The sequence below is a fragment of the Aythya ferina genome, assembly GCF_964211825.1.
Source record: "Aythya ferina genome assembly, chromosome: 13".
Taxonomy (NCBI): Eukaryota; Metazoa; Chordata; class Aves; order Anseriformes; family Anatidae; genus Aythya; species Aythya ferina.
Window position 1 is genome coordinate 17,610,182 of NC_140311.1, and position 288,358 is coordinate 17,898,539.

General features: G+C 45.9%; 4 protein-coding genes across 15 annotated transcripts; 3 read left to right on the forward strand and 1 right to left on the reverse strand.

Moving 5' to 3' along the window:
- The first annotated feature begins 6,296 nt into the window (after positions 1-6,296).
- On the forward strand, positions 6,297-65,701 carry CAPN6 (calpain 6). The gene is made up of 14 exons (XM_084535064.1): positions 6,297-7,367; positions 12,722-12,776; positions 13,622-13,796; positions 41,255-41,386; positions 41,871-42,079; positions 42,453-42,645; positions 45,607-45,800; positions 47,560-47,637; positions 48,866-49,058; positions 51,603-51,725; positions 53,372-53,574; positions 54,225-54,346; positions 61,446-61,582; positions 62,218-65,701. The coding sequence occupies exons 3-14, from the start codon at positions 13,632-13,634 to the stop codon at positions 62,395-62,397; spliced, it is 1,929 nt and encodes a 642-aa protein (XP_084391190.1). The 5' UTR covers positions 6,297-7,367; positions 12,722-12,776; positions 13,622-13,631; the 3' UTR covers positions 62,398-65,701.
- A 77-nt stretch (positions 65,702-65,778) lies between these two features.
- LOC311444149 (uncharacterized protein) lies at positions 65,779-89,397 on the forward strand (the record flags this gene model as incomplete). Its single annotated transcript, XM_084535101.1, has 3 exons — positions 65,779-66,384; positions 69,789-69,954; positions 87,740-89,397. One exon carries the CDS (start codon positions 65,779-65,781, stop codon positions 66,235-66,237), a length of 459 nt encoding a protein of 152 aa, XP_084391227.1. The 3' UTR covers positions 66,238-66,384; positions 69,789-69,954; positions 87,740-89,397.
- Positions 70,730-190,610, reverse strand: PAK3 (p21 (RAC1) activated kinase 3). Of its 10 annotated transcripts, XM_084535068.1 has the most exons (18): positions 179,802-179,995; positions 176,709-176,844; positions 147,031-147,099; positions 142,921-146,063; positions 112,238-112,434; positions 106,609-106,709; positions 101,783-101,936; positions 100,129-100,166; positions 97,519-97,650; positions 96,530-96,692; positions 91,719-91,782; positions 88,254-88,302; positions 86,096-86,208; positions 84,906-85,023; positions 83,936-84,035; positions 83,339-83,535; positions 78,635-78,772; positions 70,730-77,486 (listed from the first exon to the last, which is right to left on the reverse strand). In XM_084535068.1, exons 5-18 carry the CDS (start codon positions 112,410-112,412, stop codon positions 77,397-77,399), a joined length of 1,632 nt encoding a protein of 543 aa, XP_084391194.1. In that variant the 5' UTR covers positions 112,413-112,434; positions 142,921-146,063; positions 147,031-147,099; positions 176,709-176,844; positions 179,802-179,995; the 3' UTR covers positions 70,730-77,396. The 10 variants fall into 10 exon arrangements, with proteins under 10 accessions (XP_084391194.1, XP_084391195.1, XP_084391196.1 ...); XM_084535069.1 differs by lacking the exon at positions 142,921-146,063 and having other exon boundaries at positions 179,802-179,993; XM_084535070.1 differs by lacking the exon at positions 147,031-147,099 and having other exon boundaries at positions 142,921-143,079; positions 179,802-179,991.
- Positions 190,611-208,567: 17,957 nt separating this feature from the next.
- On the forward strand, positions 208,568-253,772 carry CHRDL1 (chordin like 1). Of its 3 annotated transcripts, none has more exons than XM_084535076.1 (12): positions 208,568-208,903; positions 211,361-211,507; positions 213,009-213,121; positions 216,173-216,266; positions 235,145-235,290; positions 236,268-236,361; positions 241,285-241,352; positions 242,641-242,815; positions 246,090-246,284; positions 248,027-248,194; positions 249,337-249,426; positions 250,641-253,772. In XM_084535076.1, exons 2-12 carry the CDS (start codon positions 211,411-211,413, stop codon positions 250,769-250,771), a joined length of 1,371 nt encoding a protein of 456 aa, XP_084391202.1. In that variant the 5' UTR covers positions 208,568-208,903; positions 211,361-211,410; the 3' UTR covers positions 250,772-253,772. The 3 variants fall into 3 exon arrangements, with proteins under 3 accessions (XP_084391202.1, XP_084391203.1, XP_084391201.1); XM_084535077.1 differs by having other exon boundaries at positions 208,575-208,899; XM_084535075.1 differs by lacking the exon at positions 208,568-208,903 and adding an exon at positions 209,907-210,035.
- The last annotated feature ends 34,586 nt before the right edge of the window (positions 253,773-288,358 follow it).

Sequence of the window (288,358 nt, forward strand, 5' to 3'; positions counted from 1 at the left end):
AAGTCTTCAAGGTAAAACCCTCATGGGCTCCAAAGCAGATGTAAAATGCTATGAGCACTGCTAGCTCAAGTGTCCTAACTGGGCAAACTGCAGCGCACTGCCCTGGGCCTCTCTGATCCCTGCACACAACGTGTGGGAGCGCAGAGCTGCGCCATGTGCTCAGGGTGGCTCAGGGAATGTTTCTGCACCATCATCCTACAGTGAGCGGTGGAGGAAATGTGACAGCAGCCCCTTCCAGCTCCTCCTCATGTTAAATGAGTTTGTGATTTAAGCCCATTTTAGAAGGGCTTTGTTCCTAGAGGTCTCAGGTGCTCAGAGAAGGGAAAACAGCTCAGCCCGAGAGCTTTTCTCATGACCCTGAATCAGTAACGGCTTTATCCAAATCCCACTGAGAAACAAGAGTGCTACGGGCAATGTTTTAAATATTTAATGTTTACACAACACTCAGAATACAAATGGCAATTCAAAGAGAAGGAAACTCCCATCTTCTCCAAGCTCCTCAGGGACATTTTTCTCCATGTGTTTTTCAGCGTGACTGACACCTGCCTACCCAGCCCTCACCGGCTGTGTGTCGCGTTTCTCATGTTCCTGTGCTAACACCTGTCTCGCTGCCTTTCCTGCGAGCTGCAGGGCGGTCACTGCCGGCGTGCGAGCCCCACACGCACACAAACACCTTCCTCACCACCCAGGGGTAAAAAACCTGCCTGAGCAGCGGGGCCACAAGAAGGCAAAAAGGCTTCCCCGAAGCCGTGGCAGGAGTGCCAGCCTGAGGCTTCTTCGCCATTCCCCTGCCACCTTCCTCTCCCAGCACAGCTGCTGAGGGCCGACACCGGGTCCCAGCTCCCCTCAGCACCCCGGGCTCCCCTCAGCCACGAAGATGGCGGCGGGAAGCGCCGGAGGCGGGACGAAGCCGCCTCGCCCGCCGGGGAACCGCCGCGACCGCTGGGAGAGGCCGCCACCTAGCGGGCACAGGCGGCCCCGGCCCCGCTCTGCGCTTCGTGCCGAGCCCGGGAGGCTCCCTCCGGGCCGCGGAGCTCAGCCCGAGCCCCCGCTGTGGAGCCCCCCTCGGCGGAACAGCCGCCATGGCAGGGGCTGGGGTCGGGGCTGTGGGGGAGTTCCTCACGCGGCCCCTGTGCCGGGCACAGCCCGGGAGGGAGCAAGGTGGTGAAGCCGCAGCGGTGTGCCTGGCTGATTCACAGCTGCTCGGGGGTTCCAGATTTCCCCGTTTTCCTGGGAAGGTTTCCCCAGCCCCGAGCATGAGGGAGCTGAAGGGGAGCTCCCTCAGCTCCCCCTCCCCAGCCCCGTTTCCAGTCAGGGTGCTCCGCGTGTGCCCTCACGGCGCGGTGGCGGTGTCACAGAGATGGCTCCTGCACCACGTTTCTCACTCCATGAGGTGTGTGCCATGGGCTGTGGCTCTCTGCAGGGCCTCAACAAGGGCTGGGGATGTGGCTATGGCTGCAAAGTTGGTTTCCTCACAGTGCCCAGCAGCTATTTTTTTGTCTGGGCCTCTGACGGGCTCACAGGTAAATCAGAATCACAGAATCACAGAATTTCTAGGTTGGAAGAGACCTCAAGATCATCGAGTCCAACCTCTGACCTAACGCTAGCAGTCCCCACTAAACCATATCCCTAAGCTCTACATCTAAACGTCTTTTGAAGACTTCCAGGGATGGTGACTCCACCACTTCCCTGGGCAGCCTGTTCCAGTGCCTCACAACCCTTTCAGTAAAGAAGTTCTTCCTAACATCTAACCTAAAACTCCCCTGGCTATGGATTATGTCCATTCGGTGAAGCCCTTGCACCTTTCCCTCAGGCTCTGCCTACTCTGTAGCCATGTTCATCCACTCTTCTTCATGAACCTACCCCAAAAAATAGCTGCAAATGCCCACCTCAGATCTGGATCCCCCAGGGAATTTGGGGGATGACAATGTTGACTTGTTTTATCCCTACTTCTCTTAAAATCATCAGCGTTTCTGAATCAAGCCTTATGTTTCTAAAGGTTTAGAAATTATGTAGTTTATGCAGTTGGGGGATAAATCCTGCCCTATACACCTGCACTGCGGCCCCTCAGTGGGCAAAGGGCTTCTCTGAAAGGTGTACGGGGGGGAAGGCGCAGCCCCTTCTCTGCCCCCTTCACAGCGCCTGTGCTCCCTCTACCCAGCGCTGTGCAGTGAACCATCAGTGTGGGGCTGACCCCTTACCCTGCCGTCATTTATGCTGTGGAGGAAAGTGTGAAGGGACCTGTTATGAAAACCCCACGATGCAAGGGATGAGTGATGCAGATGCAAAGTGCTGGTGTTGAGCAGAATCAGCCCTCAGCTGGATATGCAACTTTGAGAGGTTTTTTTTGTGTGTATTGGTTAGTTTTCAAATTCTGCCTCTTGGGTTTCTCTCTGTACAAAACTGCCTAAATCAGAGAGAGTAGAATAAACATGTAGGATTTAAGTAGAATCTCTGCTAGAAACCACCTAATGTTTTATTAACAAATTGCCCCATGCAATTAAGTGAATAATAGATGAACATAGCTCTGGTGGGACAAGAGAACCTTGCAGTGGAGTGTCTGCAAGGTGACGGGCAGGCTGCAGGCATCTGTGATAAATGTTCATGAGTGGGGCAAAGCCACTTTGACACCTTGCAGCCGTAGTAGCCCTTCTGACAGGCATTAGGGCAGCTATTAGTGCACAGCAGTCTGGAACTGGAGTGAACTGTGAAGCCAAGAAGGCCTTTGGCATAAAAACAACCTTGCTATCACCTCCTTTGCGAAGAGAGTCCCCAGGAGTAACTACTTCTCCTGGATCAGGGCTGGGTGGGGAAGAGAGAATCGAGCTTGGTTCTCGGTAGCAGTCCCTTGTGGTTATCGGCAGGCATGTCACAGACTGCCCAGATGGAGCAGAGATCTCTGTCCTCCTGCAGCTGTGAGGGGCTCTGGGTCAGGCACAGTTGGCCAGCAAGGCACTGATCCAGCCAGGTGCTGCAGGGGGTGAGGGACAATCACTGCGGCTGGGCTGCAGGCCCGTGGGGTGCTGGAGTTGCTCGTGGGTGTGGGGTAATGCAGACAGCAAGGTGCGGTAGGGGAGGGCAGGCATTTATGGCAGCATGACTGGATGTTGAGCGTGTGCTGAATGTAGGAACATGTGAGAACCACTGCCTCGTGATGGAGCAAGTTCCCTTGCTTACTTGTGCTGTTCTGTGTCTTTACACAGCCCAGTTCTGCGCCTGCTGAGGGTGCAGGAGTGAGTCAGGTCTGGCAAGCAGCAAGTCTAGAGCAGGGAGAGTGCAGGCACTGCTCTGCAGGGTGGTAGCAGGCTGTGGCAAGCAAGAGACAAGGAATCTGGGGATGCCTAGAGATGCAGCACGGTTACTGATGTGAACCAGCCCAGAGGAGCGTGTGGTGATTGTGCTCAGCATACCTCTGACCAGGAGGCTAAAGACTGCCGGCAACAACAGCCAAGGATTCCAGGGACTGTGCTGAATGCCAGTTTGAGAGACCTCTTTCCAGACCGTGGCAGTGCCTCTGTGAGTGCTGTGCACAGCCCCACTGAATTACAAGCATTTTCTGCGTGGTTCTGCAGTGAGAGTAGAGCTGTCTGCTTGCCCTTGGTTGCCTGCCTGTGTGGCTCATCTTGCTTCCTTTCTAAAGCAATTTTTGTTTCTAATGAGACTTCCAGGAGAAGCTCCTCCTCAGCCCAGACAAATTACATATAATTCTTGGATTATGGCACCAGATTTAATACACAGAAAAGTTCTCATCATTTTGTTCCACAGTGGATCAAAGGCAGCTACTGTGAGAACACGTCTATATAAGCTGTGAAAATTATCAGCTCACAAAAAAGGAGAATTTCGTTGTACTCAAGTGTGATTTTTCATATTCTTCCCTCAACTGTGCAAATGAATCACAGCATGCGTGGTATATATAGGAGGACGTCAGTTTTTTATTATGATTTAGACTCTAGTCTGCTTGCTCAATCACAAATTGAAAACACATGGCTTTATTATGTAGAGCTTTTTTTTTGCACATTAAATGCTAGAACTGTAGTGGCAGCTTCCAGGGACTTTCTGTCCAAAATTGAGCATGCCTTCAAAAGGAAGTTGGGTAAGTGTTTTATAAGAAAGCAAACAGTCCTGCAGCGAACCTTACAGGACAGAGATTTATGGTACTACTTAACGCTTTGTCTTCAGAGTGTTTTCTGGATGTAACTCTTCCCCTGAGACCCAAACTCCTTTAGGCAAGTAGAAGATTTTTTTAATAGCAGGGATTGGGAGGAGTAGACCTATTCAAAAACTTAGATTGGCAATGCTAAAATGGGAAGGATTAAATGGAGGAAGCAAATTGGGGAGAATATTTACAACTGATATGAAATTTTGCAATGCATTTTTAAATGGCACTTGTTTAAAAATTGGCCTACATTTACAAAAATATAAATAAAAGCTCCATAAAGGTAAAAGTAAGGATTTTACAGTCATAAATGAGAAAACGTTGATGTCAAGTTAATCTAAATGAACCCAAAATTAAATTAGGGATAAGTGGATTATGCAGAGAAGTTTGTTTCACCAAAACTGCTTTTTAATGGGAATTTATTTTTGACCTTTCTTTTTCATTCTGCCTCAGCACAGGAAAATGTATTATTTTTCCCAAGTTCTAAACATGAACTGATGTATTTTCCTTTATTAGCAGGCTACAAGGAGCAAGACTGGACAAGTGCTTGAGTGATCATGGGCAGGTTTGTGATGTCTCAGACATCAGAGAGCACGGCCCAGGAGCAGCTCAGCCTCCCGGGTGGCTCAGGACCTCTGGAGTCCATTCTGTGGCTCTCTCAGACCAGACTTTTTCCGCATTCAGGTTGTTTTCTCCTCTGCAAGGGAAATGAGGATAGCAAAATCAGGTGCATTCTTGACTCTGAACAGTCAAGCTGGGAGGAAGTACTCGGCAGTGTGCAAGAGCCACTCCTGAAGCTGCTCCGGGCTTGCCACAGCGCTGAGTGGAGGGCACAGAGCCACCTGTTGGGTTTTGCTGCATCTCTTGATCTACAAACCCCCATCCAACTGCAAGTCCCTCAGAAGCCCTGTGAGATTCTTCCCCGTGGTCTGGACAGGCCGTTACCAGAAGGGATGCACTGAGGCAAAGGCATTGATGCTGGCTTTATGCAAGTGGAATACAGCGTGCAGCCTAATAAGGAATATCATGTTTTTCACAATACGCATTAATCTGCCCTGTTTTCCGTAGAAAAAATGCCTGCAACTCTTGCCAAGCGGCCTTGTCTCGTCTCCTCCTTTAAAAATTCATTCCCGGCTACAGCCACAACTGCAGCTAATAGTTTACTGGGAATAAACAAGGCTCTGCATTTTGGGTCAGCTCAGATGGTTTTCCGGTGTCCCTCGTGACTCATCTCTGGAAGGGTCATCCTGAAATACACCCCTCTACTGATGTGATCTTGGTACAGCCCAAGGAGTTTCAGGTTAAGAAGCTGAGGGGCTCTTTTTTTGCAGGAGTGATTCTGGAGTTTGGTGTGCCTCAGAGCAGGACCGACCTCAGCCAGGTAAGTGCCAGAGGTATCGTGTAAACTTGTAGCTACTTGATGTGCACCAGGATGAGCACTTTTGGACTAGTAATTAGCACAGTGAGAAAATGCTTTTGTCTCCTGCAGTAATGTATATTTCTTTCAGAACATGGCATCTTGATTGTGTGCTAACACCGAGCCAAGCACTCATTGTGATTTATTGCAAACCCGTGGTTGCTCTCATTTCTTCTGGGATAGCCAGTCTAATGCTAACACAAGTATTTTCTCTACAGGCATCATTAGCAGTTATACCAAATAAAGGGGCCAGACTGATAAAGCGTGCTTTAATTTCAGTGCTCATATAATTCCATTTTCCAGACTGTTTCTGATCTTCTGAAAAAAAGTCAGTGCTCACTGCAGACTCTTTCACTGTGAAATTCAAGTGGGTATTTTAGTCATTTGATTTTATTTTTGTGAAGGAGAGACTTTTATATCGTGTCTAAAATAGTAGATAAATGAGGACATAAAATAATGGAGGGGGCTGATAGGGAGTTACCCATTAATTTGCAATCCCAGACCTCTTCTGAACAACCAACTTCTATGACAAGGCAGAATGGAGAGAAATTGGAATGCTAAAGAAAGTTGTTTCCCATGGTTTCAGCACAAAGGCATGGCTGGAACAAATCAGCTGACAGTGTTGCGAGCATTTTCTTTACAGCTTGTTATAGATCTCTTGACTTGTATTAATGTAACAATCAGCACCTATCATATAATTTGGAATTCAGAACTGCAATTGTACCTCTCTGTAGTTAGCTGCAAAGCTGGCTGGTTTTAGGGCTACAGTGGATGCCACTGAAGGTTCTCTGTATTAAAAGTATGCAGGCACCTGTGCAGTTTGGAAAATCCTGTCTGCCTGCATATTCCTAAAAAATGAGGCCCATAGCCACTTTGCATTGTTGCTTGAAAATCAGTAAAAAGAGATGTGTTTTATTAGCCTAGCTGAAGAATCCAGGCAAAGGTCAGAGCCTGTGCAGTGTACGCAGGCCCAGCCAGGTCTCCTTTCAGGAGGGAAACAAAGTGGCACCAAGATTAAGCAGGTGGCAATTTCTGTCCTGAATCAGAAATGATCACCCTGAGCGTTTGCTTCAGAGTGCTGTTAAAAAGTAGCACGCACTGACAGCGGTAGCGCAGGGCTGTCCAGAAAAGCCTTTCTCCTTGTTATCTGCAAAGCTCTGCCTTCGTTCTCCTGCTGTCACCCCGGCTGCTCTGAGTCAGAGTCCCGTAGAGCCCAGATGTGTGGGGTGTTTTGAATGTCTGAATGCTGGCTGAGCTCTAACAAGGGGCTTGGACATCTGCATCGGGACGTAGGCAGAACGCCGGTGCCTCGAGGCTGAGATGTGGTCAAAAAACCTTAACTCATGCTGAGCAGGACAGAGCTGCTCGCTGCCTTGAGGATTTCTGGTTGTGGCTGCCAACCAAGGCCCCTTGAGTAGGGGCAAGTGTGCAAGAGACCTTCCAGGATTTTACTCGTTACTTGTGGGCAGGTCTGGGAGTCACACAAAACTCAGTGGCAGAAAACTCCTGTGTTTTTCTACTTTGGTTGGAGGCAGCGGGGCAGTTACACCCCTTCTGCTTGTGCCAGATGGACTCTTTCCCTCACGGGCACAGCCACCTGTAACGCAGCCTTCCTTAGCGGTTCTTTGCTCCACCTGTGCAGCCCCAGCACCTCCAGCTCACACCCTCAGCCCCCGTTGCAGCTGTGCTTCTCGCTGGGGGAGGAGTGACTGCAGCTTGCAATCAGCCCGCTCCAGAGGAGCACCGAGTGTTCGCGTTGCCTGAGCTGTGACTCCAGCGCTGCCTTCCTGAACGGTAAGAGCGGGGTTTGCCTTTGTCTGACCATGAGCTGACTATGAGAGAGGTAGGAGAGAGGGCAGGGTGATGTTTCAGGAGTGCATTTGTAATTCCTCATTTATTGCTCCTGCAGCTGAGCGATTACCACCGAGCTGTGGCTCAGCACCTCCCACGAGTCACTGCTGCCATGTGCCAGCACTCGGTGACTTGGAGCTGAGCTCTGTCCCCTCGCCACCACCACACAGGCATGCTAGCAGTTGGACAGGCTGCTCCATGCAGGGCTCATGTTTAAGAAGGACAGGGGGATCGGCGTGCGGATTGCAAACAGGGAAAATAAATGGCAGGACTCCTGGTGGAGCTCCTGTTCAGCTCCTGAGCCTGTTGGAAAGACAGGCTTGGTCTTGAACCTTCACTTACCCTCCTGAGCCGTCCTGCTGGGTGTAGGCTTTGCAGTACGAGCTGCCTCGTGGCTCCCAGCTGAAGTGCTGTCTGAGGTCTCCCTGTCCTGCTGAGTCCTGTAGAAAAGCCTAGCTGAGCACTATCGAGCTGCAGTAGAAGAGAAGGAACAAAGCTTTGGTTTGTAGCCAGGTGATTCTGGTGCTCCTTGATGCCATCTGTGAAAGCAAACAAGTTGTTGCCAGCCCTGTTCCTGATGCCTGGTTACTCTCCCCTGAATTTCTTCTTAGAAGTGATGGGGTGTGCACAGATGTTCTCAGCTGAAAACATGTGATGTTTTCTCTCAATTCTAATACTAAGTATGGCAAAACAGGGAGCAGAACAATGCTGGCACCTTTCTGTGTACATGAGAAGCAAAATGCTCGTGTCTCATTCCCGCAGTGAATTCCTGAGCTGAGCTGGACAGAGAGACTTTTATACATCTGTTAAAGTACTGAGTTACAGAGAACATAAAATAGTCAAATTAACCTTATTTTTCTTGAAAAATCCAAAAGCTGAATGAGAGAAGGGGGCAGATGTGACTCCATCCTGCTATTCCAAAGCACCCAAGAAAACTTGGTGCTTCATCCAAGCAGGCAGAGTGCTGCTGTGAAACAACTGAGCCCCTGCACCATGGTTGTTAATAGCAGACCTGGGAGCTGTTAAATGTCCTGTGCAGCAAATTTGATGTGAACTGGACGTGCTTTTACTTCTGCAGTTGCATATCAACCCAGTACTGCTTTAACATTGACGGTAAGCTTTTATATAGGCTTATGCAGAAGAACAGAGGATAGACACCCAATCTACAAGCCTAAAGCCTGCCAGTGCAGTGTGTGTGTTGGAGTGCTCAAGGAGCACGTTTCTCCAGTAGCTCTGTTTGAAGTTATGGGCAGTGATGCTTCTGATGCAGCAGTAGGAAAGCGATGGCCAAGATCACGAAACCGCAGTGTACACAAAGTGGAAGTTTTGCAACTGCTTTAAATTCCCCTGCACTCTTACTACAAATCTGCAAAGTCACTGCTTTGCGAAGTGACTGTTTTGTGCAGAAGGAGAAGGAAATAACCTTTTCCAGCTGGAGTCCTGGAAGCGCTTTCAGCTTTATAGAAAACCAGTTCAAAGTCATTTAAAACTTTTGGCTGCAGGGCTGCTTTTTTGGAGACAGTCCCTGATTTGATTGCTCTGAAGCAACCTAGGAGTTTGGAGGAGGAGATGTTTGCAGGAACGCTAAACAACTGTGTTTGCAAACAGTTAAGCCCTTGAGTGCCTGTGTTGCTCTCAGCCCAAACAGTGGCTCTGAGGCTGCATGACAAAGCGGGATGGAAAGAAGAGAGTTTGGAGCTGGGAGCTTTTGCACAGTGTCAGGGCAGGCTTACAACCCCAATCTCAAACGGGGAACCCACGAGCCAGCTGTCGGTTGGTACTGGTAATGGTAATACCGCTGTTGGCAGGAACCAAAAGCAAGCTCAGTACCTGCAAAGGAATAAAAATCCTAAAATTATGGCTGTACCCCAGTGTGGTACAGTGTGTGTATCCATGGGGACACCCCTTCGTGGCCACCCCCAGCTCCTGCAGCAGCAGGGATGTGACCCCAAGGCTGGGGCACTTCCATCTCAGGGGCTGCTTGCTGGAAGGAGCAGCATCTTGTGCTGCTGTGGAGTTAAATGGCAGTGAGAAACTTACTTTGCCCTTTTAGCCCTCACGCTGTGATTCTTTGAATCCTGCAGTCAGAGCAAACAAGCGGCTGCGTGGTGATGCGGAGAGCCGAGCCCCTTGCTAGACGAGGAGCTCCCTGTGGAGCAGAGGGCTCTCTGCAGCTGCTTGGCACCGCTCGCCCTTGGAACCGAAAGCTGAGCTTCTTGTGAAGGCGCAGCCAGCCCCGTGCAGCCCTGCGCCCCTCCTGCAGGGATGGCAGTAGGAGGGATGCTTTCTCCTGCCAGCGAGCCACTGAGGGGTGTGCTTGGCTTAACAGCTTCTCTGCCGCTTCGTACCCTGCTGGATTGTTGGTTACATGGGGTAGCAGAAGTGGAGGAGGTGACTTCTTCTGTTGGCTTTCGTGTGCTTGTTGCACGAACATGAGGGCAGCCAGGGTGTAATTTTTGCTCGCCTGCCCAGACAGTTAGCCAGCCTGGTTTGTTGTGGATCTCCTGCGTAGCAGCTGGGGAAGAGACCGCTCAGGACGGGAAAACGTGAGTGTAAAGAGCCCTGTTTGGTAGGGCTCTCCGGGCTGGGAGCAATGCTTGGAGCTCGTCCTCATACCTCGTGAAGAACTGCGTTTCAAGTGAGTGCCCCTTCCATTTAGGGCTGCTCAGACTGCCAGGAGCTGGTGCTTGCGACCATGTCACACGTAATTTAGCCACAGCTTGCTCGCTCCAACAGGGGAAGCATCTCTGAGTGTCAGCTGGGGGTGAAAAGGCAGTGTTGGGGTGAGGAGGGGAGGCAGGTGGAGCCTTTCTGAAATGGGGACCTGCAGGGACTTCACTTCGCTGTTGTGCTGAAGGCCTTTCTCTGAGTTGCACTGGAAAAGGGGAGTAGAGAAAGTCGTCAAAGCTCAGTGGTTGGAAGCCGAGAGATTGGGGACCTCCCGTACTGCTGCTGGGACTGAGGGGCTCCAGAGGGATTTTGGGATCAGCTGTGGGGGCTCAGCTCAGAGACTGAAAAGGATGAAAGAGCAAACCTGGTATTTGTGTGGTCAGGGAAAGAAACAAGCACCAAAAAAACTAAGAATGCCTGACCTGTAGAGCCGTTTCTTTTTTCTTTCTTCTTTGTCTCTTTCCCCTCCCCTCGAGCAGTCCCTTCCTCGTGACAGAGCTGCAGAGGGTCTTCAAGGCGTGGTGCAGTATTTTAGGACCACGCTTCTCAGCCCTCGTTACTGTGTGCACAGCTCCGTGTCACATGGCAGCGCAGGGAGCCCTGGAAAGAGCGGCTGCCAAGCCCTGCCTCATGTTTTCCTCAAGCACAGCTGCACATTGTGAACGTCAGCACAACTGAAGGTAAAACTTTGGAGGAGAAGGGCAGGGGGAGGCTTCTGCTGGGACCTTGAGACTGGAGGAGGGCGCGCTGCTGGGAGCTGTGATGGTAACCGAGGGGCAGCACCCGGGGCCGGCTTCAAAGCTGGGCCTTGCAGCAGGAGCCAGGTGCTTGCTGCTCGTCTCAGCGTGGCCGGGTCCTGCTGGGGGAAACCCCAAGGAGAGGAAGGGCTCGGCTTCGTCCTCAGCGCTCGGACCACCAGGCTGTTGTAGAAACTGCCTTCGTCTCCTGCACTGTGCACTTCCCAAGAAGAACAGGGGGAAAAAAAATAAAAAAGAGAGACTTCTATCATGTTTCGAAAGGTTATTTTGGGGTTCCTGCTGCACTGCAGTGGGTTTCTGCTAGCTCAGCAGATAGTGGTGGGATTTGTGTGCAGCTCCGGGTGTCGTGGGTGGGTGGAAAGCAGTTACGGGTCCAGCTGAGCCCCTTACGGCTCAGACATTTGCCCGGGATGGCCCAGGGAGCCCAGAGGCTCCCTTGGCAGCTTGGCAGCCTCCTCCTCCCATGTTAGCGTTCCCTTGCCAAGTGCTGCCTGGAGCCCAGGGTGAGCAGGCAGCAGCTTGATTTCGTGTGCTGAATTTGGGACCGCAATCAGTGCGCTGTTGCGGGACTGCGCGTGTGGGTGTGAATCCTGGAAGGATTGTGTTGCAGTCAGCAGATAGAGGGGAGACGGGGGGGTGAGCTCACTGACAGCACATCTCGCTGCGTTAGGCAAGGACAGCTGAGAGCCTTATCACCCCTGGGCCATTTTAAAAACAAGCGTATCTCGCAGATAGGCTGGGCTTAGAATCTTAGGTAGCTCCTGGGGGATTTTTAATAAGCAAGAATGCTGGTGATAGGAGATAGTCCAGCTAATTTGGGTAGGATACAGACTAATTTTTGCTTTTGTCCCTGAACAATCTGTGTATAATTGACAAGTTGACTTCGAAGAACTGGGTGGAGGTCTTTTTTGTGTCTTCTTGGGAGGCCGTCTGCTATGCAAGGTGCCTTGTGATGTTTTGGGGGGTTAAGTAACAAGAAAATCAACTTTAAGGAAATCATTACAAGTGGGATAGTGTCAGTGAGCTGTTTTGGTTTTGAGCAGTTCCTTTGCGTACAGTTTTATTTTACTGAAGCTGTGTAATGGTTTCTAAGGGACTCTGTGGCCCAGTTCCAAAAGGGGAAGCCCTGTCCAGGCTGAAGCTACAAGGAGTTGTTCTGTCCATTGCAGCAGTATTGGGATTTGACTCAAAGTCATCTCAGTCTTGACGTGTGCAAACTTTATTTCTGAAAGTCCTAATAGAGGACGGAGATTTTACCAGAATGGCATTTGAAGAATATCAGGCACAAGCTGGTTCTTTGTCCTGTCGCTTTGCTGTGTAAGTTCTGCTGGTAGGATTCAGGTGGTACTGACTGGCAGATTACTCTGTGTGTGGCTTGGAGGCTTTGGAATGGCTGCAAGAATGGCAGCAAGGTGGAAGAGCACTCCTGAATTCTCTCCTTTCTGTGAGTGAAGGCACTGGAGCAGCATTTCTCATCCTTGAAGGGCTAATTAATTCTGGGGCAGGGGAAGGAGTGAGTGGAGGCAGGGCAGGTTTTACAGCCGTCCCTACGTTATTTTGGTCACAGCAACTTTCAATCACGTTAAATTTGACATTTCCAAACATTTCTCAATCTCTGCATTTCCCCTGCTGTACTCACATGCCTGCTGGGAAAGGCTTGTGCCTAGCTTGGTTCAGTTTCCTGCAAACTTGTGGAATCTCATCCAATTTGGATTGCGAGTGGCTCGTGGAGCACGGGCTGGGATCCCTGCAGCAGGACACAGTGAGTAGGCTGCTAGGGCAATGTAATACCGTGCTCCACTGCTTGCATGTTGTTTAGTCCTTGTGATCTGCCAGGAGGATAACCTGCACTTGTCTTTATTGCTGTAGATACCTGAAGGAAGGGGAATACATCTCTAACCCGTAGCAGGAAGGGACTACAAAAGTAAGTTCAGATATTCTCTCTGCTCTCTTCAAATAGTACCTCAGAAAAACAGAAGCATCCCTCACATTCCCCAGACTTGACACCATTCAAAATGATTTCTGTAGTTGATTTTTGATTTGTAGAATGATCTTAAGCAACTTGTTTGAGCTCTGTGGCTGAGACTGTGAACTTACAGGACTAGATAGTTAGGATTCTTGGAAGCAAGGCTTGAAAGCAAATTGTTTTTTCTTTCTTTCCTTGTGGTTATTTTTTAAGATTATTATTGTTATGGACACTACTTGCAAATATTTGCAGCTTCTGGGAATTCGATTCCCTGAAATGTAACATAAAGATCCAAGACAATAATTCCAGGCAAAGTATTGCCACTTAAATTAAGATGGATAACTGCAGATATCTGTTTTCAGTTTTCTGTAGGCATAAGAGTTGGAGTAGATAATTAAAGCTTTAGAGGCTAGTAGGAGAATGTAGCAAGAAAGATGGTCCTGCTCTTCACACACAATATAAGTTGAGGGACAAGACCCACTCTTACCTTTACAATCCATTAGACAAAGCAAAATGCTCATTGTCCCTCATCTGGATTCTTCAATGCCTTTCCTGATGAGTTTTCTTTAGCCAGAAGTGTCATCCTTTTATTTATATGATATTTATTGTTTTGTTTGGTTTAGTCTGCTACTTAGCATAATCTAATTTATAATCTGTTTTAAAATCAGAAATCCAGAACTAATTTTGTTTAGAACAAGTTATGTGCTCTGTTGTCAAAGCCTGATGGGTGCATTGCTATGCGTTATGCTATGGACTTCAGAGAGACTCGGTGATTTACACAAGCCTATATTCATCTTACCTAGACAGAAAGAGATGTCTTCATCAGTTCAGCTCTTCAGAGATCAGAAGTACCACGAGCTGAAAGGGCAGTGTATCCAGCAGGGACGGCTCTTTGAAGACCCTGAGTTCCCAGCCTCAGATGAGTCCCTTTTCTACCAGAGAGCTCCGCCAAAGAAAGTTGAATGGAAGCGCCCAAAGGTAAAGGGCACCCCCCTTGTGATGGGATGCTGTTTGTGCTGTATCACTCCCACTGTCTTCTCTGTGCTAAACCAGTTATCTTAGTCTATTCTCCCTCTCTTTTTCCTTTCATTTCTTGTCAGTGTGTAGTTCAGACATCAACCTCTCTGTCCCATTGCTGTCCAAAACAGAAGTCGTGCCTTACTGTATAAGGTGAGAAGGAAGCATTCTGCACAGCCTAATTGTGTTTTTTACTGTTGATGGCTGTCTAATAACAAGCAACAATGGGTGGTGACTCCAGCTTCAGCAGCTTTTAATTCATCCCTCCGTTTAATTAAGAATATCTATCAGTAATAGATCAATAAATACAGAAATATATTCTTTCAGAATATTCTTCATTTTTGGGGTCAGTCTATTTACCACTGTAGTTTGATGTGTTGACAGAAGCATTTCAGAAATACATGCATCTCTTAATTGAAGTTTCTCTTTATTACCTGTCCCTCTGAGGGCCTGGTGTGCAGGCACAGTAATGGCAGTACAAAATCTGAGCTTTAGCTGCTAAACTTAGTGCTCCCACCATGTTGTCATTTTTTTTCTCCTTCTTAGGGAAGATATAACCCTTGCAAAAAACATTATAGAAAATGAGATGTTATGAACTGAATACATCCTTCTGCCTGGGATGCCGGAAGGAAATTAGTCATGCAACTCAATCATTTGTTCATCATAATAGCTTTCCACATGTTATCAGAGTAACTTGTATCTTATTAAAATGTATGGGGAAAGGAATCCTCACAGTAGCAAGGGGGAGTTGCTCCAATTCCAGGTAGCTGAATTATTGTTTAGATGTATGAATATATTATTTGTAATTTTTCTTGGAGGAGAGAGTAGGAAAAAGAAGATCTGCAGTCTGCCCAGCAAGGGAGGCTAGCTAATGCAACAAACAGCCAGGAGCAGTCAGTGGAGAGGTCTTCTTACACTAAAAGAAACTTGGGTATTTCCAACTGCCACTGACAGAATGAGTTGAGAGCCCATGTTATCAGCATATACCCACTTTCTGTTCAGAGCAAATGGCTTCATTTTTGTTCCATGGAGAATTAACTTGTGTTTCCAGAATCTGTTGTCTTGCTCTCTGTATAGTGCCAGAAATAAGAGGACACCATGTGTGTGTGGTTTGTTCCCAGGTTACCTTTGTATTAACTATACTGGAACCAAAAAGCTCAACTACGTACGGGTCTTGAGAGGTTTGGGTGAGTCTTGCAGTATGAGGCAGGACACTCCTGAGCTACTCCCAGGGGATACTCAACTACGCGGATGTGTAGCTGATGTAGAGAAGTGAAGACACGTTCCCAAGACGTGTACATAAACTTTCTGTACTGAACTCTACACCCTGTTCTTCTGCTGAGTTTCACAGAGGTTCTAGTGAAAACTCATCAGCCTGGAGTGAATGCAGAGTTTTCCTTTATTGATTGATAACATCTCTGATCTCTGCATGGCTGTGTTGAATTTACTGCAAATATTGCCCTTGACTTTTATAAAACCTGGATTACACCCCAGTGATTTCATACTCAGAATGAACAGCTCGTGTCTGCACACAGCCTGTAGTGCTGGTATCTGTTTGCCACTTCACCTAGCATCTTAACAGGAATCAAGTATCATGTCACTCTCTTCTGACTGTGGTTAATGTGCTGCACGTTTCAAGCTGTTAATATTACTTATGTTTGGGGGCTGGTAACTGGTTTGCTCTGAGGTTTCATGCTCCGCATAGCTTGTTTTTATAAAGCAGTTCAGAGCCATGAGCCACGTAAAATCATTCTCAACTTTGACCCTGTGGCTTTCCATCAGAGTGTGACCTGTTCTCGTATTCTGCCAACTGTAGTGAAGAGGACACTGGAAGCCTGTAGTGAGATGCACACAGTGTTTTTGCTCTGAAGTAGCACGTTTTTGTCCTTAATTTTACACGTCCACTGTTGGGATTAGGATTAATGTTCTGGAAGCACCAACTGGCTGGCTTTTCTAGAAGAGCTGATCTGACAACATGACCTACCCCATACACAGCTGGGTCTGTTCCTTGTCCTGTGTGATGGGGTGGCAGGGGAGGCTGACCAAGGCTGGGCTGTATTTGCTGGGATAGCATTAGGTTGTTTTTTCCTGCTGATGTTAATTTCTCACAGCAGCTTCAATAGTGAAATTTTAGTGAGCAGAACAAAAGTTTTCCTGCTAAGTGGCAAAACCCTGTTTCGTGTCCTCCCTCCATCTACAGAGGCAGTGGGTAGCCTGCCCAGGTGCTGGTACTCAGGTACCGACAGGAACAAGCACTCTCGTACTTCAGAAAACTTTCTGTGACACTGTCCGAGCAGCTGGGGAGTGCAGCTTTGTGTGCACAGAGCTGTGGGCTTCCTCTGCTTTTGCTTTCACTGATGCTGGTGTCCCAACAAGAACATTTGCGGTCTGGGAATCTGTGTCTTTCTGAGGTGAAAGCTGGTATTCTAGTTTCAGCTCAGAAATATGCTCACACTGTTCCGCCCCTGACTGGCTGGTGTTGGCCAGGCAGACCAAATGCACGGAAGGGCTGTCTGTACGCTCGGGTTTTATTCTGCCCGAGTGAAGAAAGGAGTATTAGAGGGCGAGAGAAAAGAGGAGGAAGGGCAAAGGATTTCTTCCCCTTTGTTTTTGTCTTTGGATTTGCACCTGCAACGTTACGTCTGTGCTGTTTGCTCATTCCAGTCACTCGCAGCAATAGGTCATTAACAGTCTGACATTAATTAGTTGTTTTGCACACGTCTCCTTGGGAAAGCGAACAAAGCCAGGGTAGCGTTACTTCTGTGGCACCCCTGGATTAAGAACCTGGTAACACAAAGGGCACCGTGTAATTACTGCGCGGCCTCCCTAGCGCGGGGAGACTTTCCAAGGAGAATTTCCATGCTGGAAAGCTCGTCCAAGAAACGGGAACGATGCGGGCTGCTCATGGGCACTGCTGGGGCTCAGGTTCCTGGCTGGGGGCGGCTGTCTTCTGCTAGGGGATAGGAGAAGCCTCCTGCCCCCTGCCATCTCTGCTGGCCCTGGGTCATCGGCAGCCACCTGTGCTGGTTCACCCCTCACTGAGGGCAAACAAGGCCTCTGCGTGGTGCTCCTGCTCAGCACCGGCGGTAGCAGCAAGCAGCTCTAGTGAAAATACTGGGGAATTGCAGTCTCTCTGCTTCATGTGTCTCGTCTGCCTGATTTTTAACGAGGGTTGTCTCAATTTTGTCACTGACACGATTGACTTTGCAATGGTATTAACTCCCACGGACATTTTGTGTTAAGCTAATAGTGGTGATCCTCCAGCCAGGGCTGAAAGAGCCGATAAGCTTGCTGCAGAGATAAGTGACGCGTTAGTTAGGCATTCAGAAGGCAACATAATAGTCTCATCTGACAGGATGAGAATATTAGTGTATGCTTTCCTGGATTCTCTGCCTGACCCTCTGGTTTATAAGCCCTGATTACGCTTTCCTTTGCATCTTTTCTTTATGAAAGAGCTACCCTCATGTCCTGGAAAGACAGAGCTAGTTCTCCTTCAGTAAGACAGCCCAGAAAGACACTAGCTGAGATGATGGCTGAGCTGCTTCCCGAGAAAACCCTCTCATGTCCCAGAGCACAGAAGAGGTTGCTGTTGTGTTTCATTAAACCCCAATAACCCACTGGTGCCGTATCTGACTGGAAGTGGGGAGCTGCGTGCTCATGGCCCACTGCCTGCCCCATGCTCCTAGAAAGACTGCATGGAGACTAACTGGTGGAAGATAACCAGTTGGCTACGGAGCTAAAACATCTTGTGCTTGCAGTGCTGGAAACCTCCCCCACCTCTGTATCTGCCTTAGAAGTCTTGGCCCAGCTTTGGAAGGGAGGGGAGGCTCAGGGCATGCCTGCCTGGGTGTTTTGGCTGGGTTAGCTTTATGTGTTCTGCACTAACTTTCCTTGTCCCACATATTTTCCCAGGACAGGATTTGGGGTCACAGTAAGCAGTCCTCCTGAAGGTTTATTAGCATCCCAGTCCTCACAAATTTTGCAGAATGAGTGTCACGAAGGGCTCAGGTGGTGGTGCTCAGCACTAGGCTGTCAGGTGTAAGCACAGCTGGGCTCGATGCCCCTCGGAGATAAGGCATGGCTTGCTCATTTGCTTCCTGTCTCCTCTGTAAGCTGCATTGCTTCAGTCTAAATCTGTTTTCCAGTTTGTCCACGAACAAGACCAGAGACATCTGCTTGTTTTTGGCACTGCCTGTCAGCCTTCAGTAATTTATGCAGGAGAGGCACTGGAAAGGGAAGGAGGGTGGCACGCTGTGTCTGCGTTCGGGTGGCTGTCCTGCAGTGCTCTGCGAGCACGGAGCAGAGCCACAGCTCCTCCGTGGTGCTTGGGGGATATCAGCCAGGATGGTGCCTGGGGTAGCCCAGAGCTGGAGGGAGAGCGGAGATTGAAGGGGGATGCCACGAACTGCCCTGACAGAGCGGCGTGAGCTCAGAGCAGCTCAGTGTGGCTACATTGCTGCCTTCTGTGTGACAACCAAATCAGCTTGTAACCCCTGCGAACAGTGATGCTTCATTGCTTTGTCAGATTTCCTCCCCACGCCCACAGCTCTCTTGATGTAATGATCACTTGTGGCTCTGCGTGCCTTTCCTTCTCCCTTCAGCCTCTTCTTTCTGGTTAAGAACATGGGGCAGGGCCAGCGCACTTGCTTGATGAGAGCAGAGGTTCCTCCCACTTCTCATCCTCCCCCTTTGTAGGGTCTGATGTCTGTTCTGTGAAAACAACTTGTCTGCAAAGCCTGCTGATACTCTGGAACCAGCAGAAGCCCTTTTGTTTTCTGTTTCCCTGCCTACACCCAGAGTTGTCCATGTTTCTGTACTGCTGGTGATTATCGACTCTCAAAGCACAGTCAAACACAAATTGTGAAGCCTTGTGTGCTGTGACATCTGCATTTACACCTGAAGCACACGCATGTATGGAACATGCCTGTATCTGGGAGGTGAGGCAAGGTCCTTCAAAATGTGGTTGTAAGCCTCTGCTGATGTTGAAGGGAGCTCAGGAATCCTTTGCTGTGCCTTGAACATATGAACGTTACTGGGAACACAAAGGTGGTTTCAGGTTGTAGGTCATTATGTGAGCCACGCACCAATGCCTTGCTGCTTGCTTGTTTGTACTTCTCTGGTACGTGTCTGTAGGAGAAAAGGACTGCGGAAGACTTGGCGTTGCATCAATGTGAAATAAAGCTGCTTTGTCCTTTTGCTTCTCTCGCATCCACAGGTCATAACACCGTGGCTGTTGTCCTTTGCAGACAAACCAAGCCTGGCGTAGCAGCTGTCACCTTCTGTGGGTGACTTTCAGACATGGCACTCTGCTGCTAGGGCTCCAGGAGGATTACAGGACTTGCTGGATGAGAGCATTTAGCATCCAAACAGGCATTTTTGTCTGCTGTAATTAGCTGTGATTACACATGCAATTGCATGCAATAACAAGGAGGCTATCTGCCATCATTACCACTAGTTTTATTTGCCATTAAAAGCAGATTTAGTTTGTAGTCTTGACCTCCAGATAGGAATTTCTTGTTCCTAGCTTTTCAAATGATTGGCAGATGTTTGTCTGGTAAGCATACTTGTGTGCCTATATAAAGGGAAGGGTTGGAGTGCATCTTAATTTTTCTAGCTGAGCATAAGCCTGTATGCTGAAGGATTTCCTAGAAGAGCTCTGTAAGGTCATAGGCAAAGTGGGCTCCAACTGAAGTGTAGGCCATTCATCTAAAAGAAATAGAAAAGAAACTGAGAGCTAAATTCTGGGAAGATGCCTGCCCTGGAAGGTACCTGGAGAGGCTGATGGGAAGTTGGTGTGCACACGAACTGTGCTTTTTGTTAAAATTGTGGAGACGGAGCGGACAGCATGGTCCTCTCAGAGTGATGCAACCTCCTGTTAGTATGAAGGATGTGGGCAGGGGGACAAGAGGTAACAGGAAATCATCGGAAGACAGTGACTTTTAGATGGTGCTAAATGCTTTTTTCCCTCGTCAGCTGTGCACACACCAAGGCACGTGCTCCGTATCCACCTGCGGATGACGCCTGGCGTTGCTGAGCACTCGGTTTGACAAGGTGCCACGGTGTCCCCGGCGCCTGGCCGTGTCCCTCTGTCCTTCCGTGCAGCTGCCAGCCTGCAGGGCAGTGGCTGCTGCTGGGGAGGAAGGCGTTAAATCTGCCCCAGCTGCAGGGGCTGGGGCATTGGCGCAGCTCCCGGAGATGTGGCAGCACACAACCACGCTCTGCTCACGCGTCGCCCAGGCAACTGCACAGTCAAGTGGCAGGGATTTAAATCCAATTGTCTTCAGGTTGTTGGGTTTCATTTGGAGCTGGGGGAAGGGGTGGTGTGTGGAGGAATGGTTAAGTGAAATAGGACACGTGGATGTTGGGCAGTTAGGAGGCAATGGGCTAGTAAAGTACCGTACTCAACTCACATGAGTCTGGCACGTACGCAGCTGGCTGAGAGCCAATCAGGCTCAAGGACACGATGCCCTTGAGCGATGGGGAAAGTCCCTAAGGCGGGATGGTGGCTAAAAGAAGGAGGAACTACCTGAAAAGAGCGGGAAATGTTAGCCAATCCTGAGCTTAGTTTTTGCAATATGTATGAGTTGATTATGTTCGAACTAGATAAAAGGCGACTGAGCTATCCATTAAAGTTGAAGTTCACTGTTCACTCATATTGAGCGTCTGTGTCTTCCTTCCGTCGACAACAGTGGTGTGACGGGTGGATGTTACTGATCTGACAATGAACTGCCACACGTCTGAGATCCTGGTGTAAGCAGGACTCCACCGTGCTGTGTATGTGATGCTGACATTGGTGCTGGCACTTGGCTTCCAAGCCTTGTTGGAGGAGAGACTAACAAATCTACCCCAAGAGCTCTAGGTGTTTAGTGAGGGGGGAAGTTTAGGGGAGTTAGCAGTCCTCCATACGCCTGAGCTGTCCTCGTCCTCACACCCCAGCAGCCTGCAGGCAGGAGCAGTAAGGTTTTTAAAGGCCCCGTGGAACTGGATTCCTAGGAGAGGGTGTCAAAAAGTTGAGGGCGAGATCTTTCAAATCCAGGTCAAACCAAGCTTCATCCGTACAGTACAGCTGCAATCCAGGATCAGTTGGATCCAGAACCTGCTGTTCTGGTGTCTGATCTGGTGAAATCAGCTGTGAGTTGTGGTCAGCAGTGATTTGTGTGTGAGAGAGGGCCACGTGAACCACCTGAGATTCAAGGCATTGTGAAGCACTTAGCAGCATCCTGGCATGGCTCCAGTATATTAGGAATGTTTCCATGCTTTAAAAGCCAAGCAACGTTTAATCAAGGGGAAGAACACTTAACCAGGCATCGCTTAAAGTGGCTCATGAAACTGCTTTTATTCACAGTGAGCAAGAAGGCCCTGGCCTTGACTCCAGCTGTACTTCCGAAATGTTTTTCAAGCCAACCGAATGTTCACAAGTCTGGGCAGGGAAGGCCTCTGTGAGGTAGTGAGGGTGATGACCTTGAAAAATAGGCTCTAGAAGTGATCAGACATCGGCAGCTTCAAGTTTACCGTTGTGGTTAGAGAGCATAGAGAAGAACAATGAAGAAATTGATCTCGATATAACTTTATGTTATTATTTTAATGTATTATTTGAAGAACTTATTTAGAAAAATTACCTCAAGGATTGTATAGCTCTAGGGCAACACAGACTGATTCAAGCATGTGAAGAAGAATCACAGAATCACAGAATTTTCCAGGTTGGAAGAGACCTCAAGGTCATCGAGTCCAACCTCCAACCTAACGCTAACAGCCCTCCACTAAACCATATCCCCAAGCTCCACATCTAAACGTCTTTTGAAGACTTCCAGGGATGGTGACTCCACCACTTCCCTGGGCAGCCTGTTCCAGTGCCTCACAACCCTTTCAGTGAAGAAGTTCTTCCTAACATCTAGCCTAAAACTCCCCTGGCTCAACTTAAGCCCATACTCCCTCATCCTGTCACCAGGCACGTGGGAGAACAGGCCAACCCCCACCTCGCTACAGCCTCCCTTGAGGTACCTAAAAAGAGCGATAAGGTCGCCCCTGAGCCTCCTCTTCTCCAGGCTGAACAAGCCCAGCTCCCTCAGCCGCTCCTCGTAGGACTTGTTCTCCAGAAGTGAGTTGTTACTTTATAATTTGCTTTCCTTTCCTGTTCCTATACTAACTCAACTATATGCGTTACATACTGGTGTACAGAGAGCAAAGAAGTAACTGGAATCCACTGAAACTGGAGTTCCTATTCTTGCAACCGGGGATGTAAGTTATGTAAGTTCTTATATAGAGCATTAGAACAGAAAAGCATTGTCGTTATTACTGCTACCATAAGATCATCCTGTAATCACTTAAAAATTAACAGTAGCCCTGGCTGCTTCAAATAATTGGTCATTTCAAGGAGCAAGCGCTTGTCAGAAAAAATGGTGGATTGGTGTGTTTTTGTTGGTGTGGGGAGGGTGGGGATATGTTCAGTGTTGCAACTTCCTCCCAGATACACTAAGTCAAATGAAACATTTCTTGAAATTTTCCTTGGAGGCAAGGAAACATTTTCCAGCTAGAACGGGACTTTCCCTGCTGGTCTCCTAAGGTACTTAGAACGGCATGTTCTGACAGCGGCTGGCCAAGTGATTCCTTGAGAACAGTGTGGACTTTGTTATGTTCATTTTCTCCCATTATTATTTTCTCCTAAAGTTTTGATTTTTTTTTTCACTGAACATGTTCTGAAAAGAAAATGACTACTTCCTTTTCAAGGGAGCATGCCTTCATGTGTTCCGGCCTTCCCTGTTTGCTCTGTCTTCTCTCTTCCTCCTCATATGAGACCTCTTTGCTCAAATTATTTGTAGCAATAAAAGAAGCAAGCTGTCCAGGTGAATTAACCATTAGCTGTTGTTTGCAGAGTCATGCTGATTAACTAGGCTTTCTGAGAAGAGTCATGCTGGGCTTTTTCAGCCTTTTTCTTCTAGACTCTGTGCTTTATCAGTGTAATGGCCTCGTGCAGATAACAGATCCAATGTGGTGAGGGTACCAAAGTGTGTGTGTGTGCATGTTTGTTTCTAGCTCTTCTGATGGTGATTTGCTTTGAATACAGGGGAAGGGGGTGTCTCTCTAAAGAGAACGGAAATAAAAGACCAAACGACTGTCTTTTTTTTGGACTGAAGAGTGCTCCGACTGGATGCCAATGCATCGTTTTGGTGGGTCGTGGAATATGCTGTTGCTTCTATATCTGGGATGTGCCTTGTCCTGTTGCCTCAGAAATCAGACAGATGACAGCCAAGGCGAGTTAAGAACAGAAAGAAGGACCAGAATTAGAGTGATGCCCTTCAGCACCCTGGCAGATGAAGGTGGTGAGCTACATGCAGCTGTTTTGTACCATTGGTTGTCCTTACCCTGCCTAGTAATGGCAAAGGTAGGGTTGTCTTGGGCATGTGCTTGTGTGTTTCCTATCTGGGAAGAAGGCTTCTGTGTGTTTGTTTTCCTTTTCTGGCTCGAAAAGGAACAAACAAAAAAGAGAGGCTTTGATTCCTTCTGGAGGCTGAGGAAGGAATCCGATAAGACTGAGATCAGTTTGGGGTGGAAATGTCTTCCCTAGATTTTCAGTGTTCTGTCTTCCAAATTGGATGACAGGTTCAGTCTTGTTTAGCTTGGATTTGACCAAGATGCCTTTCTTTGGGGCAGTTTAGATTTGTAATTTTTCATGTAAAGAACTATTTTACCGTTTGTATCTGTGAAGGATACTTGACAACAGGGGCTGGGCAGCCTGTATCAGAGCTCCTATGGGGAAGGGCTCCCTCAGCAACTTGAAAATTGTTTCAGGGATTAAGAATTGCTGAATAAACAACCCAACTGCATGGAGATCAAGGTTCAAATTCCAAAGCTCCTGCAGGTATTCATCAGTCTCTCACAACTCCTCATATGAAAGGTTTATAATCTGCCAGGCATCTGGTTTTGGATGCAGACGTTCTTGGTGCCCAGCTAGGTCTTCTCTGATGTCACTCAGAATTTATAAGGTGCAAAACTGTTGATACTCTGGCAGCTTGGGGAGGATGACAGCCAGGCTTAGAGCCACAAGAAGGTGTTTTTTTTTTTTTTTTTTTTTTTATATTTTGGAGACAGTGTTCCTCCTCTATCCTGTCTGAGTAGGTACAGCCAGGCTTGCTGAAAGAGTAACAACACTGACTTCTTACTTTCCTTCTTTGGTATTTCTAAAATGGGGTTGAGGATCTGGGCAAGTTCATGGTCATCCTGATTAGATAATTTGAAAAGCTTTTTCCTTCTTCTCTTTACTCTGTCACCCTTCATGGTTTTCATTTTTTTAATGTTTGGCTACAGAACAGTGCAAACAATGACAGAAAACAGGATTTCTGTTTACCAAGGCAGGTTCAGGCCTCTGTGAGTCTCTTCCCATCTCATTCTGCCAGTAGATTTATGAAGAATTCACACGTGGAGTTGTGACAAGATATTTACAAACCCAGCGGATAAACTTTCACTTTTAGGGGGCATATCACACATAAGCCATGTAAACCGTGGCTGACAGCCCACAGCATCTGAAAGCATCCTGGGGAAATGGGGACGCTCCAAAGGAACCACTGAAGAGCCTACAATTTAGGCTTGTAATAATGTTTAAAGTTAATATTATCAATAGTCTGTTCTTGTTAGTTAATCTCTCAGGGAGTCAACCATGCTAGAGACACCAGCCCAGTTCCTCATACAGATGTCAAGCATTTCATGGGTGCCAGAGTCACCAGGTTTTGTGTCTGGTCCAAATAACTTAACAACTGCTAGTGCTTTGTGCTCTGCGGTCCCCACTCCGAGCAGGCAGACGCGGGTGTACGAGGATGGATATTTGACAGGGACTTGGGAAGCCAAATGGTGCTACAGGAGGATGAGTTGCATTACCACACCATGGCAAAGCTGTGGCATTTCAAAGGCAGACAGAGACCCAGAATCTGTGCTGTAGATATTGACAGATGTTAGCTAGCTTTCTCAGGGGGATTTAAAAATAGATGCCTTGCTGAGGTGAGTCAGCATTCACATCTGCTAAGGATGGTGGGGAAAATAGTTGTATTCCTGATGGACGGTATAGCCATCTGCTTTTCTAGATGATGTGTCCAAAAAGCACAGAAAGCTATTGGACATAGCAGTGCTCAAATGCAAAGGGCTGCTGCAGATGTGTTGTTAAACGCTTTCTTTCACAACTGTTTTGTTCCTGTAGCAAGGAAGGGAGCAGAGCTGTGTGTGGTGCCCTGAGGACTCCTCTCACATAACCAAACAAACAAGTAGGGATCTCTTAACTCCCTTAATCCATTCCGGCAGTTATTGCTGGCAGTGGCCAGGGTTCAAGTCTTGGAGGGGCACGTATGGCTGTGTGACCCTTGTCTGAGTCCAGTTTTCCTAGAACAGGGTCTGCTGTTCAAGTCAAGGCTGAAATTCGTCCCGCAAGTTGCCACGAGGGGAGGTGAACTGGAAAGTTCAGTGCGTTGTGGCTCAGCCATGCTCTGAATAAGAAACCTTGAAAATTTCATGGTATTTCATCCAGCTGGGATCCATTTCTGTGTTTGAGAAAGTTCATCAGAAACAGGAACGGGAGCTCTGCTCCATCCTAGGCTCTCACGCTTCTCTTAGCCCTTCTGCACCGGAGTGGTGCTGCCTGACCCTGGCAGCATGCTGAGCCCTAAAGAGGCCTCGGTAGAGTTCCCGGGAACACTAACGTGAAAACTCTCTGTGTAGGAGAGCCTGGTTCTCCAGAGCTGGGGTGGGGGAGAGGAGCTCTCCCTTTTAATTTGAGAAGCACTATAGGAACGGAAGCAGATACAATTTTATTCTCCTGAAGATGCTATTTCAGAAAACATCCTTTTCCAAAGAACAGGAATTTAGGAACTTGGTTTGATTGACTGTCGTTCCCATCAGTGATACAAGGTGGTGCAGCAGAACAAGGTACAGCTTGCCAAGCGTGTTTCTGGGGGTGAAGCCGTGTCTCCCTTCAAAGCCTGTTTTTTTTTTTTGCTGTGGACCAGGCTGTCTTCCTGCCTGTCCCCCGGTGGGCTGAGTGTGAGAGGCATTGTGAAAACGTTGTCTGGCATGGTTCCATCTTGTTTTCTGACTGGATAAACCATTCCTCACATCATATTTTGTCCGTAATATTTTCATCTGGGGAAGTGGTGACATGTCTTTTTGGGAATTGCTGAAGTGTTCCCAGAATGGAGCTGTTGCTCAGCCTTATTTTATTATTTCTGTAATTTTATTTTTATTTTCCCTGGAACATCTTGTTAAGCCAGAGCTTACCCAGAAGAAGAGATGAACAAGGAATTATAAAGCCTTCAGCTGTTAGCAAATACCCCACATCTGACCTCTGATGACTGAGTGCACCCTGCGTGACGTGAACGTGGTGGCTCAATCCTGTGTCACTGCAGAAGATTGCGTGTTCCTCATTGTGCCCTTCTGTGCTGGTGATGTCTGACAAGAAGCACAAAACACGGTGGCACCTGGCCAGCATTCCTGCCCTTGCTGTGTAGCTCTGTGTTCAGTAGATGTCCTAATACACAGCTCCATCCTTCTTCCCTCTTGTCTTGCAGGTACTGGGCCAGTGTGAGGCACGAGTTTCCTTTTTTTTTGTGGCAGTATCTTTAGATATATTCACCCTTCAATGAGTGTTGCATTTATTTACATATGATGGAGAGGCACTGTTCTGGAAGTGGCATCTTTCTCAACAGTATTATTCACCCAAGTCTTCCAGGGATATAATTATGAGCAAACATTTGTAAATGACATGCATGCCTGCCAAGCAGACGGCTCTCCAGATGCCAGTGTTTTGTTATCTTCTCTCCCGGCAGTTTTTCCAGTTTATACTCCCCTCCTTCAGACTACATGGAGGCTTTCTTACGTTGTTGCTGTTTTTTCCTCTAAAGAAAAAATGCTGAATGACCTCAATGTCACCTCTACAACATAAACACTACGATTCTGAGGTTCAGAATGTTTCTTTAAAGTTTAAAGTGTCAAGTTTTGCTTAGTTGATTCAATTGTCATAAAATGAAAAGTGGCCTCTCAGAAAGCCAGCCTCTATTTGTCCTGAGGCAAAGTGATGACGGAAAGAATGACATGGTAAAATTTATTTTAAGCCTGTAAAACAAAAAGCCTGAGGGTCAAATCCTTGGATGGTGCAAGTCTTCTTACAGTAATTGTTAGTTCATTGATTTAGGCTTTCTAATGAATTAAATGTCTGGCTTCTCTGAAGGAAAAATTATAGCCCAACCATGCCAGTTGCAAAGGAAATGAAGGTACTGTTCTGTCAACACTTCTCTTCATGAGTGGAAAGTATTCACCTCTGAGGCAGAGCATCTTTAAGAATCAATTTGAAAGAATGCAGAATATCAGGAGTTTTATGCTTTTCTCATTTCATTTCCAAATATACCAGGGTTTTTGGATGAGTAAGGTCTTGGAATCTGAGGTTTTTTTTTAAGCTATTATATTTTAGATTTGCAAAATCAGTTCAAATTTTATGCTCTTACCCTGTGATTTAAATGTATGTTTCCTTCGGGATTAATTCTGTTTAAAAACTAAATAAAGCTATGTGGTTTTCTGTCTAAAAGGAAGCTTTGAAAAATCCTTCACAGCTGAAAGAACTGCCTATGTATACATAATGCATGTACATACATACATATATACATGTCCTTTGAGATGGGAAGGCAGACCCTACTGCTTATTTTCACTCCTCAAATGCAGAATACCTTCAGCCTCCTCAGAGGCTGACAAAATCCTCAAAGACTCACTCCCAAACTTCTGTGTCGATCTTTTCATCAAAGATAACGAAGCATACAGCCTTAAGCAGCTGCTTTTTTAGTTGGCTGCAATTTTTTGGGTGGAAAACTGGCCCTGGAAAAGAACAGAGCTGGCCTAAAGAACTGAACGACTGGGGATGTCTAATAGACTATCTAAAGCACACTAAGGTCTTCTCATTGCCTGGAGCCAGCATCTTCTAGCCTGATACAATGAGTAAATAATTAAGATTTTGTTTGCTTTTTATTTATTTTTTTCTCCCTTGTAACTGCCAAACCTTTAGTCTTGTGATGGTAAGCAAAAAATTTGATCTCATTTAGCAATGATCCGGCTGTGGGCTGACCTTTGGTCTTTCAGTTTAGACTTATTGTTGTTTCAGCTTTACTACAGGTACAAGCATTCGTGGGGCTGATGAAGAACCTGAATGCATGTTTGCTCTCCCTTTAGCTCTGTAGATAATTGAGTCTTCCACAGAGAGTTTGTGCAGAGCTGATCTTGATGTAGTTTTTTGCATGATCGCTGTTGTCACTTTTCTTCTTCCTTCAGATAAAGGTCATTTAAGACATGTAATTTTCCTCCCGAACTGGAGCTGTGAATCCAGTACCTCTTCCTCTGGCCTCTCCTTTCTCGTTCCCTGACTCTGCTCTCCCCAAAGGAAAGTTAGCAGAAGTGATAATTGAGTCACATTCAGACACATGATCTAACAAGTAAACCAACCAATATCTGAACTGTAAGAAGAATATTTCAAATTTAATCCAAACATATCAAATGTAATCCAGCCATGGCATTTCTCATACTTGTTTTTAAGGGTCTTTCTCTGTTCTTAGAGGCATTGTGAATCCCTCATGAACAAAAACGAAGCAGTGTATCCATTGATGGATAGAGGTGGATTGAGGGGACTTGTACCTCTGCTGGCATAAAGCAACATCTCTCCAATTGCTTAGCTAAAGTGAGGCTGATTTACAGCTGAGAATCTGGTCTGCTTCTCTGCATCTGAACAGGGTAAAAATTATGGACCCTAAGAGGGATGCTGTGCTTGGAAGAGATAGGTAGGGGCACCGTACTAAGTTACTTCTGCAGACATTCCAAAAACTGCAAAAATTTAAAAATAAGAATCCCTTCTAGTCAACCACAAGTACACAAATTGTAAGACAAGGAATGAAATAATATTGGCAAAATTCACCGTTATTAAAACCAGGCCTTTTTTCTTGCCTTGCCTTTTGAGAGCTGATATGTTTCTGTAGGTTTTCTACTTACGTTACTTTTACTTTTGGACCATGATTGAATAAAATAACTGATGTGATTGATAGTGTGAGGGTAGAGTTAAAAGGTGACTCATACTTTTCTCTTGAAAGTAGTCTATGTGCTGAACACCAGCAGAGAGATTACTGGGGACGCAAATGTGCCAGAATGACTTCAGTGTCCCTGATGGGGTTCAGAGTTTCAGCTGGCTGAGATGGTTTTCCTGGCACGTCATAAGGAAATTAAACCTGGCAAGAGAGGAGCAATGCTGGGATGTTCTCCAGCATTTAGAGGTGGAGCTCTGCAATCTGAAGTCTGGATGGGTTTGATGTCTAGTCTAGTTCATGTCTGAGTTATCACCACCTCTCAAACCTCTCTTCTTGGGTGACAAGCAGGCTGCTCTCACAGTGGAAGACCTGGAGAGGTTTCTGTCTTCTCAGATGACTAGAGAGGCTTGAAGTTCTAACACTTCCTAAACGTTCATGGAGAATCTCCTTTTTTAATGGAATTCTTATGGTGCCTTGAACACATTTTAATAGGAATTGGAAGTCTGGATCCCTTCTGGTTCACCCAGAATGTAACTTAAATCCATAACGAACAGCTTGTGCTGTCTGGAAAACCATTCCTGGGAGTAACCACTGTGAGTATTCCCAGGGCTAGCTGCAGTCAGCGCTTTAAGATAAGTGGGAGCTGACTTCATATTGGAATTGCCACCATTTCTCTTGTAGTGTTTTACCTAAACTGGTAAATCAGGGGGGTAATTTCTCAGTGATGGCAGACTGTCCCTGTTGGCCATCACTGTCGATTCCTGCTAACCTGCTCATTTACTAAATAGACAGTTCCACAGAGCCTGCTTTTTCTTTTCTTATTTATGTGTGTGATCCTCTCCTTGAAGATAGGAAATCCTATGCAGCCCTAAATGAACAACAATGGGTTGTGATATGCACCCTGATCTTTATACTGACTTTATTTAAACTGATGAAGATGCAGGTCTGTTAGCAGGCAATCTTGTGACTAAAAAAATTCCAGGTCTCCTGTTTGACATCCTGGCTTTCTCTGTTTTCTGACAGTTGAATAACGTTCTTTGTATTAGTTTGGCATTAAATAGATGTAATATTAGTGTTCAGAAAGGAATTTGTCTGAAAGTAGTAAATTCAAATCAGTGTATCACATTGGGAAAACAAAAGATAAGCATGATAAATGCCGTCAAAGTGCTACATGAAGAAACAGCATGATATAAATAAGAAAGAAAAAAAAAACAAAAACAAAACCACAACAAAACAGTTTCTTATTACATCTTTCCAAGCAAGAGGTCTCTGAAGCATCTAGACAATTTAAACAGAGATTAACCTGATTGCACTTCAAGCGGGATACAATCCCAACCAAGTAAGCATTCCAAAGACCCTGGCAGGCTGATTCCTCCCAGTGAGCCAGAGGCCTGCGGTGATATGTGTCAGACTGAAGCTGCTCTAGCCTTTGTTTTGTATTGAAACAGAAGGAAATCTTGGGCTGTGAAATACCTTGACAGTGATCGTGAGTTTGGAGTTGCTTGCATTTGACATCGAAGTAAGCAGAGCCCTCCCAGAGCGAATGAGGAAGGAAGAAGGTGCATCTCCACCTGTTACACTGAGCAGCCGAGTGGTTGTGGTCTTATTTAGGGGATGCTCTGCAACCTGCAAGACAGAAAAGTGTTGATGAACAGTGAGCAGTTAGCAATATTTGCCCTCAGGGTCTCTGTTCCTTTCATCTTTTTTTTTTTTTTTTTTTTTTTTTCCCCCACAGAGGAAGTACAATTAGAGTCTTCTTGTCGCCAAGGGGGTATCTGTTTCCCTCTGTCACTGGCAGTGCTTTGCTACTGACCAGTTGAAACTCAGTTTGGTAAATGGGGGTACATGTCCTGGTGAACCTAACCATGCCAAGGAGCGGAATGGGGGCAGGATACCCTGGGGAAAGTCTTATCCTTTATTAGCTGTCAGAGTGCCCACAAGAGAGGAAGATACCAGAAAGCAAGCTTTATAAACAGGTCTGTGAGATATGGAAGTGGTTTTCTTGTTGAGTCCTTCTGAAACACATTGAGTTGATAACAAAAGGTAGGGAGGAAAAAGGAAATGTGAGAACAGAATGAAGGAGGCTGAATGAGAAAGGAAGGTACCTGGCTAAAGAGTGACTTTGAGTGAATTCATGGACATAAGGGCAATACAAGCCAGCGTTTGGCAGCATCAGCTGCAGAAGTGGCAAATCAGTCTCACACTTACGCTGAAGAGGTTTACCCGTTAGCACTGAATATCATCCTTCAAATTTCCAAAACATTCTGAAGTTTTGACAGAATTAGAAAGAAAGGGACTTACCCAAAATTAATTAATTTCAGCCTTCTATCAGCAACCTATCTTAGGCAAAATAGGAGCTAACCTACAGAGAGGGAAAAGCATGTGCTCGATTGGCTGGTAGGAAACTCACCTCTGACTTTGCTTATGTGTTCTACTCTTTTTACTTTAGAAATCACTGTTAATATGAGTTTTTTCAGTTTCATCACTCAAGACTGAGAGACTTATTTGCTGCTGTTTATTTTCAAGATGCGTAAATAAAATCCTTTCTGGTAATTTCTGGAAACCAAGAGAGATAATACACATCATTCAGTTTGGCTGAGTCATACAAGTTGGTAGTATCCAGAAATAAAATGAATGCTGCTGTGTCATTTTTGATGCAGCATTTTTGTATCTCGGAATTTCCTCTTGCGGAAGGACTGAGACTCTTTACGATGTGAAGGTTGTACAGATTGTCAGACAAACAGGCATCATGCATCTGGGGTTCCCTCTCTCCACTGGCCTATTTGTTTTGTTCCTTAGCAACTTTTTCTGTGTTACTCCCCTTGGCTGCAAATCAGCAGCGCTGGTGACCTTTCTCACGCTGATGGGTGCTAACATTTATCCTTGCCTAGGAAAACTTTGCTGCTTTGGTATTTGCTTGCACCTGGACAGCACCAGATGCTGGTGTCACTCTCCTGGCTGCAGCTCACACCTGGTCTGGGCAATGGACGGAAGGAGCAAGCTCTACCAGAAGGGCCAAGCAATATCCTGGTGGGAAGGCTTTTTTTCTTGTAGATGAGTGATCTGATAAAGTTCTGGTGGCCTGGCAGCACTAACAGTGGCTCTCTGCAAGGAATCAGGCGTATCTCTGTATTACTAGAAGACAAATAGTCTGTTTCACGTGATCTTAGGCTGATCTTTGCCATAAAGGATGTCCAGGCTATAATTTAAGAGCCTGATCCATGTCCTGTTAGAACTGAGAGATGCCATTGGCTCTGACTTACATAGGCCCAGAAAGTAGAGTTTTGTTTACCAGTACAAAATTGCTATTTTTTTAAACATTAATTTCAAAATCTAACATTTAATATATTAAAAATAATCTTGTATTTTATGAGGCTTTTGTCTTCTGATCAGGATTTCATATATGCAAGTTGAAAGTTCCTCTTTTTATGTCACAAAGCAAGCATAGTCCAGAATGTGTATCTAGGAGGTTACAAGGGCTAATCCATATACTGTTATCCCAGACATTACAATTTTTTTCCTTAAAACAAAGCGTAGGAGAACACCTCAAGGTGTTGTCTGGAACAGATGAGGGGTTAGGAACATTGAGACTGGGAGAAAGGGATAAAAGATTTTTATCTTGAAGAAAGTGTCTGAGATAAATGTTGCAATTAGTAGATACTGGCATCTAGGCTGAAACCAAACCCTGCTGGAAAAAGGATGGCAAAGAAGAGGAGCTTGTTGCTAAAGAGATTTATGCTTTTTAATGTGGCTTAGGCTTAAGCTTTTTAGCCTTTAGGGCTTGTGTATTGCCATTGGATGAGGAAGAAATATCTGCCTTGAAGTAGAACAAACCACCTCCGTCTTCATCTGAATTTTCATTTCAGACAGTGTTTCTTAGAGGGTTTGACTTTGTTTTTGCTACATAATGCCTATTCACTGAATAATGACATAAAATGGGTGATTTTGCTGAACTCTACTCTTTTATCAACAGAATATTCCCTGCCTTATAAAAGGCAGTGATCAAGAGTTCAGCCTGCAGCTGTGACCAGCCCCCTGAGACACAGCGTGAGCTCAGGCCGGACAAACCCAGAGAGGTCCTGGCCACTGAGCCATAATGGTGCTTATTATCAGGCACAGAACAAAAATTGTGTACAAAATTTTCCAACCTCCTTTTCTCATTGTTTTCATTTCCCTCTTAGGAAATTAGTTCACGAACTTGATTGAAAAACATGTTTTGAGGAAGCACTAAAAACCCATAGCTAAACTGTGGGTGGCCTGTTAGTCTGCTGAACCAAGACTGAACTTATTGCCCAGGTCTGACCTCAGCCACGTTACTTTTGCCTGGAAGGGATGTCAGGCAGTTATTCTAAACTGACTGTCTCCAAACTTGCCCTTCCCTCTCTCACTTGCATTTAATGCAGAGGTATTCCCTGGCTTTGGTAGGTTGCCCTTTGCAGAAATCGAGTTAGGCTGGCTTATACCACCTGATTGTCAAAACTACTGTACGTTAAGTTTTTCTTGAAAATGGCCTCTTCTGCTTTCTATTTCAGTGGAAAAAAAGAAGGCAAATTGGTCTGAGATCCCTGGACTGCTGGCGGCCAATTTGGTAGCAGTTACAATGTGCTGAACAGCGCTCCCAAACAGACAGCTGACGGCACACAGGAGGCTGACTGCACGGCTAATGTGCACTGAGGCTGACCTGTCTGAGGCCCTTCCCATATGCTGCACATCCCCGTGCTGTCATACACAGTAATCGCTGATACTGATTTGAACTCAGTTATGATCGATCTTATTAAATACTAAGGAATAGACTTGTAATGTCCCTATTCATGCAGGTGGCCAACTCATCCTAGAAAGCTCCTTTGATGGCTGTGTTCATAATAGGAAGTGTTGAACATCCTCCAGCCTCGAGTAATATCTACTGCCCTAAGATAACACCTCTTTTTCGTGGAGCATCACTGTCTCAAATCACAGTAGAGAAAGCATTATACAAGAAAATGTTGGCTCAGTGCCCATAAAATGGTGTTGTTTCTGATGCAAAACAATGACATTTTCCAAGACATCAAAATATATGAAGTTTTAATCAATTAATGCGATGCTTTAATTATGTTATTTACCCCAAATTATGTCAAACTTATGTTAGCTTCAGGATGGCAGAGGCTAAAGCACCATAGAAAATGGAGCTGTGGATGAGTGAGACATGGATGAAACAAGGTATTGCAGAACAGACGGCAACATTAACCCACCAAAAATGGTCTCATACTGACGCCTGCTCAGTGTTGGATCTCCCTGCACCAACAATAACCTTTGGGAGATTTTATCTTAAGATCCACAGTTAATACTTTAAAAAATAGAAAATAAATTCAGAGAAAATAACCTATAAAATCACCATATTCTGGGTTGTGAGCTGTACTACCTGTGTTGCATTTCCTATAACCAGCTGGGCCTGCTTCTTGATGTGTATTAATTACTGTGGCTATTTGACGAGACCCTCATCAAAGACACTAAGGGCAATGTTTTCTGTAGCAAGTGTTTAAAAGGTATGGTCTGTTCTGAACTGTTTACCTTGTTTTATATGGTCAGCAGAGGGAGAAGTCTCTCTCTAGCCTTGTCACACTATGAGGGGTGGTAAGGTAAGGTCTGTAAGCTGTATTTGAAAGACCTTGTGTTTTGGTTAGAGCAGAACCTGGCCAAGAGGACGTGACTGTTTCCTGAAGTGAATCTGGTCCTAAGAATGGCAACTCTGCTGTTCGTGAGGAAAATACAGGTTGTATTGAATTTAGAGAAGGAAATAGGTTGGGAAAACAGCAAGGAAAAAGGCCATTGCCTTGTAAGTTCAGTGAGGAAAATGTGCTATCCTCAAGGCAGCCTTTCTCTAAGAGCAAAGCTTTGTGAATGCGCTGCAGCTCTGTAGCACGTTGACATCAAGCATCACAAGCGAAGGCAGAGCAGCAGGACAGACTTTAACATGCTTCCAGGAGGATGCTGGAAGACCAGACAGTCCTCAAGTTATTTCTGCAATGAGGAGCGCTCTCAGACCTTCGGTAAACACGTTGTTTGTTACTGAGGTTCAGGATAAGGTCAGCCCCACGGCAATCCGCTTGTACCCCTTCCAGCAACTGTCAGCATTCTGGATGAGAGCGGCTCCAGCGCTCCAAGGGTCAGGTGAAATCTAGTGGCAGCCAAAATACACACCGCGTTGCCCAACATTTGAGTTGTTTTTTCTTCACGAGGATTGATTCAGATCCTCCCCGAATACACATGTCCCGTAGACAGGGCAAGGCTGAAACCCATGGCCTTTACTGAGTATTAGTCAGAACTAGCCCCAGACTGAAAATGGAAAAAAAGAATGCTATAAAAATGTTTGTAATGCATTTGGTTTTGTAACAGGATTTATTGGAGAGGGACGATTGGGAAGAAGCATTTCCCAATCCCCAAATAACTGTGTTCTCTTTTACACAAGGCTGGAGCAAACTGGTGTACTCTTGCCCTTGCCTATGTATGGGAGGGTTTCTGTTTTAAGCAGTGCTTGGCATTATCCTGTTCTTAGGGACAGATGTTGCTGGAGAATGGTCACGAGGTTTACAGAGTAATTATGCAGCCTGGGGTCAGAGCGTACAGACAGAAACCTGAGGGCTAAATCTGCCTGTTGTAGATTGCCATGGGGTAACAGGACAGACGATACCGGCTGCCTCGTGATCTCGGTTAAGGGATGTTTCAGTCAGGGTCGTAGCTGACCCCAGTTCCCTTTTGATGGAAGTTTCTCTGAGAGCTGTCCTCTGCGAGGTTGGAGCTGTACCCCAGCTCGTGGCTGTGACTTAGGAGTTCTCCTTTTCCATTCCCAAGGCAGACTTTTCTCAGACATAATGAGGTTGCAAAAGGCTTTCTGCATACATTGAAGTATGTAGCACAGTTGGACTTGGTTATTTTTCTTTTTAGGGCTAGCTGCAATTGCCTTGGCAAGTAGCCTGATCTAGAGAGGGTTTCTATAAACATGCCAGCACAGCCGGGAGTTGTTATGGGGTAGACAATCTCTTCTACCCCTTAAGCTACACAACCTCAGAAAAAGTGAGGTCTTTGCTACCCCACTTTAGGTGGGGTTGGTTCATAGTTAGCTGTAGCCAGAGCTGAATGTTTTGCCTCCATATTCAGAAAGAATTACTGCTTGCACTGCTTTTCCCTTGCTTCCCTACACCGACTTCACTCTCTACAGGAATTGGCTCAGCATGATCCGAGGACAGGGGAAAAGAAGAAAATGGAAGGGATTCTCATCTCTGGCATAATTCAAACTGCTTTGAAAAAATGAAGGGAACGGTGTACCCAGCTCAAGTAGATCAGTCTGACAGAATCAAGGAAAGTTCCTGTCTCCATAGATCTTATGCTCTAGCAAAATTGGATTATTTTAATTTTTATTATTTTTATGATGTTAGGATTGATTTTTTTTAAAGGGCACTGAAGAAAGTAAGCTCTAAGTGCAACTGAATCCCTTGAAAATCTTAGCTGCAAACATTGCTATTACTTTCTTCTACTTTTCTTTCACCAAATGTCTGTTTTTCTATCTGAGCCAGCTGACAGACCTCAATCCACTAAAAATAATCTTTCCCTTTTCTCAGATATCAAAGATTTCTCATAATGTTTTACAGGGCAGGTTCAGTTAACATCTGTAAAAACATAGCAAATTAATTAACCCTTTGAATGTCCTTCTCCCTGTTTATAACCAATAAGGCATTTTTTTTAGCTCATGGACCTATGCTAAGGGTGACTTTTTCCTTTAGCTAAATTCCTCTAAGATTCAAAGTAGCCACAGCAAACTGAATTTAAAGCATGTAGTTAATCAGTTTTCTCCTGTACTTTCCTGCTGTGCTTCTGGTCTCTAATAAAATCCATCCCTTAATTATTATATATATATTTTTTTTCTTTTGAGGGAGTCACGACAGACAGCAACATAAGAAACATTTCCTGGCTCCAGTGAAATGATGTCTGTTGTCTCCCATGGTTGACATTGTTTTTTGAAATTTCCTAAGGAAAATCTATTGTAGGAAAAAAAAAAAAAAAAAAAAAAGAAACTTTTTCGTCTTTCATATACTACAGTCCAAACATTTTTATAGTTCATTAAAATTCCAGACCTCAATTTATCATTCCCAAGCTGATGACTAAGCCTATAAGTCTAATGGTATACATTGTATTATTAAAGGGTTTTGTGTGAGATACACTTAATATGTACCAGCTTGATTTCCTTGTAGTGTAGGGTGGGACAGATCTTGTGGCTAAGAAAGAAGGAGCAGATCTGATGTAGTTTAACTTTTGTAGGCCTTTGGCAATCTTTCTCCAAAGTATGAGAATTCAGAGTAATTCAAACTTCTGTAATGTGGTTGTACAGTTGATGAAATAAATCACATGGAGCACTCTCAAGCTGGCATTCCAGCAGTGGAGCCTGACACAGATTTCACTTAGGCTGGTACTACTCACTATTTTCATTACTGTTTGGATGAGGGAGGAGAAATCCAGGTACTGGGATGCTGTAGGACACAAGCTGGGATGGGATCACAAGTCTGTCAACGGGGCTTAGAGTTCAAACATACCTGGGTGTCTTGGTAAAGCAGTGTGGAAAAAATAGGATGGAATTTCTCATCCTTTCATGAACACAAGTATAGTGCTTTGGTGGTAAACAACTTCATGGCTAAGGTAGGGAGAAAGAATTACTGGGCAGCAATAGGATCCTAGAATAGGATCAGAGGATGGATCACAGTCTGAGTAACAGGTCGAATATGTGAAACTGTGGTGAAATCGACAGGAAAATGGCACCCCATCTTCAGTAAGCAAGAGTCTCGAGCTCTGCTCAGCTCTGTGAGGCCTTGTTTGGAGGATTATTTCTGGGCTTGGCTGCCACGTTTCACCAGTGGTGCAGGCTGTGTAATGCTAGATGTCAGATATTTTGAGCCCATATGGTGCAACAAGGATTGGAAATGACACGAGTGGACTTATGGTATGCAGGTGAAAGTCTGATGTGAAAATTAGAGCATCAGGGTTTTCAGCAGGACCTCAAGCCCCTGTGGCCTCTTACCTCCCTTTTTAGCCTCTGTACCTCCTACCTGTAGTTCTCCAGATGGTGTTTATTTCAGTATGCACATGCATAAGAGGAGAGCTGGGGAGAGCTCTGTGCCTTGGATGGTGGAATGCTCCCTGTGTGCGTAAATAATGCAGCAGCTGCATCTATTAGTGTGGTTGTGTCATAAATAGCGTGGCTATTAACTGTTAATAATGTACAGTAGGATCCAGTAAGCTCTTCTAAACCTCTCCTTGGAAGTGTGAAGATGTTTGTCTGTTTTACAGCACAGATAACGTGGCTGACCCTGAGTAAAGGGATTAGGGTGAAGCTGCCGTGTTTATAAGGAAAGTACTTCTGGTGCAACTCAGAACCCAAGTGCTTAGGTTGAGAGGTAGAGCAGGCAGCAGTCTCCTGAAAATGCTTGGGGCACATGGTCATCTCCTTTCTGTGTCTTTTTCTTATAACTCCTGTCCTGTAAGTTGGTTTGTTCCTCAACTATCCTAAGTTATCACCACTGGGACCATTACTGGAAAAGTGATATATTTTTTTTTTACACGCTTGGAATGAACAAAAGTGCTTAAAGATCCTCACAAGGACATCAGTATAATATATTAGCATATTTCCAACTGTGTTGGGGGAATTGTGGCTTAGATGGCTAATTACATCTCGAAAGTACTCCTCAGTGTGTGATGTTGCCTTGCTGTTGTCTAGGTGGTGCAAGCATAGTGCTGACAGTGGCTGTAACCTGCACCTGGGTATTCCTGGGCATATCACCTAGGCTGCACAGTGACATTGTCACAGAAGCTGTTCTAATGTCTGTAATTAATGCCAAGAGAAACAGAAGTAAATGTCATTTCTTTTGCTGTTCATCTCAGAAGTCAGAGTCTCCCCAGCAGTTTCATAACAGTGGATTTACCCAGCAGGATCCCGAAGCATGCAGGGGCCGCGGTGGAACTGGTGAGGTGCTGTCTCTGCACTCTGCTGCTCCGTGTTTACTCTGGACCCCAATGGTCAGCAAATGCTAATCTCATCCATATGTCTGGCATTCAGCAAATGCTGCTCTCTGTTTTTAATCTGAGGATTGTGTGAGATATGAGACACACTTCAATTAAAAAAAAAAAAAAAAAAAGGTTTAATGTGGTTGTTTTTGGCAAAGACAACCAAATAAGATAAGATATTTGTAATACATGGTAGGGCTTGCTTTCTTTCAAAGCCAATGAAAGTTTTGGCTTCCTATAGTGACAGAAAAGTTTGAACAATTTTAATCCTGGAGGATCAATTTATCTCTTGTTTATTATGCAAGTAAAATAACATTTTGAAAGGAAAAACAAACTAGAAATTATTACTACCAGACATACATGGAAATGGGGTATGAAACTTGAGTTTACCAAAGCTGGGTTTGGAATTTTTGCTCCCAAGTATCCAAAATGGGATCCAAGTACAGGCTGAGTGGTACTGATCTCAACTGATACCAACCTCTGCAACATGCAGCTGCATTGGTTTGTGTTAGCTGAAGTGCTGGTCTGAAGTTCCTGGTACTGTTCCGTGTCAGAGCACCCAGACAGGTGAATGAATCCATCTTTTCTGCAGAAGAATGTATTGTACATGGCCAGGTTTCCTCTTGCTGACCATTTTGTTACTCAAAATTTTTGTTAAGGTTAGTTAATAAGCTTTGAAATTTTCTCTAACTGAAGCCACATGTAAGAACTATGAACAGAACAATGTCATGTAATGATCAGTCATTTGTTGCCCAACAGGCATTTAAAATTCCTACCAGTTGTTATTTCATAAGAAAAGTCTCATGCCAAATGTTGTATTCTTAAAGAAAGCAGCAGCAAATCCTTGTGTTATATATGCAGACATGCATTATGTACTGACACACACTGAGCCACCCTAGGCTGCCATCTGCTAAACCAGCCCAGGAAAACAGGCTTTCAGCTCAGAACTGAGGTTCTTTTTTCCTCTGAAAATAAGTTCAGCTGGCACTGGTTTGTAACAGACCATCAAAGGGAAGACTGAGAGGTTTTGACATGCCTGTGGTGTTTAGCCAGGCTTGGGTTGTATTTGGGGATCGTCATCTAGAATTAGCAAAGGACTGTGAGAACCCACGAGGTGAGTAGCACAGCTCCTCATTCTGCTGCTAACGAACTGGAAAGTCTGTGGTAAATTTGGAGACTCCTGCCATGTTGACGTGAGGTGGAGCTGGTTATTCTGCATTTCCAATGCCTGGATATAAGGTCATTTCCTTCCAGCAGTGGTGAAATCTAGGGTTATTCTTATACTGTGAAACAGCAGAATTTCTTACCAATGTCTGCTCTCCCGTCCTCTTAACCAGTCAGCAAAGCAATGATTCAGATGAAGCATCATGAGCAATCCCAGTGTTGAAAGCAGTGAGCTGCACCTCAACGATGGGACTTCCAGATTGCCTCTTTCCCAAAGTATCGCTTGGCCCTCTCTGACACTGCGAGGCCACATACATAGCAGTTCAGAAAAACCTTTCTGCCAAGGGTAACAAACACACTATTGCTGTAAAATATATCCCTGTGTGCCATGATAGCTAGAGGTGCTCCTTTTAGTGCCTTGACCTGCAGCCTATCGTTGTACCCCTTGGGACAGACACAGCAAGGGGGCAAGCTGGGGAGGAGCAGGGAGATACCACAGCTATGCTGGGGTGAGAATCTGCCTGTACATAGGATGGAGACAGGAAAGCCATGGGAGAGGAGGAGCCAGATCAAAGAGAGGAATGAGCCCCGCAGACTGGGAGGCGTGTTTCAGACATGTGCATGTTTTCTGCCTTCTTCAGCGCTGAGTGGCAGTGGTCACTGCAGCAACTCACACTGCTTGTGGAGGAGGGTTTCCAGTCTGGCAGCCAAGGGAGTGGCAGTGACAGAAGAGCTTAGGGTTCTGGCCTCAGTAGCATCATTTCCTACTAATTTTCTACTTTTCTTGATATTTTTCCACCATCAAGGTCTTTCCCTGTAATGTTTCCTTCTTCTCCTTTTACTTACTTTCAGCTCCTCATCAGCTAATGTCAAATAAGTCTTCCAAATACTGAAGTCCTCAACGATCGCTTGCAGCTGAGAGCAGAACTAGGAACTCCAGCAAAAAATGGCTGAATTCTGATGATCAGAAAAGGCAACACAGTCTACATATAAGAATTTAAATACTTCTGTGTATTCTGACTTGTAATTATATTCAGTGCCAGAGCACTTTTGAATTTCCTGGTACAGAAACTCTGTGTTTTGACTGGGAGAACAGCAAATGTCAATATGATGTGGAACGCGTGAGGAGGGATAGCTGGCAGAAGCATGCTGTGATCTTTTGCAGTAACCTCTGATTTTCTTTGCTAGGATCTCTGCGAAGACCCCCACCTGTTTGTGAATGGAATCAGCTCCCATGACTTGCACCAAGGCAGCCTGGGGAACTGCTGGTTTGTGGCTGCATGCTCCTGCTTGGCTCTGAGGGAGTCCCTCTGGCAGCAGGTAGGTGATCAATGTGCTTGGTGCATGAAATAAGGCCAGTAAACCCTGGATGTTTCCCTCACTATCAGCCAGTAATTTTCCATCTAGGGATAATGCACCTCTGGCGACTGGTGAATTTTGGTGGATTCCAATTTTCCCTTTCTTTAGAAGTTCGTTTTCCCTGTTACAAGACCACAGTCACAGTTTCCCACAAGTCCCCACCACACAGTTTCATTGAGCACCAAGGAAGCGACACAGCAAAGCCAGAGGGTGCAATGGTCATTCTCTGCAGATCTATTCAACTACTACTTTCCTAGGTGTCTTTGAAATGGGGCTATATTGGACTTTGTACCAAATCCACCATTTTTTTCACCGCTTCATCTGTTTAAGGTCCACTGCTTTTGAAGCTGAATAGCACACAGTGCACACTCAAGGACACTCTGCCCTCTGAATGAAACTTAACATAGTGCATTTAATGACCTTTCCCTTTTGCATATTTTCTCAGGTGATTCCAGACTTTGAAGAACAAGAATGGGACTCTAAAAAGCCAGAGAAATACGCTGGGATTTTCCGTTTCCGTTTCTGGTGCTTTGGCAAATGGACAGAGGTGGTTGTTGATGATCTGCTGCCAACAATAGACGGGAAGTTGATCTACTGCCATTCCAATGTGAAAAATGAATTCTGGAGCGCATTATTGGAGAAAGCTTATGCAAAGTATGATTTAATTTATTGCCCTTTTAGACCTCAGTGCAGTCCCTTCTATCCATCTGCTTGTTTCATCTCTCAACCCAATCATACTTTCCAAGGGTTTTGGGTTTGCTTCTAGTAGAGAAATTTAAAAAATGAAAACTCTTTTTTTTTCTTTTTTTTTTTTTATCTGCATGGAGGAGTGCAACACACTGTACTTAGCAGCCCAAAGCCTTAAGGATCTTTCCACTCCTTTCCTAGCAAGTGTTTATCTGCAATCTGCAGTTTTGCTTTGTTTTGTTTTCCCTGGTGAGCCACAAATATATTACCTACATTCAAACCAAATTAGAGTACTTCTAACAGCCACTTGGTGAATAAGAATGTTCTGTGTTACCTCTAGGCTGGCTGGATCTTATGAAGCCCTGGATGGAGGCAGCGCTGCAGATGCAATTGTGGATTTCACTGGAGCAGTGGCAGAATCTATTGACTTGGTACAGGGCAAATACAGTGAGATTATTTCCGAGCAGATGAAACTGTTTGAAGACTTGCTGAAAGTGCATAAAAGAGGCGGGCTGATCAGCTGTTTCATCACGGTAAGTATGGAGAGCTGGGTATTACAAGTTTATTTCAATGAACTTTCTTATCTGGAAAAAACAGTAGCTTAAGTATATTGAGTGCACCCTTTATCTGTATGCTTTGGAAAAGCTTTGTATGGAGAAAGCTAGCAAGTTGACAGTGTTCTCAGCCAAGTGCAACTCCAGAGCCACCAAATACAATCATAAAACCACAAAGCCACTTGTGCTTTTGGCCACGCTACTGTGGATCTGGAATGCCGTTCTTTCTGAATGGTCACAGTTGTGTATTGACCCGAGGTTAATCCACCTAGAATGCCCTAATTTACAGGCCAGATGGCAGCATTCAGTTTCTTTATTTCCCAAGGAAATTCATTTACAGAAAACACTTCTCCTGGCACTAAGCTGCTGGGACTTGCTGACTCTGCTTGTGAGGATGCAGTCAGTGGAACACCAGAGCAGGGCTGAAAGGCTGAGCTAGCTTGGCCGCTTAAGCACTCTATATCACAGATGGGGAATTTAAAGCAAAGATCTTATTGCTGTCATGCTTAACTATTTCCTACCTTGCAATCTGTAGTGTTATTGCTAAATCCATACTAAATTGATGGACCCCTGGCATTGGTTCATTCAGAAAGTCTTGTGAGTATTACATTCATTGTGCAGTTACCTACAACAACAGGAAATCAGCCGAGTTTGGAGGTGCCTGAGAACATCATCTGTCTAGCTAGGCCTGGCCATGCACTGCCTTGTGCCTGTACCATGGTACCAAAGAGGAACACCTGGTACTTTGTGGGAGATCAACTTGAAACAGAGAACTCTGCTGGGATAGAAGAGGAGTCCTGAACTGTTCCTCCCAGCAGAACAGGCAACAGCTCAGAAACAAATTCTTCTAGGTCTTTGGTGTTTGTACCTTTGTCATGAGGTCTGAATTTGTATTTTAAAATAATTCGTTCCATCTGGTTTGTTTGGACCAGGCCATACTTACTGGTGTGATGGTTATTAACAGTGTTTATGGGATGATAGGTTGCTCCCAAATGCTGAGGCAGTTCAGTTTCCTAACACAGGTCTGGTGAGGGATAGACAAAATCTAGGGAGTTGTAATTTAAAAGGCAATTAATTAGGTAGTTGTAATGCCTTCACTTCTTCCTGGCATTATATTTCTGCCTGTCAAATTAAACATAGTTACTTCTAAGCTTGATTACACAAGGGCTGTTCATATTGGTTTGGCTTGACTCACCTGCATTTATCACTTTTTGATAGCAGCATTATACTTTCCATCTAGCAAGCTTCATTGTGTGTATTTAATACTCAAGTGGCTTCATTGCTGACTTACAAACATGTCATCATTTTCCTTGGATTGCAAAATAGCCCTGAGCTTCACCATTTGGAAATTTGAACAGACAGCGGATATTTAAATATCTCATTAAAATAAATATATAAATGGTTTCAGAATGAAGTGGGAAAGGCAACCCAGCAGTATAGGAAAAGCCTGGGGGATAATAAAGGCAGCAGGAGAGGTTACAGACTTTTGTGCTGTGAAGGACTCTTTTAGTTGTGAAAAATGTAAGCGAAAGTGTTACATTGGAGAAAGCCCAAACCCATTGGAAATGTCAGCCAGTCTTGATGTAACACATGAGCTGATTCTTTAGGAGCCGCTGTCAGTGAAAGGCAGAGAGGTCTGGGAGAGAGTCTCACACTTGCAAGGGCATGTCTTGTCTGATTTGATAGAAATTTCTCTTTTGACTTTTTTTTCTGATTTCTTATCTTTGTGGATGAAACAGTTTTGTATCAGCGCAATGCCTCCCTGAGGAGAAGGACCCTGTCTGTTTAGACCAGAGAAATTTTGAAATGGATAAAAATATTGGGGATAGTACTAGGTGCTGTTCATAATTCTAATAAGTCCTTCTCTCTGCACCAGAGCAAAGGCTTGCTTGGTCATTGGACTCTTAATTAGATTATTACAAGTTATACATGGGGATCTGCACTGAGTCGAATCTGCTGTTCTTGCTGTCCAAGAGTTCAGTGTCTTAAGGCATGCAGGTTATGGCCCCACACAGGCGAGAGAGATTCTGCAAAGCTGCCCATGCTGGCTTCAGATAGGATGTGATGAATCCAGAGACATGCCCATTGGGATTGTTTCTGCCTCGGAAGCAGCGTTATAGCACTGGCACAGCTTTAATTTTTCCACTGTCCTGCCTGGTATGTGTTGCTCAGAAACACTGCTGCACTAGCTTTGTAAAGGGCCCGTCATTCCGAGCAGCCCCAGCATCTGCGTCTGATACTGCTTTTCTGGTTTTAGAGGTACTTGGGAATTTTATTTAACACATCCAGATGAAAATCTTCCAGGAAAGCCTGCAGATCTGCCTGTTGCTGCATGAGAGGCCTGAAAGATCAGGAGTGATGTGAAGGACACGTCTGATAAATGGCTAGAAAGCTTTCTTGCTTGCGCCTCGTGTTTCTATCCTTGCAGATAGTGCAGTGACTTCCTGGGTATCAAATCCACCCCAACACAGAGATGGGCACTGGACTCACCGGTAAGTCCTTAGGCCCTACAAAGTGTCCAGCTGAGGGCACAAACAGGCAGTGCTACATCCGAGCATAGCCATCGGTATCCAGAGGGCCATTCTGTGAAGATGACAACACTTTAGAAGGGCTGACAAAGCCTGTCCACCAGCCAGTCTTTAGCTGTCTGAGGCCAGGAAGAGACGATGTCCATAGCAGGCAGCGTTCTAGGCTCTGGGCTTGTCTCCTGGGACTTGCCTGGCACTACCACAGCTAGGAGAAGCCTAGTGAGCTGCTAGTTTGAGCTGTTGGTTCCCTGCGTAATCAAAGCACTTGGCAAGAGAAAGCATAGTTGTGTGGAAAAAAAAAAAGAAATCTTCCCCATCCTACCACTTGAGTGTGTAGATGGCAGATGCCCTCAATGACCTGACTTCTCTCTCTTTTTTTTTTTTTTTTTGATTGTCATTTTTGGTGCCGCAGGATTCCTCTGGCAGTGCCAATGAGGTGGAGACAGCGATGGGTCTCATCATTGGTCATGCCTACTCAGTGACTGCAATTCGGAAGCTGCACCTTGGAGAAAGGCTCACATTCTCTTTTAAGGCAGAGAAGCTCTTCATGATCAGGCTGAGGAATCCCTGGGGCAAGAGAGAGTGGAATGGCGCCTGGAGTGACAAGTAAGTGCTGCAAATCCAGTGTCAATGGAACAAAATTGTGGTTAGGGCCACCAGAAGTTAAATGCATGATTAAATGCTGAGACACAATGTCAGCCTGCAGTACTCAGAGATGTCTGAAATGTTTTGCTGCCTCTTCCCAAGCATAGCATTCTGTGAGCAGATGAACGCATCTGGGAGCAGCCATAGAGATTATGACTTTCTGGACCTTGGTATACATCATTCTTCTGGCCCACTGTATGATGAGTAGAAAAATAGCCTACAATTAAGGTGATGAGTCAAGAATATGAGGTTTGTTCCCAGCTTCACCACTGGGTTTGTCTGTGACTCAGTTTCTCATCTGTTTTTGGTAGCTACTAGGGAGGGTATGAGTCTTTCATTCTTAGCTAATTGAACTGACTGGTGAAAAATGCTGTAAAATGTCATATGTAAAATGCCATAATGGCATATGGCATAATGTAAAATGCCATATTTGAAACTTCTTGAATTATCTTATGTTGAGTTTTAATGTGCGCCATGAGCTTAGCAGGCAGCCCTACAGAGTTGGAAATGATTGCTGAAGGGGTTGTATTCCATTGCTGACAATTAACTCACAAAAAACCATTTAATTAGGATGTTAGAGTTCAACAGTGTGCTTACCAGCCGCTTTTAGTATTTAATAATGCAATGCTCTTAACAGCATATTATGTTCCTATCTTCCATACTTCATCTAGCAAAAATCTATTACATTCAAAAAGGATTTTGATTCAGATGAAATACTGAGCTGACAAAATGCCAAGAAGAGTTGCTGTGTTTTGTTTAACTTAAGCTCTAGCTCTTGTCTTGCACAGCTGCCACTCATTCCAGTGGAAGCACTGAGGACTCTGATGCTGGACTATGATTTTTGGCCTAACAGAATAAAATTGAGAATTTCTAAATTGTTAAAGAAAATGTCTGTTATGGCAGGCAACCTCACTTGGCTCCTGCCAAACACCTTCACCTTTATCCTCCAAGTACTTAGAGAAAAGGAATGAGGACTTGTGGCTCCATTTTTCTTTCCTGTAACACATAAGACAAAAAGCTCATGTTGTATTCTATCACGTTGCCTGATCTAAGCGTCAGAACACCTACATTTAGGATCCTCTGCTCCCTGCAGTCTGGGGAGAGAGGCATGTCCCTTTGGGGAACAATGTAGAGCATGTGAATACATGCTAATACAGGCAACGAAGTGTCTGTGCACTGTACTGTTACTCTGGAAACTGGACACTAGGCATGTACTGCAACAATTTCTTCTCAAAGGCTCTCTGGGGAAATCTAGGAAGCCCTCATGCCTCTTTTTCTTGAAGAGATTGAAAGACAAAGATGATAATCTGGTTTAAGTGAAGCATTCAATAAGTTCCTGAGGAGGGAATCCAGGTTTCTTTTAAGGGCCTTTAGGAAATGGAGTCAATCTCATATACCTTCCAAACCTGTTGCTTAATGGTCCTAAAGGAGAGTGTGACAAAAGAAATCAATAAAGTTCTGCTCTAGTTGTGCCCATTGCCATTCACCTCCTTTTTTAAAGTAGCTTTCAAATCAATTAATGTTTTTAAACTCCTTCTGTAAGCCACACACCTTTTTTTTTTTTTTTCCCTGAATATCATCTATCCTTTTAATATTCCAACATTACCTTTATAAAAAAGAGGCCATGAGAGAATTTTACTTGAGATTATTCTTTCAGATGAGAGTATTTACTTTCATTCACTACATCTTTGTTGTTGTTTGTTTTGGTTTTGCCTTCTAGCTCTGAAGAGTGGAAGAAAGTCAGCAATGCAGAACGTAAGAGCTTGGGGCTCACTATTGAGAATGATGGGGAGTTCTGGTGAGTGGGAGTTATATGGAGAATTTGCAGATAATAGCTACAATGAGAAATTGTCATTACATCCATGATTTATCAGCTTCAAAAACAACTTTTCCAAATGGATAATGCATTATCCAGTCCCAGCACGAGGTCTGTTTCTTTTAAGCTCTCAAATGATGACAGAAGAACAGGAAAAAAATGGATTAAAAACCAGATGAATAAAATGAGTTGTTCTTAGTAAATGTGAGTTTCAAACACCTTCAAAATCTGTTATATATATTTATGACAGTCCCTCATAATCCAAAGCAACACGTGCTGATTTACAGACAGAACGCCAAATATTATCAATTCTGTTTACTGACTGCTGTGTAGGATTTCTAGGGCAACCATGACTGAGGTATCTGTGAATACAATTGCAGCAATTGGTGTTTGTCAGTGCTTTCCAGCATGTGGAAAAGGTGTGTTCATTTTTTACAGAAATTCTAGAACTCTGTTTCCACCCTGCTTGGATCCAACAAGGCATTCCATCAACGTCTTCAGCAGACCTGCTAGTCAGGCGCAGTGTGGAAAGTCTTTAGTTTCCTTGGCTTTGTCAGAACCAGCAACCAGAAGCCACCTGTAGGGTTTAGTCCTGGGCCATTAATAAACCAGGGAACTATAGGAGACCACAGATACCAAGCTGTTCTCTTTTACAAAGAGGGAGCAGTTTTTTTTTTACTTGTAGCCTGGTCTGTTACCATGGCAGGCACAGGTTTTAGCACTGAGATGGTGCTAAATAACAACTACATTCAGAGTACTCACATTTGAGTCATGTTCAGAGACAGGTGTAACAAGAAGGACCATAATAATGTTCTTGAGGAGTGGATAGTGCTTTGGTTGCAGATGATCTCTTCTGCCATTGCAAGTTGTAAGCTATCAAATCCGGACTGCTAGATACAACCTTTCCTTTAGGTTTAGGTCCTGCAGCTGAACAAATCCAGAGCTGACCAGACACCCTGAGGTGACAGTTTCGTTAATTCAGTTCTAAAGTAGTGTGATTGTGGCTTCACAAGTATTTCCACATGGAGAGGTCTCTAGTGAATCAGTTTGCCCACTGGAAAGCCGAGCAGTGCCTACTTTTAAATTACCATAGGATTTCATGTGTTATTTTTGCTCTTGGGGTGAATAGTGTTGATTATTTAAAAAACAAACAAACAAACAAAACCAAAACAAAAAAAAAACATGATTTTCTTGGTGTCCTGTGGAATAGGATGACGTTTGAGGACTGGTGTAAGAATTTCACTGATGTGGACATCTGCCGAATTGTGAACACTTCCTACTTCAGTATCCACAAGACCTGGGAGAAGAAAATGATGCACGGGGCTTGGGCAAAGAGCTCAGAGCCCCTGCTAAATCGCTGCGGTGGATGCTTTGATAACAAGACCTTCCTTCAGAATCCCCAGGTGGGAGTCTCTTCAATCTCATCCTAGCTCTAACTATTAAGCTATTCAGGTTTTCTCTTCACCCATTCTTATGTAATTTCTCACTTTCCTTCCCCTCTCAGTGGGGGTATATTTTCAACTCAGTGCATGAAAATTCAGACACAAAACCCTGGCTACTGCCAGAGAGATCTGGCACCTACTTTAGTTACTGTTTTAGTTACTGCTTTAGTTACTGTTTTGAAAACTGACCTTTCCATTCTCTCGTAACTCACTACATATCTTAGATTCATTAAAGATGTTCCTTTGTCTGCTTCTCTGCACTTATGGGAAGTTTCTGTCAGCACCCCTGAATTTTCATAGCAGGATATTGGAGAACTGCAGCCTTTGCTGTTTGGACTGGGAGCAATGTCAGACTCCAAACTCATCCTGTCATTTTTGCGTAGATGGAGAAGCAGTTATTTACTCCTCTGTCTTATGTCAGTGCCTCCTTTCCAGAAGGTGATTTTGTTCAGATATTCCCACGTATGATTCTGGACGTATTTCAAATGCTTGTCTGGGTCTCATTTGTAAGTGTTTAGCTGCCACAGAGAACAAAATATGCATGTTATGGCTGAGTACAGCACCTGATGCAATGGAAGCTTTTATTCCAGTTGTCTTCAGGATGGTTGATTAAAAGGCTCTTAATAGCAGTGCTGGAACACACTTGTGTTACCTTGGGGCCATTACAAGTAACTATGGCACGTGTAAGGCACCCTAAGGTTCAGCTTAGTGTTACAGTTAGGGTTATGCTTAGTGGTGTTTGGAGAGAAGGCGCAGAGTCCTGTTGTGTGTGGGGTTGCGTAAAGGCTCCCAGAGGGAGTTCAGGTGTACCCAAAGGCTTCCCTTGGGAGCATTTTTTGATGGTCTCACATCTATCTGCTCTACCTCTCCCTGACTGACATTGAAGCCTCCTTGAAGTTCATCTGTACCGAGAGGAACTGTGACACTTCAATTCCTATTAAAATAAGAGAATTTAAGCCAAGTATAAATGTATTCCTACAGCCACCTGTTGATTTTCAAGTTGCTACCCCTTAGGACAGCTGAAATGTCATCAGATGAAAGATAATCACAGTTGCACACTTCTCATCAGACCAAGAGAGCTCTCTTGCACTCTCACATTTCCATTTCCACACCTCCGTTTGCTCTGGGACATCCTGGGCTGTCTGACAAGGTAACACTGCATACAGTTCAACAAGGGACAAGAATAAAAATGTGCTGCATGTTTTTATCTGAATTTTTAGATTCCCACTGCAGAGTCTCTTTACAGCCCCTAGGACTCCCTCTTACAGGGTCCTGTGCTTTCTCTGCCTCAGTGTTAATACAGCACACAGAGAAGTGTACAGGCACTGAGTTTGCACCATGTAACAGCCAGCTCACAGTAGCAGGCAGTAGGTGCGTAAGAGGCTGATCTGTACTGTACATCCTAGGAACAATTAATGAAGTCCAGAGGCTCAGGAAGGTATTGATTTTCTTTCCAAAATGGCTGTGCTTCAGCCAGCGCTGGCAGAGGTCAGTGCCTCTGTGTGTGTGTGTGTGAAACTGCCTGAGATGGTGAGGGCTAGTGGTGAGAAATGGGAAGGATGGTGCCTTATTCTGCAGAGCTCTAACCACAGAGGGATGTGAAGTCATTACAGGGGATGATTCCACAACAGTAACCAAGGCAGTCTCAGTACCTGTCTCAGAGCAGAGCGGATTTCATCATCTCTTGGAGGAGCAGGGAGTTTAACCACTGCTGAGATTTCTCTCCATGCTAGTCAGAGAATTTCAGCTTAAATCAGGGTGTGTGGTGTACGTAGTACCCAGCTGTGCACCACTGCAGTTTTATGCTTTTACTTATTTGCTTCACATTCAAAAGTATTTGAGAATGGAAATTCAGTTAGATTGACCAGCATCTGCCTATACTTAGCATAAATACCACCCTCTTCCTTTCCACTGCTTCTAACAACTTTGATTTGCCCCCTGTATGCAAGAAAAAAGTAAAATCCAAATGAGTCTCTAAGAGTGAATGAATTTACATGTTTAATTCTTAGATAGAGTAGATTCAGTGAAAAAAAAACAACTAGTATTTGGAAGACTCCTTCGTTTGCAGGTCACTTATAAAGACGATATTTGAAAGTCACTGGCCCTGGTTAGATATTCAAGTTGAAAGAAGAATCCAGAATGATCAAAGACCCTATCCAGAGTCTGTTGGTTTATTTTTTTATCTTACTTCTGATTTATGTATATCTAAATAAAAGATAGTCTTTTGCTTTCACAGCAGTTGTTCTCTTCTACTGCCTCAACAGTTATTTTGTAATTTGTCTCATGTTGTTCTGTTAGGCGACTTACCTGTGTTTTTTTTTTTTTTCTTTTATTATTATTAATAATTTTCAGCTGTGAATTGCTGAAAATATCTGATATGCAGAACTTTCCTCCTACCCACAAATGCATTTTCAGTTTCTTCCTTTGTATGTATATATTTCCTTGGTGATGGTTTCATTTTCAGTCTCCTAAGGAATTAACAGCTTGCCTTCTCTCTGGTACTAGTACATCTTTGATGTTAAGAAGACGGAGGACAAAGTGTTGGTCTCATTGCAACAGGAGGATCGGCGCAGGTACAAGAAAGAAGGGAAAGGAGAAAACATCATAATTGGCTTTGAAATATTCAAGGTAGGCAGCCATCTGCAGTACTGGTTCAGAGTTTGCTCAGCAATCTGGCTTCATTCTGGCAAATGAGGTATTTGGCAGATAGAGGCATGGTTATCACGGAAGGGTCTGGCTCTCCTCTCCACATGGGTTTTGCATGTATACTGCGTTGTCACCAGAGCTGACAGTGGACAGACTATCTGAACGATATTAAATTTAGTTCAATTCAAACTGTATTTGAACTAAAGGAACATAAATCATTATTCCTTATTGCAAAAGAATTTTAAGTGCTTTTCCTTATTCCAAGCTTTGAGGAGACAGACTGTATTTTCATAAAAAAGAATATTAACTCTCGATACATGGGGATACATTCTCCTCTCGCTGGAGGCTCCTGCCTGAATTTCATCAGCAAATACAGCCAAGTGAATGAGTTTTAAAAGTCTGCAGTTTTTCTTTTCTGACCCAGAAAGGCCAAAAGAATCAAGAGTGATTTCAGAAGCTGGAGTGGTGAGTAGGAAATGAGCATATATGAAAGGGAGCCAAAGGGATCCCAAACAGTAATTTAATTGCACTCACAGGGCAAACTGTGTAAAATGAAAACACAAGAACCAAAAGAAGCAGGAAAGCAAGAGAAACTGCTATGTGTCTGCTTTTTCATTGTGGACTGGGATTATTTTGTAACCTCTTTAACTAGTGGGGTTGCACTGAGACTATGGCCCTACATCAGAAAACAGTCAATTTTTAAGTCAGTTGGAGCTGTTGACACTCATATGTTTGACAATCACCTGTTAAGCAAATAATATTGATAAGTGTTGATACAGAAAGTAGATTAATCTACCTGTGCCTTTGTCATGTCTATCCTTATATCTAATTACTAAGAAGGCTTGAAAAAGAAATTGCATCTTTGGAAAAGTGTCAGTACTCTATCTTTTATTTCTGTTCAATAATTTGCTATTTCAGAAAAGTTCTAAACCACCAGACTCATTAGCATGGCTGAGGGTCTTCGTGAGGCCATGGCCTAAATAATCAGAAGACAAAATACCGCAAAAGAACATAGAGTGGCCATTGCTTACAGGAGAATAGGTTAATGTTTTAACTGTGCTGTGGCAAACAGTAGTTGCCTGAAGAGCATGTTAATAGAGGGTGAAAATATGGCTGTGTGCATCAGTTCAAATGCCCTAGATTAAGAGCCTGCTATGTAGGGCTGGAATGCTCTGTCTCACATGTGGAGTACTACATGCTGGAGAAAGCAGGCGGATGAATCTCATCGTCCTCTAAGACGGCAGCGTAGCTTAGCAGATGGAGTCTGGAGTGTGTGTGCATCTCTGCAAATATTCAAAACTCTGCAGTAGCATTACGTCTCTGCTAGTGGGTGCGTGTCTTTGCCTGTCCCAGACTGTCACCTCCACTTAAGGATATACACGTATACACCAATACAGTGAAGTGCAGAAAAGCACTGCTTGGGAGCCTGTGTGGGCTAGCAGTTGGAGCACTCGGTTGTCCATCAGGACCATGTCCATGTCATAATTTCAGTGGTTAAATGATTTGCCTTTATGGTACGTTGTCTTTTCTACCCATAAAAGGCTGTGTGCTATGCAAGGAAAAGTCCTGCCTGCTGTCTCTTGATAATCCCTCCTTCAATCAATCCCTTTACTGCTCTGTGGCTGTAGGTAGAGGATAACAGAAGCTATCGACTACACAAGCTGACCGTGCAGGAGAGAGTGGCCACATCTCCATATATCAACACACGCACCGTGTTCTTGAAAAGGATCCTTAAGCAAGGCCGCTACGTCCTTATCCCAACTACATATCTTCCTGGCATCACCACCAAGTTTATCCTGAGACTCTTCACAGATGTGCCGTCAAAACTCAGGTACTTTGCGCTCACAGCTGTGTGAGATCTTCCTTTGCCTGTATTGGCTGCACCTCCTCAGAAATGGCTGCCTGGTTGCCCTCAAGTGTCCTTGACTCACTAGCAGGTATTGCTGCGCAACTCCAGAATTAGGCCTTTGAGATGGTCAGGGTCACCTCCAAGAATCTCCAGATGGCTCACTGGGATTTGTGTGTGCTCAGGACATTTTTGCTTAGAGACCCAAGGACAACTGAGTCTGGGACTTTTGACCTTTTAGTCGGGTTTCTGTAGTTGCCTCAAGTTCTAGATCAGAACCCTGAGCACTGGTTGTTGCTGTTACAGTTGATACAATTTGTCTTTACCCAATCTCATTTGAAACTAGGGGTTATTTGTGAAGGCAGAACTACTGCTTGCTGAAATCAGACCCACTGAATATCTGTCTTGCTTTGAAATTTTTTTCCATGTTTCAGATTTTTTTTTTCCGGCTACGTTTGTGTAACTGTTAAACAAGGGATGCTATACATTTGGTTTGCTTTGATTTTATTTTTGTAAGTGTTACTTCTGTATAACAAACTCGAACAAATCTCAAGTTCTGAAAAGGCCAAAATTATGCAACTATTGATAGTTTGCTTGACATTCATTGCTTCAATTGCTTTGCTTTGATTTTTCAGAGAGCTGACAGACGATAAACCTAAAATGACATGTTGGAGTCTTCTTTGTGGCTATCCACGGAGAATCACCCAAATCAAAATTCACTCTGCAGAAGGTTTACAGAAGCAAGATAGATCAGGTGGTAAGTGTAAAGCGAGTCTAGAAGAGTGGAAAGAGCTTCATCAGTCCTCCAAAGCTGACTTAAATAGGCATGGAAGCACTTAGAAGTTATCCAAACAAACTGAAGGTTTGTGGGAATTTTTTGCAACTCATTGTAAAATCTTCTCAAAAGGAGAGCTCGGATTAATAAGATGATGTAAAACAGCAAGAGTCATGTGTCATCTATGCTGGTCAAGAGCGATAATAGTAGCGAGACTCTTGTGAGAAGCTTTTTGTAGGGGTTGGTAAGAAATTGGCCTTTCAGGGACATCTGTTTTCTAAGTTTAAAACATGCAGGGAGACAGCTGAATAGCACAGACTCTTGTGGTGTATTTCAAGACCTTCAGAGCACTTTGCTCTTCATTACCATAGGCATAATAGCACTTCAGGGAGGAAATTATGGTATTCAAATAACCCTTTCCAGTTAGGTAAACTAAGAGAGGGAGAGGTTAAATGACAAGTGCTGGACTGTCTGTCTACATGTCAAAGGAAATGTCCTGAAATAGAAACGCTAAAATGTCTTTATGGCACTTGATGTTGACAGTTAATTTGGAAACTTGTCCAGTTGTTATTTGCTTCCTCATTTTCTACTCCCACTCTCCATATGTCAGCCTTCACTTTCCATGGCCGGCAGAATAGAAAAAGTCAGACACATCCAGCAGTAAGTGATTGATAGGAGGGAAAGCAAAGGGGCAGAGATACTACAGGAATCTTGGAAGAGGAAACTGAAGAGTCTGCTGAAACATTGGCTGTGTTTGCTCCAGATAACTATTCATCTCTCTTTACTTTAAGATGTGGAACTCAGTTTCGTTAACTCCTTGTGGTAGAGAAGTCATTAGACTTAGAGTTGTAGTACAGTTCGTCTTCAGCCTCGTGAAGCAGCTGTAAAATTTCTCCTACCAGATGGCTGCGATTTGGTTGCAGTTTCCTTTTCATAGTTGTTCTTGGCACCAACCAAACAGTGAGTGAATCCACTTTTCACCGTGCAAGACCCATTAACTCTGTTAAGAGTTAACATTCCTGTCCCTCTAAGGGGGACAAGAATGTTAGAGGGAAGAGACATAGAAATTGCTTTAGTTCATTTTTCTTGTTACTTCTCTTGAAAAACACGAGATACAAACACCTCAATTAAATAAGCACTGTAATTCCACAGTCTCAGAAAGGCAGGATGAGTGGACGAGACTGGAGGGGCTATCTGTGAAGGAAATAGCAGAGCAGTGCTTTGAAAAGAGGCAGTGTGTCCTTGTTCTTGCCCTAAGAAGGACATTTTCATTTTTAAGGATTTTTTTTTCTCTGTTTAAAATTCCTTGAAGATTTTTCTCTAACCTTCCCTGCAATCAAGCAATTAAAGCCAATTCTCCTCCCTTAGCATTTCACAATCCTTAGCACAATTACAATCTCGACAAGGTCATTAAAAACAATTGCCTACAGCTGCCAAAGAGCAAGCTTCATCCTGGAGAACATTGTTGGATTGAGTGCACTGTGACACAGAGCTCAGGAATATACAAATGAAACTTAAAAACAACATGTGAGAGATACTCTAAAGAACAGCACACCCCAAAATACCTTTAGGACTCAGTGCTACCACACATATTCAGGTTGAGCAGAAGCATCTTCAGCACCCAGTGCTGGACTTCCGATTACCCTGACAAAACTGAAGAGGTAACCTGTTGTGGGAAGAACTGTACATAGGAAATGGACTCATGGATTTTCTCTTTAAACATAAGCAAAATTTGAACACAAAACCTAAGTGTATCTTATTGTTTGTCTTTGAGTAAATCTTCACCAACAAAGTTAAAATATTTTCCTTTTGTGTCGAGGGAAAGCTTTTAGTAAAAGCTTTTGTTTTTATTTCTTTTCTTTCTGTGGTACCAAATCCCATCTCTTCATAGGGCACTGAAGATGCCCTAGGAAAGCTGAGATGCCATAGGAAAGCTGAGATGATTCACTCCAGCAGCTTCCCTATTGTCTTGAGTTCTTCTGAATGTTTCTTAAAAGCATTGTTTTTTCTATAAGTATCTCCATCTCACAGGGTACATTGATAGATTGTTTTACAGAATGGCACTTCTTATAGCAGCTTTAGACAAATGGAGTTGGTAGAGTGCATAAATAAGAAAATCATGAAGCCAAATGTGCACATTTGTGCTACACGATAAAAGCAAGCTGTGCAGTGACAAGGCTAACACCCATAACTGGCACTCTGCCTTCTAAGGGCGCCTTGCTGGGAAGCTTGGCAAAGTTCCTGATTGATACTAGTGCCCATTTTTGGTAATGTGAAAAGCTGGATATAGCACATATTTCTCTTCTTTGGTGTTTTCTGGTGTTGTTGTTTGTTTGTTTGTATTTTAGATTAAAAACATTGTATATAGAAATTCACCAGAGCACACTGTATGGCTGGGTTGTAAATACACAGTAGGAAGTGATGTGTCAATGTGTGACATTAAATATCCCATATTCTGCGATTGTGTCCTAACACTGCCACAAAATAATTCATTATCATCTCTCATCTCCTTGGCTTCTTTCTCTCTGAGCTTAGGGATATGGTTTAGTGGGGATTGTTAGCGTTAGGTAGAGGTTGGACTCAATGATCTTGAGGTCTCTTCCAACCTAGAAATTCTGTGATTCTGTGATTCTGTGACTTTTCCGAATCCACGTCTGGATGCTTTCCCATGCTTATCTCAAGGAGAAATAGCAGCCAGGTATTCAAAAAAGACTTATTTGCATTGGGATCCCAAATCAGCTATCTCACAAGTGAGTTTAGACCTCAGTCACGTGGATAGTTACCAAATTGCAGCTTTACCTGCCACCAGGACCATTTCCTGATGTGAACTAGACTTAAATCAGCAGCAGCCTCCCGTCTAGTAGGTACTGTGAGATGAGGGAAAAGGCCACATGGCAACTCCCATTGGGAGCGACAAGGAGAGGTTTCCCTTCAGGTTAGGCACAGTCAATGTTTATTCAAGTAGAAAATGGGGAGATTAAGTGGTAGTCTTTGCTGCTAAGAGGGCCTCACACACAGGTTTCTCATTTTCTGACTGCAAAGGTTGATAGCAACTTGTTTCCATGTGAGCTGCTGTGTCAGATTATCCCCACTGTGCTTTTCACAAGGGTTTCTTGATTTCTCGATCTACTGATCTGCAGCATCTCAGCTCTCAAGCTGCTGCTTTTCTTCTGCTCAATCTGTCATCAGTCAGCTGTATTCCCCCTTGTCCAGCTCCCTGCTTGATTTGTGTGAAGCATCGCTATCATCCCTCAGCACAACAAGAAGACAGAACTTGATGATAACGAAGGAAGGTGTATTTCTTTCTAGAGCCTGTGAGAATTCAGACATCTCATTACATTTCTGTTACAAACTGTCCTGAAAACACCAGAATATCTTTATACTCTGACACTGGTGTATGTGGCTGTGTAAAGTAAGAGGAACCCGAACACCTTTTGTTGATGTATCTTGGATAGAGGGAGCTTAGACTTAAATGAACTGTTCATCACATAAGCCCGTCGCTGTCATCTGAGAGTTGCACACAACTTTCTGAGCAACTCCTGGAGGAGAATGAAGATTGCACAGCAAGTACACACCCAGCCCGGCTCATAAACTGGTTGTCATCAGAACCCTGCTCCCTGACAGAGAAAGGTTGTTTAATCTCTACTTTAAATGTTTATTTGAAAGCTCTTCCTTGCTGCTGTCTGTGATCCATTGTCCCGTCTGGAAAAAGTAACGGATGGTTTGCTGTTGACAAGAGTAACAGATGACTCTAGCTGCCTAGAATCAGTGCATATGGGCTGCTTCTCTTAGAAGTACCTCTCTCTGAGTTAGCTTGTGCTGAAGTTGATCCAGCTATCTGCGAGCCAAGTACGGTGGCAGGTTTGCAAGAAGATGGGGAAGTGCTGTGCACTTCTTCTCTCTCACATTCCCAAGTCTGTTTTAAAAATTGCTCTTGCTACTGTCTGTCACACTCTATTCCTAACAGTTTATCTTCCGGAACAAATCGTCTTTTGCATTAAGTTTTTCCACTGGAATTCCAGGCTGAATTCACACGTTTAATTGCATTTCGCTATTTCTTTTCTAAGCTAGGTATTGTGATCCCTGGTACATGACATTCCTGGTAAGGGGAGTATCTGGTGCCTTTAATGGCGGTTGCCCTGGGAGCAGTCTGAGAAAATAGAAGGAAGGAGAGGGCAAAAAGCAGCTGGTAAATATTCAGCAAAAGCACAAGAAAGGAAAGGGAGAGAAAATGGAGGAGGCAGGGAGGGAGGAAATTTGCCGATACCGGAAGAAATATTCCCATTTATTATCAGTACTGCAGGAGAAGCTAAAAGGCATCACCTGAAAAAAGACTCAACTGCAGAAGGCAGAACAACTTGTAATTTTCAAGGCAGCCCTCATGTCTCAGCACTGTCTGCTGTGTTTGGCCCACGTCTTTTTCTAGTGACTGGGTTTGTCATCGTGCTTGGTATACCCGTAGGAGCAGTCTGTCTGGAGAAGAGCAGGAACGTCTATGAGAACTTTTTCTCCAGAAAGCCTTTTGTGTTATGTACAGTGCTGAATGATGTGGATGTTAGAGCTTTAGTCCAAATCTTCCCCTTCACTCCCTGCCAAAAAATATGTTAGCCTTAGATAACTGTGCATAGATTTCTTTAAGTCTTAGAAATGTTAGGACAACTGTCATTACTGCTCATGTGTTTCTGGTCTTCACAGATTGCAGCTTTTTCTTGTGCTATTCTTCCCTACAAATTCTCAATACAGCATCGTGGCCGTAGGAGCGAGATGGAACAGCTGCTTATGCAGGTGCTGTTCATGCACCTTGTGGTGCTCACGGCACAGCTTGAATCACGTGTAACTGAGAACTGAACCGAGTCCTCCTTTCTCTGCCAGAACAGTTGCCAGAGTAGCAGCTCCAGTTGTTTCACTGCTCAGCTTATGGTGAATGCTAGGATATTGCTTTTCCACATTAGTAGCCCTTTCTGCGCTGTCATCATCCTGTACATAAACCAGGCATGGAGCTGCAAAGAACTGGACCAACTGTGGCTGAGAACACCTCTTGTTCCATCCCACATGTGCAGCTCTCCCATTTCTGACTTCTTCTTCTGGGCTTGAAGCCAGCCCTCCTAATACAACTATACTCCTAATACAGCAATGTGATCGTGAGGGCGTGCTGTGCAGGTACCATTCGTGTCCCTCTTCTACCTCCCTCATTTTTTCCATCTCGTTCCTGAGAATGTAAATGTTTCTTTTAAACATCTTTCCTTTTCCTTTATAAGTCTTTTCATTAATAGTTTCTCAGTCCAGCAAATTTACCTGTTAACTCTTAAAGCCCAACAATTTCCCCACCACTTCTTATCCTCTGTGTCTCTTTATTACTGTTAATAACGAGATGTTGCTTTGCTCTTAGCCTGTGGCTGTCTCAGGCAAGACCCCTTTTTATTCAGATCTCTTTTCCAAATCTCTTTGCAGAGGGTGGAGCTCTTCCATCACTGATTACACAGCGTGGTGCTGCCTCGTGCCCCAGAGCTAAATCCACACGTTCAGTGACACAGAAAGTAATTGCCTACCAGAAAAGCCAAGGCATCGCTACCTGCTGTAGGAAGTGTGATATGTTGTCAGGGTAACAGGCCTGCCACGTGTCTGGCCAGGTGTAATCACAGCACAACATACGGAAAAATCTTTTTCCTTCTCATCAGTGGAAGGAGCTCCTTCTGTTTTGGATGTAGCTGTTATGTGGTTTCTTGTGTGAGTTGTTAGTATCTGTTCCTGTAAGCGAGTGATGTATTTGAGGAAAATCATATGGGGAATAAATTGTTTGAAAATGAAAGCTGCCTTAAAATCGTGCTGCCGTATGGCTGTCATTCCAGTGGTGGCATTTTCAAGTAGATGGGGGATAGAACGTGTGTAAGAAACGATCACGAGTCTGACTTGCACTTACGCACGCTCAGTTACTTTATTTAAAATCCGTATCACAAAAGTAGAAAGGGGTGGGAAAAATAGATATGCTGTTGTTAACACTAGGAATAGATAGAAATACAAAAAAAAAAAAAAAAAAAAAGTAGTGCCTGTGTTTAATTCGAGTTAATTATAAAGTGGAGTGGTCTGTTCCATTCCAGGGTATGGGCAAGTTTTTTTCCAGATCAGTTCTTGCTCCCCATTAGAATTGAAAGAAAACATCATTTATAACAAACTGGAAATGTTCAAGGTAAAAACAACAAAGCATTTCTAGAAAATGTTGACTTTTCTCAGTGGGTTACATATGATTAAAGTGTAATTTAAAATATTAACTGGGACCTATGATAGATACAAATATATTATAGTAATTTAAACTCTAAAATAACATAGACCCAAATGACAGAACCAAAGAAATTTTATCAGGTTCATGGGAATTAAATGAGAAACTGTGGAGGACTTGCTTTGACAGTTTCCTACAGAAAATGTTGTTGCAACCAGTGCACTCCTATGGGTTTTGACAATATTTTATTTTTTGGAAGAGCACCTGCTTCATGAAAATTACCTCCTAACATTAATGCTCATATCAGGATGCAGTAGACAGCATTTTCAAGCTAGGCACTCTAAAACTAGGCACTGAGATGTTCACTCAGTGATCTAAAAGCAGTTCTGTGCAGTTCCTGTCCTTGTCCTCCTTAGGAATTGTGGATGATGAAAAGTTTTGACCTTCTGTTTTGACCCAGGAGCCCGAACTACAAATCAGATTACATAGGTGCAGATGCATTTTGGCTCTTATGTCTTGAGCAGCATCAGGGAGTTCACTTGGAAGACTTTGTTAGATGAGCCAGGAGGATGGACAGCAAGCGGATATGGGAAGATTGCAATCCCAACCAAAGAGTGAGCTGGTTTCTTGGCAAATGGTGCTCAGTTTCCAGCTCCGAGCATCTAGTTGTTACTGACATAAATGAGGTATTTCACCTCAGCCAGTTAGGAAACCAGCCGTGTGGATGTGATGTGCTCTGCTGTCCTGTTCCCATGCTTATTAGCAGTGGTGATGCCAGGCCCAGGAGGACATTGCTCCTGCTGGGTTTCTGGGGAGGTCTCAGCTGCCATTCTGTGTCCTAATGGCCGTGCTGCTGTGTTCTAGGAGCAGACCCCTACGTGCTTGTCAAGTGTGAGAACCAGAAAGTGCGCTCCCCTGTACAGCACGATACTACCAGTGCCGTCTTCAACACACAAGTGATTTTCTACAGGAAGAACATCGACAGTCCCGTCATTGTCCAGGTGAGACAAACCACATGGGGCGGGCTGCCAGAGACAGGCAGGGGAGCACAACGCTGTCACTGGTCTGAATGGCGTGATGGGTGTGGATTCTTCCTTCACATGACTGATAACCAGGATAAAAGTGTGAGAACCGCTGCCCCCCTTACTGTCCTGATGCTGTTTAGCTGCTCAACTGATTCTCTAGCCCCGGTCTTTTCCATAGAACAGCGACTTAAGGAGCACTCTGGCAGAGTGAACCTAGCTCTAACACAGAGGAAAAGTGCTGTAGACACCACAGAGGTGAGCACAAGCAGGCAGAGTGGCACAGACAGGCAGACTGGGTAGATTTTTTACTGCTGATGAGTTCAAACCAGTAATTTTTACTCCTCTTCTAGGCACGCTGTGACCTAGAAAGCAATAAGCTGCAATAAGCTGCATTTAGCTCCTTATTTGCATAGCATATGTAAATGAGCATGCAAATCCAGAATTTCCCACATGCTCACTAGACAATTAGCTAAATTTAGATTTACGCCCCCTCCTCACTGCTCTTCCAAGGGGTTAATGAGAGTGACCTTCCTCCAGCACAGCCATTTTGAGTAAAGTGTGAAAGAGGAGCAGTGCTTCAGCTGGGGTTATTTCTGTCCCCTTGTCTCTAGGTCTGGAACAGCAACATCTTGTGTGACCAGTTCCTTGGACAGGCGCTGCTGGCAGCTTCACCCAGTGACCCCAAAGAGCAGACTCTGCAGCTCCAAGGGAGAGGCAGCCAAGAAGCCGACGAGGTGCCAGGTCACATCACCGTCAAGGTTTTTTCCAGCGATGACCTCGTAGAGCTATGAATACCAAAGCCCTGCAGAACCAGACAGAGCTGTCACCTCGAAGCAGGGGGGCTTGTCTGTGCTTTCTGTGTGAATGACTTGGAAGCAAAGGTTGCACATAATCACAGTCGCTTTAAAAAGAAATAGTCCTCTAAAACTCTCCATTATCACAGGTAATGGGGGGAGAGGCTTTTAAAGGGAGAAAAATATATTTATGCATATACATATATATGTTCATGGTACAGCAAGCACAATAAAAGAGGGGCCAAACTAACTGTCAGCAGATGAGCTCATTAAGACATGAGCTCACGACCATCTTCCCCAGCAGCATCCTTCAGGAGCTTGTGACACATAAGCTGGAAGCACACGTGACAGTCCCCACAGGTTCCCAGCACGTCACTATCTGCTCTCAGCAGTGGGACTGCAGGCAGGATGGCTGCATCTCCGGGGCCACGTGCCAGCAGGTTGGTGAGCTCTGAGCACAAGGTTGACTCGCATGGCGCAGTCCTTGTTCACTGCCAGACTTTTTTTTTTTTTTTTTTGAGCTTTGATTGGAAATTTTTCCCCTTTACAGAGATTTTTTTTTGATGAATTTCACTGTTATTGCTACAGATCAGATATTTCTGTTCCTTGGCTAAAATGTCGTTACTCAAGGAGTTCTGGCATTAGGTCTTAAGACCAGGCATGCCATGGCAACATTAAAATAGAGGGGCATGTCTTGCAGTGACATGTTTGCCTGTACAGAGGCTCTCTTAATATTCCTCTATTCTCTACCCCAAGCTGGTGACTCACAAATTGATATATTTAATCAAGGGAAGGACATTTCACAATTCAGCTGTGGCTTTGCCCAGAGGCCAAATTCAGTAATGGGAGCCCCCTTGCTAAGGAGACTGTGTTTAATCCACACAATGCTAAAATGGAATAACACTCCTTTTGCCTCATTAGATGTGATGAGTAGCACCAGATACAAAGAGGGCAAAATTAGCTCATGGCAAGGATGGGTGTGTCAAACAAAGATACCATGCTGTGGCAGGTATTAGTTTTTCTCTCTTAAAATTTTGCATAGGTTTATTCCTGATAGAGGTGGCATCTTTGATAAAACTTAACTTGCATATGGTGGAGGACAGGTATTGTTCAGATTTTCTTCAAAGCAGGGTTTGGGTACAAACTTCCTTTTAACTTTTGCACATAGCCTGGCAGTAGGGTTTCTTCAGGGCAGCCGCTTCTGTGCTGTCAGGCTGTGCAGTGATTGTGGCAGTATAAAGAGGCTCACTGTGTCAGACCTCTCAGAAATGGATTTTATATGGTTGCAAATTTTGGTCTTGAAAGTGAAGCTGACTATTCTGCCTTTTGTACAGCCAGGGAACTTGGATTTCTCTGTACCTCATAACCACTTCAGTCATTTTGTGCCATTTTTATAATTTATAAAATGCCACCCAGTAGAGTTAATGTTTTCACAAAAGGTTTTGAAGTCTCCTCAGGGCTCCAAAAGGATCATTGCTGTGGGAGGAAAATGATTTGTCTGACATGTTTGGGCTGGAATGTAAGGCTATGAATGATATAATACCACCATCAGCTTAGTTGCATGTACCAAGTACCTAATTCCAGCTCTCTTTTTAAATAGCTTGGGCTCAAGCCATTTTGCACTCAGAGCATTTGTCAGCTGGGAACTACACGTGGTTGGCAGCCCCACAGGCAAGTGTAATTCTCTGTAAACTCCTGGCTTTAGAGTTGCTTACTCTCAGATACCATTGTAAAGTGCATTTCTTTAAAAAAAAAAAAAAAAAAGCATGAAGTTTCTCACACAGACCAGGCCTCGAGCAAGACACACAGGGAGCTGCAACTCAGTCTGGGCTGTCCTACCACCGCATTACGACCTGTTTACCTCATGTTTCCTCACATGCTATTTTTTTCTGTGGTAACTCTGCCTCTGGATGGCATGGTGTGAGGGGTGACTGCAGCACATCAGGCACACCTTGCCCCAGGACAGCAGAGCTGTTGCAGGCCTCACCTTGCTGTGGCGTTCAGAAGGGTTCAAGCCCCATGCAGTGAATCACAGGGCAGCAGGGTGAGCAGGGGAGCACGCTAAGGCAAAGCAGAATCGGTCACGTTGTATAACCCCCTTTTCAGACAGACGTTTTTCCAGGGGCAGTTCCTTATGAGATGGGTGCAGTAAGGAGGGATTGGCTTGACAAGCTGATTGATTTGGGTCAGTGTTCAGCCTGAAGAAGGTTCCTGTCAGAGCCAGCACCCAGCATGGCCAGGCTGCTTACCCCTCTGTGAAACAACTCAGCCTGCACTCAGCCAGAGGCTTATGCCTCCCTGCTGCAGTACTTGTCTGAGAGAGACTGCTTGCCTGAGCTCATCGAGAGCACAAAGCCATCTCACCTCCTAGCTCGAGGGGCATCGCTTGGCTGTTTGCTGCAAGCCCCATAGCCCTGGTCTCCAGCTCCCAGCACCACCACCCTGTGCCAGCATCTGAGAGCTGTCCCCAGCATCAGTGAGACAGAGGGAGCCTGACCAGCAATTCTTTGTTGTATATGGCTGACTGACAAGGCAGGGAGTCAGGTGGAGTGAGTAGATGTGGACATTTTTAGACTTTGATAATTATGGCAGCTCAAGACACCCCTGTGTAGCACAGGGGCAGAGGACCTTACAACACCACTGCTGCTCAGGCTGGAAAAAGAGCTCTGTTAACTTGGCTTTGCCTGAAGGTAGCCCAGACCCAGACCTGTAGCTGTGAACCACCTGAGCAATGCTGATACCAAGGAGCTTTTCTGTACTTCTACAGTTATTGATGTTTGGAAGTAGTTGGAGCAGGCAGGATTTGCCCACCAGCAGGAGCTGATTCACCTCAGGCACTGGCATTGCTGATTTCCAGAGGCATCTACTGCTCCCTCTGCCCCAGCGTGTGGGAGATGGCAGCGATCCCAAGGGAGGCCAGGCCAGGAGCAGGTTGAAAGGGGACCCGCTGCTGGGCAAGGGCCAGCACCCACTGCTCAAGGGGCTCCTCCTGTTGTACATCTTGCCACACACTGTGTCTTACGTGGAGGGTAAGTGAGGTATGTGTGAGATAACAATTGCTTTTTCAGACAGATACAGGAATATAAGATCACACATTACTGGAGCTGGGCAGTATTTTTCAGTGGGAAAACGAAGGTGTTTGCTTTTGTGCTGGCTGCATTTTTATGCACTCAGGCCACCTTCAGCAGCGGGTTTTGCCTCCCCCTCAATTAAAAGAGAGGGAAGTAGTCTGAAAATGTTTCATTTCAACCTTTATTTTTCAATACGAAGAGATTTAAATAAAAGGTTAACAAAAGAAAAACGCGTCAATGTCTGAAACGAAACATTTGCTTTCAGAGAAAAAGACCTCCCCACACATACACACACGTCGTTTATGGCATGCCGGGGAAGAGAAATGCGCACACCTGTGGCCCCTCGGCCCGTTCCGCCGCGCCCTTCGCCTCACAGCCGGGCCCGGGAGGGGAGCGAGGTGACGGCCACGGGGCCCCGCGGCAGCCGTGCCGGGGCTGGACGAGGCGCCCCCCACACGGCCCCTCCCCTGGCTGCGGCATGGAGCGGGGAGCGCCACCTGCTCCCTGCGGCCGCCCCAGGTCGGTGCTGGAGCCTCGCCCGCTCCACGGCACCCGCGGGGCCCGGCGGGGCGAGGAGCCCCGGGCCCATCCCGGCAGCGGGGTCCGCGCTCGGCCTGGGGCTCGCGGCTGGAGCCCGCCCCGCCAGCGGCCGCAGGGGGGCGCCCGCGACTCGCGCCTGGGCCGCCGCCATTACGCGACGGCCCCGCAGGCGGCGCTGCGGCCGCCATCTTGCGGCCCCGGAGGCGCCGCGGGCGGCTCCCCGTGAGGCGGGGCGGGGGCGGCAGGGACGGGCGGGCCCCGCGGGGCTGCCGCTGTTGGGGCGCTGTGCGGGAACAGGGGGGTGACAACGAAACGTTCCCCGCACATCCACACAGTTCTTAAATGTCTGTTTCTACAGAGAAAGAACCCACAGGTACACACAGGTGGGGGAGGGAGGGAGAGGGAGAGAGACCCCCCTCCGGCTGCAGCTGTGCCACACTCTAGCCATTGACGGGCATAGTTTTTAGATACAATGCACAGGCCCTTATTTATATATCCGTCCCTATGCATATTACGCTTTGTGTTTGTATTGAGTATTATGCAATCAACATCTAGAGAGTTCTGTAAGGGTCACTCTGTGCATATGTGTGCATACATATATATATAATATGGCAATAGCAAGACTTACACAGCTATTTAAGGGTCTCTGTGTATGTGAATATGTGTGTGTGTACGTGTATATATACATGTATATATGTTTATATACACAGGTATACATACACACACCCTATACATACATACATAAATGGATGGAGATCCAGAGACCGTTCTGTAACTAGGTAGCATGTCCCCTTCTCTCCAGCTATTGTTACAAAATATACATTTGTATTTATGTGTATACACACACACACATGCATTACACTAAAGATGTAAAACATAAATGTATACTATATGGATAGAAAGTTACATCGTTAGTTAAGGCTCTGTGTATCTATTAAGGTAGATAGTGTTATGTGGTTATATATCTATATAAAAGTTTTTAAATACGTGTATACATGTATATATACACACCCGTATTTGAAAAAAATAGGATGGCTTGTGAGAGTATTAGTTATAGAACACTCTTGCTGTTTTTCTGCCCCCCCCCCCCCCAATATAAAATGCTCTGTATGTCTGTATACATAGACACATATACATAAAATATACATTAGCACTCCATATAGCTGACTAGAGAGAAACAGAGTCTATATGTGCGCATGTGTATATACATATGTATGCACCCATAGATACAAATATACATATTATATCCTATAGAATGCACATGGAGTGTGTTATATATTTATAGAAGTGTCTACATATGTATACATAAAATAAGTAGTATATGATATATAGATGGCTAGAGAAAGTGCATGTAAGTGCATACATAAGGTGCATATTTATATACTAAAATACTGTATAATCTGTTATATATGTAGATAGCATGTATGTTAGATACGTCTTTCTTACATATATAATACAGATGGAGAGTGAAATACAGTGTTGTCCAGTTACCTAAGGTAGGTGAGAGCGCTCTCATCCTACATATATATGTATGTCTTACATATATATAAAAAGAATACATGGATGAATTGAAAATATTATATATGTGTATATATAGATGTATGTATAGTTATGTGTATGTATATAGCTATACCCATACATATAATATGGTGTTATGTATTTAAGGGGCTCTATCTGTGTATATCTATATATATATATTAAATATACACATGCATATTTCAACAGATAAATATATATACATATATGTAGATGGCTCAAGAGAATTATAGAAGGGTGTCTCTCTCTCTCTGTCTCTCTCTTCCTCCCCCCCCCCCCGTGTAGGTGTAAGCAGAGAGGCACTCTTGTGTGTATACAGGTACACTCATATATAAATAAATATATGATATTTAGTTTATAGTATATGTTATATTCTTTAAATATGTATATATATAGACAGTGTGGTATAGGATGATAGGTACTATATTATATACAGATGGTTAGAGAGAGGGAACATTTTATGGGGTGTATGTGCATATACATGTACATACATATGGCTGGAGTCACATAAGAGTAGAAGTGTGTGCACATGTATAAAATATATAATCTATCTTCTACAAATATTGAGAGAGAGAGACAAAAAGCGCTAAACTTGTTATATAAAGGTCTAGGGTGTTTGTGTGTGTGTGTATGAACTATATATTATCTACCAGTCTAGTGAATGCTACAGTGTTACATGATTATAGAACGGTCTCTGTCTGTCTCATAACATTTATGTATATGACAATAAATGGTGTGTGTGTGTGGGGGGGGGGGATGACACGGATGGACACTGTGTCCCCACCCCCTTTTTTTTTGTGTCTGGCCATACACACACTGACCCCCCCCTTCTTAATCTGTCCTGACGTGTGTGTATATACATGAGATACTATATATGATACATGTACATATATAATTCTGTAACATATTCTAATTAGCTATAAATATTATATAGTATCTTGTGTACATATAGAGATGAACATTTTATAATTTGTGTATATATACATATGCACAAATGCTTTTTTTTTTTTAATTCCTTTTTAGCAAACTATATGCATGTTCTATCTATAATATATACAGTTATGTAGTTATATGTCAGTGTATATACAAAATATGTAATATATATCGATGGGGACAGTATAACATTTATATAATGGTTTCTGTATGTGTAAGTATTTTATATATAAAGTACACTGTATAATATATACACACAGCATTTATATAGCTCATGTATCGTATATTTTAGTATGTATGTAGGTACACATCGTAATATAGGTATATATAAGCCACCTAGAGAGACTCTTCTATTAAGGAAGAGTCTCTCCCTCTCTATATATATGTGTGTGTGTTTATTTTATGTATATGTAGATAGCTAAAGCACTCTATGATTCTATATAGATATGTGAAGAGCTAGAGAGCGTTATATAGTTACATAAGGTGTGCTTTGCCTTGGTGTAACTATAAGTGTATATATTTAATGTGTGTATATTGTCCATATGGGGCCAGAGAAAGAGTTACATATGAGTAGTGCTCTCATTCTGTGAGAGCCTCTTTTTAACTATATGCTACATAGTATGTATATTTATGTGTAGCGCTCTAAGTACATACAGTGTACCCTTCTGTGTTTCTATCAATCGCTCGCTAGCTACTTCTATTGTTTATACCCATACACACTATAGAGACCCTTATATAACAATCTAAAACACTCTTGCCATCTATAGGTGTATTACATAATATTAAATATGTATGTGTGCACATTTTTATATATATTTATAAAATACATGTATACTACATAGTATATGTAACTAACTGGAGAGACAACTGTTATTTGTCGTGCTGTCTATGCGTACATGTCTTACAGAGCGAGAGCTACTGAGTGATGTGTTCCATAGCTAGCTAAGGTGTTCCTTTTTATGTATATCTACAGCCTGCATGTGTACATATATGTAAAATACATGTAAATTGCTAGAGACTCCCCCCCATAAGGGTCTGTGGGAGAGGGCTACCTATTTTTTTTATGTACACACACACAAAATGCTAGCTCTGTTCGTGTTAGAAAGTTTTATAAGGGGCTCATGTCTGTGTGCACCCGTGCAGGCACTGGCATGCATGCTCACAGCCATGTGGTGTTACAAGACCAACGCGCAGCCCTTCGCTAGCCATGCTGCATGCACTGTTGGGAGGTTCCCCGTGTGCCTGGCTGGTGAGCCGCTGGCATTCAGTGGGTGCCGCCACTGCAGTGTTTGTCCCCTGTTTACCCAGGTGACCCACAGCAGCAGCAGTAGGGGAGCCGCTGGATGCACAGCATGGGAGCAGGAGGTGCTGGAGCTGCAGGACTGGGGCTGAGTGAGGCAGGCAGCCAGCACAATGCCCTGTGAGAGTGAGAGCCACAGCGGGGCTGGAGAAGGCCTTTGAGGTGGGCCTAGAGGTAGGTGCAGCCTTGGCGTCAACATCCAGGTGTGAGTTGAGCACGAAGTGGAGAGATGGGACTTAGCACAGAGGCCAGGCTGAGGTCTGACAGAGAGGGCCAGCTAACATGCCCCTACAGCGCACGGCTGGGGCCTCTGCTTCCCTCCCTTCCTCCACCATTAGCAAATACCAGGGAAGCCTTCTAAGACAGAGCAGTTACGGGATGCAGGGCAGCCATGCAGCAGTACAAGGGACTCCCAGTACACACAGGAGGGGAGCTGAGGTTGCTCATACACCTTTAAATCTGGCATTGCTTTAAATCTGGCCAGGTGAGTTTGTCACTGCTTTCTCTGAGCAGCCATACAAGAACTGAAGTGAATGGTGTTCAGTAAGCAGTTTTTAAGATTTATGAGATGCTGGTAGAGGCAGGTAAGGTGGCTAATGTGCAACTCTCCATATTCATGAGGAAGGGGTGTTATTTTTGTAAACATGGGGCAACAGAGACAGAGCACATTGAAAAGTCACAGCACTCAGTGACTTTTTGCAAATGAGAGCAGTAAAAAGACTGTCTGTCTGCTGTCATGGACAAAGGAAGCTCCAGCAGCAGAGGGTAAATACAGGCTTGTAGAAGGTAAGTCCTGTTCCATAACATCATACTCTGGTGGCACAGGTGAAAGCTAAAAGCACAAACAGCCAAACAGATGAAGTCTTTCTGACTGCAGATGATTGAGGCTGTTGTATCTTCAGCCAGCCCTGAGCCTGTTTCGTTAGGAAAAGCTGCAGTCACAGTCCACTGGTATTTATAACTTTTATTTGCAATACTTTAGGTCCAAGTTTCAAACTGCAATATTTTTACACTCAAGACACAGTCATGCACAATCCATATTTCAATTTTCTATTGCTTCAACCACAATTTAAAATAACTTAATATTGGAAACAAAACCCAAAATCTTTAAAAAAAAAAAAAGATGCTGAGGTCAGTAAGATGGATCCATGCCATCAGCACATTTACAAAGTAAATAACTTAGTTCTCTTTTTAAAAAGATCATAATTACCTCTTAATCCAAAGTTACAGAAGATTTTTCACTACACATTTGTTTTTTTTTTTATCTTTTATCTTTTTCTTTTTTTTCTGTTTTTTCTTTTCTTTCTTTTTTCTTTTTTTTTTTTTTTAAACAGATAACATGTCCTAAAAAAGGAATGTACAGCAAAATGAGATACATTTCTGTTAAACAATGAAAATGTAGGCTCCTTCCTCTGTTTACTTTTGTCTGGATACCCTGAAGAAAAAAAAAAATCTAGCAGACACCAGTGTAGATGTAAACTGGTTGCTTCAGACTAAACTGGAGTTTAGAGTAGGTTACATCCTGATCCAGTTAAGAGTTGCAGAATTCTTTTGCAGATCTTCCTAAAATGTACGTCTGTGTATGCACGGCATCTGCAGTGCAGATGCAGCACCAGTGCACCAGAGTAACTCCCAGAGTGAATTCGGGCTGTACCCAAGAAGGGGTTGTTCTCTTCACTGGAGGCTACACAGTGTTTGCTACTGGTTCCCACCTAGAGCAGCTCCCCTTCCACTTGTTCACCTGCTACAGCAGATAGCAGCAGCTTATGAGTGTTGCACCTGAAGAGCTGAGAGGCTTTTTTTTTTTTTTTTTCCTTGTTGCTGTTCTACAGACTGGTTTAGCAGCATTATTTAACACTAATATAAATAGTGTGACAAAAAGCAATTGCCTCTGTGCAGCTTCTCCTCAAAGGTCAAAAGTCGCAGCTGACATGGATGTAAGAGAATTGCATGCTTCAGATTTGCTACACTGACCCACTTCTGACATGAAAAGCTTTGCATGATGGAGAAAAAGAACGATGAGCAGCTCCCTTCTACCCACCTGCTCACTTGGCTGTGGGACACCACTGCCCCCCCGTACCGAGAGCTTTATCAGCACCTAGTTATTAAGCAACAGGTTCTGCTGTCGTGGAAGCCAACAACCAAATTGTCACCAACTTCAGTGGGAGTAGAAGCCGTGCCTGTACCTGATCTCTAAGTCTATGGCTGGGCTGGACAAATGAAATACAGAATGTTCAGCAGCAAAAGGACCTGGCTTTAAAAACAACCACTTGCTGCTATTTTTCTCATGTTTGCAATAGTGGTATGCCAGCCTGTGGCATCTGGGAGCCCTCAATGCAAGCATGTACTTGAGCTGGCTTGCCACATGCTCTTGGAGGTTATGCACAAGGTGTAGGGTAACACTGCATCCCTACCAGGCTTACAGAGTTAAAAATGCTGCTGTAAACAGGCAGCTCAAAGGGCAGAAAAATGAGGATTTCCAGCACTCTCTCTGAGCCAGTAACACAGTCGTGGTGAGCAGTCACTGAGCACAGGAAGAACAGAGGGCACAGAAAGAGGAACAACATACAGTCAAGCATAGAGACTAGGAAGAGCAAGACCTGTGAAAGACCTTTTCAGTTTCTCACCTTAGGAAAACTTAGCTGTTTCAAGCCCCTGAAAGGAGCCAAGGCCAAAGCAGCGGTGACACACAAATGCTCATGTTCTTAGGTCATATGCTACCTCCCTCAGAGCACTGTGGTTTGAATGCATGCGCACGTGGCTCTTCTGACCTGCATTCACAACAGCTCCCAGCTCAGACCACTGCATCCAGCTGTGGCCTTGGGGCTTTGAGTCCCTCTGGCACGTTAGCTGTGCGAGGCAAAGATTAGGGAGCCTCGCGGAAACCCAGGCAGCTGTGAATGCAGTGCCACTCAATGAGAGCACGAGACACCACGCACACTCATGCCGAAGCCTATGTGCAATCTGCTGGAAACTGTCCAATGTAATGCTATTGTACTCAGAGGTTATTAAAACAATGAGCACCTTTCCATATTATCAGCTCTAACAAGTTAGACTGCTCCCTAGTTTCCTCACTCAGTGTCAGATGCTAGCAGAACATGAATACTTGCTTGGAAGAATAGTTAAGCAGTGAGAACAAAGTTTGCAGGCTCCCGCCTTCATGGCAGACCAAAAGGAACCCACAAAGAGCACGTAAGCATCCCTCATTGTCTTTCCTGTATCATTTTTTTTCTTTTGAGATGACTTGTCACCAAAGATGCATGCGTCCATTTGTAGGCTCAGGAAAGTGAACGTTTATATACATGACACATACCCAGGATTATGGCAGTCAGCTCTAAATCACACGTATAAGCAAGATGCTGCAAGTTTCAGCCAGAAAAAGAAATCACTCTGTCAGCTCAAGGACAGACGCAAGCAAAGAAAAGTTTTAAAGACCCCTGAATTGCAGACTGCACCCGAGGAAACCTTGGATGGTAGTTTCCTGCCTGTTTCCTGAAAACTGGGGGCTAAAAGTAGAGTTATTTACCCACTCAGTTGAAAAACAAAAGCTGAACGTTTATATTTATGAACCTTCATCAGCTTACCCCATCTTTAAGTTCTGCACATATAGGAACAACAGTCCACCATGAAGGCCTGTGGACTGCAATCTTGATAATGCTTAGCAAGGCTAAGCTGGCGTCAGTGTGCGTGCCCTGGGTGTCAAGCAAGAACAACTGGCTCCTGTCTTTAACGGTAGGTGCTAGCAGAGCTCTCTCCATCTCTTAATCCAGTTAGAGCAGATCCATTAAGCGAAGAAATGCACACACGTACAGCTCAGCGTGAGGGATACTCTGTGGCCAAGCCACTGAGCATATACTGGAACCACAGATCATAGGGTACGGTGACATTTCCTACACTTAGAGGACAGAGTTAAGTACTTACTTTCCTTCTTGTGGTGACCGGAATGTGCTTCATTTTTGGTGGCAGGACACGGGGGGGAGGCTGACTGAAAGACCTGCTGAGGTACAGCCACTGGCCTCAAAGAAATCCAACATAAACAGCTAAAAAGAATACTTCATTTGTAAGTAGCGTGAGGTGGCCAAGCAGTATCCAAAGATGGCAAGGCGATGCGTACTTAGAGAAGTGCTGGACACAAGAAGTAGGAACACAACCCTGGCCTGAGTTTGTGAACAGACCCCGAGAGCACTGAGTTCCACCCCCCTGTGCAGGCTCCCAGGAGTGTGTGCAGGAGCTGTATGGAATTCTGTATGATTATTGGTTTTGGTTTTCTTTTTTTTTCCCTTTTTCTTTTTTTGTTAAATAAATAATCTTTTCTGTGCTTCTCAAGCTTCCCTGACTTTACTGCTGTCATGCTTCTGTCCCAGAACTCATTAAAACCACAGCAAGCTAACAGGTCATTTTCACACACTGCAGGGATGGGAATCATAGTCAAACTCTGGATTTTTTTTTGTTTTGTTTTCACTTTCTTTAACCATTTAATGAAGTTCAAAATAAACACAAATAACCAGTCTTTTAAAATCTTGGAATGAAAATGTTTGAAACGTATTTAACATTTACCTATGCATTTAAAAACAGAAACATCCTATTTCTAATACTTTCAAAAATATATGTAAACTAATTGCTTAATCTGAAGATAGCAGTCCAAAAAAAAACCGAGATAATTCCAGAGATTTTATAATATTAGCCTCTTCTTTCTGGAAGGTCAACACTATTGTCAATCCTAACTTACTACTTGCGCCTGTAAATAATGTACAAGACTTACGCATCTCAGGACAGATTTATTATTACTTTTTTTTTTTTTTTTTTTTTTTTTTTTTTACTATTAATATGCCACATTTCCTATCAGAGTTGGGAAAAGATAAAAACAGCTGCCACCCTTCAGTATCTAGTGACTCAGAATCTAGTGCCTGAGACTGTCTCAAGCACAAAGCCTGGTGCCTCCAGATGCTGGAGGTGAGCTTCCCTGTACGTAAAACATTCCCAGCTGGGCAATTACAGTTCATGTGGAAAAGAATCACTGGCAGAGATGATTTCAGTTGAATCCTTTCTGCCTCACAGAATTTTTTTAGCAGAAAAATCTCTGGATTTTCTGATGCAAAGAAAAATAAATATAGTATATAATAAAATAAAAACTAAGGCCTCTTATTAAAGCAGTTGTATTAAAAAGCCAGTGCCAACAATATTCTGTATTCTGGAGCATACAATGGCCAGAAAAATAATACTAATATCCAATTTCCTATTTTTATTTGTTATCCTTCTGAAGTTTTTTCTGGAAATTAGAGATGCCAAGAAACTTACTGTTAAAGAAAATAAATAGGAAAAAAAAAAAGCAATCACGTAGCGTAGTCTGTCAATGTAAGTATCTCGTATGTCCAGCAAACGTGTACCATAAAAAAGTGCTTTCCTTTCAAAGGACGGCTGTCTGTTCCTTTGTGGGTAGGATAAACTAAAAGCATTACTGGTAAGAAAAACTGTCACTTGTTTCTTCACTTCTGACATGGAATACAAACATGTTTCATTCAGATTAACGCTTTACAAATAGAGGGCAGCCCTTCACAAGTCCCAGTCGCTCTTTTTTTCTCAGGGAAGCTTATCTCCCAGGTAGATAGCTTGAGCTGACAGAAAAAAATGCGGCCTCACAAAAGCAGCAGCATCTTTTCGTATTTGTGTATCTGAAAATCAAACCTGTTGTACTCCCCAGGATGCCAGAAGCTAATTTGTACCTAGCTGTGGTAACCTAACGAGCATCGCCTCTCCCATCGCCTCAGCAAAGACACTGGGATGGACAGAGGAGTGAGGGTGGGTTAGGCGGCAGCATTAACGACATTTGCAACACAAAGACTGTGACTAAATAAGAAGCCAAAACCAAACAAGCTAATAGCCTAATTCAAGAGTAGCCCAAACATCCTTCATTCGTACCGGCAAAATGGGAAGGTTTTTAGTACCTTAAAGCCTGCTTAGCCCCTTGCAGGACCAGGCCTAAACATGACAGACTACAGCAGAAAGCTGTTTTACACATTTTTTTGCTCATTAGGTAAGTGTTGATTTAAATGCTGTTTTGGAGGTCTTTGATTAGTTGTACCAATAAAGTACAGCAACAAATAACCCATACAAAATGCTTTTTCTGAGTGAAGCCGCACTCCATCTTTCTTTCAGAAAAGAATAAATAAAACACAAACGGCATACTAGAACTACTCTGCTCCCTTACAGATCAGCTGACCAGGCGAGCGCAATCCTCAGTCACATCCAGGATTCGCTCTCCCTCAGCAACTCAGAACTGCATTCAGCAGCGCCTGCTGTATGCAGGAGACCAGAGAGCAGGCGGGTTTTATGGCTCGAAATGTTTCTGCAATCTACTCTGCATTTCGTACCTTTGCTCTTGCTCAGGGCAAGGCTTCAGGTTTAAATGCACTTTCGTCCCAAGTTGTCTGGGGCACTGGCTCAGGCAGAACCGAACCCTGGAAGCCGTCACTCCTTTGCACCAGCGTCGCAGTTCCCGTGACAGCACTCGTGCGCCCAAAGGACACTCACCTGCACGGAGCCCGCAGAGTGGTCTGGCTGCCTTCGCACAGGTGCTACCGACCTTTCCCAGGAGCTACGAGAAGACGGGAGCAGGCGTCCTCACAAGTGGCAGCACCGCCCAGCTTGGTTTTTCCCTCCTTTGCTCCCGCACAAACCCAAGAGGGCTAATCCCACCGGGGGCGATCAGTCCAGTCCCGGGAGAAGGGGGGCACCCAGCACCAGGCTGCTGCTGCTCGCGCCTCCTTCCAGCCCAGGGCTGCAGACGCTGCTCCGTGCTCTGCCAAGGGATCCGCTGGGGCTCGGCACTGAGCAAGGCTGGGCCTGCTCTCACGTCACATCTCTCTTACAGCTTTGCATCACACAAGCCCTTTCTGAGCACACCGATCTTTCTGCTTTCTCGTTTCAGTAAGACTCTCACCCATATTACAACTAGTTATACAAATCAAACTGCCAAGAACAGAAACACGATATATTCACAGTTGAAAGCCTGTATCTCAACAGGATATTTTGTCTGCTCCACTCCTGATTCATTTTTGGTTGGAAACGCAATTTCACTTTCTTCCTCATCTAGAAGTATAATGATTGGGCAAATACCAGCGAGTGGACTGTATTCAAAAGGCAGTGCAGTCTGGAGTTATGAATGAAGAAGACCCTTCTCCAATTCCAAACCATATAAAAAAAATAACATAAAAGGGACTTTGCATCTTTAAGAAACAATTGACAATTTAAAAGTGAATGTACAGCTTATTCACAGGGAGAGAAGGAAGGGAATCTTCCAACTGCATTTGCTTTACCTTAGAAATGGCTGAAGCAGCAAAGCATTTTCTGTCATTACCTCTCTGTCTTAAGCCCTGTTTCATTTAAAAAATAAATTAAGGAGCCAGAAAGCAGGAAGAAGACACGTGATAAGTTTTTACTCATTGAGGGACTGGAGAACAGTTGTTCTCCCCTCCTACCACCATGACTGCGACTGTTGGTCTGTCCATCCATCCATCCATCCTGCAGCAGAAGCGTTGAGGTTTTATAGAGTTTTTTTTTTTTTTCTCAGTCCTGCTCTGGAGGGAGCTGGCATGGGAGAAAGCCAGCCTGAAGCACTAGCGGCTGCTGTTCTTAATTGCTTCCTTTGCTGCAATGATCAGAGGAGTCAGGCTGGAAAGAGGCTTGGCTAATTTTAAAAATGGATGCTGCCCAAAGGAAAGAAAGAAACCAACCATTACTTTCCAAACTCAGTTACAGACTCAAACATTATTCCTCTGGTACCAGGAATACACAGAAATAGGACTGACGGTACCATCTGTGTCTTCATGTCCAGTACCCTTGCTATCATGGGCAAACACAGCACATCATCTTATTAATCCATTTATCGAAGTGTCTTCAGCTTGCTGGGATTTTTGCCCTGCTGGCCCTCTGGGAATGTTTCTTGCTGCTCCAGAGCCTTGATTCTTTTAGGAAACTTCAAATACTTACTTAGGTTCCTGTCTTCTAAAGACACAGGCTGTTTTAGTTGTCAAAAAAAAAAAGGACTAGAGGCTTGAGCTATTCCCAGGGGAACTCCAATACCTCTAGAAATGGTTATCCCAAATGGTATTTAGGCCTGTGTGGAGCTTTGAAGGCCACTGAGGTCCAGGCTTTTAGGCTTTATTTATTTATTTATTTATTTATTTATTTATTTTAAGGCTTTAGGACTGAAGAAGGGAGACAAGGGACAGAGCACTGATGGACCTGGCTTTGGGTTGCAGTGGGAGCTGTTTGCTCCATCCCCTACCCCTCCTTGTGCTGACTGGCACTTTCACAACAGGGACAGCCGAGGAGCACATGCTACAAAGCTCTGTATCTACCACAGTTTACACCCACCACGAAACCTGGCAGTAAACCAGTAGCAGCTCTCATTACTCAGCTATGCCAGGCAGCAAATGGTGCTGTGACAAGTCTCATTCAGCCGTCCCTACTTCAGTGGCAGAAACCTTCAATGGGGGCAGGACAGGTAAACTGGGGCAGTCCCTCTGATGACCCCTCTGATGCTCACAGGGAGCACCCCAAAGCCCTTCCCTTCCCACAGCCAAATCTCTGACCACTCGGCTGTGGCTGATTTCCTTGGGTTCCTGTGTGCACAAGTTAGCAACACCATTTCTGCCTCTGAAGCTGGGGCCACTCCAGTTCAGTCGTTTTGTTACTGCGCAGAACTGAATATAGATGAAAATACTACTTTTGTTTAAGAAGCATCAAGTCTGGAGACTAATATGGGGGGATTAGTCTGACGCCTTCACATTTAGCTGATGAGCACATCCTTATATATTGCAGCCATTTCACTTGCAGCCATTTCCCACCTTACCTGCAGAAGCTCCTTGGCAGACCCTCTCCTGTCCACATCCATCTCCAGGCAGCAGTTCAGAAAGTCACGAAACACGGCAGAGAGTCGCTCAGGGTTCTGCAGCTCCGGTGTCCCATTTGTAGCTATCAGATACAGCGCCTGGAAGAAAGGGAAACATGAGACTCCACCTGTTTCTTTCAGCTCCTTAGCTGCTCACACGAACCCGATTTTTAAGGTCCCGTCTCCACCAGCAGTTTCCTCCCTGGCAGAGGATTAGAGACAATTTTGCTATCCCAACAAAAACAGCAACCCTGATGCAGACACAGCTATTCCAACATCAGTATGATTTTGCCTTGACAGCTGATTTCATTGGCTGACCTAGTTAATATGAACTACACCAGCAGAAGCATATTTTGCTTCTGTAAGTATTGACACTAGCTGTACAAGCTATTTTAAGAGTGAACTGGGTCTAACTGTATTATTTCAAAGGATTATTACATAAAACATATTTCTGCTGTGCTCACTGGTCCCTAAAGCACAGCTTCCATAAAACCAAAGTAGCCAATTTTTTAGTTCTGTTCTTGATATATATGGTAACTGGATGAAAAAAGGAACAAAAATATTTGGAACATCATTTTCAACACAGTGTAAGTTGCATGAACAGTTATATTAAGAAGAAAATGCATAACTGGGCAGACAGGAGCCACCTGCAATTACATCTCAAAACACCCTCAATGCCATTGTATCGCCAGTGTAACAACGCCAAGAGCAATTCCAGCCCTATGGTAACCTTATGCAAATTGTGATACTCAAGTAAATGGACTAATGATGACCCATTCCAGAAATTGCCAGGGAAGAAATGGGAGGTTTTGGCAGATGGGTTATTGAAATCTCATGCTTGGTGACACAGAGAAATTGGCTTCAGTTAAGAAATAAGTATGTTCACCAAGCCCTTCAGCAAAAAAAAAAGACGAGAAGCAGAATAGGCTATATTCATTTAAACTATAATCTTCATGTTTCAGGCAAGCATCCCATTGAGAAGAATGGAGATGGGATTTTAGAAAAGCTTTTTTTTTTAGTAAAGAGAACATTAAATTTCTTACACTTGTTTCACGTTTCATCACCACACACAGAAGAGGTAGAAACAACTCAGAAAACAGTGTTTAACCTGAGAACTGTGAGTGTTTGTGTTAAGGTTTGAGTCCTCTGTGAGTTCTCTTCCATGTGTATAAACGCCCATCTGAATGCGCAGTCACTGCACTGGCCCCTCCAAACACTTGAAAATCCCAGGCCTTCTCCTCAGTAGCATCTAGCGTAAGCTAGGCTTAACTTTCTCAGGCAGATTAAAGGACACTTCACAGCTAACAGTATTCATGCAGCTCAGCAAGTCTTCCTGGTACTCCTTTTCCAATCTTCAGGCCAAGGAATTATAACTAATTTTGCAAAACATATGGTAAACATAGTGGAATGCAGTTCACTTTTAACATGCTCAGAAGATAAGAGTTGAGTTAATTCTGCTATTGGAAGATGTTACTTAGAAACATAAGATATTCTGAACTGCTCAGACTTGGACATGCAGAGTATGTCCAAAAATGTACAGCAATAATAAGAACAGGCCTAGGCCTCTCACGAACAGCTCTGCCATGCTAACAACAGCTCCACGCTGCTGGCATTCGAACAGACCGTGACCAAATTGACTTTGTTCTCCTCTTATGTACTGAGGAAAAAATTCCAGGCCTAGAAAGGCAAATGAACCATCCTAGAGTAAAAACAATATGTTTCTTTACTTTCCCCACAACAGAAGTATCACAAAATCAGTCCTATCCTGCTTGTCTGCAGCCGACCTCAGCCACATGGCACAGTGGGGAGCTGGAGTGCCTGTCCTCACTGCGTTTAGCTGTGCTACCCAAGGGATTTAATTCTCCAGCAGTGAAGGAATACAGCACTGACGTCAAACCTGAAATTTTTGTTCCAGCTACATTCAGCTGACTGTGAAACATGAGTGTCAGGATGAACGAAGCTCTTCTGTTTGCTCATTTCTTCACAATGTATGAGTCATGAGAAAGTCATCTTTAGCTATTATTTTACCTTTTAAATATTTCGAGTATTGCACATTTTAATTATTTCTACAAGAACAGAAAAGGTCTATGGGGATCTGCAGTACCTTCTAATTATGTACCTTTTGGTTTCCTGTGATGCAGCCAGTAAAGAAAAACAAGTACAGTCAAGGGAAATCAATGTTTGCAGTAGCTGCAAAGGAGCAGTAAGCTCATAAATTTGTTAGCTTACCAAAAAATAAGAGTCAGCATGCAATTTTAGCTGCAGTCTCTGAAAATAGTACCTCAGAGTTATCAGAAATACGCTGCAGGAACAATATACAGAGAACTTGGAAGCCTGAAACTAGAAGATCCACAGCATTTGGAACACACACTGTAGCTTTTAGGGAAAGTTAAATACTGCAGTTAATAAATGAGAAAGCAAACAGAAATGCCTTTTTTTTTTTTTTTTTCTTCCTTTTTTAATTAAAGCTGGGGAGGTCCAATGTGCATTTTGAAGGATATTTACTGCATTGTCCCTCAGGGCCTAGGAATACTCCTGATGGCAGGAAATCACAGTGAGAGAAAAGAAATACCATCACAGGAATATCCAGGACTGTCATGGCTGGAAAATGGTTCCTGCCTGTGAGTTCTGCAAAGGCTGGAAGGGACCCGAGCAATGTTTGCTCTATGTCTGGAAAACAACAAATGTGACTACACTAAAACTGCTATTAAATCCATGATTAATGATCCTTTAGTGCCCTTATAATTTATTGATGAATTTAAATTAGTGCCAGTATCTGAAGCACCTGCATGCCTTACGTTATTAAAACAATCATTCATAAAAATAAAAGAGCAGCCTTTTGCTTCCAGGCTTTTCAGAATTCCCTGAATGTGGTCACAGTGAGATTACTAACTGCAACAACTACTGTGTGTCATCCGCTAAAAACTTAGCTCTAAAAACAGGTCTTGCCTATAACCTTCCTGCTTGGATGCAACCTCTGGAGTCTTAGACTCCACGTACAACAGCAGGTCAGATCCTGTCCCGTTTGGGATAGATTTACCTTAACAGAACTAGCTGGTAACTGGGGAACTGCACTCACTCCATCAACAGTTGTTCACTGCTCCTTGCTCCGGGGCAACAACCTCTGCAAAGAAGCCAGGAAAGCTGATGCAGATGGTACCAACTTCAGGTGCCCGATTTTAATCTGCCAGTTTTACTCAGACACCTGAAGATACCTTGGACCTGTAAGCATCCACACTGATCTCAACTCCTGCAGGAGATGAGGTGCGTATGGAGAAGAACACCATCTCCAATTTAGTCTGGGCAATACCAAGAATAACTGAATGTGAATGTGGTGGGAAATCCAGTTACCTTTTTAACAGCTGACCTGACGTGTCCTGAGGAGCCCTAATTAACAGCTAAGTTTAAGGAAGCAAGGAGTTTTCAGCATCCAAACCAGTAACAACACTTGTTATCTTTATGTTTTTGCTGCCATATACAATGTATGTTGTTTTTTTTTTTTTGCAAGGGTTTCCCCTGGATGCACGTGGAATGTGGGGCCTTGTCTCTGCAGGAAACTGAAGAAGAACTGGTGATGTGCAAAAGCCTTTCTAGGTAAAACTGGTCTGCAGTGACAGGTCTGCTGCCTACCAGCTAAGGTGCACTCTGCTTGTTTGACATCAGTCTGAACCCAAACCCATTTCTTACACCCTTTCACATGGTGGCACAGCACATACACGAGTGCACTGGAGCCCAAAACCCCAGGGCACCTGCCAAACCAAAACAGGTCTTCTATAAAGATACAGAAAACTTTTTTTCATAAAAAGTAGAAGACAAAAGATTGTGTATTTGTCATGTTCCTTTCTTAAACAGCATGGCCCGGTTGTGCTGTTTGTTCAGTCTGCAGCACACAGCCTGGGCTGCCAGAGGAATTGCAGCCTCACCACTATGAGAAAAGCTAAAGGTCATGCTGTGTTTTAGTTCTAGCCTTACCAAAAATTACGTATGTATGTACACAGGTACAAAATTAAATTCCTCATAGATTCCTGCCTCCCACCAGGAATTAACTCTGTAGCATTTAACCGTTTCAGCTATCAGCCTTAAGTTTTTTCCTTGGTGTAACTTCCTCCTATATTGCACACTTGAATAAGAATTGGCTGTTTCATTTTAAGAGTTTGGATAAACGAAAACTTCAAAATAACAATGCATTAGTTTCTGTGCATTTTAGAAATTAACAATTTAGAAATCAATAATTACGGTATTACTCTGACCAATGACACCTCCTGAAAGGATCAGGTAACTGATCTACACTGATCTGAGTTTGAAAATACTTCTGCCTGCAGGTGCAGTTGAAGCTTGTTTCAGAAAAAATCAGCTGGAGAAACTTGCCACTGAAAAATCCCTGGCGTCAGAGGTACAGCTAAAACACATTTCAAACAACGCCTGAGAAATTTTAAGGATCACTGAAGACAAAAATGACAAACTTCTGAACTGGCTCCATCCTACTTGTCTTTTGAGGTTCTCCCATTTACGTCCCCAAAGCCAGAGTCTGTGCTGATACACTCCACTGACATTTTTAGAAGCAGCCTTTGCTGGAATTAGTCCAAGCTGACGTGACTGGGATTTTATGTCTAAACATAGGACAGCTTAAAAAGACAGTGGTGTCTGATTCTATTGGCATCTTACCCTGAGAGGATTTTCATTAAGGTAAGGCGGTTCTCCTTCCACCATTTCTATTGCCATGATCCCGAGTGACCAGATGTCCACTTTGGGACCGTATGCTTTTCGTGTCACCACTTCTGGTGCCATCCAGTAAGGAGTCCCGACCATTGTGCTCCTTTTACTCTGTTCAGGGGTGATCTGAGCACAGAAGCCAAAATCAGCTGAGGAGAAAAAAAAAAAAAAAAAAAAAGTATTGTTAAAGCCATTTAAAATTATGAAACCAAGTTAAAATCCCTGGTTTATAGCTAAGAACGTGATGTTGAATCTAGCTAGGAAAGCAGCAGTGTCTGTTTGCTCTGCAGTGACTATTGTGCACTTGGGGCTTTAGACCGTAACTCTGGTCTCTGGAAGGGGCATGCACAAATAACAGGCAGTGTTTTTTCTTGCATCTTTCTTCTTCCTGTACTTCTCTGTGTGTTGGAATAAGTAATGGAAAAGCCCTTAGCGTTAAGCAGCGGTCAGGACACCATCAGAGGCACCCCCTCTGGGTAACTGGCAGGCAGTCAGAAGCAGCCCCACACCCCAATCCTGGGAGAGCTGTGCCTGACGAAGAATACCTACTCAATTTGACAGATCCATCCATTCCGAGAAGAATATTGTCACTTTTGATGTCTCTGTGAATCACTTGGTTTGAATGAAGGAAATCCAGTGCTTGCAGGCACTGATAGATTAAAAAAAAAAAAAAAAAAAAAAAAAGAAAAGAAAAGAACATAAGGGTAAAAATTAATGACTCGATTTCATCACACAATAACAGAAATAGTTCTAAAAGATTTAATTTCTAGATGAGTTGAGAGTAATGGCAGAACACTCTGTTTTCAAGAGGTATAGCTTGCCGCTTCAACACTGCTAGAATAACTTTCTAAATGAAGGCACATGAGCTTTTGAAAAAGAAATGTCAATTATTGTTACAGACTATCCTCTGAAAGCACAGACTGAATGACTGCTGTTAAAATGAATGTGCCACGTCCATCCATATGACAAACTATTATTTGCCAAAAGAAAAGTCACTTTCTTCAGCATGAAGTGGATCCCTTTTAGGTGGAAGGTTGCATGACAAAGATTTTATTGTTAGGTTCTAAAGCAGATTTGGAAATAACATGCTAGTCATTTTTCAGAAGCAAACACCACTTTGGGTGGAATGCTAGCCTTTTAAGCTCAGGACCGTGATAAATGAGCCTCTATTTTTCTTTGCTATTATTTTAAAATTCTGCCACCAACATGTTTGCTTTTACAGGCAAGGAATGCAGTATGGACATGCTCCAGGCAAATGTTTAAAGAGGCAAAGTTGAGAACAGTAAAACACAAAACAAGAGAGAATACACTAACAGTGCAGTAACAGAGTCTACGTGCAGTAACAGAGTCTAAGTGTAGTGATTCTGGCAGGCAGTTCATTTAAGATGCTCTTTCTTCTCCCATATTAAAAAAGCAATACAGAAGCAAAGATCTGGACACGAAACCACTCATGTTCTTTGCACCTGCTTCAAAGTACCACTCTGTCCAAGTAATCAGAAGTGCAGACAGGATCCCTTACCTCCCTACACACAGCTGCTATCTGTCCTTCATCCATACACGTCTCTGTAACAACATCAGTTAAAGAGCCTCCAGCCAAGTATTCCATAACCACCCAGAGCTCATCACCTACTAGGTAGCTGAAACAAGAAAACAATGGCGTTGAGATAAATGTGCGTTGCTAAATTGTCTTATGAAAATTACAACAGTTGGCTTTGATTCCTGTTCATTTTTAAATGAAGACAGGATGAAATGAATGGACATTCCTTCTAGGCTATAGAGTATGTGGGAACTGTGCAGCCCGAATGAGAAATGCACCTAAGTGAAAAATCAGATGTCTTAGATGGCAAGCAAGTGAAAAATGTGATTCAGTAAAGGCAAAGATGAATGTTGAACCGGAATATATCAGATCATCTGGTTCATCATCTTAACGTATACATAAACACCTTGATTAACTCCAGGAACAAGATGACAACTTTCATAGTTGTCTGTGGCAGCGGGAGAGTGTGTGCCACAGACAGAAATTGGTCAACAGCTTAGAAAACCTTATACAAATACATTCAGAAACAGGGAAAACAGTTTAAAACCTGACAAATTATGTGTGTCTGGAAACAAGAACCTACTCTTCCTGGAATCCACAGCAATGGAAACTGGTTGGAACAGCCAAAGAGAAATAATTTATAGACTGGCATATCTGCATTTATGATAATATGCAGAAAACATGACCAACTTAAAAACAGGGTGGAGGTGGAGATACAGGCAGTTTTAGTAAGATGTGGTTGATCGAGGTCTTTGAAAAGATGCTCTGAACTCCATACTCTGTCTAAACATCAGGAAGCACCTCTTTACTCTATGGATGACTGGCAGAGGTTGCCCAGAGGGGCTGTGGAGTCTCCCCCTTGGAGAACTTCAAAAGCTTCTGAGCACCCTGCTCAGGATGGCCCTGCTGGAGCAGGGGGTGGACCAGATGGGCCCAGAGGTCCCTGCCTACTGCAACCGTTCTGTGATGCTCTGATACACCAGAAAAGATTAATGCACATAAAGACCAGTCTCCTCCCATATATTTTTATGCATATATACACATAAATATATAAATACACATAATTATACGTGGATAAAGAGTTGTTTTCTGTGAGTAACCAAAGGCTTTTCTTCATCTTTCAGTTTCAATATGGAAATGAACATTCACGTGACAACACCAGAAGTACTTACCTGTCTAAATAGTTAACAATATTGGGATTCTTATTTTCCCTCATGACCAGGATTTCATTAATAATTAGTTCCTTTTTGGGCTGCTGTTGGAGATTCATTTGCTTTATGGCCACCTAAAACGACAGTGAAAACAATGCATTAACGTGAATAGTCTGTTGCACAAGATCAGAGTGAACACAATGTGTTTTTGGAACGATCTATCAGAGTTGTGCCAAACTGTCTTGTTATTACACATTAGAGCTCGGTAACTTACATTACAACACCCTATTTCTTTACTTGCTTGCGTGCTAGTTACACGTGGTCATATATATCTTGCCTTATAAAATCTGTAAAAACAGTCTTTAAATGATCAATCAAAAATCTCTAATAGCACTCTCTGGACCTACATTCTTTTAAGATAGACTTATTTTATTACCACCATTATTATTTATGCATGTTTTGCAAGCAGCAAGTGATTCTGTTACTATGAAAATATATAAAAAACAGCTGGTAATTCTTATCTTTTAACAGAGTTTAGATTTGCAATAATCTGGCTTTAAAGAAAAGAATCCATTCTGTGGTATTTTATGGACACACTCAGGGTTATGAGCAGGGCTCAGGGCTTTTAGATTTTCAGTTATAAAGTGTCCTCCTGTACAGAGCATCACTGGAGGCGGGTGGAATCACTGGAATCTCACGCTTACAAGCGAAAATGATACATCAGAAATCTTAGACTGTACCCCTAAAGAGCAAAGGGCCTAAGACACCAAAATCTGCTCTAAACCATCGTACCTACCCTGCCTCTGCCTCAACCTGAAAAAGGAAACGATTGGTAAGATGCCACATAAATCAGCCCCTACTGGGACTGTGAGAATAAACAGTGCTTTTCTTCCAGATTTGTTTCTCAACCCCTTGGCTCCCACTTCCCTGCAACCAGTTCTTGCCAGGGTGAGCCTGACGTTGCCTTGTAGCATCGTGGGCTGTCACCAACACCAGCTAAACGTGAGCGTAGCTTTTAGGAAATCTTTGCCCTGGATACGAATCTTCCCATTTTAGTGAGTGCCAGCCAGCTTCAGAACAACTAAAACACCAAACTGCATCCTGAACACGATCTCTCCTTAATTAGTTCTTGTATTATCCTTTGAAGATGAGACACGTGATGGAAAAAATGCTAAACAGTATTGCTGTCTGAATTGGTGATTAAGATAAATTGGGACTGGGTGGTGGCAGTGACCGTCAGCTGCTTGCATTCATGTCTTTGGCAATTCAGACCGAGCGCGTCCTTCTTTGAAGGATGGCACTGCCCCTCCTTCCCTTGCTTCTGGTAGTTCTTAGTAAGGACGAGGGCTGTCCAAAAGCAAGCAGTGTAACAAAGCTATTTATTCCTCACAGCAATAGGGGAAGCTGTGAACACCCCGAGGGTTCCCCAAGGCCTGTGGTTACAGATCTTTAGGTTTTACAACTGGGGCCAGGCCCCCAGACAGCTTTTATGCTGGAAACACTTGGAGTTAAATTACACTCAGACCAATATTCTCTGTAGTAGCACAACTGCATCCACACTTGGGAGCAGGGATAAGATTTTCTAAAGCAATACATTTACACTAGCAATAAAAAACACTTTTTCTTTTTTTTTTTTAAATCAGTCTTGCTGGCATTTCTTTATAGATTTCTCTCCATTGAAATGCCCATTCAGGGATGACAGCCGTACCATGGTACCAGGATGGACCAACAGTACTGTGGAGAGCAAAGATGTGTTCAGAAGATGGAGTATAACAAAACACATCTCATACAACTGGCCCTAAAAGCTAAGGGTGCAGCATCAGTCCAAGCACAGAGAGCATCGAGGCTCTTACTGATTTCAGGGGGACCAGGACCCCCCTGCCCAGGAGTTCACGGGCACCTTTTCAGGCATTAATCACCACATCAGTGCAACAGCTGCTGGAAAGTGGATGGCCCAGGAAGTGTTTAGTTACGGAGGCACAGACCCACGGTGGCCTTAAAGAACCAAGGAGCTGAAGATGGCAGGCGATGCGTTTTGTAGGCTGACACCAGTCCATGCTCAGGAGGAACAGCCTCTGCACCACCCATCTGCTGGCAAGCTGAAAACCCCATCCACAATTCCTGCCGGAGGGGAAAGCACTGGATACCTGCAGAGTCAGCTGGGGCTGCCGGCACTTACCTCTTGTCCTGTGGCGATATCTATTGCTGTGTAAACAGTTCCTGATGCCCTAGAAACAAAACAGCGGCCAACAAATGAAAAGCGTTTTAGTGCCTTCGAGTGAAAACAAGCCCAGCTAGGCCATCTCTGCTGCCGGCAGTGTTTGCAAACCGCCCGCGCTCACTCCTGGCAGCACGGCACAGCCACCTGCCGGCCCTCTGGATCCAAGATAACCAGCTCATGGCCAACGTGAAGAGAAAGGGCTGGTGTGAATCCAAAATGTACGCCCTACATTATTTTAGTTCAAAACTTATGGACTGAGTTGTTTCTACATATTTCTCCCCCACCCCGAAAACTCTGGAAAATATTCTCCTGTTTGGCATTCTTGGTTTTGAGAATGACTCCGAACAGAAGAACCCAAAACAGCTTCTTTTTGTCAAGAGCCATTCAGCAGACACAGGTGCTAGTGTAGGGCTACCAAAACACGAGTGAGGGGTTTTGCCTGCCATCTGCCTCTCTTTAAAAGCCATTCTTCCCCTGCAAGGCTGTGAAGGGCCAAAAGGGCCATGAGCAGAGGAAATCCCTTTGGGTTTAAAAGCAACTGTGGGCTTATAAACCCTGCTGGGGTTTCCTTCTGTGCTAAGCCACAGGCTTACACTGCCATCGTTTATGAAGCCTGTGTGTGCATGGACAGTGAGCCACAGGAGAGCCAGGGTGGGGATTCTGAGATGTGGGAACGTGCATCTGGCAAACTCCCCATGGATTGAAAACACAAAATCCTTTTGCTCATTTTTGCATGATCACCCAGTTTGTTTCTGTTTACCTGCAGGCAGAAACATTTCTGAGAAATTTTATTTCAACAGGCATCAGAGATCACATACCAGTGTTGAGAACAATGTTATCATTGGGCATGCTATGTATTCTTTTAATATAAATGCAAATGTGTTTGCCTATGACTAATTGTTGAGATTAATCCAATTTGTTTTCATAAAAAGCCAACACCATTTATTCAGATTTGCTAACACTGTGCTACACCTCCTGAGTAAAGTCCTGTCAGGGTTTATTTTAAAACAGCCACTTAAATGAGGGCACATTTTGCTATGCCTCAGGCCATCTGTGAAGAGTTTAGATAAAGGTGAGTAATTTAAGTAAAGCTGTGAATTAATTGCAAGGGCTCTGTGATTCTGTATTAGGGACTTTTACTTCTAAGCAGCTATAATTTCTGATCTGTATCTAACTTTCAAACTCTTCTGTACCATCTCCGTTTTAATGCAGTTAGGCAAGTACCAGGACTAACAATTAGATCTGTGTCACTATGATGCAGTGCAACACAAGTTTAAAAAAAAAAACAAGAAAGAAAAAATAGAAGCCCTGAACCCATGCTGCTCATGGCTCCACACTGCTTTGTCTTTAGCAAGAGCTAAGCACAGCTTGAGCAAACGCAGCCTCTTTGCCAAGCCCTAGTTAACGAAGTTTCCTCCAATGTCAGCAACGTTTTCAGTCCTAAACCAGAGACAAATTACAAACCACAGACTCAGCTCTGAAGCTGGCCCATGCTTCAGCACAGGTCTGCTAATTACTGTTCACTGCAAAGTGGCTGTGAAAGCATCCCACTGTTTATTAACTTACCAACTGTATGGAGCCACGAGGTGCTACTGCCTGGTCGATTCACTCCTCCTTACGTAAAAAGTTGCTACCTGCATTTCGCTGAGCAGCCCCGGCTCCTGCCCTCCACTCATTAGCTGCACTGAAAATACTCCTCACGTCTCCCCAGTGTCATACTGAGACCCTAAGCACCTCCTTTACATACTGCAGGATGAAATAATCTGAAGTGCATTACTGAGCGCACTCACTGTTTTAGTATTTGAGAAGAATTACTCTAATTTACATGATAAAAGCTACAGCAAGTCTTCAACAAGTGGCTTTGCATGTAGTTGGAGTCCAAAAAAACAGGTGTCAAAACAGTCTCACGTTCAGCTGTTCACTGCAATAGCAATGCAGATCTGCAAGACATCCAATGCAGGGTTTAGCTATAACGACTTTTTTTCCTTAGGGTGTTTCCCCAGCTGTCTAAATCAAGCTGCAGCATTAAAGCCATGAGGTGGTTACAGCAACACACCCCTCTGTGAGAAGGGCATGCAACCTTCTGGCTGCAGGACATCTGCTTAGGTACCCTTTTAGGGCAGGTCTTAGCCACTTGTTTTCCACCAGTTGTTGCGGTACCTTTGTACAACCTCATTTCCAGCAGTGTCATAATAAAAGAGTGAGGATGACGGTCGTTTTCTGACAGTGACAGCAAGAATCTGTTCACACATGTTTAATCTGAATCTCACGCCTTCAGCTGACACTTATCTTTTGAGAGACTGGCACAGCTCTGAGTGCCCACTGACATACAGTGACAGTGAGAACCAAAGCTGCAGGAAGAAAGCAAGCTGGAATCTGAGAAAGGGTTGCCTACAACAAATGGAGAAGAAACCCCTCCCCACCAGCGTCTTATCAAGTAAGATATATCTACTATAAAGCCTGCCGGAGAAAGAGCATGAGAGCGTCTGGTTTTCTTCAGTATTTATCAGTTCTCGGTCAGCAATGTGCTACCCTGGGTTCAAACCTCACAGAGGGTTAGGGCAGAAAACCATCTCCTGATGTCAGTACACAGCTTTCTGCCGTACGCAAGCAGCAGCACGGCCCTGGTCTTACACACATGGCATTAGCCCTCCCGGAATTACAACATAGCAAACTTGGACTGAGCAGGCAGTCTGTCTATTTAAAATGCACATCCGATACCTCATTTTGGTGTAATTTCTCTTGTCCCTGTCTCCTCACATAGGAATTATTTCAGATCACTCCTATTTAGGATAAGTGAAGTAAGGGTTTCAAAAGGGAATAGCTTGGTAGATTATTTTCAGTAAATAAAACCTGCAGGATCCCAGAGTGGTCTGTCAGCAGGCAGGTGGTGCGTTTCCTCATTAAGTGTTTTGCACATCTGCACTGCCTTTATTACCGATTTATTCCTTTATTTTGTTTTGCATGGGTTTAAGTTTCTAAACTCTTTTTTTTATTCCTGATCACTGACATCTTTAGCAAAATGTTTGAAAGAAATGCTATTGAGAGCTTTTATTTATATGACAACTATCATTTGGCAAGTTGCTCTTTGAGACAGAATATTTTTTTCTTCTTTCTTTAGTGTGGCTACATTATTTTGAGACACATAAAAATGTTTTCTTCTAAGAAAATAAATGCTGCACACTGGAGGGACAGCAGATTGTCCAGGATCTGTTCCTTGCTGCAGATAAGACATTGCCAGCAGCAAGGTGTCTTTAATGATTCCCTCTGGCCACAGCTAAAATACTGATGAGAAGTGAGAGACGGGAGAATCTAAATGCAGCGTCTGAGTGTGTCTGGAGCTTGCCCAGACTCACACTTGATATTTTACCAGCAAAAACACCCAGCCTGTGTTTTTGTATAGATAACTATGATTGGACTTACCCTTGGCCAATTTTTTCAAATCGGGTGTATTTCTTCTTAGGGTCTCCCACACTCACTATGCTCCCTGAAAGAAACAGAATTAAAGATGCTCACTTCAAAATGGAGATACCACCATCTGAGAGGTCAGACATGCTGTATGGGGCTGTGAGTTGCACGCAGTCAGGTGGATAATAATAATCATCAACAACAATTCAGGCAGCTCTACAGCACAGCTGGACTCCATAAAAAACTGTTTGTTTTTTTTAAACAGTCCTTTGGAGATTGCCTGTGTCTCTGCACCTTGACAAGGAACTGGCAACATGTAAATATATTGATAGGACACGGATATCAGAAATAAACAAACATCCATGCAAGTGCTTGGCTGTTGTCTACAAACATTAATGAGAGCTGGAATAACAGAGCCTTTTTTTCCTTTATTCAGAATAAATACTCTGTATGATTCTACACAAGTTTTAATACTTTCAAAGATGAGATGCACCTTGGGTTCTCCAATCAATTTTAATGAACAGATGCCATTTCAGAACTGGAAGACCTTAGCAAAGTGTTTACAAGAAGGGATCTTCTCAATCTTCCAGTAGTTTGCCAAAGTAATGTTTTCATCCTTTTAAAGGAGAACATCTCATGTTACAATAAATAATTATGGTTGTTTAAAAACTATGACCTTCACAACTGATTACCTCACAATGATTTACAAAGGAGACGGTGCTTGTGCCATTTTAAGCACTGCCTTGCTGGCCTTCACCCTGACCTGGACCAGGAACAAGCATTTGACTCTCAGTAGGGAGATCCTCACAATTACCAACCTCATACAAAACAACAGCAGCAGCATTGCTCCAGAACCAGCACTGCTAGCAGCAAGGAGAGCTGCAGGAGGAGGTGCTGGTAGCTCCGTGATGCACGAAGCAGGCCAGACGGGCTGCTGCCACCTCCCGGCTGCTGCTGCCGGCAGCAGAGCAGGGCCAGCCCGTTTGGCCCAGGCATGGGACAGCCAGGTCCCAGGAAATTTTGGAGCATGGCCAGTGAAAGCTAGAATTAGAGCACGCACAGCTTGATGGTTTCTTGCCCACTCAGAGATGTAGGCAGTCTGAATGGGAAGGAAAGAAAGCAGCAATCAGTATACTAAGCTTATATCGAGTGAAAGAGCCAAAATCTGCTAATTAAAACAAATCCAAAGGAGTTACTCAAAAACAACATTTTTTTTTTCTGGTCCAGCAGTTGCCTACATAAAACACAAACAACAGTGTCTAAGTTGATGGTTAAATGGCAATCCAAATGACTTTGAAAAATTTAAGTGTGAATGTGCGTCACTGAAATGCTTGGAGGAGATTAGCTCAGGAGGAAAGATCGCCCATATTTTGCGGAATACTTTGACTGATCTGACAATATTCCTGCATCACCAGTACAAATACGTACTTATTCACCTCTGTGTCCAAAGCCAAACGAGGTGGCACGCCATTCACTGTAAGCAGTGAAGTAGCAAACACCTCTCCCCCGCCAGTTCTCCAGGGCAGAGGGCTTTAAAAGCTGGATGCCCAGCCAGGGATCCTGCCTGCCAGCACAGCAAGGAGACAGGGCATCGACACCATCTGCCACGCTCCTTGCTTAAACAATTTTCCTGGTCCTGGCAAGATCACTAACAGGAGCTGCAGGGGAAGGTTTCCTTTGTGCTGCAGCACTCGCTCCCCTCTCGCGGCACTCCAGGCGTGCCAGCCAGTGCCCGCTGCCGGTGGTACTGCGAGCACTCGCTGCCTGAGGATGCTGACATAGCCCCAGGTAGTCTGGAGTGATCCTGCCCTGCTGTCGCTGCTGAGACACAGTGCAATTGTCTTGCCTGGAGTCAAAGCCAAGGACATGGCACTTAAGTGACCCCTGTTAACTTTTGTATTTTCCTCTGGTCGGAATGCCAAACGCTGCCCAGCTCCACGCAAAGCAGAGGACACACACACACACCGTTTTCAGCTACACTTCAAAATCCATAGCTAAAATTGGACGCCCTGAGGACGGCTGTTGCTGAACTCCTGCAGTGGGATCCTGGAGCAGAACAAGGACAAGCTTCCCAGCCAAAGTGGGAACTCGCTGAAAAATGAACCTGAGATGAAGCTTATATTCTGCTTCACTAGAATGGGTCTTTGCTGTAAAACAACTCTTCAGCCAAGGGGATTATGACCACAGGACTCCAGAACTCCCTTTTTAATGGGCTGAAAGAAGGGACCCAACCAAAAGAACACGCTCCCTCCTGCTTGTCCAGGAAGAAGCTTGCACTGCTGACCTTGACCACCCCCAGACCAGGATCCCCGTGAATCTCTGCAGTACCAAACCAAGCACTGCTGTAACCTTGTGCTGGGCTGGGTAACAGGAAAAATACTGTGTTGGTGGCGTCCAGCTTGGTGCTGTTGTCAGCTAGTAAATGGAAATGCGTATCTACCGGGACAGACACCAGAAGTTCACAAACGTTCATGTTAGAAAGGAGCACAGAAAAAGAGAGACTGGAGAACAAATACTTTGAATAACATTTTCCCAATTTGCTACTGACTCAGATTTCATAGCCCCTCCTAATATCTTGAGGAGGTGCTTTTGCAAGTTACTTGTTTATGTCTGGTATCCTGTAATTAAGCCACTGCTTTTCAAATATGATAGCACTGAAATCAACAAAGGGGCTGGTGTGCAGCTCCAGCTCAGAGGAGCACTCCCTATTCTGGACCAGAGATAAACACACCGGCTATTTTGGTGTTTTTAAGCACTTTCCTTTATCAAGTCCTAAATTAAGTGGATAAGAAAGCAGAATTGGGCCACTTCTGTTTCATAATTACAGTGGAACATATTCATGATTTCATTACAGACAGAGTTTTGTTTGATCTTATCTCAGTATTACAGGCTTTACTCCCTAGTAAAACGTGTAATGAATGTGTCTCTAAAAAAACCCAAGTTATTTCAAGCAGAGAAGAGATATGAAAGCAATTTAAGATAAAAGAGGGCAAGGGACATCTTTGTAAGAGTAGAATAAAACCAACTGCAGAGAGAGTAGGCAAGGTGAAGAAGTCATATGAGTTTGAAAACAAACAAACAAACAAAAAGCACCCAAACCCACATGCTTAAATCTAATTAGACCATGACTACAACAGAAGAGCATCACCCCCATTTTCAGATGGCTTCACGAAAGTACAGAAAGATTTTCATTGTTCACATCCCAATTTCCCAAGGCAGATCTTCAGACCTTGCACTGGATATCAAATTCTTAAGAAAGTAAATACATGAAAGCATGAAACATTTCAGAGGTATAACCCTCAATAACTCATGGGCTCAGTCCTAATCTAGGTTACACGAGCTTCAATAAATGATACACATACTTAATGTTCAAGTATGCAGGGTACCTGCAGATCTCATGGCAGATGCCTGCCCCAAACATGTAGCCTCAGATGACGGAGTTATAATTTCTCCCTTTATAACCTGACCTTCCTGCAGACAAACTTCCTGGAATAAACACATTATTTCATTATCTCCTCAGCTAAAGCCAGGGAATTTATCCCTTCAGTACCCCCTAACGGCACTGAGATGCAGTTCTGTATGGTCCTGTCAACCTGCCAAGGGTGCAGAAAATGATACAAACAGCAAAGAAATGCTTCAGCTTCTGCAGTCACAGCCACCATCGGTGGCAGGGACGTAATGACAAAGGTTGGTTCAGCACAAGAACGAGCCACTGACAAACCACCGTGAAGAAGCCACATACGGACTGTGCTCTTTCCAAGTGGTTACCTCCATTAAAGGCACGGTATTATTGGCTTTGAGATCAAACAATGAGGCGTAGATCAATTCACTTATTGTCCTAACAGTTAACAGGAGACAGAGTGAACTGGGGTACCTTATCAACTCAAGGGTTTGTTATCTGATAACACAGCACTGAAAGCTAGAACATGCAAGAAGCTGATTATTGTGTTGTAAAACCACAAAGGGCTTAATGTGCTTGCCTAGTGTATGATCCATGCAGGGCTTTGGGGCCAACAGTCAGGATTCTGATGGCATTAACTGGTTGGGAATCAGCTATGTCAAGGTGTCATTTATCTGAGGAGCGTGCAGTGAATGTGCTGGAGGCTAGCTCCTGAGAAACGCTTGCAGTGCAGTTTTATCTGATCAGGTCACATAGCTGTGTCTCACTGATGCCTCTTTATAAGTATAAAGCTAAGAAATAAAATAAGGATTGCTATAAAAGTATTTTTTAATTTATTTTGAGGCACACTGAAAACCTGTTCTCTATCCATGGTCTCAACTCATGTCCTTTCAAAGGAGTCCTTTGTCAAAATGGAAAATTCTTATTAAAACAAGCTCTGATATACTAGTGGTAGCGGTAAGAACACTAGAAAATCCTGTTGGAGGAGACCCCCTTCGTGCTGAAGGAATAGGCTTAGTTCTGTAGCTGTCTACAGGTTCAAAGAGAGAGATTTCTGTATTTGGCCTCCGATGACTGGTGAGAAGTCAGAAATCTAAAGAGAATTTAGGAAGCCAAACATTCAGCTAAATCCGGGCATCAGCACACTGGAGTTCACGAGGTCATTCACTAGGCCACAGACTTCTGCTCAAGCAGAAATAATCTCTTTTTTTTTGCTTTTAGCACATGCAGAAACTCAGGCAAATCCTGAGCTGCCCTCAGAGGCAGAAGGAATATCCAGAGTGTTCCTTCACTCCCTCTAAGCACAGTTTGTGTGAGGAGTAACTGACCCTTTGTCACTAAACTAAGGTTGATCGTTTGGTACATAAAATCTTGAGACACGCATACAAGACACTGCTTTATCAGACACGAAATACAGAATACGTACTCAGTTTCTCTAGGATCTCCTCGTCTGTCATCTTGGACTTTTTTCGCTGCCGGTCTGTGTTTCTGTACAAAGTATTTGTGTTCGAGTTTTCAGGCTGGGGAGTTGTGGCTTCTTTAGCCGGTGCTGGTGCAGCGACGGGTTCAATTACAGAGCGAGTGTAGATCTGTGACAGTAAATTAGTGTGTCAAAAAGGTGGATCGCAGAGGTGCCCCGAGACTGTGACACAAACACTTAGGAAGATGCTGTCTGCCACAGACAGGACTCTTAAAACGTTTTTTCACTTTCCACTTCTCAAATAAAGATAAATGAAGGCTACTTTTACACAAGTTCACGGCCAGTTTCATTTTCTATTTTATTTTCTGAAAGATGACTGAAACAATGAATTTACTGTGCTGCCAGAATAGAGAAATAGCTGTGTCCAGGGCCTTGTTCCTTGTTGCTCATCTGTTTATATGGGTAACAAAATGACTCGCAGTTGGAAATTTGCTAACAGTTCCAAAGATGGCACCAATAAAGTGCTGAAGGCAACAGTTTTGCAACAAAAATAATGAGTATTAGGACACTAGTTTTATCAGTTAAGATAGGTATCTGAATAGAAGCAGCGAGCATTTCCCTTTTCTGGTCATAACTGCTGAACTGCCTTCTCGACAGCGTTTCAAGCGTTAAGGATCGGCCATTAGGACTTGCATCACAATCTTTCAGACTCTGGACAAAGTTGTTCACTTTTGTACCAGCAGCATTAAAAGAAACAATGCTACCTCTTAGCTGATACTAAAATAAAATTAATTGTTCCAATCAGCATTGCAGGAAACTCTTAACTTAATAAATAATTAAGTTCCATCAGATTTTCCTGGTGTCAGTAGCTTGGGTGAAGCAATACCCCGTGACAGGGCTCCAGCCCTCAGACCCTTCGCCAACATGCCCCAAGTGCTGTCTGATCAGAAACATTCATTACATCACGAGCAGTGCTGACTGAAGCTGGGACCTACTGATTTTGTATGTTCAGGCCGTGGTGCAATAACAGGCGGAGGTTCATTGTCATCTTCCTCTTCCTCATCTTCTTCATCCTCTTCTTCAGAAACAGAAGGCGCTAACGGGGGTTCTGATGCTGTTTTTGTGCTCTGTGGACAGACAGTAGCATGACTGACAGTCACCATGTTGGCACTTAAGAGGTTTGATAATTACATACAACTCCGCTTAGCCATCAGAAACCCATCTATACATGCCTACAGTGAGTCCTAGACACCTCACTTACACACCCTACAATTTAAAGGTTACAAATTACAATGTTTTGTTAATTCATCTCGGTGTTTTTCATTTTTGCTTTTTAGTTTTTACAATGAACTATTACATATGCTATTGAACTGTCTCACGTGTACATTACTGGAGTAATAAATTAAACAAAAACAATGGGATAATTCCCATGTTTTGTCGAAGTCTGATTTCACGTAAGTAATGCTTGAATCTATCACTAGAAATTACATCTAGTTGCTAGTTCATTGCTTTGGCATTGCGTTTGCAGAAATGGTACCAGTTAATTAAGTTAACAGGTGTCTGCTGGCTAGGTTAATTAGCACACTTCAAAGTGCAAAGTCTCCTGCATTGTCTTGCAGGGAATTTTGCTTTGTAGAGAAAGGCTGTTTGTTTCTTTATTATTTTACCCCTGGGGTAGTCACATTACATGTTTCCACAGTGCTGAATTTCCCTGTTCAGCTCCTTTTTCACTACCATCTTCCTCTTTATCTAATCATAAAGCGACACATTGATCTCTCCACTATTTCTCTCTTATTGCGACAGTGACCCAGCGTGAATGCAGCCTCTCAGCGGCACGGTGCATCCTGCTGACCTCGTGGTGGCTGCCAGGCAGACGTCCCAACTGCTTACCCAGGCTCCCATTACAGCAGCGGAGAAAAAAGCTACTGCCAGGGTGCAGTCGACCTTCAGGCAGAAGTACAAACACAGGGCAGGCGAGGGAAGTCTGGCTGATCAGTTTAGACACAGATAAATGTCTACATGTAAACAGAAGCTTAGAGTGCAGATATTTAAAGTTAAGTGAGTTGAAACCCACTTATCTTTAAAACGGTATCAATTTAATACAGTGCAAATAGCAGTAACGGAAAGCCCAGAGGAAATGGGGGGAACTAATTCATCTCCACACCAGTGCTGTTCTGCATAGCTGCACGGCTGCATTCAGTCACCTGCATGTGCACACTGGCATACATGCCAGGAACACACACACGAGAATCCTATTTTCTGTGAGAGGCAGCCCCATCACCCAGCTTCCTAAGGTAAATGACTATTAATAGGCTATTAACATAGCCAAAAGTAGGGGGAATGACACAGGAGATATCCTCAACGCTAGTTTAAGGGGCAATGCTATCAAGGGTGACCTAATGGGAAGGTGTAGGTTACTCTGTCGTGTATTAAATCAGTGTATAGCATTCTAGATACATCACTAGCATTTTGCTTACATGCGGAGAGAAGATATTAAGGCAAAAATAATGAAGGGAATAATCACATTTCTGTTCTATTAATTTCTTATAACTTTTTTTTTTTTTCCCCACTGGGCTCCATGCTTGGTCTGACAGCACTAAATTGTGTAGCTAGAACATAAAGTCATATTATTTAATGCTAGACTCCCATTAAGGAGTGAAACGAAATTTGAAAGAACTCCAATGGCTCCAACTTCAATGTTTTCTCTATAACATTCAACCAGCGTCCTATGAGCAAGTAACTTTCAAAAGCTGACATCTTGATGTCTCACTGCTGGCTGTTTACTAGAACAAAATAGCACAACATCTGCCAGTGTGTCCATACCCACCGGAAAAGCTGTCTGGAAGGCTTTACTATGCTCCCATGAAACCCGAACTTCCTTTTAAAAGTTTCATGTTTTATCAAAGATAATGAAAGTGGTATCAAATGAAAATTTATTGAAAAAGAAGTGTGAATATTTGAAGATGACTTTCATTTCATTATACACAGTCTCTGCTGTGTAATCACAAACCGAAAACGATGTTGCTTAACGCTTGAAAATAAAGGCCAAATCCCCACTCAATCATTTGCTATTTAATGCACTAACATTAACACTAATAAATCTGGTCAATATTAATGTGAATGTCACGAGAACATCTTTGGGATTGCTACAGCAATTCAGTATTAATTAGAGTGAATCATTACTTAAAACTTTCTTTCTACGGTTCCAGTGAGTTACATATCAATTATAGCCTTATTTATATTCAGCTACATATCCAGCTGTACTAAGGATAAATCATAAAATTTAATAGAAATGGTTTCCAAGTTGTTAAAACTATATGAAAATGGGCTAATTAGACAGTACTGCATATTGTTGTGAATTATATATTCCACCATGGCTAACAACAGTACGCAATCTTCTGTCTGCAAAGCCAGACTATAAAATCTGTAGAGAAGTTCTTAAAGGGAATTAGAAAATAGCCAGTAATCCTTGTGGTGCTGCTGCAAAGACACTACCATGTACTTCCTTCCAGCCTATAAGGCTGGCACTCTATCACGGAAGTCAAAGCTCACAGTTTGCTGTGCAATCACATGCTTTGAAACCAAAAGGTTACTCTCACACTCACCGAAGGATGGGCTTCTATGTATCCATGGGCGCTTTTATCTGCAATGTGCAAGGGAAAATTAACACCGTTATAAAACAGCATCCGTTGTAGGGAATCCCACAGAACGAGTAAATCCAAATTGAAATCATTTTTCTTTCACAACGTCCCTCCAGTAACGGGAGTTATTTTACACAGAAAGCGAGAAGCAGGACAATATACCAGGGTATTGTTTTTCTACAAATACAAATTTTTCTTCAATATCCAATGCTTCCACTGCCCAAAAGAGCTAAAACAGTTATTGTTTTTTGTTTGTTTGTTTTTAAAATAAATTGCATGCATTGATTCTCTTTAGCTTGCTGCACACGTGTCCCCATAAAAGCTTCAGAATCCCCCTTAGCTAGGTTGGTTCTGTTCTGACACAGCCCAGTAACAGCTGATTAAGATGTTAGATCCTTCTTTTAATGCTGGACAGGAATACATCCATCCTTCTAACTTTCGGTAGTACTGAGCTCAGGAGCATACACTAACTGTTTAGAATTTTGCATTTCATCACAGAAGTACTTGCTATTTTAGCAGACATTTAATGATGCTTTCCTTTAAAGAAGGAGACAAATGTTAATATTTTCTGGATATAACTGCACGGTTTTTAGAAGATCCTCTGAGAAGCTGCCCCAGACTGCATTTTGGGAGTTGTATTGGTTGAACCAGCAAACTGAGGAAATTACAGACTCCAGCACCACAGACTATCACGTGTAGGAACTGAACCACTGCAGGCTAAGTCACGAATGCTTTCCACACCCTGTTGGACAGACACCCCCTCATCAGCTGAAGCTGTTGACACAAGCTTTACCAAAACAAATACATCTTACTGGCATTTCTGTTTTAAATGCATCTCAGTTATTAAGAAATAGCAGAACACATAAATACAAAAGCCAGATGTGCTGCATCTAGAAACACCTCTGCTTTCTTGCTAGACCTGTCATGAGCCAGAGCTTGATTAGTGAAATGAGAAAAAAAATGGGCCAAAGAAAAAAAAAAAAAAAAAAAAGGCAAACTACAGCACAGACTTGCTTTCTCATTTCTGCAACTCTAGACTACAATTTTGCAGACGGTACACAACCATAGGAAAAATGACACCACTGTCACGTTTGCAGGCTTTGGCATGGTAATGCCTAAATCACGAGGATCTTCCTGTAATGCCACAGAAATGGCTCTGGACATTACTGCTCTGGGACTTCTCTACAGCTCATACAGAAAATCCTTGAAAATTCTTCTCTTCATAAAATACCACAAAAATTCTTCATAGTCCATAATCTATTGCTCCTAGGATCCAACAGTAATTCATAAGATGAACTAAACGGGTGTGCCCTGTAGCCCAGAACATTGTGAAATAACAAGAACGTAAAGACATAAAATAGAAGTAAACATGATCTCTTGCTGCTGATGCTTCTGAATAAAAATGACAGTGACTGTCTAGCATCTTTAGTTCCGAAAACAAGACAAATAAAAGTTAGAGTTTCAATGACACTCGTGGACAAAAGAGGAAATTAACTCATTTCAGGAGTAACCCAGTAAAAGTAATTTTCTAAGGTTGCTTCTTGAGCATTCTTGAGCTTCAGTTTGACTCACTTAGGGGCCTGACATCCCTTTTTTTTGCAGTGAGATGGTAACTTACCTCCTGACGTAAAGCTCATATATTTCTGGTTGTTAACTGTTTCTTTGGAATCATAAAATTTGAGGACATCTAGAACTGCTTGTGGGTTCTTCTTCTGCTCTAGTTTTGTTATGTTGGAGGTCTGTAGTAGCCTGGCCCACTGCTCTGGAATGCCCTGTAGATGCCAAGTGGAAAGAATGTTAATTTAGAGTATTTAAGAGCTGCAGCTGTACAGATCTTTACCAAGATCCCATGCTACCTGTAAGATTACTTTCAGAAATTTTGATTGATACCTTACATTAAAATTAGAAGCTTAAACAGTAGATGCAATCATTCTCTTCTCTAACAAAATACAGAGATAAAACCAGGATCCAACTTTAAAAAGAAAAGAAAGTTATGATCGTGACAGGAAAAAAAGTGCATGAAACTCATCTTTAAATCAATTCTGCTCTTCCATGGAATAATGATTTAAGGCTTAGCTCGTTTTCCTGGTGATTCAGTGCAGACATGACAAGACTATTCTATATTTGTGGACAACACAGTGTATTTTAGGAGCTTTACACTGGATTTTTAATGCTTAATAATGCAAACACATTGCTGAAATGATCACTGCTGTCTGATTAAAAGGTAAACCCCACCCTGATAAGACAATTTTCAGCATTATCAGGGAACACGGAGGGGTTAAGCATCTGTGTTTAAATTCTCAATATTGTAACACTGAGTTGTACCACAGCTACTGCTGCTAAGGACGTCTCTTTTCTGAGCTCCTGCAGCTCTGTAAGTTCTCGACTGTAAAACTGCAGAAATTCAGGACTCAGAAAACAGGCTGAGAGTGCCAATGCCTTGTATGAATTCTCAAACATCTAACGAGGAAGGGTGGCATTTGAGAATTGATCCAATCACTGAAAGCCACTGAAATCACTGCATTGGAATTGTATTAACAAACATTGCTTTAAATATCCAGTATAATTTCCTAAATTTGAGAGCCTATAATTTTCCCCATTTACTGCACAGCCAACATCTACCAGCGAATTTGTAGGGCTTACTGAATGACAAACTACACCTGAAGTGCATTTACGCTTACCCTTGGTGCCACCCCAACCTAGACACACATTTTAACATGGCTTCTTCCTAAGAAGTTCTCTGTAAAACAATGTGTGACATGGGCCTCCAGAGTTTGGGATTAATGAAAAAAAAGTGGGATAAGCCAAGCAACAAATCTACTGCACACACATCAACCTGCTGCTGCAGTGCTATGACATCTCAAAGAAGCACTTTGATGCAAGCTTCTTTTGGGCCTGTGACGCACCTCTGGGAGCTTCCCTGTGCACATCTGTGAGCCATAGAGATCTGGCTGTAATGGACGTAAATAAAGAAAGAAAAGAAAGTTAAAACAGAATGTGGGACAACTTAGAAGGTGGTAGGAGGTGAAACCAATGGGCCAAAATGGGGAAAGTCCCATCTAAAATGGGAGCTCTGAGGTAGGTACCAAATAGGTGGTGGACAGGCTACAGGAAGGCAGGCTTAGGAAAACAGAAAACTCACGACCGTTCCAAAGTTTGGAAGCATCATTCCCCCTTCTCACTTTTTTAAAGCCAGTTTTAATCTCCCTTCTAAAAACGTATTACTGAGGATTTACGGCAAGTGACTAGAAAAATTACTCATGGTTTCTTTTTTTTTTTTTTTTTTTTTTAATTAAAAAATAAATATAAAAGAGAAATATCTGGGCTTTTACTGTTTGTCTAGTTTTTAAAGCCAGGTCAGCAATTTTGAATGGCTCTACATGAGATATTCCAATGGTTCCCCAGTCCCACGATCACAACTGGCCACTGCATGAGTCAACAAAGTGCAATGGAGAAAGCAGCTGGTCAAACTCAGATTTCACACTGGGAGGTTGTGTGTGGTCATAATCCGAATAACCTACACGTGCCAGACTGAAAATTGGGGCAATTCAGAAGGCTTTATTGAATTAATGATGTGTGAGCTTTGGAGCTTTAGCCACACCTTTCTCCCACTTGCAAATCCTGTAATCTTGAAACTTTAAAAGTTTGGTTGGTGACCGTATCTTATTCTAGACTGGGGATCAGGAAACTGCTCCAAAAATGCATGCCTCACAAGATGCACTCAAAGCCCTGCAAACCACACTTCTTCCTCCATTCAGAAAATGCAACTGTTTCTTCAAAATCAATCAATATGAAGCTCTGGAAGCATGCTCCCACCCGACAGTTTGAGCCAGTTTTATTTTGGGCTTTATATCCTAATTCTTAGCAAGTGGGGTTGCTCCAAGCATGGTGAAATGGAGATATAAAATACATTCATGAGCAACAACGCAGCTTGGTACTCAAGGCTGAAAGCCAAAACTCAGGAGCCCATGCAGGTGTCCCCAACTTTGCTTTGAGATGCAACTAAGGGCAGTCAGGTGATGCAGCCAGGGGGTGACTGTTAGGTGTTAAGACGTGGTTCGATGCATCGCACATAACCGGTAGAGCAAACACTAATGGCATGACAACTGGAATAATCTGAAACTTAACAACAAACAAAAACATACCATGAAACCATATTTGCACATGGATTGCACATTCCCATGGCACTTCCAAACTTTTGAAGGAGACAGACAGTGTTGTCACTAGACAGTGGGAATATTTGTACGGGGTATGGCTACTGGCAGCCCCTGCAGCAGGACTGCCCGGCTGATACACCAATCGGACCCAGGCTGGGACAAATCAAACATGTCAGACGTGACGCGAAATGCAATGCTTGCATCTGGAGACTCACTGGGGGCTGGCAGGTAGCTCTTAGCAGCGCGACTCCCTTGCTGACTGACATTTTGCTCCACTAAGGATGGCAGAGTTCAGCCTTGCGCTGGCAAGCTGCATGGGAGGAGTCACCTTTCCCTTTGGTTTGTTTTAAATCAGTTGGAGTCTTCCCAATGTGCAGCACTGCACTTGCACAATTTAGGAACAAGAAAACGTTGTGAGAAGCAGTAGCTGTCTCACGTCTGCTGTTTTCAAAGGGTATTAAAAAGAAGTAGTGCTACAGCAGTAACAGTGAATATTTAGCCATGTTTTGTCCTGTGAAGGGCTAGGACCCGTGCTGGTAGCATCTCGTGAAAATCAACAAACTCCAAAGCTACAGACTGTTTTGACGGAGTGGATAATAGCAATAATATTCACACTGATTCAAACCCTCATCTCTGAAGTAGGTAGGGAACTTAGAACTCAAGTGCGTTAACCTCTGCTGCCCTCCTTTTTGCTGCAGCTGGCAGGGATGCACAACTAACTGGGATCCTCGCCACCAGCCAGCCTAGGAGAGAACAGGTAGTGAGTGACCCGTTGTGTTTGCATACAGCCAGAAGGAAAAAGTCTGAAGCACAGGGCAGAAACACAGGCAATAGGCTGAAAGGAAGAATAGAGGAAAGGAAGAATAGCTCAACATTCAGTGGGGAGAACAGTGAAACAAGGAAGGAAGGAAGAAGTAAGAAACTCCAACACAAAAATGGAGAAAACAAAAGCAGAACGTATAACGTGGTAACAAGATAGAGAATGGTGCTGAAGAGAAACCCGAGCAATAAAGCGGCTACAGAGAGGGGCAGAGAGGAAAAAGAGAAAAAGCAGGGTAGCAGGGAAAACACTATTTTAAACTTTTATGCTAAGTTTCTGAACACAAATGGCCACATTGGCGTATTTTAAATGAGTATTTAATCAAGCACTAGGGTTCAGCACAAAAATAAATTTTGAAAGATTTTATCTTTTTTTAAACTAAAGCTAATTAACTAGTCTACACATTTTAAATGTAGCTGTGTTTCCTAGTTACTAAGAATTTTCCAGTTTCACTGCTTCTTTGAACACACTTTTTTCATTATGTGCGTCCTTTTCCTTTCACTGTTGCTAGTACCATTACTGCTGCTGCTGAAGCGTACAGAAAGTTTCCAGCCTCCTGAAATGCTTTTGAGAAGCAAAAATAGCAACAAAAGTAAAAAAAGTGATGAAGAAGCAACATTTAGGGCTCAAATTCCAGAAACCAAGCAGACTTTGTCCAAGCGAGTGATTTGTCCCATCCTGCGTGGTGTATGCAGCACACGCCGCAGCCTGATGTAGAACACAGTCTGACCACTTAGCTCCCAGGGTCCTACCGATGGGACGGAGAGTTGCTGATGTCTCCTCTCACCTCCGCAGTTCAACCAAGTGTAAGCTTACTGCCACCTCAGCTTCGCTGAGTGCTGGTTTCAGCCCCTAGCCAGCAGTCTGAGAGAAAATGCTTTGAAGTCCCCTGCAGACTTCAAGGAGCTTCTATCAGACTCGTTTTTCCCAATGCTTCACGTACTTTGTGATATAAGGAAAAAAAGCTGACTGCTACTTTATTAACACATAAAGGCTAGATACTCATCTGATCACCTAGCCTAATGGGCACAGTTTGAAGATTACTGAATTAAAATGAACGGGCTTCCACAGTGCCGCTGCTTTCTGAGCATCTCCAAGAGCTGTCTGCAGAGCAGCTGGACTTTGCACTTTGGGGCTGAGTGTCTACAGCAAGACAGACGCTATGCACGTGTGTGGGGTTTTTCGGTGCTTTCCCAAAGACTGAACAATCAGCCTGCGGGACTGGTAAAAGCATACACCTATGTTTTTCTTAAGTTTTCATTTTCCACAGACACTCTGCTGATAATCCTTGGAGAAAAAAAAGCAGCCTGAATCAGAAGTAAAGCACCCCAAACCCTAAGCCCCAAAAATAAAGGTCTCTTTCTTCACAGCCTGGCTGTTGTCATCTGACGTTTCTGGCAACAGGCAGCTATTTTACCATCAAGAAAATGGAAGTTTTAGTAAACATGCAACATAGCAGTCACTTACTGTGAATTCTCCAGTGACGGCATCAAACCCCACATGAATCGTGTGTTCAAAGTCTGAAGGAAGAGAGATCTCCGGACGTTCTTTCTCTTTCTTCTTGTTGGCTAGGGGCAAAACGTTAACATGCACTTATTTTCTGTACAGCTTTTCATTCAAAAAAATATCACAATCATGTGCACTCAAAACAGGGTTTTAAAACTGGGTAACAGTTCAAAGGTTACTTGACAATCAATACAACACCAGCCTGATCGTCAGCCCCTGCTTTGAGAAGGTCTAGAAGGTGATATTGGATTTTGGTTTTCTTCCAATCGGTGTCACAGCTGCCAAAGTAAGGGAATTTAAGTTCACGAAGTAGTCTCCTTATGCCACCTCTACCCAGTACGACTTCTACTGTCAGTTCTTTTCTCCACCAAGTTTTCTTATCTAGCCACTGAATTCCTGTTTGACTTTGCTCTCCGGGATCCTGCAGAAGTCTCCAGGACGTGCACATGGGAGCTTGTCTGCACGCGTGTCTGCCCCACCATGCTCTGAACCTGACAAAGTCAGCCAGCTCAGAGGGGAGAGGTTTTAAAGATAACCAGGTTCCTAAAAGTCCTGTGAAAACAGGCAGGGTGTTTGGCAAACTCCCAAACACAGCTGAAGGTAGCATAAACCTGCGTTCAGATCCCCATTCTGCTGACAAGCACTTGAATTATTTGGCTTCCCTGGAGCACCCACACGCTCCAGGAGTGACCACCATGTGGCTGAACGATCCCGTGCACAGCATCTGTGGGATCCTCCTTAGTGCCAGGGGTGTAACAGCTGAGGGGGAAGCTGCTGTTCTACCAAACACGTTTGTCATCTCAGTGACAAAATTACATCCTAGTGATGGGAACGGAGCAAATATTACAGTGTCCACTTGTAGGATGGGAAAGTTAGAAATGCAAACTCAGGAAATAAGACACATGCAAAACTCTCATGATGCATGCATGCAAAAAATAATTAAAAAACGGCATCATCTTACGTCTATAAATTGAGCACCCTGCACCTCAGGGTCCTGCCTTTCCTCTGCCATCCTTCTATTCATCTCATGTATCCCTGTTGTAGGTATCCTCATTACAGCCCTGAGCAGCTTGTTCTGTAGGTCTGGTGAAATAGGACTTCGTGCTAACAACTGAGCAACCCAGAGCTGTACAAGATGTTTATACTGTGCTTATCTCGATGGACCCTCCATCAGGATCTCTAAATGCCACTGCGTGACCACTTATTAACGGTAATAGGAAAATGATGACGTGTGCCACAGTTACACGTCAGCAGGAGGGAAAGGAGCAATTGCTCAGTTCCCATCTTTACCTTCGATATTCCCTCCGTGCAGTGCCAGCGCCAGCCCTGCTCTGCACATTGAAAGAGCTGGAGGAAGACAACGCTGCAAGCTCCATCACAAGCTTCCCCTTTACACCGCTGTCAGCCATGACAGAGCTTTGCAAAATCTATCTTCTGTCACATCAGCCTTCGCTGCTCACGGACTCGTAATCAGCCCGTGTTTTAGCATTACATCTGCCCACTCCATGAGCTCCCCCAGGCGCCTCACCCAAGGGCTGAGCTCCCAGCACAGCAGCACCCTTCCTCTGCCTCTGCTCCCAGACAGCACGGCTCCCCGCAGCAAGCCACTCCGAGTCGTGTTTTATCTTATAAAGGAAAGCTTCTCCTGCCTCATTTTTCTTCTTCTACCTTGCAGCCTCGTTTAGCTGGAAGATGGTCTGCTCCTCCTAATTAAAATCCAGTGTACTTGGGATGTTTCTAACTCTTTCCCTGCGCTGTTCCATTCATCCTCATTAAATAATTAACTGCCACCTTTCGGCTGTACTGCAGCCCCCTACACAATGTTCACTGATGAATTATTTTCACTTGGCATTCAATAAGGATAGCAGCAATGTATCACATATGAATGCAGAGGCTTTTTGCCTTCTTTTATCTCTAAGGTGGCATTGCTTTAATTTTCAGGATAAATGTTGCCAGTTAGAAGATGCCATCTTTGTTCAGCACACCTAACTTTTTGGTGTAGATAACGCTGCCTTCTCCTTACCTCATCATTTGCAAGCAAATGTGGTGAAAACTAGATCTAAAGGGTCAACAAATTCAGTTTAAAGCAACAGTCAAATCTGTGTGTGAAACACGGTATTAGAGAAAACGTTCCAGCAGCAGCAGCACTCGGCCTTTCCAGGCCCCTCCTGCGGGGACAAGCATCCCAGCTCCATCCTCACCGTTTGGCTCCTCTGTTTCACAGGGCTCCCCTATGCAGATGTGGTGTAAACCACACACAGAATTAAATGTCTCCTCGCAGCCCCCCCAGCAGCCTGATCCTCTTCTTTCTCCTCCACTGATCTGAAACACCTGGAGCTTCACTCCTTTCCTCTGTCCTTTCTCTGGACAGGAGGCATCCAGACGACTTCAGGTCAGACTCCTTCCACCCAGCACCTTCTCTGGGAGCAATGTTACTCCCAGTGATCCTTACACAGACGTACCTCTGGAGGTGAAAGGAGGATCTGAGCTGTGCCAGGCCTGCCCCCTCTGACTGCCTTAGGTTCAGTGCTCTGCAGGGTTCAGACTCGACATTAATTTATTGCACAGCAATCGCAGGGGGGTTGGAAGAGCAAGGCTGGATGCAAACCGCTGGGAGAGCACGAGCCATTGCCTTCTGTTCTCAGGTCTCCCGAGGCAACAGCACTTTGCTGAAAGGAAACACCGTGGTCCCACCACCATCACTACCTCCAAAGAAAACGGCCCATGTCACAGCGTCGACATGGAATATGGGGAATGGGTTCGATTCCTAGCTCCACACACAGATCCCAGGTGACACCGGGAATGTATTTCAGTATTCCTGCCCCAGGGAACAGGGTGCCTTCCCCAGCGAGGGGGCGAGAGGAGCTGTACCAAGGGATGGGAGCAGATCAGGTGCAACTTCAGTGGCTTGCTTTGACTGGAGAAACACAGGCGGGCCCTGCACAGTCATCAGTGGCTTACCAAAGCAAGGTTTTATACGCAGAAGTGCTCAGACCCTACCTGAAAACCAAGGTATTACACTCCGGGAGCATGAACAATGGGGGCCCCTGAGTGCAGCAGTGCCAGCACAAACCCCTGCCTGGGAAGGAGCTCAGCACCACCTCCATCCTCGCATCCCTGCTGTCTGGGGAGCAACACAGCTCCTGCAGCTTTGGGCACGAACACCCTGCCACGGTGTTTTCATGTTCTGTGCGCTCACACCAGCAGCAGGCTATCCCTATAAATCTGCAAGGCTGCAAAGCGTTGCACCCAGGGCGAGCAGCCATCTTCATCACCTTCTGTGTTTATAAGCAGGACTCTCAAAAACATGTCTGTGAGTCTGCAAAGCTCGCATTCGCCAGCTGATGCCCTGACCCAGAAGCCGACCATGAGATGAAACCACCTCAAGGAGCTTGACCAGCCCAGTTAAATTTCCTCCATTTATTATTTCACCCAACAAAATTAAGCTATAACTCTTAGCTTTCTTTCCCTCCCAGCCACATTTAAAACCATGACTCTTCCATGCTTCCTAAGACTGCTCTGTCTGATAGTTAATTACGTCTATTTTTAATGTCACTGCCCATTTCCAGGAGGGGACGTTTCTGGATCTCCCTGTTTCTGCACACATTTCGCACTGCACCTCCTGCTTTAGAGCCATGCCCTCAGAGAGGCACAAACCACCCTGCCAGCGGCCAGGGGAAGAAGTGACCCGAGCCGTTCTGGGAATCAAACCAGCAGGGATGGATTTTAAATCTGGCCTTTAAAAAGCATCCATTGAAAATTCATTTTGTTCCCAAAAGGAAACATTTGGGGAAGTGCTCTGCAGGGTGAACCTGACAGATCTGCCTGAGGCGTGGTCCAGCAGGTCACTGATGGCCGGGGTCTGCGAGGACACCTGGATTTACCCAGCCCCACGGCCTGCTCAGAGCTGGCCACCTGGAGCAGCTGCCCAGGACTGCGTCCAGCTGAATACCCCCGAGGATGGAGATTTCACAGCCTCTCTGGGCAACTTGTTTCAGTGTTCAACCATAACCACAGTTAAACAACAAAAATGTTATGCTTAAATTGTAAATTTCAACCCCAAATTCCCTGTATTTCAGTTTGTTCATGCTGCCTCCTGTACTGCACTGGGCACAACAGACGAGGTCCCCGTGTCTTTTTCCTCTGAAGTGCTTTCCAGCTGGGTGACCCCAGTGCGTACTGGTGCACGGGGCTGTTCCGGCCCAGATGCAGCCCTCTGCGTCTCCCTTCCTTGACTTTCACAAGGTTCCTGTCCGTCCATTTCTCCAGGCTGTTGAGGTTTCTGCGCCACACCATCTGCTGTGTCAATCACTCCTGCCAGTTTTCCATCACCTGCACACCGGCTGAGAAAGCTGCAGCCTGTCCCATCACCCTGCTCATCACTGAAGCGGTCAGACGCTGCTGGCCCCGGTGTTCAGCTCCTGGGCTACTTTGCGAATGACTGGCCTCCAGCGGGATTTCACAGCACTGATCCTAACGCTTTGCGACCAGCATTTCAACCAGTTTGCAGTTCACCTCACTGTCCACTCACCTACTTTGTGCTTCAGCAGATTTTCTCCGAGGATGTACCAAGGGAGGCTGTGTTAGCACCTCACTCGAGAAAATACCCACTGCTCTCCCTGCACCACCAAGCCTGTCATCCCGAGGTAGAAGGCTGTCAGGATGGTTAACCATGACTTCCCCTTTGTAAATCCATGCTGACTACTTCTGGCCACAGAAGTAGTGTCCTTTATTGGTTTGGAAATGGTTTCCGGGAAGATTTGCTCTGCTAACTTCCCAGGCACCAAGGTGAGGCTGACTGGCACGTGCTTCCCTGGATCCTCCTTCTGGAGGACAGAAGGGCCCATCACTTTTTTTCCAGTCGTCAGGCAACTCATCCAATCACCATGACCTTTCAAAAATAATCGAGTGCCTTGCAATGCCATCAGTCAGCTCCCTCAGCACTCACGGGTGCTGCCCATTAGGTCCCATGACATTAAAAAAGAGGATTAAGTTTCCTTGATTCTGCAAATACATTAACTCAAGACTTACCCCATTCCGCCAATGCATTTTAAAGAATGCAACTGAAATGCTGTTTAAAAGATTCTCTCCATGACCACAACCATCAGGTTTTAAAACAAAGCCATTCTGCATCATCTATCACTGCAGAAGTGACAAGCACGAAAAGCCTTGCTCCTGTTCATGGAATGCAAGTGTATTAAAAAAAAAAAGTGTCAGGCATATTGCCTTCGCACTTCTGCAAATGTGTTTTGCAAAGCACGCAACTTCAGCTGTTTTTACTGCAAACCCAAAGCGAAACCCAAAGAAAAGGATTCCCCAACTTAACTGTAGAGGTATTTTTAAAAGGCAAGTCGCACAACGTGCGTGCATGTTTTACTGGCTTCCCAAAGACAAGAAGTAACTGACTGAACACCTCCTCCTCTTTTGAAACATGTTACTAGAGTAATTGGAACAGAAGGCTTTGGAAGGACTTTTAATTACCATGTTCTGCAACTGAAACAGAAAGAAAAGAGAGGCAGAAAGTAAACACAGCAACCGACAGAAAGCAAGACAAAGGTGGAGCCACCCGTTCGCACTGCTGATACTTTACTTTTATCCCCTCCTCCTGGGAAGATGGAGCGCAGCCTGGCTTTCTTGTTCTTCTCCTCAGGGGCCATGGGGAGCGGTTTTGAACTGTGGTTTAGTGCTGAAGAATCGCGATTGTTGCTGTTCATTCTCAACGGTGGGGCTGGAGGTTTCTCTTCAATATCCAGACTATCGGACATCTTCAGCAGCCCTCACAGCCTCCTGCAAAAGCAGAACAGAAAGCATGCCTGTCAAGGGAGGATGCCAAGGCCGGTGTCCTGGGGAGGAGAGGAAAGAAAAAAGCCTTCTGCTGGAATAAGGAAGCCTGTCTGCTAGAGGGTTGCTCTGAATAAGGTTACTGTGTTTGCTATAAATACATGCAGTGACTAATTCCTAAAAATCATTGTACCACTTCAAAAATAAAGCTTTTTTTATCCTTCATAAAGTCTTTTTTTTTTTTTTTTTAATATTTACAACTTTTTTTTTTTATGCAATTGCTTACAAACCAAACTTTCCTCTAGAACCAGACCTCCAAAGCCACATTCACATGACTTACTAAAACTGTCTTGTACTAGCGGACCACTTGTCTGATATAAGAAAGAGGGTGGATGCTGAGCTGGTATAGATAGCAAGCATTAAGATCTGTTCCCTCCCCACTTTGTGTTTGCAGAGGGTTTACTCTTGAGAGTGGGGCGTTTCAAAAGGAACCATCTTGCCAAAGGAAATTTATTCAGAAGCACCGATTAAAAATATTTTTGCACATAAAAATGAGCAAAGCATTGGCTTTAAAATCAGTCAAAACCTAAGCAGGAAAATGATCACACCCTGAAAACATTCAAGTCTTCCTCTTTCTGTCCTGTTCCCACACGGGTACTGCAGGGTTGTTTGTGGCACAGCACCATAAAGTCCTGAGCATGGTACACCAGAAGGAAGGGATATGCACAGCCTTCTGTTGACCCCCTGAGAACAGGGTTACTGATCTAAGGAAAAAAAAAAAAAAAAACACCCAGAAATTGTTATACAAGATTTGCAAGGTGGGGAAACACAAGGCAGGTACTGCTTTTGAAATTCCTGATCTTTCCAGTGTATCCTAAATATTAAAATTCAAGCCTGGATTAGCCAGCTGGTTTAACAAACAACCAGTGCTTGGTAAAATGAACTCCGACTGTTTTAAGACCTGAAAATAGAGTATGATTTCAAACAGATCAGATGTGATGTGGGCTCTAGTGCATATTTTTAAAGGTTACAATTCTCCAAGCACCTTGCCTTCCAACCCCTCCAAAATGAATGTAGCTCCATTTAAGGAAGGCACATGTAGGCCACTGTGCTTGTTGGATGGATCCTCCCGTGTGCTGATTCACAGATAACACGTTAGTGCAGTCAGCAGCTCCTCTCTTCAATCTGAGATGAGGCAACTCATGTTTTTAGCTGCAGAAGTCATAGCTTTCTTCAGGAGCATCAGCCAAAGACAGTGACTGTCACACAACAGGGTCCTGCATCTCGATGGGTAGCAGCACCGCTGTGCTCACATCAGTCAGGTAAAGCTGCCTCATTTTTTTTTTTTTAATTTTTTTTTTTTATTTTTTTCCACGACTGAGGTTAAAGCTCTCTAGAATAGCATTTACTTTGATACAGCTGAAATTTTGCCAGGATTTCCGTCGGATATATTAATAGGGGATAATCAAACCCACGTTGCCTTACTTGAGAATTCCTTCCGTATAAACACTAAATGACCAACTGAAAAATGGTTTTACTCTAGCCTGTTTTTCATGATGACGTGGGCATTTTAGTCTTTGTTACCATTTTCAAATTACTGCACATAAACCAATCATTTTATTTATTTATTTTTTTTTTTAACTACTTTATTTATGTTTTTAATTTCATCTAGACAAGATCCCATAATGACAGATCTGGGATTAAAAGCATCTGCCTAATGATAAGAACAATACAGGAAACATGCTCCTCACATCTCCGTCTTGCACTAGTCCCTGGGTCTACAAAGCTGGGCTTCTGAACGTCTTGATCCCCAAGGGATCCCAGGCTCTGTCCCCAAGGTCACACAATTGATAACCCCACCACAAGCTGGTCCAGCCCTCTCCCCAGCACGCACAGCACAAAGCAGGGATCCCGAGGTCTCGATTCACCAACACATACCTAAAGACATCACCAACGCCCATCTGCTCACCGCCCTTGGGGGAGCAGTTTGTATGAGCACTCTTCCCAGCTGACTTCATCAACTGGTTTGTGTTCAATTAGTGATTTGAGTTAACTGGGCAGGCCTTGCCTTCAGAGAGTTCGGGAGACCTCAAAGAATTGCTCCACTGGCAGATCAACAAAGTGTTCACCAGCCAGAGGGGATGTCTACCACTGGTCTCAAGGCCGCTGCGGACTGCTAGCCCTTACCTCCAGCTGAGTTTTCACCTCCACTAGAGGTGAGGCTGAACCTCAGGCACCCACCGACCAGCTGGTGGTCCCCAGAGCCTCGCCTTCGTGCCTGGAAGCGTGGAAGAGATCACGCACCCTAAGCTAACCAAGTTGTGTGCTGGAGGCAGCTGGCAGACAGAAAGATGCTTTTGTCGCTTAGAACACATCACTGGGAAAGCACAGAAGCAACGGGCACAGAAAATCCTGGTCCACTGGCATGTGTCGGGTCCCCACAAGAGGGCTCTGCCGACACAGCCCAGCCACCCAGGTAGAGACCTACTGGGAGACTGGCTGTGATGGCAGAGGAATAGGGCTCAGCTGCCTATGGCAGCACGTATGTGGGCAACAACGTGCTTTGTACCATCAGGGAGTAGCAAGAGTTATGCCTAGGCGAGGGTTTGTGCCGATCTGGTTTTCAAGTACAGACTAGCCTACTTACCTGGAGAACTAAACGCTTCTGTAGATTTAGGTCAAACAGTTAACGTTAATGATCTTTGTGATTTTATCCTGAAATGCATGAGAGTTTCCAGTAACGAGGAAAAAAGAGCCAGCATTGAAAAGGACTGAAGGGTAGGGAGGACTGCCCAGCAGAGCCATGGTGCTCCAGAAAGCCCTTTGCCAGCAAGGCTCTGCATCCGCAGCATCTTCCAGCCTGCACCATCGCCGTGCTCTGAGCAGGCAGACATCCTGCAGCCATGCCACTGGGATGCTTTTCTTTTCTCTCCCAACACCAAGCAATCCCCGCAGGCTTTTATTTGCTCTTTAACCCACCTACAAATACTTCTCCGGTGCCAAAGACAGCCTTCGCTCCCCAAGATCATCAGCGTGAGGGCAACCACAGAAGCAGCAAAGCACGTCTTCAGCTTGTTATCAAAAGCAAGACATTTATTCTGTGAAGTCTATTATCTGGCACAAAGCTTCAGCTGCCCTCAGAATGGGACAACTGTATCCGTCACTGTATCTGTTTGTAAACAATGCCAGTCTGCTGAAATAGGTCCTCCCATGGGATTTCGTTCCACAAAGAATACCATTAACGGTTTCTGGCCCAATTTGCCTATGATGTAATTATTTCCAAGATCTTGAAAGGAACACTATATTTTGTTCAGAGCTGTTTCAGGCTCAGTTTCAAGAACTGTACAAAGCTCTTTTATTCACATCTAAACCAGAAGAAAGAAGAGGGGGGAAGATAGCCTGAAAGGTTTAACGGTTGATATTAACTTCCTAAAGCTGGTCTAAAGGAAAACTAAAGCAAACCACAAAGCAATACACACTGAGAGACTTACAATTTATGGTTTTCCTGATCAGAGCCCATCTGCTCTTCGATTCATTCTAATTTTGAGAATTTCCATACACCAGTGCATCATGGCACAATAAGATACACTGTCATATTTAGTGTTTTGTACTGATTTGCTCCAACTTTGAGAAAACCTGCAAAGAATGGAGGGCCAAGGAGCACAGAAGCAGCACATAATCCACTGAAGACCTTCTCCTAAGAAGCTATTGAAAGCAAGCTTCTAGGCAAGACAAAGAAAGAAAGAGAAAACTCAACCTCCCACCTGTATCAGAATTGCAAATCCTAGGAGAACAATGCTGAATTTGTAGAGTAAGGTACTCCACACCCAAAAGATTGCAAAACCCACAAGACTGACTGAAGGGAAAGGAGCCCAGGGTCTCTGAGCTAATATTCCACAACTCTTGCAAATCCAGGGAGCCATCACGGTGTTGGTTTTCACTCGTGTCACATTTTTTAGAATCCTCCTGCAGCCCTAGGGAGGAAATTTAAAATAAAAACAGAACTGAGACTGCAGAACAGTTCTGTGGAGGAGTCTGCGAGGGCCTGGCAAAACCTCCCAGCAGACCTGTGAAACACTGCACTCTGCTTCTGAGGGCTGTGACAGCACACCTCCCAGAGCACTTTGCCATCCTGTGCCAGAGCTGCAGCAGCCACCCTGGTTGTCCTCAGGGACAGCTTTTGGAAGGGCCCAGCTCATGCTTGCCACAAAGGTAGAGTGCACAATCATCAGGATTTTCTCACCTCGTTCTTCTAAGACCCCATCAGAGCAGCCAAGGTGGTGCTGGTAACCCTTTTAAAATAAACTGGTAAGACAGTAACGTGCAAAGGCAGATGCCCAACACCTATGTCCAGAGAAGGCTCCTTACAACAGCCAAAGGCTTTAAGGGAGTACTTACGGAAGCAGACTATTCTACTGAAAACACAGCAACAAAAACATATTCAAGTACGTTAGCTAGGGCTTCATGGCCAAGTGGCAAAACTGAAATTAAATTCGCAACCAGGTTGGTGACTTCAACACAACTATTACAGGGTCAGGGAACAAATTCAATGTCCCTTTCATTCCACCCCACCCCTTCCTACCGTCAGTTTTGTAAGGGTAAAGACAAACACGGACTTTAAATACAGGGCATTCAGCTTCTCCATGACTCAATTCCCCCTCTGCAAAAACCTGTCTTAGAATATTTTTTGCATCCAGTTCTTGCCAAGCTATGGAAAGGAGATGAAGATACTTAACGCACCCAAATGCCTTCAGAACACCACACACACACAAAAAAAAATTGGTTCAATTCAGTTCAAGTTCAGAGCAAAATCTCGTGCTGGGCCTTTATCCCAGTCAGCTCTTCACCCGCGTGTATCTGGGGAATACTGTTTGCAGATAGGTCTTGAATAGCTTTCTTAGGTTAGTCACGTTATTTCCAAGTCTGCAGCATTCAGACATGACTGGTTCCAATTAAAACTCACAAAGAGCATCCTGTTTGCAGAGACACTGGGGTTCATTTTCAAAGCCTCAGAGATACTATTGCAGCTTGTGATGCAGCAAAACTGTTTCTAAGATCCCTCGACTGGAAGGAGCCATGCCAATATTCAGGCAGTAGCTTTGCAAATGTAACTTGAAGACGCAATGCTCTTTTTTTCCCCAGAGCTCTTTGTTTATAAATATACTTCCTGCAAAAAGCGATTTTATTACTTAGCTGTATGGGCCAAAGTCTGCTCCCAGCAATAGGCATCCGTTTCCCAGAAATCAATGGTGTTGTAACCGAGAAGGATTCTTTCTAGGTACTGAGTACCAAGATACTCTGTTAAATATTAGCTGAAGGTATTTACACAGTACTTTCCAGCGCAGTTGCTGGAGGCCTGTATCTGTTTTTCTCCATCCACGTGTTCATTTGCAGCCCTTTTAAAGCTCATTTGGAAGCGCAGCTGGTGAGCTGCACAGAGCAGATGCAGTCAGAGTTTCACTACTGCCATGTGAGAGGCTTGCTGCCTTCTCCCCAAAATGTGGGTAGGGTGAAGTATGGCCCTGAGGTGTTTCTGACAAGGGCCACCATGCTCGGCATCAGCCAAGGCAGGGCTGTTGGCCAGGGCCTACCACGCACAGGTGCCATGGGACAGCAGTTCCTCGCCTCTGCTAACTGCCCTGAAAAACGGCAGTGTTCACACAAACTATGGGGGGAATTACAGCCCTAGAAACCCTAAAAGAAATGCCTCACTGCCATATTGCCTTTCACAGGACTGTCTCAAAGCACAATACACACATTTGCCAACTAGGCCTCTGCGCTCCCCTCACAGGCAGGTAAACAAGCGCTGGGCTGAGAAAATTATTCAAACGCAGTGATTTCTTTGATGAATGTACTCCCTGCTTCTGTTTGCAAACACCCTGTATGCAGCTTATGATTTCCTTCAGTATATTCAGAAGTTATTCTCTGAAACTTGTGACAAGTGACTCCTGGCCTCTGAACAGGCCCGCATAAGCAGCTTGCTGTATGCAGGCGGTATTCTGAATTCGGGTCGTATCCAGGCAAAACTACCCTGGTCACAGGGACTTGTGGCTGTTTCCTTTCTGAGATGGGATAAACACAAGGCTGAGAATCAAGTTTCTGTTATGAATTGCAGCATTAAGAGTTTTACTAAGTGACTCACTAATACTGGTTTAAAAGTCCCTCTTGACAGTTCATTTGCAGGAATAATGTCAAATAAATGAACAAAAGGATGGGAATGCAGTAGCAGTCAGTTTAATGGTCTTATTTTACTAAACATTTCTTCAGATTTAAATTATTCTGTCCTTTGTCTGGACCCCAAGAGTCCCCCAGTTAAGTTGCTAAATGCTGGGAGCAGACTGAAGCAGTGGAGTCTGTCGAAACCGATGAAAATAACCTGCAAACGCTTTGCTTTCTGCTTAATTCTCATTTCGCAGAATTTTTCAATAGACAGCCTTCCAGGATCTCTTCCCTCCAAACCCTTAGCCTACCTAACTGCACTTCTTTCAACAATTTTGTTGGCCCTTTCTTTACAAACTGCCAACGCAACAAGATGCAGCACTTGGCAAAACGCACCTTGCTTGTCTCATGATGTCCCTTCACCCGACCCGCTCCAGGCACCGCTTCCCTCGTGGCAGAAGCTTGCTGCTGCTCTGCAGACTCCTAGCACCCAGTCCCACTAAAAAAGCCGCGTGCAAAAAGCAAAGTATGGGCTTTTTTCCATCATGAAAGCCAGGGATGTTCAAAGCTCGGCATAAGTTTACGGGCTGTGCTTATGCAGCACTTGTGTGCACGAGGTAATATCAACAAGGGCACCGAGGCTTCGATGTAGCAGCGAAAAAACAGGGAGAGCAAACTCTGCAGCCTGCCGGGATGGGGCTGAGGCCCGACCTTTTTGCTTTGTGGGTGTTTTAATCACATCAAAACAAAAGAGATCCGCTTAACCCACGCTCACACTGGGGTCCTGGCCACTCACTAAACCGCATGAGCTTTGGGATGGTTCCGTGACCTGTGAGGGGAAGGAGTGAGGGCACAGAAGCCGCCTTCCACACTGAAACCGGATCTGGGCGTTCGCTAATTAAGCTTTGCAGCAGCCCAGGGAGTGAGGCAGTACACTCCAGCCAGTGAAGCGAGTGCAGCAGGGCACAAGAAGATGGCCAGAAAAATGGCCACAGGGACACCGACAGCACAGACCCACTGTGTATGGCTTTTGAAATGTTAAGAAACGCACTTTGAGGTAACTCCCAGGATCAGAGAAGGAACTTAGCTTCCCCTGACAAAGGGAAGGGCTGCGGGTGGTGCATGCCAGCAGGCCAGGGCTCTGGGACTCCTCTGCCACCCAGCAAGAGCCAGCGGGGAGCTCCCAGCCTGCGGGCTGCCTCCTTTAAAAGTATTGGTAAACATTTCCCTGAGGCTGATGAGAAGCAAGGAATTAATAACCAGAAAAGGCATTCAGATGTGAGGAAAACCCAAAATTCTTACCGCTCCACCCCTTTTGCTTTCTATTTACACAGCTGAAGGGCTCCGCAAAGCAGAAGAGGATGTCTCCGAGCCAGTCGTGCCTATCAAATATCTCCCGCTCTACCAGCTCGCACCCCTCGTCCTTGCCTACACACGAAAGCTTCTGTGCAAAAATGAAGTGCAGATTTAAGTTGTTGTAAATGCACTGAAGTAATTGTCCGTATGGACTTCATTATTCTTACTTCAGAGCTCACGTCTCAGATTCACTTCTGCTCGCTAAGAGGAGTCAAAATTAAGCCAAGAAAGGCTACTTACTGGGGACGGCTACGTCACAGCAGCAGTAAAAACCGCACCACTTGGATTAAAATAGCCACGACAACAATTTGAGTTTGCAACTTCAAGTCTGTCCTGAAGCACTGCCCAGGACCACAGCCACCAGAAGCCATCCCCTCCGTAAGCCACGCAGGGAGAGATGCTCACAAGCAGTCCGCTTGCCATGAATTCAGCACGTGAGCGTGGCAATGATCCTGCCCAGGCCCCTTCCTTCTCACATCCCCAAAGTGCTTCCAGCTCACACTTTCTTACCAACGTCTAGGAAAACTGGGAGGCTTTGGAGCAGTGTCTCTGCAGTGGCTTAACCAAAGGGCTGTGACGATGCTGGGGAAAGGCAAAGGCTCACAGCAATCCTCAGAACCCAGAGCCGGGCTTCTTCCCTGCACCAAATCAGAGCAAGCTTGCAAGCATCCTTCCCATACTCTCCTCCCTTTTATCCTCTCTTCCTCATTTCTTGTGCCTCTCTAGTGTGCATGCAACTGGGGCTTGTGTCCCACTCACAGGCACAGCACCACGTAGCACCTGTGGGGAAGGCTGACAGCACCACGAGCCACAAGCAAGGGGCCTTGAATTGGGCCACTCTCCAGCACAGCTTTGAAACCCCTGCTACACTTGGGCTAAAAGAAAAGTCATCGATCTGGGCAGAGAAGACATCAGGAACCGTGTTTTGGCAAGTTTAAGCTTGCTCCCACTGCTGTTCTCTCTCTCGCCATTATAACTACAGCCATGGGAGCTTCTCCTTGCTGGGACTTCCATAATAAAGTTCAATGTATATATAAAGTCCCTGACTTTGTACTTTCTGGGCACCCTAAATTCCTGCTGAACTCCAGCCAGTGCATTAGGACAGCCTTTAATAAGCCAGTTGGCATCTTGCCTGTGATGGCTTTCATTTTGTTTATATATATAAAAAAAGAAAAAGCATCAAACAAGGTTTGGAAGAAGAAAGAGAGGGGGAAAAAGGAGAAAAAAGGACCAGTTTCCTCATTCCTCATATTCTCTGCGGGGCTGGTGCTTTCTCTGCCCTTCCACAGTTTTCTCTCTGCTTGCCACTCTCCCAGAAGATGTGCCACGACAAACACGAGCAGGACAGACGTGGTGTTGAAGCACTGCCCGTGCCCCACTGAACACCCACAAACCAAAGCAGCAGCCACTGTGCGACCGTGGGAGAGCCGAGGGAGTAGGAATATAATGCCAGTAAGTGTAGGTGAGAGCCATTTGCCCTTTTCCAGCACCTGCCAGGCACCTTTCAGCTCATTTCGCCTCTGCAATCCCTGGTTTGTGAGCTGAGGATCCTAGTAAACAATGCTATTTAAACCCATGTGACAGAGGAGGAGGAGGATGAAGCAGACATCTAAAAGACTCACCTGAGGCCCAGGACTGCAGGCAGAGCTGGGAGGGGAACCCCACTCGGAGAAGGAACAATACAGGACAGGGAGCGCATCGCCAGCTCCGCTCCTGGGGCTGGAGACAAAATCCCCCTAATCAGGGGAGCATGGGGCCAACTTCCAGGTGTCCGAATGCCAGAAGCGGAGACTGGCACTGCCACACAGCCTGTCCCAAGACTGCAGCGTGTCACGTTTGGAAGGACACAGCTCCTGCCTGCAGGTAAGGAGTGACCAAAGCCCGGCTGTCACAAGCCTTTCACCCAGGAGGTGGATGCGCTCCAGATTCTGCATCATCTCTTTAGGGCACTAGGGCAGGAAGGCGTTCACATCCCTGTTCGCCTCCCCAGGGACAACGTTTTGCCTTTTATTCTTGGCCAGGCCTTTTATTTACAGCTGACTAGCTTCATATATCTAATATTCGCCTGCTACGTTAGTGATCTTATCGCGCGTAATGGCCTGACTGCCTCGGGGGCACTGCGGGGCCGAGGCAGGCGGAGGGGAGCGCAGCGGCTGCTGTGTGCTCGGTTCCAGGTCCCTGCTAGACCCTGGCTTCAGAGAACAAGGCTGGGAAGACCACGAGAGGAAACTCAAATGCTGTTCTTAAATAGGTCAGGGGAGAAATGAAACCCACACGCAGAAAGCAAAACAAGAGCCCCACGCTGAAGCTGCTGTTTTCTCAGCTACCCCGACAGACCAGTATTTTTATCTTGTCATAGGGCTCAGCAATTAGCGTTGCTCCAAACACAAAGCAAACCCTCTGCCCCAGAGCAGTGCCCTGTTCCCACTTCTTGTCTGACTCCGCATCACAACAGGCAGGCGGTTCTCTGTCCTCTGGCCACCTACACAGAAATAAAGGGGTTCAGGCACCGCTCACACTTCCTCTGTGCTTGTCTGGAGCCTCCTGCCTACAGCCAGCACCCCGTGGCCAAGAACACGGGGCCTGCACAGGATGAAACGACCTCCCCCGATGGTGGTGGGATCCAGGAGTGAGGGCATCCCAGCCTCAGTCACCAGATGGGAGAGCTCCTGAGCCAGCAGGGACCATTGGAGTTCTGGAAACGTGTCCGTGCTACAAATGGCAGCTGGAGCAGCCAGCAGGTATTACACACGCCTGTGTTTCATTCTTGTTCCCTGCACCTTTCCAGCAGCACAAACCACACAGCCGCTCTGTGCAGCCCAAGAAGCTTCGTCTGAAGAACCTGGGAGCGCCCTCACAAGTTGCTGATGCCAAAGGACACGGGCATCTTCTGATGGGAGCAGACAAGCGCCAAGCTACGTCTGTTCACAACACATCGGCGTGCCCCTGTCTCTGCGCAGAGGGTGCAGAAGCAGCAGTACCTGCTCCTTTGGAAGGGAAGCACCTCCACTGCTCAGTACGTGATTCTCCAGCAGCCGGAGGTCCTCACGCAAAACCCTGCAAAAGTCCAAACTCCCAGAGCAGCAGCTGACACTGATGCAATCCTCCGTTGGGTCACAGAAAGCAGCAAAAATAAGAAACCATCAAAAAGCATAGAAACAAGTAAACAAACAAAAAAAAGCGAGGGAAGAAGAGGAAAGAGGACAACAGGACCCAAAATAGATTCCATTTACAACAATTTCAGGCCTTAAAAGTAAATTGGAGTAAATTAACGCAGGATTTTACACGGTATGAAATTAATATAGAATAAACGTGTGATTTATAGCTGCTCGGAGGGCTGCTGCCAGCTCACAGGGTTCCTGGTGCCAGGCCACCAGGCTCACCCACCCCAGGTGCCGTCCCAACAGCCACGCGGCAGCCACTGCTAACGTAGGTGGGAGATGGTGCCCGTGTCTCCACATCTATCAGAGACCTTCAAAGAACCTAATCCAGAGTCAGTTTCGTTTCAGAAACATGACAGCTCATCACGCTGTTGGCTGGCACATACTACATGCAACAGTGTCAACAACCTGGATGGCAAGTGAGGAAGAGAAAGAGACCAAGTCCACAAAATATCACCAAGGTACAGAGAAAATAGGAAGTGCGGAGGCAAGGGGGAGCATTAAACCACTGGAGGTGCTGGACTGATGAGGAGAAAAAGGTCAACAGAAGCACAAATGGAGCCTGTACACTGATCTGTCCTTGAGGAGGAAAAGAAAAGGAAAATGGAGGTGAAAGTGGCAGAAAACTATGAGAAATGAGCAAGACGCTGTTGCCAGGGACAGTGTCTAAAAAAAACCACTACAAACCCAAGAACAGCTGATGTATTGTTTGATCTCAGACAAAATGGACCTGTCTGAAGGCACTACTGTCTGGGCAAAATCACGAAGCAGAGAAAAGAGTCAGTGCTTCGGTTACAGAGCTGTGCACCACAGGGTCCAGCTGTGACCCTAGAGGTACTCCAGGTCCCCTGGAGAAACACCCACCAGCCTCAGACCCCCAGGCCTTACCACAGGGGGCTGTGAGGCTCCAGCCCCAGGGAAATGCCTCCAAACATCACAGCCACCGAAGCAGCCGCTCAGCATGGAGGAGAGGATGGCATTTGGAGGGAGAGCGTGGTCAGAGGAACCCAGGGAGCACGGAGACAGATCGCCTGGTGATGCAGCTCCCCAGGACATAAATATCAAGGTGACTGAGGATGCTCCTGTGCACAACAGGGACTCTGCAGCACGGCCTGGGCAGACAAGCAGGCTGGCGATGGGCAGGGCCCGCAGGAGGAGCTGCCAGCCGTCCGACGGCCGCGTGCGCCGCGGTGCCACCACACCAAAGAGCACCCTGATTGCGGCTGGATTGCAGGGCCAGCTGCGGTGCTAGGAGGCGATCCCGGAGTAGAGAAATGCCACCACACGTTGGAAATGCAGAATTAAAATTGCTCTGAGGTCAGTGGGCAAACAGGAGCTGTTGGTTAAAAAAAAAACAAACTCACGAAACCCGAGGTGTTCTCACTTCATGCTGACAGGGGCTGACACACAGAGCCACGCGCTGCTTGGCAGCAGGGCCGTGCAAATATGAAGCCATGAACGTACTTGACGACAAAATATTATCACTGTCATCGAAATTTACACCCCTTTGAGGCCGTAGAAGACAAAGGGCTTTGATTACAAAACTGGAACAGCCAAAAGGAGACCAGGGAACACACTACCAGTGGAAGCACACTAGCTCACAGGTCGCACAGGCTGGCTGCGATCCACGAATCGCCACCGACTGAGCCTGTCCCCAGTGAGGTTACACCCTGGCCCTGCATCCACCCCGAGGCTGGTTAAAGAAATCTGTAGAGCAAAGGAGCCAGTGAGGTCCTACAGCCTCCATGCCAGCCCTCCCAGGTACGGGAACACCCGAGGCAGTGCTGGGGGACCCAGAACTGCCACCCAAGGGTCCTCGGCAGCACGGGGTCACCCTGCAGGAAGAGCCGCCCAGCAGCATTTTGTCAGCTCCTCCCCAACCCTCAGCCTTCGGCAGATGCCTGCTTTTCCCTGAGGTACCCAAGTCCTACAGGGAAGCCAGGAGCCACCCCGAGACGTAACCCTAAGGGCAGCAGCTACGGGGAGCTGGGACCCAGCCCAGTGAGCAGCCGGTGCCTACCAGGTCACAAGGGACACTCACCTGCTCAGACAGAAGAGGAGCCACCAGCGCTGCTCCCTGCAGTGGGACATTTCCATCCCCTCCTTGCCTCGGGTGGCACGGGAGGCTCAAGGCGATTTCAGAGTGCCGCAGGCAGTAATGCAACCCCACGCCGGGCCAGAGGACAAGAAGGAACCACTGCCTTCCCTCTGCAAGGCTCTGTGTCACGACAGCCCAGCGATGTCCTCAGAGCTTACGCTGACAGCATGCACCTCTGCCAGCCCTTCTCATCAGTGTGCCACGGCCCCAGGCCACACAAGTCACAGCAACCAACAAGATTTGTTCACATCCCGATCTGTGCTCGCCCAGCTCGGTAGGTCAGAGACATGCCTCACGCCAGGGCAGCACACAGACCTGGGCTAGGAGAAACGACATGGAAAACTAGCCAAAGGTGTACTGCAGCGAGTGTTCAGCGGGTTTTTTCCCCCTCATTGTGGTGGATTTCAGAGGGAAGCCTAAGAGCAGCCTCTGTGAAAAAGCCATCCCGTTTGTTTAGTCTCCACACCTGGAAGAAAGCATCCTCCCACTTTTAAGACTTGACGGTTCTTCTGCAAAATTAATCATTCCTTGCATCTCAAACAGCTCTTGTTTGCCATCAGAAACAAAATAAGGCAATAAAACCTTGGTGTACCAGAAAAAAGCAAATATTTACCTTGCATTAAACAAAATTCTCCCAAGGTACAGGCACAACTGTAAACAGGAGGCAATGCTAGGAAGAAAAGAGATGGTAGAAGCTGTTTGCAACTACACACCTCAAAGCCAGAAGGGATATGAAACTGGATCTCCTCTCTTCACGAGTAAAGAAAATTGTCACAAAGAACCACAAATTATTTATTAAAGGGAGCATGACACCATGGGAAAACAAAATAAAACCTAAAACAACCTAGATGCAGACACTTCTATCAGGAGAAACCAGATAACAGCACGGGGAAGACAGCTCTTTCCTCTATTATCATTTAATTCAATTCTGCTTATCAGCGTTACGGCTACAAGTGCAAGGACCTCAACACATTCAGAGCCTTACTCAATCCCCAGCAAAGTCAGGGAACAGACTCCAGCAATGCAGCATCAGGTTTCCCTTCCAGCCCGAGGAGCCGGACACTCCTTTAACAACCACCTCAATCCCACTTCCCTGCCTTTGCGAGCAAAATGTCCCTGCTGCCCGCCCCCTCTGACTCAGTCCCGCTCTTACAAGGGACCAAATCGTCCTCCTGCTCCACATGAAGCCAAGCCCCAAGGCTCAGCACGCCGAGAGCGGGCTGCCTGCCACACCGGGGCCAAACGCCGAGGTGCCAGCAGTGAGAGCCTCGTGCCCAAGGATGTGTGAAGGCAAAGCCCAGGCCCCCCGCGGGCAGCCGGGACGTCCTGCCATGCCCTCGTTAGACAAATCACGCGTTGGTCTGCAGAGCCAGGGCCGTGATCCTGGGCTTTCAGCTGCCAAAAGCCAAGCCTCGGCCTCTCGGCCTAGAGGAGAGAAAGGCCAGCAGGCCGCAGAGCGCCATGCAGCCTGTGCTCTGCAACCAGGCACCGCTCGGCCGCGGCCAGGGAAGCTGAGCAGAGCTCACCTGAGCTGGCCAGAAGGCAGGCACCACTCTGCAAGGAGCTTGTAAATGAGGAAATCAGTGCACAGATTAAGTTACTAGTCCAAATCATCCTAATAAATTTATGGAGGCAATACCAAGATAAACAAACGCCTGCCACCACCTGTCCCTGATGTCCAGCCCAGGAGCCCAGCTCCTCTTGCTGTCCAGCACTCACCACCAGCAGCTGTGAGCTCCCCAGCCCAGAAACACAACCCCAGCTCCCAGGCTCTGTCCCTGTACACGCAGAGCCTGATATTGCACATCTACCATCTGGATTCCATCCACAGAGCGCCTCCTGCACTCCAGAGAGGAGCAATCGCTGCCAGCTGCAGGCAGTGCCAGCACAAGCTTTTGCCCTGGTGTTCCTGCACTCGTTAGCTGCCCACCAACCACAGCGGCCCAGGGCAGATAAAGATCTACGGAGAATGAGCATTATCACCCCTCTTTCCCTTGTGTAAAACCACAACATCCCTGAACAATCAAGTCTGTCTGCAGCATTGCGTCCTACCTGCCAGACGTTACAAAGGTGAGCACTCTCAGCTGTGTTTACCTCAGTATTTCGGCGTTCAAGCACCCTGCCCGTCTGCACAGGCAGCTCTACCTGCACACAGCACTCACCGAACCTGCCTTTGCTACAGGCACTGCCCCTCTGTCCTTGCAGCCTCCCCAACAGCTGTGTTGATACTTTCACAAAACTGATCGGTCCTGCTGCTGGTGTCCTCATCGTTTCTGTTCCTCTCCAGGGGAGCTGAGGGCCTTTAAAAACGTGCCTTTCAGCATCCACATGGGATCCGAAATGAAAAGGGCTCTCCCCACCCTGCCTCCCTGTGGAGAAGTGCCAGACACCTGATGTTCCCTGCTCTGTGACCGACTCACCGCGGGGACTCCGTCCAGCCGCACAATTACAATTTCGAGTACTGTGTTCAGTTTTGGGCCCCTTGCTACAAGAAGGACATGGAGGTGCTTGAGCGGGTGCAGAGAAGGGCGACGAAGCTGGTGAGGGGCCTGGAGAACAAGTCCTACGAGGAGCGGCTGAGGGAGCTGGGCTTGTTCAGCCTGGAGAAGAGGAGGCTCAGGGGCGACCTTATCGCTCTTTTTAGGTACCTCAAGGGAGGCTGTAGCGAGGTGGGGGTTGGTCTGTTCTCCCACGTGCCTGGTGACAGGATGAGGGAGTATGGGCTTAAGTTGAGCCAGGGGAGTTTTAGGTTAGATGTTAGGAAGAACTTCTTTACCGAAAGGGTTGTGAGGCACTGGAACAGGCTGCCCAGGGAAGTGGTGGAGTCACCATCCCTGGAAGTCTTCAAAAGACGTTTAGATGTAGAGCTTAGGGAAATGGTTTAGTGGGGACTGTTAGAGTTAGGTCAGAGGTTGGACTCAATGATCTCGAGGTCTCTTCCAACCTAGAAAATTCTGTGATTCTGTGATTACGACGTGCCTCAGCTCCCTCCCTGCTCAGCCGCTGCAATGCTGCTGTAACGAAGCCTCCTCAGGGCTCTGCCTCCCTGCGGACACACGGCAATGCAGGGGACACAGGCCACGCTCCTGGGACAGCCCAGGTCTCTGGCTGGACCTGGCCATGAATTTTTCAGCGAGTTACACGTCAGCAGCTTGCACGAGAGTCTTGTCCCAGGAGCGTGCCACTGTTCAGGAAGGCTCCATCAGAAGGTGCTGCCTCTGGACGAAATGGAGGAACTGGCGTTTCCCGTCCCCTAGGCAGCAGCTGGCCCCCTCCCAGGGACCCCATGCAGGTTATTAATTAGCTAATGGCTGGGGAGGGCTCGGAAGAGGTAGAAGGTGAGTTATGGCTGTTATTTCCCATTATTATCGTGACTCTCTGACAAATGTGCCCCAGGCAGTTTGGATCTGCCCTTCCCGTGAATCTGTGATGCTGGACCGAACACCAACCAGTGCGTCCAAGCACAGCATGCGAGCTGTAGCAAGCGAGCAACCATCCTGGCCTAGGAGCTCATCAGAGGGCTCTGGGGAAGGAGGGCGCCGGGCCCCATGCTCTTACCGTGCACGCAGCCGCGGGATGCTCTGCAAAAGCCCTTCTGCCAAATGCAGGACCAGGGGACCCTGGCAGGAGGGAAGACGTGCCTGTCCTACACCTCCTGCATCTGGTCACTTGGCCCCAAGTGCCACTGAAGGGATCCGGGCACACGTTCGTGCAGCTTGGCCTCACGGTAGCTCCCACCAGTGAGGAGGAGACACCAGGACTGGGAGCTACTCCCCCGCCTGCCTTCCTGCCTCCTCATCCAGACTGAGGCCGCTGAAGACACTGGCCAGACTCTCCTTAGGAAACATTTTATTATGATTTAAGCTTTGATGCCAACGCATTTAAAGCAGGCCCAGCTCTTCCAGCAGCCAGCGGTACTTAATTTGACAACCCAGCTGCACAAAATGGACTGGAGCAAAGTCTGGAATTTGCTCGAGCGCCCTGACACCCAGTCGTCCACACCACTGGAGCAGGTGATTTACAACTGCATCACTTAAGCCACCGCCACTTTTCTGACAAGCCCAGAACTTCCTCCTCCCAGGCTGACAGGATGAATTGCCTTCATTTCGTTGCAACTCAAAGGACCGAAGCCTATTCTGCAGCCAAAGCTGCGCCTGCAGTTCTTAAAGACAAACCCGAGCTGGCTCCTCCGGGCAGCTGGCACGGGATGCACCCCCCTCCCTGGCTCCCTCTCCTCCTGCTGCAGCAACAGCTCCGTCCCCAGAAGAGAGAAGCGCAGTTGTTCTGGTGCCCCGGGATTTCCACACCTTGACTCTTCACCTACCAGTGCCCGGGGAAAAAATCCCCTTTGGAAACTTATTGGCAACAGCTGCCCCCAATCCAATTTGTGGGCGTGTGAGCATTGTGTGTGTACACAGCAGAAATGCCTGTGTATTATCCAGCTATCTCCCTAATCCCCTTCCTACCAAATTCTGTGGCTATAGTGTAACGGGGTATTAAAGCGACTTGGCTGGATCATCAGCGCGGGCGGCGTGCAACACCTCCCTTTCTAGGGGTGCAATCGCCTGCCATTTCTGATAATGCACCAGGCTCTGCAGAACATCAAGGGACAGAGAGGCAATAAATTCTCCTCTCCATCCTTCCTTCCAAGAGATAAATGACTTGGCAAGTTGAGTGATAAAGAACCACTATAATATGTCATTAAGCCGCAACTAATACTGGTGGAGAACGGATAAGGGCCTGCTGATTAGAAATACTATCAAGGAGGAATGCTATCAAGGAAAATCTAAGACGTGGCATTAAAGCATGCATTGAAAATTGAATTTGTGCTTCTTAGGGAAATCCCTAGCTCTATTTCCAGTCACCATCTCTTCATGTTTTACCTGGCACTTGCACTTTCTACCGTAAAAATTCCTTTCTCTGTCAAGGATTTCACGTAACAACCAACCACCACCTGACAATGGAACAGAGAGCCTCCGAGTTCTCTTTGGCAGAGCAAAGCTCATCCCAGTCTTCCTTCCGAAAGAAATGCCCACCTGACCTGAGAACACCACCACACCTCGCTCCTCACATGAGGCCCCCAGCTGAAGCCACACTATTCCTGCGTTTACACCTCCGACACCCTTCAGACAAATTCCCGGTGCTCAACATCTTACCCCGAAGCTTCTCACCGACCACGGCCGTAACTCGATTCATTTGCTTTCCAAGAATACGATGGGATTCAGTAACACAGCAGAGAAATTACCGCCTGCTCCAGGAGCATACAGAAGGCAGCGCTCGGCTCCGAGAACCCAGCTCAGGTCGCACACGCCTTGACATCCGAACTCAGCTGCCCAACAGGAGTTACTCACACTTATCCAGCACACGCTCCTGCACGTTACCTTCTGGGCCTGGTCAAAGCTAACATCTGCAATACCAAGAGCCCACCTCTATGAGTGAGACAGGCGCAGGAGCTTCTACAGCCCATTCGAGTCCTGGCCTCTCCCCAGAGATGCTCGCAGCAGGGGTTGAACACTGGTTCTGGTATTTGTGATGGAAAAATCCAGTTGTTGAAGGAGCTGGGCCTGCCATCCCTGAAGCAGGGAACAGGATTCATATCGTGCAGCACTCATCTCTGACGACTTGTGAGCTGGAGAGGGAAGTTTCTCTGCCCCTTCACCTTTTACTAGTTCCACTGGTTTCTGCAGAAGAGAAGTATGAGGAAGACGAGCAGCAGCCCAGCTCCAACCTCTCCTGTCTGCTGATCCCACGCGGTGCCTGCCTGTGTCGGTACACAACGGGCCAACCAGGCAGACACCGTGCCAGCTTTCTGGGCTCGTGCTGTTCCCAGCACAGCAAAATCTCACCCCCGTTGACAGCTGGGGCCTTTATCAGAGGAGTTTGTGTGTCACTGATGGATCTCAGCCGTGCTTACCCAGGTAGATCATTCACTCTTTTAGGATCTACATCAGCACTAACGTGCCTTTGGCTGCTACGGGCTGTAAGAGTGCCTCGATCCGATTCAGATTCAGGGCATTATATTGAAGTGCGATATAGGATCCTAGTCTGTACATTGTACATACGGAGGTGAATCACTTACACATCCTAAGCCACTGCAGAAGGTTTGGTTTGCCCTCCAAGAGCCGAGTTTCCATTCTTCTAAAGGCCGCTGGGATGGCAGGACTGGGCATTCTCCTCCTGGCCTACAAGGAAACACCTCCAGGGCAGGAGCCCTTTCCCTGATGACCGGCCAACACCCGCAGCCAGCTGCAAAATGCCTACCTCAGGAGCTCTGCATGGAAAGGAAAGGTTGTGAGAGGGAGAGCAGCTCCAAAGGGAGCTACAGAAAGGACGGGTGTGCACTGGGAAACATCAGAAGGCTTGAGACCACGTTCCTGTGGCAAATGCTATTTTGAAGGTGTCACATCGAGATGGGAATTGATGCAGGTATTAAACACAGCTATTTTATAAACCTCAATCCTGTAAATTAAATGAAAACTTGAGGCCAGAACACAGAACTGGAGGCAGGATTGGGCCAAAGGCCATTCTTTTTCATAAGGACTGCCCTCTGAGAAGGCAGCTGTGTCACGAAGCCCCCCGTGAGACAGCTAACGCGGACCAAGAGCAGCAGTGACGGGTTATTTTTTGCTGGAAGTAATCTCATCACCGAGCTCTGACACGGGTTTGAAAATCCATTCAGATCCCAGAAGCTCGACTGCAAAACAATTCGACCTGCGGGAAGAAACTCATCCCCTGTATGTAGAGCTCACCTGGGACGCTGTGTTGAGTTCGCTCTGGTTTGTTGTGCTGAACGGGTGCAGGGGGAGATGCCAAGTTTCAAGCACTGCCCAAACCGAAGCACGGGTATCATTTCTTGCTGACTGCTTCGCAGTTAAACGGCTTTAACCGGGTGAGTCCCTCGAGTTGAGGGCTATCGACTTCCTGCAGCGACACCACAGGAGCCCAACGTGAGCATGATTCAGGCTCTCCTTTTGCCTGAGCGTGAGGCACGGACATTAGAGCAGAAATGCAGCTCAGCAGGCTGCAGGATGCTGGGTACCAGAAACTCCGCTCGCTGCAGTCTCAGGCAAAGCATGGGAAGGGAGAGCCCAGAGGGACAGCCTCTAAGATGTGGTTGCAGCACCCACAGCTGGCCTAAATTTCACTCCCCACCAGCAAACAGCTCCTTTCTCACAGCTGCCTGCTGCTAGCGAGTGCTTCCACCTGCCCCAGAGCAGCAAAGGGGCATGCAATATTAATAGCATCCATGAGAAAATTATGAGCCCACATCAAAGCGCTGGAAGTTGTTTTTATGACGTTCGGTTTTAAATCTAAGTGCAAAGGGAAAGGTATTGCACTCGGCTGTGCATGTTTAGAGGACTTCTTTTACGCTGTGATTCTGCAGTTTGCAAACACAGGCGGGTCCAGGACGACCCTTTAAGGACCGGGGAAAGCTGCTTTCAGCTGGAACTCAGCAAATCACAAGTTGCACTAAGAAACCAAAATCAGTGCTGCTCTGAAACGCAGCCTGTTAGCAACACCCAAGCTATCATAGCTGATGGCTGGGAAGTTGTGCTGGGAACGGGTTTTACCTACAGCACGGTCAGTCCTTGCAAGCCGGGCCCAACAATTCTGCCAGAATTAAGCAGAAACCAGCCAAGAATTAAGCAGGAAGCAGCACGAGCTCACTCGCTGGGGTCTTTCTAATAACAGGCAGTGACAGAAGAACGCAGTGAATTAATCTCGTTTGGAAATTTCCCCTCCTCCATTAAAACGTTCAGACTCTGGGCAAAACTCTACAAAGCCCGGCTCACCAACAGAGGCAGCGCAGCTGAAACGTGGACAAAGCTGGTGTCAGCGATGCACTCTGTGGGAAGACTCCTGGATTTTGGGACACAATAAGCTGGGGATGACTGTAAGGCACAAAATGTTACTGGAATGATATGGCGGCTGTTACTGGTGTCTCCAGTGCCTGGAGCAGGGACTGCTCGGGCACTGCTGAGTCTCTGCGTAGGGCACAGCCCCATCCAGGCTCTTCTGCTTGCTCTACAAACCAGACACACGTTTGTTTTGATGGCCGTAAAGGCACGTGAGTGCAGAACCATGCCCACAGAAACACGCCCTGCATGGTGTCTGCCATAGTCCTGTCCTGCTGACAGCTACAGGAGCCCCCCTCCAGCTTTAGGACACGTGCTCTACCACGGCAATGCTCCGAGCTGCCAAAAAGTATTGCACTGCAGCAACCACCCATCAAGGCTTCACGATTCCAGATGCGTTCCTGTGACAGCTCCCTCGCTGTAGCATCCACCCACGGTGAGGTCCTGGCATCTTTTTATGCAGTTTGCAGAGCCCCTATAACCTGATCGCTCAACTTCCTTGTTCGTCCTTATCTTCAAGAGACCTCGGAGCTGCACAGCAACTCAGGGGCTATTTCTTTGGAGCAGGAGAAAGATGTTATCAGCCACTACGACGTCTGCTCTGCCTTCTCTGCTCAGGCACCCGCTTTCCTTCTGACCCGAGCCCTGTCCTCTACCTGCTGGCCGGGCAGGCAGACGGGAGCAGGGCCAGTCCTGCCTCACGCACGCGCAGCCTCCCCGCCTTGGCTGGCGCTCAGGGCAGACAGTTTGAAATTACATCACTGGCATCTCGATGGGGTTGAGGTGGCAGCACCTCGGGTTACACGGCCCCACAGGGCTGGGACGGACCCGCCGGGTGGCCGAGCACAGCCCCTGCCGCCCAGGCAGCCGCGCCACCTCACCCTAAATGAAGCGAAGAGTTAGGAAGCAGAGCTCCTCGGGCACACCTCGGGCTGGCCACAGATGCTACCCTGTGGTGTAAATTGACCCCGGAAAAAGCACGCGGACACGTCCACGACAAATTAGAAGCTGCGGGAAGCAGGGAGGCACCTCAGTCCCACGGGTCGGGCAGCAGGGCCGGGGCCTGCCGCCAGCTCCCTGCTGCCCCGTCCCAGCCCCAGCGGCACGGCTCCACCTCGCAGCTCCCTCTGGGCTGACACCGGGATAATGACACGGTCCTTCCTTTGCAGATGGCTTTTAGCTCGACAGACAAAAAGAAGGATGCAAAAACTTACTATTTTTATCCACTCAATCTCCTCGGCAGGTTTTTAAAGCCCGTTTAGAAGCCCTCCTTTGCAATTCAGCCGGCGGATAATTTGCTACCTGCATCTCTGTAAAGTTTAACCTGTCAGAGCCTGGCAGAGGTGTAATTTCATCCCCAGGCTCTTCTGACTTGAGACTCGGGAGCTTCGCTTTGTGGATAAAGTATCAAAGCAATAGCTCTGCGAGACAACAGCCCTTCGCATCTCACAACCCATGCATTATTCTCTCTAAACATAGTTTAACAGGCCAGAATCGGAACTTGTGCTCTCCCCTCATTTCTCCTCCCCCCATGCACACTTGAAGAGAGAACAAACACAGATAAGAGTAGGAGATGGAGACACAGACAGAGAGGATGGTTTATCCCACAGGCAGAGGATTACTGCATCATGATGCAATGACCTTGTTCAGGAAAGAAAAAGGTTACCTACATGTAGAAATACCGGCTCCATTCCAGAGCAGGGCCAAACAATGTCCACTTAAAGGTATGCTGAAGAAAACAGAAAACACTTGGCCAGCGAACTGGAGAGAAAAAGCCAACTTCAGCCCAGCTGGTCTGGATATAACCTCTGTCCAGCTACACGCAGAGCACTGACCCAAACACGCAGCAGTGCTGCTGTGCAGGTGAGCAGGCAGGGGAAGGAGACGCCCTTCTGCTTTCTGCAGGTTTCCATCTCTAAACACCCAGGAGCTCCCCTCTGCTCCCTACAAAGGTGCAGGCAAAACCAGACATTTTTGTGTTTCATTTCTGGTGCAAAATGCTGCGGAGACAACCTGAGAGTTTGCCCCAGGACTTTCCATCTGCACGCTCTGGGAATGTTTTCTTCCCCCATAGACGGGCTGGGGGGAGGAAGGCCACATGCTGCCCACACGAGGCAATCTCATGGAAGAATACCTCGAGGCCAGGCTTGTTTTTCCTCTGTTTGGACAGCATTTAGCACAGCAAAGCCCCGGCCATGAATAAAACGCCAAGGCTGACTAGTCACATGTATGACTACAGGATCCCCAAAGTAACTTGTTTATAATGTATTTTCAAATGCTACATGAAAATAATACGTGTGGTCTTTACAAAGCATTGTGCAGAACACCAACGTCTCACTGCTGGGCATTTATCCCTCACTGTTGTTCTCCTGCTAAGGTGAAGCGTATGTTATTAAAGTCAATATTTACCAACAGATACCGGAGTCGTGTAAGTAATACAGTCCTTCCATGTAAAGCTATGCTTCCAACAGGAAATAAAAGGCATTTGGCAAGTCTTAGACTGCCAAGGGCAACTGCTACATGTCCTGTTTCCAGGACAAGAAAGCCCTCCAGTTACCCCAGATCCTTCCAGCGGTGAATGCTGAGCTTGTCTGGTAAGTTTTCCGAGCCCACTGGAAATCCTACAGCAGACACAGAAAGCTCTGAGCCTGAATTGGCACCAGATGCTTTAGAAAACAAGTGAATTTCGTTTTGCTACAGAAGTAGGAGAAGGCCAAAATGCTTTATTTGTCAGGACAGGAACAGTCACTCCTCTGAGAACACGAATGTTCTGCTGAAGTTATTACAAAACGAGCCTCTTCCATGGAAATCCTGTGCCGAGCGCCAGCTTAGAGTGCCCTCTATGCCTGTATGCAACAAGAAATGTATTTTCTACAGCTGATAACAGCAATGACAGCCTTAAGACTCGAGCACGAGCACAATCTGCAGCAAATCCCAGCCTTTCAGGGAGAAGCCTACAATGGCTCCCCAGTAGCTCAAAGGCTCCGTACAAAGGCCAACTCCGTATCAAGCAGCTACTGCAGTGTTTCCCCTCAATCAACCCAGGAAAAGTGCATTAGCCATAGATCAAAACTGCATTGCAGCTAAAGCTGCCAATTACTTATGGCAAAACGGGAGGCTGATTCATTTGACTGTATGTGGGCCTTGGCTGGAGTTTTCCCAAAATGCTACAAGAGAAGAGACAAACCTCAGTGAGCCTCCCCCTCATTCCCACCCCTTCCTCCCCCCCAAATCGCAGCCACTGTGCTCGCACACATCGACATTTCCTGGAGGCTTCTCTCTCCAAACTACTCCTCTTCTAAATACAGACCAAACGCGCAGCGACTCAAAACACATTTGCATATGAGATGTATGCACGCAGGGACACCTCTCCCAGACACGTACCAGGGAAAGACCAAATTTCTGCTGCTCACAAGCACGAGCACCTCCCAGTCCCTTGTGTTTAACGCTGGGCAGGTGCCGAGGAGCAGTGCCGCAGGCCTCTCCTTCAGGCACAGCCCTGGGGCGGTGGGCTCTGCTGGCGCTGCGAGATGGAAATGCCACGGCTCTGCGTTGGAAAAGGCCAGGAACTCCACCCCAAGCTGTCTGCGTGCAGTGGTGTGGACCCACAGTTATTTCAGCGCCCACAGGCCTCGGTCTGCAAGCTCCACGTCATGCCAACGTGCTGTTCCCCTCCGTTTGGTCAGGACACAAAACCCGAGTCACCCGAGTCACTTCTGCTGCTCACCGGTACCTTTATTTGCTCTGCCAGCTCCCTGCTGATGGCTGTGGCCATCTGACTTCACCCCTGGTGTTGCAGCCACCGTGGGGAGCCGTGGACCACCAGCGGCAGGGCCTGTCCTCAGCAGCACGCCTGAGGCAGCCCCGTGAGCAGCCAGCCCCTGCCGAGCACACCGGTGCTGTTATCCCAGAGCTGAATAGCCCTTCAATGGAAACCTTTAAAACATCTTTTACTAAAAACTTGCTTTGGGATCCTCTCTCTGCAAGCGCAGGGAAAGCCTGAGGCACGCACCCGCTGCGCGCTGCCCTCTGGCACCACCGCTTGGAGCACAGCGAGCGCGCGGGGAGGGAGCGTGGCCAGCTCCGACCACCCCTTCTGCAGCAAAGGAACCAGCACTCGGGGCATGGGCAGCTCCACAGAGCTCCCCGTAGGGTCTCCCCAGCCCTGCAGGGCAGATCTGAGCATACGTGCAAGGAGTTTCCTGCCTGATGAACCCACCAACCGAAGCCATGAGTCTAATGCGAGCTTATATGCCAAAGGCTACCAGAATATGCAAGGACATCATTTTTCCCTCTCCTTGCCCCAAATTAAGTCTTACTGCGTGTTGACTTTGGGATTACGTTCACTAGATACTTGGCCCAGGACACGCAGGTGGCTGTAACTCACTAAGTCCTGCCCTGGCTCACAAGGACGTTCAGAAGCGCTCCAACAGCCGCGTTCCTCACGGGGAGAGCGCCCTGCACGCTGACTGAAAACAACGCCAACAGCATGAAACAACAAAAACACTCGAGGAACAGGTAACTAACCTCTAGCATCACTACGGGACTAAAGAGAGAAATACCACACCGAAACTTGGAACGGGAAACCACCTCAGCCCCCAGCTCCTACTGCTCCCCCTCACCATGGGAAGGAGCCCGGCACCGACCCCGGCCACCCGCAGCGCTCTGCGCACCGGAGGAGAGGACGGGGCACGCCACGAGGAGCGAGCTGCTCAAAAGCTGCTGCCAGCATTATGGATCGTGGTTGCAGGAAGGAAGTGATCCCTAATGAGACGCTTTGGAGACATTTGTCATTGGTGTCACAGATGAGGGAGACCCTGCGTTCCCGTAGTGCAGGCAGGAGGGAGACTGACAGAGCACGGAAGAGCACAGGGCGGTGTGGGGCGGGATGTGGGGCAGAAACAAAAGGAGACTCTTCCCTCAGATTGCTAGTCCAGAGACTTTCAAATTGTAGCCCACCTCATTTTTTCACACACGCTACAAAATGCAAGCCAGGTGCCTTCTCAGCAATAAGCTAAACAGGAAGCAAATTCTGGCTGCTGTAGTCTTTTTTTCTTGCTAGAAATCTCACCTCTTCCCAACTTGAGTTCCCAGACCCTCTGCAACGAAAAGGGGAGAGCAACAGCACAGCATGGCTAACAGAGACCATATCTGGAGGAAATAAATAACCGGGATGCCAACCTGAGCTGGCTAGGCTGACTAAAAAGATCAAACGAGGGTGTAAGCAGCTCTTTTCTGGAGCAGGCAGGCATCGTTTCAGTTGTTGAAATATTCATGCCCCAACAGGAGCTGTGGTATCGGTGTCTGTCCCTGATACAAACAAACCTGAGCTCAAAGCATGACAATCTGTGTTGAGCAGAGCGGAATCACAATTAAAGGCACTTTCCAAGCCTCCATTTCTGCAAGCACACATTTGACAGCTTTTCTGGTGACACTACAAGTGCATCCCAAATCCAAGTCCGTAATCTCTTGCCCGTGATGGTAGGAGACATCAAAACCAACGTTAGCAAGTGCCCAGGATTTCATCTGTGCGACTTCCATTGCTCCCTCCCAGGCTCACCACACACCAGCAGCCCCACGCGGCGTCTGGGGAGGGGCTGGGCGCACCTGATAAACACGAGCTGGCATCTGGGCACTGCAGGACGAAGCAAAATCCTCCGCAGGGAAGCGCTGGGAAATGGCTCATCTAGAGGATTTTCTCCCTCCCAAGAGGGAATAGAGGAGGCGGAGGCAGAGCAAGGAAAACACGAGGCCTTTCACACCCCTCGAGAGAAGTACTTTGCAGTGCCCTTCCCAACTAAGGCGCAGGCACCAATTTCTGTGGTGTTGAAATGGTGGATTCATCATGGGGCATCCACAGCTGGGCAGAAGGGACGCTGCGATGCGGTGCCTCACAGGAGGGCAAACCGCACCTGCAGCGAGCTGATCAATGCACGCCTATCACCAGCACGTGCACGTGGTATCCCTTGCTGAAGTCGAGGGCTTTGCTTCCCTGTCTCTGAGAAAGCACATTTTTGCTCTTGGGATTACAAAGAAGCTCTTCAACTTCCTCCCCAAAACGTCCTGAACACAGTGGGGAAGATATCACGGGATCCAAATTGTCTTCATTTGCTTCTGCTCGCGAGGAAAACGCACACAAGACTGGGGCAGAGGAGGTGTATCCAACCTCAGCTTTGCCATTTCCCCTCATCCCAAACCTCAGGCAGGGCTACAGGGCAGTGTCCTGCACCAGCTCTGCCACGCGGAGAACTCCGGGGCAGAGCAGCACTTCGCTCTGGATCCGGCAAGAATCAGTTGTGTCTGTCAACACGTCACTAGGTAGACAACTGACGATAAAAAAACATCAGGAAATGAGATAATTGAACATATAACAATGCCATCTGACCCTTGCAGGCACAGCTCTGCTAGCTGGGGACGTGAGAGCTCCCCACCGAGACCCCGGCTGGTGGGACTGACCACACGGACACTTTGCAGCCCCCCCATGGCACGGGGAACCACCTGGCACGTCCCACGCTGCCACCTTGCAGCCCGTTCCCCGCCTCAGGACAGCCCCAAGGCCAGCTCAGGCCGGGGGTTGTGCCAGAGCGAACTTTCCCTGCCCGAGGCACCGTGCCACCTGGGGGTGCCTTTGCTGCCCCCAGCAGAGCACACCCCACTTTGCTGTCAGCTGCATGCAGCCGCAGTTGCTGACGTTCACCCTGCCATTGATCACACCTGGAAAAGATCTCCAAAACTCAAAGCACTGAGACAAAGCACTAGCGAGCCACAGACACATCCATCCTTATGTTGCTCGCATTTTTTCCAACACACAATTAGCCCCAGGAGCAGGAGGCACACCAATGACAGCGGGGCTGAGACAAGCATCTCCACCTGCCCAGGCCCGAGGATGCCCGCTGTGTAGCACAGCAAGGAGCAGAAATTAGTGCTCAAAGCAGGTAGGCACAGACCGAAAGCCTTGTTAACGTCCCAAAGTCACAGGGAACCCACTCAGAGCAGGACTGGAAGACAAATCTGGCAACACGTCCCCCACAGGGAGCTCTGTGCAGCTGTAGCTGAAACAAAGGAGCCGAAGGCAGCTCTGAGAGGCCTCCAGCTTCCAGGAGGAGTTTGACCCCAGCTCACCATCAGCTCCAGGAACACTTGGATCCAGGGTCACCACTGAACCACTGAAGGAAAAAGAGGAAGCTTCTAGGCAGAGGAAACAGCACCTGCAACGGGACCACCACCAAGCAGGCAGGCCAGGAACCAGCTGGGGTGGGCTGCACCCTACAGGGTCGAACGGCTCTCACCTGTGCCTCGCCAAGAAATACTGGGGGTAGAGGAAGATGACCTCACGCCAAGTTTTTTCTAGGCTGTGCGAGATGAAGTCCTCCACTACAGCCAACAGCAGAACGCTCACCAGCCTCAGCGGGACCGGGATTTCACCCAGCCTCACGGGGCTTGCTGGTGCCGAGGGCACGAAGCCCGTGCCAGCCACACCACGAGGCCGTGCTACAGCCCCGAGGGGAGCGCGGTGCCCGGGACAGCCGGAGCAGCTCGCCCCGGGCAATGCCTCCCACAGCTGCGTCCTGGGCTGTTGCTGCGAGCGGTGGCCTACGAGCCGGGAAACTTAATCCTGTAACGGGAGCTCAGGGCTCGCAGCAGCTCCTCAGACTCACTTGGAGTTGTCTGGAGCCACTTGGGGAAGAGGCGCCGTGCGCGCGGGTCGGGGCGCAGAGCCACAGCCGTGCAGCCAGCACCCACCGCACCTCCTCTGCCTGGTCCTGTGCCCGGGGAGGCCGCGAGCATCCCATCCCATCCCATCCCACCCCATCCCATCCCATCCCACCCCATCCCATCCCATCCCACTCCTTCACATGGCCTCGTGGCAGGCTCTGTGCACAGCCCATGTCCCGGCTCGCTGGGCTCCAGCAGCCGTAACCCCATCCCGCAGCCACCCCAAATTCCTGCTCGTGGCTCCCCACCGGGCACCCACTGCCCAAACCCCCTGGAGGCTCCCCCACCGCCAGGCTGGGGCCGAGCTGCTGGGAGGCCTCCGCTGCCCGCTCCTCTCCTTCGCGGCCCCTGAGGGGCTGCCCCCGGCCCCCTCGGCCCCGGGAGAAGGTGGGGGGTGGGCACGGGGGTGGGGGAGGAGGAGGAGGAGGAGCAGGGGGGGCTCTGGCCCCGTCCTGCCGGGCCGCAGCCTGTCCCCGGGCCGGGCGGGGAGCCCCCAGCCCCAGCCCAGCCCCAGCCGGGGGGGGCACAGCCGGGAGGCCTCCAGCGGAGGCAGCTGGGGGCCGCGATCGCTCCGCAGCCTCCTCCCAGGGCGAGCGCAGCGGATAAAAAAAAATAAATAAAAATCATCATCATAATAATAAAAAAGGGGAAAATAATAATAATAATAATAATAATAATAATAATAATAATAAATCAATGATTTCAGCGCAGCCCCCGCCCCAGCACAGGTGTCACCGGCCCGGCCCGCCCCGCGGGGTGCCGCCGTTACCTGCTGCCACCGCCGTCATGCTGCTGGCGCTGCTGGTACTGGCGGTACTGGTGATACTGGCGGTACTGGTGGCACTGGTGCTGGTGCCGCTTCCCCCGCTCCTCCCGGCCCGGCCCCGCCGCCCCCTCCCCTCCCCTCCCCTCCCCTCCCGCCGCAGCCCATCTGCCGCGCGCCCGGCCCGGCCCCGCGCGCCGCCGCCGCCCGCCGGCCGCCAATCGCCGCCCCCCCAGCCCCTGGCGTCACCCGCCGCCCGCCGCGCCCATTGGCTGCCCCCGCGCGGCTGCGGCGGGCCCGCGGCGGCGCGGGGGGCGCGAGCTGGCGGGGAGGGGCGGGGCGGGGCGGGGCGGGGCGGGGAGCGGCCGGGGGGGGGGCACTGGGGGCGCCCCGGCCCCGGAGCGCTGCGCCCCGCGGGCACAGGGAGCGAGCGGCGGCGCTGCGGGGAGCGGGGCGAGCACCCAGCGGGGCCGCCTGCGAGTGAGAGAGCAGGGGAGGCATCGAGCAGCCGGCACCCACCGCGGGACAGCCGCACCGCGGTGCTGAGCGGGGCTCAGCGCGGGGCCCGGGGGCCTCCCGCACGCAGCAGCAGCCCCGGAGCTGGTCCTGCAGCAGCGCCGAGCCCAGCTCCCAGCTCCCAGCTCCCAGCTCCCAGCTCCCAGCTCCCGGCTCTGCAGCCGAGGCTCCTGAGTATCCCGCAGCAGGGCCGGGGAGGGCGGCTGGCAGCCCACCCTTCAATTTGGGGGCCTGCTGTGCCCGTGCTGTCACGGCTTCCCAGCCACTGGCTGCGGGTGAGCAGCTGCAGGGAGCCGGGGCTGGTTCCTCGCCTGAGGTTCAGACCTCTCCCAGCGGCTCCGAAGGCGCCCGGTTGTCGTGACAACCTGGCTGGTGGCAGCTCCTGCTAACAGCTCCTGATAGCCACCTAACGAGGCTGTCACGGAAAGGAGCCCCTCCGCCGGAGGGCTGCAGGGAGCATGAAGGCTTCCGAGGGAGCAGGAGAGGTGAGGGGACCAGAGGGGACCGTCTGGCAGTGCCGGAGCGGTCAACAGCCCTGCTTGGCAAGGAGCTGGGCGAGCCGGGAACCACCGGGCGGCACAGAGCGATGGCAGCGGGCCCGGCCGCCTCCAGCACCCAGGGGTCCCCAGCTGCTCAGCCGCGGGGCCTGGTGCCCACCAGAGCCCGGCAGGGATGGAGCAGCGGCACCGCAGCGGGCCCCGAGCGGTGAAGGTGCCCGGGATGGCGACGCAGCCTGGGCAGGGGGCACGGGGTCCAGCCACGCGCCATCTCCTCGCCCCAGGGAACTTGTTGTCCTCGTTAAATATCCTTCCCCTTGTCCTGCTTGTGGTTTTCACCCCATTCCCAGTGAACTCACAGGGCACCTACCACCGGCTGCAGTCGCCGTGCGCTGGGGCTGCCCGAAACCTTCGTGGATGGTGGCCGCAGCGCGGGGAAGCTCGGCTGCCAGACTGCAGACCCAGCGACCAACCCCCAGAGGCCAATGCCCGCTCTCACTTTGAGGAATCGCTTGTGAAAAAGGCTTTCCTGTAAAAGGATGAAGAGGAGATGGGAAATACCTCTGTGGATAACTATTAATCGTACCGCCGTTATCTGTAGATAACTATCAGTCTTACAGCAAACAATTGACAGAATGTTTCCTTTATGTCATCTTCGTCTGTTTTAAAAATATGTACTGTAAACATTTGCTGAAGTCAGGGTAAGAGTTTATTAATAAAGCCTTCATATTAAGAGCAGCTGTGCTTTTAGTTTATATTTTTACCTCAAATCATATTTTTCCTACTCAAAATTAATGCTTCAGCTGTGGATTTCACTGAGATGCAATAAGAATATTAATATATACCAATTAGATACCAATCAACTACTAAGGACTGCGTTTAATAGATACATTTCATAATGCCACGGCTACACCTCATTAAAACGTTGCTGAATTTCCACAACTTATAAACAATCTAGCGGGATCCAACCCACCTCCAGGAACCTAAAACTGCACGTGCTGCTCTCCTTCTGTGGGGCCGTGTGAGATAAAATTCAAAGCTATGACAGAGGCAGAGCTGATTGCAGGCAACAAAAACCTCTCGGGACAACGTTAGGTGCCGGGCTCACAAATCAGGCTTCTCGGAAAGGGATGGGAATGACTGCGAGGAGATCCCTGTGCTGGGTCAGGGTTTCGCAACAGGGAAACAATAAGCGCCGATACCGCTCACGGCTGTACTCCGAAACACTGCCCGAGCTGTAATTAGCGACGCTTCTGACGAGAGGCCGGGCAGCCCAGCAGCGCTGCTCCTCCAGTTTGGGGAAGCCGAGGCAGGGAGCACTGCAGCGCTGCCTGTGCACTAACCGAGCAGTGCTGCCTCCCACAGATCCCCGCTGTCACTCCCAGCTGTTGTACTGGTTTGGTTTTTTTTTTTTTTGGAAACTGCAATTTAAATCACCCTCCGACAGGCACAGCAGGACGAACAGCCCTACCTGAAGGCGGCTTGTGGCAGGACCCGCTGCAGCTCCCTGCAGAACCAGGGGCAGGGGTCGGGGGGTTCCAGGATAAGCAGTGGAGCCCAGCCCCGCCTGGTTTGCAGTCAAACACCCGCCACATCACAACATTCCTCTTAACACAAGCAGAGATGACCCGTGTACCCGAGTACGAAGCCCACCAGAGGCTGATTCATGATCTGTGAGTAACCATGGCATCGCAGCATCCCAGACCAACACACGTGGAGGTGACTTCCTAGAGGCAGGTGTGACACTGCTCGCATTTCTGAGAACCGGGATTTTGGCCTCGCTCCTCACGGTATCACAGCCTTGGCACAGAGACCCCACAAAGCTTTGGGCACACAACAAGGGCCTGGTCCAAAGGCCAGCGACATCAACAAACCCCCTAATGGTTAAGGATACCGTAAATCCCCATCTCCCTACATTTTCCCAAGAATTTCAGTCAGGCAGAAAAAGAAGTTGCCCACCTCCAGGTGCGCAGCAGCCCGCGGGGCCCCGTCCTTCCCAGTGACCGCAGCCCCACGGCACGGCGCCTGCCTGGGACACGCACCAGCACCACTGGCTCTGGTCAGCCTCATTGTGTAAAATCCCACAGAGAAAATGATCTCAGGGCAAGATCAGCAGAACCACTTCGAAACAGAGAAGCTTCCCAAGTCCCCCGTGAGACCCCAGAGGCTCTTTAAGATGAGGACACCGCCACGTGGTGGTGACAGCCACCAATGCTACAGCCACCCAGAGCACCAGCTGCGGGGCCTCGGGTCTGGGGAGCATCCCGGTGAGCCCCAAATTTCCCTGGAGCCACAAGCTTGTATCCAAGCAAATATAATCCAAGCAAAAAAATTGTTCGTATATGCAAACCATTCTTGCAGCTCAGGCATCATCCCATGGTAATCCAGCCACAGTCTCCAAGCCTGTGCTGACTTACCTCTGGCTGGCCTGTAGCCAGACTGATTTGCACCCTGAAGATATCCCAGACCCTCAGCTACAGTGCCACAGCGTCTCCACGTGGGAGGGTCTGAATGATTCCTTCAAAGCAGGTGGGACCGCTGAGGCTGCTTTCATTTTGCTGGTTCCTTCTCCTGTCCCCGGAAATCAGGATCTGGTTTCTCTTCTGTGTGGTTTCTCCTGCTCATTCAGCTCTCTCTTGAAGATCCACTTTCCCCACAACTGTTGTGAATCTGAGAATTAATCTCATACAAGATCAGTTCCTGCTGAGGAATAAGATTAATCTTCCTAGGAGCGCAATACGGAGTTATTGCTGGTGATGTGGTTACAGTGGTTCCATATATAGATTATTCTGCACTTATCAATCTTCCTTAGCTCCAAATAAGACATCCCTATTTGCTCAGACCTCCAGTCGAGGAGCACAGACAGGCCTGGTTCTGGGTGTATTCACCCATGTTTTGCTCTCATACCATCAGTGGAGTTATTGCTGATTAACTCTGAGGACAATCAGGGCCAAGGCCAACAACTCTGTTTCTTTTTTGATTTTTTTGTCCCGTAACTGTACCACAGAACGGGAACAGGAGTGGCACATACCTAATAATCTCAGGGAGCTCTTGTTTCACAGCTGTGACAAGCCCACTGATGTCAGTGGAGCTCCACCACAGGTGGATTTGAACAAAGTCACTATGGATGGCGAGCACAGGGCGCTGTGTGGCAGCCCGTGAGTACTGGAGATGCCAGGTTACTGACACGGTGCAGTGCAAAGGTACCACAGGCATCCAGATAGCATCAGTCCAGAAGGGCTAGAGACGAGCAAGGTCTTTATGTGGTTCCCACTCCACAAACAAAGACTGGATTGCCTGGAGAACACCCCATGACAGCTACATGTCACAGCCATGCCTGCTCAGGGCAGCGTCCTTCCAGCAGCTGGAATACTGGAGACCAGGGCTGTCTGTGGTCTTAAAGCACTTCCACAGCAGGACGTTAGGCTGAAGCCTCAAAATGAGATCAAGCATGCTGGAGAATGTGTGTCTTGACTTCGAAAATACTTTTCCTGAGGCTGCTGGGGTTGTGACCTGCAATGTTAACGGGTGGGAACCTCTCCAACTGCTGACCAGGCCAAGTACTTGCCATTGAGCTAAAGAACCGACGGCTCCAGGCTATAGCAGACAGACATCAACTCCACTATCTAAGGAGCATCTCTTATCTTTGGTGTACCTAACACTGGCTAGAGCAGCAGGACTGACACCACCTGGGTGATACAAACAATTTGTCAGGAACCAGAAAAAGGACTTTGAGCTTTATGAGATCACCACATCACAATAGTAAACGCAAAACATGCCAGACACAAACCGATGTGTACAGAGAGGAATTACCAGAGCCTGAATCAGCCTTGCCTCCAACACGCCCTCAGTGTGGTTACTTTTTTAGGGGAGAGAACCCTTTCACCCTTCTCATCGCTGTCTGTGAGCCCTTCCAGCACCCTCCTTGCTTTTTTCCCCTGCAACACGGCACAGCCTGCGGCTCACCACGGGCACAGCCAGTGAGATGTGAGTGCTGAGAGATCTGTTCACACCAAGAGGTACTGTGCTACAATTTGTCCCCAAACCTAGGGTTGTGCTTGGCCATAAGGAGAACTCCATAACCCAAAGGCTGGCAGCCCAGCCAAGCACCCGTGCAGGTACAGACACCATGGAGAAGTTTATTCCATAGATTTATCTTTCAAGGCACCAAACAAGTCAAGGTCTGCTTTGATATGGCATAGCAGGACCAAGCATTGGCTTGAAGACACAAGGCCACCAGCCCAGAGGAAATTTCTTATGGTAAGTTCGAAGAGGAGCATGAGTTTTCTAGCAAAATAAAGTCGGGCTTTTCTCCTAGAAATAATGCCTTGCCAACTACAAAACATCCCAGGGTTGACAAGTCTTATCTCAAGAGTGGAAGAATTGTGAAGCCCCAGATTAACAAGCGGTACGTTCAGCGAAAGGTGTGCTCATGAGAGCCTAGAGCCAAGATAAAGCACAGGGAGGGGGTGAGACCTGCCTTGGATTTGAGAGCCTTCAGGGACCATCTTCGTTAAAAGTCTCAAGCACACGTAACTTTAGCTTGAACCTACAGGATGAGAGAACATGTAAGTTAGGGCAAATTTAGCAGTTTTGTTCTCCACCCAGTTCAGACTGACACCAAATATAAAAAGCAATGATGTTTCCAGAATCGTGAACACGACCTTTCGACCAGCATCACTCAGGTTCACAGAGCCCGGCAGTGCAGGAAGCCCACACCTCAGCCCCCGTCTCTGGCTGGGGAAGCAGGATGCTCAGGGAACACAGCCAGGCTTATTAATCCGCTGCTTAAAGGTGTCACCTAAGCAGAAGCTGGGATCAGGAAGAAATCCCCAGCTGACATTAAAATGTTAAACTCAATGGCATGAATCCGATTATTATTTTTATTGGAATTGCTAATAGGCAGCATGGCACTGGAGGGTCAGACTTCCAAGATAAGTGGGGGACATCGCTGCCCCTGGGGACAGGGACCGGGCGAGGCTTTCGAGCCGTGCTGTGCTGGCCCAGGGTCCCCTTTCGACCCCCAGCCGGTGACACCCCAGTGGTCGAGATGCTCCAGGAGGGTCAGGGAATGCCAGCAGGGTGACAGAGGCTGGGTGCTCTCACAGAGCTCACAGCTACAAACCTGCACGGGCTCCCTGACCTCGCATCCTCCGTGAGGTATTTCTGCCTTCTGCTGCACAAGAAACCCCGAGGGATCTGTGGTGTGTGGCGACCCCAGCACAAACGGAGAAGCCATCTTCTGTCAGCAAGTGGATTGCTCCCTGAAGAAGTCTCGCAGCAGGCATCCACCCCTGCAGGCTGTGCGTGCAGCCCCTGTACCAGGACTGCCTCCCCTGTCAGGGAAGTACCCGAGCAGGTAGCTGAGAAGCTCCCCTGCCAGGCTCTGCACGGATATGTCATAAACCTCCCTCCCCAAAAACCCTTCACTGCATGAGAGAAAAATGACTGGGGTGTGTTGACAGCCTTCAACTAACTGAACATCACTTTGTGAAGAGTTACAGGGACCCGATCCAGCCAAGAACAATCACCCCTAAAATAGAAATTACAATTAAATGCCTGCACTGTGTTGTTGCATGAACCAGAAAGCAGCACGCTTCACTGGAGCACCCGCTCTGCCTCTGCGCCACCTTCCCTGACAGCCTCGCCTAACTGAACAACGGGGGCCCGGCAGGATGGGGTCACCACACTCGGGACCCATCTCCCTGCTCTCGGTGGCAGGTGAGCTCCATACCAACAAGCCTTACAGCGAGAGGCACTGTCCCGTAGCAAGGCTGCCGGCACAGAGGGACAGAGCCAGCGGCCAGTACCGGGTTTGGCAGCACCCCAGCTGCTCTCCTGATGCCGTGTCCACTCGGGACTCCAGCTGACAGCAGGCAGAGGAATGCAGTAGGTGATTCCGTGACATTCCTCCTGTTTACATCGGTGTAAGGCTCCTGCCCTCCGTGCTGCCCACGTTGCTTACTGTGCACCCGCCAGCCTGCATGCCAGCCCAGCCTACCTCTGGCTTACTGCGGGACCCAGGCTCTCATGCTTCAGCGCATCCTTGCAGTCAAAACAAGATGTTTGTTCACATGTATTTTTAATCTTGTTGCTACCCTGGCTTCTTCCCATTAGCTGTCTCACACAGCCGCCGGTTCACACCAGGGAAACGGGCCAATTACCCTGCACAGCCCCAGGGAGAGCTCCCGCTCACGGAGGCGATGGGTGCTCGCCCCAGCAGGAACAGCTGCTGTCCCACGGCGAGGGCAGCAAATGCCTGAACTTTAAAGTCTCAGCAAAGCAGGCAAGAAAATGCCAGATCCAGCCCTCCTCATCGGGGGAGATAAGCACATGGCAAGCACTGCCTGGGCCACACTGCAGGTGGCAGGTGAGGATCCACTGCTGGAGGGAGCTCCTGGGGCAGAGCTTGGGGCCGAGCGGTGCTGGGCAGCCCCAGGGCACTCTCACTCCTTACAGCAGGGCGTGAGGCAGCTCACAGCTGGTAGGTGGAGACCTGCACTGCCAAGCAGGACCGTTTGGTGGGTAAGCACCCAGCACCACCGTTTCAGCTGACATTAACTTGGGCTGAAGGTCCCGAGGGAGGACCTTCACCGAGCCCAGCCACCCTGACCTGGAGGTCATGCAGGCAGCCCCCTGCCCCGGCGCCAGGCAGGCACACCAAGCCCGGGCTGCAGCCAGAGGCACGGAAGGTGGTAAGTGATGGGTGGCGTGGCTTCAAACTAAGCTAAAAGCTCTCTGCTTTTCTGCACAGGCAGACCCAGTCTCTGCTCCTCTGAACTTGTCACCATGCGGGACGTGGGCTCTACCCCCCAGAGAGAACCGATCTGCCAGCATCTGCAGCAAAGGAAGAGGGAAGAGGAGGCCGATCTCCCCCTTTGGAGGTCTGGTCCCTTCACCACCTGCCTCCTCTAAGCCCTGCACCTGCAAAATGCATTTTCACACCCAATGCCCCGCGCAGCCTCTGTGCTGTCCCACTTGGTGTTGCGCAGCAGCCGTGCTCCTTCCGAACAACGCGTGGCCCAGGACAGCCGGACGGCACGCACGGCGAGTTACAGCTGGGAGCAAAGTGTCTGGACAACTGCTGTGGCAAAAGGGACTGGCATGGCTTCCCACTACGGCTGCCAGTCACCTTCTGGTAGCACAGCGAATCCCTGATCACCTGCTCTCACCAGAGCCGGGCAGGAGCTTTGCAGCCTTTGCTTTTGCCTCACCAATCATTCCCGGGCTGACAAGCCCCGCAGACTGGGAACAGATTGCTCTCCTGGCTCAGAAATAGAGCCCATACCTTGCCTTCACTGCTGCAGACGTGCCCTCAGATGGCCCGTGATGCCATTTTTGTCTCCTAGTGGAAGCTGAATGTCACTGCTCTCCCCGACTGCTGGCACAACGAGGCCCGGCCCCAGCCGCTCGCAGCACCACAGGAAAAAGCACCTCGGGGTTGAGAGCTTTAGAGCTCTTTTGGTTGGGGTTCAGAAAGACAACCCCAAAGCGACAGAGCCCTCGTGTAACGTAGGAATTTTCCTCCCTCTGTTGTCTCCAAAGCCGTGAAACCAAGATGCACCCAGGTGGGCTGCGGCCCTGCAGGGGCACAGCTCGGGTGCCATCCACACCCGGCCTCTCCCCACACCTCCCCTGGGGGTGCTGGCCCACAGGCAGCTCCTGGCAGCTCCCCACGAGCTGCCCGAGCTTTGCACAAGTAAGGCGAGGAGAACAAACAAGGCAAGGAGATCGCTGGCCCGAAGGCTGGCTGCTTGCTGCACCTCTGGCTACCTGCTGGCAGCCACGGGCACGGATTCAGTACGCGAGTGCACTTTTTGCTGCACATGCCCAAACGAAGTGATGGAGGCCCTGCAAAACCCAGAGACAGTGCTGTGTATTCAGGAGTGCCATCTGCTGGCACCTTCTCCTTAATTAACCTTTACGAAGCCACCTGGGGGGGCACGGAGCTCTCCAGCCACCACGCACACAGGCACCGCTGGCTCCTGCCAGAGGCCAACAGGGAAAGGAGAGCTCCGATTTTCCACGATGCTTCTGTGACCTGGATAAGCAGAGTTAAATGCATAAATATATATATACATGCCTCCAGCATATACACTGGTTTCTTCCTCAGAAGTCCATCTGAGCCCCTGAAACCTCACTTTCTAAGGTCTGCAGCTGCAAAGAAGATTTCAGGACTCGGATGCCCAGATAACCTTGCAGGCGGTGCTGACAGCCAGGAGGGGCTGTGCCATGACTGATCGCACACCTATCACCACAGTTGCATGATAGCCATCGGGAGGACAGCCATCGGTATTTATAATTTAGCCAGTTTTTCGGGGAGAGAGAAGCAAAGGGATCCCAGATCTGCACAGCTTGCACCACAGACTATTTCCTTAAACAAGCAGAAGTCAAAAACCATTTGCAGGCCTCATTGCTTATTCTGCTCCCCTCAAATGGGGAGGAGACCAGCAGAGCCCATGAGCCTAATGAGCTCAGCCCACCGAAGGAGAGCCCTGTAGCACCTGTCCTCGTCAGGGCAATAATTGCACTCGTGGGGGCTTTGTGAAAGAAGCCTGGCAAAATGAGAGAAGCTGGCAGCAGTGGGAACATGCCAATCTCAGTGACAAGGCTGACAGACGAAGGCTGCTGGGAGATGAGGAGCACAGGACTGGAGCACAGAGGATGAAACACATCCAAAAGCACACCCAAAACATGCTCAGATGGAGAAGGTCTCCTTGACACAGGCGCTGGAAAGAGCAGAGCCACTTTATCGCTGAGCCACATGGGCTTAGGATTTGTGTTCTCTTTCCACAACTGTCCTTGACAGGGCGCCAAACTCATCCTTCTACGCTTGCAATTAACACCCTGTAGGGCAAGCTCTTCTTATTTTCTTGTACAGACACAGGCATTAACCTTCCTTGAGATCACAGCACCCGGCGCACCTCTGCTTTCCCTTCTGTCCTCTCCCCATTCGGTAACCTCCTCCTGTTCGTTTTCTCACCTTCAGCAACCTTTTATTTGGAGCCAGAAACCGATACTCATCCTGCAGAGAGCCACCTAAAGCAGGAGGCCTAGATCCTAAACTCTCCCAGGTAGGCATCTGCACACTCCTGATGATAAAAGTGACCAAATGTCACTACCAGGCTGCAGTGCTGCTGGGGTGCTCGCTCTTGAAGAAGGGCTAGGTCCAACTGCACAGAGATAGCAAAGAGATAACAGAAGAGAATTCAAAGTCTGGATAATTCATAGTGCAGAGAGCACTCAGGAAGCCTCAGTGCCTGAGGTTTGGTACTGGGAAGGTGAAGATGCATCTCAAACACTGTATGTACCTGTGCAGCAAAAAATCCTGAAATAAGTGGGCGTTTGAGTCTTTCATTATTATTTATTTTAAACAAAAGCAGGGGGAGCAACACAACAACGGCTGGAAAGAAGAACTACACCACTACTGCGATAACTTCCTACGGGAAGCGCTGGGTTCTCTCTGGGTAAAAGCCTGTGGTCTGTGTGACACGGGAGGTCAGACTGCTGGGTTGGAACTGGCCCCTTCCTTTTGGGAACAGGGCTGCCACAGGGGAGCTGGAGGCTGAGAAGTGGCAGCCAAAGCACCAGCAGGACACAGCAGGGCCAGCTTCCCATCGCCTGGGATCGCGGCACCACTGAGTGAGCACTTTAGGAGGCAGAATATTGATGTTGCCTACCCAGGGTTTCTCCAACAGCAACAAAAACTAAGAAGATATACAGTATGACTCATACAGACTGCATGCAGTAAACAGATCATGAAAATAAACCATGGCAATACACAGTTTGGGAACTCCTGTGCCATGTGTGCTGTTACTTATTCATTGTATCCCGACAGCAAGACGCTTCTGCAGCACCCTGTAGCCTAAAGCCCCACGCTTCCAAACGGTTAATTAGGGCTCCCAGTAAAGGCTGAGAAGCAAGGGAAGCATTTTCATCTCTCTCCTACAAACTAAAGCCCTACAAGTAAAACCCAAAGGGACTTGCAGAAGGTCAGCAGCGAATCAATGGCACTGCGAGACACAGAGCTCAGAACTGCCGGCTCCCACGTTCCTTCCAGAGAGAGGAAGGTCGGTAACAAATCCCCAGAGAAATGGGAATGAGCAAGAAAATCGCAGTGTGCAGCCTGGCTGTATTCACAGGTGTGTTAATTAAATTGTGGTCTAATTAAAATACAGCCTTTGCAGCCCGCTTTTCCTCCTGGATGATGTGGGCAATGGGTGTAGGTTGCCCATCAGTTTACACCATGAGCTAGGAGATGGCTTCCACCTACAGAGAGAGGGGAACAGCCCCATGACGGGGCACGAAACCCAAAATGCTCATGGAAATCACCACTGGATATGGCTGCCTGCAACAGCAGAGGGAGAGAAAGGAAGACCCAAGACTCTTCCCAGTGCTCCTTTCCACAAAACGAAGCAGCAACCACACTCCCTCTTCTGCATCACAGGGAAGCTGGGGAAAGGAAAGCATGACTTGTGTTACGGGGGGACACAAACTGGTGCAGGCCGTGAAAACGAAATGTTAACCAAAGAGTTGGTTCCACACCCAGAACCTACCAGCTGGGAAAGCTCTGCCACAATAAAACAGGTTTTTGTCTACAGATTGCTTTCAGAGGGTGATGGTCTGCGCAGGGAAAAAGCTGAGTTTAGCTTGCTTAGCCTTCAGCAAATGGTAAGTGTTTGATCAAGAACTCACCCCCCAAACCCGCTGCTGCCACTGCCCAGGCAGAGCTGCCGGGAGCAGGCACTAGGACATCACCTCTGCAGAAGGGAGGTTTCCAGCTACTGAAGGAAGAGTCCAACCCAGCTTCTTCCTGAAAGCTGCAGCCCACAAGAGGAGGAACAGCTACAGAATGAAATACCACAGTCTCCCATGACACAATCAGTTCCTGAGTGACCAGAGGAGAGCTAAGGGAGATCTAAAACTGACCCAGGGCAGAGCACAGAGGGACTGAGCCGCAGAGCCAGAGCGCCCAGGAGGTGCCCACAGCAGCTTCACCCAGGCTGCATGCCCGAGGTAATCCCTGCCAAGACAGACACCCTGCAGCTGCAGACAGTGCTGAGATACCTGGTGTTTGGCAGATGAAAAGGGGAAAAATGTCTGTAAACTCTGAAGGTAAAAGACATCACTCTCCCCCTTACCAACTCGGATGTATTTTTCCCTGCCTTGCCTGCCAACCATTTCAAACCAATGTCACGTTTCCTACCAAACTGTGATGCTCACACAAGGAAAGTCGAGTGAGCTGGGGCCTGAGAGACTGCCTATTGCTTTGAAAGTGAAGTTTCCAAAGGCATTGGGATAATGGAAAAGAAGGGATCGAAAGCAGTGAGGAACAAACGGAGAAACATGGTTTATATGTTCACCAGAGCTCTAAGCTTTGAAATCACATGAAAATCCCATCTTTCCTAGACTGAGTAGGAAACAGCCCAAAGGCTCCGAGGCAATTCATCCTCAATGTGACAACGCCGTCTGCAGCCAGAGCATCACATGCAGTCAGGCTGCACGTTACGAAATAAAGATCACAGAGCAAGAGGGAACGGCTCCAGCCAGGCACGTGCGAGTCTGCAGCTGCACTGCTCCCTGTCTCACCTCGCTGACGGCAGGGAGCCAGCTCAGGCTGCACCCACACACAGCAGCAACCCCGAGCTTGGAGCTGCCCCCTTGCCCTGCCTGCCAGACGGGGCTCCGGGCACCTGCTGAGCCCCCCTGGCCTTCAGCGGGCAGGCAGCACTGCAGGAGTGCTCCGGCACGAGGGCCAAATGAGCCCTGACCCCGGAAAGGTCTGGTGGAAACAAAGTTCACATCCTTGGGGGCTTTTAGCAGCTTCCAGTCTGATTTCTCTTGGTTTTGCTGTCACCAATCACGAGAATTGGTGCTGGCCCCTGGCACACTTGAAGGGAAAGCCCAGCCGAAGATACACCTGGGGACTTATTCCTGAAAATACAATTTTCAGGAATGAAATGATGCCTACCGAGCTCACCAGGAAACATTGCAAAGGGATCAGAGACAAAGAAGGCTTGTGACTGGGACAATGCAATACAGGCACGTCAGCAGTTCATGTTAAACAGCAGGAAAAAACTGATTCACAGCCTCAGCCTGCCCACGGCACAGAGAACGGCAGCACCGTGACATCCAGCTGTGGCACAGCCTCCTTACAACACCCAGCCAGGGGCCCCACCAAGTTGCCTGCTCGTGATCCATCACTGCATCACCTTCCACAGTCATTTTGGTCCCGATCACCTCCTCTTCCCAACCATCAGCTCCCCGGTTCCCCGCAGCCACGAGCTGCTCGTGTATTCCCATGCCTTGAGAAGTTTGGATGAGGACAAAGAAAAATAAATCCTTGCTGGATGCTTTTTAGGTCATCAGAAATACCGGGTAGCACTGTAGCACGGACGCAGGGCTTTCTGCCACTGTGCGAGCATTTCAGGAGGATTCCTGGTTTTCTTCTCTCTCCCTGCTGCTTCCTTACAAACCTGCCCCTCTCCCAGCTCCTCCCGTGATGTCTCGCTGCAGCTGCCGGGGCAGGCAGCCCATCTCCCCTGTGTGGCTGCCTCTGCATTTCAAGCTTATTTGTATGAGACGCTGCCACCCCGCAGGATTTGCATACGTACCAAAATGCGAGACCTGCACAAAACGAAGCAGGAAAAGCATTCGTCTCTCCCCTCGGAGAAGGTTAATGACGTGGCTACTTTGCAAATGTTTACTATGAAGTGTTTCCTAAGCCTCTGAGCTATAGAATTTGTACATAAAAGGAGGTTCGCCCTCTTCCCCTTGTCCCACAATCCTATTTGCTTCAGATTAACACGAGTGACCTCCACTTCACTTGAGCTTCATTCATCTCCCACGGAGCAGGGCCTGCTTTTGCTGAATTATTTCCCTGCCATCCTGAGATGCTATTCAGCTGCATCGGAGGGGACAAGGCTGCAGACGCAGGTGTTCGCTTTCTGTTCCATTAACCATTCGACACCCAGACGAGACTCTGATTTCAACCTTACTCAAATTAGGAGCATTGCAGAAAACCACAGTTTAAGATACCTGGAGGTGACACACCAGAGCACAAACGTGCAGTAAGGAGAGCAGGGGGAAACCCCACGCTGGTGACTGCATGCAGTCACACAGATCAGGGACAGCACAGCCCTGGCACAAAGCCCTGCATCCCAACACCCTCCCTCTCTGCCCCAACTGTGTCCCTCTCTGTCCCTGGCTGTGTCGGTCACCCCCCAGTCACTGTCTTCAGAGTGCATCAGACGTCTGGGCTGGGTGCTCTTTGAAATGGGTTAATTGAAGTTGACGTATGAAGTGTCACCTCCAAATTACGCCAGGCTGAAGAAAAACCCTTCAGGACCTTCCTGTCCCTTCTCTTCTCCCTTTCCCATCGTCTCCCTCAGCTTTACAAAGGGCTTACATGTCCCTCACCTCTCTGCCCGTCCCTGGGAACAGCTCCTCCCTGAGCGCTGTCTCCAGTCGCAGAATGGGCAGGGAGGCTCTGCCCTCATGTCCCCGGTCCTCCCGGGGTAACAGCCCAGACTGAAGTCCTTCCACAAGTCACATCTCCTGTGTCAGACACAAACCCAAATTATTCTGGCACGTAAACACAGATCCGTGCTGCAAGAATGGCCGTCGGGCAATTAACAGAACAAGCATTAAATCTGTCCCACTCCTTTGTTCTGCAGGCAGGCTGGAAGATTGACTGAAGCCTTTTACTCAGAAAACAAATATTGGGCCTGATCTTCTGCTGGCAGAAGGCCACGCAGGGCCATCAATTTCCCTGTTACGCTGACGAAAATTTTGTCCTGTGTTTTCCAGCTGCGGCAAGGCACTTCCTTTCTCCTCACCTTCAAACGGCACAGCAACTTCACCCACCTTTGCTGCACATACAGCCAGGTTTTCCCAGATTTTTCCCAGCAGCATTTTTCATCGTTCTGCTTTCCCTGCCAGCTTGCTACCCCTTCCAGGCTGGCCCTTCTGCCTCCTCACCCCGTTCTCCTGTGCTCACACGGGCTCTGAGCAGTAAGGAAGAAGCCAGGTGCCACGCGGCGCCCAGGCAGTCCCAAAGCACCTTGCACCATTTGGCTCCCCAGGGAATCACATCCCAGTCCTAGCCCTGCACAGAGCAGGAAATGCCTCTGCAGTCAGCGCGTGCTTGTTGGATTTTGTTTAAAACCAAAGCCACGGAGGCAATAAACTCACACGTTGCTCCTGAGCCAGGCAAAGCTGTTTGAAACAGCCCAGAAACCGGGGGAAGCGAGCAGAGCATGGTGGGCGCTGTGTGGGCCCCTCCTGGCCACGCTCACTGACCTCGGAGGCCAGAGGCTGCCAGGACAACCAGGATAAGGGAGATTCCTCCACGAGGAGACCAGTGCAGCTGGCTTTTTTTAGCTTAAGCAGAGGCTGAGAGGGGTCATCGCTGCAATCCAGAAATACCTCCAAGGCAAACACCAAGGAAGACAACAGCCAGTCAAGATCAGGGACTAGAAATAAACACAGAAGAAGAAAAAGGCCATAAGGAAACTTGGATCGGAAATTTTCACGTTTCTATTACTAGGAGGACGAGGCAGAAACTTCTTTCTGATCGAAATAATGGGGAAAAGCGACCATTGACCACCTCAGAGTTTACCAAGACGACCCTGGGATGCAGCACCCGCAGCCCCCAGCTTCCTCCTGCGCTGGTGTTCAGCTCAAACCCAACGAGGAGGGGGGAGAAAATGTCAGCGTTCGCCACCGCTGCCAGAAACGTCTCCTGAAAACTAGGCCACAAGCGCAGCAGGCTCTGCGAGGAGGGATGCCCAGGGGAGAAAAGTGGCAGCTCCGAGAATCCAGGCTCCCTGATCCATCGTGCTGTGCCTCGGCACCCCACGCAGACACCTGCCCCGCTGCTCTCCGGGAGGAATTGCCGTGTGGGAGCCTCCTGCAGTGAGGCATCAGGAAACCATCGGGAAAAGCACGCCTAAAGAACGCCCTCGATGTGAAACAAACAGTTAAGAGGAAATTTGCTCAAGCTTTCTGGACTCCTTTGTGGTCTCTGTCAGTACAACTTGCAGGAATCAGAGAGCAGGAGGAAAGCTTCCATCCCTACTTGCAACTTTTCAAAGGAAGGGGGCTTGTTTTCATCCCCCCAACAAACACTCGCCATCAATATTTGCAATTAGTTGCCCAAGAACGCAGAAAGCAGGCAAACACGTCAAAGAAAGCAGAATGTCAGCTTCTTAAAATCACAGTTAACATTTTACAATGTACAGAGCAGCAAAAGAGAAAGTCAGCTGGGTTGAAACAGGCGAAGCTATTTTTAAGGGTTTCCTTTCTAAGCTGATAGAGCTCTAGCACTCCATGGATTTTATTTTATTTTTGAAAGAAAAGAACTCAGTACCTCACTCAACACCTTCACCAAGGATTCAGTGTCTGGGTTTGATGTGGCAGGATTACACAGGCTGCTTTCTGCAGATGTGCTCAGTAAGGAAATGGCGATTCCCTGCTCCTCCAACTGCCTGGCAGTGCCACCGAACGATGAGTTATCGTGACCAAAACATTAAGGAGCTCGTTCCTGCCTCCTTGTGTGCGTGGAGCTTGTGGTGACACCTTTAATGTGCCTCATGATGTAAGAATTTAAAAAGAAAATGAAAGGAGAGGGGGAAATCAAGTAAATGGGTAAATAATATGGGGGGAGAGAGCCAGCAGAAAGAAACAAATACCTCCTTCCTGCTTATCAAAGCTCTTAAAAAGTGATAGAAGCCTTTCTGTCAGACATACAGTGAGAGAAATACTGACAAGGTTAGGTTCGTGCTCCCTTCGAGTGGCATTTCTGTCTTGCACATCTCCTTGTCTTTGCTTTTACTCTGTCTGGGACAGTTTTGGAAGGCTCTACCAGATCCTCTGCTCTTTGTTGTGTGCCTAGAAGAGACCAAGGCTTATTGTAGTTATTATTTATAAGGACCAAGGTCCTACAGTTACATTTTACAGTCAGAGTGCTCTTTCCAACAGCTTTATCCATCTGAAATTCCCAAGAGCAGGGAAGCACAGCCTGTGGGGTTTGAGGATGTTCTGTATTTTGTTGTTTTTTTTTTTGAGGTCAGCTTCATTGCTACTTTAAAAGTGCACTGGCTGAGCCTATCTGTGAAAACACAGTTATCAGCCCTCCACAGGCTTGCAGAAGGTCAGGGAAGGCAGGAGCTGGAAAAAAAGCGAAAACCAAAATTCAAGAAAGATTCAAGAAAGACTGTGTGTTGGCTCCTCAGAGTGCCGTGGGTACTTCAGCACTTATTTAAGGTTAGGCATGTGAGCACTCCCACTGAAGTCACAGGAGCTATTTGCGGGCTCCGGGGTTGGACACGCATTAAGCACCCTCCTGACTTGTGACTTGAGCTGATAAGGTCTCCGAAGCAGAGCCTGCCTTGTCCAGCCCTTTACACAATGACCCCATCTGCTTTGGATCTAAGAGCTGCTGTGTAAACAAAGCAATTATTTCATTTAAATGACATCACTTGAGAACAGATTAGCCTTAACTTTGACTTTTCCATAAAAAAAAAAAAAAAAAACAGAAAACTTCACTGGATGTGTATTACCTCTCCTGATGTCAGTAGGAATTTTGCTACCGATTTCACTCCAATGTTTAATGCTGAGTCTCAGTAAGTAAAAGTAGGGCTGTCCCAGATTTCCCTGCAGTTGCTAAGCAGAAGAGGGTTATCACATCAGCTCTACAGACAAAAGCAGACCTGTAAACACTGCGACTGGCAGAGGTGATAACTGGCGGAAAAGGAAAGGACGAGTATTTCTCTGCAAGACTGGATGTTCCTAGCAAATGCTAAAAATGGCAGCAGTGCTCACTGACAGCTACAGCCCATTGTTCCGAGGCAGCTTTCTCTTAATCACAACGTTCTCCCTCTTCAGCCTCTGTTTCTCTAAAGGTTTTCCAGATTTATTTTATTTTTTTTTTTTATTTAGCCTTTCTTAGCCAAGCCTGCTGCCTGGCTTGGCTAATAAAGGCAAATATTTGGTGCTTCTTTTTGGCACAAACACTCCTCTTCTGTTGGAGGGAGTGAAGAAGTTCATCTGTACTCACAGACACCGGCCGGGCTGTGCAGCTATCCCCACTGCCATATCACGGGACCAGACCGCAGGCAGGGCAGGAGAGGGTCGGTAAGTCACGGGGATTCAGGCAACCTGTCCAAAGAGGAGTCTCAGGAGAACGTTCAACGTGGACAGCTTCCTCAGCCCTCCTGCAGCTCTGTTTATGATTGATTAGATGTAAGAAATGGTAATAGCTTGATTGATTTAAGCATGCAGGAGGTCACGTTTAGAGCATCATTACTTGCATTATGAAGTTTTGAAACTCACGTCACCAGAATTATAATAAAGGTTTCATCTCACATTACCTAGCACTGGGAAGAGCGTAGTGGGGGGTACTTGGGTTTAATTCCTAATCTAATTAAAACCCTACATGGTTCCAGGAGCCCAAGCCAGCTTCCTTTTTAAAAGCACACCAGTGCCCAGCTGCAGCTGGGAATGCAGCTGATGCATTAAGTGTTCCTGCTGCACAGAAGAATCTCCTGCACCTTGGATGTCCTCATGGAAAACCAGGAACCACACAGCTCTAATGTAGGACTTGCTGATCCTTACAGCCCAGCACTGATATAAAGTAAAAGATCACAAAGGCGGAGAGCCCACAGCTTTGCAGGGCAAAGGCACAGCCGTGTTTTGTACCTCACAGAACTCCTCCTGCGCAGCACACATCTGAGAGCAAATCTGGGGGGTGGGGTGAGGAGGGGATGCTCAAATCCCTTCACACTTGCCTAGCTCGGTTACAAAGTTATTAGCTGCATTGTGAGAGTTACCAGGCAAAATACCACGGCCTGAATAATTCAGGAAGTCAGACTGAAGGACTCCTGCAAAGCCTTCTAGCTTCAAATTCTGCATCTCCCCCCTTCCCCACGCCAATCTCCTGTGACTAACCATAAAGCAGCAGGCAATAAAAGATCCAGCCCTTACTGCAGGCGGCTGCATAAAGCCCGGCTCCCTCCCCTCGCCCCCATCCAGCCATCAGAGGTGACTCTGCATCCATCCTCCTCCTCCTTCTGCTGCCTTGTGAATGAGCAAGGGAAACCAGCAAGGGGAGCCCAAGGTGATGTGCTCCCCAAGCCCCAAGGCACAGAGCATCCCCAGGCTCCAAGGGAAGAAACCCCTGGTAGGGTGGTGCCTTCCTCTACCTGGCGAGGCTTCGCACAGCTCAGAAAATTGCAAGGTGCCCGGGATCCCAGTGACAGGGCGAGGTTGGAAGTCTGACTGGGGTTTATAAATCCCCGTTCAACACATGCGCAGCACGATTTATGGACACAGCACACTAATGGCTGGGCCCTGTGTCACTAAATCAGTCCCTCCTGTTACCAGCCTGAAGTAAAGATGGATAAATCAGAGCACTCTGTTTAGGGTGATCTTCATTGCAGATAAATCAATGGGGTGGTTTGTTAATGCGCTGCAGGATCTTCTAATCTCCTTCTGGCTTGCCATCAATCAAAACTTTTGGAAATGACATCATTAAATCCCAGACTTGAGGGGCAGGGCCGGAACGCAGGGCTCGGGGCAAAACCGAGCGGGCTCATGGTGCAGGGTGGTGGCTTGGTAACAAGGACGCTGGGTTCAGGTCCCTGCAGTGCCACAGACTCCTTACGTAATGTGGAGGCCAAACTTCACCCAGATCTGCTCTCGTGCCTTGTTCCACACCTCCCCAGTTCTGTGGTCCCACGTGTTACACGCAGAGCAGCACACTGGCAAGGCAGTCACGGGTCCTGGGCACCTCAGAGAGGATCCCAAGAAGCAGCTGGGATCTCCCTCCAGGTGCCAGAGTGATCACACATCATGGGGACAGGTGTATGTGGAAGAACCTGGACTCGGGCATCTCTATGAGGAACTACAGCTGGGCTGTGCAATGATATGAGCACCATTTTCACAACGAGGAAGGTGATCTGCAGAAAAACAAACTGCCTGCCCCCAGGCCAGAGTTTCCTGACAGAGCTCCATAACCAGCCTGCTTTATCGCCTTCCTAACAGCAAAACAGTCCTGAAGAGATGGTAGGAGAAGAGCTGCTAGTAAGGGAACTCAAGAACCATTCACCTTCTGATGTAGTGCTATGATCCTGGGGGCTGCACAGAGCCAGCAGGCCAGTACGAGCCGCAGCGACTTCTCCAACAGCCTTACTGGGCCTCTTCCATAGCCCCAAAACAGGGACAGCTCTCCTCCTGTGTCTCAGTACAGAGGATCTCTGGTCCTGGCTCCAGCCTGCTCCATCAGTTCCCCTTGTTGTTCTCAGTACTGGTTTCCTCAGCTGTGAAGGAGAAATGAGGAAAGCAGCCTCATTAATAAAGCCCTCAGAGATGTGCTGATGACAAGTGCTCCAGGAGTGATTTGTTCTTCAGGCATGACTTCTGTTCTCAGCGGTTGCTCACAGGCTTTCAGCACATCCAGATAGATTAAGATGCAGAACTGAAGCACTTAGGCCGTGTCTCTGTATTACATCTCCCAGACTTCATAAAGTTCCCATTTCCTCTTCCAAGAAACCACCAAGGGTAGCGCAAAAATGGCCGGGTTACAGGAGCTGGGCTGCAGAGCCGCTAGCTCCTCCAGCACAGAGGCATCCCAAGCTGGTCAGCAGCGAAAACACAGGAGCTAGGTGCATCTGTTCCATCTACCAGAAGTCCTTTTCTCAGCTGTGTTTAGCCTCAGTGGTTACTGTTTCCCACATGCGAAGGCACCACCCTCTTTGACAAACCTTCTGCTTCAGCTTTCCCGTTGCAGCACGGCGCTGAGCGGGCAATCCTGGAGCAGCATGCGGTTCAGCACAGCCCACGTCGTTTGTGTCCCATTTCCTCAGAAGCATTCACCCCCTGAACTGGAAAAAAGAGCTTTACCTTTGATTTTCACCCCTCGCTGGTCCAGCTGTGCCAGTATGGACAGCACTGCCCTGACAAGCCGGTGCTTCCGAGGGCACAGCTCTCCTCCCCATGCTTGCTCTCCTCCCCACCCAGAACAGCCAGAGGGCAGGGCGTGTTGCTCATGCCCCAGTGGTCAAGGTCCCCACCGTAACACATCCTACAGGTGTATTTAAGCAAAAGAACTGAAGAACAAAAGCCTTGGCCTCTATAGTTTGGAACATCCCTGTTAGTCCCATCATTATTCCAACAACTTGGCTGGATTTTACCACTTTGAGAACGATTTCATGCTCCAGAGACGTTTGCTGAAGGTAAAGCAGAGCACCACGTTTTTAAATATTACCAGATGAGGTGACTGCGCAGCACACAGAGGCACACGTTAGCATCACATAGAGAAGAATGCTGCCCAGCTGCGGTGAGCCGCACGCCCCGCACAGCAGCAGTCTCCTGCCCAGCCCCGGCGTGCTCGGGCTTCTGGACACGGGGCACACAAACCCCAGCGGGAGCCCCGCCGCTGCTTTGTGTAGGCTCTCCCACGCCGCTGGGTTGAGATCTACCCTTAAAATATTTACACACACGCTTCACACGCCAGGCTAGACACCGCTGAAGCAAGGCTGTGGGCATGCATAATGCACCTTTTTCCCCTGTGATATTGTTACGAAGTGGGAGGTGAGATTATTCACATATCAGGCCTTCAGTCTCCAGGGAACTGTCTGTGGTTTCTATATTTATACTTCCAGGGTTGTCACTGAAAACACTAAGAGATGATTTAAATCTTGAAAACTGATGCAAGATAAAAAAATAAATACAGCTAATCATCTGTGGTGTTCCCACCTTATCCTCAAGCTGGGGGAAATGAGCAGAGGCTCTCGGACTTTTGCTCTCCTTTTACTTAACCCCCAAAGCAGCAGGAGGACGTCACGCGAGTGGCAATCATAACATTGATCGGGCTATCACACAGCTGTCACCAAGGAGCGGGCAGCAGATTGAGGAGCAGTCGCTATTGACCGGCCAAGCAGCCTGGCCAGCAGCAGCTCTCCTGGGATGCCACCAGCAGCAGGACTGGCACCCCGTCCAGAGGGTTTTACTCTATGCCACGTGGGGAAGACAAAACAGGTGTTAGGTACAGCAACGAAGACGTGGTGAGAAAAGGAAGGGGTTCAGGTGGCCACTGGAAGTCAGACGATGGGACCAATGTGGCTGCCAGCAGCTTCAGACCAGGGGCAGGCAGGAAGCAGGGAAGGGACGACGAGCAGGTCGAGTCTGATGGGAGAGAACAAAGGGCACTGGAGAAGAGGAAACGCAGCCATCAGTCTGCAGGAGCAACCTCTGGCAAAAGCAAAGTGAGATTTGACAGTGTGCTCGGAGAGGGATGATGCACGGAGCTGAGACAGAAGACGGAGAGGACCTGGATGGAAGAAGCTTATTTATACCTGTTTTTAAAAAAAAGCTAAAAAGCATTTTCTCTCCATATGCTCTCGATCCACTTGACAAAACCATCAAACTGAACAAAACACACCTGAAGATGACCCAAGCCAAGATCATAATTCAGCCTAAACCGACATCAATGATGCAGGTAACTGCAGAGCCCCACAGTCACAGACAAAACACCGTCAGCAAAGAAAATTAAAGCCATTCGCTCTGAGGTCAATGGGATCAGAATGTGAGACGAAATTGAGCTCTGATACCTCATTTGAATCCCTTATATTTTCCTACACAAATAAATAATCATGCCACAAAGCACTTTATTTTTTATAACAGGGACAGACACCATCCCTAGTGCCCTTTTATCAGTGCTGTCCTCCCCCTTGACAGCTTCCTTACCAGCAGCGCGTTCCTCTAAACTGAGTGAAAGTAGGGATAAAAACATCACTACCAAAAAAGAGACAAAAAAATAATCCCCACTCTCGCAATTGTTTGCACTGCCAGCATCCCCCTGACAGTCTGTCAGAAGGAATCACTCCCCGAAGGGAAGCTGTGCTGGGATGCTGATGGATCGCCGTGTTGTGAAGTCCCGGCTGGGACCAATTTGAAAATAACATTTCACCACAGCTACAAGGCCTGCCCCGGGATAACCTTTAGCCCAAATTATCACTTGTGGTCCCAAGGGCTTTTACACATGCGGGTAATCACTTCCCCCTCTCACCACCCTTCTGCTTCTAGCTTCGCATTTCCACTGGGAAATGAATAAACTCACCCCCCACGGGTCATTTTATTTATTAGCGAGCCAAATTCTCTCAGTTCCTTCCATGCTTCTCCACATAGCTACCAGACAGTGTTCAGAGGCCCTTGTGCTTGTGTTATCAGCATACTCCTAAATTTCATTCAATTATGAGTGGAAGCCAACACGACAAACTCCACCTGATCATCTGTCACTTATCTGCGAGGTCCCTTTCTCATTTCCTTCAAGATTCCTGACTGCCTCCTGGGCTGCTTTGTTTCTCTAAGGGAAGGTAAAAGCCAAAAGCTGTAATTTGTCTTTTTAGTCATGCCAAAGAGTTTTGGATGCAGGCAGAGATACTGTATCTCAATATTTCATTTATTTCCTAAGCGGTTGAACATTTGCTTTTTATAGTGTTGAATTAGCCAAGTGAATGGTTAATTTTCAGCATCGCGAAGGACATTAGTCTTGCTGAGGGCTTTTAACAGAGAAAGATGCATGCAAAAAAAAAAAAAATCACCGTGCATTGCACAAAATATAAATAACTAAAATGAACCTATATAGCTACATTGCATTTTAATGGGATTTTATAATTATATTGCATTTTAATGGGATTTGGACAATTAACTCCCTTTAGCTCTTTGCAAATCTGTGCCTTAGGCAATAACCTTGTGCCAACGGCCAGCCCAAACCAACGTGTAAAACAAACTCTGGGATGACTTACACGTACATCTCCGCTGAAGTAGTCACCTCTGCACAGAAGACTTCACCCCTTACGGCAGCTAGGCCACGAAGCCAGAGCGCTCTGCTCAGCCGTACGCCACCAGGGGATCCCACCACACGAGACGTGATGCCAGGAGCCCAGGATGAGCAGCCCCAGCCCATCCTTTTTCTTCTGCTACACCGTGCAGCAAGGTTGACTGTGAGGGAAGAGCATCAGCCACTGACACCACATCTAAAATCAAGGCAGAGGGGGTTGCTGCCTTGGGAATCCCCCCACCAAGCGCTAACCTACACCAACCTGTGTGCTGTTCATGAGCTGGCTAGGCTGGACAAGTTCAGAAACAAACTCATGGGTCAGGAAACCTAAACTCTCCCTGGGAACTACATTTCTAAATAGAAACCATCCTTTTAGCGCAGTGCTATTTTTAAGGGCTGCAAGTTCATACTGCTCGTTCCCTATTTAGTTGAGCCTTTCTCTAATATTCATTATCTCACTCTTGACTTCTTGCTGTCTGCAGATCCGTTGTCACCTCTCATTTAGGAGTGACTCATTCTTAAAAGGATTTAGTCAGCTGTGAACAGCCAAACTAAGTGCTGTGCACGGCATACCCAGGGAAAGGGAAACTCTAGAAATGTCTGGACAGATCTATTTAGATAAGCCACGCTGCAGACAGCATGCAGGCAGCCCAAATAACCCACCTTGGCTCCTTGGGGATTTTACTCCCAGAATTTAGGGTCATGTTATTGCTGCTGCCATGTCGCAGTTAGATGGGGTAAAGGCGCAGGAGCCCACTCCTCTGCTCCACTGCCACCCCTCCAGAGCAGCAGCCATTTATTTATTTGTCTGCCTTTCCCCTCAGCACACCAGAGAAAGTAGGGCAATTCACCATCTGTCAGGCAGTAGTGTCCAAGAGCAGAAGTTTGATCTGCCACCCTATTCCTCCACATGCCATTTTATGGCACGCAGGACCTCCCCCGAGGACATCTCCATCTTTTGCCCCCTATTGGAGGCACAGAGGCTCGCTCCTGGCCGGGCAGGGCTGCCTTCTAGCAGCACTCATCTGAAAACACGGCTCTGTGAGGCCTCATCTCCTCACTCTGTGGCCTGCTCCTGAGGTGACCTGGCTGGTGAGCGGCTCACAGGCCCATCCAGGAAGGCAGAAGGCCTCTTCCACAGCTTCTGTGCTTCCTCTCTTGAGGAAGGAAAAGTAAGCCTGACGATAAATGAGAATTTACTTTAAGGTTTAAGAGCATGGCTGAGGGTCACAGTAGCATCCAAAATGATGCGCTAGCAAAATTCACCTGGCTTCCTCTTGCAGTGAGTCTAACAAACAGGGAAAACCCTGCCCGGCTGAATAAACTGCACGTTAGCGAGGTGCACGTGCGCTCCCCCGACAAGGCTGCCCCCAGGACGCAGGGACACGCAGCACAGCCACAGCACGGCAAGTCGCCACCACACCACCTCACGGTGGCACGAGCAGTGTCTCTGTTTTGTCTGCTCCCACATTTTGCCTTTTCTGCCATCAGGATGAAAAAACTGCAGCTCCTTCCTCGCCCACAGCCCATAAGCCCACCTGGACACGCACCCAAATCAGCTCAGTGGTCACAGCACAGTTTTGTAGCCACGGACACCCCAAAGGCAGATCTCCTGGGACTGAACAACCAAGCCTGCCTTGTGGATTTCAGTCTGCAAGACAGAGCCATCCCACAAAGAGCAACCAAAGAGGGATAAAGGATGGGAAGGAACAAAAGACTCATCATATTCTTCTACCTCTCAAACCAGAAAAGGACAGAAGAAGGAACTGGTTTTGATCAAGGCCCCATTCTAGCTGCAAGCTGAACACTTGAGGGGCTGTGAAGGCAGGCAAGTAAATGGTTCTCATTTGGCATATCCTGCTTACAGATGTACCATGTAGTAAATCATCCTGAACCAAAGCAGACACCAGCATAACTGGTATCACAAGAGTAATGCTGAACCCAGACCCTGGGTTCAGTACCTATGCCAGACAGAAACACTGCATGCAGACGTCCACCCCAAGGGGAAGGCTTCACGTGCCCTCCCCTTGCTCGCATCTCCTGCCATAAGGTATTCCCTAGGAGGGAAAAAATAATAAAATAAACGCCTGTGTAAACTAAACAGCTAGAATGTTGGCTGAAATCAGATTGTAAGAGTATTGGAAAGTTGCATCTGCAAAGATGAGCATTTCCCTGCCGAACAGGTTCCAGGAGCCGTTTGCATCCAATTCCCAAGGCGAAACCGAAACAAGCTGCTGCTAGGCCGGAGCAATTTGCTTAGCCAATCTCCTGGGATGCTGCTTCCACAGCCTTCGTTATGAGAAGCTGGCACCATGAGCTCCTTTCCCTGAAATCTGTAGGGTCAGACACGAAATAGCCTCTCAAGGATCAACACTGCACGTGACGTTAGCCAACCTACAGCCGGGCAGCCAACCTGGCCATGGAACTGAACCTGCTCTAAAAAAATCCAAGTGGGTTTTGTTGAATGCAATGCAGTTCAGATCTGGAGTCCTTGTGGATTTGTCACTAGGTATAGCTCCACCATATTTCCAAACAGAACTGAGGCAAATCCCTTGTCCTACAGAAATGGGGAAAACAAACGAGGAGGAGAACGGAGAACTTGCTTCTGAAATAAGAGCTCCCCAAGAGTTGCTCAGCTTGCTCCAGCCACTGCAGCAAATCTTGCGGATAAGAGCTGGGACAGAACCTAGATCAACATATTTCTTCTCCACCTGACTTGGGCTGATCTTACTTTTCCCAACGTAAGCAAACCCAATTAAAAAGCACAGGGCAGGTAGCTCAGCAGATCTCACCTAACAAAGCAAGCCCTTGCAGGAAGCGTGCTACCAGACCACGGAAGGGCACTCGTGTCACCACAGGATCAACAAACCAAAATCTGCTGTGAAGCTGAGCATTTAGATCACCTCTTTGGCACCAAACAACCCGGTTGCATCTTGAACCCTGCCCACACCTTGCCCCAGTGAGCAAAGAGCCCTGAGCAGCAGGGACTTTCCTGCTCACAGAAACGCTTCTCCCAACTCTTATACCCCTCCACCCGGGAACGATTCAGAAAGAGTTTGAAAAATATTCCTTGTGATTAGCAATCCGGTCAAATTAGATTCACATTGTTTCTCCTTTAGCTCAACTACACCTGCAAGCCTGGCTTTAGCCCTGGCTAACCGCAGTTTGGCAGTCCGGGCCAGGATCCCAAGGAAACCCAAACGGCGCGGCCCCAGCCCGGGCACCAGCCACCTCCCAGCTGTGCCCCCAAAGCTCCCTGAGGGCAAAAAGCACACTGGGGAGCCAGGAGAGAGATGGGAGTGGGAACAAAAAAATTTATCAATTTCGCAGCTTCTCTTTTCTACTCCTAAATGCAAAAATAGGAGTAAGGAGGTGGCCTTTCTTCCTCTTTACTGCTCCCCTCCTATTTTCTGCCTTTTCTAACCCTCTCCAACTTTGACAAAGTTATGGAGTGACAAAATTTCATTATTTTATTTTTCTCCTTCATCTTGGTTTGGAAATTTTACAGAAACGTGTTTGTTTTTTTCTTCCCTCCTCTCCAAGACCAGGGGGAGAGCGATGTAAAAGAGCAAACCCCAGGCTTTATTCATGCAACCGCATTAGGAGCTTTAAAATGGAGGGGGGAGAGAAGGAAGTATTCAGGAAAACCCCAAATAAGAGAAGAAAACCACAGAAGGATTTATTTCTGAAATAAAACCGGAGTTTTAATTCCTCCCCGCCTCTCCATCAAAGCCTAGGAAAGTATTCTCTTCCATTTCTGTATCATTTCCTACCAAAACCCTTTGGTGGGGTTTGATCAGAAATAACTCGAGCTGCTCCTTACGAGCCCAGCCGTCTGGCAGGAGGGCACCGTGAGGGGTGCCGGGTGTGCAGCTCCTCTCCCGACAGCAGATCTGTTTTTTCTCTATCTTGTGAAAACCAAGGGGCTAATACAAAAACTCCTACTGAGGAGTTTTTGCACTGGAGGTGCAAACCCAGTTTGATCACCCGCATCAAGTGAAAATATTTCACATGCTTTGATGGTCGCCCCCCAAAGCCCTGAATTACGGCCGCTAACAGTAAGCTCTGGGCACCCCAGCACCCCAAGAAGGAACACAACCAAGACCTTTGTCCCATGAGGCATCCAACAGGGACAGATGGGAACAGCAAACACAAAGCAAGCTTCCAACAAGCATTTGATTGTAACACAGCAAGCCCAAAGCAACCCTCATTGCTCCCTGTTCATGCATCTCATCTCACCCCGTCCCTCCACTCCCAAAGGGCAGCGATGGGTGAAGCCCCCTCTGCTTTCCCTGCCCCTGCTGTGGGCAGTCGCCTTCAGGAAGGCAGCAGGGGGCAAGCAGACAGGAACATGTTTTAATTTGCCCCAGCACCAGCTGCCAGCCTCTCCAGGAGCCCCACACCCCACCCGGGGTGACCCAAAGCACCAGGTGCCTCAGCCAGAGCCCCTTTGGCTCTGTCCCCAAGGAGTCTTGGGCTGAAGGTCTGATCCAAGTGATTTTGCCACAGGCAGATCCAGATCCTGGCCCAAAATACTGTGCTGGCACGGCTGCCATCGAGGTGCTGGAAGGGCAGCTCGGCCCGGAGAGGTCGGGTCTGGGAGCTTCCCAACCCAGCTCCAACCAGAGCGGGTCTGCAGGAGGAAAACAAGGCCCTGGACAAAGGGAAATGGAAATCAAATTGGAGGAAAACACAGGAAGATGAGAAGGGAGCCACAACGCACAACTGAGATTTTAGTGTCTCCACCCCAGTTTGCCAACCTCAGAAGTCCAAAATACGGCAACAAAGCATTTACGGGGCCACTCCAGAACTACCAAGAGCAGTAGGAATCAGCTCCCTGGGTTTGCTGGGACCAGGCTCCCCAAGGCAGAGCCCGTACGGGCTTCCCTAAGGCCACGGGCACATTTTTTGTCAGATCTTGGAGCAGCCGAGTCTCCTGAACAGCACAGATTGCCCCTGGGGAGGGCTGGCAGCAGACCTGGCCACCAGGAGACACACCACAAGGCTCTCCCAAGAACGGCAGATCCTAGGTGGGTGCCCAGGAGCACAGACCACTCTTCTGGACATAAAAACGTGGATTTCTGCCAGACATCCCTGGCATTTCCCTGAAGTCCCTGCATAGCTCAGAGCAGTCACCTCTCACAGTGATGTCTATTTAATTTGTTGGAGGACACTTTGTGGTGCCGTTACAATATCTGTTCAGGGAACATGCTGTTATGCAGCGTGGAAACTTCATTAAACAACACATCGGATTTCTTCTGATGAGCTAGTGCTGCACAGAGGAAGACTTCAGTGCAACTTCCCAGCAGCTCTGGGGTAGATGGACAACCCCTTGCTGCCCTCTTACTCTACCTGTTTGGGTTTTTTTGGTCACGCAGAAGGATTCAGCACAAGGGGAGATCCTTGAGAGAGAGTAGATGCTGCAGCCTAAAGCCTTGCAAGGGACTGCCCTCCTCGCTGCAACTGGTAAGATTTCACCACCTCTTCAAATCCTGCTGCATGGTTTGCCTCCGAGACTCCTCTTGACAATTCCAGCCCAGTCCATTTGCTGCACTTCTCTGAGGCACTGAATGCCAATTGCCATTCTCTCCTAATTTACATTTTTCCTAACACCATTCATCCACACAAAGGGTTAATCTGAGTCGTGGTTGAATCCACTCCCAATTATATTGCTGAAATGAGCAAAAAAAGGGGGTGGGGGGATCAATGCTTTGCTTCCATGCAACAAATGATCTCGCACCTCAGTTTGCTAATTTATCATTGTTCATTTGAAAAATAAGCTTTATTGCAATACCTTTGGTTTCCCTGGAAATGCTGGGTTTGCCTCGCCTCTCTTCCCCTATGCAATAAGACAGGAAAGACAGCAAATCTACCCAAAGTGATCTGACAGCTTGGAGTGCTGCTAATAATACTTCAGTACGAGCATGTTCCTGATCCTATCACCAAAAGGAGCAACTGATAAAGGACACCAAGAGGCAATATCCCCTATGGAGATTGGAAGTATCAGGTAGATTCCTTCATTGTGTCCTCAAGTGCCTTGGCTATCAGCAAGGCTAGAGCAGCGTTACCTTGTCAGAGAAGGACTCAGACCCGTGGGGCCAAGAGAGCAGGGAATCAGAGCTCTGCTTGGTAATTCAGCAGAAGCCTGCTTGGATTACATGGCATTAGGCACACAGAGGTCTCCCTCTCACTCCTGAAGGGCACATCTTTCAGATCTCCCACCGGCAGCCTCCTCTTCCCCTCGCAGCACACACACAACCCCCAAGCCGTATTTTGTAGCCACGTACCTGATGAGAGGTGTGCCACGGGGAAGTTTACAAGTCCTGAAGGCCACATCTTCATCCTGCAACCACGCCAGAATCCTCCCTCAGCTTCACACGCCGCCGGGGTTCTGCTTACAACACGCGGCATCGGCTCGGCACGCACTGTGCCCACCGGGAGCCAGAGCAGCCTGCATCCATCCCCTGGTCCAGCGCAGAGACCGGCCTCAGCCTCGTGGCATCCCTCCAGCTGCCCTCCTCCTCTCCCCCTGCGGGAGGCTGGCGGAGGCAGGAGATCTTCCCCGATCTTCCCTTAACAAGCCCCCTGTCACAAAGCCGTACTCCAAGGGCCGGGGGGAGCGCTGTAATTAAAGGAGCAAATACGCCCTGGTTTTGAATATGCAAGGGGCTGGGTGACACAGCCGGGATTGCAAACCAGCTGGCTTATTGTGGGGCAGACAGCTGCTGCATTTGTCAGGCTTCACTGCCTGCTCAGCCCAGCACCCTGCTACAAATACGCTGAGAGAGAGACTTCCAGCACCGCGTGTGAGACTCCAACTTCCCCTCCATCAAGCAGCCACATAAGCCATCCGTTAAATGGGGTCAGTGTTAATTAACCCACTTTAAACCCCTTTATACAGTAAAAAGACTGCTTTTCCCTTTCTGTGGACACACAGCTTCATCTGCCAGTGCACCATTACGCTGTACAAAACCGAGCTCTGATCTGCAGGGAGGGGACTGTGCAGCTCCACACGCAGCACATCCCCAGCAGCCAAAGGCCTCCTCTAGCAGGACCCGTGGGTGGAAACTGTGGAAAGAAAGGAGCTCATTGAGAGTACTCTGTTAGGAAGGTGCACTGCTCACAGAGGGGCTTCAGGTTTGGGTGTATATTTACTGAAAAAACAAGCGGATGGAATATATCTCATGCACCCCTGTTAAGGGCTCTCCTTTCTCTGCTGCTATTCACAACCAACTTCCTACCGTCTTCACTCAACCACATCAAATCGTCTTCTCTCCCCATCAAAAGATCTGCAAAGCCCAGAGGATCTGCTGGAGAACACTTTTTTTTTTTTTTTATAGGCTCTTTTAAATACAAAAGATATCTCAAAGTAAAGACTGAACGTATGACTTATGAATTCGTTGCCAGTAACTCAAACACAGGTTCACACGCTTCATGCCAGACCTACCTGTAACAACAACAAGAAAACCAACCAAATATATCAAGTCCCAACATTTTACATCAGGCACTTTCTGCCATTTTATTTGTGTTACAAAATTGTAGGTTATTTTCAAACCACAAAACATTTAAAGCTTTGACTACTCCTATTATTTCTGGTGATTTACTAGCCTTGAACCTAAACTTTCAAAAACAAACCTGCCTTGCTGCAAAAGGACCAAGGAGTGCATTTACTAGGAATCTTACCCTCAGTTTGAAGCCTAGCAGAGATGCAGCACTGCAGTTCTGACCTTGAGATAACTAAATCTGCTGGGATACAGCCAGGTTCAATTACCTTGGGGTAAAAGCTGGAATATCACTGATCCCCACACCTGAAAAATCAGGAGTCAGGCCTCAAAATAAATACATACAACAACCAATCTCAGGATTGGGGACAGGGAAAGGTTCCTCCTCTAACACGCAGCTGGCTCAGATTTCCACTCATTTTTCCATGAATGGGGAACACCAGAAATGATTTCCTTAAGGGATGCTGAGAGTCTGCCCTGAATTCAAGAGCCAAGGCCCTAAGGAAAACCTCAGAACACCCAAGTGTCTAAGAAAATAACACTAAGATAGGCTTTGTCTCCGTGAGGACTTTCCACTGACATCCTCACCCCTCCCTTCCCCGCCCTTCTTTCAAATGAAGCAAAAATCCCCAGATCACTTAGTTTCAGATATGCCTTAGAGAAAGAGCCTTTCTGGCTTACCTTTGCTATCCTGTGTTTTTCCCTCTACTTCCCCCTCCCTTTAACCTAATTTGCTCTTCAGATGTAAATCTCAGCTATGTGGATTTCCTAACTAGTTCATAGCACTTCTTACATCAATATTTTACATTATAAAAGACCAACAAGACTGTATGAAGAAGCCTCTGCTGTTATTTTTTGTTACTGCCTCAGAGAAGAAAACGCTGCTAACGTAATCCATGTTCACCGGGACACGCTGCAGGTACAGCAAAGCTCCGTGTGCGCTATGGTATCTGCATTTCTTTTTTTCACCTCCCCCCCCAAACCATGTATGTCTGGCTACTGGACCCCAGGCGTGATTTTAATGGGTGATTTTTATAGGTGTGACAGCTGGAGTAAAGCACTTAGCACTTGTGAAAAATAAGGTCTCATCTCCAAAGTCAACCTGGGCATTCAAAAACCATTAGTTGGATCCTAAAAAATAATGAGATTGGCTTAGAAAACAAGATCTTTTTAGAAATTGTATGCTTTATTCACCTTATAGTGTTTCTGCCTCTTGTGGCTATGCTCAAGTCTTCCCTTTTCCCCTTCCCAGTAAGGAGAGCTAGAAATGTCCTCCAAATGCAAACAGTGAATCCTCCCCTGAAGCACCTGACTCCTGAAACTGGGATTTCAGAAAAAAATCCCAGTTTCATTAGATTTGTGCTAATAGAAGCGGGTAAGGGTGCATATCCCCACCAGAAGCAGGTTTTGTTGTGTAGGTCTCTTGCAGGTGACAGAGGTATGGCTGCGTTCCCTGCTCGTGGATGTTGCTGGACAGATTTCACGCCAGCTGCTCTCTCCCAGTAGTCAGAATGGGGACACGCACGTTCAGAAGTCAGACTTTGGTTGTACTTTCAGATTTATACTGAACATAATTCAGAGGAAAACTCCCACAGTGTTGGAATGGCTGCATCCATTTCCCACAGCCTCAGATGCTGCAGGAGACCTCCTTCCCGCTGGCTCTAGGAGAGACATCAAGGCCCTGCCAACCCCACCAACGCCTCCCCACATTCACATAGGATAAGGGAGTAACCTGAAGCCCGGCTTTTTGGGAGGCCTTCACCCAAGCATTTCAAAGCTCTGGGGGAGGCTCAAGACAAGACTGAGCTTTGTATCTGACTCCTTTTGAGGGTGGGAGATGGGGGGAGCAAAGTACTCAATGTACCATCAGAGCAGCGTGTCCAACCCAGCCTCACCCCCCAGCACCCCCACACAGCACAGCACACTGGCAGCGATCTGTCCAAGCCCTGAGCTGGTGGAAGCCAAGCAGCACATGCTAGCTGGCCTCCTGAGAAAGTCTCGCTGCCACCTCCTCCCTTACCAACTCAACAGCAACGCCTCCCTTTGAGGGGAAAGCCACGTCCTTGTGCTTTGCTGGCACACTGTGAGGCAGTGTGAGTGAGGCACCGCTCAGCAGCCTGACCCAACGCAGATCTGGCGCTGTGAAAGCACCCTGGAACACAAGAAAAGTCAGACACTCAAGCTACCAGCCTGAAAGCTTTCAGGAGCTGCCACAGGTGTTTCCCAGTTCTTCCAAGCCCTAAGCCCACCTCCTCCGCCCAGCAGTTTTCTTCAAAGCAGGGCACCATTGCCATAAGGGCACGGCAGGCCGCAGGGCAGGGAGCAGAACTTGGCAGCTCTCGAGTCCCATCTTCCACTGCTTCCAGAAGCAGTTTTGGCTGGAGAGGGTGTAACCAAGGACTGATGTTCCTACAGAAGTTACCGGGAGCTACCCTTCCTACCAGTTCTACCTGTGACAACATCAGGGCACCGAGCCGTCAGGGCATGGAGTTATAGTGACGTGCAGAGCAGGATGTACGGACACTGAGAAAGAAAAATGAATGCAGGAGCAAAGACTTTCACAGCCTGTCCTGCTCCAGGTAATTTGAGAGGCTTATCTTTATACAACACGGTTTGGGAAGTGATATGAATACTTACTGCCTTTCTTTGCTCCCTGCAAACTCCCCATGCTGCTCTAGTAAGAGGCCGTGGTAAAACAAACTACACACACATCGCTTCTCAAAGGAGGCACCGATGCCCTAAAGTAAATAAGCTTTTAAACCCCTGTGCATTGAAGCACTTGCTGGGCCTTAGGCAGGGGGAAAACAAGACAAACTACAGCTGTGAAATATGAAATAAGACAGGAATGAAAAAACATTCCTTTCTCCTCAGGAAGCATATGCAGAGCTGCAAGCATTTTGATCCACTCATTTAAATTAGGCCTTGCAAATCAGCTGCCACACTCACAGAGCTGAGAAACTGCTCTCGCTGAGTGCATGCAGCAGGGGCCTGTAGGTGGAAGGTGTCCCAGCAACACCTGGAGGTGAACAGGAGGGAGCAGTCCTGCTCTGCCCACCTCTTCCGCTGCTGTGGCTGTGCTCAGCTTCCTTCCCCTGCCCCAACCCTGGCATCTGCTGGAGATTTTTCTGCTTTGAGATGTAGCACGACTGTGCAAGGAAGGATGCAAAGCACACCACGAGATGTTTTGTGAGGTTTCATCTTTTAATCTGCAGGTACAAAGTCAGCATTCACAGGAGCTCAGGGAACAGAGCATCTGGTGACTAGGAGCGTGCACTGCAGCTCGCCTCCCGGCCAGCAGCCACCCCAGCATCCCGCTCCCATTAAGACCAGTTCTGCTCAGCCTTCTCCTGGCTGCACGTGACAGAGGGTGAGGTTCCCCCCTGCTCTCAACATGCCTTGCTCCTGGAGCCCACCCACCACACCTCGCTGTAGGGAAAGCCTAATTCCTGCTGCCTGGTCCCTGGCTAGCAATGAGCTTGGATCCCCAGCTGGGCTGGTGCACCGAGCAGCAAATGTCACCCCATGTAGGGGGAAGGTCAGAAGGGCTGTTTTCCAAAGCACTGGTGTAACACCAGGATCTCAGCATCTTCAAATACCTGCCCAGGAACCAAGCACCTGGCTCAGTTTAGATCACGTCAGAGACATGAAGATAATCAAGATGAAAGCTGAGCCACTGACAGCATCCAGCATTTCTGGGAGGCCATCCTTGTCCCCTGGCCTTCCCGTAACACTATTTTTCCTATCCAGTCTACACGGAAAAATATAAGGACCAAGAGTGACGTGCGCAGCCACCAGCTCTGAATTTGTCAATACCTGGTTCTGACCACTTGGGACTTGCCTCGCTCATCAGGTCCCAGTTGTTGCTGTCAGTGGTCTTCCGAAGGAGCAACACATCTTATTTCAAGGGAAGGAAACCTTGTACCGGGTTGACTGAGCACTTTTGAAATACCTGGCAAGAGAAGACGTGAGGAATACCAGAACTTAGCTTGAATGTTTTCCTGCTTCACACCATGAGCGCTGTTATCACCTATGCATACAGGCAGCAGCAATGTGCAGGCAGAGCAGATTTTTTGGTCAAGCCCTGAAAAAGTCATGAATGGCAGATAAGAACAGGCATTTCTCTAAGTCCTCTCTGCCGTACACTGGTAGAAGCACCCCTGCAGGTACTCTTCAGTCCCAGCTGTGTGAGCTGGAGGTACTGCCTCCAAGGCTTGATGATCCTCAGGGGTCCCTTCCAGCCCGGGCTATTTTCCAGTTCTGTCAATCCAAGATCTGGTAAGACAACAACAATTTTACTTCAGGGCACTTTGAGGTTTCAGTGCCTTCTACAGGGAGACAAAAATCTATTTCAGCCTTTTAACATAGCAGAACCATTCTGAAGCATCATCCACATTTAAACGTTTTTCCAATCAGGATGTGCAAACCTGGCCATTCTCAGACCCAGCTGAGACGTGATGGGTTCACCTATCAGTCCCTGATGTGAGGTGAAGCAGCCCTGACAGATGAGTGACCTTCAACCTGTAATAACTGGTTCATTGCCTGCGTTTTCTCTGCAGATGCACCTGTATGACCACATTCACCAGCAGGTGCACCCACACACCGAGCAACTCCAGCTCAGCTGCTGGCAGCAACCCCTGTGAGCCGGCTGACAACACAGCCCCAGTCGGGAGGTGCCCTGCTTTACAACAAGCTGAGCCTTCTCGGTCACTGAGAAACTTGTGTAATGTAAGCTTGTACCGGGATTTGGATATAGGAGACAAGTTCAACACCTCAGTTTAGAAGAGCCAAAGTAAACCTTGCCTGCAACCAGGTGATCAGGCCCAGTCAGCATGGGTTTAGGAAAGGCAGGTCCTGCTTGACCTGATCTCCTTCTGTGACAAAGTGACACGCTGGGTGGATGAGGGAAAGGCTGTGGATGTGGTCTACCTTGACTTCAGCAAGGCTTTTGACACCGTCTCCCACAGCATTCTCCTCAAGAAACTGGCTGCTCTTGGCTTGGACTGGCACACGCTTCGTTGGGTTAGAAACTGGCTGGATAGCCGGGCCCAAAGAGTCGTGGTGAATGGAGCCAAGTCCAGTTGGAGGCCAGTCACTAGTGGCGTCCCCCAGGGCTCGGTGCTGGGGCCGGTCCTCTTTAATATCTTCATCGATGATCTGGACGAGGGCATCGAGTGCACCCTCAGTAAGTTCGCAGATGACACCAAGTTAGGTGCGTGTGTCGATCTGCTTGAGGGTAGGAAAGCTCTGCAGGAGGATCTGGATAGGCTGCACCGATGGGCTGAGGTCAACTGCATGAAGTTCAACAAGGCCAAGTGCCGGGTCCTGCACCTGGGGCACAACAACCCCAAGCAGAGCTACAGGAGCTTACGAGGAGCGGCTGAGGGAGCTGGGCTTGTTCAGCCTGGAGAAGAGGAGGCTCTGGGGCGACCTTATCGCTCTCTGCAGGTACCTTAAAGGAGGCTGTAGCGAGGTGGGGGTTGGTCTGTTCTCCCACGTGCCTGGTGACAGGATGAGGGGGAATGGGCTAAAGTTGCGCCAGGGGAGGTTTAGGCTGGCTGTTAGGAAGAACTTCTTCACTGAGAGGGTTGTGAGGCATTGGGATGGGCTGCCCAGGGAAGTGGTGGAGTCACCATCCCTGGAGGTCTTTAGAAGACGTTTAGATGTAGAGCTCAGTGATATGGTTTAGTGGAGGACTGGTCAGTGTTAGGTCAGAGGTTGGACTCGGTGATCTTGGAGGTCTCTTCCAACCTAGATGAGTCTGTGCTTCCCCCTCCTTAGTTTGTCTTCCCCCGACTTACACTAGCACTGCACTGACAGGGGGCTGCTTGAACAAGGACTCTTTCCCGCATGTAAGTAAGGCCAATAGGTAAGGAAGAGGAATCAAAGGGCAAGTATTACCTACAGTCATCTCTAAAACAACCTTTCATATCCTGCTGTTCAGCTTAGGCCTCCAGATACAAGTATTTTCTCCTCTATGCATGTCTCGGGGACTTCCTTCTGATATGTACAGCACGGAGACCAAACCACAACCAGCTATTTTTTAGATATATTTTTTAAGTACAGATTCATCCAGAACTTCAATGAGAGCATACATATTTTTCTCTTTGCCAAAACATACATATAATGTTAGCTCCAACTCCACGGGATGTTACCTGGCATTGGCACAACCTGCCTGAACGCTGGGCCCGGAGAGGAGAAGCCTCTCTCCTCTTTGCCTGCACTGAAGGAGAAGAGGGCTGGCTCCATACCTCCAGTGCTCCAAGAATAAGCACAGGGCACTACCAAGTGCCTGCACTAACTCTGCTGTACTCTGAAGTATTTGAGACAGGGATGGGAAAGAACAACAGCATTGTGCAACAAGCCCCTTCCACAGCGCAATTAACTCTCATTTCCCTTGGCCCTGGAGTCCTCGGCTCCTTCACTCGGCACTGAAAGAAGAAACTGAAAGCTCTGGGGGCAAGGGAGGGGATAAAGGCAGCTACTGGAAGTTGTTCTCCCTGACGGCTGTACATTGCTTATTTAGGCAGGAATAGGAGATGGTTGGTTTGTTGGTCATTTTTTCCATCAGAGGTCACCATAAATAAACTCCACACACACATCACGTCGAAATGGAGAGGTCAGGAGACTCAGGCTCACAAACCCCAAACTATGCTCCCACCGGGTCACCCAACAGCCTCCAGCAATCCGCTCCTTTCCCATTCTGCCACAAGACGCTCTTTCAGGGGGACCCCATGAAATGCTCATCATCAGCGCCTGTCACACTGCAGTGCCACTGCCCTGCTGTCTCCTCACGCCCCTACAGCACCTTCCTTCCCCTCTCACTCCCCCCACGAGCAGTTTGGGACCGGGCTGAGCACAGCCCTGCTGCCTTCAGGCCCGGGGATCCCAGCACGGGGCCAGCCTCACCTCACTTCACCACCTGTGAGCTGGGAGCCAGGAGGAGACCTTCTGCTGGAGCCTGGCCCTCAGCTCAGGACCCGTCCCACAGCACTGACAAGGGTGAAGCAGGCTCACGCAGCTTCCCGTGCCCTGCTGCTCCTGTGGCACGCCCAAGGCAGCAGGTCGGGCAGATCTAGCTCACTGGCTGCCCATCAAACCATCCTGGCTGCTCTCTCACAGGTACTTATAATGAGCAATCTACGTACTCAGGTGCTGGAACAGAAGGAATTGCTTTCTAATTAGAGCCACAGACACCAGGAGAACTATATAGCTAATAAGCACAAACAGAATCATCATTAGAGGAGACTTTATTAAGATGCAATTGAGACTGCAGACATTTGTTCTGCCAATAAGCTTAGGTAAAACTGATGCTTTGTATCCTTTAAACCTCAACTGGTTTAATCAGACTAGCTGAGGATATTTGATACCTCATCCCCTTGGCTTTTCTAAAAATGATCGCATCGTGTGTCCTATTTATTAATTGTGATTTATATCAAGATATTCCTCTATTTCTCTAGGGGGTATTTACAGAAGTTAAAATGCAGAGCCAGCCAATAAATCCATCCTGCATGTAACGAAATGACCTTCCTAGGAAGCAAAACCCATCTCCCTGAAAAGCCGGAGAGGCCTTTGTTGGGTTTGCCGAAGCTAACTGCAGCTTGAAAGATGGCATCTTTGTCTAAGAGGCTGGAAAAATTGGTAGCTATCACGTTTGAGTGTATTATTAAAAGTGACAATTATCTCTGTATGCTTACAATTGCAACTTCTGATTTCATAGACCCTAACAAATGCACCGCGGCTGTTCTGGATGGCCTAGCATTAATAAAGCAAACCAATTTTGAATGCCCAAGGCCGGGACTTCAGGGACAGCAGATGGTGCCCAGGATACCCATTCTCACATTAGCATGAGAATAGCATGGAGTGGGTCACAGATTGCCTTTAAGCAAGCTTTCAGTTGTCCACACAATCTCTGCTTCCTACCAAATGAGACAACAGCATTGCTTCGGTTTGTAATGTAGGTAATCAGTGCCTCGTTATATAAAATGCATTTCACGAGCAAGTCAGGCAATAAAGAAGTGCACCTTCTTTGTAACAAGCTGTGCTCTGTAAGCACCTGATTCAAACTTTGGACACAACAAAAGGAAGCGAGCAGTACTTGATCCAATGCATGAAAACACTTCTGGACAAATGACTTAGAGTTCTTGAAATTAGATTTTTTTTTTCTTTCCTTAAATTGCCTCTAATTTTATGTGCAATCAATTGCAGCTGTAATTGCTTGCAAGCACAAATGGCAGCATTTGGAGATCCAAGGTGACTAAAATTGAGGATGAGAACACACTCCAAATACAAATTTGGAAGCTCTGCCTCAGATTCTTTAAAAAGCACATTAAATCTGTGTGCTTACCTGGATTAAAAACAAACAAACAAACAACAACAACAAAAACGGAGACTCTCCTTATCACACAAGAGGCTTCACCCCAGTCGTAATTTATGCCTCAGAGTTAAGTTAAAAGCAGCAAAGGCTTGGACTTTCCAGACAGAATCTCAAACTGATATTTAGGATATCATATGCACCCTCCCGTGAGATATTTCGCCTTTCGAGTAAACATAGTTAGGTTCCACTCTGAACAACATGCACCACTGACTGTGTGCTTGGTATCTCCCTATTAATAATGAAAAGAGTGTTGTGTGTTTAGATGTCTTCTTGGCTGAGTTCATTCAGATTTCTGAATGAATTAATTAATAATTGATTTCTGATTTCTGAAGATACGATTCTGCAGTCCTTTGCAGTTTGCACTTGTCCCTTGGACAGGGATGCTACACGAGTTTCCTTTCCTGGCTGGTTATTAACCATCAAGAGGATGTTTCAGCTCCACTCGTCACACACATCAGACAAATCTAATCCAGAAAAAAACTACAAGAAGAAGTAAGTTTATCAAAAAAGGGAAGTGCATTAATTGAGATTGCCTACTACCTCATGAGCGCTCTACAAGAAAAGGCACAGAAGGGCAGAGCTCGCTTCTTCTTTCTCCGTCCAAGAAATGAGAAGAAAAAAAGGGGAAGGGTGCTATTTCCACTCAGAAAACCAAGGGATTAAGAAGAGGAGCTGAACCAATCCACACTGGAGGCCAGGTTGCCCAGGGCCTCGTCCATCCTGGCCTTGAGCACCTCCAGGGCTGGGGCCCCCCCAGCTGTGCTCACCACTGCACTGACTCAAAAACTGCAGCCTTGGCTTCCCTTGCTTGGGTCACCCTTGAGAACCCCTCAGTGGGAAGTTCAGAAGTGAAGACTGGGATAAAAACTATGCTGGGTTTCAAAGAGATGGTTGATTTCATTCCTAGTTAAAAGAGCAAAAATCTAGGATCACAGTGCCGTGGAGTCACTAGAATGGATGCCGGCAGGCTCAACAAGCCCTTCATTTCCCAGGCTGTTCTCTGAAACAAGCCTGTCCCTGACAAGGAGCTAGCAAAGACAAGTCACTCCACACCACAGGCACACCCCGGATTCCAGACATGGGTGATGGTGAGGCAGCTGAGAATTACAGATTTACACACAACACAAACTGGCAGCAGGAACAGACGAAAATCCTTTGTTGATGTTGCTGTTCTTGTTTCTCATGTAACACAGTTTTCATTCCCTAAAGCCAATGCACTAATTGCCAACTGAAAATAAGTCATCTCATCATCTTACTTGAATAAATACCAATAGTTCTTGAGCGTGACTGGAAAATTCATGAAGCCCTATCTGGGCAGTGAAAACACATAACTATTTCTGTATCTTGCTCAGCAGAATACTTGCTAAATGAACTGCCTGAAAATGATAGTTCTCTAGTAACATTTTGGGCTTGGGGAAAGCATCTGCATAAACTGGGGGTTGCTTTGGGTCACGAGATCACTGGACTCCACTGAATTCTGAGTGTCCTTCCTTGGAAGAGGACTGATAAAAGCTGGGGACTTCATGGTTGACAGACGAAATATGAAAAAACACTGGGGACAGGGACTGAAACCTGGATCCCTATGTAATCTCAAGCAAATCTGCATAGGGCTTACTTTTCAGGATTGTTGAGCTTCAAGGATTTCAGTTTTCACTCAAATTCTTTCTAGTTGGATATTTATGGAGATGACAGTTCTAAAAAACAATATCAAATGAGAGCTTGCAACCCTGCCAGTGGCACATAACCTGCTGGAAAGAAGTCAATATTCAGCATTGCTTAATGGAGAGAAAACATGAATCTAGCAGCATTTCTTGACACTACCTTTGGGGAAAGAGCTCCCCACCGCTGCAGGTGTCTCCTTATGAGCGGTTCCCAAAGGCGAGCAGATGCAGGGGCAGTAACACCTCCTGGAGGGGCAGCTTCAACCCCTCCTGGCACTGCTAAGACCCCACACTCACTGCGGAGTGAGACTGAGAGAAAGGAAGAAGACAAGCCCAAATATTCCAGTAGAACACTGTATTTAAAGATGTTATGCTGCATTTGTGCTGGATATTTATAGCCGCAGAGCTGGGATGATGTCCATAGAAGAATTATTTTTATATGATCTCTAATATCTCATTTACTCCTCTCAGATTCTGCTAAGTAGCCAAGCTGGGGTGGTCTAATGAAAAAAAAGATAATACTCTGTAGCTAAAGCACTGCAGGCAAGTGTTGAATGTTCTGTAAAAACATAAACAGCTTCTTGCCTGCAAATCTCCTCTCCCTCAGATTTCTCATCTTTCACCCCTCAGTTCCCAAGATACTAGAATTTCCTCCATTCTGTGGTTACCTGGAGTTTTCTCATGGAAACAAGCACCAAACAGATTATGAAGAAAACAAACAATAGGCAAAAATCCCCTAAAAACAGCCCTTCGGCTTATTCCTCCCTATTCTTCCTGTGCAGGCTCAGAGCCAAAGATCCTCCAGTGACAGCTGAGGAGATCGGTGGTAAATGCAGTTAGCTGTTAGCAGAGGAAAAATCTTAAACAGCTTTTGATAAAAATTAAAGGTAAAAATTAAAAAAGGGCTTAAACAAGTGACTTCTTTATTAGTTAACAATACAAACAATGTCCTGACAATTAAGATGGGCAGTTTCTCTGACCCCATGGGAAAACCCTAGAATACAAAGCTTCTGTCCCATGGCTGCCGTGACTTGGGGGTGGGATGGCAGGAAGGAAACCCCACGCCGTGACGAAACCTCAAGTCATCTGTCACGGGCACGTGCTCTCCCCTTGCCTGGAAGCACCTGGCCGAAGCTGAACGAGGAGGATATTCCACCTCGGTCCGGCCGTGAGGAAGGGCTTCCAGTGAGTGGCAGCTACACACCTGCCAGGCCCAAACGGGCTGCACTTACCGAGCTTTTATGTCATTTGCCTCTGGCCATCCTTGCGAAGAGCGAGGATGAGTTTGCATGGTTTTCACAAAGACCTCCAAGAGATAAATACAAACAAGTTTCTAGCTGGAAGAGGCAAAGAGCAGCGAGGCTAATTGAGCAATCCAGCCTCTCACCGCAAGGTCACGGGAGAGGCAGGGACAGCAGCAGATGGTTGCAGTCCTGTGGTCTCAGCACGAAAGGTATCTACCAGTGATCTCCCGGACAGGTTTGCCTTGCCCAGGGGCATTCAAAGATGGACCAAACTCTTCTACGTGCCCCTGCTACAGGAGCTGCATGGATGTGCACAGAAGGTTGTTTCGGTGACAGCCTTCAGGGCTGCTTGCAGAGCTCCTCTGTCTTACCGCCTTGTTTGGTTTTAGGCTCTTCCCAACTTTTAGTTTAAGCTGAAGGCTCCGGTTCATTGTTTCTCAGCAATAAACTGGTTGCCTTAAGAAGACTAATCAAAGTTTGATGAGGCCCTTGTGCAATGGAAAGACTGATGAGATATATTAAAGGATAGGTGTGGGGCAAAAGCGAAGATAAGAGCAAAAACTCCCACTGAGTTCAATGGAACTATGATTGTTGTTTTTAGGCATATCTTTTCCCAGGGCTCTAGCTCACATTTTAGTGTATTTGTGTAACTACCTCAGTATCCTGGCAGACATTCATGGTAACCTCTCCTATGCTTTGTTTAACTTCTCTGTGTTTGCCAATAACACCACGAAACGTTTTTCTGGCTGCAGCATGCCCTCATATCCGTGCTCCACCAGGCTATGAAACCATAGCTTCCACTAAGAAATGGGCAGATTGAAGTAAATAAGACATTTTCTTTGTACACCACAGATAACTAAAACCTAGAACTCATCAGCCAGGCAGTCATCCAGACCAAGAACTTAACAAGATCAAGGAAAAGGGTTAGAAATGCCGATAAATACAGCCTCCAAAGGAGCCTAGAGAGCTGTTGCCCAGGACATCCCCATGCTCACTGTCCTGCACCTGTGCTGCTCAGCTCAATTTAACCCCACAGAAGGGTGCCGTGCCCAGCCTCAGCTCTGCCAGCCCAGCCCCGCGTCATACGTCCATCCACACGTGGGATGAAAGCGATGGTTTTGGTGGCAAGAGCTGGGAGAAGGGCAGGGGAGAGTGGCAGGCAGGCAGGAGTCACCATGCGAGAACAGAAAGCTCTCCGTGATACTTGCTTTCTTACTCTTGAAATTCTTCAGCAGTGGAGATGCCGCAGCCCCCCGAGGCAGCCAGTTCTAGGATTCAATGTCAGCGCTGCTGGGAAGCTTTCTGCACTTTCTAATGGTAAACTTTTGGCAAACATATTACATGTCATGCTGGTCTCTGAAGGCAAAAACGAGCCGTAACGTGAGGAAGTGGACTGACCCACACATTCCTGCAGCAGGGTTTTTGTGCTGTCCCCTGGGCCACCCAGGACCGCTGCTATCAGGCTCAACAGCCCAGCAGGTGACCTTCAGACCCGCTCTAACAGGGCAGTTCGTAGGCTGCCACTAAAATAAAGCAGTTTGCACCAGTTGCCAGACAGCGGGGCAGCTTTTCCAGCTGATCCTCTGCCTTATTACGTAAGATTTACTGTCTGCTTATTGCCCTCTGCTACCCTCTGCATGAATTAGCCATTACGGACTAGAACAGAAATTATTACTGAAAATTCAATCAGAGCTAACTGGTTTTTAATCCATCGTCATGTTCAGGTCAAAGTGCGTTAACCTGCTTGGGCTGTTGGAAGGGATTTCATTGACAAACTCTGTGCAACCCACCAGCATCACGGACAGGGAGCAGCGGCCAGAAGGTGAGAGGCATGGGGAAAACTGAGTCTGGACATCTCCATTTCAGGTTTCACAAATGCTACAGTTAGGAGGAGGCATTAAGCATTGCTTCACCTACAAAGGAGGGTTTATATCCCACATGGCTTCATCTCTGTTCTGCTTCGGCTGACACAAGTCCCAGAGCTGTGGGTGCTGGTGATGTGAGGGCAGAGGTGACCCACACCATTCCCCTCCTGCAGAAACCTGTCACCTCTGGCATGCTCGATGCTCCTGGGCACAAGCCAGCCTGCAAGAAACGCCGCCAGCGGACAGTGCCCGAGGTTCGAAGCCTGTGAGCAGTGCTTGGGGCACTTTCGGGCAGATTGGTGTTGGTGAAGGAACTGCCTTATGGCATACAAATACTAAGAGATGGACCCACTGCAAAAATGAGTTCTTTACAGCAAGACCTGCCAACGAATGGGTTTCAAGCACTTGAAACTGCAAGAGCCTCCCAAAAAAAAACCAACCAAACAACAACAAAAAACAACAGGTGGAAGGAGACACATTCAATCAGCGCTTATTCCAGTCCTGTCGCACAGTCTGCAGTCTGCCCCACACTGATGGGTCTGAAGGCAGAGCTTAGGAGGCTCTGTGACACCACCAGACAGGTTCGCCACAAGGCTAGAGCTGTGCCCATCCCAAATTCCCATCAACACTGGGAAACACCCCAAAACACTGGGACCCAACATCCCAAACACTGGGACCTCACTGCACCACACACACTCTTGTGCTGCAAATGCTGCCTCCAAAATCCAGTCTCAACAAGCAGAGGAAAAAAAACACAAGTTAGAATACATAAATCTGTAAGGCTGCCTGCAACCAGCAGCTGCTATAAAAAGATCCCTTTCACATCTCTTCTAGCCTCGCTCTATCAATCTATATATACCTGGATCTAACAGGAAGGTATTAGAAAAGTGGGACTCTTGGGAAAGGTGCACAGGCAAAGGTAATAGCCAACAGACATGCTGAAACATGGGAAATTCTGATTAAATACTGGATTTTTCATGAGGATGGTCAAAAACGGGATCAAAGAGGTTATGAGATCTCCGTTCTTGGAAATATTCTTAATTCAACTGAACAAAGTCCTGAGTAACCTGCTACAAACTGGCCCTGCTTGGAGCAGGAGGCTGGACTAGCTGACCTCCAGAGGTCCCTTCCATCCTAAAATACCCTACAATTTTTCCTGGGTATATTTGGGGCCACACCAAAGGACCTTAGTAAATATTAATACACATTTATAATACTCAAATGTGCACTGATGAAGAATGGAAGCAGAATGCTGCTGCTCAGCCGGGATAAACGACAGCGCTCCCCACCAAACACCCACCAAGGTCAGCACCTGCACCCGAGAGCTTTACGCTCAGAAACCTTCCCCAGGGCACTCTGTGAACGCTTCGGGCCCCATGGCCCCAGCACGCTCAGGGGAGTGCCGCACACCCCCTGCTCTGCTCCGTGTCTGGGCTGCGTGGCTGGGGACAGCTGGGTCCTTGAATCCCCATCACAGTGACATCTTCTGGAGCAGGATGTGCTGGAAGAAAGACTACTGGGGAGAACAACTGGAAGCAAAAATCATACAGGTTCTCAAAATGCAGTTCATTCTGCCTGAAGGGCTGAGGGCAATTTTTAGGGCACTTTTCTAACCTTAGAGAGCACTGTGAGAGACCGCAGTACTTACGTGTACTAGAATAGCTATGATCTGATGATTTAAAGTGATACCTATTGATGCCCAAAGGTATTTTCAGGCCCCTGCTTTCTTTGCTGAGTGTCTGTTTTCATGGGGTTGTTTTGCCAACTGCTGACAATCTGTTGAGAAATATCAGGGAACGTGAAATCTGGAGGTGTATCAGTGTGCGAGCGTCCACCTCCGTGAAAATAACCCTCAGGAATGGCAATCAGCCAGAGATGCAGTTTGAAGCCAGCTAAGATACAAATAAATATTCATGTCAGTGGAGGATTTGAGATTTAATGCCATTCTGCTAATGCAGATAAATATTCCGATTCCCTTGGCTTCTGTAGATTAAGCCCAGTTTAAAAGAAAAATCTATACAATGCCATTCAAATCACACCGCTGCTGCTGGGGGCTTGGGGAGCTGGGGCAGGGTTGTGATCCTAACCCCTCGAGAGCCAGATGAAATCCCTGTGATTCCAGCATCCCCAGTGGGAGGCAGATTCGGCCACACTTCCCGATGGACTCCGGACCGCTGGAGTCCCTCCGCGACACCCGGTTCACAGAGGAGCTGCAGGTAGTGAGCTAGAGCTAACCTGCTGCCACCGCTGCCACCAGGTGAGAGCAGCAGCCCCACATCACCACCTACCTGGCTCCAAGCTGGCGTTCCTCTCCACCGACCGAGAAGCAACAGTCGCGCCTTGCCTCCACCACAAACTGTAGGGGCATCACGAGCAGAAGGGACCTCAGAAGTTATGCAAAGGGAAGCCGAGTGAAAGAAACTGATTCCCCTTTCTCTGCAGATCCACCAGCAAAAGGATAACCGTACCCTACGGGCTGCTCCCAAAACTTGTGGCCAAGCACAGCGTCAGAGCACACAGCGGCCGGGCGCTAGCAGGTAAGTCACTGAGCTCGCCCCCGTTGCGAGTCAGCAGCCCGATTCACGTGCTCCACAACAGGAGCTTTAAACTGTTCGCAACACACCGGCAGGCTTCATGGAAGGAAATGAGCAAGACAGCAGATGGACTAATTGTTTTGGTTTTCATCTTTCTTTTTTTTTTTTTTTTTTTTTTTTTAATTCTCAGCCTGCTTTACCTCCCTGCTTCTTATTTCTTCCATCCTGCTGTCAGAACAGAGCATGCTGTGCCGTATTTTCATTTCTGTACGTTTCTGCAGACTCGACAGCTTGCACTTTCTCTTCCCTCTTGTGGCTGGTTCTGAAAAGGCCCTTAAGAAAGGAAGGTGAGCGGTCCCGAAACTGCCCCTGACATTTGGGGCTGGCCGGACAGGGCCAAAGAGAAGGGCACGGGAAGAGCTCGTGCAGCCCCATGGCTGTGACAGCCCAGGGTCTTTTCCACAACCTTGCAGTACACTTAGCAAATCCCTTCCCTTACACATTAAATCTAAGGAATAGTGAATTGAGCAGGCTTCTGGCAAGACTTCCAAAGTAGAAGGCTCGGCTACCAGGATATAGATTTGAGGCATCAAAGTGCTCTGCAATTCAAGGTGCTCGGCACTCTTAGACATCAAACAAATTTTAAAACGTAAATGAAGACAAATATAAACAGAGCCAGCACACTTAGGATTCCCAGTTAATAAGCTAAAACTTACAGGAATGGCCACACCTGTTCAGCTCGTCGGCCTCTCTATGCTGTAAAACATACACTGGAGCTCACGGCTGTCAATGCATTTACTCCTGTGGTTAAAGACACAGTTATCCTAAGCTGAGCTTTCGAAAAATCCTGACAATTCCCACTCAAATGAGAATCCCTTAAAGACATGCAGACCACAAGTTTCATCTTTGTGAGGAAAACTATTCACAAGTGAGAGTACAACAGTTTGTTAGTGCAGGTACTTCTTAAAAAAGGGGGGAAAAGATGGCACATGCTCCAGCAGCCAGTGAGCCATCCCTCCTGTGAGCTCGGGAAGTTACTGACTGCTGCAGCAAAGTTTCTGCATGGTCTCAGTGCTCCTCTCTCTGCTGGACAGCCTGCCCAGCAGCTGGCAGGAGAGAAAGCCCAAATGCTGCACCAAAGTGGCAGCAGCAAGGATAAAGAGAAGCTCTGCCCCCATCCCAAGGGGTCTCATTTAACTCTAGCAGAAATGTGCAGTGCCCATCTCAGTTTGGGGTATTCTGCTCACCCTTACCAATCTCAAACCACTCGGCCAGCGTGGGGTGATCCCTCAGGCTAGGGCACGGTTATCAGACCCAACCCAGAGGGCTGGATGTGCAGACTATGCACTATGGCAGGGCAACACGGGGAGCTTCAGGTTGTGACTGGCTTTGAAGGCAGCCCCATCCCACTTCTTCTCCTCCCGTGAGTCTGGAGGTGGCTCACGCTCAGACAGAAAAGACCATCCGGGCAAGCCTTCAGCTTGCAGGAGAGCCAGAAGCTGGAAAATGCTTGATCTGTGGAAGGCGACTCCTCTGCAAGCCTCGGCCAGGGAAGCTGCTGCAGGCACCTCTGGCAGGGGGCCCCCAGGAGCCTGCAGCCCCCTCAGCCCCGCTCCCCGCTGCTCCCCGCTCCCCGCACCTGCCGGGCACACCCGTGGGGCATTTTCCAGGCCCACGACGCTCCCAGGAGCTTCATGCTGAGCCCCACGGCAAGGGAGGCTCGGGCGCTTGGAAGGCAGGGGTTTGGCAGCTCGCTGGGAGGCCTGGGGAGCAGCTTGGGGGCTCTGCCCCATCCCTCCCGGCCTGCAGCCCCGTGCCGGTGCCCTGCCTGGCCTTAGTGGCTGCGGGGGGTAACAAAGCAAAGGACAGACCTTCTCGCCGGCCTCTTCCACGCTGGGGAGGCCGCGCTCGTCCTCCCGGCTGCGGCTGCCGGCGGGATGCTCGCAGCGCCTCAGCGGCTCCGCATCGTGCCGCTCGCCCGCGGCCCCTTTCGGTTCCTCTCCCCCTCCTCCCTCAGCTCAGGGGGGGCCAGAAAGGGGCTGGGGAGGGGGAGACCTTTCTGTTGGTATTATTCTAATATATTCTGGGGGCTTGTGGTTCCTGCAAGCAGGCGGAAGTGAAACCCGTCCTCGCCCCCCTCCTCCTTCCGCGATGCTCCGGGGCTGGACGCGGCCCGGCGGCGGCGTGGGGATGCCTGGATGTGGCCCCCCAGGGCTGCCCCTGCCCCTGCTCCTGGGGATGTGGAACCGGGGAATTGGGGCTCAGTCACGGGCTGCCCCCACCGCCCCGAGGCCCTAACCCCGCAGCCCCCCGCGGAGCTGGGAGCAGAGAGGCACCGAAAACACAACCGGCTGCCTGAGGGCAGCGGTAACCTCCCAGCTGGGAGCCTCTCCTCGGGTGGAAGCGGCCTTGCAGGACGCTTCATCACGACGAGCTGAGCAGATCCCAGCTTGCAGGGGTGCCACGAGTAGTGAGTATCTGGTGGCCTCAACCTCAAAGTGTCTCCACAGCCCCAGGAGGCTTGGTGGACCCGTGCCGCCGTGTTTGATGCCACTCAGATCAGAAAATGAAGGCGAGCCTGGGCAGCCCTGTGCATGCAGCAACTGACCCCTTGTTTAGGGCCGTACGGGTGCGTGGGTAGGTGGCACAGGCGCTGCTGGACTGCACGGCAGGAGTGACTCCCAACAGACGATGCAGACTTACACAGGAGATGACTGGGGCTCCCTTCTCTGAGGTCTCTGGTGTCTCTGCAGCAGCCTCCTGCTGACAGCACGGTGCTGGAACTCATCCCCTGTACAATTCTGGCCTTCCCCCTGCTTCCACATGGGGAAAGTGAAGCGCTCAGTGATGCTGACATCTACTTTGCCAGCTGCACGTTGAGGACCTGCTCTTCCGAATTTTACAGCTTCAGCACCGTGCTGAGCTTTGTGCAGTGTGTTTCCTTCACATCCCACCAGCAGCGGGCTGCATCTGTCCCCCAGTCCCAGGGGGTCTGCAGCCTCCCCACCACATCTGGATGCCCACCCAGCCATCGGCAGCAATGCCCTCTCACAGGTGGGACTGGCCAGGAGATTGCAGGAGAGAAGGAGCGCAGCCTGGACACACTGATGCATCCATTTGTGTCTTCCAGCTTAATTACTGCAACTCCCTATGCTTTGAAATAAACCACAGCTGCTGTAAAACACAGCAGATGTCTGCTTAGCAATGGAGATCAGCCTGGTGCTTTGCTCACCCTGCTTTCTTACTAAGTACAGGCTTGGTTTTCTGTTCGGATGTTCAAAGCCTTTCATAATCTTCTTCCATAGCTGGCTCCCGCTGGAACATGGCAGCCCCTGACAAAGGGGGTAAGACAAGACGGAGTTTAATCTTTCCCAGGCAGTATTCCTGAACTAGTTTTGCCTCACGGAGGTAGAAATAACCCAGATCCCATGGCATTCAGAAGTAAAGGCAAAATTTCCCTCCTCAGCTTCATTTCTTCACACAGAAACATGCAGAGAATGCCAGTACACAGTCCAGCAAATCCAAGTCCTGTAAACTAATCAAGCTATTCCTCTTACGGGCTAGATCGAAAGCAAGTCAGAGAAGGAAACAGCTTTTTTCTATTTTAAAATACTTGGGAGGCACACAAGTCCCACAGAGATGGGAGCCATCTAAATATATATAAAGACATAGCTAGATAAATGAATCCATCTGTTGTAATCTAGCAGTTTCATAAAACCAATGAAAAAAATCGACAGTTTCATGAAACCACTAAAGTGCTATTGATACTTTCAAGTGTTTAAAATTCTTCTCAAATGTAGGAAATCAACCAGCCCCTATAGGATTCCTGAAATGAATGGAAAAGGAACAAGACCGTGCATGAAGCTGGTGCAAACAAACACACGGCGTAATTAAAGCAAATTGCCATTAACAATCTAACAAAGACTATTACAAATCCCTCCTCACTCCCCAAAATACATTTCTGACTCCCATGATGTGGCAGCACACACACACACACCCCGCCACCCTTCTTCTGTCCCCGGGATCCCAAAGCACCTCGCAGATGGTGCTTGAGTGGTGCCGCCCCACACCTCCACGCTACTTCTCCGCGGGGAAACCGAGAGGCGAAGCGATTTGCTTGTCGCCTGACAGAAGCATTAAAACGGCCGGAAGGATGTAGGTGTCCTGTCTGCACATATGCCGTGCTCTCACTGCCATATAGCACTTCCAGGATGAGTCTGCTTGCAATTAGAGAAAGTTGTTCTTTTACAGACTGCGCTGAGCAATCCACTGACAGCTTTACAGGCAGAGAAGGGCAAAGAAATAGTGTTTTGCTTCAACCCAACGAGCGATGCTTTTTCTCAGCTCTGTGCCTGAAGAGTGGCGTGGCAGCTAGCTCTGGAGCAGTGCTCAGTAAGACCCCACGAACTCACACCAGCTTCCATTTGTTTCAGGCGTTCCTGTTTTGGTGCAGCCAGGCGACAGGTATGGAAAGCCATCGAGCTGGACGAGGCCAGTGGAAAACCCTTGCAAGTGTTTCCCAGGAAATGTACCTGCAGGCTCTGCTTCTACACACCTCACTCCTTTCCCCTCGCCTCCTCAGGGCGTTCACGCTCCCCATCTCAGCCATTTGTGGGCCAGTCCTGCTCCGAAGGGAACCAGAGGGCAAGAGACTGAGGGACGGGTGGTGAAGGAGATTTGACAGGCTACATCCTGAAACACTTCCTCGATGAAAGCACAGAGGTACCCCCAGGCCTCGGGGAGCTACCCAAATACACACGTCCAACACTGGTGTTCATTAAAAAGGCGCCAGCTGTCCCACTCCCTGTGCGGAGTTACTCTCGTCTGCAGGGAGACAAGAAACTATACAGCAGTCAGTCCTCGGGTCCATAACACAGCCCAGACCAGGTGTTACTGCACGTGCAGAGCATTGCAGACCGAGTCCAGGGCTACCTTGTGGCTCCAGGCATCAACATTGCAACAACAGCTGGAGCTGCAATGGTAGGTCACTTCTGGAGGTTGTGTCTTGGTTACCATTTTAAGTACTCTTCTATTTCCTTTTTTTCTTCTTCTTCCAGAAGTTGGTAAGTGATGTCTCACTTTTATTATCGGTATTTTATTAGTAAAATACTGTCAGTATGGATAAAAATTACAGATTTCCCCCCATAAATGTTGCAATACGAAAAAACAATCTGCTGTTAATAAAACAGAGACAAATTCCCAAAGGAAATGAATGCTCTTAAAAACCACAAACTCGAAGTAAAAAGCCACTCCGCTATATTTGAGGCAATTACAAAAGAAAAATGAAGAAGACTGTTTCTCCTCAAAACTTGGCAATTTTTATATCACGCTACTGATATTCTTAATGAAAAATGGTGCTTTTATTCACTGCCACTTCTTTTACTTTGGCCAGCGCTGTAGCCAAACATCTGCTTGTTGAGTTAGCGGAGTAAATTGATGGTTAGCAATGCACGAGTTTCCATAGGAGATCTCCACAGACGTTGCCAAAGAAAGTCCTGATCTAAAGCTTTGTAAGGATGCACCAAGGCAGGGAGGAGACTACGAAGAAAGAGAAAGGTCCAGACAAAGTGTCCGTGTAAATGTTCAGACAGGTTGAACTCTTCTCCTGAAAAGCCTCCATGGAGGATTTGGGATGGGTTTTCAGCTGAAGGCCTCCCAGAGCTCTTAGTGCAAGATTTACACTGACCACAAACAGACCCACTGTGACTGCAGAAAGGTGCGAGCACAGAAGTGAGGCTGAAAGTAACGTTGAGATGGCAGACAGCGTGCTGCTGGAAGGGTCTGCTCCTTTCTCTTCTCTCCTCTGACAGTGGTAGAGCAAAATTAATCATGATTATTACAGTTACACCTTTTAAGCCTCTTCTGCTAATATGACATGCGTGCTGGCCCTTCTCTACAGCAGAAAAAATCTTAGGAGGCAACACATTTACACCAAATATGTCCCGTTACACTGAATACTGTATATCCAGGAGTTAAGACACAAACCCCCAGAGGCCTGCTGTCCAAGCAGACACAATCCAGACAACCAGTAGCAAGTCTTCCAGGCTTACACTATCTGTACAGGATGGGCCAGGATAATTCAGAAGTGTCAGACTTCAGGACCTTCCAGACGCAGGTACAGAGAAGGTATCAGCGCATAGCCAGACCTGAGCAGCATTCCCACCAAACTCCTTTCCCTTCCTATTTGAAGGCAATCAATTGTCACACACCAGGGCTGAGAGAGAAAATACAACCATTGACAGAAAATAGCGTATTGGCAGAATAATGATTTCAAGGAGATCTACAAGAAGCCACACAAATCCATGTGAAAATAGTCTGAGCATCCTCTAACGCAGGGCAGTTAGATCCAGCAGAAAACAACAACTCATTTTTTAAGTGATAAAGAGTTTCTTGCAGGCAAACTATGCAGCCCTGAAGCCTGAATCTTCAGACTATCCACAGCCCAGGGCAGCGCAGAGAAAAAGAAGCAAGCTTCTCCAAAGTGGAGCCTGAGACCCAGAAGGGCCTCCTGCCAAAGCAGCGAGGAAGCTTGGCTCCCAGGATGTTAGGAAGAACGGAGCGTTTTGTCTGCTCGTGCGTACCTGCAGGAACACACCCCAGCCAGTTTTCAGCTCCAATGGGAACTGAAGGTTAATTATTTTCTGCCAGTATGGGGGACAGACTGGGAGTGCAACAGCACCGACACAGAAGCACGGAATGCAGCGGGGTACAAAAGATGTCAGCAGCAAGTTCGGTACCTCTTGGCATGTCCTGAAAATAAACCACCTCTGACTGCTGCTGGCTCGGCTTCTCAAACTCCTTTGGTTGGTGTTCAACAACAGGACATAACTCTGGGCCTTGCACACTCTGTGCTATTAATTGCTAGCAAAAAAGACATCCATCACAATGCACACAACGCGAATGAATAATTGTGCAACCATTTCCTAAGCAGTACTTCCTTCCTACCACTGAGGGACAGTGTTTCCTACCTATAGACTGCTAAGAACAGCATATCTGCAAGTTCAGTTCTAATTAGCAATGGTTAATGCCTCCCTTTACTGCCTGAAGAGTTTCTTTTTCCATGTTATGTGTGTTTAACAAGTTACTGTTTCAGCACAGTGAATTACAGCTCTGTCCTCATCTGTGCAGGTAATTCACACAGTGGTAACCTGGCAAGCTGATGCTCCTTGGTAGGTACTGACTCTGTCTCCATTTAAACCAGGGGCACTTCTGTCATCAGCCTCACTCAGAGTGAAGATTATGTCTGCTCTTTTCAGAGACAAATCTTTGCTATTGGTCCTGCTTCTTCAGGGATATCTTGTGTTCTGGAAAATAATTTAATCAACCTGATAGACTCCACTATGTAACCTTCTCTGAATTTGGGTTTCGGAAAATACCCACCCTCACCAGAAGGCAACACTAACTAACCCTTCCTAACAGGCTGTGGCTTACTTACAGAAAGTGAAAGTTTTATAGGAGGGTAGAGCAGAGATGCCTGGTTTTCCTTACTTTCACACTCATGCGACTGAGAAATGTCCCTGAAGTAGTTGTGACAGTGACAATCGGCTAGAAGATCTGTAGCTGTACATCAAGCTGGCTTTGTGGCTGCACAACCAAAACACAGCCTCCCTGGGGTCTCTTCAGTGAGAGAAAGCACAAGGCACACCATATCCAGTTAATTATGAGCAACTTGAAATAAATAAATAAATAAAAGACACCAGTCCCATGAACAGAAGGATGTCCAGATTCAGTATTTCACTGAACAGTACACCTAGCCTTATCTACACAGCCAGTCCCGTGCAATTAGCCCCCGCTGCTGCTAGCAAGAGACATTGGTAAAGCCAAGTTCCAGATATTTTTACTACCTACCGTCTAACCCTGCCCTGTAATTAAGTGCAGAGCCCCGCAGATTTCTGCCTGATTAGCTGTTTCAACTAATGAGCGGCTCCAGCCTCAGCCAACACCAAGGGTGAATTACCTGCCACTCTCTGGCTCTCTTTGTGGCCGCACACAGCACACCACAGGTGCAGAGCCGCGCTGCAGGGAGAGCACAAAGAGGAGAAGGGGCCCGTGGACAGACCACGCACGGCTCCCCGCACTTCAGCCCCACACACCAAATGGTTTGGATGGCTACACACATGGGAGCAAAACTGGATAGTTCCTGTATGGCCATTACCCGAGATATAAAATGTTTGACTTTTTAATTAAGATCTGCAATATCGATGTCACAAAATGAGTCTGAAATTACAAGAGCGGGATCTGATCTGATTGTAAAAAGCTCAGCTATTCAATTGAAGGCCAAGGCTCGGTCATAACCAGAGAAAAGTTAAGGTCAGGAGTCCAAGTTCAGGAGTGGAGAAAATAAGAAGCTGAAGGAAACCTTATATCCTCCAATAATCCTTGCAGGAGATATGATTTCAGCATGAAAGGATGCAGCCCTGCTTTAAAGTTTCCAAGCAAAAATCGTTCTACTATAACTCCACTCCGAGATAAAAGCAGACGTGAGCCAGTAATACTGGCCTCTTTGCCTGGTGTTTTTATTGGTGCTGCCCTCCGTATTAAAGAAAACAAACACTCTGCTTCTAATATTAAAGATAACTCCAACAGGTCTCCCTTAGGGAACCTTGCTGCTAATCCATGCCTTGTAACACAGTTACCCTTGTGTACATTTGGAAGGTGGCCTGTAGAAGGAAAAGCAAACAGAGGATTGGCTCTTTTAAAACTTTTTCCCAGTTTGGGGAGGGGGGAGTGTTGTTTTCTTGTTGTTGTGTGTTTTTTAATATCAGCTCCTGCTCCCTTCTCTTTTAAGGGCTCGTGGTAGAAGAATAAGTAACACTGTGACCTCACGTGTGTGACCTCACCATTTTGTACCTGAGGGAGATCTGTATCCTCCTGGGACCTGAAATACCTGAAGGAATGCCTAAGTACAAGAAAGAGCATATTTACTGAGCAGAAATATCCCTCGGTAGCACAGCACGCTGAACTCAGGAGACAGGAGCTGCTGTAACTCTCCTCTCAGCCCGACGGTAACTGCTCCCGCAGCATTTCCTCTTACTGTGTCTCAGTTTCTCCATTTCTAAAAAAAAGATAACATGAAATGTCCATGAGTTTTCCAGTTCCTGGAGGTAAGACAGTGCGGTGTAAGAGCGGTTATCACTGCCAGCCACAAATCCAGTGGACAACCAAGGGGCTGATGCCCCAGTTAGCAGATGGGGCACGCACATTTTGGCAGTGCCTTCAACTTCTTCGTAATGCGGCTGGATCCAAATGGGAAGCATTTTTAAGGGTGCTGCACCAGCAAACAATCATTTTGCGTTCACTATACTGCCAGACAATAATTTTCTTACCCTTAAATCACGAATCAGATCCTTGTAAGTATTCCTTTAGCCAGTTCTGTCAGCTTGTCAAAGCGGTGGCGCTGAAGGACCAAAAAGCAATCGATTGCCAGCATTGATGAATTTGAGTCAAGAGGAGTGAAAAATTTCCTACTCATTTACCCTAGCCACAGAGCTGGAGTGCAAAACCTCTTGTGACAAAGAGGAATGGTATTTGTGTTTCTGAATGCACAGAAGAGGGCAGAGCTCTGTGGTGACACAGTCAGCAGGTCGCTCTCCCTCTGCAAGCCAAGACGAGCACACTGACAAACCCTGTCTGCTATCGGCACAATTCGGCTAACGGCTTCAGCTACTGGATGTCGTAGAATAACAGAGAAAGAAGAAACCTGGAGAACTGGTGCCAGGGTCAACAAAAAGCAAGGTGCATGTGCTGGACCAGAAGCTGCAAACACTCCTCTGGCTGCTGCATGTTCTGCTCGTTGCAACAGAAATCACTGCTTGTATCAGTTCCCACTGATAAATATTTGGATGAGCCGGAGTGCGAGACAAGCTGCTGTTGACCTAACCGTGCCTGTGACCAGAAAAGGTCACACATAACTTGGCACCGTCTGTAACACCAGGCCTCCAGTTTCACACAATGGATCCTCGTATTCAGCCTGAGGACAGTTTGACGCCGTGTATCTGCCCATCCTGACAGAAATGCGGGGGAAAGACAGAAAACCAAAAAAGGAAAATGTTCAGGAAACCACCTGCTCTTTGGTTCAGAGTACCACTGCTGCTGCCCCAAACCATTTCCTCCTGCAGAAGGGAGACGTTGGCCTTGGGAATTAGCCAGACATCAAAACCTTCCCAGGGAATTCCTCCTCCTGAGAGGCACCCGCAGATCAGAGGAGGAAAGGCTGTCTAAACACACCGAGCCTCCGCTGCCTTGCTGGGTTATTTGCTTTGTCCCTAGGGGAGCTCTGGCCAGGGGAAGCTCCAGCTTTAGCAGAGGGTGGCTTGGTTTCCTCCCTGTTTTTACAGCACGAGCAAGCTACAAAGGCACCCTTTTGACAGTGTCAGCTCTTCAGAGTCAAGTTCTCTGCAGTACTGGAGCATTTTCAACTTCACTTCTGCCTTCGCTGCAGTTTGACTTGGCTCCTGTCTTTCTAGCACAACTGGCACCAGTACCCCAATGCAAAATGCACTGAAGGCAAATAGTGAGACATTGCATGACCCTCAGCCTGTGCTCATTGCAAGGGAGCGCTGACATCCCATACAGAATACTGCCTGCGTTCAGCAGGTCAGGGAGGCACCAGCAGTGCTCACTAGAGACCCAGACTGGGCTTTCCAGTGCCCAGAGGGACAGGGAGCCAAAGGAGTAAAGGTTTCACCTCCTGCGAGCTGGGCTCCAGACAGCTGGATGCTGAACTGTCCGCTGCAGTTCAGATGCCATGCCTGAAGGTACTTACAGGGAAATTGTGTGTATCAGCATTAAAGACATCAGAATTGGATCATACTTGGACACATGCTGGCGAAGTATTTGCAGTAGATTTAGAAGAGCTGGGAATTGGCCGCAATCACATAATTTTCCTAAAGTTGGATAAAATTTAACAGCAGTAAATTAGGAAACTTTGCCAACTTCAAAGCACTACCCCAAACTTGGGCCAAAACGATGCACTGGCACTCAAATGCTCTGGAAGGATTTTTTCCTCCTGCCAAATGCTGTTGATCAGATAAGAAGAGCTGGGCTGTGGACCACAGGAATAGGGATGCTGTTGCTGGAGGAGGCTGGGCTCTGGAAAAGAGCCTTTGTGGCGAAAACTAAGGAAGCTGCGATCAAAAACTGAAATACTTGCAGAGTTCTGTGGAGGAGGCAAAGAAGCAGGGCTGCTGCAAGGCTCAGCTGCAGAGGCTCTGGGCAGTGGATGTTGCTCAGGACCCGCTTCTGAGCTCTCCTTACCACCACGCTGTATTCCTCACTGACAAATCTGCAGAGGAGAATGGGAAACTGAACTGTTATGTACATAAGAAATGTTCCTTACAGAGAGGTATCTGGAGCACCATGGGAGGGGAGAAGGAGGAGAGAGAAAAAATAAACAGCTGTAAAGGGAAGACACAACTGATGGCGCCTGTGTCTTTTGTCAGCTCTCAGCCCTAATGCCCATTGAGCTAAGCAGTGAAATTCACATTCTATCTCCCAGACCTCAGTGAGACTGCTTGTGCACGACAGCGCTCCCCCAAACAACGACACGTTGCCCTGTCTGGCCCGCTGCAAGGAGGGGAGCGACCCCACAAACCCAAAGGCTTGCAGGCAAGCAGCACGGAGCAGGAGCGCAGCCCTGCAGGAACCCTCCCCTCTGCTTCGGGATGATTCAACGCGATACTTAAAAGCTTCTCCCCATCTCCTGGACGCGAAGGGGGGGAGGATCTGTCTGATTGTATCTGTGACCCTGGCAACTCTTCACAAGCAGAGACAGCTGAGTCACTAATATTTAGAAAAATAACATAATTGACTGTATTCAGCCCTGCGGAGGACCCCTGCTGGGTATTCACAGTTGAACATTAGCAACTCGGTCATTTCTGGCAGCCTTTGTGAAGGGTTGCCAGGGCTGTAGATTCAATTAGATGACCTCCGACAAACCGATTTCCCCCGCAAATATCTTTTAAAAAATACATTAAATCCCCAATAAATACAGTGAAATTGGAGGAGACAGCCCTTCCTACCTCATTGAATGGCCCCCGTCACCCTACAGCCCCAGCTAGATGCCTTGCCTGACTGTCATGCATGCACGGGCTCTATTATCACCAGTGCCTAATGTGATTTAGCCCTGTCTGTGGATTGCACTCTTTACATCTGAGAATGTGACACTGTCGCAGTTGGATGCAGATTAGGATATAAAATGATGTTGAAAAGCTAAAAACGTTTGCATGCATCCTGCTTTTCTTTTTTTGGGTAGGAGTAACTATTTTTTTACCACTGCTTTTTTATCCTCTGACAGCTTTTTTCCATTACTAGTCCCTGAATTATTTTGATGTAGGAAGCATTAAGATGAATTGCTAGATCCGATGTTTTGTATTATCCGTTATAATACACTGCAGCAGAGCATTGCATCGAGCTGGGATATTTACTTTCTTGCCATAAAATCTATACTAAAAGTGATTAACGTACGACTGAGGCAACTAGAAATGGGATTTTAAAATTCTGCTTTGTGCATAGGGTTTTATGATAAGCCCTACAGTAAAACACCTTATGTGGACACTATTTGTTAACACTATCATAATGAAATCAGCTAACACCTTAATTACACCTTGTAACTGCTTCTTACAGCATGTAAGACATTTCTAATTCAGCTTTTAAATACCTCAGTTGTAAAAGCTCTTGTCTGTCCCCTCAGAGTGCCAGATTTCATTTCAGCCAGCATATTGTGCCCTAGTAAATTGGTTCTTAGCTGCTCAACTTCTTTGTTTGGTTCGTTTTATATCCTAAATAATTCTACCAAACCCTCACTTTTCTTGCACACATCAATGTTAGAGGAAAAATAAAGAAGCAGAGCAGTGCTGGATTCTCCGCACGTCCCTCCGGAGAGAAGCTCAACAAAACAGTGTTTTAAAATAATACATCCTGTTGTGTGGGTTAGAATAAGATAGGAATTTAACATCAAAAAATTATAACTGGATAAAAGCTATTATGAAATGATTATCTAGAGAGCCAGGAAATAACATTTTCTCAAATGGCATTGTCATTATTCTTTGTACGCGGTGCAAAAAAAAAAATGTACTGAGGGTAGTTAGAGAGGGGAAACTTTTCTTTACATATAGTGTAAATTGGGATATGGAACAGAGACGCTGCATGGAGTTTAGTCCTGATTTTTTTTTCTTGAACGTTCCCTGCTGAGCAGTGCCACAATTAATCAAGCTTTCTAGGTTTTAGTTAATTGCTGGACCCCAATAAATTGGTTTGTACTGGCATCAGTCCAGGTCTGATAATTTCACAGCCTTGGAAACTGCTGCATGTTCACACAAGAACCTTGCAAGCAGGGAGCTGGGATAAAAAGAAAAAAAGAAACTCTTGTTCTGTGAGGTTCTATTAATACTTTAAAAGCCAGCCCACTAGCAACAGTGTCTTCGCTGTTTGTTTATTTTCTCCATGTGTTTTATACTGCTTTTTTAATGATTAAAGGAAATCCCCCTTTTCCTTCTTTTAAACTCCTTCTGTAGATAATTGTTCTCAAAGAGACATTTCCAATTTCAGCTGTATCCTCTTGGAAATTTCCACTCTACCCATCCTTTGCTGAACACTCATTGTGGCTTTTTGTGAAAGCTCGGCTATTTTTTCCCCCTTTCTGCAACTCTGTTCATGTGAAAGAATCACCATCCTCCGGCGAAGACAGGTTCAAGACCAGCTTTATGCCCTGGACAAGAGAGACGAGGGCTCCCACAGCTCCCACTGGCCTAACTCCCTGCTGGTGAGTACCCCTTGTGGTCAGACGGCTGCTACAAGAGGACAGCATGGCTCTTCCCAAGCAGGCAGTTAGAAGCAAGCAGACTGGTGTTGCAGTTTAGTGCAAGTCCGATGCATTAGGGGCTGTTACGAGCGAACACACAATGCTGTTATCGGCATGGGAGACAGGTTCACAGCTATTAGTTCATTTTACAGCTGGGCTCAGTTACAGGAAGGACTTTGCATCCTCAAGTCTCACTGGTAGCGATGGGATTTGCGAGCGCTGAGCCCCTGGCAGGCTCTGGCTCCATGCTGGCACACATTTGACTTTGTTCTCCCCAGAGAAGGCTCATTTGGCAAAATCAGTTTTACTAATGGGTTTCAAAAGCACTCCCATACCAGCAAGTTTCAGAGGAAAAGAATTACATAATACCCGAGGTGTTCGGTAACCTCCTTGTTATTGTCTTTGGCTCACCAAGGCCAGATTAGCAGCACTAATCACAGTTGTATAAAAGTGTATTTGAATTGCAAATGGAGCCTCGTTCAGTCTGCCTCGACTCCCTCTGTCACGCCTTGGAAAACTGGACCGAAGAGGGCTTTTCTGGTGGATCTCAGCTGTAAAGCAATGCATCAGCAAGTAAAGTTTTATTGTGGTATGATCAGTCTGTACGATTCGTTACTGCTTCTCCTACAGACCTCATAGATCCTCAGCGAGTGCAGATCACCAGGATTCTTTGAAATGCCTGCACATTTGTACCAAGTGGGATTCTGGTCAATAATCCCAATGGCATCTGTTGTTTTATGTGAGCTGTACTGCTTTTGGCTGTTTTCAAGACTGAGGTACTGAAAAAACAATCAAGGTGAAGCTCCTCCCGGAACCTCGGAACAATCACTCCCAAGGATTGCTTTATGCTGCTTTTCACTTACTGAAACAGTTGCCGAGACACTACGGCATGCCGTGCAGCATTACACTCTGGGAGAAGCAGGAACGGTCTGCTGTGCAGGCTTCATCCCCGAAATGCTGTCCTTACAAGAGTTATAGCTGGGCGTTTGGGATGAAGAGTTGGACTTGATGTCCAAATCAAGCACAAAGGGGTGTTTCAGCAAACACCCCTTCTAGTTTGCTGAAATACGTGGGATCAGCTAGGGATTTAGAGCTCTGCTTTCAACTGCTTTATCAAAGCTATGCCTTCGACATCCATTACAAGATTAAATAATGCAAAAGAAATCCATTACTGTTGTTAATACTAGAAAGTGAGAGAAAGCTGAGTCTGACACAACTACCAATTTTCTTAAATAAACAACAAATAAACAAACAAGTAAATTAGATGGATAAGCACACAAAAGAGATGAATCAGAAATCAGTGGTTTCTGTCAAGAGGTTACAATGCACCCCTGACAGAAAGATGTATCTGGTCAAGAATTTCCCAACTTGAATTGGGAAATCTCAAGACAGGACAGACACGAAGACATTCTGGGAATGTCACGAAGATCAGCACTTTCACAATTTAATTGTAGTTCATGTCGATTCCTTGGGCTCATTTGAAAGTTTGAGTAATAATTGCTTCTACATATCTTGGTGATGACACTGAAATTTTTCATTACTATTTCACTCTCAGTAAACCACTGAGTACTGATGCTTTGACGCACTGTGGTGAAGGATATTTTATATGCAGCTCATGAATCTACAAAAAACACGGATTGCAACCAGTTGTCTTGCTGGTTTTCTTTGAAAGGTAAAGGTAGAAGAGAATTACAGGATTATTGTTACAGCTGTGCACACTGCTGTGGTTATAGAAATAGAAATATAGAAATATCTAGGTTGGATTGGATTGGATTGGATTGGATTGGATTAGAAACAGCTGCAGGTGAACACTTTGAGACCAATGCAAAATTCAGGTGAGCCTCCTCACCTCTGAGCACACGTCTGTCTGTTCTGTACCCGTACAGTGCTGTTCTCAACACCACACCTAGCAAAGCATCATCTGCTCTAGGACAGGATGAAAAACTGGTGGTTCTCTTCTCCTGCATTTTCCTATTGGTTACTGGCAACTGGTGACTCTCTGTGCACCTCTGTATCTGGAAGTGAGATTTAGAAATGCGTATTTTATTAGCATTTTTTGACAGAACATTGAAAGACTTCCACCTACTCTTCAGTCTCAGAGGAACATGTCTGCATCAAGGTAAGGAGGATTGGACAGCAATTTGATGTCTTATGTAATGTTGCTGTTGTTTTTAGCAAACTGCATTCAAGGATCTCAGATTTACTAACTCCATCTGTCTCTGCTAAATAAGTAAATTAATTTCTAGTGTTAGAGGACTGAAACCCCACCACAGATGAAGTCAGTGCAACAGAATGAACAGGAGGGTGGAGAATGCTCATGACCATCCTATGCCATAATCACAAAATCATGCACATCTGAAGTCCTTTTTGTTTAACAGCGTATGTGGAGACTGCTTGATGAACATCCAGATTGTATTCCCAGTATGATAGTTGCAGGGCTGATCCAAACCACAGAAAGTAATTTAGAGATTATTATAAAATCCTGGGAATAATATTTAGCATTTTAAGATACATTTTCCAAAGGGCTCAAAAGAATTTATAGGAATGTAAAAACTAAGACATTCATTAGTTTAAGAACTTCTTTTCACACATATTCAGAATTGAAAAATTGACCGTAGATAATTATTTTTTTCTTGAAAGGAAAGAAAAAAGAGACAGGGAGGTAAATGGAAGTTGTATCACATCTACTGTCTCTCAAAACTCCATATCTAATCCAGTTAAGAGAGCTTTGCATGGTGTATAAACATGTTAGCATTGGCATGAATCTTTTATCTTGCTTTTTTCCCTCACAAGAACTGAGAACTAACAGTAGGATACCCGTGTGCTGTTAAGTCACTGCAAGGCACAGCACGAGGAAATGGACTTCTACTGTCAGGGTCACAGTTCATTAGCTGTCCCAGTTCTATTACCTCTAATGAGAATTACATGGCTAAATTGATGTGCTCTTAAAAACGTAGGGCATCCTTGAATCCCTAATGCCCACTGCTGGGAGCAATTCTTCCCTCTCCAATCACGAGGACACTGAGCACATTCAAACAGTGAGCTCTGCCCGACAGCGTGAAGGGTAACAGCTATGTACTTGCTGCTCCTCTGGAGCTCTCCGTGTCCCACGTGTGCAGCAGCCCTCACCTTCAGAAACTTCAGTCCCAGCCCACTGCTGAGCAAGAGCACAGGGCAAGGTGTTTCCTCAGTCGTGGCAGCGCTGTGCTCTGCAGGGAATAAGACAGGCTCCCTGACTCGGGGTGCATTGGCTGCAACACCCAGCAAAGCAGAGTGGGCAAGACAAAAAGGGTACCAAAGGTAACCGTACTCACTCCTCAGTGGTACTTTGATGGAGCTGGGAAACGAGGAAGGGCGCAGGCATGGGTGCAGCTTTACCCACATCCAGCGGCATCAGCAAGCTCAGCAAGCTCAGCAAGGGTTACTCACCAAGAGGCCACCTGCGATCACTTCATTCCTGCACAACACCCAGCGTGTGTCACACTGCCCTCTGCACTGACAACCGTGGAGATGCATGGCAAGAAGCAGAGGCAGGCTCTGTACCTGCCTGGACCAGGTCAGCACTCAGCTGCCTGCAGGGACGCCCCAGGCACGCTGCCCAGCTCCCCGAGGAGCAGGACCAGGACTAGCGGTGAGCCTGGGCCGCACGGCCAGGGCCGGGTTTCCACCGTCTTGCCCACCCACAGAGTCCCCAGTCCCAGGGAAAGGCTCTTTCAGCCTATTCTCTCCAATCTAGGTTTGCCAAAGAGTGGGAGGAGGTCTCCTTTTTGCGTAGTTCAGTGTTCAGCAAAGGTCTTATACCTAAATTAGTATCTCCAGAAGCCGCCAGATACCGTCACCTCTGAACCAGCTTCGCAGGATGCAGTGTAAAGTGCTGGCACTTTACAGTGACCTTCACAAGGCACTCTTCAGGCCAAATAAGCAATTTCTCTTCAAAGAACCTCTCTGCAAAAGAGTTCGGGTCACAGACTATAGAAAATATTTGATTTCTCATTACTATTATGCTGACTATGCATAAAGAGTACTACAAGGACTACTGCTGTCCTTATCCATGCACACCGGGCTTTGTACCAGCACGGAGGAGGCCGTGCGGGGGAGGGATGTGGTCTAGGGGAGGCTGAGAGGGGTCGGCAGTGTGGCAGGTAAGTGGGTCTGGAGGATGCCCAGGTAGCAAACCCGAGCTCTGCCAAGCACCAGGCTGTGCCTACCAGTCACACAGATGCCATAAAACCAAACTCTGGAGCCTCTGTACAAGGACCTGTGGATTCCTGCCCACAAAGATCTGCAACCTCTTTTCCTTCCTAGACAGAATTGCAAACTGTGTGTTTGGTCTTAAGTAACACTGAGGACAACAGATACTCACACCCCCCAGGAAGCTTAATGCCTTTTGAAAAGCTCACCATATGAACACTCACTTTGCCTGCTGCCAGCCATAAAGAGAATAAGGCTTCTGAGCAGCAACATCAGCAACAGAGCAACAGCCCAGCACAGAGACCCCAGCCCTCACCCGCAGCAGTGACACGGGATTTCAGAAAATCAAAACATCCTACCCGAATTGTGAGAGCCCACGCAATGCCCCTTTTCTATAAAGTAACATCATTTTAATGATGTTACCGAGGGCATTTCAGTGTCTCGTTAACTCCTCTGAAATCTGACGTCTATCAGTTTAGCTCTCTCTACCTAATGCTGGAGGGAATGGATTCTTTTTTGGTTTGGATGGAGAACTACCAGGTGTGGAGTCTCCAGCACAACTTCAGCCTCCTGTGAGGAGTGGGACAAAAGAGCAGAGCTTCAGTTGTAAATGCTGCACTAGATCCAAGAAACAGCTCTGGCGATGCAATCTGGTCTCGATCCAGAGCTGTGAAGGGGTGTTCAGAGCCTACCACATCCTGCTGGCCCACCCCAGGAACAAACTCCTTCCCGTTCACAGCAAGAGCTTTATCTCATTTGACTTTGCTGCCCTTCGGCGTTACACCCTTCACTTTGCCACCTCTTGGTGGGGTGTGAGCCCAGTTTCTGAGACATGATCGGTCTTAAAGGGGTCCTGGATCAGGATTTACCCCGGGGGAGATTTGTTATTACCCCACACCCAGCACCTGGCAGCCAAGGGCAGCTCCTAGGCAAGTCCCCGCACCCGGGGTCAGTGCCAGCGGGAGGACTCGGGCAGGCTCTGGCTCTTTGCAGCATGTGACGGGACTGGCGCCGTCGCAGCTCCCGGTGCACACGCTATCTGCACGCAGTGTACCTCGCCAGCTGAGCCCACGCAGCCCAGCCCGGTGCAGCAGCTCAGTAGCAGCGCTGCTGCAGCCCCACCACGCCGAAGGGGGGTGCGTACACTTCTCTCCAGGAGCGTGCTCGTACCTTGGCAGGGCCAGGGCTTGCACAGCCCAGACTCTGCTTTCAAGCGCAAATTACAAGAATATTTCTGATTCACAATAACCACTTTTTTTTTTTTTTTTTTTTCTTTCCATTTGCCCATTCTTATGTCACCAGGGGCTCCTCCAAAACTATCAGCCTGTGGCAGCAGCTTAACTCCAGAACGCAGCTTCTTTTTATTTCCCTTTTTAACATTAAGATGTATAATATTGCTTTTTGCTAACACACAGCTCTGATTGCTCGTGAAGTCACACCAGATCGCCCTTAGAAAGCCACCTCCCCTCCTCGTGCCAGCACAAGGTTTCACCACGTGCTGTACTTTCTCTGTTTCATTAAAATGGAAGAAATGACAAGTTCTGCTCAGTTTTCAACCGTCTGACCTCCCAGCAGTGCTCCCCAAACACCCCGCTCCCAAACTGGGGGAAACAGGTTGGCGTTTCTTTCTCCGCACGGTGTCTTTTCATCCCTCGCCCTTTTTCTCAGACCATTTGTCGAGGGTTGACCGCTCGCTTCTTATGAGTTACACGGGCTAAAACCAGAGGGAGCGGGGCCGTTTGACCGAGCACGAAACGTCACGAGCCAGGGGGTTCATTCAGCCCCTCCGGGTGACCCCGAAACCTCCCTAGGGAACACCCGACAAGGAGGGGACGGGGGGGGCTCGCCTCTGCGGGCGGCGGGGCTGCACCCGACCAGCCGGGGGGGGCTCGCAGGTGGCGGCCGCGACCCCCCGGCCCCCCGGGCGCCCCCCAGCTCCCCCCCGGAGGAGCAAACTCCACCCCGGGCCGCGGCCCCGGGGCCGGGCGGCGGCAGAGGAGGGGGCCGGGGCGGGAGGCGGATCGCCGGGCCGCTGCCTCCCAGCGCCGCTCCTCCCGCTGCTCCCAGTGCCGCCGCGGCTGCAGCGGGCTGCCGGGGCACGGCCGAGCATCCTCGGGCCGCCGGCAGCGGCAGGAGGCGGCAGGTGGCCCGGGGCTCGGCGTGGTGCGGCCCCAGCTCCTCGTCCCCAGCTCCTGGGGGTCGGGGACCGGCTGCGGGACCCCCCCCGTCCTCCCTCCCCGTCCCGTCCCTTTCCCCGGCAGCCCCGAAAGGGCGGGCGGAGATGCCGGCAACGTGAGCGGGGAGCGGAGCCCCCCGGCCACAGCCCGGCCCCAGGTGGGTGAGTTCTTGCTTTGCTTTGCTTCGCTTCGCTTTGCTCTGCTTCGCTTCGCTTTGCTTTGCTTCGCTTCGCTTCTCTTCCCTCGCCGAGCCCCGGAGCCTCGGAGCCGGGGCTGATCCCGCTGCCGGCCCCATCCCCGCCGCGGATGCGCCCCGAAGCACGGCCGGGTGCCCCCAGCCCCGGGGCTCGGGCAGCGAGGTGCCCCCGGCCGGCTCCTCGCAGGGCGAGGCGTGAAAAAGAGGAGCCGGGAGCCTGGGCTCGGTGAGGAGCCGCGTCCCTGCGGGTCCCCGCGCTGCGCGGAGAGCACGCCGATGGTGAACAGGTTAATAGAGCGGGGCTGCGCTGAGCCGGGGGGAGTTTTCGGGACGTTGCCCTTTGGGGATGTAAAGGGAGTGTGCTAATAGGGAAAAGTATGCGCTTATATTTGGAGTAACAACAAGACCGAAATTAAAGAGAATTAAGGAAGACATCAAAAGTCCCCGTCCCGTTGCTGCTGTTAACTCCTCCATTTCACTGCCGGGAAGCGCTCCTGAGCGTACGCAACCCCAATTTCCAAACGTTCCTCCTTTGGAAGATGTGACGTGTAAAATGGATGGGTTTCTAAGCTCCATCTATTCGAGCTAGCCGAGCTAGCCGACAGGTAAAGTGCTGCACAAAGGATTATTGTGCTCCGTTTATAAATATTGTTTGCTTAAGCAACCCCCAAGAAGGCCGAAGTATTTGACCGTTCGTATTTCTGCCAGTCCCGCTGATGTGCTACTGTTGTTCTCAGCGATGTCCTGAGACTAAACTGCAAGGTTTTCATTTTAAACAAGTTGTTAGAAGTTTGTTTGGCTTGAAAGTCTCCTGTGTGATTTGAACATGTTGAAAGGAAAAAGTGACTTAAACCTTTCTTCTGAAATGGGAATATTATTTTCAGCTTCCAAAATAAATGGAAAGTTATATTTTGTTACTGCCATAGGGAGTGTGCTTTGAAAACAGCATTATGTTTTTGAATGCTTTCAGATGCAGTCTGCATTATTTTGAATGACCCCACTGAACACAGAGCTCGCTGAAGAGAGACGTGTTAGTTAGGGCACATATCCATTTTGTTGTGGTTGGGGAATATGTAGAGAACCTCCCGACAGTAAAGGTAATAAAAACACTCTGATAAAGGATCCCCTACTCTTTGTTAGGGTATCCTAGAGCACAACAGTTTTAATAGGAAGATTTTTTTAAGTGGCTGTTAACTTACAGTGCCTTCTCCATTCTTCTTACAACGGTTGATTTCTCTAAGCTCTCCACCACTTAATCTCGAATACACATACCTGAATTATTCTTTCTGCTTTGCTTATCTGTCAGCTGAAACACACTCATGTACAGTTCTAGTATTTACATGAAATCTGAAGAGGTCAAATTAGTTTATGAAGCTGATTGTTTATTTTTCCAATAGTGAATCTTTTTTTTTTGAACTTTTATAAAACTGTGAATCCACTTCAAGACTCTTAAAACCAAATCTTTTCTACATTGTAAATTGTGGACAAATGTATGCTGTGAAGATAATGCTTTTGCAGTGAATGTCTGATAAGCAGTAAAGCATCTTCAGATTTCCTAAATTAGAATTTTACATTAGCTATCATCAATAAGTTTTACCTTAGTTATTTACATTTCTCCCTGTTTTATTCATTATAAAATAATTCATCTTTTAAAAGCCAGAAAAAGATAGAGAATAGTGCTTGCAGCAAATACGATCCCATCTCAGCACCTCTCAGAGAATACATTAGGCTTTGCTCCACGTGCAAGACTTTGACACTGAGGATCTACAAGGTGGAAGGGGGCACGTTTCTTCCCCTATTGTACTTACAGATTTCAAGGCAACGAACGGGTTAACACTAGAAAAATTAATTATACCCAATCCCAGAACAATAGTAGTTGGGAGATGGGAGGAGGGGTGAGTTGAATAGTGGTGGGAGCCTGTTAGATTCAGTGAGGAAAACTCCCCTCGCCCAGAGCCTGGCCAGCATTTCACCCAAAGCAGGGATTTCCACGGTGCAGGGCCAATATACCGGGTAAACGCAAGGGTAATTTTACAATGAGACAAACATGTTATCACTGACACCTGTATTTCCTAAGTTACACCCAAAAGAGCTGTTCTACAAGAAAATCTCCCAACCTATTTTTCTTGTGTAAGAATTTAGATTGCTTACATGCCAGATTTCTCCCCTTTGGAATCAAACAGGACTTGATGTCCACTAGATGTCCACTTTTCAGCTTTCATGAATGAGAGTGTGGTCCCTTTTCCAAAAACGGGATGATTTGAGGCCAAAGATGTTTCCATGCAATGCAGATCTATGATATTGACAGATTTTTTGCTTCCTGCAGTTTAGGATTGCTGGGTGCTGGCCAAAGGCATGTCAGAGAATTTAAGTTATCTTTCAGGATTCTAGTTTAATTCATTTCATGTTTTCTTCCCGACAGCTGAACATTCTCTACCTTGGAGGCTTTTTCTCTCCCTTTTGTTGATAAAGATGAGAAAAAAGTGGAGATTGGAGGATTTTCATTTTATCTTTTTTGGTGTGGTCTGTCTCCTTTTCGTAGATGGAGGTAAACTAGAACAAGTAAAACGTAAGTAGACTTCTAAACAAAGCCTTCACATTCACTCAAACCTGACATTTTCCTGCTATTTGACAAATGTGGATCAGAAAAGATTTTCAAACAAGAATGTCCTAAACTGCAGGACTGCATTCAAAACCTTCTACCATTCTTCCTCCTCCTAATCCCGCGTTTAGTGGAATCAGGTCACACCCATGTTTGGGGCACATTTTCCTAAAGCTGTACAGGTTTCACTGCTTCATAAAGAACATAACACATCAGTTGGAGAATCTGTTTTATTTCAAATACCCTGAATCAAGAGAGTGCTTAATTCTATTTTAGTGACCTCTGTAAACATCTGACAGATTATCTGGATTTTGTCCCATGTGTAAGACTATTGTGCTGAGGTTTTCAGCTAGTGTAAAGCTCGTCCAAGACTGTTCCGTTCTGTTCCAAAAACAACCTCATATGAACTGGATTAGATACATCCTTTGAGAAAATTAAGAGTCTAAGCACTGTCAAAAACTTGATGAGAAGCATTGAAAAGAATACAAACAAAACACAGGGAATGCTTCTACAAAGCCTGTAGGAGTTACTGCCTGCTACAGCCGTGCCGCTCGCTATCTGGAATGCTCTCCCAACCTGTTCAGGCTGCATTTTGGCCTTTTTCTTACAAAGCACATCGCTTGCCCTTAAGAAATTGTTAAAATTTTCAGCCTCACTGTCAGCAGCTTGTGCTTCTACAGATAGAGGAAAAGAGGAGAGGAAAAGAAGAAAGGAGAGGAGAGATTTCAATCCCTTCCTCTTGCTACTTTCTCGTAGCCCCGTAAATGTTAAGAATGTCCTTGCTGAGATTATCTCTTGGAAGGCAGGTATTTTGTTTGATACCCTGAAGCACCAGCTATACAGAGAGTGATGAATCAAATGGAATTCAGACATCATAAAGGTATGGCAAGGATTCCTCTCATGGCAACACAGAGAACCACATCCTTTTACTGAGGAGATTTGAGTTTTCTCTATGAAACTGGAATGTGACAGGGAGAGATGGGGCAGTGATGTCTGTAGGTAGACGGAAATCTGCAAAACTGTACCTGCAAAATTACAAGTATTTAATGAACATAAAGATCTTAATTTGGAAGCTGATGCGTGTATAAATCAGCACAAATTGCTCTGAAATACTAGGACAAGCTTCTTTTTTATCAGGTTCTTACAACGTGGGGATACTCCATGTGCAGTGTAAATGCAACGCATGGATCTTCCTTCTGTAGTCCCCTTGTTCAAAATCTCTGCTGTACAGCTTGAGATTTTCCTGAGTGCAGCCAGTTGCTTTGGTTTTGTAATGAAAAGGTTTAGTATATAAACCTGTCTGAGCAATCAAGCACTTCCATTTTGTTACCTAAATGGGATCTGAGCCTACGCTTTTGAAGCTCAAAGAATAAACACACCCTGTATGAAAGGCATTTTGGCAGCTATTTTCCAAGTATGGAATGGGATTGTTCATTCATAACTCTTTCAATTCTTCTCTGGTTTACAGATTCAGATACATACTGTGTGTTTCAAGACAAGAAGTACCGTGTAGGAGAAAGATGGCATCCTTACCTAGAACCCTATGGACTTGTTTACTGCGTTAATTGTCTCTGCTCAGAGGTAGGACTATCGAGCTATTCTCCCTACGACTTCTATTTGCTTAACTGGCCAGAATCCTCTGCATTATATCTACAATTTGACAAAGCCCAAACCAGTTTTCACTGGTGGGTCCTGATCATGCTGCAGGAAATAGAGGCAATGAAGGGAAAATGTCCTTGTGAAGGGAAAACATTAACAAAGAAGGCTAACAGTGGCAAAAACGCTTGTACAGTGTAGCCAAAAAAGCTCCTCAACTAGCCAGAAGCTCAGTCAGTGCTGAGCATTACCCCTTGAATAATTAGACCCCACTACTTAGACACAATCCTTGTACTGCTGTCAGTACGGAGGATTATGTTGAACCCAAATTTCATTGTGTTCTGATGTACATACACTGCCCACGTCTTCTTAAAGGCATTTCCATAGTCAAAGCACCTGCTGCCATAAAGTGTTGAAAAAACAGTGGATAATAACAATAAATGGATAATAACATTTGTAAGACTCTAGGAAGGAACAATGAGATGACAAAAAATGAGGAGTGGGCACAGAGGGCAGAGAGAATTGGCCAGGTTAGGAAAGGACAGGCCCTGGGCTACCATCAGTTGGTGCTTGATACCCAGACACAGCAGTCACAGACTCTCTAAGTATGTTGTACAGTGCTGGGAGGACAGGAGAATGAGAGCAGAATATGTCCCTTGGAGTACTTTATAATGACTAACACATGAGACACTCCAGATGCTGAGTTTTGTCTGCTGTATTTAATGTAGAATACATTTTTCTTGGCTATTTCCTTCCCCTGCAAGTGTAAAATACTGGGCCCCTGTGCAGCATTTGCTCTGGGGGATCTGCTACTACAGCTCTGTGCAGAGATGCACAAACAGTAGTCCTGCAAGGTTGGCTGCCTCTCCCGTCTGTGCATCTGTGAGAGCAAAAGCATTGTGCTACAAAGAAAAAAGTCCCTGTGTAAAACAAAAAGGAGTTGCTGCTCACTTCTGCTGATCTATATGCAAAGTTGTAAACTCCCTCAGAGTCAGTATGTGATAAAACACTCATTACATTGCTGGAAAGCTGTGTCTTGGGTGGGGATGAAGTTCGCTAGAAACCCTGGAGATCTGGATACAAGTCATTGCTTAATGATTTTTAGGAAGATGTGACAGTGGAGGGATGGGAAAAACAGCAACCTACTCCTGCACACTTCAGAGGAAAGTAAAAACAAGCCCAGGGGTCTACATAACCAGTGTGACCAAAATTTCTTTTGTGGCCTCAAACGTCATGATCCATATGATCTCCACACAAAACAAGTGACACCAGCCAGGCAACAGAGAGAGATTTCTACACAGACACACACCTGAATGTTGAAGAGAAAGTTAAGACACATTAACCAGCTAAACAGAGGCCAAATTATTCAGCCTGAGATTAAAAAAAAAAAAAAAAAAAAAAAGCATTCCTGGTTTTGTGTATGTAGTATTGTATTTTTACGAGTTATAATTTACATACTTAAACCAGAATAAACGTAAACAGAATTCAGTGTTCTTGCCCCATTCCTCCTTTCCTGCACACACACTGCCAACCGCCCCCTCCCTGGCCAGAGTCAGATCTGCAGACTTCAGGGGTTAAACCCAACGCTGTCCCCAGGCAGCACCACGCCGCAGCTCAGGAAGAGAGCTGCCTTGTTACCCGTCGTGTCGGGCGCAGGAACGCTTTCCATGGCCCTGACTCACGGAGCTTATGTCCCACGTTAGTCAGGAGGGCTTAGATTCCCAACTATCTCTGAAAATCTAGGCGTAAGATCAGTTAAATAGGTTTGCAGAAGCACCAAAAGTACATGTTCACCCAGGAGGTTCTGCAGGACGAGTAAATAAAAAGGGAGAGAGGCCATGGGACAGGCCAAGGAAGCGGCATGGAGCCAGCCTTTCTTTGGCAGCAGTGCTTCACGGGCTCTTGGACCCTGGTCTGCTGGGCAAGGAGCTGTGCAGGCCAACAACAGTCCTCATCCTGCAAAAGCCTGCAGCCTAGGACTTTCTCCCCTTTTATACAATCAGTACATTTAATCTCAATCATCATTGGAAACAGATGGCTATCATTTTAGTGTCTCTTTCTGGAGAAGATGCATAAATGTTCGTGGGTAGTAATGGCCTTACAGCATGGCTCCAGCCTGCGGTCTACAGGTATGGAGGAGTCAGGGGATTGCTTCGAAGGCGACGGCTAGAAAATCCTATACAACGGAAATCTAAGGGAGCCGGCACCTCTGCTGGAAACATTTCAGTGCTCCAGAAGACATATGAAAATGCAGTGGGTTTATTCCCGACACCACCTGAACCGACATAGTCACAGCACAGTCACAGCATAGTATCAATGCTCATGCTGAAAGATCTTTCTTGCTATAAACATGAGCAACTCAGAGCTAAATTAGGAGGATGAATTATAGATGGGAAATGGGAATCTGAAATGGATAGTCTTTTCTGGTTACAGACACTGGAGAAGGAAAATTCCCTGTGTTTTAATTATAAATCAAACTTAGATGTGGTCAAATAGAATATTATGTTAATGACATGAGTAATGAGCACTATTCCCAAGACTTGCTCATATTTCTTAGAAAAATGGCTACTTACCAACTGGTGTTCTTTGTCTACTGGGGAACCCATAAAATGAAAACAAAAGACTCTCCACAGTTTTCAGGAAAAATTACAGACACTATTGTCTCTTGTGGTCTTGAACTAACCCTCAGTAGGGGATATCTCAGAGACCTACCATTCATTATCTGTGTCTTAGTTTTGGAAATGCAATTTCCAAGCACAATCTGCTCAAAAGAAAACACAAATGAAGATTGTTGCAATCCATTTTTAGGCAATTGCTCTGATTTTAAGATTTGCATGGGTTTCTGTTACAATCTGACCCCCAGCTTAAATTCAGAGGCAGTGAAAGTAGTCTGGGCGTACGCTGGTGTGACAGGAACCAGAATGTTGAAAATGGCATTTGTTTTTAAAATATCCAAACATAGAATAGATAACACAGACACTTGTAAGGTAGCCCGTTTCATTACATGTAAAGTATCGTATTATTTTCTGCCTGCAGAATGGAAATGTACTGTGCAGCAGAATAAGATGCCCGAGCCTACACTGTCCTTCCCCTGTGCATGTACCACAGCTGTGCTGCCCACGATGCCCAGGTAATTTATATTAATGACATTAATTCATATTAATGGCATTTTCCTTTCTGAAACAGCTATTTGATATGCTGAGTAACAGCAAAATGCAATGTCTGTGCTGGAAAACTTCTGTGAAGTAGACATCCTTCCATATCTATTTAGGTCATGAGAAGCTTGTCCTACAGTAATTTAGAGTATTTTCTGTGGTGATTGCTTTTTAGGAAATCAAAAGTATGTATCTGGGGAGGAATCAGGTACACCACCAAGCCCAGTCCCCTGCAGTCCTGGCAGAAGGTAGCAGAAGTTTCACAGATGGGGTCCATGGGCTATCTGCTCCCCACTCCTTCCCTTATCTCTAAACTCCATCACAATAAAACCCTATCCCACAAATTTCCTAGGTTTATGCTTTTGGCCCTTTTCATAAGAGCAGGCTAAAATACATGGCTATTCGCAATGGCTCTCTGTTAATGAGCAATTACAAATTGCTGTGGCAAACGTGCATTTGTATAGTATCACTGTACAACCAGTCTGGTAAATTTTGCCTTCTACATCTCATATCCAGGCATAGCTTCATTAGTAGGGACTGTTGTAAATCATAGAAGCAGTGCTGTGGAAGTTTATGACTATATAAATCCAATTGGATACTGTATAGTAAATTCCTCCAGACTGTACATTTATTATATGCTCATTATTAAGAGCTACTGTATGAAAGAGACTGGGCAGGATCTTTCATGAGGCTGTTACAGCATTCCCGACATGGCCTAATGGCTGGTAGATTTGACTGCAGCTTTTCCCTAAATGTCTGTCTTAGTGGCACCCCTCATTTCTTATAAAAGAGTATTCATGCAGCATCACAGAAAGGGGTTTTATTTGACTTTCTCCAGAGAGAGTTTCATTGTCTGAGGAAAGCAGCTGTTCCCTGACCAAAACCTGGGAGCAGGGGGCAGTTTGCAGTGGTGGACATGAGCACATGAGTCAGTTTGCTGTTCAGCAGGGACTGGAGTGTGCTGGTCACACTTACTAGAGAGTAAATGGCACCCACTGGTAAATTTTCGGTAGGATTCATCTGTCCTGACAATTATACCCATCTGTCTATCAGCTGCCTACATCAATATCTGAGCTAAGTATCTAGAATCCTTTTTTAATCAGAGGGGAGGAGGAGCCTGTGCATAGCTCATCTGATGCCATGACAGAGATCTGAAGTGTTTGAGTTGTATCCTGGAACTGCTGCTGTATTTCTGTGAGCTACAGCCAGAATTACAACACTGCTTTGGATACGGACAGCTACACTGTCACCGTATACAACTGAGGGAGATGAGCTCCGTCCTTCCTGAGGTCTATTCCTGCCTTTGTCCCAGGGTACGAGGAGTCCAGGTACTGTAAGGTACTAACAGCGGTCAGTCCACAAGGCTGGGTTTCACACACACTGCAGCAGCACAGAATCATTAAGGCTGGAAAAGACCTCCAAGGTATCTGGTCCAACCATCCCCCTGCCACCACTATCACACGCTAACCATGTCCCTACGGACACGTGCCTTTAAATACCAGTCATCATTCAAGAGGTGCAGAAGCTTCCCAAACACGATACATTCCTGCTCATCAGTGCAGCACTGTTTTCTCCAAGACATTTCCTAGTGTTCAGTCTTTTTTATAGTTATACCCCAAGCACTGTGTCTTCCCATATACCTCTGTATAGTCAAAGAAAGCAACCTGATCCCATTTACAGAGGAAACAATTGGACGTATACCATAATTACAGTCAGCATGCCTTAATGGCTTTCTGCTCACAGGGGCAGTCTCCCAACAGTTCTCAGAACAGTTTTCTCCACAGTAGCCTTCTATTGCCATGATGTACCCCAGCAATGAGTCTGAAACCTCAAGTCTGTTTCTCCTGTCATTAGTGGTTTTATTGGTGGCAGCCAAGTCTCAGGAGCAGTCTGCAGGTCCCCAAAAGATTTGAATTAACTTAGGCTGCAGCTGGACTTCACCTTCTCGTCTAGCTCTGACTTACTGGGATACTGGTTGCACTTGGATGTGTTATGGTCAGTTTGACTGTGACTTTGGCATGCTGTCAGCCACCTCTGGCTCAGGATGTTATATTCTCACTTTCAGTTGAGGTAACTATTGGACATTCTTTGGGTATTTTCACTCTTCTTGAGTTGTGGGACAAGATTCATCCCATGCAACTTTAGGTCTAGTATTTCGGCATCTAATTGATGGTAGGGTTTTAGATACGATGGTCTAATACACAGGGAGGAAAGACTGTAAGGGAGTATCTTTTATTTGACCAACTAGTACTGTTAGATAAAATAGTAAGATGCTAGGAACATGAACATCACTTCAGTTTTCAGATCAAAAGAAAGAGTGGTGTGCCCAAAAGCTCGTCTGTTTTTCCAACTAATCTAAACTCCATTTGGCAAGGGAATCATCTAGATACCCTTTACAGCTGTTGGAAACACACCGTCCCCAGAGGGTGATTCATCCTGTTATCCAGAATGAAAAGAATTTTTCCCTGGAGATGCCTGTCTCTCTCTGCACTGATTACTGAGGGAGCACAGGCAACTAGCGTATGCTAGATGCTTACTTTTTTGACAGCTAAAGTTAAATCAGAGAAATTCCACTCTCGGTATGTAATTAACAATTGGGGGCAGGACCAGTTGTTTTTTTTTATGCGTCTCTGTACAGTATTTAATATAGAAACACAAATGCTTCTGGATTGATTGTTTCTGCTTCAAGTGCTCTTTGGCAGCAAACTCAGTGTTTTTTGTTTGTGTTTTGTTTTTTTTTTGTTTTTTTTTTTTCTGTTCATGGGGATGTAAACGTGATACCAGTCAAGATTTTAAAACATTCCTCATTAACCTAGGAAGAGTAAGGAGCTCTGTAAACTCTCCAATCCTATCAAATTAAATTTTTGCCATTTGATGACACGGTCATCAGCTAGATTTTCGTACTGTGTGTTTAAACCAATAAATTCAGAAAATTATCAGAATAAGCCTTTCCCGGATTGTGATCCTTTATCTGCTCTCCACTCCTAGGATCTAAGTATAGTCTACGTGCTATGTATATGATGGGCTGTTGAGCTGCTAGCTGGTGGAAGCTCATTAAAAACAGGATTGCTACTAAGCTTCATTTTTTCCCCTAATTGAATCTGTAATTCACATAGATCTGCACCAATGTTAGGCAAAACAGCACAAGGGATTTCTTGTGATTTCAGGGGTTATTTGCATTCTGCTTTCTGCAGTGAGTATGCGTATCATAGTCAGATGCTCTGTCATCAGTGGTAAATGTTCATGCCTGATCTGAATAGGAATTTCAAGCATTCCTATATGTCTTATGCCAGCTTTCAATTTCTGTGTGTCCAGCAAACAATGTCTTGTGTGCAGCATCCCATGCTATGGAGTAATGTCATTTCTCTGGTTCCCCCGATTATTTTTTGATGGAAGGTGTCTGAGCTGTGGCCCTCTAGCCATTCATCTAACTGCTTTTGTAAATACTCATGAAGTTCTGTCACTTATGTTTCTCCCCCGATTTTCAAGCTACATTTCAGAAAAGAGTACTGCTAGTCACAGTGACTTTGGGCTCTTCCTCCTGGCTTTTCTGCAGGCCTTGTAGAGCGTAACTGCCCAAATAACTGCCTCCTTATTTAATGAAGCAGAGGTAATGCCAGGAGTCAGCGACTTTCGTTGGAAACTGAACTTCATAACCACCTAAGTGGAGGAGCTGTTGAAGGGATTCCTTTGAGAAAAGTTGGCACTGCTCTCCCTTTGGAATTAATGTCTCCCGCATCCATAGTGACACTGGCCTTGCTGACACAAAGAGATGCAGTGTTTGTATCCTGTCTCCCTGGCACCAGCTACCAAGAATCTTAAGTAGTTGTCAGACATATGTTATGAAGCATCTTCTACTTTTCACCAGTGGTTCATCCCACCAGCTTCTGCCACAGAGTCATTGCTAGCTTTTTCGCATCTTTTCAAAACTTATCCTTCGACTATTTTGTTTTACTATCTGAATTAGGTTCTTATCTTCACACACGGCATCAAAACAAAAAACTAGCTTCGCGTTCCTTGGGACCCTTTTTACACAGATTAGTGAGATCCAAAAGGACATCACATGCTCTGGGACTCCTCCTAGCAATCTCCGGTCAGATTGCTAAACTGGGCTAAAGAGTTATCGGCTCAGCTGGATCCATAATCATACATCTGATCACAGCAGCAGAGCTTGAATTCTTTCCTTCCACCTCAGGATGCTGCAAGCATCATCAGAGGAGAGGTGCTTTGGGGAGAGAATTTGCCACCATTCTTAGGGCAGGATCAGCTCTAGAGCAGATGAGACCTGCTACCTCCTTTCGTGAAAATAAACTTCACGTACAAGCTCTCAACATTTAGTTGCAGCTGTCTTCTGTGGCACTCCTGTGCACTACCACGGACTACTTCCTTTACAATTGGAACATTTATTCTAAGTTGTTTCATTTCTACATGGAATAATTGCGACTCATAGCATGTAGCGTCTAGTTTTAGGTCAGAAGTTTTTGAGTACACTCTGAAATATGTAAATGGAGGATGCTGATGTCAGAAGTAAAAATGCACACTGCAGGATTGAGAAAGGGTTTCCATATTCCATTTGCTGGTTCGATTTCTCAGCAGATAAGGCTGCATACTGAGGTATGAATCAGCCCATCTGGCTCCAGTATTTTTAAGCTTGCTGCCCCGACTAAACACACTGGCTTCCAGGAACGTTCATGATTAGTAACACATTTGAGTTTAAGCTCTTTTGGTACTATGACTTTTCTGTATCAAATTCAAAGCGCTTTTCTGGTGTACTTCTCGTTGTTCTTTAGATATTGAAATAACAAAATGCCAGGTGGTACCTATACAAACAGTTGGACTAAATACATAGACGGACCAAATCAGGTGTCTCACAATGGTGATCTGACAACATCACCTAAAATATGTGAGGCTATGATTGCATGGTAGGCTGCAGCATGACCTAGTAATACCCATACCTTTAAACTAGCTGCTTCAGACCCTGGAAGCAACCTAGGTAGGACAGTGCAGAACTCACTGCAGTGCAACGCTCTCTCGAGAAGCAGGAAAAATCAGCCTGCGAGGAGCTCAGCACTACCTGCACTTGGTTCCTTCCAGCAGCCGAGCCAGTCCAGGGAATACACTGCATTCGGTAGTGCTGATGGTTGTACAGACTCAGTCTTGCACCATGCTGAGTACATACAACACCTCTAGACCTGATATAGATCATATATGTAAACAGAGAACTATGTGGATAGTACAGTGCATCTTGCACCGAATTACAACCAAAATCTTCAACCTGGGCAGCTGGAAGGCTCTGGTGGAATGGTTTTCCTCTGCAGGATGCACATACAACAAAGCATTTGGAGAATACGTTCTGATTTCTATCCAGCTCACATACAAGGGCTCCCAGGCTCTCAGTTGCAGTTTTCCCACTCCTCTGTTCAGAAAAAAACAATCTACTTCATGAATGTTTGGGGACGGGGGGAGGAGGGCACAGAGCTTTCACATACATGTAGCTCAACTATTGCATCACACCGGCCATTAGGATTGGAGGAGTTCCAACATCAGACCGAAGTGTCACCTACAAAGTCCAATCTGCCAGTGATGGAGTAGTGCACCACAGGTACAGCTGAAAGTCCCTAGAAGTGGCTCCATACAAAACACAGTGCTAAAAAAGTGAGGAAAAAGAAAACTCAGTATGCAGAAGGAGATTTGTGTAGAATTACTGTTGGAATACAAGAGTGGGGAAACATACGGAATAATTGACATCACTGATTCAGCTGCAATACCTGAAAGTCCTGCAGGTTTTATTCTTTCCTCATACAACGTTGTCCACAGGTAGGAAGCAGCTGAATTCTCTGACAGACAACAAAAAAGTTAGACTCCTGAAAATCTTGAACATTTGAAATCCACAGAATATCTATATATTCTGTAAGTGATGTCTGGTATGTGATGGATTCATAGCCACCTTAGCAGTGAGTCCTACTAGGAGTGTTTTGCTGGCACCAAGGAATAGACAACTGGCACTTCAGGAACAGTCAATTGACAGAAATATGATTTGGGCACTACTGGCACACCTCAGATTTTAGAGCTGGCCATGTTCTCAGCATCCTGTCTACTTCTAAGCATCATGTCACATGTCTGACATGAGCTTCAGTTCAGGGGAGAAACACTCCATACTCAGCTCCCCTTCAGTGTTCACCTCTGCCATCCCTTGTTACTTTGCCTCAGAATACAAATATCTTAAGATCTTTAACCCACACTTTTACACTGCCTGCAGGCCCTGTAGCTCCACCACTGCCTTCACTGCCACTTCTTTTACGGACAATGAAAAAGAAATCAGAAATAACCTGTGACCCAACCGCTCGGCAGCCACACTACAGAAGGCTGCAGAATCTCTATGCCAACATACACAGCAGCTGAGAGCAATAACTGGAGAAATCCATACTATTATCTAGCAATAAGAGCAATTCTCAAGTTTCTCCAGCCTGCATTTGGTTCCTGTGGAGGTACCGGGATATTGCAGAGCCATGCTCGTGGATGGTTCCTTCGCATACACCAACCAGTTGGATGTTCACATCTGGAATTTGAAGGACTCACAAAATGCTGCACAGTGCCAGAGATTAGTGAGATGATCTGGTTTTTGCATGGTCCCACCAGTGGGTAACTGCCAGATAGTTCACATAAACTGCTTATTTGATTTGGAAATATAACGATATAGGCATTCTTGGGAGACGCCTAATTTCTTCCTATTGACCCAGGCTCACGTAACATAGTTTGGTTTGTAATTTCCCTTTGTTAGTAGCTTCATACGGAATGCTTGCTCTAACAGCCAGGTTGAGGTTAGCACTTGTTCCCGTTCTGTTTCTTTGAACATTAAAAATTCAAACAATCTATCTGTAAATCAGCATCAAAAATGCACTGAAAAAAATATGTGTCAGTACACACGGATGACGGGACTAGAACTTCCATTCTTTGGACTGACATGATAGCATAGAGTAGGCTGCTCAAAAGTTTTCCAAGACAACTTCCAAGAGCTTCAAAGATACTTCAGAAAGGATTCTAAGTGCAGCAAAGCTTAATTCCATTTGTTTCCTTGGCTGGGAAAGGGACAGATAGATTCAGATAAGTTCAACCTTAAACCAGGAATTAAAATGGAGCAACTTAGAAAGTGTTTTATGACTCCTTCAGAGTTTTGCTGGGCATTTTTTTTATGCCACTATAAAAGAAAACACAGGAAATTGAGCTGCAGAAAATATATTAAAATAATGTGAAGAGCTTGACTTTAGCCCTAGAAAGCTCAAAAACAACCAACAGCCTTTTGGGGGTTTCAACTCAAACTGCATCTTTGCCTTGAATCTGTATGAAAGTTCATGGTGCCTAGATAAGGTGCTACTAGTTCCTTCAAGCAACGAGTTTCATACACTTTCTCCCATCTGATCATATTAAAGACTAGCTGTTGTGATTAACTCTGAATTACCTCGGAGTTTTTAGAGCTTAACACAGTCCTTGAAGTTATTTTAATGTAAAGCATTTTGCGGTATAATATCTTTGTCACCTGCACCTCCAAGAGGCACATATGGATTTTGTTTAGAACTTGTGTTTGCAGTTTTTGGATAGTGAACAACTTTTCAATCCGAATTTATTGTCAGCCTCAGCCACTGCTTTAAAAACATCATCGCTGCTCTGTTTTTGTTGTTTTTTAGAGGGACCTTCACACATCATCTATGTCTCTTTAAATCACAGATTTATAAGAAGTTCCACTGTAACGCATGAGCGAGGGACCAGGCTAAATGCAGATGGACTGCAGGCTGATCCACAGCTCACTGCAGTCAATCAACACTTTTCCATTAGATTTGATAGTTTTTGGACTAAGCCTTCTATGAAAACAGATGCAGTTATTGACTGCGATACAGTCCCCTCTCTAGAAATGCTAAGGAGCATGCTAGAAATATGAGACAGAAGATGAAAGAGGAAACTGCCTTTACACTGCGCCACGTGGAGTAGGTGTTTGGGCCAGGTTCCAAATCTCTTTAGTTCAATGCACTTCAGATCAGACCTTGAGGTGACACATTCATGGAGAGCGGAAACAAAGGTACAAGAAAGAAATTAAGCAAAGGAATTTTTGATAAGAAAGAAATCAATTTGCTCTCTTCTGCTCTGCTGTAATCCCCTAAGAACCTCTGGCCAGAAAAGATATTTTGTATAGCTAGGTGATAGATGATAGCCCTGCAGTTTTCTCTCCCTGAGGTTCCTGAATTCTCATCAGATGATGGGTCAGGATTCAGTTCTGGCGATAAAATAGCTTTACAGTGTTTGTGTTCTTTACCTCTCTTGACATGACAGTGGTACAAACATTTGCTGTGTCAGCAGCTGGTGGTTTTGACCTTGCAGTAGCAGTTTGTCCCACCGCACACTGATGGCACTTGGGGCTCAGGTTAGTTGTCCAGGCCTGAAGCTGCATGAGCAGCAGGTCAGGTAGCTGTAGTGCTGACAGGTTTTGTGCTTTCTGAGGCAAATATATGCAAGAGGCCTCCACAGATGCTGAGGGAAGTTTGGCAAATTTCTGGGGGGAAAAAAGAGCATGCATTATCCCAGGTCACCATGACACTTGTGTTCCACAGCATCCCATGCTGCCCATAATAACAGAATCAGAATCGCAGATTCATCTAGGTTGGAAGAGAGCTCCAAGATCACCGAGTCCAACCTCTGACCTAACACTGACCAGTCCTCCACTAAACCATATCCCTAAGCTCTACATCTAAACGTCTTTTAAAGACCTCCAGGGATGGTGACTCCACCACTTCCCTGGGCAGCCTGTTCCAATGCCTCACAACCCTCTCAGTAAAGAAGTTCTTCCTAACATCCAGCCTAAAACTCCCCTGGCGCAACTTAAGCCCATTCCCCCTCGTCCTGTCACCAGGCACGTGGGAGAACAGGCCAACCCCCACCTCGCTACAGCCTCCCTTGAGGTACCCATAGAGAGCGAAAAGGTCACCCCTGAGCCTCCGCTTCTCCAGGCTGAACAAGCCCAGCTCCCTCAGCCGCTCCTCGTAGGACTTGTTCTCCAGGCCCCTCACCAGCTTCGTCGCCCTTCTCTGGACTCTCTCGAGCACCTCCATGTCCTTCTTGTAGCGAGGGGCCCAAAACTGAACACAGTACTCGAGGTGCGGCCTCACCAGAGCTGAGTACAGGGGGACGATCTCCTCCCTAGCCCTGCTGGTCACACTGTTCCTGATACAAGCCAGGATGCCGTTGGCCTTCTTGGCCACCTGAGCACACTGCTGGCTCATATTCAGCCGACTGTCCACCATCACTCCCAGGTCCTTCTCTGCCTGGCAGCTCTCCAACCATTCCTCTCCCAGCCTGTAGCGCTGCTTGGGGTTATTGCACCCCAGGTGCAGGACCCGGCACTTGGCCTTGTTGAACAGAGATTCCCATCTTCTCTGGTTTCTTTCTCCACTCTGCAGTTGGCTCTCACTCACCAAGAAGCCACAGTACACGCATGCTAAGGTGGGCAGGATATGACCAGGGAATGTCTCTTGCACTAAAAGCTTTTTTGGGGAAATGATCCACACTGGAAGAACAAGGACATCCACAATTCCAGCTGTATCTTTCTTTGCACAGGCCTTCCTGGCACAAATGGCTCAGAAGATAAACATTAAGTGGATCTCTGGGTACAAAGCAAACCTACTGTACCTTAGTTTCACTGGGGCTACAGGAAAATAGACAAGTGCTCTGTGCTATATAAAAGCACTGCTATTTGTGAATGAAATGCACTGCATAAACACAGAGGAATATTATTTATGTGATCTTTTCCCCATATAAACATTAGGATCTTTTTGAAGAGAATATCTTAAAAAATACAGTTTAAAACACACAGCATCAGGGTTAGTCCTATCAACAGAGTTGTTCCAGATTTATTCAACATAACTGTGACTAAAATCTGCCTGTCATTCTAGCAAGCTCTATAATCTCTTTCTGCAGGATGCCTCCCTCACCTCTTCAAGTCTTAGGCTCTGTTCTGAATTTGTAAGGATCAGATTATCAATGCATATTCATTCCTCCAGTCCAAGTATGTGTCTCATACTGAATAGCTGTCTTAAATATAATAACCATATTCCATTGGCTTGTGTGTAGTAGAGGGAAGGGCCTAGCACAGAGGATTTCTGCCTGGAGGCAGGTTTCTTTATCTTCTACTTGGAATGTCACTAGCACTTAGCATCCTTCCAAGCCTGGCAAGAGCTTTGGCTGAACCCCTTGAAACAGACACCAAGGCAGCAGGAGTCGAAGTACTCATTACCGCTTTTTCAGAGCTCTGATTCCTCAGGTGACAGGATGCTGGTTCAGATACTGTGAATCAGAGCAGCTGCAGGGTTGCTGAGAGCTATACATGCCTATCCAGCTGTCAGGAAGGCTGTTCAGCCATGAGAAGAGGCACGCATCATTTTAAAGCTGGAGCGAGGAGCTTAGCACAGGTCCCCTCGCAAAGCGACCTTCCAAGTGATTGGATTTTCTCGCTTTGTGTTTCTCTTCCGTACATCAGGATGGCAGGGGATTGAAACATGCAGCCATGTACGTGTCCTTGGTGCCATGGAAAGAGAAACCATGTGAGTCAGTGCACAGCAAGCATGCCCAACTACAAAGAGGGTCAAAACCCACTGCCATCCAGTCTGATCCTAATGTATCACTCACTATTGCTTCCCCGTGTATGAATGCCACAGGGCGTTACTGGTACACCGTCCAGAATGAACTGTACCACCTCATCTTTCAGAACCTTCCTCTTAGCTCAGTTTCTCCTGCATGAGGTGAAACCATTATCTGCCAAAGGGAAATGTTTTGAACCAAAGCACGGCTCATGTGCTTTGAATTAGTTTTCAATATTGCAGCCCCTAAATAGAAATTAAAATGTGACACCTTGTTTGCGTAGAGTCCCCCTCTCCAGAGTTATTCACTGAAGAGAATTCATTGGAGAGGTCACTCCTTGGCTTCACTGGGACCCGTTTGAAAGAAACGGGCTAACCCAGGCTGGGGTGGAAAAGGGGCTGTTCACCATGTGCGAGGTGGCACCTTAGGCATGTTAGCACCCTTAAAGCTTTAACACTGCACCAGAAACTCCAAAACAAGATACAAGAACTGTTTTTCCTGCTGACAGTCCCAGCTCTGCTTTCAGATAAAAGCTGGAAGTCGGCGTGGGGGGCACACCTCCTGCTCTGCGGGTGTCTGGCCCACGACAGAGCTACAGCCACGAGGGACAGTACGCAGGCGAGCTACTTTGGGGAAGTATAAAACCAGAGGGCGAAATCCATCCTGAGACAGATGAACAGCCTCTGTGGGTGACAGCCCACGTTAAAAACACATTTCAGTGGTATAGGAAAACACTGCATTATTTGTACTGTGCGAGGCCTCTGGCTATTGTAACCCATATTCTGGGAGCAGTGGAAGAGAGCTGGAGAGGTAACAAGGTGTGTAGCATAAAGAAGGCTTCCAATGGCTTATCTGCAACTCTGTCCTCCTTGCACTGATGCTTGTACCTCCTAGCACGAATTGCAGTCAGTGCTAATTGGCTTCTTGTTCCATATCGCTGCCTGGATTTTTTTCAGCACACTTTGTAAGTTGCAACTTCACCTGCAGGACTTGATCCAGAAATGCACTTTTCAGCATGTGAATAATTTATCCCATTACTGTTATTCCAAGCTACTTCAGCGAGTATTTTGGGGCCACCTAGGATTTGTCCTTCACAGTGGCACCTGGAGACCACTGTGTTAGCCCTTAAAATTGCTATAAAAACCACCAATAAAAAGACTCAATAAACAACAATCATCCTTACATCTCTCTTTCTACTGCCATTTGTGTAAGTTACCCTACAGAACGATTCTGCTTGTACGGAAATGGCCTGGACTCCATGGAGGTGGAGAATTAACAATAAATTTTTATCAAAGAAGCCTAGGGGTACATGCAACTCCTACACAAGCAAGCAGTGTTACAAAAACAGATCTAAGGTCATCTAAGTGCCATCCACTCTGTTGGGCAGGGTGTCCAACCTAAGCTGATTCACATTTCATGTATTTTTTAATAAGCAAAACAGGGAGAAGTGCTCTTTCATGCTAGTCCCGCTCCCCTTTGGCATTAGATATGTTTGTGCCCGGCACACTTCCAAGAATTGTTTCATTTTGACTAAGGACCTTCATAATTGTTCTTTGAGTGTTGCTTCTGAATAGTTGTCCTGCAATTATTACGCCAATTTTAAATGTCAAGGCAAGTAATATGTTGCAATTTGGGGTGACTGGTTTCTGTACAGAAGCACCACGTGAGATGACCACATAGCTGGTGTCCAAAGACAGTTTCCTGCACCAACGTGCATCCTAGAGAGCTGTGAAATACCCTTTTTATCAACTAAACTGACTCTTCCAGTTGAGTTCACTGGGAATGCAAGTGATTATGCAGGAGAGATGTCAATGCAAACAGTTGCTCCTGAATTACAACAGGATAAAATTGCTTGACTAGTGAATAGGGCTCCAGAAAAAGTCCACATTCTCTTGGTCTGTACGTACTTATGCTCCGTGCTGATTCAGAAAGCATGTTTTATAAAATCCACTCTGGATTGAAATTCATAATCTATCATCTGCCTAGTTATAGTGGAGCAGAGAGACTATCTGCAGAACAGTTCCCAGTATGGTAAGTTTCTTAAGGCTTTAAACCTCATGATTAATTTCAGATTGTTTAGCACTTGGTTGTTTTTATAAGGGTGGTTAATAAAACAGACAAACTGCGAAAACCAAGCCAGGCTGAGCGCCTAGCATTTCTGCTTGATGTTAAAAGCCCATCTTTTTCTGTAAATGACACTAGGTGACTCTGAACGTTGCAGTTTAAAAATAGTTTCTAAGTCAGCAAGCCAAGAGCCTGTAGGATTTTTTAAAAATGATCCTTGCCAGATGTTCTGATACTAAAATAAGCAATAGTGAGAGTGTTAAGGAAAGTACTAACAAGAACAGGCAGAATATTGTACAAGGAAGAATCTCATAGAGATGCAATAAAAACCCAGAGACCCTTCCTGGGGTGCTGTGCAGGGTCCTACCGTGCAGAGGCCTTAGTTTTGCCTACACACCTTCCTTGCCTAATTTGTACATCCTCCACTCTGGGAACACACTCAGTTACCACTTTGATCTGTTACTGGTTGCAGATCAGTAAAACTCAGCACAATTTGAAGAAAGCAAAGATTCTTGGTCTCATTGTCCACAATGGCAAAGGCCATCCAAAAAGCAACTGGCTTTTCTGTCTTGAAGGTAGAAATAGCAGAAATAGTTTACTGATTATCATGCCATGACTATGCGGTGGTTTTGCCAGTTTGTTAGCTGGTTTGTTTGCCAGCACATGTACCCTTATGTACAGAAGGATCCACGTTGCACACTTCACTGACTGTAGTAAGGCCTGGATCCTGAAACCTCAAGGAAGTGACCCTACAGGAACATTGCCCAAAAGGCCAGTTTGCCCATCTCCAGTTAGTGTTTCTCACTGTCTACACAGAAATACTTTCAGCAAAGTTGCCACTGATTCAAATAGCAGGAACTCTCAGTGGAATTTGTCTAAGCTATTCAAGGGATTAGCTGCAGATAACTGATGCTCTTCTGCTTCATATCCAAGTAAGGGTAAAGCATCTCAGGAACAAGCTTTTGTAACAATCCAGGAAGAAAAACAGTTGCAAACAGAGGAAGCTAAAGGATGTTGTTTCCAAAACTGACTGTGATCCATGTGACACCGTTCTGTCGCTCCCAGGAGACTGGAGGCTCCGGCAGCCACGAAGCCCCCAGAGTTCTTGGCCAGGGTCTGTGCACGTCGTATGGCTGCCCTCAAAGCTTGTTTCCAGGAAACCCCAAGCCATGGGCAGACACTGTGAACGCATGCAGGTTTCCATGAAAAATCTGTGACGAGTAGATTCCGTAGAGCCAAAAGATTTCTGTAAAACACTTGTGGTTTATCAAATTCATATCTAGCTGTTGTGTCAGAGACTGTCAGAAAAGCATTAACACTGCACTTCATGGCAAACTTCAAGCATCCCTTCATGGAAAACTTCTTGCCATACTGTTTCTTCACGCTCCTATCAAATGGACACTAGGTTAGAGGACAAGTGAACTATAGCAACATGCAGTTCCAGTTCTGAGTGAACTTCTGTATCAGGCTGTACCATAGATCTGGACTGATAGAAAACCATGGTTTTGTAGATCCACAGTTCCTCCCAGTACAGGCTGCCATCTCCCCAAACATAACCTTAAAAAGCAGAGTTACAGCAAGCACCTAGGCTGGATCCTGAGGAAAATCTTTCTGTTAGCTTCACTGAGGCCAGAATTTACTGTGTGTGTATGGCACACCAGTGAAAAACAGCCTAGGTGGACAACACAAGCTGGAGAGAGCCCCCCGTTTGGAAAAGAGGCGTGCTGGGATATAAGAACTCAAGCGTAGTCACTGCAACCTCCAATTGCCTTTTTAAAAAACTTGAATTTTTGAAGCTAATCAATTTTTGATGCAGTTGTATTGTGTTGTCTGCTTGCAAAACCTGAAACCTTCACCCAGATCCAGCCTTTAAAGATACTTACAGGGTAAATTCAAACCCACAGCAAGTCACGTGCTAAGCCTCGGTTGCACATCATAGCTCCTTGCCATTGCCTAATGCTAAAATTGTGATATGTCAGCACTACCCATGTTACTAACTCATGGTCTTATCTCGGTCCCACTAAAATCCTTGTCAGATGCAAGCAGGGCCTGTCAATTTCTGTACTGATGTCAGAGCCCTTAGCAAATAAATAGCAACCCCAGAAACAAAGATACTTCCTTTTCCATTGATGCTATAACACCTTTACCCTGCATGTTTTATATTGCTTCCACTGACACGCTATGAATGCCAGAAAGAAAAGCTCAGATCGAACCCAGTTAATTAGAAGGATTCACACAGATGGTTTGCCTGGTACTTTACAGAGGTGGCTAATTAAAGCAATGTTAGTCAGCACCATTAAAATGCCAGATAAAGCTTTAGGAACAATGCTGATTAGAAAACGAGGTTTACAAATAGGGCTTTGAGCAATGCAGGATGTTTGCAGTTAATTAATCCAGTTCTAACATATCTTTACCGAGGCACAGCGTAATGCATGCTGGTATCAACATTAATGTCAAGATTTTTCCTAGTTCAAACGTGGCAGTTATTAAAGCAATATGAAGTGACTGTAATTTCACATTCTGCAAGAGAAGATGAGGGAGTTTGAGCTCCTCTAATTAGCCGTGATTTAAAGAGCACTGGAAAAGAAACCAAGGCAAGTCCTAGTTGTAGAAAGTTACTCACATGCTGCCTCCTCTCTCCAGCAGTAGATGTAGGCATGCAATAGAAACAAAGCTTCCTTCCAGTTTCTGACAGATGCTGCATTTGGAGGGGATCAGCTGCACTCTTCAATGTGCTGTCTCCAGTATATGATTGTCTGTATTTTTTTGCAGTAAGAGTCATCTGATCTTGATCTGAAAACTTCTTCCAAACTTGTTTTATGCAACCAAATAGTCACTGAACGTGCTAGCAGACAATCCCATACACAGGTTTGTGCAGCAGCATCAGGGACCTAAAACACGGTCTTATTCCCTGTAACTGAAACTGACTTTTCTTATAATTATTACATCAAAATAGCAATAGAATTGCATCCCACATTCCACAGACAGGCAGGCATACATGTGTTTTGGGCTGTCCAGTATGACTCAGTTGTTATAGGCCTAAGTTCCATGATCAACCTTGAAAGAAATACAGATGAACAAAACTACTTACTGCCACCACCTACTACTGTTGGCCAAGCAAGGCTATCGGTAGATCCATTTAAAAGAAAAGCTGTTCTTTACTAGCATCTGCATCACAGTTGAGAAAGGCACAGTCCCTTGATGTCTTGTTACTGGAAGATCTTCCTGGAACAAATAGTTTCATTCCCAGCTAAAGTGAACAATTGCACTGTGTCCCCCCTGGTGCCCTGCTGATCTCAGGTGGCCAGCCCGCCTCATTTTCAGGTACATTTCTAAGAGTCTCTGTTTCCTACCCCGTCTATGTCATACATGCAAGGGCCTCAGAGAGAGAATTACAGTTATTAGGTAATTAGTAATATCGTAATAGTAATTAGTAATATTAGTAATAGTAATTAGAATTACAGATATTATTACATCTACATTCTCTGTAGACCCTAATATTAAGCAAAAAATGCAGCAGCACACCTTGAGCTGCTAGCCCATGCTGGTCCAGAGCAAGCCATCTTATTGCCAGCTGTCTTCTTCCTCCTTGAATAATGCAGTGGTCTAAAGGACCTTCTTCCTAATCTGGTTAGGAGATTTCTTGTGATCATTTAACCTGGCAGTGTTGGAAACCAAGGCAGAAGTCAGAATCAGAGTGAGTGTTGGCTATATAAGAAAATTGTTTTTTTCCCTCTGCTGCTCACCTTCCTTTCCAGTTAGAACGGCAGCAATGGTTGTCTCACCCAGCATTGTGTCTCTGCAGTCACATGCCAGGGCTGATCTGCTGCTACCCTGTAATCCTATAGGAACCCTACAACAGTTCAACAGTCTCATGGATAAGGAGGTAAATTTAATTATTTAAATAAAAGTTTCCCCATTCTCCTTCCCTTATTGGAAAGCTTTTATTAAAGGCTTTTGGAGATTTCATAGTGATCTGAGCAATGTGGCATATACAAGGTAAAACCTCAGTAAAATTTGCTGTCTTTATCCAATATGCTGAAGAGTCTGGATGAGTCATTGAAGCCTGAGCCTTTGCAAGCAACAGACCACAAGAACACTGTCTTCGGACAGGCATCCTACCTGGGCACAGCAATGCCCTGCAGAGGCTGCATGAACAGGCCCTCATATCCAGACAAGAACCATCTGCATTCTCCTTTCATTTTCTTTCCAGTTCTACTGCTCTTCCAGTTGCCCCAGGTGCAGGGGCATAACTAAGGGTTTGGTAATCCCTTTTTCTGCTTTCCAGGAGGTCACTCTTGGAAAGGCCAAGAACTGATGGTGACATAACTCGGGGCAGGTGCCACAGTGCTGAAAAGTGCCTCTTTATTTGTGCTTTCCAATATTTAGGCCTGATGGGACAGTAGCTGAATTTGTCACTTGAATCTTTTGCTGATGACTTTTCAAGGCTGTGCCTCAATTGGAACATATACGTTGCTATTCCAGAATGTGCATTACTAGCAAACCACATAGAAAGTGCAGAGTGCACTTCAAAAGAGGAAGTGCAAACACCACGTCTGTCTCATCAAAAGAAATTAAATACCAAGCATGGGACCCTAAATGGGCGCTAAAAGGCTAATTCCTGCCATTCTCTGGCAGAAGGTTCTTTGCTGACCCACTAGATTTTCAAATACTGAAGTATTTGAAACATACCATATGTGTATGTTCCACAGTCAGATTTGATATTTACAGTTCAAAAGGTCGTTAAGATTTGATGAAGCCAACATAACAAAGTACATGCTTTTATAGAAAACTCTAAATGTCACTGTTTAATGCCAGTGCATATCACCAGAAAACTGCTCTTTCACTCAAGCTACCTGCCGAGAACAACTGTGTTCTGTGGTGTCATGGTTTCATAAAAAAAAATCTGATTGATAATGAAGGGGCCTACAGCAAAATCTGAATTTTTGGGTCAGGTTTCTTTTACATGAAAGCCCAAACCCACTGCTTGAAATTTCAGCTGCATTCCTAGAAATCTGCAGTGATTCTGGCTCCAGAGAACAAACACTCCACTGTTACTTCCTTAGAGCTCTTGTTCAAAATGCCTCTTCCCATGCTGGGATGCTAAACTCATGTAAACATAAATGCATTTAGTGCCAGATTTGCTGCCCAATAGGTATCGAGTGACTTAGACTTCATAGGTAAAGCATAATCCCTTTGCACAGTTTGTGTTCAGGAGTTAAACAGTCTAGGGAATATCCTAACATAAGATGTGTTTAACTGTAAGTCTAAGAAGAAAGTTTGAGTGACTTGGTGCAGAATGCCATATGATCTGGAGCGGGAACAGGAGGTTTCAGGGTTGAACTGGCACTGCCAGCTTGTACACTGCATTGTATAAACTCAGTTGTGCAAACAAAACGCACTGATTTGCACATCTGCCATTATAATGCATACAAGAGAAACATCAGCATTTGGGTGCCTTTCGAGGTCTGCCTTTGAAAAGCTTTGCCCATTCTGAATACAACAACAGCAGCAAGGTGCAAGGGCCGCTGGGCACAAACATGCATGTAGTGCCATTATTCTGGGGCTTTTTTGCTCTTGACGTGCCATCAGTGGTGTCACTCCTCCCGTAGGCCAGAAGGGCTGTGCCTGTGCACGGCACGGAAGCAGCATTATGCACGTCCTGTGGTACTCTCTGTACTCTCTGCTAACCTGTAACTAAGATTTCTGTCTGCTACAACACTACAAATCAGTAATAAAACAATGCCAGTCCTAAGAAGGGAGAAACCATCCTGGAAAAGTGCAAATGCCTTCTATAGTAAAGCATGAAAAAGCCATGCAAATATAACAAGTAGGCACATAACTGCACCTACCCATCCTAACAGCAAGTGCTATAGCACACAGGGCAAGAAAAAAAGCAGCAGCATGAGGTATGGCCATCAATGCTGGCACTGATGATCAAATCAAAATCCAAAGATTAACCAGGACAGTCAGCTTGAAGTGTGAATTACAAAAGTTCAGCAAAATAGCAGCGTGAGTACATTACAAATATTTTGCAGCATGACAAAGCTTGTCCTTAATAAGGAGAACTGGGGGAGAAGGGAAGCTTTTCCATCCCTGTATTTGTGATATTGCTCGTTGTCGATAACATCTGCATGAAGTGTTCCTTTCCCATTGCTTCCAGAGGACTCCCTTTTCTCAGTAAGCAGCAAAGTAACTGGGAAATCCTGCGAATACAATGGCACCACCTACCATCACGGAGAAATGTTTGTGGCAGAGGGGCTTTTCCAAAACAGGCAAGCAAACCAGTGTGCCCAGTGCAGCTGCTCAGTAAGTACCGTAATTTGTCAGAGCCTTGCTCTGTCTGTGCTTCATTTTGCCTTTCTAGCAGACGTGACACTGAAATGTATGCAACATGCAGCACACAGCAGAGGCTGGGAATTGGGAATTGATGCTGAAACTCACAAAAGCACTCTGAGCCAGCCCGTGGCACATGGGGAATGCCAGGCTACCTCTTACTCAAACACAGTGGACAAAGCTTACCCTGTCAAGCATCTGCTGTAAGTAAGCTTACAGCAGGCAGGCAGCAGGTAAAATATTGCTACTTGGCATATGAAAATATTTCACCTCAACCTGACTGGAAAATAGAGCACTAAATCAGGGACTGAACCTGGATTGATTTGGACTGAGCTGCTAAGAGCCTCACAGGCTGGGACTGAGCAGCAATGTAGCCTGAGCCTGGGCCACAGAGCTGTTCTAGGTGTCACCAGCTCAGATCCAGCATATTTGAGCAGTCCCCGTCTGAAGTACAACATCCCTCTCGATCCAACCAGCTCTTTAGTATCACGACCTTCTCTGATCAAATTATCATCGTATTCAACATTAATTACAAATTGAACAGGCGCCAACTACTGAACAAACTTTGTGACTGCAGGTTTGAGTCACTGCTCAGTTCTTCCTCCACCTCAGTGGTAAGACACAACAAAGGGAGAGCAGCAGGAAGAATTTTATGCCAGGTGGCTTTAGTAGCAAGGTCAGATAGATTTTAAGCCTACAATCACGGCAGTTCTTTCCCTCCCCACAATTGCTTTTTTCCCCATTTTTTAAAAGAAAGAAACCTTCCTCTACGTGACAATAAATTTAAGAAATGCTATTCAGACTCTTCATTGGTCTCATATTCTGTGTTTGGCTACTACAGTGGCATTTATGTAAACACCTACACTGGATTTAAATATGACCATAAAAATGTATATACAGTACCATATGAATTGATGCCTCCTTCTAAATGCTCCTTGTTTTACCGGCAGGAAGGAAATGTGTACTGTGGGCTGAAGACTTGTCCCAAATTAACTTGCTCTTTCCCAGTCTCTGTTCCGGAGTCCTGCTGCCCAGTCTGCAGAGGTAAGTGTTATTCCGCCCACAGGACACGCGTCGGAAAGCACTCCTTCCCCTGTCCGAGCCCTGTCTGTGCACCAGCACTGGGTTCAGGACACCGCAAGTTTCCCATTTACTCACAACCCAAGGCATGTTGGGAAGCGAAACCTCACATTCCAGCAGGGCAGCACTGCCAGCTTTGTTTTCCTAAACTGAAACAGGGAGAGAATGCACTGATGATAAAGCTGCATGCTCATAATGAGGTAAATCAAGGCTTCAAGTGATGAATTGAAATAGCTGCCATTACTTTGGGTAGAAAAGCTTTGAAATAAAAGATGAGCTTCTACCTGACAAGTTACCAGACCTGCTCGAGTTATACAAGACATAAGAATTTCAACTCAGAGGGTAAGACCAATTACTCCAGCTTAAATTAGATGTCGATCTATATTCAGCTAACGTTGGTATTTTACTAGTGATTGCATTTTGGAACATGCACACAGAGAACTTGATTACAAGGAAGCATGCTGCCAGCCTTCCCAGCCTTCCCAAACGTCTAAACCAAAATGTCTGTCTAAAAGCCTGTCTAAATATCTGTGTATCTGTGTATCTGTGTATCTGTGACGCCCATCTACAAGAAGGGCCGGAGGGCAGACCCGGGAAACTACAGGCCTGTCAGTTTGACCTCAGTGCCAGGAAAGCTCATGGAGCAGATCCTCCTGAGAGTCATCATGCAGCACTTGCAGGGGAAGCAGGCGATCAGGCCCAGTCAGCATGGCTTTATGAAAGGCAGGTCATGCCTGACGAACCTGATCTCCTTCTATGACAGAGTGACGCGCTGGGTGGATGAGGGAAAGGCTGTGGATGTGGTCTACCTTGACTTCAGCAAGGCTTTTGACACCGTCTCCCACAGCATTCTCCTCAAGAAACTGGCTGCTCTTGGCTTGGACTGGCGCACGCTTCGTTGGGTTAGAAACTGGCTGGATAGCCGGGCCCAAAGAGTCGTGGTGAATGGAGCCAAGTCCAGTTGGAGGCCAGTCACTAGTGGCGTCCCCCAGGGCTCGGTGCTGGGGCCGGTCCTCTTTAATATCTTTATCGATGATCTGGACGAGGGCATCGAGTGCACCCTCAGTAAGTTCGCAGATGACACCAAGTTAGGTGCGTGTGTCGATCTGCTTGAGGGTAGGAAAGCTCTGCAGGAGGATCTGGATAGGCTGGACCGATGGGCTGAGGTCAACTGCATGAAGTTTAACAAGGCCAAGTGCCGGGTCCTGCACCTGGGGCGCAATAACCCCAAGCAGAGCTACAGGCTGGGAGAGGAATGGTTGGAAAGCTGCCAGGCAGAGAAGGACCTGGGAGTGATGGTGGACAGTCGGCTGAATATGAGCCAGCAGTGTGCTCAGGTGGCCAAGAAGGCCAACGGCATCCTGGCTTGTATTAGGAACAGCGTGACCAGCAGGGCTAGGGAGGTGATCGTCCCCCTGTACTCAGCTCTGGTGAGGCCGCACCTCGAGTACTGTGTTCAGTTTTGGGCCCCTCGCTACAAGAAGGACATCGAGGTGCTTGAGCGGGTGCAGAGAAGGGCGACGAAGCTGGTGAGGGGCCTGGAGAACAAGTCCTACGAGGAGCGGCTGAGGGAGCTGGGCTTGTTCAGCCTGGAGAAGAGGAGGCTCAGGGGTGACCTTATTGCTCTTTACAGATACCTTAAAGGAGGCTGTAGAGAGGTGGGGGTTGGCCTGTTCTCCCACGTGCCTGGTGACAGGACGAGGGGGAATGGGCTTAAGTTGAGCCAGGGGAGTTTTAGGTTAGATGTTAGGAAGAACTTCTTTACAGAAAGGGTTGTGAGGCATTGGAACAGGCTGCCCAGGGAAGTGGTGGAGTCACCATCCCTGGAAGTCTTCAAAAGACGCTTAGATGTACAGCTTAGGGATATGGTTTAGTGGAGGGCTGTTAGCGTTAGGTTGGAGGTTGGACTCGATGACCTTGAGGTCTCTTCCAACCTAGAAAATTCTGTGATTCTGTGATTCTGTGTATGTATTTCATCTCACTACTGGCATTTGAATCAGCACTTTTAGGGTATCTAAGCACCTCTGGCCAGCTCTCAGAGATGTGGACAAGCACCTAAGGGTGCCTGAAGTTTTCTGAAGGGCCACTCTATTGTTAGCAGCGATGCCAGGCTGCTTTGAAAACCTTTCCTGCTTGCATCTCTGTCCTTCTGGAATTCTCTTTGTTTGTACTCGGGACTATTGCATGGTGAAAATAAGGAGCGTTGTATTGTCAGTTGCATAGTTTTGCCTATGGTTGTTGAGAAACACAGACTAACAGTCCCCCAGTCCACACAGTCTGCAGCACAGACACTACGGTAGGCCTTGAAGGAGCAAGTTCTCAAGCAGAAGCTGTGTAGTCATGTCAGAGCAGCAAGCTGTCTAAACTAGTTAACCTACAAAGTTGCAGTGGTAATTAGTTTAAGTGTGGCACCATGCAGGAACTGACATAATCTCCCGGCAGGGCAATGCTGTGAGCTGCATAAAGACATCCTCTCAGTCAGAGCAAGGGCGAGGATTTCTGTGCAGTACTCCTTTGCCTGAAAATTATTGCTCATTCTCTGCTGCTTTGCTGCGTTACTGCGAGGCACCTTTACAAATCCTGAAATAGTTTGCTGGATAAACTGCTTATGAAGCTTTCTGACCTCAGGAAGGCAAGGTCATGGTCCTAATTTCTCAGGGTGAAATCTAGTGATATATTGGTTTACATTTATTACATTGACAGTTCAATTAAAGCAAGTCCTTGCCATTCGTATGATTCCTGGTGTCTGTTCCCTGGTAATTATTGGATCTGGATTTGAAACCAACCTCTGCCAGCTGCAAAAAAACAAACTGCCTTTCAAAGTACAAAGTATCGGACCTAGGTATGCTCCAGCCTTATGCTGCAGAATCAGTCACTGCAGCCCGAGAGTCACTAGCAAGGCAAAAGCTCTTTAGAATTTCCATATAAGAGGTGAGATTAAATTGGATTACGCAGTAAAGGAGACTCAGTGTCTCCATTTATGCAGAGTTTTTTGTGTATTCCACTGCCTTTGATTCTTATTAAAATGTTAAAATTGCCATTTCTCTCATAATCAACCTTGTCCTTTGCAATATGGGCTAAGCTGTTTTATCTCCCCCCTGTGACTCTCACAAAACGCAAACCTAAACAAAATGTTTGCATCGAGATCTCAGCACAGCTCATGAGGAGGAAACCAAATCAATTTCTGTTGCCTGCCTGGCCAAAAATACTAACATAGTATATTCAAAGTTGCTGATTTTCCTGTTTGTTGCTCTCCTACTGACTAGAGAAGGCTTCAATCACTGTGGTTCAGATGCTGATTTATGTCAGGATTCAACTTCCTCCTAAGTTGAAGTTCTCAAAACACACAGAGGATAAAATGATAACACGCAGTGCGCCAGAAGGTAGTGGGTCCGTGGTGGATCTGACCAAGTGAAACCCAGCTAAGCCCAGAACTGGAAACACACCTGCATCGGCACCGTGGCTCTCCCAAGGCGGTATCACACACTTCTCTGCTGCAGCAGCTGTCCTGGGGCAAGGACCCAAGGCTGTGTCTGTGCCTGGCCCTGCCGTGAGCCACCCGTGTAGAGCAGCAGGCTCGTGCTGTGGTGGTACTGCACTGCGCTCTGGTCTAATTGCTTGGCACATCCAGAGCTAGGCTTGGAGCCACTAGCAAAACAATTTTATCTGGACCTATATCTGAATTCCAAGGCTGGGATAAATTCCAAGGTCAGCTCCACACTAAATGATTTCTCCTGTTCTTGTACAAGTTTTCCAAGAATCAGATATCAGTTCAAGTTCCATGGCTTGTCCTACCAAGGATCACCTCTAACTATGTCTTTAACAACTTCTTAAAGCCACATTCTCCCCCTAGCCTGAACTGATGTTTCCCTGCTGCAAATTTCACTGTGGCTCACGCTCAGCTATGTATATATTTATGAAGCTTGTCTTTACCCAGAAAACAGCTGGACGCTACTCCTAAATAGAAACTGAGAGTTTCTCCTTTCCAACTTTCCTTTCCATGAATCACGTTTGGCTGTGAGGAGCCAGAGCCTGGCTTTGCGAGCCCCTCACACTGATTCGCAAAAGCATTTGTTACTTCTGCCTTAAATCTACAAATTGCAAGTGCTCTAGCAAAACCCTTTCTGTTCTAAAAGACAAGTCAGAATGCCCTTGCTTTGTTATAAGTGTCATTGGTGTTAGGAGCCTTATTCTGTACTGCTTTTATTGGCCCGATTCAAAAATAACAGTGCTGAATATCTCACACTCTGCCGTAACTTATTGCAGTGTTATTCACAGGCTTCCACATGAATTAACAAATTTTATGAAGTGAAGCATAAATAAGAAGGAAAAAAAAAAAAAAAAGACATGGGGTATGGGGTAGAAAATTTGCAGGACAAAGTCTGGCATATATTTTCCTGATATATATAATAAAATGTTAAAATGTTAATTAATGAATACACTTCAGAGGGGACTACAAAAATGTAATTCAGGCTTCGATTCTCAGGTAAGTTACTGTCAACTGAGCAAAAGTAGCTGTGCTTATGCACACAGCAGATAGAGGTCACACCATTTAGCCTTTCAGAGAGCTAAGCTATGTCTCCTTGTCTTGAGTACCCACACTGGTGGGTACTGGAAATCATCTAGCCCATAGCATCTCACTAAGCCACATAAATCTGGTAGTAAATCTTCATCCTGAGCTTGCTAGATATTTGGGAAGTCATCTTCCTTTTGCTCTCTGCAGAATCTAGTGACAAGAAGGTCAGACTACAGACTGACACTTCTACACACTAATGCAACCTCCACCTTAAACGTAGCATTAAAGCTGGGTGAGACTTTTCCCCTAGGTACATCCCCGAGCATTGCACAGTTACTCCCCTAACTGATACTACTCTGCTTCGTGTCCAGGAGATGGGGAGTTATCCTGGGAACATGCCGACGGAGACATCTTCCGGCAGCCGGCCAACAGGGAAGCTGTAAGTGTGACCTACAATTTAAAGACACGTTTTCCTGCCGTACATGCCAATGTATCAAGGAAAAATAAGAAAAGGATATTAACAGACCTGGCAAGGTATAGGAATATCTGCTGCAGCAAACTCCTTAATAAACTCAACCTGAATGCATGAGTAACCCTGAATTACAAACTGCCATGAGCTCCTGAGGGCTCTGGATTTGGTCTTCATTGTATATGCTCTACAAGAATAAAATTCCGAAGTGTTTTGTTTGCTATGCAAGCAACACTTTAAAATCATGATGACAAACTCTTTCCCAGTTGACATACATACGTATGTATATTTACGTTAGGGGCTTCACTGCCTCTGGGATTAAGAGTAACCACTAACAACTTGCTCCTCAAGAGAAGCTTTTTACAACAGCACTTGGAGAGAACATTAAGAGCTTTTAAGCATTAGGCACACTACCCAAATACATGAACCAACAGGTCTTTGGATTAGTGAGACGAATCATGCCTCATAAAATAACTGCTGTAACACACACTATTCCTTCATGCCCATGGGTATTTTGGAAAATCATTATCTGAAAACAACCACCATTTTTGCTCTAGAAAACATACTGCACAGACTGCTTCCCTCTGCAAATCCAATGAGATTTCCCGGTCTGTGAGACAGATTCCAGCAAGGTTCTGCTCAGCCTGTGTGAAGTCGGCCAGCCCTGGCCCTGCAGGAGAGTTCAGAGCAGCTGCAAGCAAACAAGGCTCTGGACGGTCATTGTGCATGTGTGCTCTGCCGCTGCAGCCCGAGGAGAAAGCAGTTCTGATGAGGAAGACTACACAGGCTCACTTATCCTTATCTAATCTCGAAACAGACATAAGTAACGAATATGTCTAGCCCTGAACTCCATCTCTAATAAACAGAGTGAAATAGGCTCTTCTGCAATGTGATTCATCTCCTCATGATGTAGAGATCCACAACAGGTCAGATGAATCATGTTCTAAAAGTGCTTCCCAGTGCACTGACTAGATCAGGGACTTGAGATGCCCAACGTAGATACAGACACCTAGACCGAATGCAGAGCGCGGTGAGCTGAGTTCCAGCTGTGTACGTGCAGGTGACTTCATTGCCATGTTAACTAGCTGCAAAACCTGTATGGCCTTTATTTGTATGGTGCCACTCAGTACCTTTGAGGCCTGTTTGATGGTGGTGGTGGCAACAACCACTGCCTGCATTAAGATTGTGGTACAGCTTCTTTCACCACGCTCATTGGCGCAAGACATTTACTTGCCTGCCCCTTTGTGTCTCCCAACAGAGACACTCGTACCACCGCTCCCACTACGACCTGTTGCCCAGCTCCGCCAGGCAGGTGGTCAATGTGCCTCGGTTTCCCAGTGCCAGGAGTAACCGCGGAGTCCTGCCAGATCCCCAGCAAGCATCTGGAACAATCGTACAAATTGTCATCAACAACAAGCACAAGCACGGACGAGGTAAAGATGAGTGCTTCTTATGGTATTACCCTGGGTCAGGCACCTCCCTACAGCTCAGAAAGAATCCTCCAAATACACGGCAGAACCTTGGAAATTCGCACTGGTATCAAGAGACTCAATGCAAATCAGAAAGGCAAAAGCAACAAACTATTAAGGATACGAAATCAGCTCTTGACTAAGGTCAGTTGTGCCTGCACATACTGCAGTGCATTTCACTCTGCACAGGCACCACGCTGTTGTGCTGCTCTCTGAATCACTTTGTGGGATGGTGCTGCATAGCACTGAGCACACGTGCTGCTGTGAGCAGCCAAGCGAGCACTTAGAGCCAGAAAGGACACTACGATGCCCTTAGATTTGCTGGGTGGTTCACACGGTGACTTGTCCAGTAGGGAATAGACAGTGGTTATTTTCTTTACATTCTCCTATCTTGTAATTTTACTAGCTGTAAAAAGCACATGTTTTAACTACCCCAGAAATCTCAGACCATAAACCTTTGCCATAGTATCAGGGAATTTTCTGCCTCCAAGGCTTATTAAGTTATTCTCAAGAAAGAAAATGTCATGACTCCCCCCACCGTAAGGCAGTTGTCTGAGATGCAGGGGGCACTTCTCCCCCGTGTCTAACAGCAGAGACAAAGCAAGCAATTAGCCTAGACTGGATACTGTAACCAGGCAAAGTCAACCAGAGTGAGTCCCTTAGTGCCTTCTGATAATATGAGACACACCACATCATGGGAACAGCAGGACTGCCCATCTGCCAAACTTTATACAAACAGGATGGATTCCTGCTGCATTACAGAACAGACAAAAATAGAGGGAAAATATCAATTCTCCCATTTGTGGGACAGCAGGTGCTGTGCAGTACAAAGGGTAGGATGCTCATTTCCTGGGGGCGGGGGGTACCTAAGTCACTAGAGGTCTGCAGGGACAGGCCTAAGAAGCCATAAAAGAAATAGCTGGAAATGTACATGTTCAGAAAAGCAGCTATCCACAAATACCAGTCAGTACGCACTCAGAAACTACCCACAAAGAGTTAAAAGCCCTTGTATTAGGGCCAACTAATCTTTTAAGGTATTAACTAACAGAAGGAATGTTGGCCATAGGATCTTTATTATCCACCTGAACAACCATGAAAAAACATTCAGATCATGCCAGTGTTTTATGCTGAATCTAGGAGCAGGAATCTCCACACAGTGCAATATCTTTGACATGTAATTCACACATGAAGACATCATCAAAGAGATTTCTAACCGATTTGTTTCAGCAAATAAAAAGCGTACAGACAAGTAGCATATTTCTGGATGCAGTAGAGTAACTGCCACAGCTTCAGACATTTGCTGCCTAGAGAGTGTCTGAGTGACCCCCATGATGGAAACCGGAATGCTGACCATGTATTTTCTTTTGTTCTTATGTAATTAACAAGTATTTTATTAATTAATGCATATGCCCCTTGAGACATATTTCAGCAAGCTAAAAAATAAACACGTAGCAATTACCCTGAAATGAAAATAATGTGAAATAGCATGGGTACAGGTTTATAATTCTGAACATGAAGAGTACTGAAAGCAGGGCACCTGGGAGCTAGAAGTTATGTGCCGTATTTGGGCTTCCACTGGAGGCTTCATCTGCTACCTCAGAGTACTCATTTAACTGTTCTGTGCTAAATAAATCCTTGAAACAGAGAGAATGTATCTACATTCTATCAAGTAGTATCTCTTCCCCTGTCAGGAAATATTTATGTCCATAAAGGATCTGGAGAACTCTTGCTGGGGAAGCAATCTATGCACGCATAGATACAATGAATAATACAGTATTTAAGCATGTAAGGAGCCTGCTGAGTACTTACTAGTTTTATCTCATTTACAGGTTTTTCTCTCATGTTCTCAGTATACAGACAATAGATTATTTGCTTTTATGTGAGAATAAAAACTGTTTTCCACCTCTAAAACAAAACCATGTCTTAAGAAAGAGTTAAAAAGTAGCAAATTATAAACCAAATGATAGCATAACCCCATGAAAGACAATACATTACAAAGAACACTCACCATAAATCTCAGTAACTCAGTAAAAGTATAAGCCAGTTGGTCACATCTGTTACCAGTTAGATGTAAATTTCAGATTACAGATAAAAATTAAATTGCTTTTGAAAGTTACAGGCAAAATAGGAACATATTTTACAAATAAAAGCATTAATAAAAATGATGGCATATTAGAAGAATTGGAAATATTTACAACATAGCCCAGCTTCACTTTAGTTGCTTTTAGAAATCTGGCAGTGCCCTTTCTTTCACCTTGTTAGGATTAGTTTGCATTTTTCTTTGTGTTTATAAAATACTTAAAAAGAAAGAAGTAAGGTTTATAGGACAAATGTAGACATGGTGTAAAGTGATATAATTCCCATTAACTGCAGGGTGACCCAAACCGGCTTCCACCAGGTATGGATTTTTCCACTCTCCTTTTGCAAGCTGTACTTCTCTGTCTTCCAGAGGCACTGATGAAAAATATTCTGAGATGCTTAGACGCTATTTGAATGAAATTTCAGTCCCATGTGCATCCTTTCAAGTTAATGTTTTCTTGTGAATCCCAAAGCCAAACCCTATATACCCATAGACACACACATCTCCACAATGGACTTCAAACTTCATTTTGCAACATTCCCTTGGTCTTGCTCTGTGTTCTGTAGCAGGAAGTCCCACATGAAAGTGAAATAAGGTCCAGGTGGCACTAACCCACCCTGTTGATATCATGGCTCTCCCTGCAAAAGCCACGTTCAGCTAACGCTAAGAGAAGTTGTGCAGATGACTCAGTAGCAAATGTCATGATTTTGCCAGCTGTAGATTCAATTCTAGAAACCAGAGCCAATTTAGCAGGCTGTGTCCTGTGTGTGGACTAAGAGCAGGAGGGGGAAGAACGAATTAGTTTTTTAAGCTGCTTAATGATGCACAACTGAAATGTGTACAGTGGAGAGGAGCTAGTCAAATAGTTGACCTTCAATGTCCTCCTCCTCAAAAGAGCGATGGACACTGGCATCAGCAGATTTGGAACCAAGGCAAATCTGCTTAGAAATGAGTGATCACAGGCTCAGACTCATTTGAAGTGGCAAAACTCCGACTGAAGTTAACAAGCGGTGAAGTGAGCCAGAGACACTAACAAATGGTAGAGGGAGACGCTGCTTTAAACAAATGTGCATGAATTAAATGAACATTTGTGGAGGAGTAGCCAGTGAACGTACCTTTTCCAGTTGTACTTCTTTTTCCTTTTCTCTTCTTTTGTAGTTTGTGTTTCAAATGGCAAAACATACTCCCATGGTGAATCTTGGCACCCTAACCTCCGGGCCTTTGGAATCGTGGAGTGTGTGTTGTGCACCTGCAACATCACCAAACAAGAATGTAAGAAAATTCATTGTCCAGAACAATATCCCTGCAAATACCCTCAGAAAGTAGAAGGAAAATGCTGTAAAGTCTGTCCAGGTAAAACAAAGAGTTGATCACAGACCACCTTTTTTCTGTGCATGTTAAGGGTCTTGGCTCAAGCCTTTTGGTCACAAGATCTGATGAAAACTGCAATACCAGTACCCACTGTTCTAACCTGTGTGCAGATATCACAGTGGGACAGGCAGAGCTGCCTGGCCAGCCCTCCAGTTAGCTGCTGTTCCTCAAATGGGGGGGCTTGCTGTGTGGGGCACATACATTCTCATCAGTCACTGCCTTTTTCTCTACTGTTAGTATGACTTCCTGACACTCATTTCCAAAGAGAAAATTATAGAAGCATACACAGACAGTTCGTTACTGTCGAAAGACTCTCCCATCCTTCCCCCACTGCAGTATTCTCAGAACATTCGAAGCATTTTCTAGCTTGTGAAATCTGCATGGACCTAATACTGTTTCTCCTTTTCAAAATGTACCAGAAGGACTCAAAAATTCTGACTACAAAATGATTGGTGTCAATTATATAATTTAATCCTTAAAATAAATACTAACGTATCATAAATTTAGCATTAAGTCTCTGTACTGCAGTAATGATTAAACTTCCGTTGATGTGCCTACAACTAGTGAAAAATCTGTTAATAGGATGAATCTGTTGGTGGTCTGCCAAATGATCAGGTGTGTTGCATATGATAAAAAGAGTAAAGGAGCATCCAATTCCCTCCTGTGCCTTTGAACTTCTTTTCTAATCTGTATGGCCCATTTCTGTGCTTAGCTGGTGATGCATTGGGTGGAAGTGCTCTAAGGAAATGAGTTGTTCAGTTGCATATGGAAATCCTTCATAGAACACACACTGCACTTCTCTTGCTAGCCCTGCTAGCTGGGAAAAAGCTCAATGCAGTGGCAGTAGGTTGGAAGGAGATGTGTGTTTAGGCTCTTTTGGGTACTTGCGGATCTGAGACACACAGCATTTAACTCATCTGAGATGAGAATAGTCAGCAAAACTAGCTAACAGGCTTCAATGGAAAATGTAAGAGCAAACTGAAAGTTACCGTCTTTAGGAGATTCTATGCACCAATTGTTCAGAAAGCTGAATGTCTTCTGATCTGTCCTCTGAGTTGCATCGTCTCTCTCACATTCCTGTCCAACTTCCAATTGCATCAGAATAATGACAATTTCCACTTATATGCCCTATGACTTTCCCAGGTGGTCATGAGATAACGTGTGCTGTGTCTAGCCAGGCATGCACTGATCTCCTGGCTGGCCGCATCCCTGTGTGCTGACCAGCCAGCTGGCTGCTGCTGAGCAAAATGAGTAGGTTCTCCCTGCCCTTTTCCTCAACAAAGCAATATTTTGGGTCTCTTCATTCTCTCTAACCACTGATTTTCACTGTTATTTAATTATCTCTGAGACTTCTACTGTTATTGAAAAATGGACAACAAGTTCAAAGATCATGAGGAGTCTCACAAACCCGTACAACATATTTTGTTACAAAACTGGATTATAAATACAAATACTGTCTCGCCACCACAGACAGGCAATCAGAACCTAGCAGAACAGAACATTATTGAATGTCTGGGGCTTAGCTGGAGATGGATTTGAAAGACCATACAAGTGAACATATGAGCTGGACCCAGTAATCCTTGTGGGTCTCTTCCAACTTGGGATATTCTATGGTTCTATGAAAATTCTAATTTTAAACTAAACCTGCTTGGCTGTTGGTGCCAAGTAAGTTCTGGAAGACTTGATTACAGCTGTAGAATGTGTTTTGGGCTTTTTTTAAACAGAAGAAGTGCCAAGTCAAAGCTTTGACAACAAAGATTACTTCTGTGGGAAAGAGACATTTCCCGTCTATGAATCCATTTTCACAGAGGAAGGAGAAACCATCAGAAAAATTGCAGTAGAGACTGAAAAGCCACCCCAAATAGAAATACATGTGTGGACAATTAGAAAAGGTGAGTTGAGTGGGTGAGTGGGTTCTTTCTTTAAAACATGTATCGTCTTCCATTAAAATCCCAGAACGATATAAAATCCAAGCATCTTGCAGCTGCTGTTCTTCTAGCTATTTAGGGTATCACTACCATGACCATGTCAAACATACACTTTGCTGAACAAACACCATTAATAACACCCAAAGCTCTACTTCTGCAAACTCCTGGACACAAAACCTAATCAGCTGTCAGTAATGTCCCTGGTAATTTATTGCAGAGGAATGGACAGTAGGGTTTGAAGCAAGTGTTTGGAGGTTCTTGTTTGGATGGACCCACATGCTTGCCACTGAAATCACTGTCTGCCCTATCAGCCTCACCAATATGTACCTACATCCATGATGCTCTAGAATATTGGCAAGAAATGTATTAAGGGTGGAAGCAGTATCTTTTAGTAGATCAATTTGTAAAGCTAGAAGGAAATTGAAAAGTTTTCAGAAGCCCATGCATTTCTGCATATCCTGAACAGCTAGTGTGGTTAAATTATTACCTCCAGCTCCCTCAAAATCCTGTCTACTTTATCCAATTTAAGCAAAAAGCACGTGATCCTCATAGGAAACCCTCATGTAGTGCAGCCCTTACCATGGAGATGATACATATCCAGAACGCACTTCAAAGCACAAAGCCAAACCCCAGCTGTGAGCAGCAAAGAAGTCCCAGGGGGGCTGACGGTTAATAATTACTCTGTGTGTTCAGGAAGCCACAAAGCCTTGTGATGACTTGACAGTGATGTTGTCTGCTAACTCATGACAGGCAAAATGGTATCTGACAACAAAATGATACTGTTTTTATCCAAGACACTGGGATTTTGGCTTCTGTTGCAATCTTACATTTACTCACACTAAGGAAGGTTTCAGCTATGTTGGAAAAGAATCAGCTAATTCTCACACCCCTCAGAAACTCTCTGCAATCATAAATCCACAGAAGATAAACACTGGGGTAGCAAACAGAGTCAAAAAGAATAGGCTGAAAATCCACATTATCGGTAAGGATTATTTCACAATGTGGCTCGACACAGCAGTCATTCCACATAAAGGCCGGGCAGCAACCCAGGCTTAGAACAACAGGCGCGCTTCCAGTAACACGCACTTCTCCTTTCTTTGCTGAAGGGATTCTGCGCCACTTCTACATTGAGAAAGTGACCAAGAGGGAATTTGAAGAACTTCCCTACTTCAAGCAGATAACAAGGACAACCCCTAGTAAGTAAAATTCTGACCTCGTCAGATTTCTATTGTCCATATAATTACAGCCTTGAAAAACATACCATGTTACTCAACACAGCCAAGCAGATGTACTCATTTTCCTCCAATACATGGCATCAATATGTGTAAAATTAAATAATCAAAATACGGAAATTTAAAATACAAATGCATGTAACAAAAACTCATGTCCAGGCTGTGTTAGTCTCCTAACATTCTGAGAAAATACAAGATTGTTTTCTGCTTGTGCTGCTATAAGTCTGAAATATGGCTGATGTCAGTAAAACAGCACAACTGGACTTTAATTAAGACAATATATATATACATATATATACACATAAATATATACACATATATATTTATGTTATATTTGAAAGAAGCCTTTCCTACGTTCTTAGTTACATATTTACTATTAAAATCTGTCTTTTGAAAAGTTATGCAATTTATTTATCACTCTTGATTCAATTTCTTTTTTGTATTTCACCCAGATTGGGATATGACACAATGTGACAGTTTAGTTGAGGTATAGACATTTACAGTTCCCAGTTCTTTTGCACTAAAAGTTGACATTTTTTCTGAGGTCCAATTATGCAAGGAAGTATTTTATCCAGGAATACTTGGTTCTTGGTAATACAGTCTTAGTTAGAAGTAAGCACCTTTTCATCTAGAAGGTTTCCTAATTTTTTCCTTTCAGCCTTCTCTACACATGTTGTTATCTGTACTATCATATTCTAGTTACCAAGACATCAGGCATTCCTATTAAAATTATCAAAACCGTACAGAAATACTAATATCCAACAAATACAGTTTGTATTATACACAGAGAGACAGAGTTCATATTGCATGAAAAACTTCAACTTGTTTCCTGACTTTTAAATACTTAGTTTCACCATCAGATTTCAAGTCTCAAATCACTCTGTCATAAAGCAGAGGATCTGTTTTCATAACTGGATGAAATAAACAGGGTCAATTTATAGTACTAGTTGGTTAAAGAAAGCGATAATATTCAGGTTCTTGTTTATTATTTGTAACAAAGTTATTTTGCATGGAATATGTTACATGATTGTAAGATACTTCAAATATTTTCCGTGGGAGGATTGGACATCCTCTCTTTGACCACTATGAATCAGTTTGTCTGAAGAGTGCTTGTGACTCCAAAGTTCCCTATGCCCTTTCTAAGTCAGTATCTTTCTCCTTTGTATTTTTGTTTTCAGGCCAGTGGAAAATATTTAGCGAGGGAGAAGCTCAGATCAGCCAAATGTGTGAAAGCAGAGTGTGCAGGACTGAGCTCGAGGATTTGGTAAAGGTTTTGTACCTTGAGAAGTCTGAAAAGGGTCACTGTTAAGGGAGACAGCACTGGAGGGAGAAACACAAGAAAACTTATGAAAACTTGGACCTGCAGCTGGACTGCAGGCTTATTTTGCTTAAGTCAACAGTTGCCTTAAAAACCAAAACTATAATGCAGTAATTATTCACATCATGCACAGCAAATCTGCTGCTTTATGTGTAGTGGTCTGTGTCAACCAATTCAAATATCTCCTCCAGAAGACTATGAGTCTCTGTATTACTGGTGGAAGAAGGAGAAAGAGAGACTGTACTTTCCCCGAGTTGCAGTTCTTTACTAGTTAAAAAAAAGAAAACAGAACATTTTTATTATTATTATTTGGCAAGTTATTCAAACTAACGAAAAGAAGGACACCTAATAAATGTGCAGGAGCTATGGAGAGCATTATTTCCTGTGCCGAGTTTATACCATTTCTGGTGTTGAAATGACTCACGGATCTTTTTTAGTTGTGGAAGAAAAATACAAGTGATAAAATACTTGTGTTGGAGACATATAAAACAGATTTAAACTAACAAACTCCTAAGCAGCCTGCCTTTGGGATGATGTCTTGTAGTTGAGCAAACTGAGTCCATAAACTGAACAGCAGGTGTTAGTGACAATCACTGTATTTTTGTAGCAACTTGAGCAAACGTTCGCTTTTAAGTGGTTTTCACTGTGTCCACCACCCACTTCTCTCAAAAATGTAAGTATTAGCTCCCTATCACAGCCCTAATAACTTCATTCTTCTGGGCCCTATTAATGCACAGCCTTGGCTGATAAACTGCCTTCTGCAGTGATGTGAAAGAAGGTGGTGAAGTACTTGCAGCACTTTCAAAACTCCTGGAGGGTTAAACCTCCCAATTAATAACTCCTTAGAGTTGCCACAGTGCTTAACTTATTTATTCTCATTTGTTACAAAACTAATCTGCATTTTTCTGATGGTGGCCTCTCAGTTCTCAGGCTTCAAGGACAGACCTCTCCCGTGACAAATATCAAACAGCTACAGCAAGCCTCTAGAACACAGCAGATCTGTGAAAAGTGTTATATTGGTGAAAAAGAAATTTGAGATACTCTTAAATTTAGTGTAGCATGTCTACAGTGTGTTTAAGAAATGTGGCTCCCATCTCCAGAAAGAAAAGAAGTATAAGGTCATTACTTTAAAAACGGTTTTCTCTGAACGTGAGTCACCGAAATGCTGCACTGCCTCATGGCTGCAGTGTTGGATTAATTCCCACAAAGCAAGTGACTCTGCCTGCTTTTGTCCCCTTTTTCTATTCCACAAGAAGGAAGGAATACTGCTGTTCATGCACACACTAGGAAACAAAGCTTTATGGAAATGGTTTGAGCCAGGGGCTGTGTCTTCATAGGGATTGAAGTCAATACTGACAGCAAGGATTTTGAGGTTTGTCATCCTGCCAGTGACAGCACTGCAGGGGTGTACCCATTTCTAAAGGGATGGAGGTGTGAGAGAGCTGAGTGCTGAATGCCAGAAGCCAAAGCCTGTTTCAGGCAAAGCTTCGCCACCCTGAGGGGATGCTGGCAGCCTCCCTCTCAGCGCAGGCCTCTCGGGCAGGCTGCTTCATGGCGCCCAGCCTGCCTCTGCCGCGGGCAGCATCGGTAGGAGCACAGCGCAGGGCTTCTCAGCAAAGGGGAGCAAGTGAGAGGGACAGACAGAAAGTGACAGAAAAGCTGAAGGGAACTAAGAAAATAACACATAGGGTGATCCAGGACATTGTGGCTCTTCAGTCCTCAGCAATCTTGCCTCTATATAACCACCGCATTGTCCCTAGACCTGGTCAGAGCACAGATAACGCATAGGAACATTTCCTTCCCTGCCAAGCATTCAACTCAGCCCACTGTGTAACAGGAAAACATGCTAAAAAGGGAGCATTCAGGTAGATTTGCAGTAATAAAACATTCTTGCCTGCTATCAGTAAGAGCCAAACCTCCTTGAGCCACAGTGTGGAGACCTGCTCCAGCGCGGGCTCCCCTTAGCCCACAGGGAGCTCCGGGCCTGGAGCCTGTCCTGCCCTGCCCTTGGGGCCGTTCCTCACACCACCCCCCTCGCTGCCGGCAGCATTTTGCCCTCTCTGAAATCCACTTTCCCCGAGGTGTTCCCAGGGTCACTGCTGGGCCCAGCTGGGGCCCTGTGGTGGGGCAGCTGGAACCAGCCAGCCCTTACTGTGACAGGCCTGGGGCAGCCCTGGCCTCTCCTCACAACGCCCTGCAGGCCACTGGGCATGGACACCAACATCACTGGTTAATGGGCACCTGGCCATTAGAAGGCCCATACCACTGTTCATAACAGGAGAGCTAAGTGAATCATCCCAGCAAGTTTCTGTAGGATCCCAGCCTCTGCCTCCATAAATGCTGTGTTGGTGTTTGGGAGGGTTGTAGAGCCTCCTAACCGAGGCCCCGAGACCTCATGCAACGTAATTAACTGTAGAAGCAGCAGCTTGGAATCAGCAACACCCACAGCATGTGGCATCTATTGGGTTGGAATGTGCTGTAGAAGTGCTAAATTTCACTAGAAATCTTCTAACAAGTCATGAATTAATCCTTTGGTGAAGACACTGTAAGGAAGACTTTCTGAGGAACTGTCGCGATCAGGTGGGAAGACCAGCAGTTGTCTTCTCACCTCATGGGCGTAGTCTGCTTGTAGCAGTAGCTGGTGAACAAAGACTAAGTGGAAAGTGTACAGTATTGTGTTTTTTTTAAGAAGAAGAATAAGAAGGCAACCAGCTTTTTGTATTTCTGACAGGACCAGTGGAGTCCAGATTGTGTATTTATTTTATAATAAACATGTTTAAGAAAAGCAAAAAAAAAAAATCATAAGTATCATTTAGTAAAATGCAGTGTTGCATTTTTACAGTTCTGGTCACTTAAGATAATAAAATACAGTGTCATCATGCTTTCAATTCTCTTCGTGGGATGTATGTCTGTTACGGTACTTATTTATGTACTTGTATCACTTTGACCTGGTTTTATAAATTAATAAACTTTAAAGTTGTTAATAAAGCAAGACATTTTGTGCCTGATGTTGCTGGGTCACTGGGTTTCAGTGCTCCTGCCTGCAGCCCTGCTGCTGTCACCTCACAGCAGGCTGGAGCCTCACATGCTCGCAGCACTGGGTGATGTGCATGGCTGCGTGACGTGGGATCAGACATTAAGTTACAAAAAACTTAGATTCAAAACTTTGACTGCCAGACAGGGTGCAAAGGAAGGCTTCAGCACTTACCCAGGTCCTTAATGCTTCAAGCATGAGCTTAAACCACAGGGACCAGGTGCACCAGCAGTGCACCTAAGACCCCAGGTTATCAAAAACCTTAGAGAAATTTGGAGGTTAAGAGAGGTTGTGACTTGCAGCCCCTTACAAGCCAGGCCTGACAAGCTCTGGGGAGCGCATTCATGGGAGGCCTTCTGAGCTCAGCAAGAGTGCATAGTCTACCACAGACAAGTTAGCTACAATTAATTCATGGCTGCAATATGCTGCAGTGTTTAATCCATAGGAGTGGTAATCTTGCTCCTATTTAAATCTGTTTCAGACCAAGGCAGTAAAAGCTTACTCTTTCAACTAATTCAGTATCAATAGGATCAACATTGAGCCCTGACTGTTCAGTATGTCTGAAAACCAGACAAAGCTTGCAGCAGGACATCTGTGTCCCCAGCACTTCACTAGTTCATTCATCCAGGTCTTCTCTCAGGAATGTCTTCTGCTGACTTTTGCAAATCAACTTACACTAGCACTCATCTCAGCTAAGCTGAAAATCAAGAGAAATAGCACAACCTGGGTAGTGCAAAGAGACAAATGAGAAGGATCAGCCCAATGCTCAAACTATCAGTTCGTTTAAATTGGTTAATCTCAGGAGACATGATTGTTTGCTTTCAGGACTTGTCTGTAAAGCAACAACAGTATGCTGGGGAGAGAGCATAGAACCTTCAACACAGAAATTTTCTGCTCAGAGATATGTTTGACTTTTGGGAAATACGACATTTAGTTTAGCTTTCACCTACCCTCCATGATTAATCTTGAAAATCAAAGCATTGACAACCATACACGCATTCCAACTAAAGAATTCATCAAGCAGTGACAACTGAGAGAACAGTCCAGGGCATATTGCTTTCTGTGCAATATATATTCTGAAGCTCAGAATAATTGATGTAATCGATCTGTGCTAAATACTAAAGAGATGGTCTTAATGAACCTAAGAAAGAAGTGTAAAACATGAACTTACACATGGCTAGTAGTTTAACTAAAACAGAGATAGCAGCCTTGGGAAAGGTGATTGTTCAAAGTGGTTCCACAGTAAATCCCTGTGAATCAGTAAGTACATAAAATCTGAAATTCAAGATGCCTCTGGAAATTCCTCATGAAATTGATTTCTGTGTGTTTTTTTTTTTCATAACCTGCACATTCATCTTAGCCACCATTTAACTTTAACAAGGCATCTGTTGCAAGGATCCTTTCCATGAGAACACATTCCAGGCATGCATACCCGCTCTGCTCCAAGCTCCTCTTGTACCAGCTCCCTTTTCCAGGGCTGAGAGGTGTGAGCTGTGGACTGAGAGTCACTACCAGTCAGGATTGCACAGCTGCATTCCTACTGGATGTATTCTCTTGATTTCATAACATCCAAGTGATTTTTAGCACTGCACTAAACAATCATATGTCTCACTTCACTCCTATTTGCCTGTCATGCACTGCAGATCATCTCTGACTCCACAGGACTCTACAGAGCAATGAGGAGTGGCAGGGTACCAAGAGGAGAGCCCTCGTTGGTGCTGTGCTCTTCTGAAATGACTTTTAAACATACCTACACAAGCACAGGAGAAAGAATGTGACAGCCTAAGACTCACATCTTCATACACTCTCCATTAGGAAAAAAAGGTCAAACCATTTCACAATTCAGATGATGAATACTTCCAAAATAATTGATAGCACATGAAGTATTTGCGTAATATTGGTGTGCTCTGGTGCCTATTGTGTTATCCATCTAAGATAAAAGCCAAGATTTTGGAGATTTATTGTGGGAGGGGTGAAAATTGACACAGTTAATCCTTATTTCCATTTATTGCTTTTGTTTGGGGTTTGAGAAATGTCTTCATCTTCTCCACTGAGGTTTTGGACCATTTTACTTCTTGGGTAAAGTACGTCTGCAACCACAGGAGTATATGAACATGAACCCACAACCCTGCCCTTCTCACATAACACCAACCCAACTGTGAGCAGGAATGCAAAGCATCCAAAGCAAAAGCAAGTAATTGAGTTTAACACGAGAAAGCAGATTTTCATGTAGACGCACCGGATGCTAGGTCAGTAAATCCAAAAAAGGCAAGAAGCCTGATTTCACTACAACTCTAAGGAAAAACTCACACTCTGTCCTCAGCTGACCTCAGCTCAAGAGATACATCACCCTAAGCTGTGAGTGCTGCTAACTGCTTCACAAACAGCACCAGTAATTAGTTAATCTCTCCACCAAGATCAATTTGATCTCCTACAGAATTATTTCTCCTGTTTCTTTCTCTTCCTGTTTGTTTCAGAATCGCAACACGAAGAAATCAGGTGTGCTCAGGCCAACATAAATTAAAACTGAGTTCTATTGCCACTGAAGTAAATAGTAAAATTCCCAATCCCTATACGAAAGAGTCCCTGAAGAACTTACACTGACACACTATAATGGCATCAACCACATTTTAGTGTGCTGTAGTGTTTCATGTGTACCAAAGGCACATTTTACACTTTTCACCAACAGATTCCCAGCCGCAGTGGTCCTTAGCCAGCACTGTACCTTAATCTGTTCTTCCCCAGCTCCCTTCTCCCCTCTGCCAACAGCTAGGATGGGCAATCAATCAACTTGATTTGGGGCCTCAGCTTAGAGGTTTAAATAGGAGTCAAGTGATGCTTAAAGTTTATGTACTGGTCTATCTTTTTGCTCCACATCTCTAAATGGGAAGATTCAGACTTTCCTGTTAAAACCTCTAGATTGAAATCGATATGGTATTTATTTTCATTTCCTCTATTAAAATGGTGTGCAGCATGGCCAAGCTGTACAATGTTAAAGATGCAGTTCAAGTACAAACTTTCTGTAGTGGTCTCAGGATGGAATGGGAAATGACGCAGCAGCATCAAACAAGAGAAGTGAGACCTGGGGACATTTCTTTTTGTTCACAAGTGAAATTATCTGTAGAATTTATAGTCGTGGTTACATAAACATCTCATAAACTAATAGACAGTAGTCATCAATTAATCAGTCGTCACAAAGTTCTTCCTAGAAAAAGGAAGATTTGGTTGTAAATATACTTAAGAAAAAAATACATATATTATGTACAGCTTCAAGTGAAAATATATTCCAGAAAGCTGTATTTTTGTATCTGAGATCACGTTTTCAATTCTGTGCTATTAGAAAATATTTCCTTTCTGTGAATGCCATATTACCTATTCACATAAGCGAAGTCTCACAAAACCTTTGTGTTTTTTTTTTAGATCTAGCCAGACAGTGGCATCCTTTAATAAATGGCCAAATGACAGCATTAAAAAACATTGGGGAATGTTTACAATCAGGAAGGATTATCCACTAAATTTAACTTTGCCATTCATTTTAATACAAAACAGTTGTAAAATCATGCAACCAAATCCAACCAGTAGCCTTTCTCACTCACTTCACACCATGTAAGTGACTATAACCAAGTATAAATTAAAAAAAAAAAAAAAAAAGTTATTTTGAGCATCAGCAAATGTGCTAAATTTCTGGAAATAAAAACCCTGCTGCTATTTTGTTTGAAAGACTGAGTTTATAAATTATGGATTGTTTTAACAAGCGAGAGGAAAAAATGCAGATTACTTATGAATTCAAAGGAAATTCAGCCTAGAGCCTCTTTTATTTTGCAGTCATAACTAACTGAAAGATTCAATTGACAACACGGGCCAAAGCCTTGCTTTTTATCCAGAGACTTACAAACTTAAAAGAGCTTCTCCCACTCTGTGTTTTCTTCCCAGCCTAAAGTCAGACACTTTTTAAAGCCCTTTGCACTGATGAGTCTCAGCTGAAGAGAGTGGGCTCTTCCCATGACATCAGTTTGCAACGAGCTCCCAGTTTCTTTCTCATCAGTACGTGTTGGGAATTATTTACTCCATCTGAATGATGCCCATGATGAGATCACTCTTATTAAGAGACAGCTATTATAACTACTGCGCTCATGTTGACCATAGCTGGTATTAATACATGGACTGCCTAACAAAACGTAGCCACCAGTAATTCATTTTTCAAGCAGCAAGTTAAGCAAGCCCTAGAGAAACTGAGGAGCAGAGAAACTCCTGACAACTCCGTAACTGCACTTGACTAATCATTGCTCAAAACTGGAGCTCTGCTGTCTGGCCTCTCCATCAAGCAGTGTGTTTCTTAAGAGATGCTCTATCTTTTTGTTAATGATTACAATGTTGAAAGGTGCATTTGCTAGAACAGTACTTCTCAAATGAAGCTCCAGCAAAACTGGTCTGATGGAAGATTCTTAAAGCCAGGAATCCAGTAGCAGGCAAATGGGGTTTGCCAGATCTCTGAATGCACAGCTCAAATGTACCAGAACCTCATTACCTGCTACTGCTCCCTTAAAATATATTCTCCATAAATCCACATCAAAGTCATGATAAACTCTGAAGGTTTTTGTGAAACTTGGTAGAAAAGATACCTCAAGTAGGATTTCAAAGTAAGCTATCAGGTCACACTGCAGAAATCAATCTGTTAGCACAGTAGGGGAACATCTGACCAGACAGAGGAATAAACACTCCTATCTGGACAGAAGGCACAATTAAAAAGAAAAATAAATAAATAAATAAAATAAATAATAAAGAAATGTGACATTGTCTGTTTTGAATGTAAGGAGAGCGATGTTTCTCATCTTCACAGTTTCTTCTTAAATTGCAGTTTTCAGGGCCATTGCAAATCAGAATCACAGAATCACAGAATTTTCTAGGTTGGAAGAGACCTCAAGGTCATCGAGTCCAACCTCCAACCTAACGCTAACAGCCCTCCACTAAACCATATCCCTAAGCTCTACATCTAAACGTCTTTTGAAGACTTCCAAGGATGGTGACTACACCACTTCCCTGGGCAGCCTGTTCCAGTGCCTCACAACCCTTTCAGTGAAGAAGTTCTTCCTAACATCTAGCCTAAAACTCCCCTGGCTCAACTTAAACCCATTCCCCCTCGTCCTGTCACCAGGCACGTGGGAGAACAGGCCAACCCCCACCTCGCTACAGCCTTCCTTGAGGTACCTAAAAAGAGCGATAAGGTCGCCCCTGAGCCTCCTCTTCTCCAGGCTGAACAAGCCCAGCTCCCTCAGCTGCTCCTCGTAGGACTTGTTCTCCAGGCCCCTCACCAGCTTCGTCGCCCTTCTCTGCACCCGCTCAAGCACCTCGATGTCCTTCTTGTAGCGAGGGGCCCAAAACTGAACACAGTACTCGAGGTGCGGCCTCACCAGAGCTGAGTACAGGGGGACGATCACCTCCCTAGCCCTGCTGGTCACGCTGTTCCTAATACAAGCCAGGATGCCGTTGGCCTTCTTGGCCACCTGAGCACACTGCTGGCTCATATTCAGCCGACTGTCCACCATCACTCCCAGGTCCTTCTCTGCCTGGCAGCTTTCCAACCATTCCTCTCCCAGCCTGTAGCTCTGCTTGGGGTTATTGCGCTCCAGGTGCAGGACCCGGCACTTGGCCTTGTTAAACTTCATGCAGTTGACCTCAGCCCATCAGTCCAGCCTATCCAGATCCTCCTGCAGAGCTTTCCTACCCTCAAGCAGATCGACACACGCACCTAACTTGGTGTCATCTGCGAACTTACTGAGGGTGCACTCGGTGCCCTCGTCCAGATCATCGATGAAGATATTAAAGAGGACCGGCCCCAGCACCGAGCCCTGGGGGACGCCACTAGTGACTGGCCTCCAACTGGACTTGGCTCCATTCACCACGACTCTTTGGGCCCGGCTATCCAGCCAGTTTCTAACCCAACGAAGCGTGCGCCAGTCCAAGCCAAGAGCAGCCAGTTTCTTGAGGAGAATGCTGTGGAGCATCATTCATTGCCAGCAGAACAACCTGTGAAATCGTGACACGTTTCCAAGCAGAGGCTTCCAGGGGGCTGCTTAGCCCAGAGGATTAAATCTGAAGAGAATCCAGAGTAGTCGCCACTCAGTTCTATTTTGGTGCAATGGGATAAACACAGCATTTAAGGTCCAGTCTAGCTTTTATTTCCATCACAAATAACATATCCAAGGACCCTGTTTGTAAATAAAAATCTCTCTGGTCTAATACATGTCAGGCAGTCAAAATAAATCCCAGGATCTCTTCAGGGGTTGCCTCCATAGGCAGCATATCTTAAAGCCACTGCTTTACTGGTCAGTAAAATGTTACTTAACATATATTAACAACGACAACAAAATTCGTCAAAACCAATAGAGACTTCTTCCTTGTATAAAAATGACACAATTTCTATCAAGTGCCTCCTCCCTACCAACTTTCTTCCAGTCCTAGACCTAAGGACACCTTCTTGTACCTATTCTCCTCTCTGAGATTTCCAGTAAAACAAGACTTTGTGAACCAAACCAAAAACAAAACAAAACAAATAAAACACAGGAGAACCAAGCATTGGAGATGCCAAAAATCAGGGAGGAAATGAGAAAATTGGATATAATCCCTGCAGAATGAACTTTTAAGTACAGTAAAATTGATAGATGCGCTTTTCTCCACATCTTGAATTTCACCCTATAGACTAAATACTTTGGTTATAGCTCTTTCCTCCATTATAAGATCTCATTAACTCCTCACTGGAAGCACACCCTCCACTATCTGTCTTGTATTAAACTCATTTTTCAAAAATAATAACAAATAAACTCAGGTGAGAAGAAGTTTAACGCAGTGATTGGACTCTTTTATGAAGTGAATAGGTGCTCCCTGTGCCAATACAATCTGTTTAATCACAGTCTAACATTTTAATTACGTATAGCTAAGGGGACTTGCTTGCATTGGCTTAATTATTCTGCATGATAATATGAACAAAAGGCCTCTGTTAAAGTAATCAACAAAAATTTTAGCTGGCTGAGTTTCCTCAAATGTTCCAAGACCAATGAAAGATCTGATCATTAAGCATTTACTGCCTCTGAGAGCTATTTTAAACCTGTTCCCTTCATATCACAGCTGTCCCTTTGAGTAGCCTCGAATTCTTTTTATCTGAAAGCCTTAGTAAGGAGGAACAAAAGAATGTCTCTCGTTTGGAGTGAGCTGTCTGTGTCATCTGTGTGATGTTCACTAGCAGGAGATGTCTATGTTAATGAGCTTTTGGCCAGAAACAGCGCTGCCACTTTCTAACTTTTGTCCAGTTCACAGGACTCCTGATGCAGGGTGCAGTGGATGTGTTAGAATTGTAAATGAGCCCCAGCAATTGCATGTTTCATAAGGATCCCACAATAACAATTAAGCAATGGTCTCTGCTGTTGTGGGCCTCTCCTGCCAGCTAATTGACCACGACGGGAGCTATGCAGAGAAGCACACTGAAGGCGAGGACACACAACAGAAGTGAAGGTTCATTATCTTGCAATGAAAGGGAAGCTAGCACCAATGGGAATTGGGGTTTAAAGGACTGAAGGTTTTAAAGCTTTCAATTTTTGGAGGCATTTATCATTAATTTCTCCTCTACCCAACAGAAGCCAAGTGTTTTGAAATACACTCCATTTTACTGGGCCCTGGGAATCAGATCAGTGGAGGCGATGTACACGCTCCAAACATACCCAAGTACACGGTAGAAGAGCTTTCAGGAATGTCAGAGAGTTGTGCAGACTGAGTTTCTTTACTAAAAAGCTAAGCTTTCTGTCCCTGTAAAAACTTTCCATGTAAAATTTGGAAGCTAGTGAAGAAAACGGACAGCCAGCGTACCACAGCTGGGGAGTATCTCCGTGACATCCTGCGAGAGCTGAAGCCTGAGCACTCTGCGCTCCCACTTTCGCTGTCCTCACCGGCTCCCACGGCCCCGCAGGCACGATATGCTCTCACTGCGACGAAGCACTGCACGGGGACCTGTCCATGGCTCAAGAGACAGCTCACCTGCCCACCGAGGAGAATGGGGTGGGGAAAGAGAGCTATGCCAATGTTCTGTGCTGTTCCCCTAGCCCCGTACAATATTTACTCCTGGAGCTGCCCCCTTGTTTTGCACTCAGCCTTCTGCTCCTCGCTCTGCCCAGATAGCTCAGCCCTGGTCCATTCACCCCAATCCTCTTCCCTGCTCACCAGCCTTAGCATTTCCCTTATGTTTGGCAACCCGCCTCGCCTTCTAGTTCCTCTGCCACTCAGACAGCAAAGCACGTTGCTTTTCAAACATCTTATTCATGCAGTTGATCATATCAGTGAAAGACAGTGGTGATAGATGATCATTTTGAATAAGCTTGTGCCAAAAAGAGAGCATAGCTGAAGGTGCAGCAGGACCACGTTGAAGCACTAGTCCCATTAGCCCGTTCTGCTACTTGGGAAACTGCCTCTAGGTCACAGCTAAATTGTTAACATGCTACACCATAAAATGATAATAAATATGTATTTTTCCATTCACACTCATTAACGGAGTCAAAGCCATGCTAGAGTTGACTATTCCCAGGATCTCATATCCCTCATCTACATTCTAGTCCAGTCCCTGAAGCTTCTCCCTTACCTCATCTGCATATTTCCTCATTATTTTCTTTTGCTACAAATTCAACTAGCTTTGGCAAACAACTCAAAAGCACTAAAGGCTACTGAAGAACAGAGCGGGTCTTCTGCCATCTTATTGGCAAGGGCTGCTACAAAGTAAGCCTGAAGAACATGACAAAGCAAACCAATGACTGAAGCTCCCACAAAGCACTTGTAGTTTCAGAGAGCTGGATGTTTGTCAGGGGTTGTTCTGCTTTCCTCAGAGCAAGGACAAAGACATGAAGAGCTTCGCTCCTGACAGGAGGTGGTAAGAAGGAAGAAAGCAAAGGGGGAGGAAAAAGAGAACTTTTACACTTGGGCAGATGGCAAAAGTGGGAAGGATATAGAATGGAAAAGAAAGGGTGAAGAAACCCCTACACAAGCGACTCTTGTCCCTTGCTGAACAGCTCTGGTCAACTGGCTTTGCAAATTCTTAAGCAGCCTCCTGTGCAGTGCTTTACCGTTGGTGTGCGTGCCAGCCTTGCTGCTGTGGTCTTGGCTCCCATTTGTGGCATACTTCTTCAGCAGGGTGAACCTCATTTCCAGACATCCCTCCTCCAGCACAGCCTGTAGAGTGGACTATGAAACATTCACAGCCGCACACCTGGGCACAGCATTAGAACGACTGCCAGAATTCGCTCACAAACAGCCTGCATGGCACAGCAGTGGCACGACCCCTGGGGAAGGGGGCAGGGGGCAGACATCCACCAGTCTGACCTTTCAGCTCTCACAGCTCAAGTTTCCCTGCCGTCAAGCAGACGATCCCCAGTACACGTTGAAACCAATGCACAAGACATCTCAACCTTCGCTGTGGCCTCACTCCAAAGAATGCAAATCCCAGAATTTATCTGAATCATCGGATTGCTTTTATTTTTGGTCTGAAAATATCTACAAAGCTCTGAAAACATCAGAACCTCACCAGAAACCAACTGAAGAAATGTTGTTTCATACTGCAAATTCCAAAATCCGTGGCTAACTTTGAAGCTTTCTGACTGAAATTATTTTTATGCGATTCACATTCATTTATTAATCTTGCCATCCAAAAATATAGCTCTGTCTTAGATCCTTTCCAATCTCCGTTTGGAACCATTTACAGAGTTAGTAACCTTTGATTCGTGGGAGAAACGATTCCAGTTCTCTGTAGCACGGGTTTGCCTCAGTACACAGAAGTCAGCAAGAGGTTCCTGGGGAGAACAGGTCTGGATGTGATGTAACCCTGCTACTTGGTCAGGATCAAAAAGTTACCACCAGGAACCAGCTACACCCCAAGATCTTAACTAATCCTTGCTGTTCTCTTTCTTTGATCTACTGAATAGCAGCAAATTCAAAACTGATTAAAAAATCTCTTCTGCCAGCACGGAGTCTTTGAAAATACTACCGCAAAAGACCACTGATGTCCAGAATGTTAAATATAGATTAGAAACTGATGTGAATGAGAGAATCAATAATTAAACCCCTAATCATCTCACTTTTATAATGGGAGAGCAAGAAAGAGAGAAATCAGCAGTGATTCCTGGCAGCACTCACTGTTAGCATTCTGGCATCGTTTTCCATACACACAGATCTACCAAAATAGAAACGACCACTAAAACAGTTTTTAAAAAAAGAGACTCGCTTTCACTAATGATAATAACACTTCTCCCCACCCTGAAAAAATATCTCTGTATTTGTCAAGTCAGGAAAAGAGGTCATGACAGTTTTCAGAAAATTTGGAAACTTTTCAGCCAGCTCTAACACCAATGACAAATGGCAGCTGAGAGACTTGCAGCCAGTGCATGAGGGAGAGGGAGCTCTGCACTCGGAGGCATTCTTGCTTTCCTGTATTTCATTTCTGTATTATTTCTATTTTACGAGTTTAGAAAAGAATTTACACACACGGATGTCCAGGCCTGAAGTTATGCTTGTTTTCAGGCAGCTTATGCCTCTGTCTCTCCTGTCTGCCCTTCCACTTCTTTATTATTAATTCCAGTCTGAGTTAGTTTGTGAAAAAGCTCCAGCTATAGTCTCTGATGAGGGCAAAAAAATGTATTTGTATGTGAAAAATACAACATTCATCTTGCTTTTCCCCACTTGGTTTCCTTTTCCAATCATCTCTATTTATTTTACATGAAGAAAAACCAAAGAATGGGTGTGAAAGCACAAAAGGGGAAGAAGCAGGTCAGGCTGTCTCCAGTCTCCTACTGGAAATGCTTCTCAGCCCTTTCCTGCTCAAACAAGCATCTTACGATTAAATGTGCAGCTCACAGAATTACCATCACTTATTTGCCAGATTTTCTTAAGTCTCTGCTAGATTTTTTTTTTTTTTTTTTGGCATCATCCACCTTAGAAAAGTGTGAATTTTCAAGAAGTTTTATATTATCAAGACAAAAGACTGTAAAGCTGAGAGCCAAAAATTACTCATCCTTTGATCAGGGTGGTTTACTAAGTGTTAGACAGAGTCAATAAAGGCTTTCTTCCTAAAAAAATGTGAGTCTTTTTTTAGACTGGAAACCCAACAAAGAAAATTATATTAAGGTCAAAATATCTTGCCCTGGTTTTGGTTCTTGTCATGTGTATTCCAAAATTGTCAAGTCTGCTGCAGTTGCCTCAGCCCTAGGGATGCCATCTCCCAGTACCCTGGCACATCTATCCTGCACAAACGTGTACGTAATGGGTAGATATGGTACGCAGGCACTGTATGCTGTTTATCACCCTTATTTCATCACAGGCATTCTCAGCAGCACTTTGTGTTCCCAGCAAAGAGTTGGAGTGGGTTGGTCGGGGCAGTGCTCGTGGCTGGCTCTGTGCCATTGGACGAGGTGAGCTCAGGGTGACTTGAGCCACTCCTTCATACGGTGCGAGCTGCTGGTGGGAAGCTGGGCACCACTGACCTGCAGGAGCTCATTGGTAAGGAAGCCAACCACATTCAGCTGATTCGGGCACATTTCCTAGTGCAAAATCTACCTTTTTCTGAGGCAATATGTTGTGAAACAGAAGCCAGGCATTGCCTGCCATGTAGGTACTCCAAGCAGCATCCTCTCTAGCAGAGCGGGTACCCAGGGCTGTACGATGTCCCTGGGGCAGCTACACACTGCCTAGTTCTTCACGGGCTGTTGGAGTAGGTGCTCCCCATAGCAGTGACATTCTACCAACTCTGCTCTCCTAATGGGTAGAAGACGTTCATCAAAGGTGGTTAGACTCCAGCGTTAACAAAGCACAAGAGAAGAGCAAACCAGGACACATTGACAGGGTTTGGGGCCCACATTTCCAAACCGGGGGCTGAGCTTGTGCAGATTCAGTCACCTGGCAGAAACCTCAGAGCACTGATTCTCTAAAAATGAATCTTTCCCTGGTATCTCAATTAGACACCCAGGGAATAAATAAATCTTCAGCACTAATATTCAACTTCCTATTTTCACTAGTAGCAGCTTTTGCAGGGATAATTTAATTCTTCTGTTTCATCTAGCATTGAGGCTTGTAAACTCCTTTGAGGATCCCTACCAGGAATTCATCAACATGAAGGATATATACTGGGAAGATCATAATCAAGTCAATCAAGGGGAGAAATTCAAAAGCTTTGCCACTAAAGGAATCAAACATAAAAGCCTCCCTGGGGGGAAGAGGTTTATGTACCATGCCTGGCCTATGTTAAGAAAATTAAAACTCGTTTCACAACATAAAAGAGCCAAAGTGTCAAGTCACTAAAACCAGTTTCCAGTGCAGATGCCCTTTTCCAGACTCGTTTATGAGGGAAATACAGATTTATAATACATTTTAAAAAACACAACTGACAAAAACATAACTAAGGGATATATACATGGAAGACAGCACAGAACATAAATTAAACAATGACAATTTAACCATAATTTAGCAGCCGTCCGTGTTGCTGTAACTAAGGATACTTCTGTTTATATACACGGCAAACTTCTTGCTTTTTTCAAAGGAAATGTTTGCAGAACAGATACCTAAGGAAGCTGACCTAACATAAAGAGTTGAGGTTTGATCATATTATTTCCCAGAGTCTATTCAGATGGAAGGATGAAAGTGAATCCAGACTATTGCCAGGGTATGTGTGTCAGGGAATAGAAAATGTACTTGAGTTTGCTGCTTTGTTGTTCCGCTGGAATAGGCAACTCTTCCCTTCCTTCCACACCCCCTGGTTCAGTAATTTTGTTTTGAAAGCCAGCATTTGTAAAATGAAATACGTTTTAAATAAGTCATTCAGAGCAGGATGGAAGGAAATCAGTTTTCTGAAGAAAGCTGTCACTGTAACATCCAGAACAGGATATAAATGAATTGTTACAGGGTATATGTCAAACACCAAGGTATGATTTTTCTTGCATGCCAAAATGATGATCTACTAGCTCCTTTCCAAAACTGTCTTTCCTTTTTGAAACTGGCTTATAAAGAGGACACAATCGTAATGAATTACAAATTTAGCTGAATGGAGAAATGGTGCTCTTTACACTTGAGGAAGTAAGATGATCTCTAACTTTACGCTAGCAGTGTTTAGGGAAATGCAACTCCATAAGTGGGTAAACATTTTGTTGCCTCCAAGAAGAGCCATAAAGAATCTGGTGGAGATTTTGCAAAGCTGCCTCAGGGGATGGATGTCTAATCCCCATTAAAATTAACAGAAATTGGCTCCTCAAACCCAGTCAATGGCTTTGAAGAATCAACTCTGTGGGGGTAATATGTAGTATCAAAGGGTAGGGATGAGTTGTGTGGTTAGCTGTATCACATGGGACTTGCTTGTTTCTTTGCTTGTTTCTTTGAATAAAAAGGAATAAAGGGGGAGGTGGGGGTGGGGAGACAGCAACAGCAACAGTAACAGAGAATTATGACACTAATAATACTAAAGATTGAACTAAATACCCAGACAGATTTTTTCCAGGGGACTCTGAGGAAGGTTTTACAATGGTAACTGGAATTCCCTGATAGAACTCAACACTCAGATCTTTCTGACATGATGATACAATTTAGCAAGTCATTATTGGCTGGATCAAAGTTACTTATTTCTAAGTTTGCCAATTTTCTCATTTTGTTTTCTTAAGGTTAAAGAGAGGGTTTTAGATACTCAGTAAGAAAGAGTAAATGAATTAAAATGTCATCGATGTGAGTTGTGAGAACTTTCAACTTGCCAAATAACAGGCCTCTTAAGGCTGAAATTTCTGGGGAACATTAATAATGCTGAATATGTTGAAACAAATTCCACTTGCTAGACTTAACAAGCATTTTTACTCAAAGGCTTGCCCTCTCCTTAAATTATTACAAATGTTCATGAACTGCTATCCTTATTAAGTATTGGTATTATCCAATAAAACTTAGAGGCAGCAAATTGATAAAAATCAATGCAAGGAAATTATTTAATGCCAAACAAGAATCTCTAGAACTCACAGACACAGGAGATAGTTGAGGAAAAGCTTAACTGGCTTCTCTGAAATATTAAAGGATTTACAATTAAAAATACCCATGATTCCTAAAGACTGGTTCAACAGTACATCTGTAGGAATTTGTCATCGTCTCTTTAGGTGGGATTCCCAGGAATACATCCAGTATGGGCAAGACTTCCACTTCCTCAGTCCTACCTAAGAGAAGCCACTTTTCCCGTATCTGCCTGTAACAGAGGTGCTTTCAGCCTCCTGATGATGATGGCCCTCGGTCCCACTGTGCAGGCAGGGGAACAGAGACTCTGGGAGCTATGGGGCCTGCTCCACAGCCCCCAGAAGGCATGTGTGCATCCGAACCACTGCCCTGTGCCCTGCTGCCCAGGCACAGCCATCCGCAGAAAGGTGCTTCAGTAGTGCGGGCACTCCCTCAGCCCTGCTGCCTTGCCTTACCCTTCTAAAACCACGTTCTCTTCTGCCTTTTACAGGGAAAAGCCTCTTCCCTGGAAAAGGCTCGTACAATGAAAGGCAAACGGGACTGTTTTGGGAATCAGTGAGATTGGTTAGGCACCAGGAATTTTCCCTTTACCCTCTTTCAGCATTTGGAGGTGTTGCTTGTTGCAGCGCAGAACAACGCGGGCAAGTTGAAGTGAGAGCTCTGTCGGTTTTAAGTTTCCCTTTCATTTACACAGCCCCTGCCTGCTCAGGCAGCCCACACGTAGAAGCATTTCCCTCAGCCTTTCTCCTGACCTCTGGCTTCAGGGTTTTATTTGTACAAAGCAAACTGAGAGTGAGTCCGTACTTAGGTGCCAAATTGGGGGAGAAGTCACCACAAAAACATGAAAAATGCTCGACATTACCAGAAGTAAATTAAGTCCAACTAAACAAGCCGTGCAAACAGGGTAAACTCACACTGTAAGGTGGACTTTCACACAGAAGGCAGCTATAAACTGAGTGTGGCCTGCAAATCAATCAGCCCCCTGCCTCTGCCTAATGAGACCCTTTTCTTTATTGCATTTTTATTGACTTATAAACCCGGCATAGGATGGATTATATGGGCTGCCTGTCTGCCCTGCCCATCTGTCGCCGTGCCGCTGGTGCTCACGCCAGTGGGCCGGGACTGTCCGTGGCAGGGGCTGGAGCTTGGGGAGTACAGAGCTGATTCTGAGACTTTTAAAAAATTAACAGAACAACCCCATGCATATGACCTCCTCCTCACCAAAACACCGAATTCCAGCACCACTGCTTTGTAAAAGGGCCTGTAAAGTCAAAGTGAGTCAATAGGAAAACTTGTCCACAAATGCAGCACAAAACTTGAACAGCCTTTGTGTCGGTACTCATGTGAATGTCAGTCCTAATTTATGTTAAAAAGCCAGGCAATTTCTCAGAACTCTAAATGGAACATAATTAGTTAAAAAAACAAGTTATGTCTATTTGGGTAGGATTATTTCAAAGTTCTAGGATAATGACTTCACTTAACATGCATTAAACAAAAGACATTTTTGGAGCTATTCCCGTACAATCAAAGCTTTCCTGTTCACGTAACTCATTTTTGTGATTCTTTATTTTGTCAGTGTTGCTGTAAACAATGTGCTGCCCATGGCAGGGTGGGGAGACAAGAGATTGTTTAAGGAAAAATAGTCATCCCTCCACAGAATTTGGTTGTTACATTTACCAGCTGCATAAGCATTCTGATAAACTGCCAAAAAGGGTCACCATAAAGAACACTCCTTTAAAGTTTTAATCCCAATTAAAGAAAATTATCTGGACTCTCTCCAGAAACATTTTTTTTGGGGGGAGAAAGGGGCAAAAGCTTCCGCAGAAGATCAAATGTTGTTGATTATAAATTCATTACCAGCATAGCTGCTAACTTCAGTAAATTAACAAGGAACTTTTATTACATCCAATCAAGCTCTTGTTAAAGATAACAAGTTCTTTTCATTCCTTGTATTTGTATAACAGTCACTTTTCTGGAACTCATCAAAGCTTGTTGTGAATCCATGCCAAAGTACCACTCTCTCTTTTAACAGCTTTAAAAAAAATAATGAAACCTTATGATCACAGTGAAAAAGCACTGATTATGTTAAAATATTCCAAGATAAAAGATTTGGAATTACAGAGAAAGCTGCTGTAGCATCAGCAAAGAGAGTGATATTCCACAGCAGAAATATCCTAAACTGATGAGTTTTTCACGCCTGTTTTTTATTGCTTTGTTTGTACAGAATAAGCTTAGCTAAACATCCTCTTTATGAAATCTGATAATGTAACAAAGATCCATTATGGTTTCACTTTGGAGCAGGCTTTCACTCAAATATTAATTGCTAAAAGCTATTTTACATAATCTGTTTAACCATATGATTATGTTAAGAGTCTTTCTTTATCAAATAATCACAAGTGGGAGGGAAGAATGCTTTGCTTTGAAGCTCTTCACTAATAATATATTTTATAGCAAGTTACATATTTTCTGAAAAATACATCAAAAGCATGTATCTTGGGATAGGTTACTGAACTGAGATCACTTTCTTACATGCCATGATCCAAATGCATTTTTTTCATCTGTTTCATTTGTCTGCTGTCCAAGTTTAGTAGCAATGAAAGAAACCTTTCTAGAAAACATTGAAGAAAGTTCCAATACCCACTGAAATCAATGTCTAGACTTGATTAGTCTAATATGTGATGTTTTGGTAGAAAACTTAATATTATCCCTATAAGAAAGTATGATAAAAGCACACACAAATGACAAGATTCATTTCTTTAAAAAAGGCAATGCAGAACAGTTTTTCTCAGGCCCACCTAAAAGATAATAAGAAACCTAATGGAGAATATATTCCTTTTAGGCCTTTAGGTCAAATAAAAAAAATATCTTTCTATATACTGTAAGATTCTTCCATTTTATTTATTTATTTATTTATTTATTTATTGGTACAATCGGTAGCTTATTGCTTATTCCTGAGATTCATTGAAGCACTTTCTTCTAACAAGCTATTTAAGTAGGAGTTTTTACTCAAAGTGCACTCACTTCTTTTGTTTATTTCTTTTCTATGTCTGTTGGCCAGAATGAAATACTCATGCACAGAGAGCTGAAAATGAGGATGGCCATTTCTTCTCCTCCCAGTAGGATACGAGTTGTATCTGGGCAGCCTTCCATTGTCTGTTGTCCCGGCATAGAAGTGTTTCAAAATCCTCTGCAGAGGCACAGTCCAAAAGTCAAGAGGTGAAGCTGAGAGAGCAGCCACCTGCAGCCTTTTTATATCTGCATAATATCAAGTACATTCAACTTAAAATGTTCTTGGACAGCTCTAGCATCCTGTAATTATCGTGTAATGCATCCCTCCTCCCTGAAGCAGTCTAAGGTTCATTGGCTCCGCTTAGATAAAAACGGTCATTGTTAATAAGACTAACATTATGTAACGTGCTGATAGGAGGCCTACGGAGCAGCACTGTGCTTCGGAGCATAGGCACCGATGTGGCTCAGGAGACCCACGGCTGAAAAGGAAAGACAAAGGAGCTAGAAAGAAGTTGCCCATAAAAGATGAGGGACCGATGATGGAAGAGGAATCATAGAAGACAAGTGGATTGCGTACACCGAAAGTTCCTCTTAAAGGATGACAAATTCATCCTGTGTACCAGAAATAAGCACAAATTAGCTATGACTCTTCTTTAATTTATGTTTAAACAAATCTGCTATCACCTAAGTTTGAGGTTACATGGTTTACAACACCAAAAACATCACTGTCAGCTTTCCCTTTAAAAGCGAAGACTCTTGCTATAGCAGCAGTAAAGGCTGATGGGCGTGCTCCTTCAGTTGAAGCCTGTTGCATTTGTTAAAACAAGCAAAATGTCAGAGAAGTAATACTGCTACAGTTTGCACGTAAATAGTACATTGAAGGTTTTTCTCACAGCAGCAGGCAGAAGGAACCACTAGCAAAAACTATGCAAGTCCCCGAACTAAATACAATATGAAGATTTGCTTTTTGTTTTAAATACTGTAACATGTAACATTTAAATACTGTAAATGTAACAGACAATGAACAGACAATATGAATTATTTAGTTATGTGATGAGATAGGTAACAACACCCATACATATTCTTTCACCTCCAAACCACGGAGTTTTGGCTTACACAAGACACATAAGCATCCTAAACCTTGTACAAGTCAGAAGCAACAATCTCTGTTACTGGTATTTATCATATTCAAATTTTGACTGAATTTTGAACTTCTAAATCTGAAAAATGACCTTATTAGTTATGGGGAGAAGTTTCACTCTGGTACTTTCAGCAATTCCACATTATTAAATGTAAGCTAAAGCCCCCATGTTGTTTTTCTTCTCCTTTATTGTTTGCTTTGTTTTTATACTTGCCTTTCATCCCATTAAATTCATTGGTCAAATTAGTCACTCTTATCTGTTTTAAGAATCATTTCATAATTAACCAAATGGAAAAAAAAAAATCTGGTTGTTTCCAATTCCCTAAAACCCAAATCTTATCCACCCACTCCAACATCTGCAGATGGTAAGCACTGTGTGTCTCCTCATTAATATCAATAAAGCTAGCTGTTAATATCTACATACAATAATCTTTTGATCTATACTAAAACTATTTGTATGGCCTAGTTCTGTACTCATTGCTGAGGCCAAACTTACTTTCAAATCAAAGAGAGCTTTGCTCAGTTGAAGCCTACATGGAAAGAGCTCTTCTATTGCTCTTGGCAGTAAGCGCACTGGAGGAATCCCAGTAAGAAGCAGCACTGTGTTATGCGGATATATCCCTTTGTACTCAGCAGCTGCAATAGGTATCCCAGCTCTCTGAGTCAGCCCTGTTTCAGTAAAGCAACTACTGGTGGCAATAGATGAAGAAGTTTTTTGTGGAGCCAACGAAAATACATTTTGGTAGGAACTGGTTACATTCTGTTAGAGTTTGAGTCTCTCCTGCCATTTCAGAAGGGATGTAATTAAGCAGTTGTAAAGTGTGAGAGATACTAAGGACTGTCAGTCTCAAGCATTTAAAAAATAAATCAACTTCTCCTTCGTAAAGAATGAGCCAAATCAAAATACAACCCTTTCTAATCAACCTTGACCTTTTTTTTTTATCAGGTTTTAAGTCTATGAGGTTTGTGATTCTGAGGTTTTCTTAAAACAAGAGGCTCAAGAACAGATTTTGAAAATTCAGATGCTTACAGAATCAAACTACTTTAGCAACTGAAGCTTTAAGAAAAAATACAAAAAAAAAAAAAAAACCAAACATAATAAAATTATTAGCATTAACCATTACAATTCCATATGTTCTAGATTCTACAGATTTAGAGTTACCTTCCATGCCAGTTGAAGGGCAAAGGAAGGGACATAAAAGGTAAGAAAGAAAATCTGTTTTCTGAAAATGGAAGATCTTTTTGTAACATTTATCGCACAGTTGTGTGCATTTGATACATCTGAAGGTTTCATTTTGTACTCACAAAGCCCTGACTACAAGGCCACACACATTAATCCTGCTTTGCCTGAATGATTTTCCTGATAAATAGGCATGGGAAGGTGATTGCTGTTGGTTTAGCTGCCTTAGAGACCTAGCTCCCCCCAGGAATGTTCTTTTGAGGAATGTTGCTAAAACCACTCCAGACAAAAGAGATACAAGAAAATTTGGTTTTCTATGACAAAAGAGTGGTGACTGCATTCATACAGTGAAGGCCGAGCACACTATATTTCATAAGTTGACAGTTATTCCCAGAACATGCAATGAAAATGCAGCTGTTCACTAGGAAAAAAATAACTTTTCTTGCATAAGTAAGGTGTGCCATGATCAAATGAAAGTGTGGTTTTGGGACAAAACCCAGTCTGTGACTAAATACTGGACAAGAGATTTCCTATACAATTTGATAATCTGCAACCAAGAGGCAAGATTTGAAGCAAAAACAACAATAAGCTTTTGAAAATGGATAACACAATTTGGAGAAAGTTATCAAAATGACTTTCAATAGTCAAAAAAATCAACACCAGCAACTCTTAGATTGAATTTAGTTCATTAAGCATCAGAAATTTCTACGATGTTTTCTTCAAAAACAAATACCAACCCCAAAAGATAATGCAGTGTCAAGAGCAACTATTTATTCAATATTAAGAATTTCAAAAGGAAGAGTTCAGGGACAGATTCCACCTTTTACACAGACTTTTATTGCTGCAGCAGGTCGCAAGTCTCCAAAGCCACTAGTTATACTTGCTCCTAGTTTCAACTCATTTTTAGTTATCACAATATGAGAATATGCAAATCCAGAGTGTCTATACTGTGTGAGTGCTGAGCTGGTTGTTAAGTAAAATAGAAAAAAATGGAACTGCTTGCTGCTATATTTTTTAGTAATCTTCTTATTCATTCACTTACTCACTTATTCCTCCAAGGTAACATTTGGACCCGGGGGAGAGGCAGCTCTGTGTTTTCAGCCTGATATTTGCAAACTCTCAATGGCTGCAATCCAGTGGAAATTTCCCAAAACCTGCTGGTCATGCAGGATTCCCTGTCCATTAGACAGAAATTATTGCTCTAAGGCCTGTGGATTTCTCCACAAGCAAGCCCTTTCCAGTCTGGGATCCTTCACTGAGGTGGCAGATGTGTGTTTGGGGATCTTCCTCAAAATCTGTTTTTGCTCTGTAACTGAAATACGCATCTCTTAAAAATTCTGGATTGGAGTTGCATTCTACTTAGAGGAAAGGAAGATTGTTTTCCCTTTTTCAGTTTCACAAGGAACAACAGCTGGAAGTGTACTTACTGAACAGACTAAGACTCACAAATAAAATTACAAGAGGTATGTTCTAGTTACCACAGTAAAATGGGACATAACTTGGCCATTAGGAGAAAGGGCCTGCTTGTTCATTTAAAGTAGAGAAAGGCCTTATCCAAAGATTGTACCAAAGGAATTAAAGCAATGTGATCCCTCAAGTGTGGTTTTAATTGCATAGCCACCAATGGAATAAAGGTGATTCCTACCTCTGGGGGATAATCTCCCTTTACTCCAGTGACTGCGTCTAAGGTGTGACTAAGCATTACTCTGTAATTTTAATAAAAAATAATGCAGACCAATCTATCCATACCTCTAATATATTATGTGCATTCATGCTTTCAGTTCATTCCCTGCCAAGCATCAATACCTAGAACAACCACTTACGTTTTTATTATATATAAACCATGCTTATTCAGACATTATCTCCTCAGAACCTAGCTTGCCAGGATATCTGAAATGTATAAATACAGGTTTTTTTCCTAAGTTAGAGGCAACATTATGAGTTATTAAAGCTAATAGAAAAAACTACATTTGATTATTAGTTTTTTCATTATTATACTCTAATGTGCATCGTATTTACCACCAGACCCAGGGAGTAAGTAAGAAAACGTGTGCTCTTCATTTCAGAAAGCATGCTTATCTAATTCAATTCCAGCTAAAAACAAATAACAGAAAACATCAATTGAAGAAATTAATAAAAAATATTGGCTAATGTGAGGAAAGCAGACTATTTATGAGAACTGATCAGCCACCTGTTTTTATCCACAAGAGGAGTTTCTCAGTGCTTCCTTTTTTGCCTCCACTTTCCTGAGTTGAAAGGCTGGTTATCTTCTCTCTTCCATTGATTTCTAACTGAAATTTCTAACTGAAATCCACCCTGCTTGTGGCATTTAATATTACAATTGGTGAAAAAGCAGGATTTTACAGGACAAAAAAGGAAGTAACAGTTAAAAAGCACATGAGGATCCTCTTCTGAATCACTGTCCAGAAGAGCCTGCTTTTCTCTCTTGACTATATTACTTCTATCAATCTCTTCTTAGAGAGAATAGTCTAGAAAACCTGTCCCTAAGGAAACTTTTAGTGAGTTAATTCCTCTTTTTTACAAATTCTAACCCAGGAAACAGACATATGTCATCTCCTAGACAGTAACTCTACTCTTATATGCATTTGAAGAATTGGGCACTGCTCTTGAAGAAATCTAGTGGATTCTAGGCACAAGCAAACATACACTTAGACACACAGGCACACAAAGGTACACGTAAGACATATACCTGAGGTGAAAGCAAGTACAAAATATCCTCTACTAAAGGTGTCTTTCTGCTAACAAAACAGGAATATAATGCCTGTCCAAAACGACTAACCTGCCTGCCAGTGCCTGTAGTCCTTTGACTTTGCTACACCTCAGGACGTTGGTACATGGCTGCAAACATTGGCCAATGGCTCTCAGGGACCTATGGCCAAAGAATAATTTATAGGACAGTACTTATCTTACATGCTGCAAGATCTGCAACACACCCTGTACATGCAATCTGAAAGTATATGGGAAGCATCAGCTCTAAAGCTCTGAAGCATGCTGCTGCAGACCAGCTTCACGACTTATTTCTTCCATCAAGTCTTGACAAGAGAGTGCCCAGGTTCCCTTCTCAGCTTCTTATGCCATGGCATAAGCAAAAGGGATAACAATGACACAAATCAAAAGCTTTTCCATTTAACACATTTGCAAAATCGCCATCTGAAAACCCACAAAGCATGTCTACATCCACCAGGACCTATTTTGAATCCGGGACCAATGTGGTAGGTTTCTGAAGGGAGGGTGTCAAGAGGATGGGGCCAGATTCTTCTCAGTGGTGCCCAGCAACAGGACAAGAAACAGTGGGCACAAACTGCAACTGAGGTAGTTCCAGAACACGAGGAAAAATTTCTTTACTGTGAGGATGACAGAGCATTGGAACAGGCTGCCCAGAGAGGTTGCATGTTCTCCTTCCCTGGAGATATTCAAAACCTGTCTAGATGCCATCCTGGGTAACATGCTGTAGGGGACCCTGCCTGAGCAGGGCGTTGGATTAGAGGATCTCCAGAGGCCCCTTCCAACCTCAGCCAGTCTGCGATTCTGAGATAAGACTTTTTAATTTTATTAAAAAGAATCCCACTAGGTTCCCCTTAAAGCTGCTGTGTAGCCATTCATTTCTACACAGTATGCTTATGAAGTGAGGTGAGAAGCCACCAGGGCTAATGTCAACACCTAATACAATGTTCTTAAATTCACGTTTAGAGAGATGAAAATGTTTCATATCCTCTCTTACATTCTGTGGTTATCACTGCTCACAGATTACAGTCAGACCCACTTGTAGGCACAAAACCAAAAATGTGCTGAATTCAGAAACTGCCAGCCACCTGCACCATACACTGACTTCAGTTTGTTTTGCAGGTACTCGTTTCAAACAGAAGCTTCCAAAAGATGTCTCCATATGGGCTTCGGTACCAGCTGCTATCATCAGAGAGCCTTCACTTCAGAGTGCTCTTTAAAAAATGAATGTAGAAGAGGCATGGTCCTTCCTCTTTTGAAGTGAATGGATTCTTTGAGGAAATGGGAGTATTAACTGTGATACAGCTACCTTTTTTTTTTTTTTTTTCCAAATTCTTTCACAAAGAGATCATTGCTTTTGGGACCCACAGGCCCACGTATTATTCACAGACCACACACTGGGAGGAGATGCATTGACCTCAGGTCTGTTACATCATAACTAGCATTACTCCACCCAGGATCTGAATCGTTCATTTGGATGAAGTTTCAGAAGTTATCAAGAGCAGCCTGCATAATAAGCCATAAACTTGGCCTGATGCAGTTTTGAAAGTCTAAACAGTGCTCAAAGAGCCAAAGAGAAGCCAAATTTTCCTTGTTGGTTGTTGGGTTTTGGTATTTTTTGTTTGTTTGTTTTGCTTTTAATGTATAGTACAGATTCCCTATTTTGTTGCTCAGTCCCAAGGAAATGAGACAAAACATGTATCTGCACTCATTTATCTCATCTGTCATTTAGAGGAACCACACAAGAATGCCTTCTGGAGACATGGTCTCCTCAATTCTGTAAGCTGGACATGAGGCTCTGCCTCACATAAGCAAGAGGACAGTCTCCATCGCCAGCCTCGCAGGGCTCTCCCGCTTGTTTTGTACAGCTGAAGCAACACAGAGCAAGTGAGAAAGGACGCAGTGGATCCCTTGAGTGGATGGTTGACAGAGTAATAAGCCCTTTTACACAACAAATGCCTGTCCTCCCCCCAGGAGAGACTTGTCAGAGGTTGTAATCACCTACATGGACTGAGAGCAGACATGATAATGTAAAAAGTCTTTGATCAGCAGAAAGGACTGCAGCCCAGTCTTCAATGTGTGCTACGCTAGACTACAAGCCCAAGTCCTGTTAAGACTGAGGGAACAGAACAGAACCTGTCTTCCTTGTTCTTCCCTCCTTGGTTGGACTAAGCATAAACCCAACAAGCCTGAGAACTGTGCTCTTGTTTTTTCATTTCTCAAGCTACTTGCACACACGGCCTTTCATGTGTCTACAGGACAAAGGGCAGAAGTAACGGAGAGGGTTAACTTCACTACCGTTGACTGGTGTTAAAGCCAGGGCAGATGTGGGCTTTAATTAGAAAGCAGCTGCGCGTACATAAACCACAGCAATCTTAATCCAGAGAGTGACGGTGCAAATACAGAGCTCTTGCAAAAGCAGATACCTTTAATCTGCATTAGTCTGTGTTTTTAGGGAGAAAGAGCTTCAGCAAAATTTTATCCAGGAGTGCACAGGAGAAGGGAAGGAAAAGTATATATATGTCTAAAAATTAGAGAAGGGTACCAAGAATGTAAACAGAAAAGAATAAAAATAACCACACAAAGATCAAGTTACTCAGCACCAAAACAGAACAGCAAAGTTTTCCATTACCTTTCACAGAACTGAGCTCTCCCACTCTGAGAGCAAGGCTCCAGCTGTTCTTTCGGCTGTCCCTTGGGCGTTGATTATGCTCAACATCCTGCGAACCCCCACAAAATTGGCATTTATTTCTAGAATATCCCAGCCCTGTAGGAACTCGGGTACCCAATTTGCTAGAAATACCACCGAGGAGGAAATCCCAAACATCAAGCTCACTCAGCTAATTTTTATCATGGTCCATTGGGTAGAATTTGGAGGTTCCCTTGCCAGGAAGCAAACAAGTGCAGAGGAAGCAGTGCTGCCAGACACAGCAAGCACGATGTACTCCCTGCACGTCTGCAGCAAAACCCTGCAGCTGCTCCCTGACAGCACCATAAAATGGAGGTTACTTACACAGGCCCAGAAAGTCCATTAATTCTGAGCCCCACACACTCGCTCATCCTATGTATGTGCCTGAATACTCCTGAGAGAACCATATTTTGGCACTTTTCTATATCCAGAGAGGAGTGTTCATGCCCTACACCATCACATGGCCTGCATACGCAGCGTCAAGGGGTTCAGTGCGCTTTGTGCTGTCAGCTCCTCTCAGCTTTAATCTTCAATGGGACGTGAAGGTAGAGAAGAGGGTGGGTGAGCTGGGAATGCATGTATATTGGCAACATATCTCAGATATCTCTGTTGTGATGATTGCCCACATGTAGTCTTACACTTAGGATGCCACTATCCATTAACAATCCACATCCCACCAACGTAGATCACTGGGATGAGAAACATCCTCAACATGAAAGAGAGGGACAGAGAGAAGGACAATCCTATCAAGGACTGCAGCAGCCCCAGGAGCTTCTCTAATGGCACATTGCTCCAGCATTAACAGAGAACCATGTGGTGGCTCTGCAGATTACAAGGCCTCACATCCTCATGTCTTTTTTTTTTTTTTTTTTAAATCAGAAATTTCCAGAACCATTGAGTTTCCTGTAGTGACTTCCGTGGAGATTGTTATATAAAAATCTAGTTGCTAACAAATATGTATTTGCATAGCTAAAGCTAGGCCACCATTCTCAACAACTAATTACTTCTTGATATTTTGGTTTACATATGACAGCCGGGGATGGTGCAAGGCTGTGCAGTGACCTGAAGAGGGTTTGCAACATAAAGTCAATATTAATGGTATAAGCCAAAGACAAGGTTGGTAATCTTTCATGTGGAGACTGTGCAAACTGAATATTAAAGGAAAATTGAAATATATAAATAACTGTAGAAAAAAATGAGGGATTTTCTTTGATGAAAACAGTTGTAGAGGAGGAAGCAGAAGAACATAGGTGTTCAAAGAAAGAAAAAGGGGCAGATGGAAAACAGGAAATAAAACGTACTATTGACAGACTGATAGGCTGAAATAATTCGGGATGACAACACTTTAAAATTCATGACAAACACTTGGGGATACTAGATTGAGTATTTTGTCCCATGCCTTCATAACTGACTCCAGGCAAACCGCCAGAGCTATGGGGTTTAACCCCAAAAGGCTGTAAGGTGTTGTCCCAGGATAGGACAACAAATGGTTCCATACTCTCACATCCTCCTCTTGGAACTGTTTCAAGAAAAAAAAAAAAGATTCTTTACAACGACTGAAGTGATACTTTGGCAAAGGAGGACAGTGAGAGATTCCCCCACAAAATGTTTAAGTTGTGGATCTATCGTGTTATCACAGTCTTCAAGCCAAATTCTATACACAATTATAAATCCGAGCGTTATAGGGATTTTGTGGATTTGGAATTTCTGATGTTTATTGTTACTGAGGTTAACATCGAGCAGAAGTCAGCCTTCAGACCTTCCTTTGTCAAAGATGGATAAATCTGGAAACACCGATCACCTACACAGCCCTTAGCTGGACCACTGCTTCATGAAGGTTATGATTCAGCTTCTGGTTGATTTGTGAGTAAGTACCAAATTTCCTTCCTTCCCCAAACAAGTAATGGCTCCTGGCATTTGTGTGCACAGAAAACCAACTAGCAAAGTATTTAATAAACTGTAGCTTCTTCAATTCAACCTGACAGCAGGAAATAGCCACTTTGTGCATCAGGGACCAGTTGGCAGCCTCTGACACATCTACCGGTAGACCTTCGAAGTAGCACAGGAATCACTGGCACAGAGTAATTAATTTGTCAGCTAACTGCAATGCCTCCAAAAGAAATCCTTCCAACCCAATCTTCAGCTATAAAATAATGTGCTGTGGCCATTCCTTAACATCCATACTATGCTGCAGCTGCTTTTTCATGCATCTTCTTTTGCATAAAGCACACCAAAGTGGGGAGTGATAGGAAGGTCAGATTTGTTTTGGAAAAGTCCAAAAGCTTTTCTGCAGCACAGTTATTAGTTGGACTGTGAGAAGGCCCAGTGGCAATGATATATAGATAAACATCTGCATTCCTTACATACCACAATCATTTTTGCTTCAAGTAGGTCTTCACACTTCCAATGCCGAGCAGACTGTGGATGTGTCAATTAGACATTCCCATTCGCTCTCCCTGTTTGGTGTCAGGTATCCATCTGATAATTTGCTTTTGCACTATGAAGAGCCCTGACTGACTCGGTGATCCTCTCTTTAGATTTGGCAAAGCTCTCTTGCACGCTGAGCAAACACTTAGTTCACTCACAACCCTGTATTAGCTGATTCTCTAGACAAAAAGTATTCTACTACCTTGGAGCTGCATTGCAAAGATCTCCAACTATTTTATGCACTGTCTACTTAAAAAATAAATAAAGATTGAATTACATTCCTCAGCCCAGGATCCTCTTGCACTATATGAATGTAAGTATTTAATTTGGCTTTCCCTGTTTATGTTAGCTTGTTTTAGTCGCTCTGTGTCTTACTCAACCACAAGAATGCAGCATAATTGGACTTATTCAGTACTGTGTCTTTGGCTGCTTTTTGCTCCCCAGAATAAAAAAAAAAAAAAAAAAAAAAAAAAAGGTTTTCAAAAGAAGGTCTAAAAGTGTTTTTTGTTCTTTAGTTGTGAAACTAAAAACTAGACAAACAACCAGAAGAAATTTCATACTGAGAGCCTGCAAATAAAAGCAGAGAGTTGAAAAATGAACTGATTGTAGCATTGGTGAAAGGAAGCAGATTGCCAGCCTGGAGAGACTGAAGTTTGCTGCTTACCCTGCAGAATCATGTTGGAGATTATAACAGTGCTGTACCCCCTCCAGAACTGTTTTGACAGCCTAAGTGAGTTTATGGCAGGTACAGGGGAGAAGGAAGAAACCACGTAACAAACAGTGATGGGGTGACCTTCCCTGGGAAGGGTTATTCTAGCCTGCAAGAACTGGGAGGTACCAACCAATGACAAAAAATATGGAGGATCCTATGGTTCAGGTGTTCTCTAACAGCTTTCTCCTTCCTGCATCCAGAAGCAAGGAGCGGGCACTGGAGTGAATGGGAGCGACGGGGGCTGAGGGGCAGTCTCTGACTCTGCAGGAAGGAATTGCTACCTGAGCATCAGGCTTTGAAGAGAAGAGGGGAATCCTGCAGTCCATCATGCAACAGATGGATTAGAGAAATGACCTTGGCCTCAGAGATCATGAAGGGCATCGGTAGAGCTTAAAGGTAGCAGGGACAGGATCTGGGACAAAATGAGAGAAACTTTGTGACAAATGTTAATTTCGATATCTTCCCTTAGATTCACGCCAGTTTAAAGGCACATAAATGTCTTCTAAAAAGACATTGAGGATTCCCCAATAGCACAGAGTTTGTCTAGCAAGATAAACTCTGCATAACTGATCACTCACATCCAGTTCCATGTCAAGAATGCCAACAGCTTTTCCATGCAAAGTGCATGGACAGGGTCGGGGCTGGAATGTGAAGTCCAGCCCTCCCCAGACACAGGGAGCATGCTGAGAGCTGGGGAAGCTTAGGGCAGCCCTGTAGATGTTTTGCCTGTTTCTGTGAAATGTGTTAAGTGAACAACAACCAAAATAAATCTCCACAGCAGGCAGAAAGCAGCAGTACACAAAGCAAGTATAGTTAAATACTCAGAAGTAGCTCTCAATTTGTAGATGGTTTGAGTTTTCTGATGCCTGATAAAGATGTCCTACCCAGAATCCCCAAATCAGTTGCCACATTTAAAATACTGATTTTCTTCTGCTTCATAATTTTACTGAAGCTGCAGGAATTCCAGATCCTTATATTTTATAATTCCTTATAAGTGGAAATTGGGCTGTAAAAGTATTTGAAATGTAAAATTAAGTATTGTTCTAGAGCTTGGTTGTTTATGAACACTGTGAACAAAACTGATTCGATACTCATTTTTAATACATGTAAAGCACACGTTGCACTAACAAAATAAGGAATCACCAGAGAGGAGCAACATAAAGCAGAGGCACACCCTTCTGAGGCAGAATGCAAAGCAACACCCGTCAGTAAAAACTAAACAGTTTGTCACAAATTTTATATCCAACCATTCTCTGCTACAGGGGCCAATACCTAAAGATTTCAAAGATGCCATCTACTGGGGAAGTGGGAAAACTAAGTAGTTGCATACTATACTCACATGCTAAATAAAATAAATCAGGAAACTATTCCTAAGAACTTGTAATTTCTTTATTTATTATGTTAGCTGTTGCATGAAGAGAAGCAAACAAGGTAACCATCGCTTAATCACTTGTGATTAGCCAAATAGATATAGGGGAAATGCAGATGTGTGAATGTTAAGACCACTGAGACAGCAAACAAAGTAGGAATAGCTTTGTTAATTACATCCTCATCACAAAACTGGGAAACTGCTGATATCCTTGAGAAGTACCCCATTTAAACTCAGTCACCGGATGCTCCCAAGGATGTCACGCTCTCATTGTTTATACAATGCTGCCCTCTAGTAACTGAAAACCAGCACACAGGATCCATGAAGGTTCCCTCAGAACACAGATCTTTTTTTCCTTTCAAAAAGTGGTGGTTGTTTTTCGCATCTGTGCTTGAAACCACATTTTAAAGATCTTACTTGGTTAAGCTTCTACACTCGTCGTGTTTCTCCTGGGTACAGAGAAAGTGCAGAGCTGGCTACTCACTTGCATCAGTACAAAGTAAACTGCATAGTGTTTGGGGAGAGCCACTGCTGTATAGAGATACATATCCCTGACTAATCCTTGCCCCATCACAACACCTGAATACATCACCGAATCTGGCTCCAGCCCTCTGCTTACTTGGCTCTCCATGCTTCCCAAGACCACGGTAGTGCCTGGACATTTTTTCTAGCACTCCATGTACAGGGCACACTGCAGTTCAAGGCTGGCACTACAAAACCCAACCACAACAGCCGACAGGCATGGGGTCTGACACATCCAAACACATTCTGCCAGTCCCACATATTCCCTCTATGACTTGGGGTCACTCTGCTGCTAACTCAATCCACTTGGGAATTCAGATGCCAATAAAATAAATATTCATTGAAATTAAAAACTAAATCAGTAAGTTTAAGGGCTGTTCTAAAACAGATATTTATAATTTATTTTTTTCTTTGACCTGGTAAAACACATTCAAATTCCCCAGCTCTGTGTTAATATTCAGGCCTTGGCCAGCAAAGCATTTAAGCATAAGCTTATCTGCACCGTGCAGTGCTGTGAACAATACCACTGAAGTCAGCATGAGTTACAGATATACTCAGAGACTTTTCTGAATGCCTGCCCTAAACAGAAGTTAAGATTCTGATCTCTAATTGAGTTGAAAGCCACTGAAAAAGGTTGTCATTTAGAAAATCTTGTTCTAATTATAACAAAGCCAAACTGGCTCCAGACCTAAATTGGAGAGAGACATAATTAAATATTTTGATTAAATGGCCTCCATGATTACAAAAAAAATAAACAAATACAAGTTTCTGTTGTTTGTTTGTTTGTTTGTTTAAAAAAAGCCATCTCAGGGAAAGCACTGGAAATGCTGCTAAAAGAATGAAGGTGGGTTGGCAGCCACTTGGCTAAGGCAGGCTCTTCAGCTCCCCGTAAGACCAAATTATTCTTTGAAATAATGCAGAATTGGAAAGCCAGAGCAAAGTAAAGGTCAGGCATCTGTAGAAACATACTCCAAAAGGCAAGGAAATTTATATTGTACAGATTATACCCCCTGAAGACCTAGCAAAAGATCACTGCTGTCGTCCAATTGAAAAAATTGAAAAAGCATTGAGAGGGAGACATCAGGAAGAAGTCTGACGCTCTGCTCCCCTCCCTCCCCTTACCCCACGCTGAATCAGACTGCCACTGGCCATAGCATCCAGAGCCCAGGCAATTCAAGACGGCCCTGCTGACCCCTACATCCTTCTCCCCCTTTCTTTTCAACAGGGCACACGGGCAGAGGTTAAAGGGAAAAAAGAAAAGCATGTTTGCACTAGAAAATCTCAACTGCAGATTTGATGAAGCTTTTGTACTGCCCAAACAGACAGCACAGTTGATGATTAAATACCAAGTATGAAAAAAACATAGCGGCGGAGAAGGCATGCTAATTTCATTTTACAGTGAACTGCAACATTACATCTGCTGAGAACTTTGTATTAAACTCAGAGCGTTTCCACTAACCTTTTCCCCATAATTTTAAACCTTGGGAGGGGTTTAAAAGCAACACTACTGAAAACCATGGTGCTGTAGTGGAAAAATGTGTTACATGGAACAGATCCTCCACCTCTGTTTGTCCATGAAAATATTATTTTCCATTAACCATAACACAGGAATCCTGCACCACTGTCTTTGAGGATGATTATGAGGAACTGCTTTTAAATACTACTTTGGGGCCTTTTTGAACCGGTGGGACATTCTTAAAATACTGTCAAATTATTTTCCTTGCTTAAAACTAATAACAACACTTTAAAATATGTTCAGCTTCTTGTCCACACCCAGTTTGTTGACAGGTTGTAATTAGATCCACCAGGGATTCATACTGAATAATTTCTCAGTGTGTTATAAGCAAGAACTGTCAAACAGCAGAGTTAAACCTTGGGTATCATTCTACAGGCCTCAGGCAGAATACTTACTGGAGTCATAAGAGTATTTCTTGAGAAAAGACCAAGGGATTAAACTGTTGAAGAAAAAAAAAAAAGATTTTATGAAAACCTGCTGGCCAGTTTACACATCAGATAAACTGGTGTTGGAAGCAGCAGGCTATTGGGAGAGGAATGTAAGACCTCGTGTGCTCAGCCAGATTGATTCAACCACTACAAAATCTTGTCTCTGGAAATCAAAACTTTGCACGCACAGTGAGAAACAGAGCCCTAGGACTGGAGCAAGGCCATAGGCCCTCTGATACAGAAATTACACTATCAGAATTTAACTTTATCAAAAGAATGGTTAAATATAGTCCTAATACAGCACTAAATATAGCCCTACTGCAGTGCAACCTTATCTCCAGGTACATGTTTCTGTGCTTTCCTGGGTCGAGGTATTAAAGAACACAGGCTTTCCTACAGCTGTTCCTACCTAGACCAAGAAATACAAAATTTCAAGGCTAGGTGTAGCCACAGAATATGCCTGACTTCTTCACTTACAGGAAGAACACCACGAGCTGACTAAAATGCCACTGCTGTGGAGAGCTCAGATGCAGAGCAACGAGCTCTGAGACAGAAAAGGTAGCAACGAGTCTCCGAGGTGAAAGAAAATTTTGCAGTGATGGTACCCAACATGAAACCTAACTGGCATTTAATGTTTTGTTCTTTTTCAGGGTTTTTTAACTGTTTTTGGACACTTTCAAATTCTCCCAGTTTCAACACGTACCAGAAGCAAGCCATCCACTGAAGGAAAGCACAGGCTCGGACTCCAGTCTAGGGCCTGATCTATTCTTCCCGTACAGCTCTTCACAAGACATTTAACTTCTCTACTCCATTTCTTCCTCATTATAAAATTGCTACCCTAACTCAAAGGGCTGCCGCGGTACTACTTTGTTATGCATACTTTCCCGGTGTATTTAGATATAATAGACAGATTATACATATAATAGACAGATAATGTACATATATGTATATATATGTGTACATTATATGTACATATAATAGATAGATATAACATATTGTATTTAGATAGTCTGACTGCAGGCAGTAGAGATATAACAAGTATGTTTAAGCCATCCTAGGACAGAATCACCACACTGGAGATGGAAAATGATGGTGAGAGAAGGGAACGGCAACACAGCAACTGCAATAGCAACATTTCCCCCCAGTTACCGTATCAGACAGGATGACACTTCTGGGCTTCCAGCTGCATCTGATTTCTAATAGAAACTTTCAAGTCAAATCAAGTCCAACAGAAAGCCCAAACCCTTTTCATGTAATCCATACATTTAGAAACTGAGCTAATCCCAACTATGAGATGGCGTTTCTCATTTTTACCACTGTAAATCCCAGTTTAGAAAAGGATATGCTAATTATCTAACTCTACTGATCTGATAGGAGTAAGTTTAGAAAGGATGAGTAAAAGTGCTAGAGCTATTCTGAATCACAGTTCTACGATGCAGCAGAATTAGGATCATTTTGCTTACTATTTTCCCTAACATTCACAATAAAACTTTCGAGAATGGAGTTGTTAGTATCCCAAAATTAGCTGCTCTGGAGTGTTCTGATAAAAAGTATTGTATATAAAAAACTGAACAAACATTGAATGCTTCACAGCATGGCAATAAGTGTGATTTTGGTGGTTGTTAGTATCAATTTCTTACTATATTCTCACTTTGCTGAGGCAAATCTGCAATGCTCAGGCCAAGCAGATGCAGAATGTATCAAATTAGTACCTTAGGGCAATGAATGCAGTAAGATGTTTCATTATAAACTCAGGGAAGCAAACTATATCCTTGACATACTCTGCTCCCAGACATTGCTGAGGCAATTGATTCCTTTATGTCTCATGTGAGGATCACCAGAGAAAATCTCTGGAGCTAGTCATTAATCACTCAAAGCATAGCACGGAGTCAGAATTTTTGAACTGATGCCAAAAGCAGTTGTGGAGATTTGCAGTGATGACTGATGAGCAACTAAGTGCCTGGAGGGAGGGAAAGGTTTTGGCTTTCCTGTGGTTTGGGTTTTTTAATTTTCTTTTTCACTGATTATGACAGAATCCTTATAGGGATCTTGCAAAATCTGTCAGTTGGCCCTCTGAAAAAAAAGAAAATAAATTTTACAGAGAGCTTAAATAATGTTGGGACCTTTCCTGTAGTTATACAGGATTAGACTTACCCACCCAAAAAGTAGGTTTCCAACTAATCAAGGTAACCAAGACACAGGACAAGAGAATAGGCCTGGAACACACCAGGGTGGGATGAGATGCAACAAGAATGCACTTGGCAAGGGAGATTGTGATTAAAAGTGAGCTTTAAACACAGAGGAAATGTCCCAGACAGTAGGGTAGAAAGGTAGAAAGTGGAGAGAAGAAATAAGAGGAAACGTGAAGAGCTTCTGGTAGGTAACAGAAAGTGTCTGCATCCAATTAGCTTTAGCTAGAATGGCAGAAATACGACGTAGCAAGCCCTTGTGGTTCAGTTGTAATGTACAGGAAGGGTCCTTTTTTTCAGGTTTCTGCCATAATGGAGGTATTTGGCACCTTTCTGCACACTGGTCAGATAAACAGTGTTAGCTGTACTGAAACAAAGAAAAAGACAATTGCAGCAATCATATCCATCAACCTCAGGTTGCCCTACGCTATCAAACCCAGGCCCTTACAGTTGAAATGATTCAGCTAGAAATATCCGTCAAGGCACTGATATGTATTCTTATGATATGCCCTGGGACACTACTGCTGCCATCGAGGACTTACCAGAAGGAAAAAAATATCTGTATGAATAATAATGCGCACTGGAGTCACTGGAATTCCAACCTGAAGTT

What these genes read in the sequence shown, in the direction of transcription:
- CAPN6 (XM_084535064.1), top strand. Translation starts at nt 13,632, where the DNA reads ATGTCTTCATCAGTTCAGCTCTTCAGAGATCAGAAGTACCACGAGCTG. An exon ending in TGATCAGCTGTTTCATCACG is followed by an intron (nt 42,646 to 45,606) that starts GTAAGTATGGAG and finishes TTGGTGCCGCAG; the next exon opens with GATTCCTCTGGCAGTGCCAA. An exon ending in GAAGCAAGATAGATCAGGTG is followed by an intron (nt 54,347 to 61,445) that starts GTAAGTGTAAAG and finishes GCTGTGTTCTAG; the next exon opens with GAGCAGACCCCTACGTGCTT.
- PAK3 (XM_084535071.1), bottom strand. Translation starts at nt 112,412, where the DNA reads ATGTCCGATAGTCTGGATATTGAAGAGAAACCTCCAGCCCCACCGTTG. An exon ending in CCGTCACTGGAGAATTCACA is followed by an intron (nt 101,937 to 106,608) that starts GTAAGTGACTGC and finishes TGGCATCTACAG; the next exon opens with GGCATTCCAGAGCAGTGGGC. An exon ending in TTTGAAAAAATTGGCCAAGG is followed by an intron (nt 88,303 to 91,718) that starts GTAAGTCCAATC and finishes TTTTGTTTCTAG; the next exon opens with GGCATCAGGAACTGTTTACA.
- CHRDL1 (XM_084535076.1), top strand. Translation starts at nt 211,411, where the DNA reads ATGAGAAAAAAGTGGAGATTGGAGGATTTTCATTTTATCTTTTTTGGT. An exon ending in CTGCTGCCCAGTCTGCAGAG is followed by an intron (nt 236,362 to 241,284) that starts GTAAGTGTTATT and finishes CTTCGTGTCCAG; the next exon opens with GAGATGGGGAGTTATCCTGG. An exon ending in ATGCTGTAAAGTCTGTCCAG is followed by an intron (nt 246,285 to 248,026) that starts GTAAAACAAAGA and finishes TTTTTTAAACAG; the next exon opens with AAGAAGTGCCAAGTCAAAGC.